General features: G+C 35.0%; 6 protein-coding genes across 12 annotated transcripts in view; 3 read left to right on the top strand and 3 right to left on the bottom strand.

Moving 5' to 3' along the window:
* The window catches only part of LOC136038894 (uncharacterized), a gene marked incomplete in the record, with an annotated part of 17,512 nt that extends 7,692 nt beyond the window's left edge, over positions 1-9,820 (bottom strand). The window contains 2 exon segments of the mRNA XM_065722370.1: positions 1,053-2,496; positions 9,746-9,820. Coding sequence (XP_065578442.1) covers positions 1,053-2,468 — 1,416 coding nt within the window.
* Positions 9,821-19,514: 9,694 nt separating this feature from the next.
* On the bottom strand, positions 19,515-58,705 carry LOC136038893 (E3 ubiquitin ligase Rnf121-like). The gene is made up of 8 exons (XM_065722369.1): positions 58,465-58,705; positions 49,350-49,429; positions 40,461-40,599; positions 34,700-34,854; positions 31,056-31,284; positions 26,646-26,779; positions 22,837-22,938; positions 19,515-19,799 (listed from the first exon to the last, which is right to left on the bottom strand). Exons 1-8 carry the CDS (start codon positions 58,510-58,512, stop codon positions 19,679-19,681), a joined length of 1,008 nt encoding a protein of 335 aa, XP_065578441.1. The 5' UTR covers positions 58,513-58,705; the 3' UTR covers positions 19,515-19,678.
* A 1,804-nt stretch (positions 58,706-60,509) lies between these two features.
* On the top strand, positions 60,510-95,181 carry LOC136038892 (lysosomal Pro-X carboxypeptidase-like). Its single transcript, XM_065722368.1, has 8 exons — positions 60,510-60,689; positions 64,562-64,699; positions 66,511-66,794; positions 76,086-76,243; positions 79,571-79,743; positions 88,324-88,488; positions 90,859-91,046; positions 94,832-95,181. The coding sequence occupies exons 1-8, from the start codon at positions 60,585-60,587 to the stop codon at positions 95,028-95,030; spliced, it is 1,410 nt and encodes a 469-aa protein (XP_065578440.1). The 5' UTR covers positions 60,510-60,584; the 3' UTR covers positions 95,031-95,181.
* A 5,682-nt stretch (positions 95,182-100,863) lies between these two features.
* Positions 100,864-204,286, bottom strand: LOC136038891 (transcriptional regulator ATRX homolog). 7 transcript variants are annotated; one of them, XM_065722361.1, is made up of 14 exons: positions 204,200-204,276; positions 188,907-188,969; positions 186,242-186,361; positions 167,041-169,118; positions 156,768-156,953; positions 153,173-153,399; positions 146,336-147,281; positions 140,771-140,982; positions 135,007-135,236; positions 131,433-131,675; positions 127,055-127,337; positions 118,711-118,999; positions 113,862-114,067; positions 100,864-104,640 (listed from the first exon to the last, which is right to left on the bottom strand). In XM_065722361.1, exons 2-14 carry the CDS (start codon positions 188,957-188,959, stop codon positions 104,209-104,211), a joined length of 5,505 nt encoding a protein of 1,834 aa, XP_065578433.1. In that variant the 5' UTR covers positions 188,960-188,969; positions 204,200-204,276; the 3' UTR covers positions 100,864-104,208. The 7 variants fall into 7 exon arrangements, with proteins under 7 accessions (XP_065578433.1, XP_065578432.1, XP_065578435.1 ...); XM_065722360.1 differs by having other exon boundaries at positions 204,233-204,266; XM_065722363.1 differs by lacking the exon at positions 186,242-186,361 and having other exon boundaries at positions 204,233-204,279.
* Positions 204,287-208,628: 4,342 nt separating this feature from the next.
* LOC136038890 (NADH dehydrogenase [ubiquinone] 1 beta subcomplex subunit 8, mitochondrial-like) lies at positions 208,629-232,904 on the top strand. The gene is made up of 4 exons (XM_065722359.1): positions 208,629-208,760; positions 221,097-221,311; positions 225,816-225,971; positions 232,788-232,904. Exons 1-4 carry the CDS (start codon positions 208,685-208,687, stop codon positions 232,848-232,850), a joined length of 510 nt encoding a protein of 169 aa, XP_065578431.1. The 5' UTR covers positions 208,629-208,684; the 3' UTR covers positions 232,851-232,904.
* A 12,458-nt stretch (positions 232,905-245,362) lies between these two features.
* Positions 245,363-271,618, top strand: LOC136038889 (vesicle-associated membrane protein-associated protein B-like). The gene is made up of 5 exons (XM_065722358.1): positions 245,363-245,513; positions 257,965-258,117; positions 260,508-260,614; positions 262,638-262,823; positions 268,325-271,618. Exons 1-5 carry the CDS (start codon positions 245,456-245,458, stop codon positions 268,580-268,582), a joined length of 762 nt encoding a protein of 253 aa, XP_065578430.1. The 5' UTR covers positions 245,363-245,455; the 3' UTR covers positions 268,583-271,618.
* The last annotated feature ends 2,734 nt before the right edge of the window (positions 271,619-274,352 follow it).

Genomic DNA, 274,352 nt, shown 5'->3' with positions numbered 1-274,352 from the left:
TGTTGTATATTCGCAAGTCTTACGTAGTTAAAAATATATATATATATATATACATATATATATATATATATATATATATATATATATATATATATATACATATATATATATATATATATATATATATACATATATATATATATATATATATATATATATATATATATATATATATATATATATATATCTATATCTATATTCACAGGTGGGACACAGGGACACAACTACAATGGCGCATGTATATATGTATATATATTATGTAGCCTAAAACAGCCGTACCTTTCCAAAGAAGCTTCAAGGCATCAAGATAATGTACCCATTACCAGTGGTATAATATTTCAAAAGGTTATACTTATCAGCATGTCTTTGTGATCAGGTATTAATCCATTATCATGAGTTATTGACATTCTTAAGGGGAGGGAGGGTGTTAGTGGTTACCAATAGATATTTCACTTCTACTTTGGAGGAACATCACAATTAGATGCCAATATGCAAAGTCTTGGAGGGGGGGGGAATGTGACAAGGATGCCAATGATTGACCAAATTGACAAATTTATAAAAAAAAAGTGTAAAACAGAAAAAAAAACAAGAAACGAGGGCGCAAGAAAAAAATCGGAGGGGGGGACAGGGAATGAGGATTTTTTAAAGAAATCTTATCTTAATGATTCTTCATAAAGAAATCCTAATGAAGATTTCTTTAAATCTTAGATGTCGAAACTCTACTCTTTGGTTATTTTTGTATTTATTCTTGTTCACATATTTATTTTATACTTATTTTTGTTTTCACATTAAGAGACATACGACAAACGTTTCGAATTCCAGTGATGACAAAAAGACACCTGGATGGTAAAATTAGATGGCGATTGTTTATAAAGAAGTTGGGAATTTTCAATATCTCCAGTAGGTTAGTAGATTCCAAATTGGACTATCTTTATTCAAAGACAAAAGTACTTTATTATATGCTGGTAACTGATACATTAGGCTACTTGACCTCACTGAGTTGCCAATATTAGTAGTAGTTGGAAAAAATAGATAAAACCTTAGGATCTTACCTTGATAGAACTTTCAGTTAAAAGAGTGGATTTGCTATCCTTATCTTTGAGAGTCTTTGCTTTTTCAATTATTTCATTTAAGGCTGCATTTCTGTCTTCTTTTCTTTTCCTTGCTTTCTCTGCTTCACTTTCTTCTCCCCAGTCACACTCATCATCTGAATCACTAAATTTTATCACAATGGGCTTCAATTTTGGCACATTAATTTTTGTTGCTTGACTAATTTTTCGATTTGATTTTTCACTACCTTCGGCTTCTCTGCTTGCTTTCTTTGAAAGTTCAACAAGCAGCATGGCTCTCAGAAGTTCTGCATCTTCTTCTTCTTCTTGCTGTTCATGAACTACACAAATTTGCTCCTCAGTAGTGATGACTTCTTCTGATTTCTTTTCTTCAGCATCCTTCCGCTCCACAATCGACTTCATAACAGCCTGACGTAGAAGTTCTTCATCATCACCATCACTGCTTTGACTTGAACAAAAAAACGACCTACTTTTCTCCTTTATTTGAAGTATATAAGGCGGAACATCAACCACATTATCTAAAACTGAAGTTGCATAGTGAAAAAGAATTTTGTATTTATCAAAGTCTGGCTGCATTGCATTCAAATTGCTGATTGCATTAAATGTATTCTCATAAAAGGACCCAAAAGAATCCCACCCTTGACTAAAGGACTTGTCAACTTGATCCTTTGCCATAAGAAATAACTTGGCTTTATGTTTTCTTTGCTCTGCTAAAATGTTTTTATTCATAACACTCTGAATTCCTCCTTCGCTCCCTTCAACAATATCACACAAAGGCTCAGTTGGTACTGAAAGGCTACTTCCAAGAAAATCTCCATCTTCTCTATCATCTAACAGTTTTTTTATTTCTGAAAACCGCGTAGCCAATTCTGGGTCATTCTTATCAGCCATTGATAAAAGCAAAGCTAATCTCAATCTTATATCCTCCTCCTCCATTTCTTCCTCATTTGGAGTGCTCTTTTTTTTAGGCTGTTCTTGTGGCATAGGTATTGAGCTAAGACGAATTTTACGAGGTCTTTCAGGGAGTAATAAAGGGGTGGTACTGATTGTATCTTTAAATCGACTTTTGAACCTTTTAGCCATTTGATCAAATTTATCAACAGAGCTTCCATGCTTTTTTAGCCTTGGTCTCTTCCTTTCAAGTTTTTCTTTCTGCTTGGTCCGCTTTTTTCGCTTGTTTTCTTTATTCTCATTTACAAATGCTGGCTTTTTGACTTCCAAAACTACAATTTCTGGCTCTTCATTTTCTACTGGCTTATTTGGTATTTGAGACGCTAAAGTCCTAGAATTATTAGTGCATCTGGCAGCACTGTATTCTATGATTTCGCCTTCCTCCCCATCATCACTAATGCTCATATTATCTCCTTCACTACTAACATCACTTAGCACAATTTCCATATTAGGGTTTTGATTGCCTGGAACAACTCTACAGATAAAGAATATTTAATTTCATGATTTTTTACCTCAAGTAAAACATCCCAAACAAAATAAAACTTTAAAAAATGCAACTGTAAAAGTATTAGCAAAATTTCAAAAACATAATCATCACATAAGAAAGAAAAATCAAACAGTTCGTGGTAACGAACTGTAGTAAGGAGCGACCCGGCTCAATAGTAAACGAAACTCTAAAAAACGGATGCTAAAAGATTAGATGCTAAAAGATACATCAAAAGAATCAGATTTTCATGCTGATTCTAAATATATAAGTTTCATCAAATTTAGTCTTTGTAATCAAAAGTTAAGAGCCTGAGAAAATTTGCCTTATTTTGGAAAATAGGGGGAAACATGCCCTAAAAGTCATAGAATTTTTTTTTTTTTAAATACGAGCATCATAGAGCGTCATAGAATCTTATTTTTCCATTGCTTTTTCAAATTATACTAGAAAATTCTGCACCCCCTTCATTGAAATTATTTTACCCCATGAGAAGTTGCTCATTGGAAATATCCTCCCACATAGCCACCCCCCCTCAACTCTCCCCCCTAAACCAAAAAATCCCCTTGAAAACACCTGTACACTTCCCAGTAACCATTACTATATGTAAACACAGGTCAAAGTTTGTAACTTGCAGCCCTTCCCACTGGGACTCCAGGGGAGTAAGTCATCCCAAAAGACATAGTTATTAGGTTTTTCGACTATGGTGAATAAAATGGCTATCTCAGAATTTTAATCCGGTGACTTTTGGGAAAAAATGAGCGTGGGAGGGGGCCTAGGTAACCTCCAAGTTTTTGGTCACTTGAAAAGGGCACTAGAACTTTTAATTTCCGTTATAATGAGCCCTTTCGCAACGTTCTAGGACTACTCCTGAAAAAAAACAAAAAAACAAAAAAAAACAAACAAACAAATAAATAAACATGCATCCATGATTTGTCTTCTGGCAAAAAATGCGAAATTCCACATTTTTGTAGATAGGAGCTTGAAACTTCTACAATAAGGTTCTCTGACACGCTGAATCTGTTGGTGTGATTTTCGTTAAGATTGTATGACTTTTAAGGAGAGTTTCCCCCTATTTTTTTTAAATGAGGCAAATTTTCTCAGGCTTGTAACTTTTGATGGGTGTAACGGATCTTGATGAAACTTATATATTTAAAATCAGCATTAAAATGTGATTCTTCTGATATAACAATTGGTTACATCAAACAAACCTTACTACAGTTCGTTACCATGAACTGTTTGATCTGAATGACTAGAAATTAAACATCCTTCCACACTCCTTAGAAATCAGGATGGTCCTGAACCTACAAAAGACATAATTTGGACATCAGCTGCTACTTCTTGTCAATTATGGTTGAGATTCAACTATCTGCTCTGGCCAACATCCTGATGACAAAATGGGTATAGACTATCCTCTAGAGCAGTCTGACTAAATCTGGAATCAGAGCATCAGGACACTATTTTTGCTCTCCACCAAATTTGATTATGGCTCAACCTACTCTAGATGTCTTGATAACAAGACAGGGAGATATTTGAGGTCCAATCCACAGCAAATTCAGATTGGGTTTGTACCCCTCCCCCCAAAGGCGTAACTAGAACAAGAATTCTGGTTTCCACAAATTTTGGTTGATATCCAATGAAATTTCCAAAAAGATATACAGAACAATACAATTTAGGGACCCCTGCCCCAACTAATGAGGTTAGACTGTGTTTAAACACCCACAAGGCAAAATATTAGCTCTTGCTTCCCATGAAGTCTGATAGATCGATTTTGTCTTTACTTAACATCACCTCTTCACTCTCATTTATTTGTTAAGAAAAAGAGAAATAAATCAATCAAAATTCTCCAATTTGTAAATAGATACTGTTCCAGGCTTTTTTTATTATTTAGTTTAAATAGTGCTGAATTCTGTTTGTACTTGTACTGGAAAACGTTTGATGATCGATTGATTTTTGGTTGAATGACATTCTTATTTTGGTAATAACAAGGGTTTGTCAAAATCGGTACTATTTTCTGGTTAATTTCATTGAAGTCGAAGTTTAACAACTATATAAAACCCTAGCGTCTATCCAATGACGGTTCTGAACCAACTAAAAAAATTTAAATGGCAGCTCTTTAAAGAAATAGTTAAATTTATAGTTAAAGAAATAGTTTCATCAAAAGTTAAAAATGTCTGAATGAAAAAAGCATACAAAAGCAGATACACAACAAATTTAAGTGTGCAAAGAAGACCAAATTCCTAAATATTTATTTATAATTTATAATTATATTTATATTTAGGTTATTATATAACTATATAAGCATTTATTTATAAACATTATTTATTTCTTAAGTATTCTATATATGAAAGGGGCTGTCCCCTTCTCAACACCCTTCTTTTTACGCTAAAGTTTTCTATTGTTTTAAAGTTGTGAGTTGTGAGAATGAGTTAAACTTTAGCATAAAGAGCGGGGTGTTGAGGAGAGTACAGCCCCTTTCATATATGGAATAATTTCTGTCTGTTTTAAGTTATAATGTTGCTACTTACTTTCAGTAAAAAAAAACTTGTTTTTTTTATTTAATTTCTGAACGTTATTGAATTTATGCAGCTTTTGATTTTGGCTCACCATACATGAATAATTAAAACGAAATTTGCACATTTGTTTTACTTTTTTTTGGCTAAATAGCTTTCTCAAAGTTTTGATCAGTCAAATTTGAAAAAAAGGTGTGGGGGGGGTCTAGTTGCCCTCCAATTCTTTTGATTACTTAAAAGGCCACTAGAACTTTTAATTTTATTTATTATTATTAGCAATAAATATATGTAACTTACAAATTAACTTACATAACAAACTTCTATATTCATATATCTTCATTACGTATATGAGGGGGTTGGCCCCCTTGTCAATACCTCGCTCTTTACATTAAAGTTCGAATTTTGTTCTATTTCTTTGAGAAAGACCCCTGAATCACAAAGTCTGATTAATTAGAATAAATAGCCCCTTGGAAATTACTAAAAAATACTTTAGCTTAAAGAGTGAGGTATTGAGATGGGGACAAACCCTCTCATATATGTAATAATTTCTGTTCGTTTTATATTGCTCTTTACTTTAAGTTGAAAAAACTTTTTTTTTATTTGATTCATAGACATTTTTTTAATTAATGCAGATTAATTGGAATAAATAGCTCATTTCTGTTTGTCTTAAGTTTTTATATTGCTCCTTACTTTCAGTTGAAAAAACTTTTTTTTTATTTGATTTCTAAACATTTTTGAACTAACACAGGTTTGGATTTTAGTTCCCTGTACAAGAATAATTAAAACAGAATTTGCATATTAACTTTATTTTTTGGCTAAATGGCACAAATTTGAGAAAAAGGGCAGGGGAGGGGGTCTAGTTGGATTCCAATTTTTTGGTTACTTAAAAAGGCCACTCGAACTTTTAATTTTATTAAATAAAAAAAACCAAGTGTTTTTAAATGAAAGTAAGGAGCAACATTAAAACTTAAAATGAACAGAAATTACTCCATATAGGAAAGGAGATTTTCCTCCTCAACGCCTTGCTCTTTACGCTAAAGTTTGACACTTTCTCTTAACTCTACTTTTAAAACAGTAAGGAACTTTAGCGTAAAGAGCGGGGAAGTTGCCCAAGTCTAGGAGATTATTAGATTAGACATTAAATTTAAGAAGCCAGTCATGTTTGCCTTAAAAACTACCAAAATACAGGAAGCCCCCTCATGATGGTAAACACTCTAGGGGAAGGATTTTAATAATTAAGGCCAAACATTCAATCAGCTCAAAGGAGAGGCTAGGGTGAATATTGAGCAGTGCCCATAAATGACCAACAAATAAAGCAAACATACCACTTGATGGTTTTCATTCTGGAAGATATGTTGATACCAATCTTCTTGAAACATATGATAATACCACTGAGTTACTTGATACAGGGGTGCCTACTGATGTGATTCAACTTGTGATCAAATTACATGCTGTCAAGCTTGAAGAGAAGTCCCTGCTCATGATTATTGATTTTCTTTAAATATGGTCTCAATGTGTTCAATTGTTTGATGACTCTGGTAGTCATATTCTTTCTTTGTCTAAAAATTTTTGAGTAGAGTTGCTCAGGGTAGTATTTTGGGTCCTACACTTTTTAATATCTTCATCAATGATGCTCTTTCCACTATCTGCAGCAAACTAACACTCAACACAGGCAACCTGAAGCTCATTGGACCAGCCTTTTCCTGGGAAGATTATACCCTTTAGAAATTAATCTTAGACTGGTTGATCAATGGGCTGAGGTTTGGCTCCTTAAATTTAATATTATCAAGTGCCATGTCATTAACTTTGGCAAAACAAACCCTTATTGCTCTTATTTTCTATCAGGTCACCCACTTTCCTCTGTAAATGCTGAGCAAGATCAAAGAATCACTATTAATAATGAATGAAAATTCAGTACTCATACTAAGAAATCAGCTTCTGGTGTTAATTCAGCCACAGGGCTGATTAAGCATAGTCTTTCTACTCATTCCCCTAATGTCATCAGTCTTCTGTATAAGGGACTTGTGCATCCTGAGCTTGAATGTCTCTAGCTTCCCCTAATTTTAAAAAGATAAAAAAGCATTGGAAGATATGCTGAGAACATAATAAAAGTGACATCTGGCAGAAGAGAACTTTCCTACCCTGAAAAACTAGCTAAGCTGAAACTCCCAGCTCTTGTATACAGGAAAAACAGAGGTGATTCCATTTTAACCTATAAGTTAATGAGAGCTAATACTTGCAGCATTATTTCTCACTATTTGTCCTAAATCAAGAACTAGAGGTCATCAATTGAAACTTGTTAAGCAGCCTACTCTATCCAGAGTCTAAGCTCAATTTTTTGCCTCAAGAATTGTCACCAGTTGAGAAAAACTCTCTGAACAAACTGTTACTACTGAATCTGTGGACATCTTCAAACAAAGACTGGATGCTGAGTGGTCCTCTAGGGAGTGTAAACTCAACTGGGAAGCTATGGATCAGCACAGTGTACAAACTGAAATTTTAAACTCTGGAGCTCTACAAGGAGACATCATTAGATTGCTTCAAGAGGCAATTTAAAGTAATTAAAGGTTGATGCCTTTTTATCAAATTCAATTTCAAGCTCATTACAGACCCTCAAAGACAATACCTTTGTCTCTTATTTCAAATACAGCTTATTTACCTCTATTAGCATCAATCTTGTTAAAATCAGTCAGATCATAAATTGAATCAATGGCAGCAAAATCAAGAATCAATAAATACATCAGAAATATATAATAGAGACTATATATTTGGTATGGTTAGAAAGGTCATGTCTGGTTAAAATCAAATTTGCAAGTAAAGCAACTATGAAAAACCATTAAAAAGGCATCAAGTAGTATGCCCACTTTGTTTTTAGGTCATATACATGAACTGCTCAACATTCTCTGAGGATAGGCCTATGAAGTTATAAAAAAAAACTTCTTTACAAATCTAAGTAACCATTTGCATCAGAAATGAAATGAAATGTTTAAATATATGCATTGCAATGTGTTTATGCAAAGAATTCTTTATTATTTTGAAAAACAACTAAATCAACTTGATGAAAAGATTGACTTATAGAGAATTTGGTGTACATAAACAATTCAGGGTATATGTTTGCACATTAATGGGTGGGTGTAAGTTCATTTCTGATCTAAATGAATGTTGTATTTAGATTCAGGATGAAATTCTGATTCCAAGACTTGGTTAGGCCTTTGTCTTAACTATCCTAATATTACATTAATTGAAAAATTTACCCAAAGTATGCCCTGAAAAGATATTATCAACCTGCTATCTCTACCTTTCCCTTATTTCTGGGGCTTATGAAATTGTAGAGAGCCCTATAGGCCCACATGAGAACCCTATAAGCCTACCTATCAAACTTCTTACAAATATACTGCAACAAGGCTATTGCATGGGATCTGTTCCATTCCCTAATGGAAAAACTAACCCAATAACCCAAATCATACATAGGTCAGTCAATGAATTCTTAACAGCATGTCTATTCTTTTCACAATGCTGGTTTATTGTTAAATCAATGAGAAGAAAGAAATTGAAATATTAAAAAATAGTTAAATATACACTATATGTGCTTTAAGGCCTATATGAAATTTGGTAAAATTCTAGTTAATTGACTTCTTGCTATCTTGGAAAGGGTTTAGGTTAGGAAAATGAAACTTTCCAGGATGAATCTACAGACTAAAGTATGTCCCAGGAAGGTATTTTGAAGCAACTACCTCTGCTCCTTCTCCCTCTAGAGGGCCCTGACCTTTAAAAATATGTGTGTTATAAAAGTGAAACCTTGCAAAACAGATCTTCTGCTTAATTGAAGTACAACTAAATTGTTTTCAGCTTCATAACTTTTCTCAATTCAGTTTAATAAGGTCTTAAAGATATGAAAATACATTTCCTAAAATTTGAAGAAAAAAAAATTGATGTGGCTCAGAATTCTACTCAAATAACAGGAATTGCATTTTCAGAACTAAAGGCAGAGAAAAAACAACTAGTAACTGAAAATTAAGGTAAAATGTTGTTTGTCAAAATTTCAATAGGTATAATAGACCTGTCATGTAGGCAAATTTCAGGGCCCTCTAGAGGAAGAAGGAGTGGAGGTGGGTACTTTAAAATACCTTCCCAGGACATAATTTAGCCTGTAGACCCATCCCTGAAAGTTTCATTTTTCCTAGCCTAAACCCTTTCTGAGATAGCAAGAAGTCAATTAACTAGAATTTTACATAAAATTTAGTCATTTATAGGCCTATGCCTATTCAGGAATGATAGCAAGTAACCTAAGTTAGTATTTTAGAATGTTTTAAAGTAATTTGAGGATGTTATAGTATTTCCCTGTAAATAGTAGCAGTATTAAACTGAATTCAAAGCTCTTCACTTACAATTTTGGTATGAGGTGAATATTATTTTCAGGAATAACCTAAGCCTGTGTAGGCTTTAAAATCAATTCCTGAATGTTTCAACAATGTGGCTAGAAAAAATTATTTAATAGTAGCGAAAATCCAATTATTTAGAGCTGTATTGACTATTTAAATTTTTTGATGGTACTGTCTGGACTTTCTCCCATTTAGGCTACTTTAAACTAAGCTAGCTTAGGCCTCCAAGAATTTTGCTGTAAAGTCCTTTTCAAGCCAAATAAATTACTTCTGTGCAAAATGGCTTATGAATAGGCTAAACAAATTAACATAGATATTATTATAACAAAAAATGCAAGTAGGTGCTACTGTGATGAAACAAAAAACAGCAAAAGAAGTTTTGTGAAGCATCAGTTCATAAGAACAAGTTGAATTCTTCAAAAAATGATGACACGAAAATACAGTGCCATCTAACAGCTTACCGGAAGCTTACACTAGAACCCATACAATAGCCTTGTCGCGAAATCGAAATTCATTATATAAATGAGACCTTTTCTCAGAAAATTTGTTGCCACTAGAAAATTTACTACTGGATTTTATTTTTCAAAATTAGAGTTAACAATAACAGCTGTTTTCAGCAATTAATTAAAAAAGCTTTGAGCGGATAACAGAGAGGAGGTAATCAACATTAGTGAATCTTCAGTGAGGCATACCTACAGCCTGACATCAACATGTTGTTGCTCTCAAGCCTACCAGCTAACACTAAAAGACATCTATACAAAAGTATTTTCGATTTCCACATGAGGAAAAGCATGGCAAAGATTCGTTGTTTTTATCTCTATCCAATCGTCAAGTTTAGAAACAGATGTTTTTTTCAAAGGAGGTGAACGCCCAAAATAATTAGTATACAAAAATGTTTCAGTATCTGATTTGGTAATAACTTATTTTTAACTATTTTGTGCCTCCAGATTCCGGAGGCACAAAAAGCATCGACGAGGAGTTTTCGGTTTTCTTGGTATCTTACTGTTGCCAGCTTATCTTCCAGTTTGGGATAATGCATTTTGGGGTTCTTACGATTATGAGTGCTTCTACTGCTTCAAAATATGATAAAACCTCATAAATTAGAACGTAACATACTTAGTTACTCCTATGCCTAGAGGCACATACAGTGACCATAGTTGTTCGCCACATAAACTTGTACTAAGGTTTTGAATTAAGTTCCCTCATTGAAGTCCTCATCAGCTTTGCCTTCTTCTCAATTGACCTACCGAAAGTTATTTTTGTTCTCCTTGACTAGCAAAGACCGGGGGTTGTCGAGCACTATAAATCGAGAGGCAGCCTTTCATCACCAACCCGTGATAAATGCCCCCAATATTTCATCTCCACTCTCAAATGACATTGAAAATTGGGTTATGGTTTATCATGCGATAGGTTTCGTCGATCCTCACTCTATGTCCAATGTGTGTTCAGAATATCAAGAAAAGAATAGACAGAAAGACAATTATTACCAAATGCTTGGCGACGTTTTTCCAACTTCACATTAATGCTACAAGTTTCTCAACAATATGCAAAACAAACATTACATTACTATTATAAATTCTGTGCTTTAGCTGTTAGGAATATTTCCCAGAATACTTCTAAAGCAATTGAAAGCAGCGTCAGCCAATGCTATTTTGCAAAATATTTTTTGTCGGGACTAGATCGCAACCGAAATTAAATTGTAAAAGAATATGTTAACAAACCTTTAAAGAACGATACTTAAACTTAAGCGAGCACCAATTAACTTCTATAAGAAGTTCAATTAAAAACGAGCAGCTATCGCCACACAAGAAGAAGTTGAACTGGAAAGGAACAAAAATACCAAAAATAAAGTGGGGTTACCTCCCTCAACGGTTTTTTGTTGTTGTAGAATTAAAAATATAAAAAAAGAACACTTGTCAAACTAGCGAAAGAAAAATAACTATGAATATGTGAAGTATAGAAAAATAGCTAGCTATAGATTACTACTATTACACTATTACTACGACGAACACACCGCAACATGAAGACGGCTGAGGCCAACACAGTTACGCACGTTCCTCTTCCATCCCAATATATTCAAAACCCCCTTCTTTACAGCCTCCCAGGAAGTTTTCAGTCCCCTTAAATCTTTCCTTTCGACATCCTCCCAACCCAACCAAAGACAACCTGCTTTTTATTTAACTATAGATGGTTGGCCAAAAATGACAATCTTTGGCAATCTGTCATCCTTCATCCTCAGAACAAGCCCTAGCTATCTCAACCTTTCTCTCATTATAGCCCTTAAAAGTGGTATTGAACCACACTTTTCGCACAACCTACTTTGTTCAAAACACAGTCAGTCAGTCAGGTGCCCGAAACAGTCCGTAGGCGATTTCTTTAAAGACCATCTAGCAAATCTACCTCTGTTTTTTTGGAGGTCCCATGCTTCAGAATTATACTTGACCACTGTCGTCACTGTAGCTTCCAACATTCTAATCTCGGTCCGAAGACCTATCTCCCTATTCTTCCAAACATTTTTCAACAGCGTCACCTTTTCATCTTCACTTATTTCCAGTCTTAGTGACTTAGTCTTCTTAACATTAATTTTAAAGCATATTCTAGCACCCTGAACTTCCGAAACTTTTAACAAATAAATCATTTTGCTCACACTTTTATCTAGGATGCTAAAATCATCAGCATAATCTAACTCCAGGAAAGTTTTACTTTCCCATTTGACTTCGTGTTCACCCATTGTCTTTGCTGTGCTCATTAAGAAAAAGTCCATTAAAATGATCCATATAAATTGGAATAAAACACAGCCCTGTTTAACTCCTGATTTAATACGAAACCAGTTACTAACCTCATTTCTTACCTTAACCGCATTCGTGTATTTCTCGTACATAACACTAATCATTTTAATGTATATGTCTAGTATATCATACAAGGATAAGACCTTCGCCAAAGCTCTTTTATCAGCTGAATCAAACGTTTGCCCGTAATCTATAAACCAAGGACTAAAGGTGTTTTTATGACACAAACACTTCTCAATTATTAAACTAAGAGTGAAAATTTGGTTGACACCTCCTCTACGCTTCCTAAGACCATACTGCTCTTCTCTTAAAATTTTGCATACAGCATCTCTAAGCCTAAAATGTGTCACCATAGGAAGTATTTTGCTATAATTACTGCACTCACTCGTATCACCTTCCTTATATAGGAATTTGATTAGGGTTTTCCAAAAATAGCTAGGTACTTCCCCCTTTTCAAAAATCATATTCATAATCTTCCGTAACTTATTTCTAACCTCAAAACGTCTACATCTGTTGTTTCTGAAGTGTAGACTTTTTTTTGTTCTTTCCGAAAGTTACTTCTGTTAAGTAACTGTTGATTAATGATTCGATTAATGATAAGAATAATAATTAATTGATTAAGATTGATGATTGCATTTAAATAAATCTATTTAGTTTGCCGTAAAGAATAAATAACGATACAAATAACTTCCGTAAATAACGGAAGCACAAGTGAGCACAGGCTTCTCCGATTTCACCACCCACCAGACCTTCCAATGAAGTCCACTCCTCACATTGCAATTTTCAGCACGAAGGTCGGCATTTTACACCTTGTTTGAACGAAATAACCGAAAAATTTCCAATCTACTAGATTGGAGGACCAGAGTTAGGCATGCCCCTCGAGATATGCTCTCCGGCACCCCTACCAACTCTTTATTATAACAATAGGCATCCTGCACCTTTTTTGAGCCACTATCATGCAAGGATATTCATCTATACGACTGGTAGATCAAAGTGGACTTACGACTCCCCTCCAGCACTTCCCACCCCTTCCATCTTTATTTTTTTTAGTTGAAATATAGGTATTTAGCATGTTCTTAAAATAGAAAACGTGCAATGATTCTCAATCTGTGTTGTTCCCGAAGTGGGGCAATATTCCTTACAGCACTCCCTTTCTCCCTACCACATTTTTAGCAGAAATGTCGCATTTGACTGGAAGCGAAATCGCGGAGCACCCTCTCCTCGCCCCTAGCAATGCCAACTTTTGAGTAGAACAGTAGGCATGTTTCACCCTATTTGAAAAAGAAACACTCAAGAATTTTAATCTACACGTTTGGGAAACTAAATTAGGAAAGTTGTCCCTTCAGGATCCCCCAGCTAAACCACCTTGAAATTTAAGTGCAAAATTTTATGCTGCACCTTGGTTGAAACGAAAACGTGCAATGATTTTGAATGTGTATAATTTCAAGCCAAATTGGCCCTTGCCCCCTCGAAGACACCTCCCCTTCACCCCAATCATTTTTTATCTGCATGATAAGAGCAGGAAAGTCGGCCCTTGAACCTTCTGAGGCAACTCCTATTATCAGGCTTGAAATTCTTGGGGAAAGTACAAAAATCTTGGGCCAAGGGAACACAGCGGATGGGAACATCAGAGGTATCCATCACCTCTGAACCCCATCTACCTTTTGCACTAACGTGTCTGCATTCTCTAGAAATTCAGTAGGAGGTTAACTACAGCCAAGTAGACGCCAGTCATAAAATTTTAGAGTGGAGAGCTTTACAGCCAATGCAATAGCAGACTTTAAATTTACCTTCTTTGAGGGTTTCTCCTCTAACACAGATTGACTCGTAAGCAAAGCTTATTCCTGTTCAGGAACCGTCTTTTTGGAACATGTCATCTACTTATCTTTTTACGAAAAAAATCTTCTTTAGACATGGCAGTTCTAGTTATTAACTAAGGGGTTCAATCGAAGGTGAGAGAAAAACCAGAAAAGGCAAAGCCAACCAAAGGTTACTGTAACAATTCACGTTGCTGTAGCGACGTAATCCTAGTTCATTTTACTTTCTTTCCGTTTTGAATTGATTTCATCCTTCATAGTAATTTCTGGTCGGTTTAAGTTTTACTTCTTGAGTGACTTAATTGGTCCTCGTTTTTGTTCTACTTTTCGTTGCAAAAATTCGATAAATAACAGTCGAGATAGGGATAAATCCTTTTATTAGACAGTGAAAAAACATTCAAAAATTACTGGATATTTCGATCACATATACAGTGAATGTTTTTTCACTGTGTAAAAAAGGACTTATCCCTATTTGAACTGCTATTTATCGTCGTGGAAAGGCAGTGTTGTCTCCGAAAATACCTATGGTAAAAATTTGTGTTGGTTTTTTTTTCAACTTAATTTTCTTCAAGGGGATAGGAGATACCAGCGATGACTTGGACAAAAATATTCCAGTACCTCAAGCGCAAAGGCGTTCTAGCACAGTTTTATAAGCTATATAATAAAGTGGAGTAACTTAATCCCGCTTCACACTATAATGTTACAGATCTTTTTATTTTTCTAATTTTGAATGAAACTCTTTTCATGAAAAACTTATAATATCTCATATCTATTTCAAAGCTGGTTCTAGAAACAAATACCGGGGGGGGGGGGTCTGAATTTGGCTCTTCGGTGTAATTTTGCCGGCCTCTCTCATAGAATAGCCTACAATTTAGACAAAAAACAAGAATTACAGATTACTTTTAATGGTTTTTCTTCTTAAAATAGCAACTTCTCGTATAAAATTTAAATGTCTATTACCACCTGAGTTGGACATATGGGCAGTGTTAACTTTAATACCTTGAATTATTTGTTTATGATTTAAACAATATGAAATGGAAACCTGGGCAACTGGTCCAGGTACCAGCACTGGAGGGAGCTTGGGCTGGGGGGCACTTTTTTCAAATTTTTCACTTTGATACGGCTTTTTTATTTATATTAGTGCCCGGTGGGGGGAGGGCTGTAATTTACTTTGCCCCTGGCACCACCGAGCCTGGCTACGGTTCTGATTGTAAGAAAAATAATGTGAAACGTAAGCTCAGCCAGACTCGACCCAGCTCTAAATGGGTACCCGGAGAAAGAAACTCCTAAATGGGTTTAAGTTTTTGCGGACTTTAAGTTTTTTTGTACGTCTGTAAAGTATTATAATTTTATTCCATTCTATATATGGACTATCATTATACAAAAAAAAACAAAAAAAAAAAAAAACAAAAAAAAAAAACCTAATATGTGGTGCAGTAAAATGATGGCGGGTAGAACAAAAGAATCTAGTATGGTAACCATCGTCAAAGGCGGATGATGATCGAGACGACACAAAAGGAGAGAAGACTTCAGACTAAATCATTCAGCTTTAGAGGCCTGAAGAACTCAGTGCTTAGCTAATACTACAAATTTAGTTTCAAATGGATTCGGGTTGTCATTTCTAGCCAATCAAGAGATCTTATGCGGGCAAAACTTTCAAAATTGTAATCCCTGTTTTTACCGTCACAAGATAATGGATAAGACAAGCCAAAAAATTGTCTTAGTGTACCTTACTATTATGTATGGTGTTGCATACTTGCTTAACATGAAGAAAAAACAAACAATTAATGAAAAAACAAAATTAAATTTCAGTTTAAAAATGTAAACGTAGATAATAAAAATAGTGGAACTTGACGCATTCTGATTTGCTGTAATCGAAAATCCTAGACTTTGAGTTTTAGAATCTAGAGCTTTGAGTTCTAGAACTCTAGAATCTAGAAATAGAAGCACTAAATTTTACTTGTGGACGGTAATTGTCTAAACATTGATTTCTGACCTGACACATGTCTAGACACAGGATTGTAGCTAGACACGCATATGAACGCTCCTTAAGCTACAAATTTATCAAAGAAAACAAGTTTCATAAAAATTCTAGGGAACCCATTCTTGAAAAATCTTGGATCTATCACATGTATAGGGCCAGGTTAGGAGCCTTTTACAAGAAGTAAGCCGACTTCGAAGCCCCCCTCCCCTCTTAGCATAATAAACTGTGTTCCTAGCACAAAAAATTCTAGTAGTTCTAAAATTGCATTATTTTTTCAACAGAAGACTTTGGTAAAAATCACCCGCATCAGAATGAATTCTTAGAGCCAGGCTGGGTCCAAGTTCTTTACTTCTTTGGTGCGTTTGTCAGACTTTTTACTAGCCACACAACAACAATAAAAAAGACATAAAAAAGCCACACAACAACAATAAAAAAGAACAAAAAACTGACAATTTACGAAAAAGAGCGAACGAAATAAAACTTTTCTCAATAAAATAAGGTCACCTTCTAAATCAGTTAGAAAAACACGCATGATGGAGGAACATTTACAGTTTTCCAAGATATATTAATACATTTTTAGGATACATATTCTCCAGAGAGATTCTCATATGACCCCGAGAAAGCGACGTCATCAACCTTAGGAGTTTTTTTGTAAAAAAACTGCTCTTGCGATGCACATTCAATCAATGATAAGGGCTTGCTATACAATTTTGCATATTGCCTTTATAGATATTATACCTGTGTACGCAAGGAGTGAGGCCTCATATTTATTTTTAGGATTTAGCACCTGTCCAAACGAGTGGATGTTCCCTTTCCCTGAAAAATACAGGTATCTGGTCAGTAGCATTAGGGCTAAAAAGAAATGCTTCTGTATGTATAATACTAGGCGCATCAAATTTTAATTTTTTTTTCTTTTAGACTTGAGTTGACAAGTCCTAATTTAAAGATATTCTTCCAGCCAGATTTAGTCATTTTTTCAAATTTTAATAGAATTTTTAAAATAGACAAACACGATTAAATTTCTTTAGAAGAACTGAAAATATGACAGGGGTTCTAATAAATAGCCCATGTGCATAAAATAAATAGCCCACTGTGTTAATAAATAGCCCACAGTGTTGATGTGTTCTAATAAATAGCCCACTTGTGGTAAAAGAAAATCTGGTTTTAAGGCACTGTTTCCATAGCAACGGATTTTAAATTTCGGTCGAATACAAGTTTAACCAGCTACCATCAAAAGGTTGTTGACAAAGTTGAGTAGGTACTTATGTACATCTACCTATATTTCTAAATAATCAAAGAAATATTTAAATACATCTTTCCAATAGAACTTTAAATACATAATTAAGTACTTCTTATTAATAAGTACTTAAGCACTAAGCAATTCAACAAGATTTATTTGGAATTCTTAGTACCATACAGTTTTGATTCAAATTTGTTTGCTCTTTTACTTAAATACTTTTTTACAGTACTTGACCCAACATTGGTTCTTGATCGACTATCTTAAAATCTGACTGATAATCAACCATGATGTGGCTGCAGTAAAGACGCAAAAAGTTGAATACCTAAGACGCAGTGTATATTTTCGTAGCTGAAAAATTTGTAAAGCAAAATTACAATGTTGGAAGCCACGATAATAACAAAGAATAATGTGGAACGTGGACATTTTGAAAGGCTGACGAAGGTTTGTTAAATGTTTTGCAGAGGAATTATCGAAGGATAATTTTAAGTTCTCGTTTGACTGTACATGCATATCAAACAATAAGCTGTACAAAGATGGTTCGACGCCATTTTCTGGTACGATAATGATAGATAGCTTAAGCTGCAGAGCCAGGTTTGACTGATGAAGGATGAGAGACTGATAATTATTCATAAGTCAATCATTGTCAATTAGTCAAATTATAAGTCGATTAGTCGATCAGTCAATTATTGACTGAAGAAGGATGAGAGATCGACAAAGAATGTAATTATTGGCCATCCATTTGGAGGTAAATGAAAACCAGGTTTGAATGAGATGAAGAGATGCTGTAAGAATAGATATAAACGAAATTGGAATTTCATTAAAGGCAACAAAGAGGGAAGCTATGATTTGACTGAGGCGGAGGAGGAGCATACGTGATTGTGCTGTGCTCGGTCGGCTTGGTACTGCCGCGAGTTTTCAGTAGTGGCAGTAGTAGTAGTAACTACACCAGCAATAGTTAACCACAACCCTGTTATTGATCGTGAAAATGCAGGCGTTATTCGACCAATTGAAGACCACCCGAGCAGGTTTTCGATCAACATCGTCTCGAGATAACCTCTTTAAAACAGACAAGCTGGATAGCAGATAACGATGCCACTATTAAGCTGTAAGAGGTAAAATGTAAAAAATAAATGTAAAAAATAAAATGTAAGAGCTGAAATACAAGACGGACTGATGTAATATTTTTAACCCCAATAGCGGCAGCATTGAACAAATACGGCTGTAATTTACGTCGGTTTCAAACTAGAATTCCTTTCCAATCTCAAATACTATACTGCTTGAATGCTTGGCCATACGAGTTTTCTTCTTTGGATGTCCATCTTTAACAAAACCAAAAATTTATAAAGGAAGCATTGGCTTTTCTGCGAAAAAGCCAGCTTACCGTCCGCACTTGTACAGGTCTTAAAACACAAGAAGAAAACTGTCCAACCCTTAAATCAAAGACCTTGAGACCAAATAAGGCGATTTTTAGAAATCTGCTTTTTCTTTCGGTCACGATCCTACGGGTGATTAGCGAGAGACTATACCTTGATTCAATTTTTCTCATGCAGAATCAGAGAGGTGGAGATGGCTGGAGAAACAAATAGATTTGCACTGGCAAGAAGGTCAGAGGTATGTCCCTAGCCACAAAAGGTCAGAGGGAAGAAACTGTGCATACTCGTGATGAACTTTAAGGGGAAATTGCTCAGTGAGGCTGACGTTAGCTACCACTTTCGCTGTTGCATGACGTTACAGATTCTTTAAAATTCCACAAATTCACAACAAAACGAATAGTTTTTTGTCACTAATTTCTGCAGTAAATCTTGAACCACTGAATATTAAAACACATATTGAATATTAAAAACACATATTACAACCCATTTAAGATCACTTTCTGATTGCTTTTCTCTTCTAAGGAGCAAGTCCCTTAACATATAAAGAATAAACTAGACTTTCAGACCCCTTATGCCCCCAAGTTGGGACTCATCCAGGACGAAGAAGATTTTATGTAAAGTACTAAAAACCACAGCGTAAAGAACAAAGTGTTTAGGAAGAGAAATGCCCACCATACTCATAATAATTTCTGTTCTTTTTAAGCATGCTCCTTTCTTTTAGTTGAATATATATATATATATTTATATATATATATATATATATATATATATATATATATATATATATATATATATATATATATATATATATATATGCATAATGCGAAGTTATAAATTATTTCTATACCATATAAAAATTTCCTCTGCGGCTCCAAGATCTAAGGAATTGATATCTACAAATAAAATAACCATCATTAGGATTTAAAAAAGTTTTAATAAAGACCAAATTCTGTATAATAGGTAAACAATTTCACTCTAAACAAAACATAAAATTGAAATAATTTTTCAGCAAACAACTCCAAATTTCTTGTAAGAAATGAAATGAGAAATTTTGGCTAGTGATAAAAAGAGACTGAGATCATTCAAGGCCAAGTGCCCAATTAACACCCTGGACAAGCAGTAAAATCACTGGCTGCCATGCTACTAACCATCTAATCCAGTCTAGCAGCTGACCATAAAGGACGTGGGGCTTCTCCCATCTATACCATCATGTTAAAGAAAATTGACGTGAAATTTATGAAGAAAATACAAACAATAAACGCAAAGATAAAGTTAGAAGATGTAAAGTTTTTCCACTGTCTTAATCATTACTAGCATATATATTTTTTTTTTAATCAGGGTTGTAATTTTTGTTAAATAATTTTTCTATTTTGATATACTTATAAGTGCTTCTTAAGTATTTATAATAATTGTCAGTGTAACAGTGTAAATTGTAGTAGTAATACAAAATCATAATAGTGTAAATAAATAAAATAATAGTCACCTAAATAGTTACTTGGCGTTTTCCCACTCTCTCAATTACTATTAGCAATATAATAGTGACCTAGCAATAAAACAATAGTCACCTAGATAGTTATTTAGCGTTTTTCCACTCTCTTAATTACTACCATTTAATTAATAACCATCACTTAAATAATTATGCTAATTGTCTGCATAACGGTGTAATAGTGAAAATCATGCTAGTAATATAAAAATTTTATATTATGAATAAAAAAAATGTCATTTAAATAATTATATGGCGTTTTCTCATACTCTTAATTACTACTAGCAAGTTTCAATGAGCTCACAGGAACGTAACTGCTGACTAACAAATTTTTAATACCAAAATGAGGCAATAGAAATATATGCAAGAAATATAATAAAGGCTTGGTGTTAATTTCCAATCGATTTTTAGCGATTTTACGGGTTTTTGAAACGGGTTTTTGAATTTTAAAACCTCGGTCTGGTCCATCTGTTAATAGACCAACAATCAACACATGGCTTGTTGTAAAACCGAAGTTCCCAATTAACACTAAACGTCAAAAACTTAATAGAATATAGGGTCAAAACTGGGAGTTGGATATGCCACTTTTATACCATTCCCCTCTAGGAGTCGAAAATCAAAATCCCTAGAATTCAAACATTCTTGGAGTTATAGAGCCAGAGACAAAGTTTACGAGAAGAACCCACTCTTTGAGCTAAACAAATTAAATATTTTGTGGCCTAATTACTACCAAGTATTTCCTACCCTTTGAGAAGACTTAAACACCACTAGAAATATGGCCAAAGGAGAGGAAGTCAGGAAAGAATTCTTAGAAGCACGAAATTTATTCTTGAAAACATTTCAGACGTTCCAAGAAGTAAACAGGGATTTATATAATTATAAATTCTGATTTTAACTGATCTGGGTGATTATGAGATAAGTATTATTATAGATGAATTCAATCATCGACGTAATACCTTAAATTAAGTATTTTTTCCAAGACAACACTGCCTATCTATGACGTACAAATAATCGTTCAACAGACTATTGAATCTGTTTTCACTGTCTAATGAATGGACTTTCCCCATTTGAATGTTTATTTGTTCGTCATAAAGGCAGTGTGATCTTGAAAAAAATACCTAATTTAAGTTTACTTTTTGTGAACTTTTAAGTTAACTTTTTGTGAACTAGTTCACTATTTATGAACCGGATGTAGTTATTTTATTCTGCATAAATGTGTTAGTTTTAATTTTAAGGCTTTAGTATTTCTGCTGAAGACGACTATTGTACATGTCATCGACTTATCCACGCTTTTATATCTGTTTTCACTGTCTAATAAGTGGACTTATCCCATTTGAACGTTTATTTGTTTGAAATGAGACTAAACTAGTCGCTGGCTAATTTTCTAATTAATGATTAATAATGGCTAATGATGGCTAATAATAATGACTAATAATAAAAATGACTAATGGTTAATAATGACTAATTTTCATGAAGATTCGTAATAAGCATCTTGGACAGAAATGGCACACGTCTCCTTGTTAATTATGATAGTGATTAATATGGTCAGACGATTATTCCCTCATCCTCCCTTCGTCTAAGTATACACATAATGAACAATCCCGGCATATTATCCTTCAATTCACTAGATAACTCTTCCTTGCAAAATTTAGTATCTTGGTGGTAAGATTGTCTTTAAACAGTACATAACAAAAAAAAAGAACCCTTTTATTCAGGAAGCCTCCCACTGTGTTTTACAAATTGTAGTAAGAACAGACAAAATCCAATATTTTGACGGTTTTACACAAAGATCAATGAAAAAAATTATTATCTCATTAATGCATGCTTTAGCACAATTTAAACGTGTTGCTCTTTTAAACTGTTTTTGATGTTATTGTCCTGTTTTTGTTGTTTGACTCCGAAACATAAATTTGACCTACTTCATATTCAAATATTTGGCCTGTATTCCAATAATCAATAGGGTACTACAACCGTTAGCAATTGGAAAACATAGGCTAGTGGGAATATGTCAAAATGAGTAAGAAAAGTGATATTTTTTTAACCAGAAGAAAAAAAGGATTCTTTTGATATGTCAATAGTCAACTAAAGGAATAAATACAACAATATAGGATAGCCTAATTAGTCTTTCTAAAAATGCGCTCCTGTAGGTCAATTAACTAATAATCCGAAGTGTTTCATAAAAAAAAAAAAAAAATAGTACTAAATATATTAATGCACAGCTCAGATTTATAACAGTTCAATACTATATACATCTGGGCTTGTGAGGGTGAATTTTTGCAATAAATAAGTAATGATTTCAAAAAATTTGATTTTGTCCTACGACTTATAAGATGGTAAATTTAGTCCTGTCACCAGGAAAAATTAGATTGTCTATTAGAGAAAACTCCCCCCTTAAAAATTGAGTTTTCTATGCCACTTAAAATTTATGATAGCCACTTAATAATCTATCTTACTAGGATCGTTCCAAGGTGAGGTACGGGAATAAGGTTGGTTGACTCCTTATGATTTCAAGCCTAGAGCCTAACTTTAGGGTAAGGCTCAGAAACACTCGACGCTGACATTATATTAAAGTCCATGATAAAGATATTACCTCTTCTCCATGGTTTCGATGGATACTCATCAATTTTATTCCAAAGAGAAAAACCCATTTTTCTACCCTTTCAGAGGTTATATGGTAACCCGTTTCGAAACATAACTTGTGCAGATTACTTTATCAAGAACGAAAAAGAAAAAAAAAAGATTCAAAAGGATACGGATTTGTAACGATTCCTCTGAGGTCAACTTTTTCCTTGCAGTAAGGACAGGTTTCCTTCTTTCCAACAATGCACCAGCCACGGATACAAAACTCATGAAATCTGTAAATACAAGTAAATTATTTATTATATTTACTACTTACTTTATATATATTTATATATATATATATATATATATATATATATATATATATATATATATACATACATATACATATATATATATATATATATATATATATATATATATATATATATATATATATATATATATATATATATATATATATATATATATATATATTATATATATATATATATATATATATATATATATATATATATGATAGATAGATAGATTATACATAATTATAGTTATATATAATATGGATAATTTTTATTATATTTATTATATAATGTAATTATTTATCCTATAAATTTTATAGGTGTAGATCAGGCTCAGATCATCATATAAAATCAGGAAACTAAAAGAAAAATAAAAGTCGCTAGTACCATTCCAAGTACTTGACGATTAGCCCCATTGTCTTTTTGGCAAAATGGCGGTACATGAACAAACAATAAAAGGCAATCCCCTTCCTTCTCGACTGTGTACAGTCTCTACATCAATGTTAAAATCTCGTAATTTTTCAAAACTCTCATCAAGCATACATTGTAAAAGCTTAAACTATAGCAAACAGAGTTAGTCGTCAAAGCAAATTTAGTTGTTTTTTGTTTTTTTTTTACTAAGCAATATACTCCTAGTATGCAAACATTGTCAGCATTGAATCAGCATTTTGGAACAACTTATAAGAATAGTTTTGTTCCAGTTCCACATTAAGACTAATCACTCCGACAATTCTGATCAAGGCCATACCTAGAGGGGGGGGGAGAGGTTACCAATTTTGACCTCTTCCCTCTCCCAAAACTTCGTCTGACTCGTAAAAAAGCAAAGAATAATATAAACACATTTTTTTAATCCCCTTCCCCCAAAACAACAACAAAATACCCTTCCCTCTAAACGAAAATCCTGAAAGCAGCCCTGACCATCAAAATTTGATACATATTACAAAAAAAAACTCGACAAAAAAATGGGTTTCGAAAATTTGCAAGGGTATCACCCACGGGATGGAGGAGGGCTGAAGCTCGGCCCACACGAATCTTGTAACCGAACAATATCCTAAATATTACAGAAAAACCTGGTGTTTCTATAACTGTCATAATATTTTTTGATTTCTGGCAAAAGAAGGTAAAAAATTGGTACATTCGATGCAATAAAAAACGTTGTGAAAATGGCCAGAATCATATGGGCATTTGTTTTTAACGATTGAAAAATTTCTACTGAATCAAAAATACGAAATAAAAGTACATAACCCCTCCCCTCCAGTCCCAATAAGTAAAAATATTTTGTTTTTTTGGTCCTACAGTTCAAAAACAATTCGGGTGTGCCCGTCAAATTATGCATAGAAACAAATTATTGTCATGCTGTTGAATTCAGCACGATATCAAGAGAAGCAGGGGTGTATCTCAAGATTTTAAATAGTGGGAGTTCCAAATCCGTTCAAATTATTAAAATCAATAAAAACGCACGCTTTAGAAAGTACGATTTGTAAGGTTCTGATGAAGAAAAAACTGACAATTATTAACCGTTTCTCATCAGGTGCCACTACCCATCCAGATCAGCTACCTTGATCTGGCTGACTGACATGAAGAATTTCCTTCACCAAGGAAAAACAAAATAATAGCACCTTTATATTTAGGTTATCGTGTAATATATTGAGTTTTAACGCAGAAGTGTTTTTTTTTAACATTTCAACCGAAATATTTCATAAAACCTGTTGAACCAACACGACTCGTGAACTTACGCCAAAACGCAAGCAATCTGGCTCGAAACGCAAAAACGATTACATTTGCACGAAAAATCAAACACGTTCGTTTTCCGGCAAAAACTGATTGAGAACGATGTATTTAGAAGTGCTACGGCAGTTTCAAGGCATTTTTGGTTCAAATACTAGCACCTACGCCTATGATCACAGGAGATGGTGAAAATTTCATCAAAACTGTCTCAGGACTCTCCCCAAGGCACGTACCTAGAAATTTTTTTCATAAAGGGGGAGAGGTTTAGATGAGAATTTTTCTGTGAAGCAAAAGGAGCAGTCGCAGATCAATCTCTGATCCAATGAATCGAAATGTAAATTCTTTTGTTATGTGGTAAACCAGTTTGTAACATATCTGTCCGCTTCGGTGAAGCTTAATTAAGTCCTTGAGACTTTGTCTTAAGACCTTCGAAAAGAAGCTACTATACACGTTTAGGACCATATTATCTTCGCCTTCCAATGGGCAGGTAGGTGTTGAGTTTTTGGCAAGTGAGTTGGCGAGTCAGTGTTATCGTTTTTCTTCTTTTCACGAAGTTTTACGTACTTTTGATTTCAGTCTCGCTGTTGAAAAAGGTTCCTGGTGGAGGGGCCCAAAATATTTGGCTGTTTCCCTTTTACATTTCCATATAATGAACTGATTCTTCCACATTCTCTATAATAGTCTTATTTGGAGATTTTTCCGCAGCAGAAAAACGCGTTCAACATATTACAAATATTGCAAGTTCCTCTTTCGACTACTAAACGTGTAGATACTTGGATTAATAGCCAGGAAGAAGCAATCCTTAGTAATATTACCAGGTAGATGGCTAGGACACGTAATACGGATGAGGGATGACGGATTGCCAAAGATAGTCCTTTTTGGAAAATCATCTAACGGGGTAAAAGAAAATTAAGTTACCCCCAAGTTGGCTGAAAGGAGATCGTAAGGAAGGATTTAAGGGAAATTAAAGCTTCTTGGGAGGGTGTAAAGAGGGAGGTTTTAAATAGATAGGGATGGAGGTGGAGCTTGTGAAGCTGTGTAGACATCAGGCGGCATGGTGCTGCAGTGAGCTGTTAGTAGTAGTATAACTCTTCTATTACGACCCAATCCTGATCTAGCGTCCTGAAGTACTAATAAAACTTGTTTTGAGTTAGTTTTTATAGCTATTTGAAATCTTTTATCTTCTCTTTATAATTGTTTAAATACTAAAAGTGTGTTTTTTGTTCTTGTGTACTCCATCTGAGGCTGGTTTAATGGGTACCAAAATCATTCATTTATTCAAATGAATGAATCACACAGCAAAAACAGATAAACTATATTACAGGTCTATCAAATTATGGAGCTAATCATAAAGAGATTCATCATAATCACAGTATGCCGTGAGTCTGATGTGCTTACGGTTAAACAAGTTCCCACGAAACATCTGAGCGTCAGACGCCTGGTGAGGATTAACACATGGTCCTGCTCAGAGCCGGTCCTTGCGTCGGCCCTGAGGTAGCTAAGATTAAAGCCCGAGCCTCGTATTTTCACGTAGATGACATACGCACTGTGCCACCAGAAGAATTAAAGTATTTTACTTCTTATTTACGGATTAACATTGCTTTCTGACTACGAAGGTTCTTGCATCAGCTCTGCCGCGGTTGGGGTGGAACCCCGGACTCCCTACTCTCAAGTTCAAGTAAGACCAAGATAATCATAAAGGCGTGGTATCCCATTTATCACCTTCCTCATGGGCAGCTGTAGAGTAGAACCCTTTGCAATCCATAAAACTAGACATTTGAACAACAGCCCAATTCTTTTTATAACGTCAAAAACCTCTTCTCAAAGCAAAGTCCCTTAAAGAAGGTAAAGGATCCGGCATTAGACTCTGAAGTCCAAACCGACGGCGCTGTTCTCCGTTTCATGGCCCTTCCGCTAGAAAGCACAATGAGGTATTTGGTTCAAGAAATACTTACACATGATTACAAGGAAGTCTAAAAGTTTTTTCAAGGACCGCATCATCATTGTTGAGCACAAGGAGTCTATTGCCACAAACTGCACACATATTTTCTTCTAAACTACGACTAGGAATACCATCAGGAACATAATACTGAAAAGAGGTGAAAAAAACATTAAAAAGCAAATTGAGTAGATCATCCGCTGATTTACTATCTCTAAACTATAAAAACTTAAGGTTTCTTTTGACAAGGAAGACTGCCTGACACAACCTCCCGCTTATTTCTTTCCTTTAAATCGCCTCTCTTGTCTGTTGAGATAATACAGATTAAGGTCACCAAAATTTTGGGTCCTTTTTTTCATTGCCCAGTGAGTTTCAAACGCTCCTGAAAACATTTAATTTAATAAAACTGAAAGACCTGTAGACACCAACGGGGTATCGTGATTTTCAATCTTCAGCAAATTATTTTTCAGAATAGGGCATAATTGAGATTACTGTTTCTCGTATCCATCTTGTCTTTTCTAAGATGTATTCCTCTCCCCAACTAAATCCACAAGACTTTCACTTCAATACCAGAACCCTCGAGATCAGCTCAATTTAGAAGAAATAGCCCCAAGGACAAAGAGCCATTTTCTTCAAAGAGTTTTAATCCGAAATTATTCTTTGCCTGGATTTAAGTGTTTTATGGTTCTTTCTCTTACGCAAGGGTGGATTCCTTGCGTATTACGCAAGGGTGTCTCCAACATTGTGAATCAGTGCTATTTTAATCCTAATTTCTTCAAATTTTATTTTTATTTTTTTTTTTTTTTTTTTTTTTTTTATTTTATTTTTTTATTTTTATATTTTTATTTTTTTGAATGATGTTTGCCTGACCAATCGAATCCCGTTGGGTAGTCTGCAACATTATTCATCATGAATTTTTATAAACAGAACAAACTGGATCTTGTCATTTAGATGTTTTCTTTGCTGTCATTTTTTCGCCGCCCTCTCTTTAAAAAGATGAGGCAATATAAGGAGCCATATGCTCCTAACAGAAACAAGCCAAACTTAAGAACAAAAATCATTTGTTTTATCGGCAAAGTCTTCTCAGCTATCTCGTTCGCTCGCTCCCCCCCCCAAGTGGTCGAATCGGGGAAGAGACTCTTTCTAATTTAATCTGGTCTGGTCCCTGATACGCCTGCCTACTTTCATCGTCCTAGCTTATCTGGAAGTTCCCGAACAAGCAAAACCGAGACTGATAGACAGACAGAGAGACCGACGGACAGAAATTGCGATCGCCATATGTCATTAGGTAAATATCAAGTGCCATAAAAAGAAAAGCCCCAGAAACAAAATTCAAAGACCTTTTTATGACTATGTGACCGATATTCAAAGATAATATCAAATCAATCATAATTTGTTTCAATAATCATAAATCGTTATTAACTGACAACAAACAACCGACTTGTTTAAGTTGTCTTTCTTCTCCTTTTATTCTTTGCCATTTTCGTTTTGTGCCTACTTTTGGTTATTTTCTCTATACTTTGTCTATAAGCCGATACAACTTCAGAAAGACCCATCTCTTCCTAGTCTGAAAGAGTATATCGGCACAATTCTATAAAAAGATAATTAATATTTGGAAATTTGAAAGCTTAGATAAGCAGCAATGCCTGGGACGGCCTACCGTTTATTTTTAGTGTCTATCTCTATATTTTACGCCCTTTCATCTCTGTCTGGCCTAAAGGTTGTATCAGACTTTCATACTTCTGAGATAATTACCAAAATTAGTTTGCTAGGCCTTTCTCAAAGGGAGGAACAGAAGGCTGATGTATATCAGGAGAATCGATCCGTAACTAAACATACATTGTCCTGTTGACCCCCCCCCCCCTTGAGAAAGGCATAGCAAAAAAGTCTGGCCATTATTCCAAAAGTGTAAAAATGTCAGATACCATCTTTAGACGCGAAAGTAGCGATTTATCAGCACGTTTCTCAGCTAAATTTTTTCCAAGTACCCAAAAACAGGAGCCGTTTTTAACTTTTGAAAAAAATGGGAGGTGCGCTTTAACTTAAAAAAAAAACAACAACAAACAAATCCTAAAATATAAATCAAAATATAGTAAAAATATAGGCCAAGAGATCTTACTGGAGAAAATGAAACATGTCAAAAACAATTCTTACTTCATAATATGCGGAATTATCATAGTTAACACATTTTGCATGTAGCTGACCTTTATCTTCCCTTATTTCATCGGTTTTTTCAATTTTCCAACATATTTATCCTTTTTTTAATAGCTTTTATTCAGTTTTGAATCATCCCTGAAACAGATGCATATCGCAGACTTTTCAAAATTAAGCAAAGCTTATTTCATGATGCATTTCTTGAAAAAAGTGGAAAAATACTGAAATAAGTGAAGATTAAGGTTGACTGCATACAAAATGTATTAACTATGATTAATCTACAAAGTTATGAAGTAAGTAATTATTTTTTTTTTTAGCTTTTTCCTTCTCTTCAACAAGGTCTCTACGCAATTACCAAAAAATAAAAAAATAAAAAGCAGAACATGAGAAGTAGTGACAGCAGGGGCGTAATTTTCTATGGGGCATGGGGGGGGCAACTGTCCCCTCTAGACCCAAGTTTGCCCCGCCCCCAGATTTCAGTTTGCCCATCCTCAAGCTGAAATTTAGTTTCTGAAAAATGTCAAAACTAAGATAAGCCTGCGTAATTCAAGTATCCAGAGAAACAGGTCAGTTTTCTTTTGTATATATTTGCATTTATGGTAATATGTGGATCATTTTTCAGTCTTCACTGTCATTTTCACTTGATTTGGAAAAATCCCCCCCCCCCTCCCACTAGGACTTTGTTACGCCACTGAGTGACTTCAAAATTACGAAATATGCCAGATTAAGGCTGAACCGCAATGAGATTTTACTATTACTGAGATTTACTTAGCAATAATTTGAGCCAATCAGAATTTTTCATACAATTTTTCAGCCAATCAGTAATTTTAAGCCAATATTAGTAAAATTTTATTCTGAATGGGTCTTTATCAAAAACAGTTTCGTGATTTTGTCTTCAAAATAAAACAAAACTGGGGCCTAGATTTTCATTTTTTACACATTTATGCTCAATACTTGGACAATTGTCAGGTTTCTAACTTAAGATAAGCCAATTTCTAACAACATTAATGGTTAATTGCTCACAACATTAACGGTTAATTAATCAAATTTTAATCACCATTTCATGTATGCGTGGACATTCGAAATACTAAAGACAATGCAGGAATACCTTGCCGTTGAAACTACAATGCAAATCCGACCATTTTTATAAGAACTTAAGACTAATTAACTACTTGAACACATGAGTTTTATTTTGGTAAGACCACACTAATTAGGTAGTTCAGAAGATTTTTCAATTGTATTGCTATCACTTAATTATTTTGCATTTTCTCCCGTTTCCCATTCTCTTGCTCTTTTCTTCAATCTTTGGTTCTTTCCTTTTTCTCTCCTTCTCTGCAATTTCTCCCCCCCTCCCCCATTTCTAGCTCGCTGTAATTTCACGTCTTTAATGAGATGGACGACTTTCGTCTTATGCTTCCAATTGGTTTGAAAAGGGATTGATATTACTTTTAAACGCTTTTCAGAATACAAGCATTAAAACAGAAACAGATGCGTTAAATTTAAACTGCAACCAATCAAAAGGAAATAAAAAATTCGAGAATAAATATTTAAAAAAAATTAATTAAATATTATTTATTAAAAATTAATTAACAATAATTTCTCAGACCAAACTGCTTTTCCATTAAAAAAAAAAAAAAAATAGGGAAAGAAAAACGGGTATGATTTAGATAAAACGATGAAACAAAACGAAAGAGAAAAACAACGACAAAACTTCAAATAATATAAATGCGATCGGCAAATAATTTGCCAACCTGAATTTATAGATGAGAAATATTTGGTATACAAGAGACATTTGTTTGTCTTTTCTGTGATTATTCAGACATTTAGTTTTGCAGTATTTTGGAAGTTTATTAAGATGTGCATTTTATTTGTTTTCGTTTTTTTCTCTTGTGTGTTGTTTTTGTGTTTCTTTAGATAATTTAACTTTTTTTTTTTAACTTTTTTTCCGTTGATAAAGGCTCTTGGACATGAAGTTGTTTCATGAATTTGAATTCTGGCATTTTTTTTCTCTCTAATTTGATAATCAAAAAAGCAATAAACGAAAATTGACCTTTAATCGACAGAAGCTATTACAGTCCCCAGCCACCCAATAGGTGTACACCAATTATATTGATAATTTAGCATATTCAATCCGGTTCAGAGCCAGAATCAGAATCGATACTATAGGGTGGGTTCCGAGTCTGGAGCATCTTTGAAATCATCGGTTCACTAAATGATAATTCATGTACACCCATAGACAGTTGGAAACCCCAACAATAACGGTAATACATACCCCTATATTTGATGCCATTTTATCAGCACACATCTCAGCTAAATCTCTTCCTAGTACTCCAAAGTATGAGCCATAGAATATAAGTAAAAAACCGAAATCCAGCCACACTTGAGGGAGAACTCCAAAAACCAAATTAAATCCACAAAAAGCTGCAATTATAACGGCGTATCCAAAAATACCCAGACCACAGCTTAGTAAGTGAATAATGTAAAACCATTTGTAGACCATCCTGAAAATTGAAAAAAAGAGTATATGAAACAAACGCAAATTACTATTACTACTACCAATTCATTACAGAACCATGTCACCTGAAGCCAACACGGCTGCGCACACTCCTCAACCCCAACCTTCCCTCTGGTATGAAGTTCCAATTTATTTCAAATTGTTCCTATATCCGGGGTCGGGTTTGAAGCTTTGACACTCCTAGGCCCAAGCGTTTTTGTCGCCTCGTTTTTGTGATGTTTTCTGGGAAATCCAGAAAATTCGTTGATTGTGGACTCACTTAATAGAATGCAACTGATGAGTCAAAAGTAATGACAGAGGGAGGTGATACCAAACTATCAACTACCATTCTTAGGAGACATTTGACAGTTTTTAAGTGGCCACAGTATTCCTGTGTTGTTTTAAAATCGCTTTTTTTGAATAGGCAGCGCGGTGGTGGAGGGCACCTGGCACTTAGATGGTAAATCACGTCAGTTCAGTTTTTGTGAAGAAAAAATCACTCAGCGAGAATTTATTGCAACCCCTTGCATTATGCGCCCCTAGTCCAGTGCCTAGTGGTGAATTCGGGCCTGCCTATATCCCTTACAACCACAATTTGGGACGATCTCCTTTTCTTCTGGCTTTAAACGAATAGGCAAAAAGTACAATCTTTGGCCATCTGTCATCATTCATCCACAAAACATGGCCTAGCCTAACGTAACCCTCTTAATCTTACTTTAATTATGGGCCAAGAAAGTGGGATCGAACCCGGAAACTGTAGTTATTGTTTTATGTACAGTCAGTGTAAAACTAGCATCTGGAAATTCCTCTGGAATTATTTCGATAAGAATAACAGTTATAAATTAACTAAATACAGATAAGGCCTTACCATAAACACACTTAGAAAACAACTAACAAAAACCAGAATCTTTTCTCCCCCCCCCCTACCACAAAAGCTCGAATTAATTTTTTTTTCACTACTCTATACACATGTTTATATAAAGCAGTCATTAGCATTTTTACAGTCATTTACAGGTTGTATAGCGTCATATAAAAAACTAAAAAAAAGTTTAAAAATGTGGGAACGTAAGAATTTAGACCACAACGAATTCCCAAATTGAATCAGTGGCAATAGAAATCTGCATCTGAAACCATTCTTTTCCTTTAATAGCCCTATTTCTAAAGATAAAATAAACTGAATTAAACAAAGTATCTGTTTGAAATATGGTGAAGAGAGGCTGTGTAACCTGAGAGAACATGTTACTCGCAGATAGCTGGGAAGATTTCTCAGCGTGAGTATGGATCCCCTAGAAAATTATAGGATATTATAGGCTAAGTTTTTCTTCACGATTTGTTTATGTTATTTAGTTTTAATAAGTGCTATCATTTTGGTTGTTACCACAGTCCTGAAGCTTTTTCTGCAACAAACATCATAGCATACAAAAAATATAAATATTACCTAAAATAAAAAATAGTATCAATCATCGATTTTGGGTGATAAAATTTAAAAACACAAACTGTGTGAAAATAAACTCAAATAAAAATAAACAAAATATGAAATAAGCCTTAAAAAATAAATCAAAAAACGAAAACGGGCAAATTATATTGGAAAAAGAAGATTTTTTCAACCTCCGAATGGCTATAAAAGACGGGAGAATGAAATAGGTAATTTTATAACAAAATCACCTTAACGGTTCAGGTACTTGTCATATTTGTCAGTACCCTGTTCATTACACGTTGCCAAGAATGGTTTGAAGTTAAGTTGTGAGGTTTGATTTCTAGCAACTCGTCAGTTTGGGAACACTGCCCCTCTTCATTGGAAACGATGGAAGTTACTTGATACTAAGTCCCTTCATATGTGACACTCCTAGTTGCACCACCTAAGCATTGTGCTTAAAGCAGAGCAATTGAGAATGCATTCAATGAGTACCGTATCGCCTTTTCGGGAAAATGAATTTTAGCTCCTTGATTTCACTGACTATTTATCAGCATAAAAGCACCATTAAAAACGATTTCATGACATATTGTTAGTTTTGGAACATTATCCAAAGATTTAATAGACTAGTGCCATCTATAATCCATGAAAAAGGAAAAATTCAAGCCAGAGTATATAAACGTAAAAATTACCAAAAAAGCATTTTAAATTTTTGCTCATTAATTAAGAGGTTTCTGATATAGCTTATAATTCAAACAGAGGTGATTAGCCTGACTCAAAAGTTGCATTTTAAATTGGTCCTGAATGAATTTTTAAGTGAATTAAGACGTTTTTTTTAGCTAACCGTCAGTTTGGAAACGGTATCCCTCAAGGTGCTTCTTTAACGGAAAAGATAGAAGTCAAGTCGAGTATCAGAGCAATTCTAGAAGAGAGCAATCCCTTTTTCTGTCTTTAATATATATCCTTAGGCAGGCGAAGCCTTACCACAAGAATATGTAGTACCTATTGTTCTCAGCTACATAAGCTCCATCAGCAATACAAATTTTTGGATAAAGAAACAGTTCCCATAACCTTGCAACTGAACGTTGGTTTGAATTTTTGGTTTGTTTGGGGAATTTGTGGACACCCCTTTCTAAGAAAAGCGTACGTAAAAATACTCCCAGTTAATGAAAGCTAATCAAAATCCTTTAGGGAATTTTTTTTACAGTTCCTTTTTTCAATCAATCAATCAATCATTTATTAATTCACATTAAAAATATACAAAAACAATATTATGCCCCAACAGAGAGCAGAGCTCGTAAGGCTGAGGCAGTACAAATGCATAGAAAAAAAACACAACGTCTCTTCATACTAATAATTCCAGAAAGAGAAAAAAAAACTAAGACAAAAAAAAACATACAAGGTAGGAGATCATAGAGGAGGCCACCCCAGCGTAAGAACACCACAGCAAAATACATACTAAAATCAATTATTAATCAATCCCAACATCCAGGCAAAGAATTATTTTTGAAATATGTTTTTTCAAAGAAAATCGACTTGTGAAACTTCGGGACATTTCTACTAAGTTAAGTTTATTTCAATCCAATAACTTTATTCTACCAAAAATCCTATTCCCTATAAAATAGTTTTTTACCCCCTATATATATTTGTTTAAAATATGTGAGATTTCTTTATCTATACAAAGATACCATATAAAATACAGTTATAATATACAGACATCTCTATCTATATAATAGTTATATCATATATAAAATATAAACGATGATATAAAATATCTCTTTCGCTCCCTTTCTGGATTTATTTCAAGTTTGGGACAAATTTCCAGAAAAGACACATAATAAAGCACCAAACTTCAGTTTTGTGTCTACAAAGATCTTAATGATAGGTATATACTCTATACACTTTTAATATGCCTATAAAGCCTTCTAACTATACACCTATTAATATATTTCTTCTACCCTGTAATACCCTCCCCTTTCGGATACACAAACCTGAGCAAATATCTTACCTGGGGGTCGCTCCATGCAAGGGCTTTTCTAATGCCTTTCTTACAACTAGCAACGTAACGCATGAGAATAGTAACCAACAAAACACGAATCTCCAAAACTGGCTTCTGATGCTAAGAACAATTGGAATTAACCACATTCCAATAAATGTTACGAACTATAAGAAGAAAATTGAGAAATTATTTTCTCAGTTATGAGAAATAATTGTACATGAATTGACAGAGAGCAGGGCTTATGAAGCCACCTATAACCGGGTAAGAACTAATCGACTAAGCAAAAACAATTAAATGAGTTCACAAGAGAAAAGGAAAATAAACCTAAAACTGACACATTGGTAAGACTAGGAAGAAGCAGCGGAAACTGGGGTAGGAAGAAGCAACAGAAACTGGGATAAAAAGGAGCAGTGGAAAAATCTGAGCTTGGGATAGGAGGGAGCAGGGGGAAAAGCTGAGTTTGGGGTAGAAGGGAGCAGGGGGGAAAGCTGAGCTTGGGGTATGTGGGAGCAGTGGAAAAGCTGAGCTTGGGGTATGTGGGAGCAGTGGAAAAGCTGAGCATGGGATAGGAGGGAGCAGGGGAAAAGCTGAACTTGGAATAGGAGGGAGCAGGGGGAAAGCTAGGCTAGGGATAGGAGAGAGCAGGGGAAAAGCTGAGATTGGGGAGGTGGGAGCAGGAGAAAAGGCTGAGTTTATGTAGTATAACAACGGATAAAACAAAAACAAAAGGATCAAATTTATGAACTACTAATACTACTAACAATTCACCACACCAAGCCCCCTGAGGCCAACACAGCTATGCACGCTCCTCTTCCATCCCAATCCATTCAAAGCTCTTTACACCCCCCAGGATGTTCACATTTCCTTTAATTCTTACTTTATGACATCCTACAACCCCAGCCGCGGACGACCAGCTTTCCGTTTAGCCCTAGATGGTTGATCGAAAGGGACGATCTTCGGCAATCTGTCATCCTTCATCATCAAAACGTGAACGTGCCCTACCCATCTTAACATTTCTCTCATTAAAACCCTAGAAAACGGGCTAGAGCCACACTTTTTATACAGTCTACTGTTTAAAATACCTTCAGTCAGCCGGGTACCCAGAACAATCTGTAGGCAATTTCTCTGGAAAACATCTAGCAAATCTTCATCCACTTTTCGGAGCACCCATGCTTCAGAGCCATATTTGACCACCGTCATCAATGTAGTTTCCAAATTTTTAAGCTTGGTTTGCAGACTTACCTTCCTATTCTTCCAAACTTTTTTTTTAACTGTGAAAAAACACCCTGAGTCTTGACTTCTCTATTTTTAACATCTTCGCTGTTCCAACTGTCTTTACTATTAATACTACCAAGGTCAGTAAAGCTGTCAACCTAATCAATCTTTTCGTCACTCAACGTCACCTTTTCATCTTAACTTATTCCTAGCCTTACTGATTTAATAATCTTAACATTATTTTTTAAACCTATCCTAATTCTCTGAACTTGCAAAGCCTCTAAAAGTTCATTCTTTTTGCTCACACTTTCATCTATGATGCTTAAATTATCAGCATAATCTAAGTCCAGGAGAGTTTTTCCTCCCCATTTGATTTCGTTGTCTCCCATTGCCTTTCCCGTGCTCCTTAAAACAAAATCCATCCAAATGATCCATATAAAGAGGGATAGAACACAACCCTGCTTAACTCCTGATTTAATATGAAACCAGCTGCTAACCTCACTTCCTAACTTAACCGCAGCAGTGTTATTCTCGTACATAGCATTAATCACTTTAATGTATTTGTCTGGTATACCATGCAAGGATAAGATCTTCGCTAAATCTCTTCTATCAACAATTAACCTAAGAGTAAAAATTTGGTCGACACACCCTCTACCTTTTCTAAAATCACACTATTCTTCTCTTATAGCTTCGTCTACAGCATCTAAAAACTAAGTAATCTGCTACCTATAGAGACCAAAATAATGCCTCGATAATTACCACATTCACTCTTATCACCCTTCTTATACAGTAGTTTAATTATGTTTTTTAAATCGCTAGGTACTTCCCCTTCTTCAGAATTATATTCATAATCTTCAGTAGCTTATTTCTAACCTCAGAGTCACCATATTTAAGTATCTTATTTACCAAACTATCAGCACCTGCAGCCCTGTTATTTTTTAATCTTTTTAGTAGTCACTAAGTCTTCCTCACAAAACAAATCTTCCTTCACGTCCAAACTATCAGAAACTTTTTCTTTTTCCTCTATATCTTTTCCTGCAATTCTATCTCGGTTGAGCACAAGTTACACGTAGATTTACCAGATAAACTGTTCAGTGTATTAGCCATTAAGATTTAGTTTATTAGCAATATACCTGCATAAAATCTTGCAGCTTAAAGGCAATATTACTCTTTGAGGTCAAATGTGCCTGACCTCAGCAAAATAAAAAGCAAAGCAATTAATTGACAAACAAAACAATAAATATGAGCTCACAAGATAAAAGAGAAGCAAACATACAACCGACAAAACAACAAGGCGTATGTGGGAAGAGAAATCAAGCTGAGACCATGTGGGGAAATAACAAAGAAGACAACCAAATATATATATATATATATATATATATATATATATATATATATATATATATATATATATATATATATATATATATATATATATATATATTTAATGTAAAAATACAGTTATAGATCTTGCAGCTTGAAGAAGCATTCTTCGAAGCAAAATGTGCTTGATCTCAACAACACAATAAACAGAGCAGTAAATTGAAAGCAAAACAATAAATATGAGCTCACAAGATAAAAGAAAAGCAAACATACAATTGACAAAACAACAAGAGGCAAGTTGGAAGACAAATTAAGTCGAGACCATGTGGGAAAATTACGAAAAAGACAATCAGATATTATTATTGAAATGTAAAAATATAGTCATATCTTATATATAATATCTATTATCTTGCGTATATTTGTATCTGATGATTCTTTGGAAATTTCTCCACAATTCAATGCCTCCATCTGATCCACATTTCAGATGTGGAGAAATTTCTCCACATCTCCATTTCAATGCCACTTCCTATTGCTATCCCATAAAAAGATTTGGATTCAAATCAAGAGATACATCAGCGTTTTAACTGATATGTGGCAATTCTGTGCCCTATATATTCGTGCACATACAGACAGATTTGTCAGCACAGCTTGGTTTAATAAAATTCAATGCGTCAAACCACGATATAGTGCTTGCTATAGATTTGGTATCATCCTTCCATTTGCTTGAAAAAATTTATCCGCCAGCTGAAGATACTAATTTAAATATTCTTTGGAAATATAACCATCATTCAAATTCATTTGAATTTGAAGTGGCATTCAAATAGAGATGATTACTAGGGAAATTTCCAAAGAATCATCAGATACAAATATACGCAAGATATAGATATTACATATAAGATATGACTATATTTTTACATTTCAAAAATAATATCTGATTGTCTTTTTCGGAATTTCCCCACGTGGTCTCTTCCATATGCTTAAAAAAATTTATCCGCCAGTTGAAGATACTAATTTAAATATTCTTTGGAAATATAGCCATCATTCAAATTCATTTGAATTTGAAGTGGCATTCAAATAGAGATGATTACTAGAGAAATTTCCAAAGAATCATCAGATACAAATATACGCAAGATATAGATATTACATATAAGATATGACTATATTTTTACATTTCAAAAATAATATCTGATTGTCTTTTTCGGAATTTCCCCACGTGGTCTCTTCCATATGCTTAAAAAAATTTATCCGCCAACTGAAGATACTAATTTAAATATTCTTTGGAAATATAACCATCATTCAAATTTATTTGAATTTGAAGTGGCATTCAAATAGAGATGATTACTAGTAAAATTTCCATAGAATCATCAGATACAAATATAAGATACAATATATATATATATATATATATATATATATATATATATATATATATATATATATATATATATATATATATATATATATATATATATATATATATATATATATATATACAATATATATACAATATATAGATACAAAATTAGTCATATAAGATATGACTAAATTTTTACATTTGGAAATATAACCATCATTCAAATTCATTTGAATATTCTTATTCAAATATTTGAATATCCTTGAATTTAAATATTCTTTGGAAATATAACCATCACTTGTCTTTATCAGAGGCCAAAGTAAATAATAATAAACTGAAATTATTCCCATTTTCTCGAAATTTCATTAAAAATGCATCACAGAATCTGCGCACACTCAAGTGGTCACAACTTGCAAGCTTTCTCTTATCAAATCCCAAATGCAACAGGACTAACCCCTAATCTCCGTATTGCAGATTCTGCAACATAAAAAAGAAAACTATTAACAACTGCCTATTTTAATGTAAGGTCCTAGTGCCATACCTACTATACCCACTATACTCACTATACTCTTCAAAATAAATTTTAAAGCGCCTAAAACCTAACAGACTGCCACATTTCACCAAAAGCCTTGTTGCCAACACCTTCACAAAGAGTATTAAACTTGAAATATACACCAGGGTAGTTCAGCGCGTTGAAATATATCCGAGAAAATACTAAAAAATATATAAACTGCAGTAGCCTGTCATAAATCAACATTCCACTTTAACACAGAAAAATAAGAAAAGAGCTAGATTGTATTGACTGAAAAGCCCACAAGTTTTAAATAAGAAAAACATCGATTATTTATTATTTCTTTTATTACTTATTTCCATACCATAGTTTTACGGAGGGGCAGGGGGGTCCCACCAAGATTTTTTCTGGTGCCCTCTTATCCTACTTCTTCTTTTTTTAGATTGTCAATTTGGTCAATTATTGGCGCATTTGTCACATTCCCCCCCCCCAAGATTTTGTTCATTGACGCCCTTGTCACATTGGGTCTCCCCCAAGATTTTGCTCAACATCCACCCCTGATCAGTTTAGTGTAAGCGGATTTTTTTTCAAGTGTATAGGGTTGAATATATTTTCCATTATCTTTATTTTATACAACATACATTCAGGCAGATGGGAGTAATACTTAAAATAAATTTTGAATCTATTCTAATTTTCATAGGGAAGGGGGGGAGTACATTGGGCCAATTTTGATGGATTCCACATGCCCACCTTGTATCTTCTTAAACTGATTTTTATTTTAAAGTGAAGGGGGAATTCTGACCAAAGAAGCATCTAAAGACCCAGACAGAAAACTTTAAGAGAAACGTAAAATAAACAAGAATTTGAATTTTAAGCCTATTTTTGGTCTCATTCTGTCATACCATCTCCGAAGCTTTGGACAGGTTCCATTCATGAAGCATGTATTTTTATATTTGATTGGGTTTGTTACACTTTGTTTTGCTGTTTGCATAAAATAAATTGCAAACTATAAACATTTGAGAGTACTAATTTAATAACAATATTAGTTGTAGTAATGATAATTAACGACTAAAAATTAATAATTAACAGTATTAGTAACAATAACAATAATTTAATAGCAATAAAAGAATAAACGCAATACTTTGTTGGGCTTATCGAACCATTTTTGATAATGGCTATTACGTTATGCAACAAAGCTTTGAAGAAGAAGAAAAAAACTTAACATGACTTAAGAATACTGGAAATATTTAAGAATACTTTAGAGTGCTAAACATACTGTGTTATAAGCAGACTTAATCTGTCGGTAAATAATAAAGCTTGGTTAAGAAAGAACTCATCAGGATATAGTAACAATAAAGAGGTATTACTCGATAAGACCTGTAATGTCTCTTCCTCCATTCTATCAATATGAACTGTCCTGCGATCAAGCTGAAAATCAGTATTAAAAACATTTCTAGATGCATAGCTTCATGGCCTTTATGTGCAACTCTGAGGGATTCACGCTCTCTGAAATAAAACATCTTATATTAGAACTAAGAAAGAATCAGAATACACTTCGAATTAAAGGTTCAGCAAAGTCACTAACTTTTCACCTAGTTGGGTCCAAAACTGCCCCTAGTGAACTGTCTGCAAATATATTTAAATGGATACAAAGCCCAAAGACTTTATTAAGCCATTAAATAAAAAAAACAAGTTTTTTCAACTGAAAGTAAGGAGTGACATCAAAACTTAAAACGCACAGAAATTACTTCGTATATGAAAGAGGCTGCTTCCTCATCAACGCCCCGCTCTTTACGCTAAAGTTTTTTACTGTTTTAGAAAGAAGAATTGAGAGAAAGAGTCAAACTTTAGCGTAAAGAGCGGGGCGTTGATGAGGAAGCAGCCTCTTTCATATACGAAGTAATTTCTGTGCGTTTTAAGTTTTGATGTCACTCCTTACTTTCAGTTGAAAAAACTTGTTTTTTTTATTTAATTTCTGAACGTTTTTGAATCAATGCATGTTTTGATTTTGGCTCTCCGCAGAGGAATAATCAAAACGAAATTTGCATATTTTTTTTTTTTTTTTTTGGCTCAATGGCTTTCTCATAATTTTGATCGAATGATTTTGAGAAAAAAGAGCGGGGGACGAAGCCTGGTTGCCCCTCGATTTTTTGGTTAATTAAAAAGGCAACTAGAACTTTTAATTTTTTACGAATCTTTTTATTGGTAAAAGATTTACGTAACTTATAAATTAGCTTACGTAAAGAACTTTTGTATTCTCATGTTTTTATTACATATATGAGGGGATTCGCCCCATCGTCAGTACCTCGCTCTTTACACTAAAGCTTAAATTTTATCCCAATTCATTAAGAATGACCCCCTGAATCACAAAAGCCGTAGAATAAGTAGTTGAAATTACCGAAAATACTTTAGCGTAAAGAGCGAGGTATTAGAAGGAGGTGAGCCCCTCATATGGGTAATAATTTCTGTTTGTTTTAAGTTTTATTGCTGTTCCTTACTTCCAGCTGAAAAAGCTTTTTCACTTTTATTTTTTAATTGTTTTTTTTTAAATAATGCTAGTAAATCCTGCTCTCCCTTCATGGAAATTTTCTTCTCCCATTACAAATTCTCGAAGGAAAGTTCCCCTAGCATATCCCCCTCTTCTCAACCCCTCCCCCAGACCAAAACAATCCTCCTGAAAACGCCTGTATACTTCCCAATAACCATTACTATATGTAAGCACAGGTCAAAGTTTGTAACTTGTTGCCCCTCCCACGGAGACTCTGGGGGAGTAAGTCGTCCCCAAAGACATAGTTATAAGGTTTTTCGACTACGCTGAGTAAAATGGCTATCTCAGAATTTTGATCCGTTGACTTTGGGAAAATAATTAGCGTGGGAGGGGGCCTAGGTGCCCTCCAATTTTTTTGGTCACTTAAAAAGGGCACTAGAACTTTTCATTTCCGTTAGAATGAGCCCTCTTGCAACATTCTATGACAACTGGGTCGATACGATCACCCCTGGGGAAAAAAAAAAACAAAAAAACAAAAAAACAAAAAAACAAATAAACACGCATCCGTGATCTGCCTTCTGGCAAAAAATGCAAAATTCCACATTTTTGTAGATAGGAGCTCGAAACTTCTACAGTAGGGTTCTCTGATACGCTGAATCTGATGGTGTGATTTTCGTTAAGATTCTATGACTTTTAGGGGGCGTTTCCCCCTAATTTCTAAAATAACGCAAATTTTCTCAGGCTCGTAACTTTTGATGGGTAAGACTAAACTTGATGAAACTTATATATTTGAAACCAGCATTAAAATGCGATTCTTTTGATGTAGCTAATGGTATCAAAATTCCATTTTTTAGAGTTTTGGTTACTATTGAGCCGGGTCGCTCCTTACTACAGTTCGTTACCACGAACTGTTTGAAACACTGTTGAGGCATCAAATTCTTCCCAATTGGCCTTAGACCGGGTCAGCGCTCCTCGCGGAGCTTTTTATCATTAGTCCCACCAACTTCACCATCATCATTTTTGTCGACAAATAAATGCACATGACAAAATGTACTCAAACTATTTATTTATACTCACAACACAAGGTTCATCCGTCATAACTTTAGTTGGAAAGAATAAAGTTTCAATCTACTACAAAATACTCTTTGAACAGTGTATACTTTGGTCTGGTCTGATGGGCATTTTCAGTGATAAAATATTGATGATACTGAGGAACGAGGAGACTTTTGGGAGCTAATCCGCTTGGCGTCTCTGAACCCGAATAACAAGAATTTTAGAATAGCCAGGTGATAACCTCCCCTAAGGTAACAAGCTGGGGCTAAGGAATACCACATGTCACATTGTAACAACCATATATCTTTACTTTAAAGAAGAAAGGGAAATAAAGAATACACAGCAGATGACCATACCTATAGCGACCATAGCGAAGAGGGGGACATTGGAATTACCTCTACCCTTTACTATTCTGAAATATCCCAACGAGGTAATAGTTTGTAAAAATCTATAAATTAGGCTTAAAACTTACATTGTCCCCGAAATACATGATAAACAACTTGCAGGGGAAACAGTCCCACATGTTCCCCCAACACTCCCTGAAAGTTCAAAAAAGTAGCCTATAAGAGTTGAAAACTTTCTTATATTGACCTAACATCCTTGTCTATTGAAAAAGAAATTTTGGTATTAAAATAGGGAATAGAATCTTTCAAATATTAGAAAGCAAACAGATAAAAACCGCTTCATTGAACCCAAAATTAAAAGTAGATATCCTTCTAGAGGATAGTACATGATCTTGCACGGTAATTTACGAATTTCGGACTTCAGGAACCCACAGTCCTTGTCTGTGTCCGTATATTTCAGCCCGAAGTTTCTATCCCTATGTGCATGGAGCAAACCTAATGTGCACAATGAGAAAGTCATTAAAAGACTGCCGTGGGGAAAAGCGATGATTAATCAATCGAATATAAGTACTGGTAAGTTCAAAGAGGGGTTTGAATGGCGGGGGGAGGTGTCTCACCTAAAACCGTTTTTATTGTTCTTTTTATGATTCTTTATATTTTCACGTGTTTTTGTGTTTACCAATCTGCTTCTATTATCAACTTTTGCGCTTTCGTTTCGACATTATATCAGATCAGTTAGAGATAATCCAACAAACTCAACAAACCATCAAGGGAGTTAAATAAAAGGTAGGTTGGATTTTTTTTTTAAGTTTGTAGAGTCCCATCAGAGACATTTTGATGGAACGTCACATCTAATCATAGATGATTGGCTCTGGCAAAGATGCGTTGTACTCGATGCAGAAAACGAGCACTTTGCAAGGAGCCGGTTGATAGAGAGAGCAAAATGACAGGAAAAGTACTACTGATTAGTTCTTTTTGGTTCGGAATTTTACAGGACCCTGAATTGTTACCTGCACAATTGTCAATACGCTTTTGGGACTGCACCACTGTATCCCTGATCTTGAGATCTGTTATATAAAATAACATAACAGTAATTAAAAGGAGGGCGAAACATAAAGTTATTACTTCACTCATTGTTGAACAAATAAAATTTCAAATGGGGATAAGCCGTTTATTAGACAGCGAAAACAGATCCAAAAAATATCTGGATATTTGGATCATATGCATCAGTGATCTTTAGCAGCAGAAAACTACAGTATTAAAACTAAAACAACCGATAATTACACAGAGCAAAATAATTACCTTCGGGTAATAAATAGTTTCGAATTCACTGGGTAGATCTATCTGAGAGAGTTCATTAACAGCGTTCATTCAAAGTCTTGAGTTGTAAATTTTTCTCCTTTATTTTCGCCTAAATGTACATTTAAATTTTCATTCAACTTACATTTAGGCAATATTATGAATTCAGTTCCATTTTGAATTCAGTTCATGTTGAATTCAGTTCAAGTCAAAATACTCAGCATTTTTTGTGTAATCCTTTTTATGAAATATTGTTTTGAATTAAGCTCGTGTGTTTTATGAAAACAATTAACAGATTCACTCAGTAGTCCATGACAGAATCAACCAGAAGAAGAATAATTCGTTTATTGCCCCTCCCCCTTTAAACCTCATAAAAATCTGTTGATGTTCACAAAGGAAAATGGGGTTGCTCTCTTGAGCTTTACGAGTGAAGGATTATTGAAGGATACCTGAATCCATCTCCATTCTCCCCTCCCTGTGATGCCTTTTTTACCTGTGTGTAAGTAGTTTTGTTTTTGCTCATTAGTGTTTACAGCCTGTATTAAGACAAAAAAAAAGAGTGAAAACCCATAAATATATTAGCCAACAGAGGACTTAAAGGAGCACCCATGCCCAAGCGGGAATCAAATTCATTTTGTTTCGGTTTTAGAGACGAATTTAGCGAGCAGATTTTTGGTTTGCTTATGAGTTCTTCTCTAAGTCTTCTTTCGGAAAATCCGTGACGTATGTCGTTGCACTGAAACGTACGCCATTCAAAGTTCCCTTCTAGTTCCTTGTATCCAATATAAACTTATGGATGAAGCATTATACATATGTGTCTTTAAGTCCATTACTTGATCATTTCAGCAGGTTTGATAAAAATTAAAATCTAAATTCAAGTTAGAGGAGAAAAGGCTCCCTTTTTTGGGTGATTTGTTAATAAAAGAAGGAAATCGACTGCTTTTCTCAATCTATAGAAAACCAACTTATAATGATCGATATTTAAACTTCCACTCATGCTACCTAGTTACAGTAAAGAAAAAATAGTTATTTCATTGATTGTTAGAGTTGTTAGAACTTGTTACCCTGGGTATCTAGATTCTGAACTATTGTACTCGAGGGACATATTATTCTACAATGTTTATCAAATTAAATTTATAGTTCAAATAATAAAAAAAGGCCAAAGAAACCATGAAAACAATATGGAGCCTCAGACTTGAATTTTTAAAATGTTGATAAGCTATGTCTCTTTAGTTTAAATACCACGCCTTGGTTAAAAACTTAAACATAATATTGAAAACTTTTCAAATCAGATAAGCTTTTTTGTTAGTTTTCTAAATTCTGGCAAAGATTGACCTTGTTGCAATTTAGGGAGCAGAGGGTATAGGATTCCCTGCTTCTGTTGTAATTTCTACATTGGTCAAAATCCAAAACAATTTGCGAAATGACTTATTGGGCCCGTGGTTCTATAGTGGTAATCTTTGATGGTAACGCGATGGTTCTATAGGGGAACCTTTAACCCACGGCAACAGTGGGCCCCGTGGCAACCTTTGATGGGTAACTGAAAACTTAATAATTTACATACACTCTGAAGAAAAACCAATTCTTTATTCATGTATAAATATTATTGTCAAAAGTTGGTTAATTTGATTTCAAGTTACTAATATCCTCATTATTCCTTATTTATGGTTTGTTAACACTAATTGTTTGAAAATAATCAACCAAATTCATCAGAGAAAACACATTTGTGGTACAAGTCTTGCTTTCGCAGGGCTCAGAATGATTCCTGCTCTTAGAAAATGGACTTGACGACCTGTCAAGGGATTTTTAGGGGGTGAAAAAAGGGACCAATAGGGACCAAAATGGGGAGAGATTTTGATTCCCATTCATGGTGAAAACATTCCTTTGCTCACGAATCAGAAGCATTGGCCAAGTCACCCTAAGAATCATCATATTCATGAAACTCGGAAGGAGTTCATTTTCCGTGGAGACAGGTCAGTTGTCTTTGTTTTTTCATTTTTTTTGTTTGTTCAAACTTTCAAAAATGTTTATTTAAAAAAAAGAAGCAACTTCAAGACTAGAAATGGTTCGGTTTTGCAATGATTCCTCAAGTCAGTCTAGCTCTTTTTTGCTAGAGATGTCAACTAGGTTCAGCTCCCTTTCTTTCTCTTGGTCTTGGGCGCTTCATTCTCTTGGTCTTGTTCTTCTGCCGTGCTCTCCACATAGTCTTGGTATTTTGACCAAGTCAATCTAGCCAAAATCAACAACTCTTTGGGAATAGGAAAACTTTCGGATTTGCCTCCATGTCTGTTGAATTTGTCAATAACACACAACTTTACGTTCAGGACTCTTTCTGACATGGAAGCTCTATTCGGTAGAAGAAGTCTTCCCGAGAGTGAAAAACCCCTTTCTACGTAAGCACTTTCATGCAATAATGTCAACCCAGCTTATACAAACTTCGACAAAAGCGTATATTTTTGCCCACCAAAAGGCCTGTCGTAGAGAAAATTTGATGCCAGTAATGGCCAACGCATGATGGCGTTGGTTCTACTACGTTCTCGGCTTTTAGTAATATCAACTCACTTCTAACATCATCAACACTTACTCCTACTGGGGTTTCTTGAGTCTGCCCAACTATATCTGTCAAATTTCTACCTCTTTCCATTTCCGTGGGAGCCAGCCACTAAAGCGTTTCTAGAAGGCTATTAGAAGAGATGGGGCATTTCTTGATCAAGTGTTTAGCAGCTGCCTTTAAATGCTTTCATATAATTTGACAGAACTTTTGTTTTTCTCCTAAGATGAGTTTCTGAGCATCTAATGCAAGCTTAACCTGATCACCAACACTAGTGTTCTTCAAATAGTTGTCCAAGTTTAAGCAAACTGGCAGAAATTTCATCAGCAGACATAAGAATGTCAGGTTTCAGAAGTCTCACCAAAACAATGAGAAGTATGTTTTACAGATCAGCGTGAAGAGCGTGGGTTTATTCTTCTAAAACGCTGCTGCACATTTCATAAAAAGCTCAGACAATGGATAGATAAATTCGAGTTCTCCAAGCATATATTTCCTTTTTAGGTAGCTTGCAATCTTTAGGTACTTTGTTGACCTTGACGATTCTTCGAATGTTTTTTTGGACATAATGCGAATAATACTCCAAGAATACTGGCCACTGATCAATTGCTCAGCAAACAGCAAGACCCAATGTCAGCCACCTTGTTGAGATGTTGGAAATGAAACTATTGTATCCTTCGAAAATCCTTGCATTTTGCAGACAAGCCAAGGAAAAAACACCTCAAGATGACAACAAAGTTGGATGACTCCTCTAAATTCCTGGAGCCCTTCCATGAATGTGTTGTGTGCAACATGGATGTTACACATTCCAATGTTTGCGAGCTCTTTTGAAGACTTTTTCTTCTTTAATCCATTTATTTGCAACCAAACCTATTGACATTAGGCCCATTGCTATCTATCATTATTAGTCTTCAATATGTAAATTCTTGCTGCCAATGCATGACATTAGTTTTTTTTTTACAATGTCCTCATCATATATAACTGGATGGTGGTTCACAACTTGATCTCTTAAAGAGGACCAAAAGGATACTCTGGTCAGTAGGTCTTTTTTTCCTTCATTGTCTGCATCTTTGTCATATTCAATAACAAATTGAGCTTCACCCATGTCCTTCATAAGATTCCGTTTAAAGTATGGGTGAAGTACATAGCTTTTTCACACTCATCAACATCCCAGGTGCGAGCTTACCAGGAAACATACCTTAAAAGACATCAATGATTCCATCAAACAAGACTGCAAACATCAAATCTTGCAAGGAATTTAGCCTAGCGAACCTGCACAACAGATTGTTACCATAACAGATAAAGATGGATGGCAACTTGTTTCTTATGCTTGCCCAACAAAATGTGCTGATTCAAGATGTAAAAGTCTTTACAACAAATAAAGTTTTTCTTACATATTTTGCAGTACAAAGAAAACTCATCATCACCAATCCTACCCCAATTGTTTATCTTTCTGTCACTCATGTCTCTTTTAGTTAATCAGGAGCAACAAAATTTGCAGTTGCAAATTGTTTCCCTAAATAAACTTGAGAAAATTGAAAGACAGGTATTGAACTCATATTGAACAATATGAAAAGACTCAATATTGAACTCATGGTACCCTCCTCTTCTCACTCATCCTAATATTAGTTTATACGCTAACATTTAGAGGGAAAGAATATATAATTTGTAGCATTGGAATATAGGTCAATTCAAACAAATTCATACTGGTACAGTTCATTTTGTGAATCTACAGGAAATTATCTATCCTTGTACGTTACCATGATATGACCAATCCATCCTGCCCACCATATAGGCCAACATTACTGTCCTTGAAAGGTATGACAATATAACCCACCTATCACACCCACCATATAGGCTAAATTTTGTGCTGTTATTAGCTGCCAATGTTTACAACAGTTAATAGACACTTAGGCAACAGACAAAGTTCCCACTGTTTTGTTGCTTCTTTGTGAGCTACACCAGCATAACCACAAGACCATTACAATCAGATTTGTGGAGAAGCTATATTACCTAAAGTAAGTCTCTCAAATATATAATGCTACAGTTTTAAAATATAACATGCTCGCAAATAGGGAATTTTAGGGACTCTAGGGGGAGTTAAGGGACTTTCTGCATGAAAAGGGACTTGGAAGGGACTTCAACCCAAAAAAAGGGACTTTTAGGGGCTAATTCCGAGCCCTCCTTATGGCATTTCACTGTTCTTCATGACAAACTTTTCTCCCTGGATTCAAGTTTATAATGCTTTCTTCGCTTTAATTTGTTTTCCTTTCTTTGTGTAGTACTCAAATGTTTGCATCTCCAAGTGAAGTCACTTGGGGGAATTTTGAAATATACATTATTTTAGTTTTACTGTTTAAACACGTTTTTTTGTAAAAAAAAAAAGAACAACAGCAAATCCCCCTACAATCCCCCTGCATTTACAATCCCCCAGTTTTTACAGGCCATGATACTCTTGTGGAAACTAATGTCTTCAACAAATCTCTGATCTTTATTTCTTTCTAACAAATCTAAAGGAACTTACCTAACTCTCTCATGATAAGCATGAAGTCCATTGTGCAGTTTTGTAAGATTTTCAGATTCCACCAACACAACCTGAGGATCCTAAAAAGAAAACAGAGTTTTATTTTGAAAAAAAAACTGAGAATTCATTTTTATTAGCTATTACGAAGTGCAGTGAGCCTAATGGTTTAATAAAGCAATATTAATGAGCCTAATGGTTTAATAACCTATTAATACAGTGAGCTCAAGCTGGTCTGATTTCCCTATAGACATTTATTGAAACATCATTCATAATCGGATTATTTTCATTTGTTGGCTAATTGATAGTTTTGGTATTTGAGTGCAAATTCCCTTGGGACTTAGTGATTTATTAAGCAAAGAGATTTTCGTACAAGGACTTAAGAACTTGAATATATTTCAATGACATATTATCTGGAATAGCCATGTCGGAGAAATTAGTTTGGAATGCGATTTTGAACTTTTTAAATCGTGCTCGAAAAGCTGGAAATAAGAGTGACGAGATAAGTCGTAAAGCATGCGAGTTTTTTTTTTACAAAGGATGATATAATCAAGGCTAAGGAGATACTGTGGTCTTCTGCTCACTACACCAATAGAGTGTCAATTAAAAAAAGTGCCGAAGACAAAATTAACGAAATGTTAAAGGTACTTGAACTTTGTGAGCAACGTAAGGTTGAGCTGCCAGTCTTTGTGATAGTAGAACCTGACGAAGTCCCTATCTGTCCTGGTGAGATAGCTGCGGTAATCACCAGAAAAGTTACAGAAGTTTGTAATAAGCTAGACAATTTCATGAATAAGGACCCTCCCGCCCCCTCGATTGTTCCTACAGTTACTGAAACAAAGCCCTCATATGCAGTGGTACTCAAGAACTTGCCCTCTGACCTCACGAAGTCCGATTTGAGGAAAGACTTTTTGCAAAAAATGTGTGGCAGAGAGTGCTCTAAAATTGTCGAAGTTCAGCCCAGAAAAGATAATTGGCGAGTTGTTACAGCTAGCAAGGCTGATGCAGAAACTCTTGTCGGGGTCTTTCAGAACGGTGATAAATCTCTTTCTGCAACAATCAGGAGCCCCTCTCACCTCGGTATTGCTCGATTTGTCCCCAGCAATATAAATGACGATGAACTTCGCGCACTGATTCCTAAATGTGTCAGTTCAAGACAGATTGGCAACACCCGCTCGTTTCGATTGAAATTTGAAACCAAAGTTGATCTTATGAATGCCATAAAAAATCCCCCAGTCATAGATTATGAGAGGATCAAAGTGGCTGAGCATCTCTCCCTCCCGGTAAGATGTTTCAAGTGTCAAGCTTACGGACATATATCCAGTAGCTGCAAAAATGAAGTTATTTGCGCAGTCTGCGGTGACCATGGTCATTCAAGCTCCAAAACATCTCCTTGTCAAAGGCCCAAGAAGTGTGCATTGTGCAAATCACAGGATCATCCCTGTTACAGCTTCAAATGTCCAGTCGCCCAAGGACTTTTAAGTAAAGTTAAGTCAGCATAATGGCTCGAGCCTTAAGTCTCTTATCATGGAATATCAATGGCAAAGTGGTTGACAAAGGCCTAGTCCTCTCTGAACTTTTAAGTACAAATGAAATAATTTTTCTGCAAGAACATTTTTTGTCTCATGAAAGGAAAAATTTACTCAGCATTTCACAGAATTCTTATCTTTTATTTCACCCAGCGAAAATGAATAAGAGCCGTGGCCGACCTTCAGGCGGATTAGCTATTATTTCACAATTTCCCGTCAATCTCCTTGAGTCGAATGACCATTTCATTGCTGCCGAGTTTTCGGACCTAATCTGTATAAACGTTTACCTGCCAACTAATTACTGCTCTTCGCAATCAGAGAATAAATTCATAAATGCTTGCAAAAAGCTAGCGAGTTTTGTGAAGGGAGTTTCAAAGCGTCCAAATGCTCGAGTTTTGATTGCAGGAGACTTTAATTGTGACTTAACAGACAGTTCATCGCCAAGAACCCAACTCCTTCTGAATTCCCTCCCCCCTTCCTACTCAGTTGCTGACAAAAGAGAAACTTTCACGTTTATTGGTGTCCTGTCAGCGACTTCTAACCTTGATCATTTTATTGCATCTTTCCCCTGTGAAACTGTCAAGGTAATTTGTGATGGCTTTTATTCGGATCACCTTCCAATAAAGTTGAAAATAAATGATTCATTTCATGCCCCTAAACAGCCAGATAAAAAGTGGTTTTATATAAAAGACTGGAAAGAAGTTAACCGCGAGATGTTTCGTTTTGAATGTGACAGAATATTAAATAAAATAAAGGTGCCCTTTCATTTGTTGTGCACGCGCTCTGGCCTTAGTGAAAAAGAAATAGCCATCGGACTTACCACCTATCCAGCTGAAATTAACCATGCATTAAAGTGTGCTGAAGCTTCAGCTGTACCGTGCAAGCGTATTAGGAAAGGCTCTCAAGTTCAGGGTTGGTCAAAAAACCCTTCCCTTATTTCTGCGTGCGAGTCTTCTAAAATTTGGCTGAATATTTGGAGGGATTGCGGCAGGCCTAAGTCTGGGACTATAAATGGTCTGCGGCTACGTTCTAAACGTTTTTTTGCTAAAGTGTTAAGAAAACATAAGGTTGATCTTATTGAGAAAAACGCTCATAAAATTGCAGAGAACCCTTCGAAGCTCTGGAAAAAATTTGAACGCTCTTGTGAACACATTAGTGCAAATAATATCCTGAGCCTGAGTGGATAAATTATTATAAGCATGAGCTTTCTTCTCCCGATCCTGCTCTTGAGTCAAAATTTGAAAAAAAATTAAGTGCTTGCCTGAAGAAACACGAACCCTCGACATTTATTATTAAGCCAAGTGATGTATTGTTTTATTGTCAAAAACTAAAGAAAAGAAATTCCGCGGGAGTTGATGGAATTACTGCCAGACATTTTGATTATGCAAGTGCTCTTCTTTTTAATCATTTATCTCTACTTTTTCAAATGTCTATTGAAAACAGACTTGTTCCTTATCAATTTACAGTTGGTCAAATAACCCATATCCCGAAAAAAGGCAAAAAGGATTTTACTTTGTGTAATTCGTTCCGACCTAAAACAGTTTCTTGTACTATTTTTAAATTGTTTGAGTCAGTTATTTTGGATGAAATTGTTTCTAAATGTTATATCCCACCCCACCAGTTTGGTTACCAAAAAGGTATTAGCCGGGAGCATGCCCTTTTTGTTTTAATGAATGTTCTTGCTGATGCAGAAAGAAGTAGATCCCATATTATCCTTTGTGCTTTAGATGTTGCTCGTGCTTTCGACTCTTGTATTTTTTCCCAAGTTTTATTTGAAGCGTATAAAAGAGGGGTAAATTTTTGTATAGTGAAGTGCCTTCTGTATATGTACCATCGCCTTAAGGCGAAGTTAAAGGGGGGATCTTCCCTTTTTGATATTTTGAAAGGAGTCCGTCAAGGTGGCCTTACCTCACCTTCTTTATTTAATAACTCTGTTTTAAATGCCCAAAATTCTGTTAATTTTAGTTGTATTCACCGTGGATTTAACTTGTCTTTAATAACTTTTGCAGATGACGTTTTGAATCTAAGCAGTACTTTTAGTGGATGTGAAAACGCGTTTAATCAGCTTTATAATGAATATAAAAATATTGGGCTTTCTTTCAATGTTGATAAAACTGCTGTTGCAGCTTTCAATTTTAAAGAGACAAATGGCCCTATTTTTTTGTCTTTAGCTAATGTTCATGTCCCCCTTTCTCAAAAATTAGTTTACCTTGGAATGCCTATTGGAAAAAATATGAAAGAAACTGTGAATTTATCCTTTGAACTTTTGAAGAAAAAACTGAGAATTGCTTATGCTTCAATTGCATCTAATATTAAACATATTGATAAATTAAATCTTGCGAAAATTTATAATAGCCTAGTTGTACCTCATCTCCTTTCTCTTTGTCCGGTTTGGCAGTTTTTTAGTGAACCTCAGAAACTATCTGTTCATAGAGTATATTTTCGTTATGCTAAATTCCTTCTCAGTTACCCTCCTTGGACTAGAAATAGTTACTTAGTGAACAAATTCCGCCTAGTTTCTCCTACATCTATTATTGATAAAAGGCTTCATGATTTTCGTTCTTCTATGTCGATAGTGTCTCACCCATGGTCAGCATTACTTATTTAATTGTTTGATTGTGTTGACTTGTATTTATTTGTACCTTTTTTTTCTCTCTTATTACTCCATCTTAAGGGCATTCCGCCCTCTTTTTGCAGATGGGTTATAAATAAATTGAATTGAATTGAATAATTAAGTTATACTAATGCTAATTAAGTTATACTAATTAGGCAAACCTAAAAACTACAGAAAGCAAAGCCAACTCAAGTCAGTTAACTGCATTCTTATCCCCCCCCCCCCATATGCCTGGATATAGCCCTAAACTAAGTGGCGTAATTTCATCAGAATCCACAATGAGAGGAGAGCTTGGAGCAAATGTTCCCAAATCAAGTAAAAATGACAGTAAAAACAGAAAATGAGCCAAACGTAAAAATATACTAAGGAAAACTGTCCTGTTTCTGTGGATGCTTGAATTATTCAGGCCTATCTTAGTTTTGACAAGATTTGACTAAGTTATGGGGGCATACAAAGGTCTGGGAGGAGCAGTTACCTCCCACAATGGGGGGTTAAAAATAATTCAAAATAGGCTATGTGTATTCAGATTGTCAAAAGAGTGTTTGTACAATATCCCAGGAAAACTCAGGGCATTATGCTGGACCTTAAGGCATGTTTTTTGGATATTTGACTAAATCAAAAGGCAAAAAGTGCATCCGGTTTTTTTCAAGGGGCATACCTATGAAATCTCCATGTGTGAAATTTCTTGTTTCAACATGTGTACCTGTAAACTGAATCAACTGTGATGAAACAACAACCAGAAAAATAAGTGATGGGTGGCAGAATGCATTGGAATTATATTATTTGGTCTATATCAAAACTTGATACCAACAACAGTTTTTCTCCTGCCACGCAGTAAACAATTGGTGGATCAAGGGGGAGGGAGATTTTTCATTGTGCCCTCTTTCCCTGTTTTTTCTTTTTTTTTACTCTTTTTTATGGAATGAATTTGTCAATTCAGTCAATCATTGGCACCCTTGTCACACACCCAAGATTTAGTCTATTGGAACCCTTGTCCCATTGTGCCTCCCTCAGGATTTTACTCTAGATATGCCCCTGGTAGTAAACCACTGAAACAGTCTCAGCACCCAATGATGAGGTTTTCAAGAAGTAATTAGATGTCAAATGGAATTATGTTCCCTGGAAGTACCAGTGACATGCATTTGATGTTCAACCATTGTAATCATTCAGTATGGAGCAATTAACAGACCAAGATGGATCTTAATTTGCACTGTAGTGCGAACTATAGTAATGCAGATAATGTATTTGTACATTAGGGGAGTTGTACACATTCGCAGTAGGAAGTAAACAGTAGGAAGTAATTCGCAGTAAACAGTACTGTTTACTAAGTACTAGGCTAGGTATCCTAGCCTAGGTGCAGGAAAGGAAAACAGTACTGGCTGCAGACTGCTCCAATTTTTGTATGTATATTTTATAACAAATACAGTATTTGGCCATAAAATGGCCCATAAGTTAACATGGATTCACCTGATGGTAAGACAGCAAACCTTATTGATTATGTTATTGTAAACCATAGACTGGCAGGATCAATACAAAATACTAGCATATATAGGAGTGCTGTTATTGATGTTAAAAGTAAAGATCACCATCTAATAGTGCCTAGGGTTAATTTAAAGCTAAAATTTTGGAAGGGTGACTACCTCCCAGGAAACTATGAATTATGATGTAGGTAGACTTCAGGATGAGAATTTGGGAGAAACTTTCCAGGAACAGTTGAATACTAACTTGAAAGTTTAAAATTTGACAATTTTAAACTTTAAAAATTGTCAAAAGATGAATTGTCAAAAGATAAAAAGATGAATGGAATAATTTTAGGAAAACAATTTATGAAGTTGCAGATGGTGTCTTAGGGAGGAAAGTTAGGACTACAGGTAGGAATATTAGTGAAAAAGCTTTATGTTTAATAGACAGGAGAAGGGGTTTGTATAAAAATTATCTGAGTAATAGATCATATAAAAACAATAGGAATTTAAAGAAAGTGGAGAAAGCATTGAAATATGAACTAAGGAGGTGTGAAGTGGAGGACATGGATAAAATTGCTGAGGATCTGGAACACACAGCTAGATGGTATAATAGTAAAATATTGCACTGGCATGTTAGTAAATTGAGAGGGAGTAGTCAATCTGGACTTGTCCCAGTTAAAGATAGGAACAGGTCCATGATTAGTGATAAGGAAAGAATTGAAGAGAGACAGGCAGAATATTTTGAGAATGTGCTAAACCAAGATAAAGTTTCAATGAAAGATATAGAGGAAAATAAAAGTCTGTGATACCTTGGATGTAAGGAAGATTTGTTTTGTGAGGAGGAATTAGCAACAATACTTAATGGATTAAAAAAAAAATAATAATAAGGATTCAGGTGCTGATAGTGTGGTTAATGAGTTCCTTAAATATGATGGCTCTGAGGTTAGAAATAAGTTACTGAAGATTATGAATTTGATTTTTGAAAAAGGGGAGGTACCTAGCAATTTTAGGAAAACCTTAATTAAATCACTATAGAAGAAATGTGATAAGAGTGAGTGTGGTAATTATTGAGTCATCAGTCTGATCCCTGTATGTAGCAATTTCCTTAATAATACAATAGTTTTTAGACTGAGAGATGCTGCAGATAATGTTATAAGAGAAGAACAGAGTGGTTTTAGAAAAAGTAGAAGATGTGTCAACAAAATTTTCACTCTTAGGTTAATAACTGAGAAGTGACTGAGCTATGAAACACCTTTGGGCTTCAGTTTTATAAATTATGAGCAAGCATTTGATTCTGTTGATGGAAGAGCTTTAGCAAAGATTTTATCCTTGTATGGTATACCAGAAAAATACATAAATATGATTGTATGAGAATAACACTGCTGCAGGTAAGGTAAAAATTGTGGTTAGCAGCTGGTTTTGTATATAATCAGGAGTTAAGCAGAGTTGTGTTTTACCCTTTTTATAAGGATGATTTTGATGGACTTTGTTGTAAGGAGCACAGGGAAGGCAATGGAAGACCCCAGAACCAAACAGAAAGGAAAAGCTCTCTTGGACTGAAAATATACTGATGATTTAATCATCCTAGATGAAAGTGCAATCAAATAAATGAACCTGGGTTGAGAGAGGTTGGTTGAGTTCAAGTTGAGTGTGCTAGAATAGGTTAAAAAATTAATGTTATGAAGACTAAGTCACTAAGGCTAGGAATAAGTGAAGATGAAAAGTTGGCATCAGGTAATGAAAAGATTGATTGGGTGGACAGCTTTACTTACAATGACAGCATCATTAATAAAGATGATGGGATCAGTGAGATATGAAAAGTAGAATAGCCAAGAATCAGGGTGTTTTCTCAAAACTAAAAAAAAATTAGAAGAATAGGAAGATAAGTCTGCAAACCAAGATCAGAATATCAGAAGCTACAGCAATGACAGTAGTCAGATATGACTCTGAAGCATGGGCACTTCAAAAGCACACACGAATTTGCTAGATGTTTTCCAAAGAAATTGCCAATGGATTGCTCCCAATATCCAGCTGACCAACCATATTTCAAACAGTAGGCTGTAAGAAAAGTATGGTTCAATCCTGCTTTCTAGGGCTATAATGAAAGGTTAAGATGACTAGGGTGTATCCTGCAGATGAAGGATGACAGATTGCCAAAGGTTGTCCTTTTCAGCCAACCATCTAGGGTCAAACAGAAAGCAGGTCATATGCAACAGAGGTGGATGTCATAAACAAAGAGTTAAGGGAAATGAGAACTTCCTGGGAGGGTGTAAAGAGCAAGAATCTGAACAGATTAGGATGGAGGAATGTGTGTAGCTGTATTAGCCAAGGGCAGCTTGGTGCTGTGGTGAGTTGTTAGTAGTAGTAGTAGTTAGTGGGGTGGGGGGAAAGTATTGTGGGGCTATAGGCAAGATGTGTTAGCTATGATTATTCTGCATGTTATGAAGTATGAATTGTTTTCTTAACATGTTTCCTTCTCTATAGGTGATTAACTAGGCATATACCAAAAAGGAATTAAGTGGAAACTTTCAGGGCATATTGAGGGGGATATACTCAAGTTGTAAAACAATGGGGCTTACAGTGGCATAATTTTGTCAAAATCCTGGGGGGGGGGCAAAATTGGAGCCAGTTTGCCCAAATGTAAGTGAAAATGATATTGAAACTGAAGAATGAGACACTTAGTAGGCCTACCATGAAAGTACTATAAAAGCACTGTAAAAACACTTTATAGTACTATAAAGTAAATATAGGCTATACTAAAGAAAACTGATCTGTTTCTGTTGATCCTTGAATTATGCAGACCTATGTTAGATTTGACAATATTTTTCAAGAAATTAAATTTCAGCTTGTTGGGCAAACTCAGGTCTGGGGAGAGGGGCAAATCAAGGTCTGAGAAGGGAAGTTGATGCCCCCCCTACCCCATAGCAAATTTCTCTCCTAGCTTAGAATTCTGTCAGCCCTATTGAGCCCAAAATATTATGGAGGTTTTCAAATCATTCCCCTGCAACCATCAAGCAATAGCATCATAGTAAAACTATTATTAAAACTGTTGTTAAATTTTTACAACGCATAAATAGTAAACATATTGCCATCTGGAGAAATCCTAGGATATTTTATGAACTTACCAAATTATGGATGCCCTAAATATGTTTCCTAACACAATATTTGGGCCCATTAGGAAGAATGGATTACAATTATCATGACAGCAACCATTAGCCTGTTGTTGGAAACAGTGGGGGTTTTAGGCCTGGGCAAGGGGGATGGCTCTCTCCCCCACTTTTCCTGACATTAAATACCTTTTATTTTATTTTTTTAAACTCTTGGCTTAGCCTATATCTTGCCCCCACCCCATAGATTATGAGGCCTAAAACTGCTAGGCTACTGGTTGGAAAGAATGATGATTGGGGATCAAAGGACAGGCAACTAGTGCTTTTTGCTCTTTAGTATTACCAACTTGCACAGAGAATACACGCTAGAAAAAAATATAGGCTACAAGTCTTTTGTTAACTTACATGTTGACCAGGGTCTACCAGCTGAGTATCATTGTCTGTTAAAGCCATGTTTATGAAATAAAAATAAAGCAGATATATCTCTTATAGAGTGAAGTTAGGTCCAAAAGGCTTTAAATTAAGCCTTGTAATTCTTGAAGTTTAATTTAAGATCTCAGAATTCATTTTTGATACTGAACTATACGAAAATAGGCGTAATGATTTCAAATTTCTAGGTTTATTATTATTTTATGTAGATTAGTAGATGAAAACTATCTTTTTAATCATGACAATTTTCTATTTTTTCTTTGGCAAATTATTGTACAGCCTGATTAGAAGTTGTCTTTGTCATATCAAATTAGAATTATACTAAACATGGTGCGAATTGATATGTTACTAAATGTTATTAAAGCCGACTAACGAATACAAGAACTTTCTAAACCGCAAGAAGTATATTAATGGTTGCCGTGATTTTGCATTGCCATTACACAACATAGCTACTTTAAGTAAAATATGAAATGGTTCAGTGTTGGTCTACTAAAAACAATACTTCAATAAGAAGTCTACGTTCTGACGGATCTTATGCAAAACCGGTTTGATAGGCCTACCTAGCCGATGTCAAACCACCTTTACAAACACTGAATAGCCCACTTATGCGATTTCACAAAAAACGGCTGTTTTTGCGTGATCCGTTAAATTTCCTACGTTTTTGCCGCAAATTTATGCATCACAACGGATCAACGGCTGTGTTAAAATATTTCTAATGAGTCTGAAAGGAGCACCCTAATTGTGAATTGAAAGCTATATTTAGCCATAAATTGTATGTAACTGAGAAACTAATCATGTCTATCACAAGTTTTCTATTAAGGGATGTATCCTTTCAGTCCAATATTTTAATGCTCGTGGCCTGAAGGATATTTCCAGGAAAATGAGCGTTAATGTTTCATTAGGCAAAGATGTCCTAAGCTAATACAAATTAGACTTTTAAATATTTTTCCAGGCTTTTAGAGCTTGACTTAACCTATTCCTATGCTTATACTTTTAAGGCTGTGATTAAGTGAACTGATAGAACTCGAAAATCCCATGTTAAAATCGAAAATTTATATTTAAAAAGTACTCGAGTATTCATTGGCGGAAGATACCACTTTTAATATCAAACCGTAGCTTCTTGAAGATGCTACAAAATGTTTGCTAGGATTTTGCTCTATTTCCTCTAATTGCTTAGAAATCTTAGAAAATATCTAGCTCATTTTCACAAGTGTACTCTATGAAGGATATTGCTTTTAGAACAAAATCGGTATTATCATGAGCAGAAGACAATAACCTGTAAGGTGATTGCAACCATTTTTCGATGTATTTTCCTGTTTTCGAACAGTCCCACAGAATATTTTCAGCTACCTGAAATTTTTAGAAGTTTTTGCCAGAAAGAATCGTTTCAAATGGCAGGTAACACCCCTAGAAACCAAATTGACAAGCTGGTATAATCAACATGCTATTTCCGCCAATGAATAAGTGCTATTTGAAGGGTTTTTGACAATCGACGGTCCTTAAAGAATTAAGACACAGAAGGCTACCCTATCTTTGGTTTTGAACCTTGATGTTTTCAAGTTCACTTAATCACGGCCTTAAATATTTATAATATTTTTCTGTTTAAGTAGCTGCAGTGAACCATTATAGTATGAACATTTTTGTGACTTTCTAACATCCGCTATATGTGAGCCGTTTTGCGCAGAAAAATCGCATCAATGGGATCCAAACTTTGGATCCCATTGATGCGATTCTACATATTATGAAGAGAATTTTAGTTTTTACCTTTGGATTCCAAAGGTAAAAATTAAAATTCTCTTCAAAATATGCAGTTAATGTTTTCAGAGGCGCTTCTGACAGAGCATACTCATTCATAAAATGTAGGCTTGGTCTAAATTTGTCATAATCTCTTTTGGTCTTTGGAAAAGTTCACTTGGAAATTACACCCATAAATTATTTAATTTTATTTTTCATTTGCTCAACTGTTGGGAAATCTACTTCAAAACCTGTTTAAGGCCTAATCTCAAGCAAGGTCAGTAGAAACTAGTAACATTTAAATTTTAGTTTAGCAGCCTGAATTGTGAAGAAAAGTTCGTCTGTTAAATTGTGAATGAATAATGGATTGCTCAATTGTTCTGTTTAGCACATTAGCTTGTATTTTTTCTACATGTTTTGAGTTAGTCAAGTCATATGAATACAAGGAAGAATATTTCCACCAAAAGGTGACTATTATAACCGAACTCTTAAAGTATATTGTTAAAGTAGATGGCAGTAATGTTTCATTGACTTGATATAATTGGCTGCTGACCAACCGTATATTACATGCATAATGTCGAATATCATAGTCTCGTTCGTTTTACTGTATTAGTTAACTAATAAGTAGATTTTGCTGTTTTCTTGCAATTCTTATTTAACTTTGAACATTCTTTTTTCACATACGGATTCGTAATTGACTAAAAGTTGACTACGAACGACTATTAAGAATTCTTCATTGTTGATTGATATGTAATTCTTTATTGATATGTACAACCGATTTCTTACTAGAAATTCGAACTCGACATCTGATGCTTGCCTCTATGGTAAAAGTCTTGGGTCTTGAAAAACATGATTATTCATTTAGGGCATCCACGATTGAATAATACAGCCGTTTATTAAAAGCACAAACTCAGAGGCTGTGTTTTTAATTCTCTTCACAAAGAGGATTAAAATTGTCAAAAATAATTTGATTTCGGCCTTTTTCATTTATTTGGTATTACATGCTTCGCCTTCCTGAAACTGATGGTCTGTTCCTAATTTTGTATGGCTCACGCTATAGCAACTTTGGAATTTCTGCCAAACTTTCCATCTATTTGCAAAAGCCTGGTAAACTTTCTTTGTTCACTTTCTGGCAAATTAAGCGCTAAAAGCAAAAAAACTAGACTTGTTAGTTGATTAAGTTTAGCTTAATTGAATGCAAATCAGTTACAAGGCTTTTCTGCCAGCCAATTGTTAGCTGCCATTTTTTTTTTTTAGGACAGCAGGAACAGAGCCTCGTTTGATATATTTTACTTGTTAACTAAAGTAGATTATGCTATTGTTGTAATTCTTAGCTATCTTTGAACGTCTTTTTCTTGACGAAAGGATTCTTAATTTAGTAAAGATTTGACAAAATTCTTCGTTCTGAGATATCTACACAAGATTTCTGGTAAGAAATTGGAACTCAACAGCTCATGGGTTCACTTAAAAGATAAAGACACAAAATTTTGGCTTTTTAACGCTGCTATATGGAACACTCCATGGTAAAAGGCTTGCTTTTTGCAAGATATGAGGATTTATTTAGGGTTTCTCAGGTTGAATATTGCAGATGTTTATTAAAATCAGTCACTCAGAGACTTTATTTTTAGTGCTCGAGTTTACTTTTCTTTTCGTAAAAGTAAAAAAGAGATGTGAAATTTTCACAAAATGGCTGATTTAGCTTAGATGATTTTAGCCTACTTCATTGTTTTGACAGTTTCAGGCCTCACCTTCCTCAGCCTGATGGTATGTTACTACTTTCTTGTAAGACTCATGTTATAGCAACTTCAAAATTTCTGCCAAACTGTTTGTTGTATTTGCAAAAGCCTGGTAAACTTTCCAAGTTGACTTTTTGGCGAATAAAACACTAAAAGCAAAATAAGGTAGACTTCATAGTAAACTAAGTTTTGCTAAATTGAATGCAAATCAGAATTGTTAACAACAAAAAAAATTGTTAGCTAACAATTCACAGAAATGAAATAATTGGATGGTGAATTAAAAACACAAGCTTCGCGGATTGTCTTTATGACCAAGAGGATCCCATGAGAGCAGTGTATCCACTGGTCAAGTCATAACAGTCGAACAATTTTTGTCTAGAGTTTGTTGAATGAAGTTTGGTTTCCAGTTTATCCAAAAGTTTTGTCGAGAAATACTCGCAGCCCTGAATCCTCTATAAATGTTATAAGCTTCAAATTTTCAAAAAGTTTCAAAAATTTTGCCAAACTGTTTGTTGTATTTGCAAAAGCCTGGTAAACTTTCCAAGTTGACTTTTTGCCGAATAAAATGCTAAAAGCAAAATAAAGTAGACTTCATAGTAAACTAAGTTATTGAATGCAAATCAGAGTTGTTAACAACAAAAAAATTGTTAGCTAACAATTTACAGAAATGAAATAATTTGGTGGGGAATTAAAAACACAATCTTCAGGGGTTGTTTTTATTGCCAAGAGGACCCCATGAGAGCAGTGTATCCATTGGTCAAGTCATAACAGTCGAACAATTTTTGTCTAGAATTTGTTGAATGAAGTTTGATCTCAGGTTTACCCAAAAGTTTTGTCAAGAAATACTTGCAGCCCTGAATCCTCTATAAATATTATGAGCTTCAAATTTTCAAAAAGTTTCAAAAATTTTGCCAAACTGTTTGTTGTATTTGCAAAGCCTGATAAACTTTCCAAGTTGACTTTTTGGCGAATAAAATGCTAAAAGCAAAATAAAGTAGACTTCATAGTAAACTAAGTTTTGCTAAATTGAATGCAAATCAGAATTGTAAACAACAAAATGAAATAATTGGATGGGGAATTAAAAACACAAGCTTCAGGAAGTTGTTTTTATGACCAAGAGGACTCCATGAGAGCAGTGTATCCATTGTTCACGTCATAACAGCCGAAAATGTTTTGTCTAGAATTTGTTGAATGAAGTTTGGTCTCCAGTTTATCCAAAAGTTTTGTCAAGAAATATTCACAACCCTGAATCCTCTATAAATGTTATAAGCATAGAAACTAGTCATCCTACTTTGTTTTTTTACCTGGTTCTTGGACATTAAGCTTTAGATCCTCCAACAACAATTCAATTCGTTAAAGATTTCTAATGATGTTCTCTTTAAATTTTAGTGGTGGAAATTCGTGTAGGTCTTAGCACTTTTTACTCATTTCCTAATTTCCTTTTTCATTATTCGGTGAACCATTTCGATTTCCCTAAAGACCTTTAGTGGGGGAAAATTTGGATCAAGCGGGGAAAAACTTGGATTAAGCAGCAGAAAATTTGGTGACAGAGAGGAACTAATTACCCCTTGTTCAGGTCTCAGTTTTCACAGTTTTTGCTCATATTATAATTTTGTTGCATCATTATGAAATACGTCACGCTAGTGATTTCCTCATCCCGCATAGAAGTGGAAACAGGGTCGGGTTCCCTACAAGATTTTTGGGGCCTAATGTGTGGAACTCTGTTCCAGGGAGCATCCAGGCAGCTGAGCACCTGGGGTTATTTAAAATTAAATTGAAAAAGTATTTGTTAGGTCAAGGTTCATAGTTCTTTTTTTAATTATTTATTTTTCTATTCTTTTTCTCTTTTTTATGTTTATTATTATGAGATTGGATATTATTATTGTTGAGTTGACGAGAGATTGGTTGTTATTGGTTATTGTTTTTTTTTTTTTCGTTTGTAGTGAATTATTAGTTAGAAAATGTGTGGAACTCTGTTCCAGGGAGCATCCCGTCAGCTGAGTACCGAGGGTTATTTAAAATTAAATTGAAAAAGTATTTGTTAGGTCAAGGTTCATCATTCTTTTTTTAATTATTTATTTTTCTTTTTTTTTCTCTTTTTTTTTGTTTATTATTATGAGATTGGATATTATTATTGATGAGTTGGTGAGAGATTGGTTGTTATTGGTTATTGTTGTTTTTTTTTCGTTTGTAGTTAATTATTAGTTAGAAAATGCGTGGAACTCTGTTCCAGGGAGCATCCAGGCAGCTGAGCACCTGGGGTTATTTAAAATTAAATTGAAAAAGTATTTGTTAGGCCAAGGTTCATAGTTCATTTATTTATTTATTTTTCTTTTTTTCTCTCTTTTCTATTTATTATTATGAGATTGGCTACTATTATTGATGAGTTGTTGATAGATTGGTTGTTATTGGTAATTGTTTTTTTTCCTTCTTTTATGTTTCGTTTGTAGTGAATTATTAGTTAGAAAATGAGTTTTATGTACCCACCCAGTCGCGAGTGCTTTTTTGTATCTTTCTTGAGGCAGGTACTTTCATATTAGTTAACTGTATTTGATTTATAAATAAAGTGAACTGAACTGAACTGAGCTGTTGTTCATTTTTAGGTGGATCATTTCTCTTTCACTAAAGACATAAGCTACAAGCAGAGATATCTTATAAACGCAAGTTATTGGCAGCCTAACGGACCCATTTTCTTTTATACAGGAAATGAAGGTGACATTGAGCTTTTTGCAGAAAACACGGTTAGTTTGACGTTTCTTCTAAGGAAACAACTTTTATATTTATTAATTTCTTGATCTTGGGAGAACCAAAAGTGCATCCATATATTTATATAAATATTATATAATATATATAAATATTATAATTATCTATATTAATATTGTAATATTTATATAAATATTATAATTAATTATATTAACATTATAATGTAACATAATATAATTATAATATTAAAATATTGTTAGTATTATAAATATTATATATTTATACAAATATAAATGTTACCTGTCTCCACTTGCTCAATATAAAGTAAAACAGGCGTCAGATCAAAGGTGACGGAACAGGTAAATGAAAGTTGCAGGTTTTAAGAAAAATCTTTGCATCGAATATTGGAAAGAAAAAGGATTGAAGGTATTGTTTAAGAACAACACAAAATACCCAAAATATGAATAGATACTGTATGCGAAGTCTGATTATATCTTGAAGATAATAAATTGCTGACAGGGAGGGGGAGTTACCTGCCAATATCAATACGAAGAATACCCACCTACCCCCCCCTCTATGGATTGAACCTTCTTGCGTGACACTGCAATATTCATTTTCAGTCTTAAGTGAGGTGTTTTTTTTTTCTTTCTGTCGGCTAAAGTACAAATAAAATGGCATTTGAACCGAAGAAATCACTTGTAGTGGAATTCCTAAAACTACAATGGACCACAGGTTCCGCTGCAAAGGACTGGGCTTAGTAGAGGTGTCACTTGTGAACGAAGGGGACATCGACATCTCTCTACATCCCCTCCAAAAAACAGTAGCAGCTTGTCTTGATAAAAATGATTGGCATTACCACGGACGAGGCCCCTCGCTTAGGCTCATATCGGTCCACCTCCTCTCTAAGCCACCCACCATGCGTCAGGAGTTTTAAATCAAAGCCCAAAGGTGTTTAACTAGCCTGTTTAAAGATACTTCCTTAGACTTCCCGAGCTGAAGAGCCACAGTTTTACAATAATTTTCTGGAGTTCCCGCTCGCTTCTGCATTACATATATATAACTGAATCAACCCTTAATCTGTTGTCTTTTTGAATCAGTCAAATCTATTCAAAGGTTATGTTAGAATTTGTATTTTTTTTGGGGGGGGGGGGGGAGGGGTAAAAGAAAAATCAAAAGGTGTTTTATACAGAAAATATATGAAATCATGGTAATAATTATAAAATTTTCGAGAATAAAGGCAGGGGGAATGATGGACAAAAGATCCTCTTCTATATGTGCCTGGGCTTTCCCTCTACACATTTTAGAGCTTATTCCAATAGCCTCTTGGGGATTTCTTTAGAATTTATAAGAGGGTAGGGGGAGGGACACATCCCAATTTAAATTCCCTCATCACAAGTTTCAGCTATTATTGCTTCTGCCGCTTTGCTGTGACTTTTGTAACAATAAAGATGAGATTGATAAAAATAACTTATTTCGATAATCTCTCGGAGGGCTATGTTCGAATTTATATTCAGTGAAGGGGGGATAGAACACAAAAAGTTTTCATACGGAGAGAATATGAAATCATGTAAATAAGCATAGAATTTCAGAATACAGGGAGAAGGGATGGTGAACTCAAGAGTCTCCTGTATAAGCGCCAGGGCTTCCCTCCCCACATTTTAGCTGGTGAAGCTTCTGGTGCTTTGCTGCGACTTTTTATGACGAAAAATATGGTATTCATAACAATAACTTATTAAAATAATAAATTTATTGTTTATAGCAATCACTGGTTAAAAATAACCACTTTTGGTCTAATTTATTATGTAATATGGTGTTTCTTCTAAGGAGAACAATATTGTCTTTTTTTCAGGGGTTTATGTGGGATATAGCACCTGAATTCAATGCCATGCTTCTTTTTGCTGAGCATAGATATTACGGGAAGTCACTTCCATTTGGAAACGACTCTTACAGTAATGCTTCCACTTTAGGATACTTAACAGCCGAACAGGCTATGGCTGATTTCGCAACCCTGCTTACGCATCTTAGAAGAACGACAAATGGTACAGAGAAAAGTCCTGTAATTGCATTTGGTGGGTCATATGGAGGAATGTTGGCTGCTTGGATGAGGGTGAAATACCCTCATATCATCCAAGGGTTTGTTTTATGCCTTTAGATAAATTATTTATTCATTTAGGATAGCAGTTGTTTCAAGCAATAGTATCTGGTATTCCCAAATTTCTGAGATAATCAAACAGTTCGTGGTAACGAACAGTAAGGAGTCACCCAGCTCAATAGTAAACGAAACTCTAAAAAACGGAATTTTAATACTAAAAGATACATCAAAAGAATCGGATTCTCATGCTGATTTTAAATATATAAGTTTGATCAAATTTAGTCTTTGTCATCAAAAGTTACGAGCCTGAGAAAATTTACCTTGTTTTAGAAAATAGGGAGAAACACCCCCTAAAAGTCCTATAATCTTAACGAAAATCATACCATGGCATTCAGCGTATCAGAGAACCCTATTGTAAAAGTTTCGGGCTCCTATCTATAAAATGTGGAACTTCGTATTTTTTTGCCAGAAGACCGATCACGGTGTTTATTTTTTATTTTTTTCAGATGTCATCTTATCGACCAAGTGGTCCTAGAATGTCGCAAGAGGGCTTATTCTAACGGAAATTAAAAGTTCTAGTGCCCTTTTTAAGTGACCAAAAAGGTCACTAGGCACCATCCCACGCTCATTTTTTTTCCAAAGCCAATGGATCAAAATTTTCAGATAGCCATTTTGTTTAGCATAGTCGAAAACCGTAATAACTATGTCTTTGGGGATGACTTACTCCCCCACAGTCCCTGGGGGAGGGGCTGCAAGTTACAAATTTTGACCAGTGTTTACATACAGTAATGGTTATTGGGAAGTGTACATACGTTTTCAGGGGGGATTTTTTGGTTTGGGGGGTTTGAGGGGAGGGGGCTATGTGGGAGGATCTTTCCTTGGAGGAATATGTCATGGGGGAAGAGAAATTCAATGAAGGGGGCGCAGGATTTTCTAGTATTATTATAAAAAAAATAAAAAATAAACATGAAAAAGTTTTTTCAACTGAGAGAAAAGGAGCAGCATTAAAACTTAAAACGTACAGAGATTATTATGCATATGAGAGGTTCTTCTTCTCCTAAATACCTCGCTCTTTATGCTAAAGTATTGTTAGTAATTTCAACTATTTAATCTACGGCCTTTTTGATTCAGGGGTTATTCTTAAAGAATTGGGAAAAAACTTAAGCTTTAATGTAAAGAGCGAGTTATTAACGAGGGGACAAACCCCCTCATATACATAATAAAAATATAAGAACATAGAAGTTCGTTACGTTAGTTAATTCTTGAGTTACGTATATTTTTTACGAATAAAAACGTTCGTTAAAAATTAAAAATTCTAGTTGCCTTTTTAAGTAACCGAAAAATTGGAGGGCAACTAGGCCTCCTCCCCCACCGCTCATTTCTCAAAATAGTCTGATCAAAACTAAGAGAAAGCCATTTAGCAAAAAAAAAATGCAAATTTCATTTTAATAATTTATGTGTGGAGAGCCAAAATCAAACATGCATTAATTCAAAAACGTTCAGAAATTAAATAAAAAAAACTAGTTTTTTAACTGAAAGTAAAGAGCGACATTAAAACTTAAAACGAACAGAAATTACTCCATGTATGAAAGGGACTGTTCCCTTCTCAACGCCCCGCTCTTTACGCTAAAGTGTTTTACTGTTTAATAAAGTAGAATTGAGAAAAAGAGTCAAACTTTAGCGTAAAGAGCCGGGTGATGACAAAAGAACAGCCCCTTTCATACACGGAGTAATTTCTGTTCGTTTAAGTTTTAATGTCGCTCCTTACTTTCAGTTAAAAAACAGTTTTTTTATTTAATTGCCGGAAAGGGTCTACTAAACCGTGCTCAAAGAGAGAATCGTAGGACGATGTATTTTCAATCCTCCTGATTTACATTGCCTTGCTGATGAGGTTTGCTAACAGTTTCAGGGAATTATCTCAGAAGTGTGAAAATGTCATATAATCAAACAGTTCGTGGTAACGAGTTTTTTTTTTATTGTGTTAATAATTGGAGTTGTGAGAAAGGATCAAACTTTAGTCAAAGAGCAGGGCGTTGAGGAGGGAACAGCCCCTTTCATATACGGAGTAATTTCTGTTCATTTTAGGTTTTAATGTCGCTCTTTACTTTCATTTGAAAAAAAACATGGCCAAATATTGAAGGGTTAAGAAACACAAGGGGAGGGAAAGGGATAAGGGTTAAATTGACTAATTCCCCACCCTCTTTTTCCATTATATGCAGTCATTGAAGTATCGAACCTGAAACTTTGTTTTTAATTGTTAATATAATTATCAGCGAATATGACTATTAGTCCAAAAGTTCTAAAGTGGATTTCAAGTTATTTATCAAGTACACTGTCTAAAGACCCTATGTCCCATTATGAACTAGAATCCAAATGGTATTTGGTTCTTTTTAGGTTCAATCGGTTTTATATGATAAAAAGGTGAGAAAAACAACTTTAAATACACTCCTCCGTACCAAAGGGCACGTTGAGAACCACAAAAATTTATTGAGCGCGGCACGTTGAGCACGGCACGAGACTGGCACGTTGAGAGCCACAAACAAATATACATTTTTTTCTTTTTTTTTAGCATTTACTTTTGATATCTAATTATTTGTGACTAAAACTAACGAGTATTTAAATTTACAGTAGGTAGACATAATTGGCTGCGCCTTCTGTCATGTGTATAGGCTAAAAGCTATAAATATATAGGCTATATTGGCTATGTAAGGCGTTTTTTAGCCGCTAAGAAAATCATCTGCAGATCTTTTAAAAGAGTGTTGATTTCTATTCTTTTGAGACTCACTTTAGTTTTGTGTTAATATTGAAGGGATATAAGTAAAAACGTTAGGGTATGTGGTTCGTTTTTTTTATCTTTTAAGAGAACCTTGTTCAAAAATTTTCATTGCGAAAGGAAACTTAATAAATATAAAGTCTATATTGGCCATGTAAGACGCGTTTTGGCCTCAAAAAATGTACTAGAGATCTTTTAAAATACTGTTGATTTTTCTTCTCCTGAGACTGGCTTGAGTTTTGTGCTAACATTGAAGGGATGGATAAAAGTTTTTAGTTTTTTAGTTTCTGTTTTGTTTTGTTTTTTTAATTTCCAAGAGAATTTTGTTCAAAAATTTGTTTTGCAAAAAGAAGCTATATAAATACAAAATCTACATTTTGTATTTAAGGCGTGTTTTGGTCACAAAGAAAATATGCTAGAGACCTTTTAAAATACCGTTGATTTTCCTTCTCCTGAGACTGGCTTCATTTTTTTCTTAATATTGAAGAGATAGAAATCAAAACTTTCTCATATGTTAGTGTGTGGTATTCGTTTTATTATTATTATTTTTTTTTTCATCTCTAAGAGAACCTTGCTCAGAAATTTGTCTTGCAATAAGAAGCTATATACAGGGTTTGTCCAGAAATTAATAGAACTGAGTCGATTTAAAAATATTTATTGAGCCAATCGCTACAACTCTGAAAAAACTTTCAAAATAGGCTCCTTTTGCATCAATGTAGCGCTGCCAACGTGATTTCCAAGCATTGAAGGCGTCACGGTATGCATTCTCCGGAATAGCCTTGAGAGCCACGGTGAATTCTGCTTGGATCCCCTCTGTCGCCTCAAAATGCTTGCCTTTCGCCTTTTCAGACGAGGAAACAAAATAAAAGTCTGGGGGGGGGCACATCTCGGCTGTAGGACACATGTTCAAATTTTCTTGGCACACTTCCCCTCACCGCAATTACTGGTCGTCAGTGAGCACTTTTGGGGTCATCTTCATGCACACCTTGCGCATGTTCTAATGCACTGTCACAATGTGATGAACGACAGATTTTGGTAAATTTAACATTTGAGCATTTAAACGACTACTTAGTCGACGGTCTGGGTTCAAAACTTTGCGGACACGAGTCACATAATCGGTGTTTGTTGGAGGTCTTCTAGAACGGTCTTCGTCGGCGACCTCTTCCTGGCCCTCCAAAGAGGCCTGATGCCACCAAAACACACCACTTCATGCTAAAGCAACAACTGGGTAAGTCTGCTTGATCATATCAACCGTCTCTGTCGCAGATTTACCGAGTTTCACAGAAAATTTAATCGCGTACCTCTGCTCTAACGAACGGTGTATTTTTGGTTTGCACCACTCAATGAAACAAGTCACCCAAAAATGCCTGTGCTGACTCTCCAGGTGCTCGGAGACAACTGATCAGCTAGTCGTTCGTTAGCTAGGAACACCCTCTACCGAATTCAGTCAGCACGGGCACGCTCCGAAGTACATTCGCGGCGGAAGAAAATCAGTCCTATTACTTTCCGGACAAACCCCTTCAAATACAAAGGCTATATTAGCTATATAAGACGTGTATTGGCCACAAAGAAAATATAGTAGAGATCTTTTAAGATACTGGTGATTTTCTTTCTGCTGAGACTGGCTCAAGTTTCTTCTTAACTTTGAAGGGATAGAAATAAAAACCTTCTGAATCTGGCCAAGATAAGAAATGGAGAGATTCTCCAAGAGAAGAGGGCCAGTTCTATTCTTGCTTTATGCTATTTGTTTAATTGTTTTAGGTAGTAACAGACAACCAAATAGTTTCTGGATATCCATGTCACCTTGAATCTTTTCATGGGCACAAACACAGATCTCCATTAATGACTCAGGGTAAAAAACACAGATTTCCATCAATCACTTTAGTCTTTTGCTGAAAACCGTATTCTTGGGACTGTTGTCAGATTGGAACCTGAGATGCATATCAAATTAGCTGTTTTGTTTGAGAGGGTACTTATATGGTTCGATCATAATTGGCCCTGATGCAGTGGCGGTTCTGGCCTCTCTTGTGCCTGGAACAAAATCTTGATAGTTACCCACCCCCCTCCACTGTTCCCCAAAATTTTTCAATACAAATTTTAAGAAAATCTTCATTTATTAATATTCCAATTTATTAGTTAATTAATAATTTATTTTTTAATTCTTATTAACTTAATTACATAATTATTATTGTTTAATTTTTTTATTTCATCAATTAATTTATGATTCTTTTTTAGTCATTATTATCTTATTTTAATTGTAAATACTATTATTTTTAATTTGCTTTATTTTGCTAATTCATTAATAATTTATTAATTACTTTCGTTTATTAACTGTGCCCTCTACTTCATTTTAATGAAAATAAAATTTCAAAATTGCTCAGTGGTTATAACTGTTTGATTATTTGGTCTGTTTTTATTTATTTGAAATTTTGCGCCCCTAAATTTTTGGTGCTCGGGACAAGTATCCCCTCTGTACCCCCCTAAAACCACCACTGTCCTGATGACCTTAAATATCTATCGGAACAGATAATGACCCTAAGCGTCTATTCCTCATCTAACGGAAGTTTTATCTTTCAAGTGGTTCTCTCAATGAACCTAGTGATAGACTCGTGAAGCTCCTCTATAGGAGTACAACTGCGGCAGGGCGTAAGATCCAGATCTATGGACAACTGCCTCTGCAAAGGGCTGTCTCAACCCTTTCGAGGTACCTGCAAGACTGAGGACCTTGCGGTCAACTCTATTCGCGCTTGAGGAATGGCGTCCCTCAAGGGAATTATAGCCTAGTAAACGACACAGCATCTGCAAGGGATTCTGATTAATGGATAATTCTTCTGGGCTTATTCTGTTTTGACGGGAGTTTTCGGGCTGAAAAACCTCTTCCCGACTAATTTATCTACTATGGGTCGCTTCCTCGTAGTAGCATAATACTTGTCGGCACGAATGAGTAGGAGGTAATAGGCTCGGAACCGTCCGCAGGATTTCTACTCTTGTTGATAGAAGAGTATCGCCAAGTGCTGAAAACCATGTTGTGACCAAAATGGGCCCAGGATTGCACAAAGCCCTTATATGTACTGTTGGTCCCAGTGACTTCTTGTTGTCCGGTTCTAAGCCGGTTTAAGCGCTTCGATGTAGACTTGAGAAGATATGTTGAGCCTCTATTCGAAGCTGCTAAGTCTTGTTTAGGCTGGGAAGGTATTAATAATAGAATACTAATTGCTCACTTTATGACTAAAAGGTTCATGGTATCAGTTATAGTAGTATATGCCCCTGTTGACCGACTGACGGAGATACTATTGACTCGGGTAAATTTTACTTACAGTTATAGGAGCAAATAGACAGGGTCCCAGGTAGAAATATGGTGTTTTTACTAGGAGATTTCAACATCCAGGTCGGTGGAAATGGGGATAGAGGGTATCCTAGCCTAGGTAAATTTGGTGTAGAAAAAGAAAACAGTAATGGCTACAGACTTCTGCAGTTTTATACGTATAACAATCTAGTTATAACCAATACGGTGCTTGATCATAAAATGGCACTCATCATGGTACTCACGTGATGGTAAGACAGCAAACTCACGTGATGGTAAGACTATGTTATGATAAACCAGCCTGACAGGATCAATAAAAGATACTAGGGTATATAAAATTTCATAATTTGGAAGATGGTGGAATAATTCCAGAAAAACAATTTGTGAAGTTTCTGATGGTGTCTTAGGGAAGAAAGTCAAGATTGCTGCTAGGAATAATAGTGAAAACGTTTTATGTTTAATAGAGAGGAGAAGGGGTTTGTACAAGAATTGTCTGAGTGAAAAATAATTTGAAAACAAAAGGAATGTAAAGAAAACGGAGAAAGCATTAAAATATGAACTAAGGAGATGTGAAGTGGGGGCCATGGATAAAATCGCCGAGGATCTTGAAGATGCAGCTAGACAGCATAATAGTAAAATATTGTACTGGCATGTTAATAAATTGAGAGGGAGTAGTCAATCCGGACTTGTCCCAGTTAAAGGTAGGAGCAAGGCAACAGTTAGTGATCAGGAATGAGTTAAAAAGAGATGGGCGGAACATTTTGAGAATGTGTTAAACCAAGATACAGTTGCAGAAAAAGATATAGAGGAAAATGAAAAAGTTTATGATACCTTGAATCTGAAGCAAAATTTATTTTGTTAGGAAGAATTAGCGACAGTACTAAAAGGGTTAAAAAATAATAAGGTTCCAGGTGCTGATAGTGTGGTAAATGAGTTTCTTAAAAATGGTGGCTCCGAGGTTAGAAATACGCTACTGAAGATTATGAATATGATTTTTGAAAAAAGGGGAAGTACCTAACGATTTTAGGAAAACCTTAATTGAAACACAGTATAAGAAAGATGATAAGAGTGAGTGTCTTTAATTATCGAGGCATTAGTCTGGTCTCTTTAGTTAGCAAATTACTTAGTAATATGATACTTTTCGAGTGGGAGATACTATAGACAAAATTTTAAGAGAAGAACAGTGTGGTTTTAGAAAAGATAGAGGATGTGTCGACCAAATTTCTACTCTTAGGTTAATAATTGAGAAGTGTCTTAGTTGTCAAACACCTTTGGTCCTTAGTATTGTAGATTATGAGCAAGCGTTTGATTCTGCTGATAGAAGAGCTTTAGAAAAGGTCTTATCCTTATATGGTATACCAGACAAATACATTAAAGTGATTAGTGCTATATACGAGAACAATACTGCTGAGGTTAAGGTAGGAAATGAGGATAGGAGCTGGTTTTGTATTAAATCAGGAGTTAAGCATGGTTGTGTTCTATCCCCCTTTATACGGATCATTTTGATGGACTCTGTCTCAAGGAGCACAGGAAAGGCAATGGGAGACCACGGATTCAAATGGAGAGGAAAAACTCTCTTGGACTTAGATTATGCTGATGATTTAAGCATCCTAGATGAAAGTGCGAACAAAATGAATGAACTTTTAGAGGTTTTGCGAGTTCAGGGTGCTAGAATAGTTTTGAAAATTAATGTTAAGAAGACTAAATCACTAAGGCTAGGAATAAGTGAAGATGAAAAGGTGATGTTGGGTAACGAAAAGATTGATCAGGTGGGCAGCTTCACTTACCTTGGAATTATTATTAGTCAAGACGGTGGGACCGGTGAAGATGTTAAAAATAGAATAGCCAAGGCTCAGGGCTTTTTTTCACAGTTAAAAAAAAGTTTGGAAGAATAGGAAGATAAGTCCGTAAACCAAGACTAGAATAATGGAAGGTACATTGATGACAGTGGTCAAATAAGGCTCTGAATCTTGGATTCTCTGAAAAGCGGATGAAGATTTACTAGATGTTTTTCAGAGAAGTTGCCTACGGATTGTTCTGGGTACCCGGCTGACTGTTCGTATTTCAAACAGCAGGCTGTACGAAAAGTGTGGTTCAATCCCGCTTTAAAGGAAATGGGAACTTCTTGGGAGGGTGCAAAGAGGGAGGCTTTGAATGGATTGGAATGGAGGAGGAACATGCGTAGCTGTGTTGGCCTGAGGCGGCTTGGTGCTGTGGCGAGTTGTTAGTAGTAGTAGTAATAGCAATTAATCCCAATCAGTGCAGGACAGGGACTAATATATCTTCTCGAGTTTACACCAAAGCACTTAAGCCGGCTTAGAACCGGACTGCAAAAAGCCCCTGATACGTCCAGTTGAATGGAGGCTTTGTCCTGTTAGGCAAACTCGTGAAAGCTCCATCTTCTGGCCACTATTAGGCCATGCAAATAGGCTTCTCCTTTCGGGTTAGGGATGGAGGAAGGAACTTATGACGGAGCGGAGATTCAAACCGACTCACAACACCTGAACAGTTCCAACGTTTTATTCCCAGCATATCCTCTTAAGAGTGTTCGTCAGGGTCCTCATATTCATCACATTCATTCATTCGTTACAATAGTGCAATAAAATGTAGATGTCGAGAAATCTCAGGATTCTTAGGAAGCTCAAGCGAATTTTTCCTGGGTCGATTTTATAAGTTATGTGTCTTGGCTCATTCATACGTCTTACTGCTTCTGTCTTACAGCCCTCAGAAGTAGTCCATCTCCTTTCCCTAACTAATTGACTTACCATCTTTGTAATTTTGGGAATATCCGAATTTAAGTCACTCCATTAGTCAGATCAGGCGACTATTACCTGCCTGTCTATCTTATTGCCTGGAAAACTCGACCAAGTCAATAAAAAAGTGTCACTCGTTTGGTACCTTCAGAAAAATTGCATTTTTTTTCTGAGTAGTTCCTTTTTAGTGGGGTGGTTTTTAGTGCGGTGGATATCACTGTGACAAGTTTAAATTATGCGGTTCTTGTTTGGGCATGGTTTGACTTGGTTTGCCTCTGGCTTATTTTGCGACTAGTAATGACTGATGGTTGGCAGTTTTTCATTTTCATTTTTAAAGTTTTGCCAGATAAAAGTTAAATTTTTAAAGTTTAAAGCTTGCAGGAGGAATACAATGACGCAGTGATCTTCTACTGTTTAAATTTGTTTGTTGTTGTTGAATGAATTTATGTGTTTATCTACCTTATGACTAAGTATAGGGATGCACTTGTGTTTATTTTTCTAGCGCAATAGCTGCTTCAGCCCCTGTGTTGCAGTTTAAGGGAGTAACACCTTGTAGCAAATTTGGTAGAGTTGTCACTAAAGATTACGAAACACAATCGCCCGCTTGCGCTAACGTCATCAGGAAATCATGGCAAGCAATTGAAAATGTCACTGCCACAGGTAACACAATATTTAGAAATATATGGAGAAACTGAGAGAGAAAAAGAGAGAGACAAAGAGAGTGATCAATAGAGACAAGAGGAGACAGATAGGGGAAAGGGAGGGGGAGGGAAAGAAAGAGAGAGTGAGAAGGGGGAGATAAAGAGATGTAACCGTAATTTGATTCTTGTGATATGAGGGTATGAAAAGTTGGACATAAAATGCACATTTATGGCTTCTGGTTCCCCGCCCCTAAACAAATATCCATCAGACATCCTCCATAATAGTTGATCTGCAATTTTAATCACTGTGCATAGTTTTATTGAGCCTCAAGTAATCAACATTTAAATGGAGTTTTAAAATAAATGTCTGTATTGATCGTTTATTCTGCATGGACTACGTTCATCCTTAGCAGCAAATACGCCACCGTGTGGCGTTGTTGCACTTGAAATTGGGAAACTCAACGTATAATTTTTCGATAATCTAAAATTGCCTGGGAATCTTCGGAATTTTTATTCGATAGCTTTAAGGGCCTCTTTGGGGGAAAATCGTTATTTTGTATCTCAAAGTGGCAGAAAAGGACACTTTGCTGACGGAAAATCGTTTCTGCTACTTACAATGGGCACTAGAACTTTTTTTTGTTCGGAAAAATTCCTCCTGATTTTTTTTACCATTGGTTCAATACGATTACCCCTTGTAGAGAAAAAAAAATAGAAAAAAAATACAAAAAATAAACAACTAAATAAACATGACACTACAACCCCTCCACAGCACTCAGGTCAAGGGTTGTAAGTTGTGCCCTGGGGGTATATAAGGTTTTTGTAGAAAAATTGGTCGTATAAACTTTGAAGAATGCTCATTGGATCGGTAATCGTAAGTTCTATTCCCCTTTTTAAGAGTCAAATTGATCAAAGGGTAGATACCCCCCTCCACACGTCCTATTTTCCCAAAACGTATCTGATTTAAATTTTTAGATAGCCATTTGTTAAAAAAATGGTCCTAAGATCATAGGCAGTGCAATAGCACTCCCTAAGTAAAGAAAGATGTGCACACAATTATTATTATTATTATTTTAGACAAGGGCAATCCGTATAGAAGGAGTTGTCGTAGAAACTTCAAAAAGGGCTCCTTCGAAGGGCTCCATTCAAGGGCTCCGGGAATTGAAACAACTAGTGTACTTTTTAATAGTCGAAAATGATTGGAGGGCAAACAGCCCCCCACGTCCATCATTTCGCCAAACACATCCAATCAAAATTTAGAAATAGCATTATGTTCAACATAGTTGAAAGGTCCTTAAATTGTGTCTTTTAGGATGTCAACCCACCCCCCTCCCCTCACAGCGCTTAGATACGTATTCAACGTACTTTTCATCTGAAAAACTAATTTCGAAATTTTAGTTTAGTTCAGCAGATGGACAGAACTCAATCAAACAGTTCGTGGTAACGAACTGTAGTAAGGAGCGACCCGGCTCAATAGTAAACGAAACTCTAAAAAACGGAATTTTGATGCTAAAAGATACATCAAAAGAATCGAATTTTCATGCTGATTCTAAATATATAAGTTTCATCAAATTTAATCTTTGTCATCAAAAGTTACAAGCCTGAGAAAATGTGCCTTATTTTGGAAAATAGGGGAAAACACCCCCTAAAAGTCTAAGAATCTTAACGAAAATCACACCATCGCATTCAGCGTATCAGAGAACCCTGTGGCAAGAATTTTGTATTTTTCTCAAGCTCCTATCTACAAAAATATGGAATTTCGTATTTTTTGCCAGAAGACAGATCACGGTTGCGTGTTTATTTGTTTGTTTGTTTTTTGTTTTTTTTTTCCAGGGGTCATCGTATCGACCAAGTGGTCCTAGAATCTCGCAAGAGGGCTCATTCTAACGGAAATGAAATGTTTTAGTGCCCTTTTTAAGTAACCAAAAAAACTGGAGGGCACCTAGGCCCCCTCCCACGCTCATTTTTTTCCCAAAGTCAACGGATCAAAATTTGGAGATAGCCATTTTGTTCCACATAGTCGAAAACCATAAGAACTATGTCTTTGGAATGACTCACTCCCCCAAAGTCCCTGGGGGAGGGGCTGCAAGTTACAAAATTTGTCTAGTGTTTACATACAGTACTGGTTATTGGGAAGTGTACAGACGTTTTCAGGGGGATTTTTTTTGGTTTGGGGGTGGGGTTGAGGAGAGGGGGCTATGTGGGAGGATCTTACCTTGGAGGAATATGTCATGTGGGAAGAGAAATTCAATGAAAAGGGTGCGGGATTTTCTAGCATGTCGTGGGGGAAGAGAAATTCAATGAAAAGGGCGGGAATTTTCTAACATTAATATAAAAAATAAACATGAAAAACTTTTTTCAACTGAAAGTAAGGAGTAGAATTAAAACTTAAAATGAACAGAGATTATTACGCATATGAGGGGTTCTAAAAATACTTTAGCATAAAGAGCGAGGTATGTAGGAGGAGATAAATACCTTGCTCTTTAAGCTGAAGTATTTTTAGTAATTTCAAATATTTATTCTACGGCCTTTCTGATTCAGGGGTCATTCTTAAAGAATTGGGACAAAACATAAGATTTAGTGTAAAGAGCGAGGTATTAACGAGGGGACAAACTCCCTCATATACATAATCAAAAATATAAGAATATAAAAGTTTGTTATGTAAGTTAATTCTTAAGTTACGCATAGTTTTTACTAATAAAAACGTTCGTTAAAAATTAAAAGGTCTTGTTGCCTTTTTAAGTAACCAAAAATTGGAGGGCAACTAGGCCTCCTTCCCCACCCCTTATTTCTCAAAATCGTCTGATCAAAACTAAGAGAAAGCCATTTAGCCAAAAAAGAATTAATATGAAAATTTCATTTTAATAATTTATGTGCGGAGAGCCAAAATCAAAAATGCATTAATTCAAAAACGTTCAGAAATTAAATAAAAAAACTAGTTTTTTTAAACTGAAAGTAAGGAGCGACATTAAAACTTAAAACGAACAGAAATTACTCCGTATATGAAACGGGTTGTCCCCTCCGCAATCCCTCACTCTTTACGCTAAAGCTTTTAATTGTTTTAAAAAGCAGAATTGTGGCAAAGAGTCAAACTTTAGCGTAAAGAGCGAGGGATTGCGGAGGAGACAACCCGTGAACAGTAACTCTAACTCACAGTAATAAATCACAGTAACAGTAACTCTGTTTCTCTGTGATGTTTGGTAGGCTATTGGTAGGCTATGTTAGTAATTATACTTCAAGACGGGCAAAAAGTTTCCTCGCTGTTATATATTTCTACATTTCCATTAAATTTATAAATAGAATCGTATTGCTGTCTAAGAAGTAATTTCTAATTCGGTTATTAATTAAGATAAAGGCTTGGAATGGCTTTCAAATGCGTGGCAACTCTGTAAGCCCCTGAAGTCGTCAGATGACAAGAAGAGGCTAAAAGATTGGCTCTCTGATGTATGGACTAATTTAGCTATGGTGGATTATCCATACCCAGCGTCTTTTCTTGCACCTTTGCCAGCCAATCCCGTTAAGGTAATGCAAATTAGTTTCTTATTTTTGGATACTGAATAATATCTTTACGAAAAACAGGGCTTTAAGCATGTTTTCATTTGCAAGATTATGAAGGGTTGCCCCCTTTTCAATACCTTGCTCTTTACACAAGCTGTTAGCACTTTTAAAAAAGCTTCCTATTCTAACTAAACGGCCCCTGTGTTTCAGTAGCCGCTCTTAAAAATTTAGGACAAACAGTAAAACTTTAGCGTAAAGAGCAAGTTATTAAGGAGGGGGCAACCCTCCATAAATTGAATAATTTATGTTCGTCTTCCAAATAATTTCGGTAAATCTGGCTCACCCTCTATGAAATATACCCCTCCCCCTCACGAAAAACTCCTCCGTGGAAATTTCATCCAACATAAAGTGGACTTTCCCCGTCAAATTCCCTCCAGACAGTTCCATCCTCGTTGAAAACCCCCCTTTCTGTAAAATTGCTTGCAGACGATTCAGCCGGAAAAATTTTCCTTAGCATCCCCCCAGTGTAATATTTCCCCTGGAAAATTCACCCCCCAGAAATCTCCCTCCCCAAGGACGATTCTCCCTATAGAAATCCACCCCAAGCACACATCCCTAGAAAAGTGTCTGTATACTTCCCAATAACAAATAATATGCGTAAACAACGGGTAAATTTCATAACTTACAGGTCTCTTCCCACGGACTTTGGGGGATCATTTTAAACCTAATGACATTGTTATTTGATCTTTCAACTATATTAAACAAAATGGAGATCTCAAAATTTTTATCATATAACGTTGGGGAAAAAATGGGCGTGGGAGGAGGCCCAGTTGTCCTCCAATCTTTTTTGTCACCTAAAAAGGGCACTAGAATTATTAATTTTAGTTTAAATGCATCCTCACTCAATCTTCTTGGACTACTATTCCAATACGATCACCCATGGGAAAAGGAACACAAAAAAACAAATGAACACGCATCCTTGATCTATCTTCTGGCAAAAATAGCAAAATTCCTCAAAATTGGTATCAGAGGGTGCCAGAGGGCCAGTCATAGTGTGGTATGTTGGCATGGATTAAGATGCTGTATCATGGTGAGGTTGGCTTGCAAAAACAGGAACCGAATTTTATCATGAAAATTTCTGAAAAATGCCTTAGGAATGATATTATGTATCACAGGGGTGCCACAGGCCAGCCACATATGGCCATGGTGGCGTGAATTACTTAGATTAGCCTTTTCTAGAGTTTAAAGTTAATCTGGGAGTTTTTAAAAGGGTTTTTTATGGAGAGGGACTGAAATCTAACACACAGTCAAGAAACGAGGCATTTTCATTAAAAGCCCTCAAAAATATCTCAATTCTCTTTAAATTTACCTATGCGAAATATGAAGAGAGAATATTACTCAAATTTGCGCTTGTCAACCAGGAATACTTAGTCTTGCCTCAAAGAAACGAGGCATTCTCATTAAAACCTCGGGTAAAAGATTTTTTTGACGGAGGGGGAGGGGCTTAAATCTACCGCTCAGTCAAAGAAACGGGGCATAAAATATCTTAATATGGCTTAAATTTACCTCTATTATCAGCCCTCCATCCCTCCCCCTGATATTGCTTGCTATGACACACGCCTTCCTTTAATTCATGGTTCATTTTGCTTATATTTTATTTTTTATTAGCTCATTTCAAGATTTTTTCCGTTTGTTGAGTTTTAACTGCTGTTTTCTGTATTTTAATAATGCTTGAAAATTTGTTTTTATTAATAAAATTTGTATGTACAAAATTTCTTGTTCCAGGAGGAATCTTTAATATGGAGTCATTTACGTAATTTAATGTCTAGACCAATAGTATGTAACATTTCACTGATTCAATAGCTAACTTAACCTATCTATGTCACGTTTGAAAATTAATAAAGATGCGACAGACAGATACATCTAATAGGTCAAAAATCAGTAGCATTGGGATTCTTCTGCGCTCTCATGTGGAAAGGGTTGGAAGCATGCAATCAACTTAATCGTTCTAGAAAACGAGCAGGGAATTCGCCTGAGCGTGGAACAGGTTATCACGTAGAAAGTAATCCTTGAATAATAATAATTTTAGAAGGGCTTTCATAGTCCACCTGTCTAGCGCTCCATTCCATTGAGGGAAAATCCATTTTGAATCCTAATATGGACAAATATCTTTGGAATTCCCCACGAGGGACAAATTCCCCACGAGGCCCTGAAGTCTCGGATGTCACGCGAGATTACGTCACTCCCAATACATATAGCAAGTCATGTAAGATTACATTGCCCCAATAAATCTACCAAGTCACGCGAGACTAGGTCAACCTTAACCCAGGTAAACATTCACTATGACGTAACATGCACCTGTGTCTCTTTGAAAACATTATCGTATTACTTAACTCCCGAAGTCTATTGCGTAACAACCAAAGAAATCCTGATTTGGCTGGTCTCTCGAGTTTTTTTTTAAATAATTAAGGTAACAAGACCGTGCATCTTGAAGAAAAAAACCAAAGAAATTCTAATGTAAAGAAGCATCTCTACACCCTTAGGTTTTTAAGTAGTTAACACATGCATCTCTTAGAAAACATTCTCTGATACGTAACACGCACCTAAGTCTTGCCTTGAGGGGGTCAACGTTCAACTTTTTTGTCATTAAAGAAAGAAAGGAGCAGTGCCTATGAGTACCCTTAAAACTGGAACACCGTCACTACTTCCGCGATAGACCTTGTCTATTCACAATATTAGTGGCTATCTGGCACCCTCTGGCCTCCTCATAATTCCCTAGACATTTTCCAGGTATTTTCTGGTTAAAAATCATACATTAAATCCATTGGTTCATGTTTTTGCAAGCCAACCCCAACGTGATACACCATTTCCACTCACACCACCCTGCTACACTATGACTTGCCCTCTAGCACCTTCTGGCACCTCTCAGTATTCCTAAGACATTTTCAAGATATTTTCTTGTTAAAAATATAATTTAAATCCTGGTTTTTGTTTTTGTAAGCCAACCTCAAGCCAACCTTTGTTTTGTAACCCAACGTGATATACCATGTCAATTCCCACCACCTTGCCACACTATGACTGGCCTTCTGGCACCCTCTGGCACCCCTCATCGTTCCTAACATATTCTCTAGATATTATCTTGTTAAAAATATGATTTAAATCCTGGTTTTTGTTTTTGTAAGCCAACCTCAACGAGATACATCATCTCAATTCACGCCACCGTGCCACACTATGACTTGCCCTCTAGCTTCCTCTAGCACCCCCTCATCATTCCTAAATCATTTTCTATATATTTTCTCGTTAAAAATCATAAATTAAATCCATTGGTTTTTGTTTTGCAAGCCAATCCTCAACGTGATACATGTCATTTTACGTCACTTTGCCACACTATGACTGCCCCTCTGGCACACTACGACACCCCTCATCGTTCTGAAGACATTTTTTTATTTTTTTTTATTAAAGTGATATCTAATACCTCTCCCCGGCTGCTGACCCGCGTCTAAAGTAATTCCAGTTCCGATTCAACCAATTCTGCTCCGAGTTCCTCCGATTCCAGGATTTTTATTGGATACCGCGCTATTAAAAATATCTGAAAAATGTCTTAAGAATGATAAGGGGTGCCACAGTGTGCTACAGAGGCAGTCATAATGTGACACAGTGACGTGAAATGACATGGTATATGAAATTCAGGGCTGGCTTGCAAAACATGAGCCAATGGATTTAATGCATGATTTTTAACTAAAAAAATATCTGGAAAATGTCTTAGAAACTATTAGGGGGTGCCAGAGGGCCGGTAAAAGTGTGACACGGTGGTGTGAATAGAAATGGTGAATCACGGAGGGTTGGGCTGCAAAAATATGAACCAACGGAATTAATGCATGTTTTTTTAACAAGAAAATATCTTGAAAATGTCTTAGGAATGATGAGGGGTGCCAGACGGCCAGTCGTCGTGTGGCAGGGTGGTGTGAATTGACATGATGTATCACGTTGGGGGTGACTTAAAACAGCATGAGGTAATGGATTCAATGCATGATTTTAACAAGAAAGTATTTGAAAAATGTCTTAGTAATGATGAGAAATGCCAGAGGGTGCTAGAAGGCCTGTCATAGTTTGGTAGGGGGATGTGAATTGACATAGTGTATCACGTTGGGAATAGCTTGCAAGAACATGAACCAATGGATTTAATTCACGATTTTTAACAAGAAAATATTGGGAAAATGTCTTAGGAATGATGAAGGGGTGCCAGAGGGCCAGCAATAGTGTGACACGGTGGTGTGAATTGACATGCTGTATCACGGAGGATTGGGTCACGAAAACGTGAAACAATGGATTCAATGCATGATTTTTGACGAGAAAATATCTCGAAAATGTCCTAGGAATGATGAGGGGGTGCTAGAGGGTGCCAGAGGGACAGGCATATTGTGGCACGGTGGCGTGAACTGAGATGGTGTATCACGTTGAGGTTTGGTTGCAAAAATACGAACCGTTTGATTTAAATCATATTTATATGGTGGTCCAACCCAATTATTTCCAATTTTATGGGATATGAATGGCCAGATTATACCGACAAAAACAGGAAGTTAATATTCAAAAGGTGAAAGAGTGGCCATTTTAATAAATGAAGATTATTTCTAAATAAAAGAAATTTTAGATGCGACTAATGATGTGATAAATTTAGAAGTCGTTATAGTAAAGTGTGTAAAATAGATGGTGTGGTTTATACGGTAGCAACCATTTATAATAATAATAGGCAAAATATTGTAAAAAATGATCTTGACCTCGTATACCAGAAATTGTAGGGAACTAACATCCTATGTGGGGATTTTAGCGGTCATTCTTTTTTATGGGAATCAAATGGTAGTCAAGATAGGCCAGGACAGGATATTACAGATTTTATCTATGATGTACCAGATTTAGTTTTTGTAACCCTAGTAGATGCATGAACATATCATGAAAAAAGAAATTGCCAATGCAACAGCACAAACACAGAAATAAACATACACCATAAAAAAAAACCAAAAAAACAACATATAAACAAAAAGGAAAGACAGAAGGAGAAAGGAAGACTGTTTTCCTACTTTAGTAATTAAAGTGAATGTTGGAAAATAAACACCCAGCTTGAAAAAAGGATCCTTGCATTTGAAAATATGAGCCTCAGAAGAATGTTGAATAAAAGCTGACAACAAAAAATTACAAATGCAGAAATACGCAGAAAAACAGGTCAACCTCCAGTCATTGAGCTGCTGAAAAGAAGGCGGTGGACATACCTGGGACACGTTCTTCGTATGGAAGAGAGCCGCCTTCCTCGAACAACCTATGAATGGAAGCCAGACGGTAGAAGAAAGAGAGGCCGCCCCAAAAATACATTGAGACGAAGACATGACCGAGATCTGAGGACGGCCGGCACCTCACTAATACCTGAATGGGAAGACGTCATCACTGCAGCACTAATGCGAGACGAATGGAGAGGCTTTGTTGATGCCCTATGCGCCACCGATGGCTCTGGAGGAATTAAGGTCTAAGGTAAGGTAAGTAATTAATATAGTACTTGACTGAGGCCTTAACCCTACTCATTCATCCAATTACATAGGCCAAACAGCATAGCCATACACAATCAACCATAAAATATAAGCCATGTACAGACAGTCGTGTTGTAAATAAGTGTAAGTCGTCATATACCAAATATTAAAAACAATAAAAAAGACAAATAATTCAGAGGCGACAACCCAACACAAGGGCTCATCAGGAGAATACACACTTGCCTATAGGGTTTCATTACTTTAAATTCCCTACCCAGGCAAGGAGCGTACCTACCATAAATTCCCTATGGTATCCCCGAGCTAGGTATCACCCCCAAAATATATGCCTATGAAAAAAAAAATGTAAAACAACCAAGTAATTCCAGAACTAGCTTATCATACCTTGGTTCTGGCCCTCGTGTATTTATGTTAATCTAAAGGATCATACCTATCCACAATCTATATTAATACTTGACCAACTCCCGGAAAAGAAAATGTATTATTACGGAAACAGGGAATTTAACCAAGTTCAAATTATATATATAACCATTATATAATATAATTATATAACCAATATAACCAAATATAACCAAATATAACCAAATATAACCAATATAACCAATTATATTATATAACCTAGTTCAAATTATTATATGCAAAAAGCTAGAAGTCAACCTAGCAGAAAGATTGAACTGTCTTGAGACTGATATTAAGTCGTCCGCACCATGTGTAAATACATTTCTTCAGATTAATTTACAACATTCGTATGTAGCTTTATTAGAATTACATAAAAATATTAAGTTGATTAAACTAGATGTTATATTAGTTCAAGATCAATATGTAAATATAAATTTAAAAGTCTCCTCTGTACCACCCAATTAGAGGTGTTTTTCTAAATCTGATCCTTCAAAATTTTATTTTGCAGTAATTTTGTTAAAAATACGCTGAAAGCACATTTTGATGTCTCAACAAATGAAAGGGTTGTTGTCTCTGTTTATACTCGTAAAAACACCTTTACATTTGTGTCAGCTTATTGTCCTCCGTCTTGTGAAAATCCCTCTTTATGTCTGTATCCGATTGAGCCAGTAAGGAATACATTTGAATTAATTTTAGGTGGGGATCTTAATGCCAGAAGTCCTCTTTGACTTTCTAATAATATTACGGACGGAAGAGGGGCGGAAATGGAATTATTTTTGCAAGTATGTCACTAGTTGTCGTAAATGATCCAACGATGATATTTATGATTGGAAAGTGTTAACTTGTCCCAGTCTTTCAGATCATGGGTATGTTTCTTTAAGCTAAGGTGTTCTACTGACGACTCATCCAACATGAGTTTGACTGATCCACGGTCCAAATACAAGAAAGTGGATTGGAATACACTTAGCAAACATATTTTAAATAATATTGACGACATATTTTGCATGCCCCTGGAAAACAAACAAGAGATTGACAAATGTGTTGAGAGCCTTACAAATATAATACAAATCGAAATTAAGATTGCAATACCTGGAAAAAAAACGAGAAAGTGTGCAAGATGGTGCACTCCAGAACTAACTGAATTAAGGCGAAATTACAGAAGAGCATTAAAAAAATTTTTTCAATTTACGCAACTGAGGAAACTTATCATTCTATGAAAAATGGAAAAAAAACTGTATTCAAATAAAACTAAAAAGTCAAAACTTGAAGATTGGAAATTTTTTTGTAAAGATAAAGGTAGCTTAGGTCCATGGAGTACAATACATAAAATATGCTCTAACTGCCCCTCCCTAGTATCCCCTGTCCATATTACAAAGGTAACGGTATGAACGCAGAATCATAGCAGGAAGCTGGTGAGGTATTCTTCAACAAATGGTTTACCCCTGATGACCGCTCAACGGAAACTTATTACCGTCAGATTCGAGGTCAAGTTGAATATGCATGTGACAGTAACCAAGATACATGTCACCAATAACACTTGGTTCATTACAAGATGCTATTAATTCTCTTAAACCACTAAAAGCTCCCGGCTTAGATGGCATTGTTAATGTAGCTATATAAAAAAAAATGCCCATCTCTTAGCTCCCACTTTGCTTAAAATATATAATGCATGTTTGAATATTAAGTATTTTCCTAGAGACTGCAAAAAACTAAAATCATAGTAAAGTCCTAAGTGGGGGAGAACTAATGATTGTTTACCATCTTTTTATCGACTCATTACCTCATTGCCAGTTTTTGGCAATATATTAGAAAGAATCTTGTCATATATTCTGAATGATTTAAGTATTAATAAGAGCTGGATTTGTTAAAGGCAAATCCACTGTGAATGCCCTGAACAAACTTGTCGCAACAGTGGAAGAAAATAAAAGGATGGAGAAATTCATACTTTGCCTTCTCTTTGATATCAAAGGTGCCTTCGACAATGCTTGGCACCCTGGGATTTTAAAAAATTTATCAGAATTAAGCTGTCCCACTCCTCTACTTATGCTGATTAAAAGTTATCTATCAGACCGATCAGTTTCTTACGGTGATAAAGCTGATAATATAACTCGTATCCTTCAAAAATCGTGCCCACAAGGAAGCATAATCTCTCTGTTTTTATGATCTATTAATGTGGACGATATGCTTTGTTGAGAGTTGCCGACTGGCTGTACAATACAAGCGTATGCTGATGATATCTGCGTAAGAATATCTTCTAAAGATGCATTTCTTAGATCATACAGCTCAAAACGAATAGAACTCTTCTGAAGAAAATTTCCATCGTAAGAGAAGAGACATTCAAAAGCTTATGCTCATCCTCAACATATTTGATAGTATCTGGGACTAGGAGTTCTGTTGAAAAGGCTAGGAGCTGGCATTTTATAACACCTACCAAGTTCAAGCTCTGTATTTCAGACCCTTGTAGAACAGACTAAAATCCATGGTCCCTGGTGTACAAGGTTCTCCTTGTTCTAAAAAAAGGAGGCTAATCTTTGGAAGCTAATCTTTTGGGGGCTAATCTTGAAAGTGAAATGAACATTCGCACGTAAAACGACTCTTCATTGGTTGTCATGACCGCTGGTGCGGAATTTGATTAATCTCTGAACTGAGCTTAACTCTTCTTTTGCAGGAAGTCTGTAAGAAATTGAAAGATGATAGTCTCGATGGAGAGGAACTTCTTCGGCATTTGTTTCGTGGATTATCAGTCTATACCAATTACACTCAAAAAACAAAATGTGTGGATATCCGACAAGCTGCTGAAGACACTCTAGGTGAGAAGGGTTGGGATTTCCAGGTAAGTTTTGTTAATTTCAGTGTTGTATAATTTTGAGTTCCTTTGAAACAACCATATTCAAGTCAATTTATTTAGTCAATAAATTTAGCCAGTCAGTTTTACCATAATTACTTATCATAAATTTAATATAGAAAGTTTTTTTTAATTTCAGTAAAGATGATTATTGGAACTAAAACTAAAGAGGGGTGGGAGGCTACCATCCCTTCAACCGTCCACTCTTTCCACTAAAGTTCCGTTAGTTCTTCTCTGAGTATATTCTAATGTGCAACAAGTATAGATAGTTGGTATTAAAAGTTTTTTCTTTACAAATTGCCTTTTAAAGTATCTGAACTGAATGTGTGAATGTTTAAAAGAAATGCAAATAAATAAGCCCTCAAATTGTGAAGTGTTTGAAAAAGACTGTCAAACTTTTTGTCATACTGCCCTTGTGGTATATCATTTGTTCCTGAACCGTTGAGGGGGGGGGGGGGCTCAGCTCTAGAATTCTCATGCATGATAAATGGACTTGGATCCTCCATTTTTTTTCCTATATTACATAAATTTGCATATGCAAGTGACTTTTAAAGGGTAATCAGTTAGTCTGAATTTTTTTTTTTAATGCATACAATGTAATGAATATTCTATTTGAAAATATTTGGTTTCTTTTAAACGAAATTTCTTTATCTATATTTCGTTTCCAATATTGTTTCTTGGCCCCTCCCCCGTCCAAAGAAATACCTAACGAACGTATTCTCTTAAAAATGAATGCAGTTCTAAGTAACCAGTGATTTACACTTGGGTGAAATGAAACCAACGATTTTACCGGTTAAACCCGACAACAATCATTGTTCAGATTTCTGATCCGGAGTGTGTATTTTTTTTAGGATTCTTTTATGTGGTTTATTATTTTGTCTTAGTAATTATAAGAAGTCTTTCTTTATTTTTAATTGTCGTTGGGGATTTTTAATAGTATGGCTATACTACTACTACTAACAACTCACTGCATCACCTAGGTGCCTGAGTCCAACACAGCAACGAACGTTCCTCCTCCATCCCAATTGATTCAAAGCTTCCCTCTATACATTCCCAAAAAGTCCCAACTTACTTTAGATCCTTTCTTACGAACTCTTCCCATACCACTCGGGGACGACCCGCTTTTTGTTTGGCCCTAGATGGTTGGCCGAAAAGGGAGAATCTTTGGGAATCTGTCATCCTTCATCCGCAGAATGTTTTCTAGCATTCTCAACCTTTTCATCATTTTAGCCCTAGAAAGCAGAAAAAACAAGCAAAAAGCAGAAAAAATAAGCAGAAAGCAGAAAAAATAAGCAGAAAGCAGAAAAAACAAGCCAAAAGCATAAAAAAAGCAGAAAGCAGAAAAAAGCAAAGACACAAACAATCTTGTGGATAATTCTCTGGGGAAATGTATAAGAAATCGTCCTTCATCTTCCGAAGCTCCCACGTTTTAGACCCATAATTGATCACTGTCATTACCTAGCTTCGAAAATTCTAATCTCTCACAGTTTTTTCATTGTTCGTTAGGACAAAGTCAATAAAAATAATTCATATAAATGGGGATAGATCGCAACCCTGATTAACTCCTGATTCAATTCCAAACCAGCTACTAACCTCATTTCCTACCACAGCCGCAGCGATCATCTATTAAGTTACTCTTATTAATTAGAATAAAAAGTAAAGAGTGATCTCAAACTTAGAAAAACGCTATTTTACATGCAAGAAGAGATGCGGATCCCTTACAGTTCCCAACTTTTGTGCAAAAATTTAACTTACTCTTTAAAATAAAAAGGAGGAAGATCTTCGAGAAGGTCAAACTGGACGTTTCAGTTGCTGAGTCTTTTTTACAGGATGGTAAGCATAAATCCCTACCGTGCGGCAGCAGGATTCGAACCTGCGCCCAGTATTACGAGACAGAGCCTCAATCCACTTTGCTACCATAAAAGGAACTTAATTTTTATCAAGAGTATGTTCAATATATATCGTATGTTAAAACGTTAGAGAAAAGAGCAGAAGTTAGAGTAAAAAGGGGGCTTGTAATTTTATCCCACTTAGTGCAAAAAAATAATTACAGACACTTAGACTTAGACGAAATCAGTGCCACATGTGGATCAGTTTGAAGGAGTCCTTTCAGTTTCTGCACCACGTGTTCAGAAAAAAGGTTTGTACTTTGCAGTAATAATGACAGGAACGACCACTTTTGATTACATAAAAGTCATTTTTTAATTTCTACACAAAATTCATCACTTGCCACATGATTCAAAAAATGAAAGCTGGGTATCTAGTGATGATTGCAAAGAAAGGGGAGTAATTGAATTTTCCGCGTGGTGGAACTGAACTGAAGCACGGTCGATTCGGTAGTCATAAATTCTATTTCAGGCTTGCACAGAGATGGTAATGCCAATGTGCAATGATGGAAAAAGAGATTTCTTTGAACCAATGAAATGGAACTTTTCATCTTATACGGAAGACTGTCACAAAAAATTTGGAGTTAAACCCCGCCTACACTGGGCTGAAATTGAATTCGGTGGGAAAAAACTTGAAGCTTCGTCCAACATAGTTTTCAGGTAAGATTTAAACCTTTAATAGAGACCTTCAACTATGGTTTTGAGGCACCATTGACTGTGAACATACCTAAAGGTTAATTATAAATTTACTAGCAGCAGCACGACAGATGGTACCCTATGCGCCACAGATGGCACTGGAGTGGCTAAGGTCTATGGTAAGGCAAGCACCTGTCGAGTACCAGACATAATGAAAACGTAGTGTATGCTTTTTTGTAAGGACTAAAGAAAAAAAATTCCCCTCCCCACCAACACAAATTTCGAAGACCCTTACAGCCTCTCCCATAAAAATATGTTCCTTAAAGTTTCAATTCGATCCCCAATAACTATTTCAGTGAATGCTTCGGAAAGTGTAAAAAGGTTTACTCATATAGCTTCAGGTATCCGTTGTATACAATCGCACGATTATTTTCAGAGCTGTAAATTAGTGAATTGCTAAGAGTTATGGGCGATTACAGTTGTAGAGTGTTAATAAGTTCAAATTGATTATAAATTATGCATTTGAGATACATGGGACAATTTCTTAAACCTACGTGATAACAAGAGTTTTCATTGACTTAGTTGTGCCAAAATTTATATTTTTGTTTGTTAAATAGAACAGGTTCGCAAATGCCCAAATATTTCCCTGAAAACTATTTTATAAATGTGAAATAACATGCGAGAGTCTATTCTCTCAAAATAATCCAATTTTTTTTTTTTACTGAAAACTCAACTTCGTCTTTTCAAGAAAATAGTGGACGCTATTTAGCAGTACAATTCGACCGTAATGCCATCTCTGTTTTTCTAATGCGCCAGGGTACAAATTCTAACATTAGAACAAAGACTTCCAATATTTTAGAAAAATGCAGACTAGGGAAAACTAAACAGGCTAATAGTTACTATGAAAAATAGTTTGAATGCAGCCGAAAAATTTGAACCCTAAGACAATCGGGCTGGTAAAAACATAAGTATGCCTTACTATGTTTATTTTTAACTATGTATGTACTTTTCACTATGCTTAGCTTTTTTAGTTGTCGTTAATTCATAAGGTTTTACGATCATTCAGTTAGCAGTTTACATTTTTCTATTCAGAAATCTCCTTTTACTTTTAAATGAAAAATTATTACTTTTTTTTAAATGAAATCCCCCAAGATTTTTTTTAAGTCAGATAATCTTCTCTTTAAATAAGCACCTATTCAAAGACGTTTTTCCTAACTTTTAAAAACTAAAGAATAATTATTCCCAAGTCAAATAAAGTTCCTCCCCTAATTGGCAATTAAGATTTGTTGTTGTCTATAAAAACATATATTTAAAGGCTTCGTTGCCAGGAAAAAATAGAAGTATAGTCTTATTGGCTGAATTCCCACCATTGCGTTGGATAGTCTTCATGAGAAATTTGAAACAGGGGGGAGGGGGTGTAAATAGAAAATTTTCAATTTTGAGTATTCTTTTGTCAAAAACAAAATTGTCACAAAAATTTAGATTTTGGGGCTTTTTCAAGTTCTTTTGACGATGGAGGGATAGGAACTTGTAAAAAAAATGTGTTTGACCTAATTAATTATTTTTACACAACCTCAACTTGTTGAACAGAACTGTAAAACTTTTCCATCACATAAAGAAGCAAACAATTTTCAAACAAGAATTCTCCAGGCATTGTAAGGCTAGTGAAAAAGTATCGAACCACCGATTGAAAAAGTATCGCACCACCAAAAGAAAAAAAACGAAAAAAAAACGCGAATTATAAATGAAGAAAGCTTTTATCTTTTGTGACAAAAGTGCGGTTACTTAAGGTCAAAAGTTCTCTAGGCCCGTAGTCTTAGTTTAAGAGCTGTGGAAAGACCATCATTGTTGACTGCTGAGTAGTAATATATATGCTATAAACCTATATGTTTTCAGACTCAGTTGCTAGTACAGCACGAATATACGCAGATCAGATATATACCATTATCGTCATCATCAGTATCATCATCATATATGTTGAATTGACAGTGTTTGTAATACTCAAGCATGGACAGCGTTATGCCAGAGAGGAGTAAATCCGTCGGTAATTCACGTGCTTCGTTTTTGGTACTCCCATTCTTACCTTCGCCTTAAGTCATAAGATAATTCTTATTTTGGTCATATCCCTCTTCGTTGCGGAGTAAGACAAAGGGGAGTTCTTTCTCCGTATATTTTTAATGTTTGTATTGAAGATGTGTTATCAAAAATATCGACTACATGCGTACTAGGACCATCTGATATCTCATATCTGGTTTATGCGGATGACCTTCTTCTGACTAGTCAAACTGAGTCTGATCTTGCCCGTTCAGTGAAGTCAGTTACTTCTGCTTTCCGCGATATCGGCCTGTACCTAAATATTGACAAATGTGAGTTTCTTGTTTTCAACGGTAATAATTGTTCAGAATCACTATACTGTGGTAGTTTTAGTATTCCCCGTGTTAAATCGTTTCATTGGCTCGGCATAACAGTTTGCGATTCTATGAATGCTCTCCGGTCTCGTGCTGTCAAAGATATTAGTGATAAGCTGAAACTCGGTTACTCTAAGATTGTGGTAAATCGTGGACATTATAGGAGAAGAGCGTTAACTCGGCTTTACTCAAATTTTTGTGATCATTCTGTACTCTTGTGTACTGGTATTCGGCCACTTCTGTTGACCGGTGATCCAAAACGTATTCGCATAAATTATTACCGGTACTGCAAATTTCTTTTATATCTGCCTCGTTCTTACCGGAATATAAAACTGGTTAAAAAGTATTGTGCAACAGATATTACTGGTGTTCTCGAAAAATTATGTGCCAAGATAGCTATTGAAGCGCCTTATAGGCTAGGGTGTTTTCATCGCCTTATCCGTCTTTTTTCTGTATGTGATTAACTTTGTTTCTTGTTTTTCTTTTGCTGTTTTTCTTTTCTATTTACTCCACTTAACCTCTGTTTTGTAAAGTGGGTGATAAATAAATTATTATTATTATTTTCTTTATTAATATTTCTTTGGATGGTGAATTAGTCACTTTACCATTTAAAACGAAATATTTAACTTTTTGCTGAATCCATTTCGACTCTTCTTTTCAAAATTATAAAATTAAATTGTTGAAACATTGACTTTGAAACTAGATAATCATTTATTGGAACTTGCCCTCCTTGATTTTTTCCCCTCCCAGCTACATTTTGAAAACATCTTTTTTGATATTTTCATTGAAAAATGCCTTTTGGTATTTTCATTGAACAAAAACGAAACAAATCAAAAAAAAAGAAATCCCCTCTTAACCCCCAGAATCTTAAAAATATATTTTATCCCTTTCACACGCACTTTCGTGAATTGGCGCCACTGAACTCAACGACCTTATATTCGCCATTTCAACGTTTGCTATCCTCTTACTAACCCTACAATAATTGATTTTGTTAAACATCTTCAAGTGGACAGTTATGTTGAAAAATGGCAAAAAAATTAACAAAAAGAGGAGACACTAAGACACTACTAACTATGTAAAAAAACTTTTTTTTTTATTGGGGCCAATACCCTTACTTTAGTATTTTCGACGATTTGATTTCAACAGTGCCCTTTTTATTTCGATCCGTTGCCATTTTTCAGGGGGTTTCAAGCCATTTTTTAAAACTATTCGGTTGCATCACAATATGTGACAATATCATTTATACATAAACCAATATAAGATTACAATCTTTAAAATATGTAATAATAAACAATAAGGTTCACTCATTAAAAAAAAAAATGTTAAGTGACTTATGCGCCCCCCCCTCCAAATATTTTGGACAATATTCCCCTTGCATTAAATATTTTTCTATGGTTCTAGTAATGGTTTGCTGGACCCCTGGTCAAGTGGAGGTGTGATGAGTAGCATATCAGCCAAGCTTCCAGCAGTCATAATTCCAGAAGGGGCACATCATTTAGACTTACGAGCATCAGATCCTGCTGATCCACCATCTGTTATAAAAGCTAGAAAACTGGAGAAATATTACATAAGAACCTGGATAAAAATGATGAAGCACTAAGTTTGGTAGCATGATTCACTCCACTGATTTGTGCAGCTTTCTGTGTGATTTTCTATTTTCTATGATTTGTGATTCTTCTAGTAAATTGATTTTTCATTTGTTTATTCATGACTATATAGCAGAAAATTTGAAATAAATTTGTGAATCTCCATTTATCTTTGAAATAAATGTTTGTCAGGAAACGCACGCTCCAAACAGGGTATACATAATTTCTTTTGGCTCAGCAAGCCTCTGGCCCAATCTCTAGTCAGGATATATCTTTTGTCTTTGAATTTGTTCCAGAACTCAACCACATTAGTGGTTACGAAAAGCAACAACAGAAAATTTCTTCCCATTCTTCTCAACATTTAATGGTTTTGAAGGGAAGTTAATCAAATAGTTTGGATGTTTTTCTCAATACCTTTTTTTTAACTAAGTTAAATCACTTTTTCATGAATTTTTTTTACGTATATTTGTACATCAGCTATTATTAAGAAGCAGCAGTAGGACATTGTGTAGGCAAGAGAGATGGGGAGCATATACGTAAAAGAGCTCATTTCAATGCTCAAATTTTCTAGCTCTGTGTGAGCCTAGAGATAAATAGAGGACAGGGTGAGGGCAGATGCCTCAAAAAGTGTGTTTTAATGCCCCAATATCTAAAGTCATATTGAGCCTTCAAGAAAACGTAAAATGAGGGAAACGTAAAATTCCCTCCTGGAGAGGAGGGAATCAAATGAATTTTCAGGGTACATATGCCTCAAATTGGCATTAAGGGAGGGGGGACTTCTATATATCAAACTATAGTCCCTCTAAGATTGTACAGTTTTTCTCTTTTTTTGCGCAAAAAGTTTTACTGTTAAATGTTCTAGCCATTAGAATAATTTGCTTTACAATTCCAGAATAGTTGCAGGTTTTCAACAATGTTACTAATTTACTAGTGGACAGCCTAAACTTCATTGTATCCCCGACAAGATCTTCAGTTGGTTTAAAACTAGCAACACATTTTGCCCAATATATTAGCTTCTTTTGTTATATTAGCGTAAAAGTGTGAAATAGTTAGGACTGCAAATATGACTAATCCCCCTGTAGATTACAACTAATGGAGAAATCTGAAAATAAGGGTCAAGATTTTGATGACTCACCAGCAGCCATTACAGCGCCTTAAAAAAGAAAGAAAACCCAACAGAGCAAGAATCAAAAGTGTATAACCCCGCCCCTAATCTCTCGTCTTGAGTGTGGCCACTCATATGAGCTTAGGTGCTGTCGCAGTAACACTCAGTTCTAAACTTCTCCACTCACACGGAGGGATCTAACTTAGTGAATGAAATTGTGTCATCATTAAGAGATGATGTTTTATTTAAATGTTGACGACTGTAGAAGTTAAACTAAAGAAAAAAATGGGAATTACTTTCCTATTATTCTGGAAAAAAAGTGGGCTTCAATTTCATTCTTTTACATGATTGACGTGTTTTTGTAGGCCAATCACATTATTTGAGCGAATATCAGAAAGGGGGACTTATCAGAGACAAACTACCACTTCTGCTACTACTACTAACAGCTCACCGAAGCACCAAGCCACCTAAGGCTAACATAGCTACGCATTCTCCTCCTCCGTCCTAATCTATTCATATTGGTCTCTTGACAAAATCTAAGCGAATGGGATTTCACCAAATCATTGTCGCAGCAATGACTGCTCCTAAGTTCCCTACAACCGACAACTTAAAAAGAGGAAGAATAGAGCAAAACATGGTCTTCGCTTGCGCAGAAGACATGCAACGTCATGAAAATGCAAAATAAGTGGGCGAGGAGAAAAATACATTTAACATTTATCTGCACATCGAAATACCAACTGAAGCGGACTATTGATTAATGTTCTGTTTTGTTCATTAATAAATTCACTAGTCACAAAGAAAAAATAACTAGGACTGGGGCATTCGTAATGCTGCCTCTTCTGAGGCAGCATTAGACTTTACGATTTTTAGCGATTTATGTGTTCAAGGATAATTTTACAATCTTTGGAACTTGTTCTAATGGTAACCCCTTGTCTAATGATTGAGAAAAAACGAACAAATTCTTTTTAATACCATCAAAAAATGGCAATGGAATTCAACCGTCTAGCCTCTGGCGGCTTTATTTGACCAAAAAAAAAAAAAAAAACTGCATAGCTGCCTTTTTTAAGACTAAAAAAAGACTAGTTGTCTAACATTAAGTCAACTAGTCTTTTTATCCTGCCAATTTTCCCCGAGCTAACCTAGGCCTACTGTATGCGTACTACACTTTGACTTTAAAATAATTCTTGAAAATGAAAAGTGCTAATTAACCATCACTTATTTCATTAATTATTTCAGCTTGTCCTATTGCAACAGAAATTAATCAAATTTACAGTTTTCTTTGACATTTTATACTTTTTTTTAGAAAGTCGTCAGACGCCACATGGTAAGCGGCGTCAATATCTTTTAACCCCTGTCTGTGCATATCGAAACACTGAATTTCCATCTCATGTAAGTTTTTCGTTCTTTTTGCAACTGGAAATCAAGCAGTTTCAGAATGTTAACTGTTTTTAAATTGCTTGGATGGACACAAAAGCCATATAAATCTAATATTTAACCTGGAGGCATTTGACAGTACCTGATTCCAGTGCAGATGAGGCATACAAAGCAAACATTGTGCAGCTTGCAGACGGCAGGCCATTTTCCAAGTTACAAATTTGTGACGTCGGGCAAGAATCTTCAATCGAATCAAGGCTTAGTCCATCATTTAAGCCAGTACTTTCTGCGTCGACTCTTAAAGAGGAAACTAGAAATTTCAATTTTAAATCGAATAAGCCCTCTCTAAGTTCTTACGACAAACCCTTCTATACCAAGTGGCCGGGAATAAAAAGTAATGCACACATCGCTCTTTACTAATTAGCATCTACTAGGGGCACTTGATACAAGCTATAGTGTAAGTTATCCTATATAAGTTCAGATGAATCAAAGAAGTACAAAGAGGAGAAAACCGAGGCAGAAAAAGTCTTCAGAACCACAAAAAATAGAGCAGTAAAAAGGGGAGAAAGTAAAAGAGATATAAGAAGGTAATTTCAAATTTTATTAGATAATAGTTTTGTCCATGAACCCCGACTCAGTGTTCAGTTAAGAACGTTAGTTCCAAATCAATGAGCAGCGTTGACCGAATGTTTTTACAATCTTGAAAAGAAACGGAGGAATCTGAAACAAAAGCTTCAAATATTTTAGTCATGAAGTTGTGGAATACAAAAGGATACATAAGGGGAAGGAGATAAGGGGGAAAAAGGGGGCTACATAAGGGGCAACATTTGTTGGAATTCTGAGTATACATTTGATGTATGCTAAACAACCCTCTTTGGAAAGATTACATATGCTAGTAGTAAAGAGGATGATTCTTTTTCTCGAACTATCGGAAGTTCTTCTAAATTTTCAAATCTATTGGCTCATTCTAAAAAGAGTTAACATATACCAAAATTTACAGATTAAATATGTAGTTATTTAAAATTCTACATAATCATCTGAATCACCCTCCACGGAGAACTTGTTAGACAGATTTGCCACATACTCCTGTCGCAGATTCAAATCTTGCAGTTTTCTTCCGTTGAAAGTTCTTGCTCAAGAGGTGGGTTTCAGTTGAAAATTTCCAGTTTTCAGTTTAAAGTTCGCAACAACGAACTGATGGTCTGAATAGCAATCAGCACCTTGAAAATTCCTCATATGTTCAAGACACCCTTTTCTATGCTATAAGATTAGGATATGGTCAATTTAGATTCTGGTCCTATCATGAGACGTGTTCCATGTATGCTTGGATATATTTTTATGTGAGAAGCATGTTATCTCAACGATAAGCTTGTTTGTTGTGCTAAAGTCAATTAAGCGAATTTCGTTGTCGTTCATTTCACCAAGCCAATGCTTACCAAGAATGCCTAGGGCGTTTGACGTTGGATCAAAGTCCCCACACAGACTAGCAACGTCATGACGATACATTCCAGCGACAAGAATAACGCACGATAGAAGTCATCCTTACTATGTTCAATTGATTCATTAGTTGGCGCATGATTAACGATGATTGTCAACCTCGCTTGCGAAGTAGCAAAGCGAGAACGAATGATTTTATGAACGAATGATATTTACAAGTTCAAGTGGACTGACATTTTTTTATTGGGCAGAGGAGGATTTGACTCCTCTGCCGGTACCTGATACACATGCCAAATTTCATCGTCCTAGTTTACCTAGAAGTGCCTAAACTAACAAAACCGGGATATACAGACAGACCGACAGAACTTGCGATCGCTATGTCACTTGGTAGATACCAAGTCCCCTAAAAACTCAACCGTTTTTAAAAATCTTGTTCAGGGGCAACCATTATTCATAATTGCAGAAGAAGTCAATCTAAGGCTATATGTTGTTGTTTCTTGAGTGCTTACTTTTTTTACGATGCCCTTCGTAACTACGTTACTAGCCCTTCGTAACTTCGTTACTAGTTATTAACTTCGGAACTTCGTTACTAGCCCTTCGACACCCAAACGCGTTAGCCACTAACTCACCCGACATGAAACTCGATATTTTATGAGAATGAGAAAGTGGCAAGCGGAGCTTTCTTCCCAACCCATAATATCGCTTTAGGAGAGAGATTACAAGATAATTCATCTGTAATGTCTGCCGAGATAAACGCCATAATCATGGCACTAGATTTCCTCATGGTTAATGAATATATGAAAGTTAATATTAATAATATTATAATATATTCTGATTCTTTGTCAAGCCTAGAACTTCTTTCGTCAGCTTCTCAAAATAAGATGGATATTGACACATTTCTTTGTCTTAGGATTATTGATATTTTTGCTTCAAAAGGTATTTTAACTCATATACAGTATATTCCAAGCCACTCAGGTATAATAGGTAACCATAAGGCAGATGAAATAGCCAAAAATGCTTTAAATATTGACCAGCCAAGTGGGAGACCAATCCCCATTAGAGATATTTACCGCTGGAGATTTACAGAGGTACTGATAATTAATAAGAATCCTACCCCATCACCTTTCCCAAGTAAGCACCTTTCCAAGATTTATCATAGGATTCGGTCAGGTTCAAATGGGCTAAATTTTCAGGCATTTTCATATCAGATTCCTAATTCAAGTGGCGAAGTTCCCTCGTCCCCCCTTTGCAGGTCATGTAATCTTAAGAATGAAACAATAGATCACTGCCTATTTGAATGTAATATGCTGACGTCTGCACAGTATACCCTGCGACGTAAAATGGTAGAATGCTTCAAACACCACAAAATTCCACTAACAGCCAAGAGTCTTGCTGACCATACTCTCCCGCAGAGCACAGAGATCAATATATACTCTCTTATAATTCAACTGCTGGTATCAAAAGATATACTCCAAGAAATCTGAGCAGATACAAATCATACAAGACAAACCAGCTCCATAGCTCTGTCGATCTCACAGAGTGAGCCAAAAGGAAAAGGGCTAAATAGTATCAACTGAAAAGCCCGCCCGCTGAATAAGAAGAAGACCCTCATACCAGGTTGAGATGCGCTGACGGATTTCCACTGCTGCAGATCACCTACGACTACGACATCGTCACTGCCATGAAAATCACGAACTCAGTGATTACTTTTAACCTTGATCAGCAGGTGCTTCAGGTATATAACCATATTCCTGACCATAACCAACTATTATAATAGAAACTAAATTTTAAAAAATGCCATTGAGCCGCGTGGTTGAAGCTTTTTGAACAGTAAGTATTACGAGCAGGGATAACAAAAATAAAAGTAGGAAAGAAGACACCAAAGCAAACAAATCTACAGTTTAACCAAGAGATAAAAAAAAAATTCAGAAGACAATTTAAGAATTTATTAGATAAGAATTTTGTCCATCAACTTCAACTCAGTGTACAAGGAACTCAGTTAAAAAGCACTGACAAATACAACTAGTAGCTAACGTGGCAGCAAATATGTCTCAATATTCCTTGTATCTATATGCCCAACAGAGAAAAAAACAATACCAGCAAGAAAAGAATGAATACCGTATACAAAAGATCTACATATCACGGAGTAGTACAAAAATGAAGAGAACTAAAGAGTATAGAAGATTTTCTGTGTATTTAGCGTGCAGCAAGCAAATATCATTTGATATAGATGTCACTTTATACTATGCCGTTGAAACATACAATTACATATTGCCATCTATATTAACCTATCCGCAATAATTGCCTGACACTGTTTAACTAATTACATGCAGAAATTTTACCATACTGAATTCGCAGCAAATAACAATAAATACAATGGAAGAAAAAGAATATCTAGTAAAATAGAATTCCTAATAATAGAGTTTATTCACACAAATGCTAACTTACAAGTCATTAAATGATTTCAGAAACGAATAAAATTAACACTTAGACATATGGTTTTAATTCACGTTTAATGAAAGTGTGTTTTTTATTTAATATTTTTTAACACGCATGAATTTTAACCTTAAGAATTCTATGAATCTAACCAGTTTGAGCCCTTCCTCCTGAAACCGTTGGCCGACTCGCGAATTAGTGAAAAAAAAGAAAAGAAAAAGAAACCTGCATTTTTACCCGTGTCAAAAACAAAGAAAAAAAAAACACAACTAGGTAACATACCTCGGTAATACAGGTTCTAATCTGGCTTCAGACCGCTAGTTAAAGTCCAGGACAAAACATTCTTTTGGTCCCCCTCCCTTACAAACAAACACCTTAGAGAGGGTTCTGTTGACACATTCAACCACTTGAAGTAAATCACGGCCTGTTCAGTAAGACCTAACATTTGACATAGGTATAAATATTCTATTCAAAATTTGCTGACTTAAAATTTTTTACCATATTTTCACACAAGATCGCGACTCATTAAACTTGATAAATATTATTCCCTAATAAACCGAACTGCTTAGCAGTAGAAGCTATAATAAAGAGCTTTCAGATAATTGGAAAGGTTGTATTAAAAGATCTTTTATATGACGCCACAAGTAGCTATTATAACCCAACATGCTCATATATCATGGTAAGCTGTATATGACTATGATAAGTGGGATGAAAATAAAAAAATAAATGTCAGCGCAAGTCCATTATGGTGCTTTCAAGGCACGCCATAGAACCTTCTACAGTATAACTTAAGACTACGTTATTTTAGCCTGCACGTGTGGAGACTAGTTCAGAAGTTGACGAAGTAAATATTCTATGCTTCGTTGTGAAATTAAGTGCTTTAGTGAGAAATGTTAGTTGTTTCATTGGAAATTAATGGAAAAAGTAAACATTTAGTTGACTAAGAATACACAGAACCCTTTAAGTCTAGAGGTAGAAAGTTTTATCCCCTGCAAAGACGCATGAAATATGATCAACTAGTTATATAAAACTAACATTTTGGACAATTCCCAAAGACAGAAAAATGGATCTTGGTTAGCAGCAATGGATTAAGAAAATTAGAAAATAGACAATAAGAAAATTCCCAGACAGAAAAATAGATCTTGGTTAGCAGCAATGGAAAATTAGAAAATAAAAAACAAGAAAATTAGAAAAGAAAAGAGAAAATTAGAATTAGAAAATAAGAAAATTCCCAAAGACAGAAAAATGGAACTTGGTTAGCAACAATGGACAACGACCTCGGAAATCATCAGAGAACTAATTTATGACTTTTTATGCCTTCACATTGGACTTGATTGGTTCCAATATTTTCTTTTCAGAATATTTAGCCACCAAATTGCATCCAATAATACATTTATTTCACCTTGGACACTACTATTCTTACAACTAAAAGTTGCTTTTGCAAGCCTGATTTATAATTTCATGTATAGCATCAGGCTCGGATTTGAATTTACAAAGATGTGAATTTATTTTAATGTTTGTATCGATCATTCTAAAAATTAATTTTGGAATATAAATACATGAATGTCCGAGATTTTACATAAACTAGAATTTAAATTAATAAATGCGTTTCCTGGAATTTGTCCTGTACTACTTATAACCAAGACAAAAAATGGTGCTAAAGTCATTTTTTTCCTCAGAAAATATAAAAGAAATACAAAAGAAGAAATAATAAAAATAAAAAAAAATTGCAGATTTCAGGAGGGGTTCGGTTACTCCTCTTTTCCCAAAAAAGGCTGACATTTTCTGCATATGGGACATGCACATACCTCCCACGATAATTAGATTTTAACCTACCAAGATTCAACAAATGTACAAAAATAAACACAATGGTTCTTATTTACAGACTTAACCCTCTCAGCTTTTTTTTTCATTTAAACTGAATTAGTTTTTCAGCTGTTATAGAAAAAATGCAAATATGTTTGCAGACTTTTCGCATTTTGATACCGACTCCGAATTCTTGTGATTGAAATTTGCCAAAAATTCTACCTGAATTCTGAAAAGAAATTTTTAATGAATATATTTAAAATCAATGCCTAGAAAAAAAATATTAGCTGGAAATCAAACTATAAAAAAGAAAAAGAAAATGCTACCACTTTCATATAAAAACTAGATCACTTCTAATTTTATACAAATATATATATACATATAATAGTTAAAATCTTTTTAAAAGAAACTGTTCTACTTTTCCAAACTAATTATAAATAAACACATTTTTTTTACCATGATTCAAACAGAACTTGCAAAGAGGAGGGGGGGGGAGACTAAAAAGATAGTTGATTGATGGGTCACTCTATGGGTGCCTCCCTCTAAAAAAAAATTCTTTATATCCTGGATAGCTTAGAAAACATTAAATTAAAGCTGAACTTAACAGTTGCTAGACTCATCCAATAAATAAGGGGTCATTGATCAGGTGTCAGTCTATAATTGGCTCCCTTACCTTTTTATATCCTGGATAATATAACAAACCAATAAAATTGACGTTGAACTTAAAACAGTCGCCAAAATCATGTAATACCACAGAAAATGTTTCCATCCAAAAAATAAGAAATTATTGATTAGGTGTCAATGTACAATTGCCTCCCTCTAATTTAAACTTCTTAATACCCTACATTTAGTAAGACAATAAAATTGAAGTTGAACTTAATACAGCTGCTAAAATCATCCAATACCAGAGAAAATGTGTTGCTACTTCACTTTTTAATACGCAACTTCCAACAAATACGAAAAAAAAATTAGGGGTCAGTCTATGCCAACTTTCAACAAAATAATACTAACCACTAACTGTAATACCAGAGAAACTATTTTCCACTCTTATCACTATTCCCTAAAGCCTGCGATAAAAGCGAATCTTTGTCATTCACTTTATTCACTTCAGATGTAACTGGAGTAATTGTCACTTCATTACCTAGCTTTAACGGAAGGTTACCATTCTTATGAGCAGGTACCACTGGTCTACCCATATCCTTTAACTGATTTAACTGTCCTTTAACTGTCTTTAACTGATTCATACCACCCGAAGCTTTGGAGAGAGGCACAGATATCTCTGTTAATCGAGTGGGTCCCTGAGGAAGGAGTTGCTTCACTGATGGTTTAACTCGTGATGGACCTGGCTCAAGCGGTCTGCCCATATTTAATGCCATGGATTGTCTTTGAGGGTACATCATTTGCTGCATTTGTTGGAGTGCCATAAGTCGTTCTCGTTCTGCAAGCGCTTGCTGTTGCATCATAGCCTAAAATATGCACGAATTTTGTGAAACAAGGTAGAAAACCCCGCTGTACTTCACAAGGCATTACCCATCCCAGCATTTTGTGATAGATTAACTTCAAGGGACAACGATCTATTTTCCCTAAAAATCATTTACCCCCCACCCCCCCCGAACTCACTCCCCATGTTTTGCTTCAAGAAAAATCCCCCTTCTTGCCCCGATAAGAGTTTCCAGTGAAAGATATAGAAGAACGTTCATCCCTCACATAGTTGCAATTTTAAATCAATAACCACACCCCCCCCCCTTCTCACTCTACCTTTATCTTAGAGTTTTAGTGTTTATTTTTCAATTGCGCACTTTGTAATGCTTGCTAGATAGACTTTTGTTTAATTTCGTTTTCCCTGTTTTAACTTTACGAGTTTTTATCGATTGACTTTTTATTGATTGCAATTCTATAATTTTGTACTGACACTAAAGTGCGAATTCGGCCATTTTGGGCTTGTGATAGCTGCTTTTTTGAAAAAAAAACTTATCTTATCATTATTTCGCGTAGCTTCAAACAATACGGTTTCCCTTTTTTCCCTTTTTTTCTGGTTTCAATGGAGATCGTCTCAAGTTACGCGAAATGGAACTCTTGTCCCTTAAATTTACGTCAATCTATTACACAGTGCAGGGGTGGGGAATGTTATGTGAAGTACAGCGGGGTTTCTAGCAACAAAATAAAACAAGAAAAACTTTTCTTGTGCAAAGGAAAACATATTTTGTAGACTTTTTACAAGCCCGAGCAGTTATGGTAGCTTAATGCTTTTACATACTTTCGTTCAGCTAAAGTTTGCTGATGAATCATAGGCAAAAGTTTAAATTTTCCTACACAAAAGAGATATTTTTAAAAATTCTGCAAGTCTTGACCAGCAATATTTGACCGATATATTCGAGTTTTAATTAAGAAAAAAAAAAGGAAAAATTCTCCTACATAAAAGAGACCAAGGAATTATAAGAACATGTTACAATAATTTATTATAATTTTAGTGTCTAAATATTAGTTATTACAATTTACACAGCATTTTCAATTATTAGGGAAACTCAATCAAATATTTCGATAAAAATAGAGAAATTCATGTTGGGGTAATTGATTTGGCCTATGAACAGCTGAAATATAACAGGACTGATATCGAATATTCTTATTTACTGATTATGAATAATTTCTCCATTCATCTTTATACTTATAATTTCGATAACCTTAGCAGTACTATTTCGTCTGGAAAATTGTATTTATTTTATGACTAAATTAATTATTATACAAACAGTATTATATAATTATTATTTAGAAGAACGCATTTTTCTTATTGATAATAATTATATATATATATATATATATATATATATATATATATATATAAAACTAGTATATTATATTCTAGGTATTAAACCTGTAATATATAAGTATGTTATATACTTTCTGGGCCAAACAACTACAAGAACTGCTTGTTGAAAATTTATTGGGATGAATAAAAATTATTAAGAAAGCATGAATTTTAGCTTTGATCTTTTTGGAAATATAAATATATATATATATATATATATATATATATATATATATATATATATATATATATATATATATATATATATATATATATATATATATATATATATATAAAACTAGTATATTATATACTTTCTGGGCCAAACAACTACAAGAACTGCTTGTTGAAAATTTATTGGGATGAATAAAAATTATTGAGTAAGCATGAATTTTAGCTTTGATCTTTTTAGAAATATATATATATATATATATATATATATATATATATATATATATATATATATATATATATATATATATATATATATATATATATATATATATATATATATATATATATATATATATATATATATATATATATATATAAATATATATATATATATATATAGATGATGTTATGTGCATGTTTTTTTTTTATCTGATTCACCTCAAATCAACCGTTTGGTTTTGGGTGAATCATTTTGATAGTATGTAAATTGTTGTTAAGATTGAATAAAAATATCAAATCAGAAAAAAGAGAATGATTGAAATTACTTTATTTTGGTATTATCAGCCAAAAATGAGCGACAAAATATTCCAAAATAGAGTTCTAGAACTCTATTATAGAACATGATTGCCCTAGATAAAGACAACACCTACCATTGACTGACAGTAACTAAGCGAAAACTAAAAGAAAAACAGTGATTGAATGACTAAAATTATATAATAAACAACACAAACCTAGCATCTTGTTAACAAATAAAAATTGAAAAGAAAAGTATATATCATTGAGCAGCTAAAAATCTAAGCTATGCATTAATCTCTCTATTTTTAAAATTTCTCAAGATTATATACTTGAAATTAATAGTTGATTGACTTACCTACATTATCATATATTAGAATGACCAAGTAGGATATCCTATTTTGGAGTATTTAAACCTTTACTTGACCATTGACGTATCAATAAAAATTATTTTAATATCACTTTTCTTATTTAATCTGACGTATTCTCACTAGCCTATATTGTTCAATAGAAAACGTTTATAACTCCCAACTAATTAATGAAATACTCGATTATATGATGTAGGTTAATTGGGCGGTACAATCGTACGGTTTGGCTCTTTTGTGAATAGGAAAAGTTTCCGCTCATTTCTTCCCATGATTCAGGGTTGCAACAAGGTAAAACTTTACGTAGTGAGAATGAGAAAGATCTTACTGGTTTTATAACAACCAAAAGAAAAACCGTAGAAAATCTTGATTTTCGGGTAAAATTATGCCTAAAATGGAGCCAGAGGAGCAAAATCTTTGAAGCCTCATTATTTTTTATTTGCCCCAAGATTTCCAAAAGCATCAATAAATGAAGCTTTTTGTGCACTTTTGGTCTAATAGTTAAAAACTTAGAATCCGGATACGAATTAAAAAAAAAAAAAATCATTCAATTTATCAACCTTGGAAGAAAAAGAAAAAAAGAGTACCGAGTTTTTCGTCAAAAAAGGACCCACTGTAATCACGAAAAAATGGCATTTTTTGCACTAAAATTATATACTTAGTATCGTGGGGCACCAACTCATGAAAATGAGGAGAGGAGGGGCAAGGACTTTTTTCCTGATTTTTCATAGAAATACAAAGAAAAAAAATAAATTCTAAATAGAAACATTTCTGTTTTTTTTCTGTATTTATTTTTTAATCATAATACCCAAACAAGGGTACTTTTCGAATTCTGTGGGATAATTGAAGCCCCCCTTGCACCCGTACTAGATATAATCTTCCATTATTCCTAACGTTTTGAAGGATTTGAATTGAGACAAAATATCAACAAAATTAAAACATGGAGTGTGTAGTATAGAGTCATTCTGGTCTATAGTCAGGGTTCACAATATATGCCAATCAAATGCTAAAACTGAGAGACGTAGTAACGTCATGGACTTATCAGGCCCGGATCGACTTGATGTGGGGCCCGGTTGGATATTTTTTACGAGGACCTCTCTAAATATTAAATTTCTAAGCAAATTTAAATTACTTAAAAATCAAATTCATTTTTAGCTATAATTTAGGTGACAATGTAATTCGACCAATCATGCAGTAGCCTCCAAATAAATCACCCTCGTTGGCTACTTTTCACTACACACTTGTGTAGTTTACCGCATCTTTGTAGGCTTTTACATTTTGAAGGCGAATAAGATTTCGATGGCGTTGTTCTTCTAACGTAACATTTCTTTCTTCTTCAATTTCATTTTTGACCTGTTCTGAATATTGCTGTCGCTTGTCTTCGATCATATTCTTCAATTGTCTTCAAACTTATTCTTCAAATCTATTTTTGACCCGTTCATATGCTCGCTTTCACTTGTCTGCTGACCCAACAATTCTTCTTTCTTCGCTTTCATTTTTGACACGTTCTGATTCCCACTGTTGGTTGTAATTTGACACGTTCTGATTCTCACAACCGTTTGTTTTCTAAATGCATATTTCTTTGTTCTCGCTGTTGCATATCTTCTAACCAGACATTTCTTGGTTCTTCATTTTCATTTTTGATTGTTCTGACCCCTATTTTCGCATGTCTTATAACAACATATTTTTCTGTTCTTCATTTTCGTTCTTCAGTACGCTAGTTATAATTCTTGCTGCCACTTATCTTTAAAACGTATATTTTTTTGTTCTTCAATTTTATCTTTTCAAAAAAAAAAAAAAAAAAAAAAAAAAAAAAAAAAGAAGAAGAAGAGAGAAACGAGGATAATGCGACCCAGAGAGAACTGTGTAGACTATATTTCAAATCTTTCGGTCAAAACCTCTGCTTGACCGTCCTCAGTGAACGATAAAAAAACTACTAATAAAAATCCAAGGATAATACAGAAAAAAAAAAGAAAAAAAAAAGAAAAATCAAACCTCAAATCAAAGACAAGAACTAAAATATGACGACCCTCTCAATGTAACGGCGAAAGGGTAACATAATAAAAATACAATACTGAATGGCAATTTAATTTTTTAATTTAATATAATGAGCATTTTTAAAAGCGAATCGCTTCCCAGGTAAAACACCATCATATATTAGGTTACGTTGTGAAATAAGATTTTGTTGATTTATACAAAACCGATTAGAATTGAATAGTTCAGTACAAGTGGGGCTTGAATAGATTTCTCCAGTGTCTTTTCGGAGCAACCTTTAGGTGAATATGATTTTTATTATTAAAACTTGTACGAGACCTTTAATGGGGGCAAAAATAGAATGGTGTGGATTGTCATACACATGTTGAGCCAAGGCGGAATCAAAAGTCTCAGGCCTTTGGCGTAGCTCCTTAGCTTTGTTGATAGAGGACTTGTGTTGCGACAACCTCTCCCCCAATTGCTGGTGGGTTCTTCCATCATAGAAACAACCACAAGAACAGGGAACCCTATAAACACCACTATCCAAAATGGGGCTCGTTTTATCTTTGCCGCTATTAAAACAATTCTGAATTTTGTTAGTTTTTGAAGGTGCCATTTAAGTTATGTTTGTTTTTGTTTTTTTTAGAATTCTTTGCAGTTTGTTACTTAATTTGGGAAATAAGAAAGTCTTAACTGTTAAAGAAAAGTAAGTCTGTTTAAAAAAGCCTGTAAGTGTGTTTACTGTTTTAACTGGGAAGCGATTAGCTTTTAAAATACTCTGTATAAATTAAAAAAATGGTCGCAGAAATTATTCAATTTTTATCCTTTGTAATTGTCGTTTTCACAAGTGTTCTAACTACATTTTTCTTTGTTCTTTATTTTCGTTTATCATCGCTACGACATTTTTTCAATGCCCTTTGCTTTAGCTACTCGGACTGGTCTTGTAATTTTTGATAGTCTAGGTTGTTCACTTTTTAACCGTGCATTTACGTTTCTCAGGCCGTTCTCTTCATCTTATTTCATTTGATGGTCCAGTTTGTTCATTTTGTATTATAATTTTTGTCCTCTATATATTATGAAACTGCTGAAAATACTTTTTGAAATTTACATCACCGAATACGAATACATGAATCTACAAATTTATAAGTTTTGTTCTGTAATTTCTCCTAAAACTGCTTGAAATTCTAATTTCCTTGCATCTTCACTTTCAATCGATATAATTGTTAACCTATTTAATCTATCCAGATTCATTATTGATATGAGATTGTTTTATCGATTTGAACCTGGAAAATGATCTCTCTCCAGAAGCAACGCTTACTGGAATTGCTAAGACTAATTCACAATTTCAAAAAACAATCTTCGTTTTAGTGGCACCTCGGGGCCCAATTGGGCCCACTCGTTCCAATCGCCCTTTATCTAGCTCTGGGACTCGTTATGTTCTATACTCACAGGTTCATATTATATGTTATTACAGGCTAAAACTACATAGTAAATATGAATAGTTACCATAATAAAAGCGTACATACTAAACATACTAAAAAAAGAAAAAAAAAATAATAAAAAAAAATTTAAGGCCGAGTAATATTTGGCCGATAGTCAGGGTGAGTAACACATGACTCATAAACCAAAACAACTCTTACCTTCTAATTTTGTAGGAGACTAACAGGTTTAATTACTGCTCATAGAACTTTTTAAGAAGACTGATGTTATTAAACAAGATTTTTTGTCTTTGCCATTACCCAGTAACATTAATGTATGACTTAAAATTTTAAACCAAAAAGAAAAATAGGTCACTGGGTATATAAAGTATTTACTCATTGGGTTTACAGGGTTACTAACGAGAATAACAGCCAGTCATAAAAGATGTAGAAGGATATTCCAATATGAAAGCAATTAAGCGTAGGCTGGTCTGCATGCCATTTTATAAAATCAGTTGAATACCTAGTAGAATGTCAAATATATATATATATATATATATATATATATATATATATATATATATATATATATACCCAGTATTAGTTTAAGAAGGGGACCAAAAGTTTTTTTTTTTTTTTTTTTTTTGGGGGGGGGGGGGTACCGAAAAAGATTTTTGTTTGGGGTTGGGGGCATTACTAACATAATTTGTTTCGTGTGAAGGGGGGATGGATTTTCTACCTGTACTTTTAGGACCAATTTATGAGTCGGACAATTATTTCAGGATGAGGGGTATGGTGTACCCTACTATGGTGACTACCCTGGTTGCACCCTGTGTTTCAGTGTTTCTGTATTTGTTTTTTATTCAATTTTCTCTTTTTAGTGCCTTGTATCTTATATCTTACTAGCTGTTGGGGTGGCGCTTCGCGCCACCCCAACACCTAGTTGGTGGGGCGCTTCGCGCCCCCCCAAGCCCCCCCGCGCGCGTAAGTCGTTACGCGCCATTGTAGTTGTGTCCCTGTGTCCCACCTGTGAATATAGATAGATTTATATATGTGTTTCAAACTACGTAAAAATTGCGAAGATACAACATTCTTGGCTTTCCCACTACTGGGAGCTTCCCGTTTCCAATTGCCAGCAATTGATCTGAAAATGTTTGACCAGAGTCATCGTTACACAGACAGACAACTTATTTTTATATATATAGAAGATATATATATATATATATATATATATATATATATATATATATATATATATATATATATATATATATATATATATATATATATATATATATATATATATATATATATATATATATATTCTTTTTAGTTTTTTTGTAGTTTTTACCTTTTTTAGTTTTTTTCTTCTTTTGTATTAATGCTAAAGCCAAGGTTCAAACCTAGAGCCTCTCGGACCTAGAACCTGAAACATAACGCTTTACCAACTCAGCTACTTCGCCTTGAATACATTCGTTTTGAGCAGCTTCCTCGGGTGTTGCCATTGTAGGTTCTTCAGTCATTTTACAATTAGAAATTTCTCTTTCAACGGTCTTCTTACAATTAAAAATTTGTCTTTGAACGATATTCTTAAATACCTGTGTCCTGGTCGTCATTTATATTCCCTGTGTCCCGGTCGTCATTTGTGTCCCGGTATCCCAGTCTGTAATTTCTCCTTGAGTGTCCCGGTCGTTATTTATATTCCCTCTGTCCCGGTCGTCATTTGTGTCCCGGTCTGTAATTTCTCTTTGAGTGTTTATACCTGTGTCCTGGTCGTCATTTATATTCCCTGTGTCCCGGTCGTCATTTGTGTCCCGGTATCCCAGTCTGTAATTTCTCTTTGAGTGTCCCGGTCGTTATTTATGTTCCCTCTGTCCCGGTCGTTATTTATGTTCCCTCTGTCCCGGTCGTCATTTGTGTCCCGGTCTGTAATTTCTTTTTGAGTGTTTTTTCTTTTTAGTATTTTTTAGTTTTTTACACTTTTTTTTTCAGTTTTCTTTTTCTTCTTTATTTTTCAGCTTCACTATGAAATACATATCGCCGAACCTTTGTTTTTTTAACTAAAATCTGGTAGGCATTGATGACCTTATCCAAGTCAAAATCCCAAACCCAATCATCATCGCTATCATTTTCAGTTTTGATATGTTTTGACTCTCGCTGTCCAGGTGGATCTTCATCTAACTGCGCGGTTTTGCGTTCTTTAGTCTCAAGCCTGTTTCCTTGCTGTTCTTTTGATTCCTCGGCACGCTTTCTTTTCTGACTTTCTCTATCAGCAGCAAGTTTTTTGGCATAGACTCTTTGAGCATCTTCATCGGCTTTTGCCATTGTAAGTTCATCAGTCATTTTAAACTTAAACATTAATAGATTTCTACGTGAACATATATGTCTTAAATATCTTTAATGACGTCACCGTCATAGCTTCCCTCTGTCCCGGTCGTCATTTGTGTCCCGGTCTGTAATTTCTCTTTGAGTGTTTTTTCTTTTTAGTATTTTTTAGTTTTTTACATTTTTTCTTTTTTCAGTTTTCTTTTTCTTCTTTATTTTTCAGCTTCACTATGAAATACATATCGCCGAACCTTTGTTTTTTTAACTAAAATCTGGTAGGCATTGATGACCTTATCCAAGTCAAAATCCCAAACCCAATCATCATCGCTATCATTTTCAGTTTCGATATGTTTTGACTCTCGCTGTCCAGGTGGATCTTCATCTAACTGCGCGGTTTTGCGTTCTTTAGCCTCAAGCCTGTTTCCTTGCTGTTCTTTTGATTCCTCGGCACGCTTTCTTTTCTGACTTTCTCTATCAGCAGCAAGTTTTTTTGCATAGACTCTTTGAGCATCTTCATCGGCTTTTGCCATTGTAAGTTCATCAGTCATTTTAAACTTAAACATTAATAGATTTCTACGTGAACATATATGTCTTAAATATCTTTAATGACGTCACCGTCATAGCAAAAATGACGACAACTAACTTCATGACGTCAGTCGACACAGAAACATGATGTCACCTGATCCACAGACAGACAACTTATTTTTATATATATAGATTATATGATTGTTGACGCAGTAAGCATTCTTATTTTATACAACAAGCAGTGTGAGTAGCATTCTCTATGAGTAGCAATAAATAAATAGACAATGCATGCTAGTTATATGCTAAAATTATATTATAATTTAAATATAAATAATATATATTATATGTAATTATATATAAATTATATATAATTTGTATATTATATATTTTATATATAATATATATAATATATAATATATATATATATATATATATATATATATATATATATATATATATATATATATATATATATATATATATATATATAATATTTTATATGTAATAAATTATATAATTATATAAAAATTTTATATAATAATTATATAATAATTAGTAATAAATACTAAATAAAAAAAGCAAAGTACCCGATAAAGATTGTAATATTCTTGGAGAGCAAACTTGGAACGAGCGTCCAGCTCTTCGTCACTCATATCAGGTTTTTGGGCCCTCAGATAGTCCCGCAAAGTATCCAAAGAGGGCATAACTGGGGTGTTGATGGGCATTTGATAGCTAGAATACGCTGCAAATGGATCGAAGGCAACAGGCATTTGTTGAATATGGGATACCAGTCCTAAAAGTAAATTATTGATTAAAACAAATAAGATGCTAAAACGTAAAAGAAAAATGAATAAGCATTTTTAATTAATCATAAGTCATCAACCTAATTAATAAACAATAATTAGTTTAACAAGAAATATAACGAAATTGAATAATTGTTAAATATGAGATATTACTCCTAAAAAGGTAAATCATTAGTTGAAGAACAAAAGAAATGAATAATTAGTTTAAACAAACAATATTAACTAAATTAATAATCTTAACGAACATTTACTAATTTAATTACAGTTTAACAATATATATATATATATATATATATATATATATATATATATATATATATATATATATATATATATATATATATATATATACTCAAAATGGCTTAAGCTTACAATTAAAGCCTAAACTTAAATGGTTAGCCGTTAAGCTCTACAGAGTCTTTGCGACAAAAATACAGTAAAGATTCATCCATGAAACAACCAAGAAAAAATCACCTCCCACCCCCTAAAAAACAGTTTGAAAGAAAACAGTAATAGTTACAAAAAGCTGCAATTTTGTGGGTATAATAATCTAATTATAGCCAATACAGTACTCATATAATGGCCCATAACCTAACATGGTATTCACATGATTCTAAGACAGCTAGGTTTATTGATCATGTTTTTGCATACCGAAGACTGGCAGGCACACAGGATACAAGGTTAAGTAGGAGTGCTGTTATTGATGTGTTTAAGTAGAGTTGCCCCTTTAGGGAGACCTCACTCTTTACGCTAAAGTTTGACTTTTCGTCCCAATTCTTTAAGAACGACTCCTGAAACACAAGGGCCGTTTAAACAGAATAAGAAGCTCTTTTAAAATTATAAAACGCGTTAGTGTGAAGAGCAAGGTATTTAAGAGGGGGCAACGCCCCTCTCATTAAATTTTAGAAATTAAATTAAGAGAAAATTAAAACTAAACGTAACACTAAAACTAAAAATAAGATGAGATTTATAGAGCCCTTTCCCCCTCTCGAAAAACTTAGTTTATAATTCCTCACCGAATAAAATTCCCATAATAAGTAAAAGCACCCTTTATTATTTATTATAAAGAATCCTCTGATAAGGATAGACTGATAAGACTCTGATAAGGGTAGGAGCAGTTCCGGTGCTGTGGGACGGTGCTGTGGTCTCCTCTCCATCATAAGTTGCTATTTCTGTCCCTATCCTCGATAGGAAAATCCTGCTTGCTGGGCCTCATAGTGGCATCAGGGTGGACCTATCACGAGTTTTTCGAACCAAAACTGTGACTGCTAACAGCGCAGCAGGGTCCTCGAAGAAATTACAGCCTAGAAATCGCACCGCCTTTGAACTGCCTTCTAATTAATGGATAATTCTTCTGGGTTTGGCCAACTGTTTTGGTAGGCTTTTTTTGGGCTGAATAATCTCTTCCTAGGTAAGTTATCTATTATGGGTTGCCTTCCCGTAGTAGCATAATATTTGTAGGTATGAATATATAATGAGTCAGAGGTAATAGGCTTGAGGTCGTCAGTGCAAGATTTCGACTATTGTTGATAGAAGAGCATCGCCAAGTGTGGAAAATCATGTTGTGACCAAGACGGGTCCAGAAGTGCACAAGAACTCCATTTAACTGGAGGTCCGAGGGACTTCTTGTTTTCCGGTTCTAAGACAGCTTAAGCACTTCATGTAGATTTGGGAAGATCTGTTAGTCACCGTCCTGCACTGGTTTTTGGACCCCAAGACCATATTAATGAGGCTTTTCCTGATGCCATATTAATTTCAATGATTTAAATAACACAAAAATTCCAACTTGGAATGTTACGAGGTAAAAAAAGAATACCGTATAAAACATCTTGACTGACCAATTTAGACGCTTTGAAGTGGACTTCAAAGTTTCAGAAACTCACATCCCAGGGGTATGAAACATGATATTAGGTGATACAGAATTTATTTACTCAGACAGGAAGGATGGGGTACATAGACAGGGAGTAGGCTCATGATGAATAAGGAAACTGCTAAGCCTTGCTTAGGCTGGGAAGGTATTAATAATAATATACTTATTACCGCTATAATAGGATGCTAATGCCTCATTTTATGACTGAAAAGGGCAGGGTATCAGTTATAGTAGTATATGCACCTGTGAAATAAATTGACGGAGATAGAAGTGACTTAGATACATTTTACTTACAACTAGAGGAAAAAATAAACACTAGACTCCCAGGTAGAAATATGGTGTTTTTATTAGGAGTTTTAACGCCCAGATCGGTAGAAACAACAATAGATGGCATCCTAGCCAAGGGTGTGGGAAAAGAAAACAGTAATTGGCTACAGACTGCTGTAATTTTATAGATAACAATCTATTTATAACCAATACAGCGTTTGGTCATAAAATGACCCATAAGCTAACATCGTATTCACACGATGGTAAGACAGTTAACCTTATCGATTATGTTATTGTAAACCTAAGACTGGCAGGGTCAACACCAGATACTAGGGTATATAGGAGTGCTGTTATTGATGTTAAAAGTAAATATCGCAACTTAATAGTGTCTATGATTAATATAAAGCTGACTACCTTCTGGGCAGTTATGACGCTGGTAGACTCAGGATGAGAATCTGAGAGAAACTTTCCAGGAACAGTTGAATAGTAAACTGGAAAGTTTCAAATTTGACAGTGTAAAAGATGAATGAACAATCTTTAGAAAAATAGATGAAGTCACTGTTTCTTGGGAGAGAAAGTTGGAAACGAAGCTAGGAACGAGTTAGAGGGATGGGCCAAATATTTTGAGAATATGCTAAACCGTGATAGAGTTACAGGGAAAGAAATAGAAAAAAAAGAAAAAGTTATTGACACTTTAGATGTCAAGGAAGATTTATTTTGTGAAGAAGAATTAGCAACAGTACCAAAAGAATTAAAAGATGATATGGCTCTAGGTGCGAATAGTGCGATAATGACTTTCTTAAATACGGTGGTTATGAAGACAAAGAGACAAGTTACTGAAGATTACGAATATAATTTTTTGAAAAAGAGGAATTACCAAACAATTTTAGGAAAAATCTAACTACACCTCTCTACAAGAAAGGTGATAAGACCGTGTGTGATGATTGTAGAGGCATTAGCTTGGTTTTTGAAGGAAGCAAATTACTTAGAATAACGACACTTTTTTTTCTTGAAGATGCTGTAGATAAAGTTTTAAAAGAAGGAGTGCAGTTTATGGAAGGGTAGAGGATGTGTTGACCAACTTCACACTTAGATTAATAATTGAGAAGCGCCTGTCATCAAAACCCCTTTAGTTCTCAGTTTCATAGACTATGAGCGGGTGTTTCATTTAGCTGTTAGAAGAGCTTCAGCGAAGGTCCTATCCTTTGTTGATATACCAGATACATCTATTAAAGTGATTAGTGCTATGTACGAGAATAACATTGCTGCGGTCAAGGTAGAAAATAAGGTTAGAAGGTGGTTTTATATTAAGTTAGAAGTTAAATAGGGTTACGTCCTATCTTCATTTACATAGATCATTTTGATGTACTTCGTGCTAAGGAGCGCAGCAAAGGTAATCAGAGAATCAAAGGTAAAACACAGAATCAATTGGGGAAGTAAAACTTTCCTAGATTTAGAGTATACTGATGATTTAAGCATCCTAGATGGAAGTGTGGAGCAAAATGAATGAATTTTTAGAGGTTGTGCGAGTTCAGGGTGCAAGAATAGATTTGAAGATCAATGTTAAGAAGACCAAGACGCTAAGACTATAAATAAGTGAAAGTGAAAAGGTGATACTTGGTAACGAGAAGATCGATACCTTCGCTTTCCAAGGTAGTATTATTAGTAAAGACGGTAGGTGCCGTAAGGATTTTAAATGCAGAATAGCTAAGGCCCTGGATGTTTGTCCACAGTTGAAAAACATTTGGAAGTATAGGAAGATAAATCTCTGTACTAAGATCAATATATTAGAAGCTACAGTGATGACATTGGCCAGACTTGGTTTTGAAGCGTGGACACTCAAAAAAACGGAGTAGGATTTGCTAGATGCTTTCCAGATAAATTGCCAACAGATTGTTTTAGGTACCAAGCTGACTGACCGTATCTCAGACTATAGGCTGTACGAGAAATGTGTATAACCCCACTTTATAGGATTATAATAAGAGAAAGGTTGAGATCGCTAGGACACGTACTCCAGATGACAGACGATAGATTATCCAAGATTGTCCTTGTCGGGCAACCATCTAGGGCCTTGAATGAATTGGGTTGGAGGACGAGCGCCCATAGCTATGTCGACCTCAAGCGGCTTGGCGTCTCAGTGAGTTGTTAGTAGTAGTAGTGGTAGTATTATTTGCTATCATTATTTTTCTCACTTTGGAAAAGCTCGGAGATTTATAGATATCAATAATATTTTGTGTCAATTTTCGATTTTTTTTTCTGATTTCTAACAGAAGAAAATGAATAACAAACAGCGATTGATAAGTCAAAAACTTTCCATTTATAGGCTTCAGGTTAGCCCACAACCATAGCGGGCCATATCTGCAAAAAAAAGTCTTAGATATTCTGTTTTAAATCCATACATTTAAGACAGAGTGGCACACTGTTTCTTTTGAAAATTTACCATGGAGATTGTCAAATGTCATAAAAAAAGCGACTAGTCAGACTAATTAGCTTTACCTTTCTTTTCATTTTCGTATTCCTCCCACGCTGCTTTTCTTTCCTCCTCAGAAAGATTTTCATCCTCTTTGCTCTCCAAAAGGGAATCATGCTCATGATAGGTTACAATTGTATCCTTGTGCGACTGTAACAAATCAGCAAGCAGCAAATCTTTGGGTAGCTTTGGGGTTGGTCGATTCTCGTTTCTATCTGGCTCAAAGCTATACAGCTCCTGTAAATCTGCCGCAGAGAAGTGTCTTTCAATCTGTTGCTCATCTACCACACGACATGCTAAAGATTGCTTCACTACCTAGAAGAGTGTAAATCCATAAAATTCGTTGCCACCAGATGGCTATTGACATATGCCTGCACAAAGAGGGTGATAAGAGAGACCCCCTTAAGACGGAACTAATGGCCAAGGGAAATAAAGGACTTTGGCCAAAACGATTGTCTTCATTTTGGTTTCACCCAAAAAAAGTCCCCTGGTACCCCTGTCTCCCTCAAGAACAAGAGCTAAGAGCTCATATGACATGAGCTCTAGCAAAATTCTAAGAATCAATGGATTGATTTAAAAGGAAAATCAGAGGCTTAATGCCGGTTGGGATTTAAAATATGAGCTCTGAGACACGAGGTACTACCTCGTGTCTACACTACCTAGAAGAGCGTAAATCCATGAAATTCGTTGCCACCAGATGGCTATTGACATATGGCTGTTCAAAGAGGGGATATAAGAGAGACCCCCTCAAGACAGAACTAAAGACCAAGAAAAATAAAAGAATTTGAACAAAACGGTTGCTTTTGCCAATAGATAGCTATTGACATATGCCTGCACAAAGAGGGTGATAAGAGAAAACCCCTTAAGACGGAACTAAAGGCCAAGGGAAATAAAATAATTTGTCCAAAACGATTTTTTGGCCAATAGATAGCTATTGACATATGCCTGCACAAAGAGGGTGATAAGAGAAACCCCCTTAAGACGGAACTAATGGCCAAGAGAAATAAAATAATTTGGCCAAAGCGATTGTTTTCATTTTGATTTCACCCCATAAAAAGTCCCCTGGTGCCCCCGTCTCCCTCAAGAACAAGAGCTAAGAGCTCATATGGCACTTGTGACGAGGCCGGAAGAGCCAAGCTCATATGGCATGAGCTCTAGTTCAACCAGGTCTTATAAAGTCCAGCAATATCAAAACAGAACTTTTCGGGAATTCGCACATGCCAATATCTAATATGAAACAAGAGCTAAGAGCTCATATGGCACTTGTGACGAGGTCGGAAGAGCCAAGAGCCGAGAGCCCATATGGCATGAACTCTAGCAAAATTCTAACAATCAACAGATTGATTTAAAAGGAACATCAGAGGCTTAATGCCGGCCGGGATTTAAAATGAGAGCTCTAAGACCTTCTAAATATTAATATTCAGTAAGACGATCACCCACTCACAGGTTAAAAATCCCTCATTTTTTCTCATTTTTCCTCTCCCTTCAGCCCCCCAGATGGTCGAATCGAGGAAAACGATTTTATCAAGTCAATTTTTGCAGCTCCCTGACATGCCTACCAATTTTCATCGTCCTTGCACGTCTAGAAGCACAAAACTCGCCAAAGGACTGAACCCCACCCCCTAACTCTCCCAAAGAGAGCAGATCCAGTCTAGTTACGTCAATCACGTATCTACGACATTTGCTTATTCTACCCACCAAGTTTCATCATGATCTCTCCACTCTAAGCGTTTTCCAAGATTTCCGGTTCTCCACTCCAACTCCCCCCAATGTCACCAGATCTGGTCGGGATCTGAAATAAGAGCTCTGAGACATGATTTCCTTCTAAATATCAAATTTCATTAAGACCCGGTCACCCGTTCTTAAGTTAAAAATACCTCAATTTTTCTAATTTTTCCAAATTAACAACCCCCACCCGCTCTCCCAAAGAGAAAAGATCCGTTCCAATTATGTCAATCACGTATCAATAGCTTGTGCTTATTCTTCCCATCAAGTTTCATCCCGATCTCTCCACTCTAAGCGTTTTCCAAGATGTCCGGTTTCCGATATTTCTGTTTATCCCCTCCAGCCCCCTATGTCCGCGGATCAGATTCGAAATTAAAATAGAGCCCCTGAAACATAAGATCCTTCTATATATCAAGTTTCATTAAGATCTGTAAGATCTGATCACCTATTCGTAAGATAAACGTGCCTCAATTTTCACGTTTTCCTATTGATAACCCATTCGTAAGTTACAAATACCCCATTTTCTCTAATTTTTCCGTATTAATCCCCCCCCCGAACTCCACCAAAGAGAGCGGATCCGGTCCGGTTATGTCAGTCACGTATCTTGGACATGTGCTTATTCTTCCCACCAAGTTTCATTCTGATCTCTCTGCTTTAAGCGTTTTCCAAGATTTCTGGCCCCCCCCCCCTCCAATGACACTGGATCCAGTCGGGATTTAAAACAATAGATCTGAGTTACGAGGTCCTTCTAAATATGAAATTTCATTAAGATCCGATCACTCCTTCGTAAGTTAAAAATACCTCATTTTTTCTAATTTTTCAGAATTAAACCCTCCCCCCAACTTCCCCAATGAGAGCCGATCCGTTCCGGGTATATCAATCACGTATCTAGGACTTGTGCTTATTTTTCCCACCAAGTTTCATCCTGACCCCTATATTCTAAGCGTTTTCCAAGATTTTAGCCCCCCCCCCCCAACTCCCCCCAATGTCACCAGATCCATCCGGGATTTAAAATAAGAGCTCTAGATACAATATCCTTCCAAACATCAAATTTCATTGAGATCCGATCACCCGTTCGTAAGTTAAAAATACCTCGATTTTTTCTAATTTTTCCGATATAACTGTAACTTGGTAGATACCAAGTGCCATAATAAGTGCCATAACAAGTGCCATAAGATTTCAACAAGTTCTAAGTTCCCTAGACTAAACTTAAGGGAGATCCATATGAATAGTAAGAAGGTCCCACCCTTTAACAAAACATCACAAGATTTTACCAGAAGTGGAAATCAACGAGTTAAAAATAGACAAGAAAACCACAATCATCCCCCTTCCCTGGGAGGTAGGGAAGGGGAGTTACTGGGTCCCTGTGTAAATATATGTTTACAAAAAAAAATGAGAGAGATAAAATGGTTTTAGTTGAAATAAAACAATGGAACAAAAGCAAAAAAAAAACTTTTAACAATAAAAAATCCGTATGGTTACATACTGGCAACTGTCCATCCTTATCCCACCCAAACGACGCCACTGATGGTGAATAAAGAGGGGAAACGAGGTATTCACTTGCTTAACGTTTCAATTGTATAGGGGAGGGGAGTTCTCCTGTATCTTTCTGAGGAAAATTTTATGTAGGTAAAAATTGAGATTTTTGTTGAGGCAGAGGTTACGTCTAAGAGGGAGGGGGCGACTAGGGAAAGGCCAAATGATTAAAATTAATAGATAGCAAAATTGAAAAATTTCAAGAAACAAATTTGTTCTATTTGCTTAAGGATAATCAAAGTGAGGTAAATGACGCATCATAGTCACAATAAAGAATCCAACAATATTTCAATATTGTAACTTTGCTATAAAGCACCGGATCGCAACCTGGGAAGGGGGGCTCAATCACAACTTTATCGCAATCTCGGTGTTTCAGAATGGGATAGCCATCCTATAGATAGTCAGTCAGAAACAGAGCTAATTCAATATGGATAATTTTCCACCAAGTTTGCCTTAGATCTGATAATCTCTTCTTCTAGATGACACGATGATGAGAGTTAAGGAAACCTCATTTGCAAATAAATAATTTTGTGGACCACAACACCTTTCCATTTTCAAATTTAAGCAAATGAAAAAAATAGTACATGCGCTTTCCTATTTGTCTACTGTCTTGAATAAAATATTACACCATTTTCTATTTGTCCACTGTCTTGTTTAAAATAATAAGCCCGTTTTTTCTATTTTTCATTGGCTTAAATTTGAAAACATCCCTTGAGGAGGTCAAAGTCTGCCTGAATATTCCAAATGCGCAAATAAGAAACTAGGTACGGCTTGCCATCAAGTTTAGTTGAGATCAGACAAACCCTTCTGGTAGATGTCCAAATGGCAAGATTTATTAAATTTTAGCTCCCTTTCCCCTTACCTTTTAGTCAGATCGCAGCTATACTTGTTTCAGTCCACTTCAGCGCCCCAGTTTTATATGAATACAATGACTAAGAAAATTCAATCAAAATAAAAAACTTCATAAAAAAAATTAAGAATTTATAGTGTCTCAATTAACCTTTCCTGAATCATTTCCTAAAAACGAAGAAGTACATAGTTTTCGATTTCAGGTCTGTAAGAGACGCTTTTACATTCTAAGCAGTTCCGACAATCCCTCAGAGCTTCGCTGTTAAGGCTAGGGCAGCTCAGCTTTGCTTCTTGTTCAAAAATTAATGTAAAAAACTTTTGTCACAAAGCAAGTCTTGGAAAGAAAAGTAAAGAGCTCCACTAAGTCAAAAAAGCACAGAAATAAAGTTAAATAGCCTTTCAAGCGTAAAACTAACAAAAATCACCATCAATAAATAAATGAAACTCAAAACAGAAATTACAATAAATAACCAAGACAAACTCAAAATGAGCAAAATTAACATGAGTAGAACTGATGCCCCCCATACCTTCTCAAGGCATGGGGGTACCTTGTTCTTATATAATGCATTTACGAAATATTTACACAATACATTTTAACTACACAAAAACCATCTCAAATCTAATTTATTTTAAGACAGGCTTCATTTTATCAAAAACGTTTTACTTCAAATATGAATTTTTAAATAGTGAAGTTTACTTAAAAGTTAAAAATAAAGAAGTTTAAAATATACCTGTCACAGATAAAGACTTTGTTGTATATAATCTTTTTTTCATGTATATTCTGTATTACTCTGTTTTGATTTGACGAATTTGACGAATCGATAAAAATAATAACACAATATAATAATACAAGTAATATTAACATTATAAAATAATATAATAATTAAGTAATAGTAATTATTATAATAACATAATAGTAACAAGTAGTTCTCAGGAACACCATATCTATAATTTACAATTTACCCAGTAAATTTTTTTCTTCTTTTTTACTTTTTGCGTTCTCTCTTAGTCTCTCTTTTTTCTATCTTTGCTAGCGTTTTGATTTTTTTTTTTTTTTTACTACTGTGGCTCATACTTTAGTGTTGACTATATCATAAAAGTATCTATTTTATTACTGTCTTTGTAATATGTATCAACATTAGTGCTACCTTTCTATCAGTATTTTGATTTACTCGTTTTTTCTTTCCTTTTTAATTATTTTGTTAATGCTATGTGCTTTTTTGCTTATGACTCGTTTTCAAATATAATTTTGTCTACTGATGAAGTTTTGGGTACGTAATTATTTAGATAGTTTCTTAGAGCAATCTGATTTCCATTTACGAGAATTTAAGAGAGAAAAACGAGTTTAATTTAAATAAAGGACAATTAGTTAAATAATAAATTAAATAAATAAATAATTGAATCAAATATAATTAAAATAACAGATTAAATAATTAAATAAAAACTAAGTAATGATTACATAAAATTTTTAATAAATTAAAAACTAATAAATTAAATTAAATAAAGCAGAGACAGTTAATACAAATTTCAAATATTTCGACTCTGCATCGAGGAGAATTATCTTGTAGAGGAAAAATATCTAGAGATATTGGATGTTATTTTCTTTGTTACAGTTGAGCAGTATTGAGGAAGTTTATTAAGATATGGGTTTAGTTTATTCGTTTTTTTTTTCTCTTTTGTTCTCGTGTTGTTTTTGTCTTTTCTTTATAAGTTTAAACTTTTTTTTTATTGATAGAGGCTCCCGGATGTGGAGTCAAAACATTCAGAAATTTATTGATTGATCTTTAGTAGTTGTTTTTAGTTCGTTTTCCACTACTATGTTTAAATTATAACCGTTTTCTCTCTTAAATTCTCGTAAATGGAACGCGATGTGGTATGAAGGTTTCAATTTTCCAACGTAAGACGACAATCGTGTTATCATTCGACAGTTGTGACTCAACTTCATTCATATACTGAACTGTATTTTTACAATACAAATACTTTTAAAATACTGAACTGTATTTTTGAGATTGGTTTTGCACTTTTCTTTAGATTGTAATACATGTTGAAGAAAGGATTTTATATTTTCAAGCAAGCTTAGATCGTTCGTACTCCCATCTTTCCAATTAAATATGAGCCCTTATGTTGGGTGTTGCCTCTGAATTATTTGTCTTTATTGTTTCTATTGTTTGGTAAATGACGACTTATACTTATTGACGACATGACTGCCTGTCCATGGATTATTCTTTATGGTTGATTGTGTGTGGCTATGCTGTTTGACCTATGTGATTGTATGGATGAGTAGGGTTAAGGCCTCATTCAAGTGCTGGTCTATATTAATCACTAATTTAGGAAAACAGTCTTCCTTTTCTTTTCTCCTTCTGTTTTTTTTTTTTTTTTTTTTTTTTTTTTTTGTGTGTTTGTGCTGTTGCATTGGTGATTTCTCTTTTCATGATATATATTTATATATATATATATATATATATATATATATATATATATATATATATATATATATATATATATATATATATATATATATATATATATATATATATATATATATATATATATATATATATATATATATATATATATATATATATATATATATATATATATATATATATAACAACTAAGATGCTAAAACGTAAAAGAAAAATGAAATAAGTCTTTTTAATTAATCATAAGTTATCAACCTTACTAATTAACAATAATTAGTTTAACAAGTAATATAGCGAAAATGAATAATTGTTAAATATGAGATATTACTCCTAAAAAGGTAAATCATTGGTTGAAGAACAATGGAAATGAATAATTATTTTAAACAAACAATAATAACTAAATTAATAATCTTAATGAACATTTACTAATTTAATTACCGTTTAACAATATATATATATATATATATATATATATATATATATATATATATATATATATATATATATATATATATAACAAATAAGATGCTAAAACGTAAAAGAAAAATGAATAAGTCTTTTTAATTAATCATAAGTCATCAACCTTATTAATTAACAATAATTAAGTAATATAACGAAAAGAAATAATTGTTAAATATGAGATATTACTCATAAAAAGGTAAATCATTGGTTGAAGAACAAAAGAAATGAATAATTAGTTTAAACAAACAATAATAACTAAATTAATAATCTTAACGAACATTTACTAATTTAATTACGGTTTAACAATATATATATATATATATATATATATATATATATATATATATATATATATATATATATATATATATATATATATATATATATATATATATAAATACATAATGCACGAAATGTGCACTAATTCTGGCTCGGTGCATCGATAGATCTGCAAATCTTGGATCTAGGGATACAATATACAATTTTTTTTATGCAAGTTACAGAGGTGAGCTTATCGCAAAATTTTGTAGTTCAAAGCTAACATAAACGTGAACAAATCATAGTAAGTTAAAAATAACAGTAATAAGCATTGGTAACATAATAATACATTATTACATTATAATATTACATGTATCAATATTAATAATATTCAATGTGATAGTAAATAATGGTAATTGCAATAAGTAATAGTATGATGTCGAATTCCATAGGAGGAACAAGGTTTATTTGTGTTGTGTTTACTTGTGTTTACAAGGTTTACGGTGTGTTTATAATGTTAACTTAAGGTTAACTTTAAAGTAGCTTAACGTTAAGTTAACTTAGTTTAAAAAAAAATTAAAGAAGCTTAATGGTTAATGTAAAACGTAATATAGTTTTAACGTAATATAAACGACGATGTAACGTAAAAAAAAAAGTTGACGTAAAGCTAACTTGAGGTTAAAAAAACTAAGAAGCTTAAAAGTTGATGTTGAACATAGCTTAATGCAAAAGTAATGTAACTTTGATAAGTAATAGTATGATGTTGAATTCCATAGGAGGAACAAGGTTTAATTGTGTTGTGTTTACAAGGTTAACGGTGTGTTCATAATGTTAACTTCAGATTAATTTTAAAGGAGCTTACCGTTAATAAACTTAGTAAAAAAAAACAAACAAAGAAGCTTAATGGTTAATGTAAAACATAATATAGTGTTAACGTAATATAAACGTTAATGTAACGTAAAAAAAGTTGACGTAAAGCTAAGTTGAGGTTAAGAAAAACTAAGAAGCTTAAAAGTTAATGTAAAATATAGCTTAATGCAACTTTGACACAACATAAATATCAACGTAACGTAAAATTAACGTAACGTTAAGAAAAAGAAGCAAGTTTAAGACGAACCTGTCGTTGGTAAATCTTCTCTTCCATAGTTCCCTGAGCCAAAAATCGATAAACATAGACAGGCTTCACTTGGCCAAAACGATAAACTCTAAAGATACTTTGGATGTCATAGCTGGGATTCCAACTTGCATCAAATATTATGACTCTATTAGCACCACACAAGTTAATCCCCAGGCCTCCTGCTTTAGTTGATATTAGAAAGAGTCGGGCACGTAGGTTGTCTTCCCTATTGAAACGGTTGCAAAAAACTTTTCTTTGGTCGGCAGCCATTGAACCATCAAGTCTATTAATAAAATAGTAATGTTAAAAAGATATTATTAGTAATATTAGAGTAATTTTAGAAAAATAGTTGATATTAGAAAGAGTCGGGCACGTAGGCTGTCTTCCCTATTGAAACGGTTGCAAAAAACTTTTCTTTGGTCGGCAGCCATTGAACCATCAAGTCTAATAATAAAACAGTAATATTATTTACAAAAAAATATTTTGTTAATAGTGTTGATTTATTTGTATTAAAATATATTTCTAAAGATTATGGTAAAATTCTAGTTAATTGACTTCTTGCTATCTCAGAAAGGGTTTAGGTTAGGAAAATGAAACTTTCAGGGATGAATCTACAGACTAAAATATGTCCCGGGAAGCTATTTTGAAGCAACTACCTCCACTCCTTCTCCCTCTAGAGGGCCCTGACCTTTGATTACCTTCAAAAATATGTGTGTTATAAAAGTGGAACCTTGCAAAATAGATCTTCTGCTTAATTGAAGTACAACAAAATTGTTTTCAGCTTCATAACTTTGCTCAATTCCATTATATAAGGTTTTAAAAGATATGCAAGTACATTTCCTAAATTTTGAAAGAAAAAAAAAAAAAACATTTTTGTGGCTCAAAATTCTACTCAAATAACAGGAATTGCATTTTCAGAGCTAAAGGCAGAGAAAAAGCAACTGGTAACAGAAAATTAAGGTAAAATATTGTTTTGTCAAAATTTCAATAGGTATAGACTTGTCATGTACGCAAATATTCAGGGCCCTCTAGAGGGAGAAGGAGTGGAGGGGGTACTTTAAAATACCTTCCCGGGACATACTTTAGCCTGTAGACCCATCCCTGAAAGTTTCATTTTCCTAGCCTAAACCCTTTCCGAGAAAGCAAGAAGTCAATTCACTAGAATTTTACCAAGATTATTTATTTATAAAAAACAAATCCCCTCCCCCCGAGGTCCCTTGATCTTTCAAATGCTTTTCATGCTGACAAAAATTAGAGACCATTGAAAAAAAGAACTTGACAGTCAAATTTCATTCATTGTCGACAGTTTTCATTGTCGACATTTTCTGGTTATAAATTATCCAAAAACGCCCAACAGATAAGTAGCTAATCCTAACGTAATTTTTCAAACATTTTTAAATTTAAAAATATGAATCGTTATTCTACATCTGGGGAGTACTTTCCAGGGAACTTTTCCGACAAGGGGGAGAACATTTTTTGTAGAGGAGCTTTCCAAAGTGGAGAATTGTCTGCAGCGGCAGCGGGGGATTTTCCCCAAAATCACAAATGAAATATTTAGGGCTTCCTATCGGTGACACTCTTAAAGCAACTAGAAGGCTCTTGATCCATCATCTCTAGGGTCAAACCGCAGCTGCATACGGAAGCTTGGTAGCATACAAACTTCGACTCAACCACAAACTGCTAGCTAAACTTTACAATGCTTCTGCACTACCGAATTTCCTATACCTTGCACCTTTTTGGCGTACGTTAACGATAACTGAGACGAAAGACCTTCGGCGAATCTATTTGCGGTATGCCAAATACCTGCTTGCCCTTCCACCATGGTCAAGCAACTCCTGGGTCAATAAAAGATACGGCATCATAGACCCGAATGCTTCTATCAGAAAAAGCATAGAAGCTTATAATAGTAGAATTGGTCGGCACCCATGGAGCGCTATTTTGATACAATGAATGTAATGTTTTTGCTTTTGTATGTTTATGTAATAAACATACGACATTACACATTACATGAAGTAATGTTTAGTTTTTTAGGTCATTTTCTTTTTCCTCTTTTCTTTTATTTACAATATACTCCGTTTTTCATGTGTATTATAACGGGTTATAACTAAATTCAATTCAATTCAATAGATATAATATACAACTAAAGTACATAAATACAACCATCTAGCACAATGGACACGAAATAAAAGATTGATTAATAAATACAGTGGCACAGGTATACGACAGCACCAATACTTTTTGAAAAACATAGAAGAGAATTTTAGAATCTCGTTTGAGTCTCGTTTGAATTATAAGCGAGTACGTAGAAACATTTTCTCTACAACGTTAACACAATTATTGTTGTTTGTTAATTCGAACATTCGTCTTTCCTTCTTCATTGCCCAATAATTTTTATGTTGTTACACAAGGATTTTCAAAATAAAAAAGTCAAACTTTAGCGCAAAGAGTAAAGGTTGAGGAAGAGGCACTCGCCCCCCCCCCCTCATATGAAGAATAATTTCAGCTTGTTTTAAGTTTTAATGTCGCTCCTCAATTTCAATTGTTAAAGCTTTTTTGTGTTTTATTTTTTATTTTTTTTCAGCTGAAAAAACTTGTTGGTTTTCTTTTTCAACAGTCTTATTTGAATTATAAGTGAGTACGTTATAACTTTTTTCTCTACAACGTTAACACGTTTTTTCGTTGTTCTGTTAATGCGAGCATTCGTCTTTCCTTCTTCATTGCCAAATAATTTTTATGTAATTAAACAAGGATTTTCAAAATAAAAAGTCAAACTTTAGCGCAAAGAGCGAAGGTTGAGGAAGAGGCACCCCCCCCCTTCATATGAAGAATAATTTCAGCTTGTTTTAAGTTTTAATGTTGGTCCTCAATTTCAGTTGGAATAGCTTTTCTTTTGTTTTTTTTCAGCTGTAAAAACTTGTTGGTTTTACTTTTCAATAGTCTTGTTTGAATTATAAGCGAGTACGTTATAACTTTTTTCCCTACAACGTTAACACTTTTTTTCGCTGTTTTGTTAATGCGAACAGTCATCTTTCCTTGCTTCATTTCTTCATTTTTTTTTATTTCAGCTGAAAAAACTTGTTGGTTTTCTTTTTTACTGAAGTTCTGATCGTTTTTCAAATCATACCAGGAAATCCCATGATTTCTCTTTCCCTAGCTGTACCAGCGGTTTTTTTTTCGACCCTCCCCCAAACCATCACACCTACCACAATACACACAGATCACAGCATTGACAGAAAAAACTCATCTTGGCGCCCCCTCAGAAGCTTTGCCCGGGGTCAGTTTCCTCTCCTCTTAGATTAAGAAAAATAAATTTGTATATTCATTGAGATTTTCTTAAATAATTTTAACTGAAAGTGAGGATCAACATTAAAACATAAAATAAGCTAAAATAATTCCGTATATGAGGGGAGACGCCCATTCCTCATCCCTGACTCTTTACGGCAAAGTTTGACTGTTTGTTGAGAAATTCTCATTAACGGTCTTCGTAGCAGCACTATTTAGTTGCTGGTTACCCTTTACATTTAGGATAACCTGGGAGAAAAATATAAACTTAAAGTTGTTTCTTTTTTCAGATCAAAGTCAAGAGCAACATTGACTTGAGAAAAGCAAAAAATATCGAGCATATAAAGAGGGTCCCCTTGGCACTCTTAATACAAGCTCCATCCCATTTCATGCGGTGCAAGTGTTCTCCAAAATAAAGGGAGGTCAGAGGTTTGTCTGAATTTTCATCCAGGTCATCTGAAGCACATCTCCTGGGCCTAAAGACAATTTATTGAGGCATTAGGCCTTTTCAAGGGAATTACATCTTGAAACGTTTACATCTAAGGATAACAGTATAAAGGATGAAAATCCTTCAAAGTCATTGCTGGCACATAGGGCGTCAAGATCTCTTTCTTTCTCCACCCTCTCTCTCTCTCTCTCTCTCTCTCTCTCTCTCTCTCTCTCTCTCTCTCTCTCTCTCTCTCTCTCTCTCTCTCTCTCTCTCTCTCTCTCTCTCTCTCTCTCTCTCTCGAATCGACGAGGATGAGTAAATGCCATTTATCTTATAAAAAAAACAAGAAGAAAAATGAATGATTTATTTAAAGACGACAGCTCATTAGCTCAAATGATCAAATTTGTGTCCTCATCAAACAATGAAGTTAAAGATTAAAAACAGGTGAGTCATTAGAAATATGAAATACTGTCATACTATCTAATAATGACATATACATGACTGAGACAAACCATATACTTGACCTTTTGACACAAATCCAAAACTCTAAGTTCTGCCGACAGGACCGATAAATCGGAGGAGACACAAGAGTATATGCCTGCTACACCAAGTCTCTACTGGAAGATACTAGCCCCTATGAAAACACCCTAAAACTAGTTACTTTACCTAAAATAATCAAGTCCTAGCTTCCAGGATCCAAAATAAGAGGCATCATCTGAACCCAAACAATTCTTCTCGTCTTCTATCTTCAAAAATTCCTCTATTACGTCCAACGTAATCAGTGATTGACTGAAAACGAGTATTTTGTCACCGATCAGTTCACAAGCTCGGAGAATAGCAAACAAAAGGACAAGCTTCCCGCTCAACTCCATTTTTGACATGTCTTCTTCAGGTACGAATTCATCCCACCTATAAAATATAACCAATAAGATTCAGATATCATATTATCTAGAGACATCTAGATAAAGAACATTCAGCATCTCGTGACATAATGACATATATATTATATTCATCAGACATCCAGGAACGGTTGAATTACCCCTGGTCCTCAAACGAACCGGCTTGTTTGAAGAAATTAAAATTATGTACACACAACAACAATACTATGTACTATGTGGCGCCATTGGGTTAAATTAACACAGCAATACAATTTAGAAAAAAATTATGTCAATTAAATAAAACATGATTAAAGTATTTCTGCACGGCTATATTCAATGGAAAAAAACAATTACATTGCCATCATTAAGTTATAAAAAATGTTTTCATTTACCAAATATTATTTATAAGGACGTATACATTGCTGGGACGGTCAAAAACACATTATAGTATATAGTCAATCATTCCTAGGGGGTTATCCCTTGAGGGGTTATCCATGGTCCACCAAGGAACCAACTTATTCTCTAAAAATACAAATTATGAGCGACAGAAATAGTATGGACTATGCAACTTCACTGGATTACATTAACCTGGAAATACAATTCTTACGAAAATAAAACAAAATAGGATGAATAATAACGTGATCGCTTAATTCCAATAAATGGTACGTAAAGTATGGCTACCTTAAATAATAATAAAAAAAGATCGCCATTATTACATGTTACACAAAATGTCAATGTCACCATCTGGTCAAATATTATTTACAGGCAGCTATACGGTGGTGGGAGGGTCAAGTTCTTCGATTACCCGCCTCTCACTTCTCCTAAACAAGCGAATTATACAATAAAAACAGTAAGATACTGTATACAACGTTTCCAAAAAGGGGAGGAGGAGGAGAGTGAGACACAGTCCTGAAAAACTTCCTGTGTATTCCTTGTGCACAGTCTTTAATGTCATCCGACACCAGTTAAGATTTCTCACCAGTAGCGGATACATGTTTGGCTATTTGACAACCGGTGAGAGCCCAGGAAACAATGACGCACATGCTCATTAAAGTTTTGTAATTATGTACTCTTTTTCAGCTCTCTCTCTCTCTCTCTTGTCCTATCGTAAATCACTTTTCTTTTTTCCTCCCTCTCCCTCCCTCCTCCTCCCCTCTTCTAGGTGACAGTTAGCGAGTAAGACATTTTCATTTAGATTTAGTCAAAAGGGTTTGTGAAACACGTTTAAAAATAGATGGCGATCATCAAAAATATTTTCTAAAATTAAATGATTAAGGCAACTTATGTCATTCTTTTTTTTTATGAGTTTCCTTAAAAAACATATCAAAGTTCAAACAAGACTATTTAACCAATTTGACTCCTTAACAGAGACTGGAAAGCGATTCTGCACTATTTTGCGCTTCAATGTATGAAACTAAAAATTTACAAATTATTGCTTTAAAAAAACACAAATAAATATTAATGCACCTAAATTTTACCTTTGAGGGGAAGGGGTGTCTTAGGATCCACGTTTTGAAAAAGAAGAAAAGAAGACAAATTGAAAATAATGATTCCTCACAGGAATAGAAAATACCAAGGACAGTGGAAACGAAACCAGATTGTTTGAGCTGGTTAAGTGGCAACTTATATTAGGTCATATATCTATATTATACTATATATAGAATATTATCATACTATATAGTATATATTATTATATAGTATAGTACATATACTATACTAGGTCATACATCTCAATAAATAAGGAAGAATCCGGATCTTGTTTTAATCAAAAAGACCTACATGTTCAGCTTTACAGTTTAGGGTAGCAACGTGTGGCCTATTTTTAAAAAAAGCACCTCGAAAAAAAAAAGAAAAAAAAAGAATCAAGAAACATATATAACCAAACACCTTAAAAAGGTTTAGGTTTTCTTTGAAGATATGGTTAGGTTTGGAAATCAACAGCTGGTTAATGTTTGAATTTCCATGGACAAACAGCAAAGTCAAATTTACTAGAATTTTTTTACTATTAATTAGAATTTACTAGAATTTTTTTACTATTTTATTTTCACGGTTCAATGTGAGAGCATTGACAACAATTTGATGCTGGCTTAAAATTTGAGGCAACCCAAGGAAAAAGTTTTACTATTTTTAGGAGCTCTGGTTATAAATAGACCTAAGTTGGTTTCAAGGGATAAAAATATTTTTATTACGATATCATTGGTACTTTAAAAGGCTATTGTATTAACTGGTCAATTTCTTCCAAAGATGCGAGGTATAACAGTCATTTGATCAGCCAACGATTGCATAAGGGCAAATGAGGATGAATTGTAGGCCGGCAGTCGGAAAAATATTTTAAAACTGACTCATAATTGATTGAAATCTTATTGAGTAACTGACCGAAAACTGAACAGAAATGTTTGAAAACGACAAACTGATTACGAAACAATTAAAAAACAAAACAAAATTTGCTTATACACATTTTTGTTACGTTTTTACGAGTCGAACAAAGATTTAAAGGGGGAGGGGGGTTAAACCCCCTAGCCTCCCCCTGGATACGAATTTGCTCCAAGCGATGTCATTTAAATCGTTGTCAGCAATTGCCTTTTATCGAATTTGACAACAGTTTTCGTCCAAAAATTTAACATCAACAGCATGTTGATCTTCAAAGCATCTTGAACTTCTTAAGCTGTTTGCAACTTCTTACAACTTCTTAAGCTGTTTGGCAGTGTATCTTTTTAAGCTTAATTTTTTGAACTTTCATCCGCGTTTCTTTCATTTTTTATTTTAACGCCCACTTCTCCCAAAAACTGTGTAACTGCATATGGGGTCTTTTTCATCAAAATTGAATTTGTGATTGTGTAAGTTTTCAATTTAAACAAGCAAGTTTCATTTTTTTCTACCTTTGGTACCAAAGAGTATGGGTAACTTATAAAAGTAAAAATTGGCACTAGTGTCGACAACAAAACTATCAACACCAAATAGCCTTTAGCGACATTAGACTTTTTTGGCGTAATAATAAGAACAATTAGCTTAGATAGTAAAATTGGCAAGATATGGTGCTTGATTTCACTTCCTGACAGAAAAAAGATTACAGTGCTTGAAGAAATGTTTAGTGTCAAACACTAGATGGTGTTGCTAATTATCTTGCCGACACTAGCGCCAGTTTCCACTCTTATAGATCATCCAAATGCTTTGCTTGGTATCTTAAAGATTATCACCTTAACAAGGTGATTTCTGTCAGAGGAAGGAGACGCGACAATTTTTGTGCTAAGTCAAAAGCTTAAATTTTGACAAAACTTGTATCTCACAAAACTATTGAAAAAACTTGTATCTCAAAATCCAATAAACTAATATCTAAGAAAACATTTAAAAAAATTACTAACCAATGCTTATCTTCCTCTTTTGTTATTTCAAGATCATCCTCTTCAATTGGAGCACTTCCTTTGGAGGCACGGGTCCTTGTCCTCCAATTTATATTTGGCAACTTGTCATCGTCAAGACATTGAATTTCGTCATCCGTGTCTTCCTGATCTGAATGATCGTCAATAAAATCAGCCATCTCATCTTCAGACTCTTCCTGCTCCTTTCGCAGATCTTGACGCTGTTTGGCTATCTAAATATAAAACACAATTCAGAATTTAGAGTTCAGTATTTTAGTCAGCCCCGTACTTTTTAGAGAAGATAATTTCTTAAACCACATTGACCTGCCATAACATAAAGAAAGAAGACGATAAAAAATCAGGTTTTAAAGGCCAAATGAAAATACCAAAGAAAACACAGAAAGCTAATATTTCGAGAGAATAGCCGTCTCTCCTCTTCAGCGCGAACACAATAATATGATAAAAAAAAAAAAAAAAAAAAAAAAAAAAAAAAAAAAAAAAAAAAAAAAAAAACAAACAAGCGCGGAAAGTACAACAAAACCAATGAAAGAAAACCGCCAAAAAATTAAATAAAATTTAATAAAAGACCAAAAATTAAACAAATTAAAATAAAATACCTACAAACAATAAAGTTAGTAACAATAAAGTGAGTTTTGTGCAATTTGCCAATATCCGCGATTTGCACAAAATCCGAACAAATTTGAACTGCCAACGACGGATACTAAGGAACAAATATTCGCTTCTGTGTTTTCTTCAGTATTTTCATTTGGCCTTTTTTTGATTTTTTTTTTTTTGAAAAAGCCTCATTTTTGATCGTTTTCTTTCTTTATGTTACTTTTTAGAGGAATCGCAAATGTAAAATTACAGTCAAAATTATAATAAAAAAAATTATAGTCAAACTAAAATTATAGGAATGCTGAAACTTCAAAACCGAAATTACTTTTTTGTCGGATAGAAAATGTGGATAGGCGTGACTGTCTAAATACAAGATACTATTTAGAAGATAAAACTACCTTTTGTCTAATGAAACATCATTAGAAGATTAATTAGAAACACAAAATTACATATATAGGAACACATAAGCTTTAACACTGAATTCTTCCAGAAAAACGTTCTGTTGGGTAGAAAATTTAGACAGACACGACTATCTATTCAAAATACTGTTCAGAAAATGAACATATTTTTAGATAAACCACAAACACGAAATTATGAACATAAGAACGTTCCAACTTTAATACTGATTTTTTTCTAAAATCATTCTTATACGGGTAGACAATTCAAACAAACAAGGTTATCGGAAACCCAAACACGAAATTATAATTATATTAGCACTGAAACTTCAACACTGAATTTTTCAGATGTCATTTTTATGTGAGTTGCCGATTCAGATAGACAAAGCAATTAAAATATAAAAATTTACAATTAAAAATTATATTTATATAATTTAATATAATTAATTATATTAATATATGAAAATAAATTATATTAATCATAACATATATATATATATATATATATATATATATATATATATATATATATATATATATATATATATATGTATATATATATATATGTATATATATATTTATTTATTTAATATATGTGAATATATTTAATTAATGTATTTAATTGTATTTAAATTATATAAAATTTACAAAAAAATTAAAATATAAGACACTTTTCAGGTGATGAACGCAGCTTATAGAGCATTCGTCATAAGAAAATTAGTAACGTGTGAACATTAAAATTCAACACTGATTTTTTTCCAGAATCTGAAATCTCGTATTTGGGCATGATAATTCGGCTCAGGGATGGTAGCTGAAATACCAAGGAGACAGCTAAGAATTGAAGATAAGACTCTTAGAATCTTGGAGCAATTGCTTTGCAACATGCAAACCAGTCTAGAGTGAGTGCGCCGCTGCTCCTGAATGGCGCATAAAGAGAAGGCTACTTGCCAAACTTATATTTCAAACAGTAAGAACAGTTTTGCAAAATGCAAAATATAGGATTCGATACTTTAAATATCATTTTGTGAGCATCAACGTTGGTTGACTGTCTGAAAGGCAAAGGCTCCATTAGCGAATTCTCACAGGGAGACTGCTTATAATTGAAAACTATTGAGAATTTGTGACTTGACCATAAACATTTGATTAAAAGACGATAGAATTATGTCGGCAAAATTTTCAATGAAAGCGGGTTGCACGACAGAAAATTCAAAAAGCTGTCGCATTGATCAATTAGCATTTCTTTTGAGGTGATCTTGGGTATTTTCTTAGCAGGTATACTAAAATATTTTTTAGGGACAACCATTTACTGAGTTTTAGAAAGAAAATTCTGTTCCGTTTGATCGAGAAAACAAACTTGAACTTTCTAACGATATAAGTTTCCTATCTACCGCCGTTTACCCGTCCCATTTAACCTAAAACTTGGAAAACTATGGCTTCTATGACTATCTTAGTTCTATGACTATCTACCTTAGTTCTTCCATAGGAATGACGCATGGACGGATGATAGATAGACTTATCTATTAACAAATGAACTGACATCATTTTTATACAATCCTAATAAGGATTGTATAATCCAAATCAGGCTTATGCCAGATTTGCCTCTCACTCAATCGGACTATCTGTCGTGGCCTTTTTTACCATTAACCATGGCTTGGTGCGTACAACAACTTGATTTTAATTTAAAAATCAACCAACTAAATATATCTATCTCCAGCACAAAACAAGAGTTTTTCTAAGATTTTAGAAAAATTCAATGTCGGCTTTTAGTATTCCACTGTTTGTTCGGATCGCTTACCCAAGCTCTAAACGTTGTGGCAAGATCGCCCTATCAATTCTCAATAGTTTGGCCCCATAAACTAAAAAAGTTTATAATCAACGAGATAGGCTGATTTTTTACAGTATCGATTCCCTTCGATACTTCTGAACTCTATTCCGAACCCAACTTTAATCATTTCAAATCTACCGCAGATGAATAACCTAGACTCGAGTACTTTTTTTTATCAACTTTCAAGATACGGAATCGATTCAGAATCGATTCTGAAATCGATTTTACAGAATCGATTCCCGTCGATACTTCTGAACTCTATTCCGAACCCAACTTTAATCATTTCAAATCTACCGCAGATGAATAACCTAGACTCGAGTACTTTTTTTTTATCAACTTTCAAGATACGGAATCGATTCAGAATCGATTCTGTAATCGATTTTACAGAATCGATTCCCGTCGATACTTCTGAACTCTATTCCGAACCAAACTTTAATGATTTCAAATCTACCGCAGATGAATAACCTAGACTCGAGTACTTTTTTTTTTTATCAACTTTCAAGATACGGAATCGATTCAGAATCGATTCTGTAATCAATTTTACAGAATCGATTCCCGTCGATACTTCTGAACTCTATTCCGAACCCAACTTTAATCATTTCAAATCTACCGCAGATGAATAACCTAGACTCGAGTACTTTTTTTTATCAACTTTCAAGATACGGAATCGATTCAGAATCGATTCTGTAATCAATTTTACAGAATCGATTCCCGTCGATACTTCTGAACTCTATTCCGAACCCAACTTTAATCATTTCAAATCTACCGCAGATGAATAACCTAGACTCGAGTACTTTTTTTTATCAACTTTCAAGATACACAGCGATCAAGCCCTTCGGTAGTCTAGCCAATGTACTAAATCTCTTAAAACAAACTAATAGTTATTATAAATCACTAAATGTTGTTAAATCTTAAAATAGCAGCCCTTTGTTGAACCCTTTGTTATAAATCATTAAATGTTGTTAAATCTTAAAATAGCAGCCCTTTGTTGAACCTATAGCCCTTTGTTGAACCCTTTGTTATAAATCACTAAATGTTGTTAAATCTTAAAATAGCAGCCCTTTGTTGAACCTATAGCCCTTTGTTGAACCCTTTGTTATAAATCATTAAATGTTGTTAAATCTTAATATAGCAGCCCTTTGTTGAGCCTATAGCCCTTTGTTGAACCCTTTGTTATAAATCACTAAATGTTGTTAAATCTTAAAATAGCAGCCCTTTGTTGAACCTATAGCCCTTTGTTGAACCCTTTGTTATAAATCATTAAATGTTGTTAAATCTTAAAATAGCAGCCCTTTGTTGAGCCTTTGTTGAATTTAACTTCGTTAAATTTATGGGAAAAAAGAAATTCTATGATCAAATTTTCATTGGAAAATCAGAATGCAGTCCATTAGTTTATACAAAAAAAAAAGAATTTTATCTTGAAGTTATTTTTATTGGATCCATACATAAGGCGTGTTTTCAGGAGCGCCATTGGGATGGGGCAAAGGGCAATTACCCCCTAGATTTGAAAAATACCGTTTTTGGTACTTAAAAAAAACGAAAAGAAAAAACATAATTGCCCTCCATCCAGATTGTTAAAAATACCCTTTTGGTATCTTCATTTAAAATATCTGAACCCACCCCTTATATTTCTTTGAACTGGCGCGTCGCATATTGTACTACTATTTGTTTAAAAGACAAGCACAATATTACTACGCAAAATAACTTATATGCTTAGCAAAACATTGTTTTAGGCTCTTGATAAACGCCAACTATATGATTAGTAATTATGTTTGGAACAAGTAGATACAGACTGGAGCAAAAGCTAGTAACATTATTCAAATACCGATTTAATTTTACTATGTTTTCTTATTCTTCTGTTTTTCTAACGCATCAGTTATATAATAATAATTCCAATAATAATTTTATTTTAGCCCGCTCATACAAAAAAGAGAAAGCGAAGTAACAGAAGAGAATGAAAACAGAAAAAGAAAATAAAATAAAAACAAGAATGGAAGTAACAGAAAAGGAAAACAAGAACGCTTCAGTAAGAAAGAAAAAAATTAAACAATAATGCAGTGGCAAAAACCCAAATATGTGGCTTTGAGAATTACGAATGGGTTTAAAACTACACATACATAAATGCAGCAATTAAGTAGCATCAGCAAGGTCGTATCCAGGATTTTTTTTCTAGAGGGAGGAAGGATGAGGTAAAAAATGGTACTTGTCGGTTATTCGAAACATATTCAAGAAATATGGTTAGGTTACATTTCTGAAAACCAGTTTCATAGCTACAGAAACATGTGATAGATGATACAATGCATTGGACCTAGACAGAATGCATTAGGATTGTCTAATTTGGGCTATACATTTGCACATCAGAGGTGGGGGTGGGAGTTAAGATTGTTTACGTTAAGTTGGGTTAGGTTTCCATAGTTTTGTTTCTAAAATATTATTTTATCATCATTTTTTTTTTTCATTAGGATTCATTAGGAACTTTACGTTTTGGGTGAGCTTCCAATGACAGACAAGTACCAAAAAAAAACTTTAAAATTATCTAACAATATACTAGAACGGGCAATAGTTTAGAAAGTTTTAAAAGGAATTTAACTAGTACTGCTTTCTATGGTTTTATGAGTGAAGGTTATTTACAAGATGTCTGAGTTTTAAATTACTATTTGTAAATTCTAGAAGCTATAAATGACTAATACCATTAAATTCTCAATTACTAATGAAGAGGCTCTAAATTAGATAAATTAAATTAGTATTACTAAAATATTACTTCTACATTATTATAACTTACTTAGACTTGGGTATTCCACGCCCAGAGGTGCGAAAGCCAACAATGGTAGGCCTCCAATTGGCTTACCAATGGTAAGCTGATCTTGTACCTGGGACCAAAGTTAATAACATAATATAATCAACTAAATAATTAATGACTATTTTCACTTACCTTCATAGCCCTGGGATGAGTCCACAGCCTAGCTAAAGCCTGGAAATCAGCAAAAAGGCCTCTGCCTCTACCAACACCACCTTTACTGAGATTATCTAAGTAATATCGATACATCTTAATCTGAGGCTCACTTAGCATTACTGATAAAACGTACTCTTGCTTGGGTGGTAAAAACGGAGTTAGTACATTGTAGTCCTTCCTTTGAACTGAACCTAAAAATGAAGATTAAAGATAGAGAAAGAGAGGGTGGGGTAGAAAGAGGGGAGAGGAGAGAGACAGAAGGGGGTAGCATCAACTAATTTGCTTTTCCAGAAGGAATACATCTAAATTTCAGAGAAGTACTATCTTAGATCCAAATTCTTGCGAAATTCTTTTTATCTACCATGTGGAAAAGTATGTCATTAATAGCCATATTCACGCAAAAACTATCAATACCATTTATTCGACTCTGATTTGAATGTCATTAAACATCTTACTATCACTGTCTGATACATTTTATGATGTTCATACATGTATTCATATCACAGCCCACGCAGTTCCAACCTTAAAGGGTATGGAGATATGTGATACCCCAAAAGGGAACTTTTAGTTTAAATTTGTCAAATTTTTCCGAAGGATTTGTTAACCTTTGTAAACCTTGAAAACCTTTTAGTCAGTGTTGTCTTTATATAAAATAATCACTAGCCTAATTTTCTGTTTAATCAATAAAGCCTATTTTCCTCATCAGAAACTGATTGAAACTAGTTTCTTTTTTCTAATTTTTTATTTGTAAATATGTAAAAAAAAGACAGCAAATTTGTTTCTTTTTTTGTCAAAGAAACAAAATTGAAACTAAAACTACACACTTTTATTACTCTATGCTATGAATTATTCTCTGCAAACTAAAAGGGGTAAGAGTTAAAAAAAAAGAAGAGATAAATAAACGGAAGATCTAAAATTCAGTTTCAGAAGAAATTTTAAGACATGCCAAGCGCAGTGAACAGGCGTTTATATCTCAAGTCCATCACATACTGAAATACTTGGCTTTTGCCAGTGTTGTCTTTGAGAATTAAAGATTTAATAAGTCAATTCAATATCAAATTAATAAAAATTCAAAAACTAATTAAAAACTTAATTACGCTCATACTCTAGAAAGCAGGAATGAAACCTTATTCAACTCTCGGATGCGGTGGGACAATCGGCTCAGCTTTGGGACTGTTTGGCAAGGAATCGTTTGGCACCGTTGCGGCTCACCGTTTGGCAAGGAAGACAAATGTAGGTAAATTTGATTTAAATATACTAGACAAACTTTTATATGCCTAAATGTTCATTTGTTTTCCACAATAATCCCTTGTCTACAAGATCATGAAGCACAGTTTGAAAACTAAGTTACTCTGTTTCTGATATGCAACAATAAATGTTATTATGCGGACTACTCGTGGTTACAACCCATATTCAGTATATAATTAAGAGCATAAGCGTACACAGGACCGACCCCACAGGGAGGGGGCAGAGCTCCTCTATTTCGTTGGGGAGGGAGTCAAAATCAGAGAAAAACGCATTTTTATGCCTTTCCAAGGGGGGGGGGGGGGTTAGACCAATCTTTGAATAGAGAAATAGGAAACACTCGGTCTCCAGGTTATTTGCAAGAACCCCCTCAGACCCAATTTGGTTCTGGGCCCCCTTCAGCTCCAAAAACTTGCCAGCATCACAGAGAGCTTATTAAGCAATTATGGCAAAATCAATAAGGGATCTTAAATGTCTTAACATTTAAAAAAAATAATCAGAGGCTAAAACAAAGAAAGCCGATAATCTCTTATTAATTGTTAAGCAATACACTGTCTATTCAGTGTATATGTTACCGTGAATGTCCGAAATATTGTTTATGTCGACATTCACGGGTGAATGTTCAAAATTCCTTTTTACCTGCTTGGATTCAATTAGCTTTACGAGTCAGCCTTTTCAGTCTGATGCAATGAGCTATGATGGTTAAAGTTAAGGTTAGGTTAGGCTATGTTAGTATTGTAATGGCAAGCCGTTGGCACTTCTTGGAACCAATTAGGTTTCAATAGGTAGATTTCAGTTTATGACAGCTTGAGTGGGAGCCACCATTCCTAGAGCTAGAGCTATTATGTTAGTATTGTAATGGCAAGTCGTTGGCACTTCTTGGAACCAATTAGATTTCAATAGGTCTCAATAGGTAGATTTCAGTTTATGACAGCTTGAGTGGGAGCTACCAACCCTAAAGCTAGAGCTATTATGTTAGTATTGCAATGGCAAGCCGTTGGCACCTCTTGGAACCAATTAGATTTCAATAGGTCTCAATAGGTAGATTTCATTTTATGACAGCTTGAGTGGGAGCTACCAACCCTAAAGCTAGAGCTATTATGTTAGTATTGTAATGGCAAGTCGTTGGCACCTCTTGGAACCAATTATATTCTAATAGGTTTCAATAGGTAGATTTCAGTTTATGACAGCTTGAGTGGGAGCTACCAACCCTAAAGCTAGAGCTATTATGTTAGTATTGCAATGGCAAGCCGTTGGCACCTCTTGGAACCAATTAGATTTCAATAGGTCTCAATAGGTAGATTTCAGTTTATGACAGCTTGAGTGGGAGCTACCAACCCAAAAGCTAGAGCTATTATGTTAGTATTGTAATGGCAAGCCGTTGGCACCTCTTGGAACCAATTAGATTTCAACAGGTTTCAATAGGTAGATTTCAGTTTATGACAGCTTGAGTGGGAGCTACCAACCCTAAAGCTAGAGCTATTATGTTAGTATTGCAATGGCAAGCCGTTGGCACCTCTTGGAACCAATTAGATTCCAATAGGTTTCAATAGGTAGATTTCAGTTTATGACAGCTTGAGTGGGAAATACCAACCCTAAAGCTAGAGCTATTATGTTAGTATTGCAATGGCAAGCCGTTGGCACCTCTTGGAACCAATTAGATTCCAATAGGTCTCAATAGGTAGATTTCAGTTTATGACAGCTTGAGTGGGAAATACCAACCCTAAAGCTAGAGCTATTATGTTAGTATTGTAATGGCAAGAAGTTGGCACCTCTTGGAACCAATTAGATTCCAATAGGTCTCAATAGGTAGATTTCAGTTTATGACAGCTTGAGTGGGAAATACCAACCCTAAAGCTAGAGCTATTATGTTAGTATTGCAATGGCAAGCCGTTGGCACCTCTTGGAACCAATTAGATTCCAATAGGTCTCAATAGGTAGATTTCAGTTTATGACAGCTTGAGTGGGAAATACCAACCCTAAAGCTAGAGCTATTATGTTAGTATTGCAATGGCAAGCCGTTGGCACCTCTTGGAACCAATTAGATTCCAATAGGTCTCAATAGGTAGATTTCAGTTTATGACAGCTTGAGTGGGAGCTACCAACCCTAAAGCTAGAGCTATTATGTTAGTATTGTAATGGCAAGCCGTTGGCACCTCTTGGAACCAATTAGATTCCAATAGGTCTCAATAAGTAGATTTCAGTTTATGACAGCTTGAGTGGGAGCTACCAACCCTAGAGCTAGATGGTCCAGGATTCGAATATTTTCTTGCTGAATGTGCATTTTCTCGCATTAAAAATTTAATCTAACCTCGGAAATAACCGGAATATTCAAATTCAATTCGAGAATAACAACTTAATTTGCAGTAAACAAATTTTACACGAGTGAAATATATATCCGAAAAGTCAAATAACAGGGGGTTAGACGAGAAAGTAAAGTGAACAAACGCGCAAATATTCCAAAAGTGAATTTGCTGGACTAAAACTCAAACAGGGTAGCTACCCTCCAAAAAAATCAGGTATACACCCCGGATATTGACACTTGAAATGTAATCCCCACCTAGGCCGATTACTCAATAGGACAGGTGCCTTTCATCTTCTTTATCATATGTAAGCATGAAACAGATTAATTTTCCTAATTTACCGTCTTCAATAATCCTATAGCCTTCGCCACTAAAGATTACATCGAAGTCCGCCAATTCACTCAAATAACAACTTAACTTTCACTTTCCCTTATCCTGTAATAATTTATAATGCGGAGAGATTCCCCCACTGTAAACTCCAGACTCAATTATTCCGTTAATTCCCCTTTATTTTCGAAATCTTACAATTTAAATGAAAATACTTTTCGACTGTCAAACTTCCGGTCTCTTGTGGAAACTTATGACTCAATTCGCCGTTTCTTTTCGCACGCTAGTTTTTCACACAAGGGTGCCATCACCTGGGTCACCCCTAATATCTCTAGCTATCTATTTGGAGGGTAAAAGAAAACCCTGTCGATATACTATTGACGCTATTTCTAGCGAACTCTTTTCCTACCCTGCCTGGGTTCGTGGAAAAAAATCTAACACGGTTGTAGAAAATAATCCCCTTGTATTTCTCCCAAAGGTCACTTAAACCCTGAAAACAGAAGTTAAACTCTGAAAACGGACTAAAAACAAAAACACCACTTGTGTACCAAGCACATCCTACAAGAGTGGACCTTAGATTGGCCCTGGCCAATCCGCTAAATTAAAGTTCAAATTACTGGCTTCTTTTGAATAATATTATCTTTTAATGGCCCCGATCAGCTGAAAAAAAAAATAATAGATTTTTAACCAAAGCTTTTACTTATTACAATTCCCCTAGCTTAGCAGCGGGACTTCAACTTATCATTGAAAATTATATTATAAGCAAATCCAAGCAAATGTAATTACGGGAACGAAAACAGGTCATTTATCTGAAAAAAAACAGGGGTGGAACCCCCAACAGTTAGTTTCGGTTAGGTCAGGTTAGATTAGGCTAGGTTACTTAAATTTGGTTCTAAATATCAGAAATGGGTTAAAAACCTAATTTCATCTAACCCAGCCTAATCTATTCTAACCTAACCTGTCAGCATCAAACCTTGTATTAAAATGAAAAAGCTGACTGACAACGCTGACTAAATCCAAGGAGAAAAAAAAAGGTATATCCGACATTCACCAATTTGCGGACATTCACGGTAACATATACAGTATAGATAATATTCATCCTGTGACGGCAAAATTTAAATCAAGGCGGTTAGCACAAAAGGAAACTTCCAGGGCTGGCAAATTCTTCAATAATACCTCTTTTGAGCTGATTTTCAATGTTTTTCAAGCAGGTGTACTACAATATTTCTACGGGCCATTCTTTCCTTAACTTTAAAAAGAAATTCTGCTGCACTTAATAAAAAAAAAAAATCAATTTCTAATTATGTAAGTTCATTAAATCTAAATATCTCTATCTGCACCAAAAAAAAAAAAAAAAAAAAAAAAAAAAAAAAAAAAAAAAAAAAAAAAAAAAAAAAAAAAAAAAAAAAAAAAAAAAAAAAAAAAAAAAAGTTAGATGGTTTTTCTGGTTTTTCCCAAGATTTCAGGGAAGTAGGTGTCGGCTTTTAGTTTTCTGTCGTTTGCTAGGATCTCTTGTCAAAGCTGTACAAGTTATGATAATACGCCCAATCAGCCTAGGATTACATGAAATTCCTCCTCCCTTGAAAATCAAAACCTGAAAAGTCACTTTTTTCACTTTAGAAACAAGCTAAGAAAGTTGAGAATTAAAAAGAAAATTTGAATAGCTCACCTTCCATCATGGAGTGAAGGACATGCGCTCTCCTCTTCATGATTTTCACATCACTCTGAGTTGCATCAGCACTCTGACCATTCATAATTGGGTTGACAAATCGATTCAAAAACTCCTTCTTGGTTCCAAGTAGATTCGGCTTGACAAAGTTAATCATACAATGATATTCCTTTAAATTGTTCTGCAACGGTGTACCAGTCAAAACAACCCTTCGCTTTGTTTTAATGCGTGTAATTGCTTTGCTTAGAGCAGAAGATTCATTCTTTAAAATATGCCCTTCATCACAAATCACGATATCAGGGCCCGGATTGACTAAAGTCTTTTGAAACGTTTGTTTATACGCCCCTTTGATCTTTTTATTCACGTCATTTGTATATAGTCGATAAGCATCATAGCCCATTACCATTACACCCCCAGTGCGAAACCACGCATCCAGTTTTATCTTACGCATATTGTTCTGCTTAGCACTTGCCAGTTCATAAACCTCTATTTCTAGTTCATCTTTCAGCCAAATACTGAATTCATTCACCCAGTTCAATACTGTGCTCACAGGGCACACAACAAGAGCAGTCCTAGTTTTACAATTTTCGTGAGAGAGTAGGGTATGAACCAAGCTAACTACTTGCAATGTCTTCCCTAAGCCCATACAATGAGCGAGAATACATCCAGAGCCTTCACTTTTTTGTGCCATTTCTACAGTTTCATAGCAAGCATCCCACATAAACTTAATTCCAGACGCTTGATGAGGTTTTAAATTTTCACATATTTTAGGATGAACTGTGACAACCTCCTCTTTAGTTTCTGGGTCAAAATCAAGCACTAATTTGGTAATCTTCTTATTTGTGTCGGCCTCAGGGCCAGCAAAGACTTGATTATACAAGCTTTGTCTTTCAGCTATTCTTCGAATTCTTTCCTTCTCTTCCCTTGCGGCTTGCCGGGTCTCATCCTAAAAAACATATTAAAGTTTATCGATAAATATCATATACATCATTATTATTATCATATTATCAATATACATCATTATCATTATCAGATTATCAATATACATCATTATCATTATCAGATTATCAATATACATCAGCCTTCTCAGCTTTTTTAATCAGCAGTAACAAAGCAATTCCAAGGAGTGGGCAGAAGACTCCTCCTCTATATTCAAGCTCAAGTAAAAAATGACAACTAATGTGGCATGATCTGGATCATATAAAAAAAGGTAAAGAATAGGGCACTGGAATTTACAGTCCCTATCGGCGGTGCTGATCACCGTTTCATGGCCCTTCAGCCAGGAAGAGAAAGGAAGAGTGAGGGCCAGCAATTCTATGCTTTCGCACACCTTTCCTGTTGACATTCCCCAGATTTATCCAGGTGCCCATTTATAGCTGGGTTGACCCTGGCTGAGCTTACAGTCACCCCATTTCCAAACCAAATAACCTGCGACGCCAGGACTCGAAACTCTGTTCTCATGGACAAAGGATTAAAAGTCTAGCGTGCAAACCGCATCTGGACCATATGACAGCCAAAAATCCCTGAACCCAGAAGACACTAATGAAAAAAAGGAGCACGGTCCAGGCAAAAAAGTGGCCCAAAAGAGACAGAAATTTCCTTTCTGATAAGCTTGAAACTATTATTCTTAAGTCCTTGGGTCAAGAAAATCCTAATGCACAGGAAAAAGGGGTTTTGCTACACCATGTTAATATATTCAGGCATGACCAGGCATAACATGCACTTTTTACAGTTGGTATTACAGTAGAACTATTCTGTAAAATAGTTACTATAACAGAACGTTTCTATAGTAGAACGTGCAATAGAACGTTTACAATAGAAGACAAATAAGCCTTGGCTTTTAGGTTCCCCGTCAAACATGTGACTTTGCAATGGCAAGTCTTCAGCTGTAACTTGCGCCACCTGGACAGGATACTTATATCACTGAGTTCATTAGTTTAACATGTATATATTTAACACGGGAGGCCCCCTGCCATTGTCCCTATTTATCACCTGGTAAATACATTGAAGCCTTGTGCCTCTTTACTATAGGCAACGCTAGAACATAGCCTTTGACAAAAGAGACAGCTCCACAGCAAAGTGCCTTTTTCTGCAATTTTGTGCTACAAAGAGCGACCCAAAAGAGTGTCAAACGTCTGGGTATAAAAATTTTAGGGTTAGTTTCTAGTAGAAATTCTACGAATATAGAGAAATACAAGGGGTCAGTTTAATGAAACTAGTTTTGCATTAAATACATTCTAAGACCAAAGAAGAAAAAATGTAATAAATGAAAAAAAAAAGTCAAAAGCAGAGAAAAACAAGGGCAGTGTCATAGAACAGTGTCTATTTCTTTCTCGTGTAGTTTACTTCAAAAGATTAGTTTTTCTTTCTTTCTTTTTTATAGGCACTGAGGACTACTTCTCAGAGGTCCTTGTCAAAATATTTGCTTATTTTCTCTTAATGTTGTTCTATTGGCTGACACTATCCTCGGTTTTCTCTTCTTTTTGTTTTTTTGTTTCATCTTTTTGTTTTTTTGTTTCATCTTCTTTGTTTCATAGGTCATGTACAGCCAGTGTGGTCTTAGAATGTATTTACGTCAAGCTTATTTCTTCAATTATGTTAAAAAGCATCCAAATCTTATTTGTCATTTTAATTTCTTACAAAATTGTAAAGAAATCGGATTCTTCCTTCTTCTTTGCGTTCCAATCTACACTTGGGCACACAATCTGAAGTCCCGTTTATCCAGAGAATGGGTTTCAAAACTTTAATACGTATTTTAAAAGACCATAGACTCAAAAGACACCTCCTTAGTAATAAATATTTGATTTCAAATCCTTACTACATCAGACTTTATCCGCTAAAGGTTTTCAACAAATTTTGAATATTTCATAAAGGTCTTCCCGACATGTTTTCCATTTAGCGAACACTCGCTTATCGGAAAAATTTCAAAATTGGAATTTGAACATTTTCAACAAACACGGATTTTCCTTCCTAGATTTTCTCCTGGCCTCCCTTTGGAAAATCTATCCTCCAAGGTTTTCACATCCAAGGAGCTAAGTATTCTGTCAAAAGGACCTAAATTTGCAATGGCTCAGACACACGTAAATGTATCAGAAATTATTACAAGTGTGGAGTCCGGTATTTTTAGCTCTCATGGTGAGGTTGAAAATCCAGACCTACTCAGAGGAGAAGTTGTAAGGAGTATTCTTGATTATAATCCGCCTTTGTCACTTTCAGCTCAATTAAAGGAAGAAATTAAAATCCTCTGAAACTTGAAAAAAGACAAAAACACAGTTATTACAAGTGCGGACAAAAATAAATGCCCTTTTAATGGATAAAAAAAACTTACAAAGAAATCAAACCCGATCCCGCAAGTAAATACACGTAACAATTGAGAAAAAAATTGAAATTGTAAAAAAAAGTGTCTATTTGTCTCTCGAGTAGTCTACTTCAAAGGTCAGATTATTTTTTTTTTTTATTGGTACTGGGGAAGACTCAGCTGAGGTCCTTGCGAAACATTTGCTTATTTTATGTTAATGTTGTACAACTGGCTGACACTACCCTCGTTTTCTCTGCTTTTTTTTATTTTTTTTTATTTATTATATTTTCTCTTCTTTGTTTCTTAGGTTTGCATTATATTGCATAATGTGCAAAGCACTAATTTTTGTTCGTTTTAAGTTTTAACTTGGTCTCTACTCTCGTATGAAAAACTCCTTTTTAATCAGTACCTTATGACTGTGCGCATATAAGTGTCTGCGAATAGCTTGCAATGAAACTTCAAAAATGAAAAAAGGCCATAAACATATGGAAGTCTTTAGGGAGGATTCATCTTAACAACTGGACCATAAATACACAAAAAAGGGAGGGATATTAGAGGGAAGGAGAGGAATTTGACAGAACAAAAATGAAGATAAAAAATAGACCACGCCAAAAATTGAAAATTTGTCTGAGAAGGTGGTGAATTACATACACTGCTACAATATAAAACTTGCTAAAGAAACAAGTCACATGTGCCATTTAGCATCGCAAACCTTGCAAATAAACGGTCACATCAACACATTATAATAATACGACAAGACGTAAGGGTCCCTTTCGAACCCATGGCATTACTTACACCCCTCCCTCCGGAAAAGATTTCTGATGGCACTCCTGAAAATATGTGTAACCTTCAGGTGGATATTCTTGTGATTGTGTTGTGAGAGCAACATTTTGTTTTTGTCATGTTTTTTTTTCTTCTAGCACCCCGATTTCAGCTTATTCCTAGAAAGTGGTAAGGATCTAACCTCTGCGGTTTTCAGCTTATTCCTTCAGCTAGTCCCTTTCAAACCCATGGCATTACTTACCCCCTCCCTCCGGAAAAGATTTCTGATGGAACTCCTGAAAATATGTGTAACCTTCGGATGGATATTCTTGTGATTGTGTTGTGAGAGCAACATTTTGTTTTTGTCATGTTTTTTTTTCCTAGCACCCCGATTTCAGCTTATTCCTAGAAAGTGGTAAGGATCTAACCTCTGCGGTTTTTACGGAAAGTGTGGACCTTAGGCCGGATTAATGAATATGACTTTTCATTTTGGAAAGCTTCTTAGAACTCTTGCCTGGGGCCAAAAATCTATTATTTCTACCCATTCGTGATTTCAGCTGAGTTTATCATTCGGTTTTTTTGCACTTGGGATTGCGGTAGAGAAATGGTATCAAATGTGCCTCTTAAACTTTAAAAGTTCTCTCATTGCTAAAGAAATTAGAGTTTATCCTTTGCTCCTATCTGTCAACTTTTGAACTAAGACAGATAGATTTTTTTTTGACGGCAGTCGACAGCTTTTGATCAGCTAATCAAAGTATATGTCATCCATCTTTTAGTAGAAAAATTCCTTCATGAGATATACCAGCTTAAAAGTTTAAAGGGGTTGACAACTTCAGTAGTAAGGTACACACTGAAACCAAAAATATGCCGATACCAATTGTGAGACACATAGGGAGGTTTTAAGCAACAGTCCAGCTGTTAGCTCATAATCATCTTCAGCAATGAGGGGTTCGCAACTTTTGCTAGTTGGTGTACCTATTATTTGTTTCCGGTGTATTTGATGGTAAGACCAATTTGGTTCCAGTGGTAAGACATGTAGGGGACTTTTAAGTAATAATCGGCTGTTAGGCTACAATCATCTTCAGAGATGAGGCGTTTGCAACTTTTACTAGTTGCAATGAGAGGTTTCCAACTTTTGCGAGTTGGTGTACCTAGAATTTATTTTAAGATCCTTTCGGGTTAACAACTTCAGTGTTTAATCGAAGCGAGGAAACAAAACCAAAGTGTTGCTCTCGCAACACCTTACTCGGCTAAACCAAACATAGGTTACCGCAACACCTCATGTTACCCATGCAACGTAGATCTAATTATCTTTTGTGATGAGACACATAGCGAAACTCTGTTTTAGATTAGTGGTAAGCTTTTATAAAGTAAGACATATATACTTTTTCATTTGTATTTTTTTCAATATCTCAAAACAAATGTCACCTGTCATATGTATTACACTGAATCCGAAAAACACGACCTTACCCTTTTTACCTAATACTACTTACAACCTAAATAACCAATACAGAGAAGGTCTAGCCTTATTTTCCACCAGGCAAACAAAGCCCTATGGAAATCCGTTGGCAAGCATCAGATGTCCTGGACAGTTTCTTTACTTAAGTTAGGCTTAAAAAAGAAAAAACGAAAAAAAAAAAAACTTTTTTTTTTTTTTCAAGTGTATGTTGATGAAGGCCCAATGTCATTGAAAACCAAACATTTCTCAGCCTATTTCAATTAAAGTACTTCTAAAGTATTTCCAAAAAAAAAATTGAAGGATTTCTTTTTTTTTTCAAGTGTATGTTGATGAAGGCCCAATGTTATTGAAAACCAAACATTTCTCAGCTATTTCAATTAAAGTGCTTCTAAAGTATTCCCAAAAAAGGAAATTTTTGAAGGATCTCTAATCTCAGCTCATTTGAACAAACCCTGAATAAAGTGCTGCGGGGTGATAGTTCTCTTCCGCTTGCAGAAAAATATTTTCTTTTGTAGCTGCGTTCACCCTGTTTTGTGCAGATTTTTTTTTAGTCGAAGAAAACAATATCAGACATTCACATATCGTAGCACTTTCTCGCTGTTCTGCATTTAAAACATTGCATTTTTTTCTTAGCTGAAGAAGAAAAAACATAAGAAATTCACATATCATAACGCATTTTTGTTGCTCTGTATTTAAACAATAGCACATTGTTTCCTTAGCAGAATAAAATAAACATCATAAATTCACATATTTTATTGTAATTCACAAATTCACTTTTGTTGTTCTGTGTTTAAAACAATGCATTTTTTTCTTAGCTGAAGAAAAAAAAACATTAGAAATTCACTTGTAGTAACACATTTTTGTTCTTCTGTATTGAAAAATGCAATACCAATGTATTTATTTTCTGAGCTGAAGAAAAAACATAAGAAATTCACATATCCTAACACATTTTTGTTGTTCTGTATTTAAAACAATGTAAATAGCTTAGGAGCAAAATAGTCCCAACAAAAATTTACTTTATCTGAATTACTTTACCTGGTGATGTTTATCCTTAATTATTGTATTGATAATTTTTCATTTATATATTACATAAATGGTCACAGCCCGTAAGCGTTGTGTTAGGCCATAATTATCAGTATGTTGTCAGTATTAATTTATCTGAATTGCTTTACTTGGTGATGTTTATCCTTAATTATTTTCTTGATTATTTTTCATTTATATATCACATAAATGGTCACAGGCCATAAGTATTATAAATTTGGCCATAGGCGGTTATCATTACTTTTTTGTCAGCATTAATTCATCTGAATTGCTTTACCTGGAGGTGTTTATCCTTGATTATTTTCTTGATGTTCTTTCGGCCTTTTGGGTCTTTTGATTTATCTAAAATCTCAACTTCGTCGTCAGTTGAGTCTAGATTTTTTATTCTCTTCAAACGTTTTCTAGTGTTCTTTTCTTCGCCCTGATCACTGAAGTCTGACTCATCGGAGCTTTCTTTTTTCTTCCTCTTATTCCGCTTCTTTGTTCCATCAGCCTCACTTGAGTCTTGAAAAGATAAAACAAGAAGGTTAGAACATCAGAAATGTCTCGGGTTGGATCAAGCAAGGCCGAGTTAAATCAACATAGTTCATATTATGATTTTTTTTTTAGTTTATTTATATATATTTATATATTTATATATATATATATATATATATATATATATATATATATATATATATATATATATATATATATATATATATATATATATATATATATATATATATATATATATATATATATATATATATATATAAATGAAAAATAATTCACTTGAATCTTAAAAAGAGAAAATAAGAAGGTTAGGTCAATTTCATATTTTCCAGAATTGCCCATTTTTATTCTTTTTTTTTCCAAATGGTGGGTCAAATATTTCAGGTATTAGCATGTCAATAACAGCTCATGTTATTTTAAAGTCCTCCTAAAACTCCTAAGTAAACCCTAATTTGAGAGGCTGAGTTTAGAAACAATAACATTTCATTATTGTTTTGAAACAATAACATTCTGAGTTTTAAAACAATAACATTTCAAATTAAAACCTGAAAAAGCTTGATTTTTCGGCCTTGTATTGCACAGACAAAATCTAGGGACAACATTCAAATTGGATACAAATTATTTACTCTTTTATTTTATTTGCTATCATTACTATTATCTGTTGCTAATTATTATTTACTCTAGGTTAAAAGTTAATTAAAACCTTCCCTTCGGTAAAACATTAATTTAAATTATTGCTTTGTGTAAAAATTTACTTAATCCAATAAATAAAACCTTAAACAAATAAAACTATTTTGGACCTAAGAGAACCCTTACTGGAGCATCTCTTGTGAGATGACTTAGAATTAAACATAAAAAAAAAAAAAAAAAAAAAAAAAAAAAAAAAAAAAAAAAAAAAATCTAAACTACCCTCAGTGGCGTCAATGGAGAGTGAGAGCAGGGGGCATATACTCCCTTAAAATTTGAAAAATTACTTTAAGGTGGATTTGGGGGGTTATAATGCCGTTTTTTGTATTTTCATTGAAAAAAAAAATGAAAAATCTACCACTTCGTCTAGATTTACATTAATAGTGAGGAATACTTAAATGGAAGGGAATATCTTATTAAAACAATATTCAGCATAATTCTGACCCTTACACATTACCAGTTTCTGTAATCAATATTTTGATAAGAACGGTAATTTAACTAAGGAACATCGTCTACTGTATAGGAACTCAAGTAATTGAAAAAAAAGGGTGGTATAAAAACCAATGCACTAAAATGTCAAATCTTTTTCAAAGACCTGATCTAATTAATATTAATTTTATTTTAAAACAATTAGACTTTAACTTAAAACTTATATCCTATGTTTTTGCATTTTTCTATCAAGTCTTTGCCTGTTTATTCTCTGTCACATTTGTAGCCATGGTTCAAAGGGATTTTGTGCCAATAAATAAATCAACTATAGATGGCATTAAGCTCGAATCACCAAAAATAGTTATTAATATACATAGGAACACTAAAAAAACTGTAAAAATATGACCAGCACATTTCAGGGCTCTGAATGACTCCTGCTCATTAGAAAAGGGACTTGAAGACCTGTCAAGGGACTTTTAGGGATGAGAAAAAAGACCAAAGTGGAAAGGGATTTTGATTGCCATTCACAGTCAAAATATTTGTCTTCTCGTGAATCAGAAGCAGTGGCCAAGTCGCCTTAAGAATCATCAAGTTATGTTTATTTAAAACAAAAATAGAAAAGCAACTTCAAGACTAGTAACAAGTAAAACAATCCATAAGACTTCAGCTTGGAAGCTAATTCATTAACTTCTTTGACTTCTTTGAGATTGATGGACTTGCTTATCAGGTCCAACTTTCATCTTTTGTATGTCCATTCTTTTTCATCTGTTTCATTTCTTTGTCTTCTCGCGTTTTCCTTATATATATATATATATATATATATATAGATTGCCAAATTTGTCAACCTCCTGCTTCCCCCTTTCTGCGATCGTGAATTAACCTGAGAGAGAACCTCCAACAGGTTGAACCCAACCCACCGTGAATTAGCATGAGAGGGTTGACTCTAGTTCAGCGTTGTCGAGTGATAGCCATGAGAGGGAAAATTTTCAAGTAATTTAACCCGTAGTCAACCTGCGTGTGTTCCCCAGCGAGAACCTCCAACAGGTACGACTCTAGTTTGGCATTTGTGAAGGGACACACATGCACGGAAAGGTGTAGCATAAATGGCAGACAGTAACAACGGCAATCAAACGGATAAAATTAACCCTTGACTGGGCTGCCCACTTAATTCAACAATCTGTCTTGGCTTTTTTCTACAATTGGCCATGACTTCCACTTTTCCCACAACTATTCCCTCTTTTGTTAAATTCAAATATATATATATATTTATATTCAAATATATATATATATATATATATATATATATATATATATATATATATATATATATATATATATATATATATATATATATATATATATATATATATATATATATATATATATATTTGCGGCATCATCTTAGTGCAATTGACATAAAGATATCAAGGAATCTCAGAATTTTTAAAAAGCTCAAACACATTTTTCCTGAGCCAACTCCAAAAATATCGTTTCAAAGTTTAATTCAATCTTATGTCTCTTACTGCTCAACATTCACTCTTCTTCTAATACCACCCTCTACGGTATATGACAAAGCTAGGAAATTTATTCTTGAAACAAATAGTTCTATTAATAAGCCAATACTTCATTTGAATTCACTTTGTATTATTTCACGTGTGTTTTTCGTGTTTCTTCTCATGATGATGTTCCCGTGGTCCTTAAAACCAGACAGTCTTTTGTGTCTGACCATTCAACATATTATGTTTGTAATTATGACAATATTTAGGTTCCATGCTATTCATCACATCAGACTTCAACGACTGCTTGTCAGCATACCTAGAATACTTTCTGAATTGGTTAGAAGGTTTCATTCGTTTGGTGCCTTTAAAAGAATTGTAAAAACATTTTAAGTCTCAGGATGATTAATCTTTTCATCTTTTTAATGTGATTTTTCTTTAATTCCCACGCGTGGTTCATGCCTCAGGTCCAAATTGGACTTGTGTCTTGTTTTGTTTATTTGGCAAGATACTTCGCTTCAGTTTGGTTTTTAGCGAGTAGTAGTGGTGGGTAGCTGAGTGGTATTTTCCCTATTAGTCTTTACCTGTGTGGATCATTTTTCTCCTTTTTTGCTCCCTGCATTTTTGGCCGTAGAGCCTTAGGGAGGTATGGGAGGGGTTAGTTTATGGTTTGCTTTTGTAGGATTAAAAGTCTTGTCTTATCCCTCAAGATTAGTTTGAAATTCTAGTCTTGTGATAGTATCTTCCAGTTGGTTAAATACATACCAGAGTCCAAAATTAGCTCTTCGTCACTTTTTACTTGCTTTTTCTTCTGTTTTGGTGTGGCGAAATCGCTGCTATCACTGTCGGAGGTGTTTAACAGCTCTTCAATTTCTTGTTCTTTCTTTATTTTCGGTTTTTCTTTTTCAGAATCTGAACCAGCTTTGTTGGGTTTCTTCTGTCTTCCAGAACCTTGAACAAAAGAATAAACCACATAATTGACTGATTTTGAAAGTTATCATTGATAACAAATATACGCTATACGTCACAAAAAAACTTCACATGCCTCACGAACAATACTAAAACTAAAAGAAGGAATAAAATAGCAAATATTTCAAGTCAAAATGTCAGTCCGTCCTCAGCACCCAGCTGTTTTTTTTTTTTACATTCAGTTTTACCTTCACGTTGTGCTCTCAATAGCACAGTCATCCTATAACAAGGTGTTTGGATGAGGTCGTGGGCAGAACCAATTGTTAAATCTACTTGTTTACACAAAACAATAATTATTACACTAATTTCAGTGAAAAAAAAAATGAGTAAAGAACCAGTAAATTGAAAAAAGGCTGACAAAAATATACTTATTTCTAATTTTATAGGAAGGGGGAAGGGGAAGTCTGAGAACAATTGAAGGAAAATTATTTTTTGTTCGATTAATTCTCTTCTTCACCAATGGCAGGAAAAATTCTATAAAATACCTTTCCCTTAATGGTCCAGCCTGTTCGCACTTATGTTATAGTTGCACCAAGTTTGTTTGTCTATCCTTCTGTCAGAAACAAAATCCAGCCTCAGTTACTGCTCCTTCCTCATTCATTTGAAGTCAGCTAGGTACTCGGCCAATTTCTGATTATTCATGTTTTGGTGCAGAGCCGTTTAATACAGTATTTGGTATGAACCCTTACTGCTGCTTCCTCATTCATTTGAAGTCAGCTAGGTACTCGGCCAATTTCTGATTATTCATGTTTTAGTACAGAGCCGTTTAATACAGTATTTGGTAGGAACCCTTACTGCTCCTTCCTCATTCATTTGAAGTCAGCTAGGTACTCGGCCAATTTCTGATTATTCATGTTTTGGTGCAGAGCCGTTTAATACAGTATTTGGTAGGAATGCGCGTTTTTGTCTGGTAAAAAGATTGAGTTTAGTTTTTGTAGTTGAGATGAATGAACCTAATGCTTCTGAGAAGTCAAAAATTATATGAATTTTTGTTTCAGTTTGCATACCAAAGCAGGGATATTTCTACCTCATTTCCATAATATTAGGCCAACTGCATACAACTCAAATGGTGCAAGTTGTAACTAAAACTCAAAGATATGTGAATTGAAGAGGAGTGGAGTGGACTAAGGATGGCTCCCTTTGGTGAACCTTCTCTACAAGGATGCTCCTGCAGTTATCAACTTATACTGCAAATGGTCTTGTATTTGAATTTTTTTAAGAAAGTTAGCAACACCAACAGCAAAATCAAGGTTCAGAAGAGCTTCAAGTAATTTATGGTGAATGACACTACCATAGACATCAACATCAACCCAATCAGACATCGACATCAACCCAACATCAGACATCGACATCAACCCCGACAGACATCAGACATCAACCCAATCAAAAAGGATGACAATGGTTGAATAACCTTGTTTCAAAGAATTGGATAAGTTACTTTCCAGGTAAGCAATATTGTCCTATGAATTCTGAATCCTGTTGGTTCTGTGTAGGATAAAGGCTATTCACTTCCACGAACCATTCTAGCCAGAAAAAGCCCTTCGTTTCAAGATTTTCCCTGCTGTTTTCAGGTGTGAAGCTGGTTTGCAAGACTGAATATCTTTGGATGGTTGGTTGTAGGACTAGTTTAAGAATGGTTACCTTCCCTGAGCTTGAAAATTTTTCCTGAGTTCAAAGATGATTACAAATATACAAAAGCACATGTTTAAACTTTACTGGTGCTTGTATATTTCATTCCATAAGTATATTATGACAACCAGGAGTAGCCTTGCGGTTGCTAGAGCTAATTGCCAACACCTGTACTTTAAAAAGCAAGGGTTTTTCAAGCGAAATTGTTCCAAGAATGGGGAAGGAAAGGAGATCCTTTGAACTGATCTCAAGGGAGGGGGCCTCACCCTCCTTGTGTGGCTACAAACTATAAGTGGAACCACTACACGAGTCGGTACAGCTTGGCTTGTGGCATATATGATCAGATGTGGCCAAAACATACCATAAAAAATCTGAAGCTCTTTCAATATTTTTTCTTTTTACCATATTTAATCAAGTGGAAAGCTAAGGGGGTCAGGTTATGCATATATGTGTTTATTACTTACTCATTAACTCATTTTACCAGGATCAACATTTCATGGTAAAAATTACACTGGAACATATAGCTGCTTACAAAAGAAAATTTCTTCCTGAAAATTCCAAGCTTTTAACACAATATTTGATTGAACTACACGCATCCCTCATATTTAGGTTGTCTATATACATGGAGTTATTCACACTTGCGTCCAGTAGAAAAGTGACAAACCAATACAAAGTTGAAACAATAGGGAAAATCTTTTCAAGACAGTGGAAATAAATTCTGTGAATATTTCGGCCCTATGTCCAAGGGTCGTCTTCAGCACAATACGAGAAAAAGAGAAAAAAATATGTATATATAAATAAACCTACATTAAAATGCGAAAATTAAAACTAATCATGTTAAAAACTTTTTTAAAACAGCCCTAGCATCCTTACTTCAACGAAGTTCCACCAGGACTGGCAAAAAGATTGAAGTGAGACGATAAATTCATTCAAACAAAGCATAACAAAGTGATTAAATGCAATTTCTCAGAGCCAACCTTGCATTTTTAGCAGCCTGTCTTAAAGGCCTTTTCGAAACTGGTTCAATACTATTATAAATTGGTTTAGTAAAATATTTTGTTAGATCATTTTTAATTAAATTTGAGTATAAAGAATTTAATGAGTACTCCCCTAAGTCCCTGTTCAGAGAAATATTATTATTCATTTTGAGACTAATTTCGATTGATTCCCAAACCACCTAAACTAATAAAAATGCAGCATAAAACAGGTTTTAAAATAAGCAGACTTGAAATAAATGTTCTTGCTTCTAGCTTCATTCGATGTCACTTTATGTTCTCTCATGTGTCTTCTCTATTTTCAACTAGATGATACTGCTTCTGCAGCCCTTAGACCTACTCCATCATCATGTCACTTTATGTTTATTTCACTATGTTTATTTCTATGTTTATCATGTCACTTTATGTTCTCTCATGTGTCTTCTCTATTTTCAACATACTGCTTCTGCAGCCCTTAGACCTACTCCATCATCATGTCTTCATCAATCTCCTTCATCAATGTTGATCATCATGTCTTCTTCAGCAATAGATGTCTTCATCAATCTCCAGATACCATTCTTAATGACGGCAACATGTCTAGCTCATTCATCCCATCAACAAGATCAGACTTCAATACCCACCCCCAACTGTCTATCTTGCTGACTGGAATACTCTGCCGGAGTCAGCTTAAGACAGTCACTAAGAAGATACCTTCAAGCGAATTGTATGAACAGTTGGGTTTTGAAGTGATATTACCTCATATTCTTTCTTTCGTTGTAAATTCTTTATACTCCTCCCCCTGGGTGGTTGTCCCTGGGCCATGCACAAAAAGTATGCTAGTTATGTTTATTGCGCATGGCCCATCACTCTGGCTTGGTTTAAAGAGCAATGGATAGCAATTCGCCATTCATTTCCGTTTTGGTGTTTTTTTCATTTTTTTTTCTCCCTGCAAAGAGAATAGGAGGGTGATTTTTTTCTTTTTTGTATAGATTTTTTGGTGGATAAGTGTCCTGATGGATAAATGTCCAGTGTGGATAAGGTGGATTCTAGTGTCCTTTTTAATAGTCAAAGTGACCAGGGGAAACCCCCTCCCCCACATAATATTCTCAACAAATGCATCCGACAGAAACTTTGTGATAGCATTTGCCCAAAAATAGTCCAAAGACCATATAGTAAAGCCTTTGGGGTTGACAGAATTTCCTGGAGTCTGGGTAAGGGTTGTAAGTTATGCCTCAAGGGCATATAAGGTTTTTATGGAAGAAGCGGTCCTGTGAACTTTAGAAAAGGTTCATTTGATTGGAAATGCATAGTTCTAGCTCACTTTTAAGAGTCAAACATTTTGGAGAGATACTAGCCCCCCTCCCTGACATCCTCTTTTCTCGAAACGTATTCAATTGAAATTGTTAGATAGGCATTTTGTTACCAATAGTCCAAGAATTATATGACAATATCTTTAGGGTGGACACAACCCCCGGGCTCATGGGCAAGGGTTGTAAGTTATGGGGACTGAATTTGACTGAACTCACAGGCGAATGTGATTTTCTCACCAATATGTGCACACTACTGCTAATGTTACTGCTACATTTACTACTAATACCACTACTACTGGTAATTCTACTACTACTTCTATTGTAACTACATGTAGGGCTAAGAGCATTTCAAGAAGTGTGTGAACATACAGATTATCAAAAGGATATATCAGCAATGTCCTAGCAACAGCTAATTGTATTAAGTTGAAACTTCTAGGACTTGATGAGAGGGATGTTCTACTGACCAAAAGGCAATATGTTAATACTGCTGCTGCTAGTAATACTACCGCTATTCAATACTATTACTAGTAACATCAATATTACATACTGTGACTACTGTTACAACTATGCCTATTGAGAGGGATGTTCTACTGACAAAAAGGCAATATGTTAATACTGCTGCTAATAATAATACTACCACTATTCAATACTAGTACTGGTAACATCAATATTACTACTGGGACTACTATTACAGCTAGGGTATGAAGGTCAACTTTTCAAGGAATTTTGAGTGAGAAAGGTGGACTGAATGACAGCACGCCGTCTATATGCAGGTTGTCAAAAGGGTGTAAGACCAATATCTTAGGAACAGTTCGGTATATGAAGTTGAAACTAGCAGGGCTTGTTGTGAGGGATGTTCAACTAACCAAAAGAAAATATTTGCATACTAATACTACCACTCTTATTCATACTACTATTACTGTCACTATTATTACTATTTCTACTACTACTACTGTCACTAAAGCTAAGGCAACTACAATTAATTCTACTACTATTACTATTAAAACTATAGATATCAAGGAGGAAAATTTGCGATATATAGAAGAATGGTTGACGCTATTAATCTGAAACTTTCAGCATATGTTGGAGATGTTGAAGAAACCAAAGGTACTATGCCCATACTGCTACTAGTGCTGCTACAGCTATTGCTAATTAGCAAGCTAAGGATATTAAGGTACAGCTGTTAAGGAATATTTAGGCGGATGTTGAACTAAATCAAAACAAACTACGAGCATATGGACTTTGTTACCTCAAAAAGGTAACAAAGCAATATCTGAAGAACAATTTGACTTTTAAAGGTAAGTTGTGGGGATTTTGAACTGGCCAGAAGGTACTATTTGTATATTTTTAATACTACCACTACATTTACTGCAACTAATGACAATAAGGGTATTAAAGTGAGACTTTTAGGGAGAATTAAGAGTTTAAATTAAAACGCATAAACTGTATGCAAGTAGGTTTTCAAAAGGGCATATGTGTAATATTATAGGAAGCACAACTCTACAATAGCTACAAATATCTTTGAAAATTTTAAAGGAGCTAATTTGATTCAGAATCAAAAGTTTTGGTGCCCTTTTTAAGAGTAAAAAGGGAATGGAGTGAAGGGCACGTAGTCCTTCTTTCGAGCCCATTCATTTTCCAAACACATCCAGTAGCATTTTTAAGACACCATTTTTATTAAGCATAGTGGGATGGTCCAGCAACTATGTCTTTAGGGATATTGGTTATGTCAACCCCCCACAATTGTGCAATTGGAGTATTATGCTTTAAAATTGAATATTGCTTCAAACTAAATCAAAAGGCGTTGTGTTTATGGTTGCTAATAACACACCTTAGCAATATATCGAGAACGACTGTGGGCATTAAGTTGAAACTTTTGGGGCTACAACTATTCCTATTACTACTTCTGCTTTTACATTTTAACTAAACTAAAAAGAGGAGAAGTATATCCACGTTGTCAAAAAGCATAGACAGAATCTTTTGGGGATGATATTAAGTCTTATTTTTCAGGTCAAATTAAATTAAAAATACAATTTGTGTCAGGATCAAAAATTGTGAAAAAGTTTCTCCAACATACAAATAGCAACCCAAACTATGGATTCTTACAGGAAAAAAAACTGAAAAGATATAAAATATTATTTTTTCCCGAAAAAGACTACGTCAATAAAAAACGAACAAAAATTAATTTTAAAACTTTTTCCACAAAATAGTTTTTTCAAAATAAGTAGAGCTCCATTAAGCCAAAAACGAGCAGAAATAAAGCCAATCTTCCAACCATAAAACTACCACAAATCACTCAATAACAAAATGAAACTCAAAATGGACATAAATTACAATAAATAGCCGAGTCAAACTCAAAGCAAGCAAAAATTAACATGAGTAGAGCTAACAACCCCCATGTCTTCTCAAGACCAGACCATAATTTACATTTTACTGGGGAAAAAATGAACGTGGATTGTCAATTTAATTAACATATACTGATATTCATACCTTAAAATTTTGATTTTTTTTTTTGTTTATGAAAGTAGAAAAAGTAAAAACATTTAAAATGTATTTTTTTTTCCAGCAAAGCGCAAATTATGTTCTGGTCTTGAGAAGGCATGAGGGTTATTAGCCTTACTCATGTTAGTTTTTGCTCTTTTTTAGTTTACTCGGCTATTTATTGTAATTTCTGGTCGTTTTGAGTTTCACTTATTTATTGATAGTGACTCGTGGTAGTTTTATGCTTGGAAGATTATTTGACTTTATTTCTGCTCTTTTTTTCCTTAATGGAGCTATTTACTTTTCTTTTAAAACTTGTTTTGTGGAAAAAGTTTTTTAAATTAATAATTGTACATAGACATTGGCTTTTGAGTGATTTTCCATAATTTTCCATAATTTTCTTTCTTTCATTTTTTCATTTCCCCTTTGCCTTGGTGGTTATCTCTGGGCCATGCACAAAAGTATGTTAAATATGGCTATTGTGCATGGCATCTTACTATAGTTTGGCTTAACAAGTAATGGACGACAATTCGCAACTATTTTCTGCTGTAGTACTTTTTTTTTAGCTGAAGGATATTCAGGAAATTAAGAAAATGTTTTATAGGATATTTTAGCCCTCTGGACCCCCCCTTACGTTTATTCACTTGACAGAACCTCAATTTTTCAAGGGTTATTATTTTGGTTGTTTCAAAATTATGACGTTTTTAGGGCAGCACCTTACTTCTGTGAGTACTGCCATGTCGAACCGTAAAAATAAAATAGGCAAAATATTTAATTTTGACAAAACTTTTTGTTCACAAAAATTGACCGTTAATTATCTATTGATTCCTAAAGACAACTACATCTTCAAAGGAAAACTACAGCTTCGTAAACTGCCTTGTGACCAAGGTCGTATCCAGGGAGGGGTGGGGGTACGGTTTGAACCCCTCCCCCCAAAAATGTCTGTCTTCTCGTAACAACCTAGCAAAAATGCCTATATAAACAAATTTTGATATGTTTCTAGGCTTTTTTGTATCACTCCCCAAGAAAGAACAAAAATTTGGATACATGCCTTTGTTTGTGCCATATTAGTTCATTTTGGCTGACTTTAAACCCATTATTTTTATTTTCTTTAATTTGGAACCTGCTACTACCAAAAACTGCACAATATGATATGAGAATGTAAATATAATTGTGAATATATGAATATATTGTGAATATATATATATATATATATATATATATATATATATATATATATATATATATATATATATATATATATATATATATATATATATATATATATATATATATATATATATTTATATATGAATATAATTGCGCATATGTGAATATATGCACGATATCAATATATAAAACCTTTTTCATTATAACTACTATTCTCAATACTTTCAAAACACATTTTCAAGTTTATATCCTGGATACATGCCCTTTTTTGTGTCATATTAGCTCATTTCAGCTGACTTTAAACCCATTATTTTTATTTGCCTTAATTTGGCGCCCGCTACTACCAAAAACTGCACAATATCATATGAAAACCTTTTTCATTAGAACTAAAATTTCCAATACTTTCAAAACACATTTTCACATCAAAAGTTTGATATAAAGCCCTTTATGTCAATTTACTGCTCTTTTATGCAGTTTTTTGGGGCGAAATTTCAATTGATATATAAGACTTGAAATTAAGCTTTTTCGCATGATGACCAATGGTCTGCATAGCGCAAATGCCGATCTTTGATTCTATTCCTCCTATCGGGAGTGCAATGCATGGTTGGGGGCAAGTCATCCGACACTTCCCATGTTTTTTAGCCAGATTTATCCGGGTAACCCTTTCGAGCTGGTTCGACTCTGGATGAGCTTACTGAGTCACACGGTTGATCCATATTCCAATCAAAATAACCAGCAACACAGAGCCCGAACCCCTATCATCATGGACAATCATGGACAAGGATTTCAAGTCTAGCACACTGACCACTTAGTTAGTACTTGGTTAACCAGTAGAAAATAATATAAACCCCTATCCTCATGGACAAGCCTGGACAAGTCATGGACAAGGATTTCAAGTCTAGCACACTAACCACTTGGTTAACCAGTCGAAAGTAATATAAACACCTATCCTCATGGAAAAGTCTGGACAAGTCATGGACAAGGATTTCAAGTCTAGCACACTAACCACTTGGTTAACCAGTATAAACTAATATGTGGCATTAATAAATTTCTGACAAGGTCATACAACAAAATGTTTCTTGAATGTATACATAATCTATAACTACCCATATAAGTTGAATTACACTTTACATGGCAGTATAGTTTGGATGAAATTTTTGATTTCGCGAATTTTTGGCAATATGAACACAATTTCATGGAATAAATTACATTAAGCTGATCACATACAATCAAATACAAAGTCTCCCTTGGACTTAAAACTAAAATGCGTCTGCCTTAGGCTTTGTATACTCATTACTAGTTATGTTACACAGTTTCAGCATGTAAACTATTTAAAATTGGTAGAAAAGATTTATTTTTTTATTAGATTGTTGGTTACAAAAATGCATGTTTAATCATAGTTTTTGACAGGGAGATTAGATGGCACTATATGTTTCAAAAGGAATGACAACAGTGAATCTGTTTGTTCCCAAAAAATTAGTACTATTTTATCTTGCACTGACGAGTATTTTCTTGATTGCCAACATTTTGATAATGCTTAAGTCAGTTGCTAAATGCCTACATGTTTATCATAATGATTTCATTTTTGAAATCTTTATGTCCACTTTCCGTAGATTTAGGGATTTTACTGTCCTTACAGATTTGTATTTAAACATTGTACAGTAGTCCAGTAAGAATACAGATTTGACCTGGCATTTGTGCAACACAAATGTTTTTGGTACCAAAATATTCAGAAAAATTCACTTATTAGCATATCCAAATTGGCCTAAACCATTGTTGGTACAGAAATAACTGTACCAATCACGATAAATCACCGAAATTTATTTTTGGCATTTTCAGGTACTGTACAACTTAGTGTGTGCATCGAAACCGCAGAAAATACCCATTCCCTATGGTGTAGCCCTTTTAGCCACTCAAAGGGGTGCTACAACTTTTAAACTGCGTTTGAATGTGGCTACACTAAACTAGTAATACTCATTACTAGTTATGTTACACAGTTTCAGCATGTAAACTAGTTAAAATCGGTGGAAATTGACAAATTACATAGTATCATGCTTTTTTGACTTGGAGATGCTGTAGATAAAGTTTTAAGAGAAGAGCAGTGTGATTTTAGGAAGGAGGGAGGATGTGGACCAAATTTTCACTATTAGATTAATAAACTCAGAAGTGCCAGAATCTCCTTTAGTCCTCAGTTCTATAGATTATGTGCAAGGGTTTGATTCACCTGATAGAAGAGCTTCAGCGAAAGCATTATCCATGTATCGTATATCAGACAAATAATTTAAAAGTCATTAGTGCTATGCAGGAGAATAAAACTGCTGCAGTTAAGGTAGGAAATGAGGTTAGTAGCTGTCCTCGTATTAAATCTATAATTAAGCAGGGATGCGTTTTATTCCCATTTACCCTAGATCATTTTGATGTACTTTGTCCTGAGGAACACAGAAAAGGCAATGGGATGGAGATGGCAGGCAAATCATAAACCTGTGCATCTTAAAAAAAAATTACCTTTTTTATTATTCTTTTTTATCTCCTCTTCAGCTTCTGAGTCCTCTTCATCGTTTTCCTCATCAGAAGACATCAACAAAGCAGCTTTATCAGCTTCATTCTCATTTGAAACTTCCATGACTTCTTCTTCAATAGCACCATTCTTTACTGGTGCAACATCATCATCAGATGACAAAATAACTGCATCACTGTCATCACTCATTATAACAGCTTTTTTACGGCCTTTGGACCTCTGTGACAATCGTTTCGCTAATCTTTCAGATCTTCTTGATTTTAGTAGTCTATTTATAGAGCGATCAAAATCCTCGTCATCTGGATCTTGATTAGTGGCAAGTAAACTTTCACAATTTTCGCTCTTGACAATTAAAGTTTGTGGACCCGAATATCTTTCTACTTGAACAGAGCACTTACGCAAAACTATGTTTCCCGAGTCTATTCCTTTTTGAAGTTGTTCAAATGATGTGTACTTTTTTTCTCTTTTCTTAATTATCGGTAAAGAAATATCAGTATCGCTATCTTCACTTGAGGCCAACAGATACTGGCAAGCTTCCAAATTGTCTTTCTCCTCTTGAGATTTAGCACTCTCTATTGCAACCTTCTTTTTCCTTTTTCCTTTTTCACTTTCCTGACTGATGTCTTCTTCACTTGGTAAACTTTCAATTTCAGTTTTAACCTTTGTGACTTTAACAGGTGATTCTGATTTTATTTCACTCTCTAATTTCAATTTTTCAATAGTTACTGGAATTGAGGGCTCTTCTTTTATACTAGGAATTCCACTGGATAAATTACAATTTCCCTCTTCTTCTTGATTTAAATTTCTTTCCTGATGAAAAAGATCAGGTCGAATTTTCAAATACGGTTTCAAGTCACTGGAATCTAGACCTTTCCAATCTTCATCAGTCAAACCAGAAATATCATCAGTTTGTACACTATCTGCTGTACCATATATTTCAGTACCAAACCTTTCCTTATCTGTTATTTCTTCAAAATGGTCAGGAGTTGTATCCCCTGTCTCTTCCTTAGGCACTAATAGAATACTATGAAAGTCTGATCTTACTGAATTTTCAGATAGATCATCAGCACCAGCTTTATCCGACTCCCCCTCTTCAAGGATACTATGAAAGTCCGATTTTACTGAATTTTCAGATAGATCATCAACTCCAGCTTTATCTGACTCTCCCTCTTCAACAGGTAAACTTGCAGATTGTTCCAACTCCTCTTTATTCTTTGTTTCCTTATTTTTATTTCGTTTCTCTTTTTTACAATCTTCACTCTCTTTAAATTCAAGAACTTTTTCACTCACTAAAGATACGTCTTTATTGGGAATAAAAAGAACAGTTTCAGCCACAGATCCTGTTGAATCTTCAGACGTACTATTCACTACAGCTTCAACAGGTTTGGTATGAGCTTCACGTCTGCTTGCAGTTTGCGTTGCTGGTTCCACAGTAGTATTTAACCCTATATTCTGATTTTCTAATTCGATGTCTTTCTCTGAACGTACTAAATTATCACTAATATTCAGTCCGTTTTCGACGATAGTTTCCGGTACACTTTCAAGAACTTCATCTGCACTAACAAATTCACGATTATTTTCAACATCCAATAAATTCGGTTCTATTTCAGAGTCTACAGTATCCTTCGCTGGGGACTTAATTCCTTCAAAAAGACTTGATTCGGTACTACTTAACTGAAGTTCAAAACTGTCTGAGTGCCTTCCCGTTACAGTTTCCTGTTTGCTGTTTTCACAACCGTCTTCAGCAACAGCAGAGCTGCTTACCACTTCAGTCGTCTGATTCAAAGATTCCGCATTTCGACTAGGCCGTCTACTCAGACGGCTTGACAAATTTCTTCCCTTAACTCGTTCTGTAGTTCTTTCCTCTTTCTTACAGAGTATATGCAACTTACGTCTCAATGCTTGATATTTAACAAAGCCTTTATCAACAGCATCCAACAACAGATCTTCAGTAACTTCAGAGGATTGCAAGAATGTTTCAAGAGATCTGCACAGATTTATGTAGTTATTTCTAATTTTATCTATTGAAGCAGCTGTGGAAGAACTGGTAGATTTTGGTGTACAACTGAAAAACAAATACATGAATAGAAAAAAATGAAAAGAACTAAATGAACAGTCTGATTTGAAAAACAGAAAAAGTTAAGGGATGAGAGCCAGATTGCTTTTTTTTTATAAAATCTTAAGCGAGTAAAAACGACAAAAATTTTTTTTTAATATTTTTATAATATTAATTATGATTGAATATATTTTTTTAAATTTAAAAATTATTTTATAAAAATGAATAACTTTTCGGGTCATTGACAAAATAATGAGCTTCCGTTTGTTTCGATGTGACATTTTGTCACATGAACAAAAAATTTTAACCACAAAATTTGTATATATAGACTTTTTGTTTCCCTGTAGTGCTAGCCTATATTTATAAATATAAAAATAATATAATAATCATAAATAACAAGTAATAATTATATATAACTAATAATAGTTATAACAGCATAATACCAATGCAAATAATTGTTATCATGAAAGATAGAGGTATTTCGACATATTTCATATTGAAACTGATTTGCCTTCAAATTCCGCACAAAAAAAGGAGTTCTTTTTTTCTTATCGGAGTGAGGATCTGTACGTGCTGATAAATGGAGTGAATTGTTGGTAGGAAGGGCTGTTACGACCAGGAGGGGAATAATTATAATTTTTTCTCTTTTGACATTATTATGCATGTTTAAGGGATATACTCCGAACAAGTGAAATCTTACAGAGGATTGAGTTTTTTCCTTTTTTTTTAAAATAAACCCTCGGTTTGCTCTACAAGAAAAAAACTGAATTGATTCATGTTAACAAAATGGAAAAAAGACGAAGAATAAAAAACTAGGACGGTTATGCAGAAATAAGACGAAGAAAATAAGACAAATATGAAGAAATTTCCGTCGAGACCTCAGCTCGACCGTCCTCAGTGCAGGGCGTAAAGAAAGAGTCAAAAATATTGAATTAAAGTCCTTTGGACGAAATAAAAACAAACATTAGGAACGAATACTAAATTAAAAGAGGTCTTCTCCAAGAAACGTTTAAGTAAGAAAGAGAGGCTAACTAAATTCTGGGTCTCAAAAAGGCTAGGGGTATTAAGCTGAAATTTTCAGGGAATGCTGAGATGAAATAGCGAATTAAAGCAAAAGACACTATCTGCATCCATGTTAAGAAAAGAGCACATCTAGAAAATCTTGGGAACGACTAAGTGTACTAACGTGAAACTTTCAGGGAATGTCGAGGTGAGATATTGAATTAAAGGTCCAAAATTTTTAAAGGTTTTAGGCCCGCAAAAACCCTTGGTACTTAAGTATTATACGAGAAACACTCGAGAAGTGAAGTTTGGTTAATGCTAATAAAATATACCTAAGTAAGATAAAAATATAATAGTTTAGAAACAAGTTTGGACTATCTATTTGCAGATTAAGGGGGTGTTAAAGCATAGCCTATATTAAATACGAAGCCTAAACAAACCTTCTCTAACCTAATCTAACGAAAATACCAACTAAATATTCAATTAAAATATAGCTATCTATGGCCAGAAACTATATTCTATCGCTCTACACTGCAAACTAACCGGGATGAAAAGCAGGTAATGTCTCGAGTCTTTCTCGTATAATACTTAAGTACCAAACACTTTCTTAAAAATCTAAAATGTTGGCTGTGTGTGTTCCTATGTCTAACCACCCAGACCCCTGTGGGGACAAACTTCAGGGGATTCAAGGGCCAAAGTTATCCCCCAAACCTGTCTTAGAAGACTGAATGCTAACACAAAAAGCTTAATATGGTTCAACTGGAGCCATGAATAATCACTTTTGGTATTCATCCATTGTATTACCAGGCTGTCATCAACACACGTACACAAAAACTGGCACATTGGCTGTGGTATGGACTGGGACACAATGTATCTCAGCGCCCCACCCCGCATCACCTCTGCAAGTGAACGGCTGACTCAATATGCCCATCCACCCCCATGTAAATAATATTATGCGTGCGAACAACACCCGCCCCACGTCAAATTTAAGATATAAATACTCTTAAGAGATGAACAACAATAATCCATTCACATATTCCAATGCAATCGATTCAACTGATACTGAATCGAAGAACAGAAACCTGAATTTTCACGAAGCAATTACAGGAACATAAAAACAATTGCCGTCAAAAATCCCTTTTCCTTGTCTCAGACGAAAGTTGGAACTTTTTGTGCATCTTTGGATTTAAATTTGCGCATACCAACGCTTGCTCGAATGATTTTATCAGTTTCATTTCCGAACTCACAAGAAATAAAATTTTAAATGCCAAAATGGAGAATTACTCCTTGTTAAAAATCGAATAACGGATAGAAAGTATATGTTTATATTTAATAATAGAAAACATACCACGAGGTTCATTATAGATTTTGTTTGACTTGCCATTTATAACACTTGAGCATAAACATAGTCACCACTTAGAAAAGATAGGCTCGAGAGAAATTTCCAACCACCGAGCAGCACTACACGGGAAGGGGGCGGACGTATAACAAAAAACTTTGAAAAGCCCATACATTACCAGAAGGGGTGGTTTAGACATATCCAGATTTCTTTAATTTAATATGTTAAGCCGTCTCTAAGAAATAGAAATTTAGCATCAATATATTGGGGAACGAAAACTATGTCTAAAATTCTGTTTAGATCGACCAAATTATAAAACATAAAATCGCGAAGAAAGGAAGAAAACGAGGACAATAAACAACCGGTGAAAAAAATTTCACTGGCTGTTTATTATCCGCGTTTTCTTCCTTTCTTCGCGATTTTATGTTTTATCATGTTTAGCCTATGTGTTCTCAGAAATTATTTAGATCGACCAAAGGCGCCCACTTGAAAAAAGAAAACAACCAAATTAACCAAAATATAAAATATCAGAGAAAAACCGCGAAATAAAGAGACTGAGGGCGAGGAGCAAGGTTCCGAATTTTATAATGAGGCTGGAGCAGAGTGGCCTAAATATAAGCGTCGACCTGACACGTGTACAGAGATGTGTCAGAGAGACGGTAGACAATTCAAGAAACGCGTTGAAAAACGGTCAAATTTTTCAACGTTTGGGGGAAACGCGGACTGCTGACCGAGCCAACAGGGCCTGGTTAGTTAGATGACGAATTGCGCAAAACAGCATGAAAAGCAGATAAAAGAGGAAAGTTTGGTACTTAAGAATAGGACTCAAAACTACTAGCAACGCTCATATCGCAGTTTTTTCTTACGATTACAGCCAGTTTGAAAAAGAAGCTTTTTTTATTCTCAGAGGCTTAGTCAGTGGCACTTCTGGCCTCTCTTACGATCGGTACAAAATCTTGATTAGCACCCCCTCCCCTCCCTGTCTGCTAAAATTTTTAGGTTAAATTAACAGAAAAAATTAAGCATTAACTAAATTTGAACTTAAAATACCACAAAAACATAAAAATTAATTAAGTTCGGTATACTTACTTTTATTCTCAAGGTGATTAAAATATGGGGAAAATGAAAATTTCGGATTAAATTTGCTTATACTTACTGCCAACTGCACCCTCTACTTTATTTTAATAAAAATAAATTTCAAGAATTACAAAACGACTATTGCCGATAGATCATTTATTTGAAATTCTGTGCCCAAAAATTTCTGCACCCTCGGCAGGTGCCCTCTCTGTCGCTTTCCTAAACCGCCTCTGGGCTTAGCCTATATTTTAAGTTAACTACGGTTGAAACCAAAGGACTATCTTCTTTCGGAACACCTTATCAAAAGCACTCAAGATTGAGGGGGGGGTATCATGGTTGGAGGTTGACATCCAAGCAGACTACCACGTGGAAAACTGTTAGGACTAAAAATGTGAGTTGGTCTCAAGTGGAATCAATGATCAGCACCGTCTAGCCCTTCGAAAAAGGCAGTAATTCAGTCTATACTTTTCTAGTTCAATCCTATCCGTTTTACAACCTAGAGGCGTTATATTTAATAAACTTTGAGTACTATCAAACAATGCGTGATGACGAAATGTAAAAAAAGGAGCGACTCGGTGCAATAGCAACCAAAACTCTAAAAAAAGGATTTTGATAAAAAATTAATACATAAAGATTTAAGTTGATTCCAAATATATAAAATTTATGAAGTTCAATGTCATCAATCAAAGGCACGAGCCTGATAAAATTTGCCGGATTTTCGAAAAGGAGGAAACACCTCCAAAAAGTCAATCAATCTTAATGAAAATCACACTATCATATTCAGCATATTAAGAGAACTTTGCAGTAGAGGTTTCAAGCTCTTGTCTACAAAACGTTGAATTTTTTGCCAGAAGAAAGATCACTGAAGGGCGTTTCTTTTCCAAGGGTGATCGTACCGAACCAATGGTCTTAGAAGACGGGAGAGCTCATTCAAATAGAAATTAAAGTTCTAGTGCCCTTTTTAAGTGACCTAAACGACTGGGGGAAACTATCCCCTCTCTCACTCCCCTTACTTCCTCCCTAACATCCAATCAAAATTTTGAGACACCCATTTGGTCTAACATAGTGGAAGGGTCCAATAACTATACCTCTGGGGATGACATGGCCCTCAGATCCCCAGCAGAAAGGGTTGTAAGTTATGTCGTTTGCCTATTGTTCAACGTACAATATCTGTTATTGTGAAATATACAGAATTTTTTCGGGGGCGGGAGGATTTTCACTGGGAATAATAGTTCGTAGAAAGGATAGTTTCTGGGAGGAATTTTTCAGGGGAGATTTGAAACGGGGGGGGGGGACGTCCTAGCATTTGAAAAACGTTCAAAAAGTAAATAACAAAAAATTTCAACTGAAAGCAAGGAACAACATCAAAACTTAAAAAAAAAAATACTCTGTAAATGAGGGCGACTGCCGCTTTGTAAATCCCTCACTCTCTATGCAAGTTTTGACTTACGTGAATTTGAATTTTTTTTTTAATTTCAAGACTTTAATGTAAAAACTGTTGAGAAAGGGGTAGCCCCCCACCATGTACGGAATAGTTTTAGTTCGTTTTAATTTTTAATGTTGCTCCTCACTATAATTACCGATACCGACTTGAATTAATCTAACTGTGAAGGCCATGGCTTGGTTCTAATGTATGTCATTGTCGCATTTCAAACATATTGTGTATATTTAATTTTTTTTTCTTCGTTTTTTAATTCACTTTTCGGAGCTCTGTAACAAGGAAAAATACTTAACATCTCTTTACGAACGAAGTGACATACTAGACGGCTTATATATTTCTTAGTAAGTAATTTATTTATTATATAATAATATATAATATAATAATAATATAATATAATAATAATTTAATATATATATATACATATATATGTATATATATATTATATAATATTAATATATATTATATATTAATATAATATATATATATATATTGTATAATATTATATTAATATATTATATTATATATTTATAGTAATTATAATTTTCTTAGTAAGTAATTTCTTAGTAAAAGTAGTAAATAATGAAGAATAATAGAATGCTTTTACCAAATATTCTAAGAGGAAGAAATAATTTTGAATATCCAGATACACAATACGATCAACCAACGCTAAACAATTATTAAAATTATAAATTAATTATTCTTATTGTTATACTAAAAAATGCCAAATCCTAGATGGAGTTGAGGTTTTTTCTTGACACTGGCGCCAGTTCCCACTCTTACGGCCTTATATGTTAATCCATATGGATGGGTGATAGATAGACTTATCTATCAACAAATGAGATGACATCATTTTTATACACTCCTAAAAAGGGCTTACGCCACCAGATTCGCATCTAACTCAATCGGACAATCTGCCCTGGGTTTTTCTACACTTTTTTGCCCCATTCAATCCAAACTGCCAGTAATCTGTTCTGCCTTTTACTTTTGACGTATTTACCATAGCCCTTTATTTCTTTTATTAAGAAATGTTTTTCTTTTGATTCTTTATGTTAGACGAGATTTATAAAATACCCATTTTGTGTATGTAGACTTTATTAAAACAAAATATTATTGGTTTTGGTAGATCATATTAGTGGGAATTGTAGGATGACAATAAAGCCAGTTAATAAAGTACAAGTAAAATAGAAGTTCTCAAAATCAGGTTAGCTACCCCACGTATATTAACCGTGGTAGTTTTTAAAATCATTTTGCTTTACCTAATATGAAAGGGTTTATTTACATTTGAGGATATCAATCAACTAAATTTTGTAACATTTTAAAGAATCTTCTGGAAAAAAAGCCAAGACAGATTGCCCAATTAAGCATGGCTTGATGCCTGCAACTACTTGATTTTAACTCAAACCGTTGATTTTAACTGAAAAAAAAAAAAAAAAACTGAATGCAAGGAACAGCATTAAAACTTAAATCAGACCAAAATTATTCTTTATATGAGGATATTCATTCTATTATTGATAATTATTCTTATTTTTTTTTAGTTATTATTATAATTTTAATCATTCTTTATATACTTATTCTTTGTATATTTTTTATATGCATCACCCTTTCCTTAATATCTACCTAGTTTTAGCGTTGTTCTTATGATGAAATTTTTCGGGGGCAGGTGGATTTTCCATGGAAATAATTGTTCGTAGAGAGGAAAGTTTCTGGGATGAATTTCCCAGGGAATTTTTGAAACGGGGGGACGTCCTGGCATTTGAAAAATGTTCGAAAATTAAATACCAAAAAAATTCCACTGAAAACAAGGAAAAACATTAAAACTAAAAACAGAAAGGAATTACTCTGCATATGAGGGCGGCTGCCCCTTTCTAAATCCTTCACTCTTTACCTAAGTTTTGACTTGGTGAATTTGAATAAGAATTATTTTTTAAACTTTCAGATTTTAATGCAAAGAGTGTTGAGAAAAGGTTACCCCCCCCCCCACTGTATGGAATAATTTCAGCTCGTTTTATCTTTTAATGTTGCTCCTCACTTTCAGCTGAAATAACTTGTTTATTTTATTTTATTTTAAGTTAACTCGACAATGCTGCATTATGACTAGACTTTCTTAGTACCAAAAACTACTAGCATCACTATCACTGACAATGGGGTGTTCTGCAGTAGGACCGGTGTTGCCAGATGTCTGATTCAAAATTGTGCCACAAAAAAACTCAATGCGAAACCGCCTCAAAAAGCACCCAAATGGCGCAAATATGCCCCATCTAGCAACTCTTGAGTAGATTTAGAAGAGTTCAAAACACTTTAAGCTTCTATTTATCAAAATTTGGATTTGAAAGGAAGGTCTGAGAAGCACACAATACAATTTGTTTGAAAATGGGCCCATCCTATGGTTTTTTTCATCTATTTTAACTGGTTATGAAGCCATTAGGGTTAGACTAGTATGCAAAGAACACGCATCTTAAGAAAAATAACCACAAATATACCCATTGTGGCTTTTGGAAAAGTTAGCTTCCATCTCTGACTCAATGTGGAATAAATGCAAAAACAGAGATAAAAAAAAATAAACACAAATGATATATTTATATGATTTTTAATTTTATGATTCCTCTGAGTAACACTAGATGCACTCATCATTTTTGGTCTCGGAGACTGAATTTAGCTCCCCTCTCGTCAGTTTCACATTCACATACAATTTGCAGAACTAAAAACCAAACAAAATTAGTTACATACTTCAATCACGTAAAATAGACATTAAAATTTTCATTTTAAGAGATATCTTCTCCCAGTGACAAATCTAACCTCCTGTAAATCGCTAACTGGACACAGGGAACAATATCACCCTCTAGACATAAAGCAAAGCGCATAGATCTTGTTTCTTGTATCGATTTTATAGACTTGCAATTTCCAGTACTTTAAACTCGTGTTCAGAATTAGAATTACGATGAAATCCAAAAGAGGTAAATGCAAAAACACAATGACGCACGTATTCATAAACGGAAAAAGTCTAATTGAACAAATTATTCTACCTCTTTTCCCATGATTCAGAGGGGGTACCCAGTTTGGACCACCAGCCACAAAATTTTGTCGTGTTTGTATTTGCATATAAACACATTTTTGCATAGAGAGACCTCGATAACGACTAATCTTTTTCAAGACCCCCCCCCCCATCAAACAAAATCTTAAATACGACATTGCTCTTTACTGATTAAAACAAAAACTGATCTCTTAGATCTTCACTCAATAATAAAGATTACAACTGAAGGGTAAACATGGCTCAACTCAACAAACTACACAGAGAGGGGGGGGGTACTTTACTTACACTTTAGTTATGCTTAGTTCTGATTTTATCCACGAGTGTGATAATAATTAACAGACACTGTGTGAGTGTCACTGAGTGAGTGTGAGTGTGTTATGTAATGGACAAATTACATAACACAGCCGTTTCACCAGGGATACTGGTTGGGGAGAAGTCACGTTATCCCCAAAGGTATAGCTATTGAACCTTTCAAGTATGCAGAAACAAATAACGATTCAAAAACTTTGATCGGATGTCTTTGGGAAAAAGGTACATGGAATGGGGGTTAGTTATCTTTTAATTTATTTGTCACTTAAAAAGAAGACTAGAGCTTTTGACTTCAGTCTGAATAAGCCCTCTTCCGATTTTCTAAGACCATTGGTTCAATATGATCACCTCTGGGGGGAAGGAATAGATAAGCATGCATCCGTGATTTCTCTTCTGAAAAAAAAAGGCAAAATCCCACGTTTCTGAAGATAGGAGCTTGGAAGCTTTACAATGGAATTCTCTGATATGCCGAATCTGACGGTGTGATTCTCATTATGATCGCTTAGATTTATTGGGGGATATTCCCTTCTTTTTGAACCGGGCTAATTCTCTAATGCTAGTATCTTTCAATTAGTAACAGTAAACTTAATACTATCTTTATAAACGAGCAATAATTGTGAATATATATATATATATATATATATATATATATATATATATATATATATATATATATATATATATATATATATATATATATATATATATATATATATATATATATATATACATATATATATATATATACATATATATATATATATATATATATATATATATATATATATATATATATATATATATATATATATATATATATATATATATATATATATATATATATATATATATATATAGATATTCCCTGCTTTTTCAACCGGGCTCATTTTCTAACGCTAGTATCTTTCAATTAATAACAGTAAACTTAATACTATTTCATAAATGAGCAATAATTGTATATATATATATATATATATATATATATATATATATATATATATATATATATATATACATATATATATATATATATATATATATATATATATATATATATATATATATATATATATATATATATATATATGTGTGTGTATATATATATATATATTTATTTTTTCTTGAATAGCTCCATATTTTTTGAGGGGAAACTGGTATTGTGAGATAATCTCGCATAAAAAAAAAACTATCTAGATAGGTCAGAAATCTGAGAATATTCTTTAAGAGCCTTAATTTTGGTTTTTGGAAAGGACTACATCATATAAGCATTTCTTATTACATCATATAAGCATTTTCTTTTATGATGTTATGCATAGCGTAGATAAGATTTTTGGTTTTCCAACACATCATTTATTTATATAATATAATGTCTGTTGGAAGGCCAAAAAACCAAAAATTTGCAGTTGGAGTTACTATAAATGATGATTCTTTGGAACCAACACCAAAACTATTAAACACGATAAGATGTAAAAATCGACAACCTGGACCATCAATTGCGACAACACCAAAACGGGCAACTAAAGCAAAGGCCCTTGCTAAATTGTCTGAAGTAACCAAAATCCAAAAACATGTTAAAACGAAAACGAAGAGCAAAGACACGGGCGGTTAGAAGATCTGCGAAAACGACGATTAGAGCGTGTCAAAAATGAACACGAAGAGCAGACACACACAGTTAGAAGACATGCGACTTCGAGCATGTGAGCTAGTCAAAAATGAAAATAAAGAACAAGACAAACGCAGCGGCGGCGTGTCAAAATGAAAATGAAGAGCAAAGGCACACGCAGTTAGAAGAAAAGCAACGGCGTGTCAAAAATGAAAATGAAGAGCAAAGACACACGCGGTTAGAAGACATGCAACACCAAGCATATGAGTGAGTAAAATATGAAAATGAAGAGCAAATACACACGTGGTTAGAGGACATGCGACATTGAGCATGTGAGCAAGTCAAAAATGAAAATGAAGACCAGGACAACAAGAATTACATTACGGGTCAAAATTGAAAAGATAGCGATGATTGGATTTGAGATTTTGACATGGATAAGGTCTATCGATGCATACCACACCTTTGGAAATCAAAGACCTGGACTAGATAAATCGTTGAAAGAAAAAGAAGTTTTTGTCCCACCATCTGAACAATTAAAAGAAACAAAGGTTCGGCAATATGTTTTTCATAATGACAAAAGACAAGCCGAGTCTAATAGTTGAAGGTCCAAAAAAAAAAAACATAATTTTATAAAGGCACTACTTCTAATTTAAGGTTCATTTAGACGTCATGACCTCAAGAAAAGAATTGTCAATGAATGAATGAATCAAGAAACTCGAATTGTCTGTGTTTAGAAGACAAGCAACATTATGAATCCATATGTAGAAGCCTGTCACGTGCCAAGTGCCGAGGCCCGGTGGCGAAGCCACTGGGCTTCCGGAGCCGGATTTTATATCTGTGGCATCAACATAAAAACCCAATTCTTTTGATGTATCTATTGTTATTGAAATTTCACTTTTAGATTATCGGTGATTATTAAACGAGTCCCTCATTGCTTCCAACTCGTTGCCACGAACTGTTTGAACTACAAACAATTCATGGTAACGAACTGTTTGATAATAACAATGAAAACGAAGTCTAGTAAAAGTTGAACACAACTATCCAGAACCCCTGTCTTCAAAAAGACCATCTCCATAGTACATTAATGAAAGTATTTGTTTTGTCACAAATTCAAGATCTACACAATTGGAGAGGCTTCTTTGGACCCACCTTCTCCCGTCCTGAAATCTTGATTTTCTATGTGTGACTCCATAAATGTCCTACCTTTATTACATAAATCGCCCGTTTTTGTGTTTTTTTTCGAACTGAATCTTCCTTAAAATGTTATCCCCTTCCTCCCAAATAGGTTCCCGTGTATGTATCGGTTTGGAGGTAATCCCAAAATTTAAAGGTCTTTATTCATTTTTCATATCTTTTTGAGTCTTCTTAATTCAGTCATATTGGAGAACCAGTTAATAATGGACAACATCTTTCGAAAGTTCTTAAGCCGAAATGACAAGCCATGACGAAAAAACAACAAAGAGAGGTAAAACTCAACGAAAGACAACAAACGAGACTGCGGCCAATAGAGAGAAAACATGAAAGACTAATACAACGCGGATATTTCGCCTGTATGGAAACTTCAGCACAAGAGAAACAAAGATAAAACCCTGGATTAAAAACAAATAAAACCACCACCAATATTAATAAATATAATTGTCGCAACTGATCTACGTAGGGAAAAGAAGCTATTAGAGTTACTGCAGTGAGAACATCAAAGCAATTAGCTCAGTTGCTTATCTTTGGAATTTTTGGAAAACACTTGTTTGGCATTTGCACTGAAAAAGTTAAAATCCCCCCTAAATTTTTTTCAATTTGAAAGACATTCTTTTTGTATTTCATTTTTTTTTAATGCTCTCACTATACTTCTATGAATTTGTGCCCCTACTTTCAATTCTACTGTAAACTATATTCTCCGATTCGTATGCGTCTTATCCAGGTACTTTTGGCCCCTCCCTTACTCCCCCGTCAATCAAGCCAAGTTCAATTCCTGAAAAGGGAAATATGGAAAAAACAATGATAATTTAAATATGTGACCAGTCCATTTCCTTATGACAAGTGCTAAGTGAATGATCAGAATATACGGACGCTTTCCGGTGATTATGTCCCTTTGCCTTAAAAAATATCCTTTTTTTGTTCGATTTCATTTCTTTGTTTCTAGAAACTTGTACATAAAAATTTCAGAATCATTCATCTTTGGAAAAACTCGATATTTTCTTATCCTTTTCCTCGGAAAAATTTGTATTATTATATGTTGAAACAATATTCTTAAACTGGTTAAAGTTAGCGTGCAAACATGTCTAGCAAGCTGATCGCAAAGTAAAATTGGTAGAGTCCGTATACAACAATAAAAGAAAAAAAAATGTAGCGTATATATTTTTATGGGAACCGGAGGCAGAATGTTTGGCCTCCTTTTCCCAAGTACAAAATTCCAAGTTCCCTTAGTTAGTAATTACAAGATTTACACCTTCTTTACACAAAAATTCCAAAACCAACTGAGTGTTTTCAGGACGCAATTGCGATAACAAGAGCAGGGTTTGATATTCATCAGAGGAGTAATGATTGCTAATAATTCTGAATGCCTCTTCCTTTTGCCCTGGCAAATCTTTTGCCACACAGATTTTGATTTTCAAAGGAAAACAATTATTGATTTTCAAAGAGGATTGCATATTGAATAGTTTAATTGCGAACAATACTCAGAGGGGGAAATGTTCCCAGACAGCTAAATCCTCTAAGTTCTGCTCCTGAAAAGCGTTGTATTGCAAATATAAGGAAAACTTTATAATTAAAGCATAAATTTACAATAAATATAGCGATCACTACCTACAGTCAAGGTGAGGGCATGCCCAGATAAGACTACTATTAGAAGCCAAATTCTGCGAAAAGACTATTGTGCACTTTCTTATGCTATACTTGATGGCTTGATTGTTGCTATAATTGATTGTTGAAATCCAATTCGGTGCTATTCGCATGAATGTTATAACTGAAACTTTTTTCTTTGGAAATCAGTTACTGCACTTCTGCACTGAAGAAAAGTACCTCACGCAAGTACGACAAGCGTCACCTCCTTCTGGGTCCCCCAAAAAAAACTCACGCTTTAGAAAAACCGTAAAAAAATAGCTCAAAGCCAAAAATTGCTACTAATAAAATGATGTCAGAATTGTAGTAAGTATAGAAATATGTATATAGAAATGTGAAGCAGTATGTGAAGAAAATGTGAAGAAGCAATGATCAGGACAAAACGTTCATGTACGCCCAGCTCAAATAGTAGCCGACACGGCTTTATTTCAATGCGGTATTTACTCAAATAAAGCGTCAAAAATCAAAAGCCACATCATCATTTTCAAGATTTTATTTCTTGCTTCAATACCCAAAAATGACCTCAACCCTGATCAGTTCAAAATTATTTTTCTCCATTCTTGTAAAACTCGTAAGTTACCATCTTTAGACTTATCAACGACGATACGGCCCCCGTCGAAATAGTACTTACTAGTAGGTACCAGAATTCTAGTTAACTGAAATATGTTTTCTTAAGAAACCACGACAGCACAGACTACGTATGAATTACAGCCCTATTTCCTATCCTTCTGTCCAGCTATGAAGTAGCTAAGATGTTTTACTACTGCTAATAAAAATTCATTCCAGCGGACAACCACCTCAGACAATGGCAGTCATATCAGTTTCGTAGCTATATCTAAGAGTTGCTATCTCTGAAGGGATTAAATAAAAAAAAACAAGTTTTTTTGACTGAAAGTAAGGAGCGACATTAAAACATAAAACGAACAGAAATTACTTCGTATATGAAAGAGGCTGCTTCCTCATCAACGCCCCGCTCTTTACGCTAAAGTTTGACTCTTTCTCTCAATTCTTCTTTTTAAAACAGTAAAAAACTTTAGCGTAAAGAGTGGGGCGTTGATGAGGAAGAAGCCTCTTTCATATACGAAGTAATTTCTGTTCGTTTTATGTTTTAATGTCGCTCCTTACTTTCAGTTAAAAAACCTGTTTTTTAATTTAATTTCTGAACGTTTTTGAATCAATGCATGTTTTGATTTTGGCTCTGCAGAGGAATAATTAAAACGAAATTTGCATTTTTTTTTTTTTGCTAACTGGCTTTCTCATAATTTTGATCGAATGATTTTGAGAAAAAAGAGCGGGAGAGGAAGCCTAGTTGCCCTCCGATTTTTTGGTTAATTAAAAAGGCAACTAGAACTTTTAATTTTTTACGAATCTTTTTATTAGTAAAAGATTTACGTAACTTATAAATTAGCTTACGTAAAGAACTTTTGTATTCTCATATTTTTATTACATATATGAGGGGGTTCGCCCCCTCGTCAGTACCTCGCTCTTTACACTAAAGCTTAAATTTTGTCCCAATTCATTAAGAATGACCTGAATCACAAAAGCCGTAGAATAAATAGTTGAAATTACTAAAAATACTTTAGCGTAAAGAGCGAGGTATTAGGAGGAGGTGAGCCCCTCAGAACTTTTTCATATTTATTTTTTCATTGTTTTTTTTTTAATAATGCTAGTAAATCCTGCGCTCCCTTCATGGAGATTTTCTTCACCCATGACAAATTATCGATGGAAAGTTCCCCCAGCATATCCCCCTCTTCTCAACCCCTCCCCCCAACCAAAAAAATCCTCCTGAAAACGCCTGTACACTTCCCAATAACCATTACTATATGTAAGCACTGGTCAAAGTTTGTAACTTGTTGCCCCTCCCATGGGGACTGTGGGGGAGTAAGTCGTCCCCAAAGACATAGTTATAAGGTTTTTCGACTACGTTGAATAAAATGGCTATCTCAGAATTTTGATCCGTTGACTTTGGTTAAATAATTAGTGTGGGAGGGGGCCTAGGTGCCCTCCAATTTTTTTGGTCACTTTCTGTTAGAATGAGCCCTCTTGCAACATTCTAGGACAACTGGATCGATACGATCACCCCTGGAAAAAAAAATAAATAAAAAAAAAAAAAATAAAAAAAAATAAACACGCATCCGTGATCTGCCTTCTGGCAAAAAATACAAAATTCCACATTTTTGTAGATAGGAGCTTGAAACTTCTACAGTAGGGTTCTCTGATACGTTGAATCTGATGGTGTGATTTTCGTTAAGATTCTATGACTTCTAGGGGGCGTTTCCCCCTATTTTCTAAAATAACGCAAATTTTCTCAGGCTCGTAACTTTTGATGAGTAAGACTAAACTTGATGAAACTTATATATTTAAAATCAGCATTAAAATGCGATTCTTTTGATGTAGGTATTGGTATCAAAATTCCATTTTTTAGAGTTTTGGTTACTATTGAGCCGGGTCGCTCCTTACTACAGTTCGTTACCACGACGAACTGTTTGATAAAGCTTTTTCACTGCAATGAAAACCTTAAAACATAGAAGTTGAAAACAGAAATATTCCGTGGTAAAATAAAAAGAATGTGGCATGAGAAGGAACCAAAAGAAACATCCGCATTGCAGCCATATCAGGGGGCCCTTTAATATGACAATTTTCCTTCCCATCACTACTTTAGAAGGTAATGTATAATACTACACGCAAATTAATTTGCAAAGGAAAATTCCCAAGCTTTAAAAAAGGTTTGCTTGGGATTGTTAATTAAGGATTTTTTTATAAATCTTGGACTTTATCACTCACTCATTATATTGCTTTATATATTTTATAAGCTTCGTATATTTTGAGTTAAGAACTTAGATGCAATTGTGATTTCAGTGCACCAAAAGATAATTTCAGGAAAGTGTATTCCTAGTTTAGTATTTTCCTGCGCATTATGTCCATTACATCCGCCCCCATTTCTTCAAAAATCACCAGCGATTTCCAAACATACAACACAAATTTTACTTTACACCAGATATTGGATCAAAAATTTACTTTTGATTTGGTAGGATCACAGGTGAATTAAAATTACCTTAGAACATTAAGATTTAATGTAAAACTAAACAACTTTTTAAGATGATTATGGTAAAAGGGATAGAAATGGATAGTAAAACTCTTGAATTCTAATTCAGTCACAGCAAAAATTACGAAGGAAATCGTCAGCGCTTTGTGCCATTTTGACAAAACAATTTCATATATATGTCTTTTAAAAATGTGAACTGTAATGTCTATTGTTAATAATTCAGCTCCTTGAAAACAGGGAATTTTTTTAGGCTTTTGAAATGAACATTGGGACTTTTTAGAATATGAAATATATGCCATAATAATAGCACCATATACAAGCTACATCAAATGGGAGGGAACAATTGGGTTTAAACCACAGATTATTATCTGAGTAAATGTCAGATAACAACGTAAAGGCATTGCTTTTGCAGGTAAAGTGCACAGTAGAGGCAATATACAGTAGCAAAATGTTTCTCCAAACACAACCCACACTTGATAGCACGCAATTTGAAAAGTTTCCCAAAGCGTTAGAGCCAGAGTTTTAGTTGCTACTTGGTTTTCCATCGGAAGCATTTGTCATTGCGCGTGCACGAAAGCGGGGTCATGAAGCTTATGTGGTTTTAGATGTGTGTCAAAAATCTTCAATGGAGAGTACGCTATAGGAATTTCTGCCACTAAATATTATCTCAACTGTGGTAAACAGTCAACAAGCATCTAACTATCATGGCGGCGATCAATGATGGTAATGGAAAAACAGACCTAAATAACCAGTTTTGCCTGCCTCAAAGGCCTTAGATAACGTCAGCTGGTGGCGCAAAAGGAGAAGGCAAGGAGTTCACCGAAACGCATGTAGTCTGTAAGCTATTATAAACTAGTAAATCATTGGCTACATGCATTGATATATAGTTAATCACACAATCAATATTTGGTGCATTATAAATTAAAAGATGAACCCTCCCCCATGAAATAAGTAATATCATTAATTACGCTATTGAGTTTTACTGTGGATAACGACGTTGTGTATAAAAAAAATAGATTCTTTAAAAAAAAATCCTGGACACAACCAAGACTGTACATAAAGACCGCAAATTCAGGGAGGAACTTCTCCACAATTCATCACTTTGTCTCCCGATGACTACCCATTCAAACTGGCATTCAGTGATGAAATATTCTAAGAATATTAAGACCATTTCAGAGTGTAGACTTTAAAAAAATGCATTTCCAAAACATAAATTAGCTTGTAAGTACAAACTTATAGGTAATAGACAGTTTTTACGAATTTTGACAAAAAAAAAGTTTAAATAAAAAAAAACTAAGCAAAAATGAGATTTAAAAAAGTTAAATATGTTAAAAAAATGAAATATGCTTAAAACTATTAAATTATTTAATCATTAATTAAGATGTTTTTAATAAAAAATTTAGAAAAATATTGAAATTTAGTTTAAATTACAAAAACCTAACTTACTTCGATTTATCTAATTGTCTTTCACTTGAGTTGTTATCCTTTAGGGCTCTTTGTGAATTTTCTAATAAACTGAAACATTCCTGCGAACCATCACGGAACTCTAAGTCATCAGATAAATCCCTAAAAAGATAAAAATAAATGGACGGGAAAATAGTGCTTACACAATACACACTGTCTGAGCATTGGGACCCAACTTTGACCATTAGGAGAGGGGGTGTATCACAGGTGTCAACGGCACAGGTTTAACCCCATTTTCACAAATTTTAACCAATACTTCTTTTACACTAGCTCAGCATTTCAATTTAATGCCCTCAAAGAGAGGAGAAAAAACCTCAAAATTGTGATTTCAGTTCTCGCAGAACACAGTTACGATCATCCGCACCACAAATTTTATTTACCAAGCCAGTTCGATTCCGGAGGACTAAGTTAAGGCTCATCACTACAGAGAGGGTATTGAGATATATAAATACCCTGATACAAAAATTAGAGACTCTTATTTTGGTTTTCTCAAATAAAAATCTGATAATTTATTTACCCCTGAAATATATCCTGTATTTCTTTGGCTTTTACGAAATGAATGACGAGTAATATCAGCGATTTCCCGACTTGAGACAATGGCTAAATATGTTTTCCATCCTGACTTACTTAAAACATTACCGACAATGAGAGTCAGCTTGCTTCAATAACTAGCATGATCTAATGCTACCATGGGTGGACCCAAGGGGAAGTTTTAGGGTCACGTCCCCCCTTGCATAGACCAGGGGTTCTACCAAGCAGGGGGGTGGAGGAGCGAAAAATACTAACATGGGAGCCAAAGTTTCGTTTGTGCCCCTCCCACAAACTATTTATGTATCCGCCACTGAACGTATCAATAATTTCCAAGGCAAAACTAGCCAGTGTCATAACTCTTCTCTGGTTTAGAAATACTTACGCACCAAAATTAATTAAGCGAGTGACTTACAATCATCATAATCATTAACAATGAGATTTTACAAATGCCAAGATTCAGCTTGGTTCAATAACTGGTATCTGCCCGACACATATGTCAAAATTAGTTAATACCCAAATTTCCCCATAAATCCAGACATACAACTCCATCGGAACGTTTTAATGACGCATTTTTTTTTTCTCTGCATCTACAAGATGGTTTACAGCAAAGTAATAGTAGAAGAAACTAAGTTGAACAATTGCTATCGTAAATAACGCATCGTCATTTATTTAACACCTCAAATTAAAATGAAACTTTAGTTTTTTAGCGAACTTGTAATTGACCCCCTTAATTTGGTTGGAACATATGAACTTCGGCCTGAGCCAAATATAGCTCTAAATTTTTATACACACTTCATGAACAGATGTATTCACGAAATTCATCAGCTTGAATCGTTACTACAGAGCGACTCGAACTTTAATCCATCTTTTGGGACTTGCCTCCCCCCCTCCCGAAAAGAATGATTGGAGTTCGAGTAGGTTTGTAATAACGATTCAAGTTGTATTTTGAATAAAAATGTTAATTCTCATTAATCTTGTGTTGAGTTTCCAGTTGTGTTTTCAATGGGACAGACTGTAAATTCATAGAAAAACACAAAGTGATGTAACTTTCGAAAACTTACAAGAAAACAAACAAAAATAAATACAATATAGCTCTGGAATAATTCTTTTAGTAAATCAACCTTGCTTGAATATCCATTGTAAAAATTAAAAAATATGTGAAAAAAAAGTAAGTTGCATAACCAAGTGTTTCAAACCCACCACCCCCACCACACCAAAAAAAATATGAAGTAAGCCCCATCCTTTAAAAACAAATTCTGGAGTGAAGCATCCCTGAAGCACGTCATGCATAGATCAGCATTATGTAACTAGCAAACACATAAAATAACTTCAAATGTATAGCATGCAGAGCTGTAAAGCAAAAACATAAATTCAACATAACAATAACGTATAGCAAATTACAATAGACTGTTTAAACTGTGATCAACCAATTATGGGGCAGATGGGCTGGGGCGGACCAGAGGAGGGGGGCCTGACAAATTCCGGCTTGACTTAATAGAGCAGAGTTTATATTATGGTCACTAAAGACATAACACAATTCTTGCAATAGGATCAAGTAACTTTTTCAGTGGAACAGAAAAGAATGAAATGCCGAAATTCTGACATCCCTAAGCCCCAATCTAGAATCAGGGAGGAAGAAGTTGTATAGTTTTACCTCAACATTTTAACTTCATACGTCAGTACTACAAGACTGAAAAGGCATTACCTCAAGAAGGCATAACTTCTGGGTATATAGTTTTTAAGTGAGATTCCCCCTCCCCCCTCACCCCCCAAAAAGAAGAAAAAGATCAATCCCTTACGATGGGGGAAAATTAAAAGTAAACCAAAGAAATAGACTAATTTTAAAAACATACCAAGTTTAAAGCAAAAAATTAAAACATTGTTTTTAAACTTGAGAGAGAGGGGCGCAGTCCATCCAAGTAAAGGGAAGTAAATAAAAAAAATTAAAAATAAAGGTATACAAATAAAAATAAATCAAGATTCATTCATTTCAATACAAAGAAAAATAGCAAAGAAGCTTTAAAAATGAGATGATGTCATTTGGCCCTGGGATGACGAAATTGTAGTCTAAGCAAGGGACAAAAGCAACAATCAAAAAAGAAAAAGAGAATCATACCAAGTATTATACATATCACAGTTGTTTTCATCATGCATACTTGATTCAGACATTGAAACTTGCCTATAATAAGTCAATAGAGTTGTCAAGCGTAAGCGCATGAAAACATATCAGCTTATGTGGAATATAAACATTCAAGGCAGAAACATTAAATGAAATGTTCAAAGGCAAAATCTATTTAGCATACTTAAATTTTTGCATTATGTTTCTATCAAACTACTAGAATACCTCTTAAAATTGAATTTTAACAAGGGAATCTCAAATAAATATGGTGCCCAGTCGTGTGTCTGGAGGGAGGGATTTTAACTCAGCTATAGGTTACAGGGGGTGAGGTGTGATCATATATATTCAGGGGTTATCCTGGTTGGAGAGAGTTGGGTACATATCGTTTTGATTGACACTATTATCCCACATAGAGGCATTAGACACAACAGTAGCAAGGCCTTAGAAAATAATTCTACCACAAGAAAAATCTTTTACTAAAAATGAGGCAAAAAAGAATAATGCTGTGTGAACTGAATATGTACATAGGGAGAGGGCGTGTATACAAAAGGACATTGAAGATCTGTACAGCTACATTGTACATAGGTACACAGGGGAGGGGGGCTTGCAATACAAGCATACAAACCCAGCAAATGAATAGGTTATAGAGGGACAAAATAAAAGGGCATGCCAATATTAAGATATAAGGGTTATTAATAAGCCCAAAGATGATCTGAAAAATGTATAAGTAGCTTTATTATACCCTGACAATCTAAGCTAGGAAGATCTGTGCAGCTTTCTATTTGCAGTATTTCTTAGATCAGCAAGTCCTTTGAGCTTGCAGTTGTCAGCATATTTTGTATGGTGGTAGCAAGTTGTTTAAGGATGTTGAAGATCCATTGAAGATGCTGAACAAAGAAGGCCCAAGAATGGCTCCCTTTGCAATACCACTGACACCTTGTACTTGGGGGAGCGGGAGCTTTACTATACCTTTAAAATCTAAGTTGGGAAGATGTGTGCAGCTTTCTATTGCACTATTTCGTAGACCAATAAATCGCTTGAGCTTGCAGTCATCAGCATATTTTGTATGGTGGTAGCAAGTTGTTTAGGGATGTTGAAGAGCCATTGAAGATGCTAAACAAAGAAGGCCAAAGAATGGGTCCCTTTGGAATGCCACTGACACCCTGTACTTGGGGGAGAGGGAGCTTTACTATACCCTTAAAATCTAAGCAGGGAAGACCTGTGCAGCCTTCTATTTGCAGTATTTCTTAGACCAGCAAATCCCTTGAGCTTGCAGTCATCAGCATATTTTGTATGGTGGTAGCAAGTTTAGGAACTTCGAAGAGCCATTGAAGATACTAGACAAAGTTGGCCCAAGAATAGCTCCCTTTGGAATACCACTGACACCTTGTACTTGGGGGAGCGGGAGCTTTACTATACCTTTAAAATCTAAGTTGGGAAGATGTGTGCAGCTTTCTATTGCACTATTTCGTAGACCAATAAATCGCTTGAGCTTGCATTTGTCAGCATATTTTGTATGGTGGTAGCAAGTTGTTTCGGGATGTTGAAGAGCCATTGAAGATGCTAAACAAAGAAGGACAAAGAATGGGTCCCTTTGGAATGCCACTGACACCTTGTACTTGGGAGAGAGGGGGCTTTACAAAACCCTTAAAATCTAAGCAGGGAAGACCTGTACAGCTTTCTATTTGCAGTATTTCTTAGACCAGCAAATCCCTTGAGCTTGCAGTCATCAGCATATTTTGTATGGTGGTAGCAAGTTTAGGAACTTCGAAGAGCCATTGAAGATACTAGACAAAGTTGGCCCAAGAATAACTCCCTTTGGAATGCCACTGACACCGTGTACTTGGGAGAGAGGGGGCTTTACAAAGCCCTTAAAATCTAAGCAGGGAAGACCTGTGCAGCTTTCTATTTGCAGTATTTCTTAGACCAGCAAATCCCTTGAGCTTGCAGTCATCAGCATATTTTGTATGGTGGTAGCAAGTTTAGGAACTTCGAAGAGCCATTGAAGATACTAGACAAAGTTGGCCCAAGAATAGCTCCCTTTGGAATGCCACTGACACCTTGTACTTGGAGGAGGGGATGCTGCCACTGTTGTCATACATTGTGACTCAATGACAACGTTCAGGTAGTTGATTCAAATCATCGACTACTTGATAAGAAGAAATGTTTCTGGTGTATATCTATATATATAAAAATAAGTTGTCTGTGTGTGTGTGTTGAGTGACGTCATGTTTGTGTGTCGACTGACGTCATTATAAGGATTGAGCTGTATGCGTCATGAAGTTGTTTGTCGACTGACGTCATGTTTGTCAACTGATGAAATTACATACCGGGACACCAGGACACAAATGACGACCGGGACACAGGGAATATAAATGACGACCGGGAACCTCAAAGAGAAATTACAGACTGGGACACCCGGACACAAATCACAACCAGGACACAGGGAATATAAATGACGACCAGGACACAGGGACACAACTACAACGGGGACGCCGGGGGCACAGGAGGAATATATAAATGACGACCGGGACACCGGGACACAAATGACAACCGGGACACAGGGAATATAAATGACGACCGGGACACTCAAAGAGAAATTACAAACTGGGACACCGGGACATAAATGACGACCGGGAAACAGGGAAGCATCATTAGAATAATGAGGTATAGATCTGAATACGGATTGTTTTTCCCATGGACAATTATATGTTGCATGTCCAAGAGTCAGTAAACCTTACAATCTATTTATATGCACAGACAATGGGACAGCAAAGAATGTTGTATATTCGCATGTTTTACGTAGTTAAAAACATAGTTTTTAACTACATAGTTAGTAGTTATGTAGTAGTAGTTACGTAGTTATATATATATATATATATATATATATATATATATATATATATATATATATATATATATATATATATATATATATATATATATATATATATATATATATATCTCTATTCAGAGGTGGGACACAGGGACACAACTACAATGGCGCGTAACTAATATGGCGCGTAACAACTTACGCGCGCGGGGGGGCTTGGGGGGGGGGGCGCGAAGCGCCCCACCAAGTAGGTGTTGGGGTGGCGCAAAGCACCACCCCAACAGCTAGTTTAGCTATATAATTGAGTCAATCTACAAACGTGCCATCTTGTTAAGAAATTACCTTAATAAACTCAACTCTCGCACTGCAGAGCGAATTAAGATCCTTCTTGATCTGTAAAGTAATTATGGACAACCTTTCAAAAAAAGGTAAGATTGATCAGTCTGTAATAAATAGTGTCAGGTAACCTGAACACAAAAGAAAAGAGCTTGTCTTAGAAGTCCCATAGGATATCAGATAAATCATAAGATTTTTCAGTCTGTAATAAATCGTATCAGGTAATCTGAACACAAAAGAGGAGAGCTTGTCTTAGAATCCCCATAGGATATCAGTCAGATATTCATCATAAGATTGATCAGTCTGTAATAAATAGTGTCAGCTAATCTGAACACAAAAGAGGAGAGTTTGTCTTAGAAGTCCCATAGGATATCAGTCTGATATCAGATAAATCATAAGATTTTTCAGTCTGTAATAAATCATATCAGGTAATCTGAACACAAAAGAGAAGAGCTTGTTGTAGAAGCCCCATAGGATACCAGTCTGATATTCATCATAAGATTGATCAGTCTGTAATAAATAGTGTCAGGTAATCTGAACACAAAAGAGAAGAGTCTGTCTTAGAAGTCCCATAGGATATCAGTCTGATATCAGATAAATCATAAGATTTTTCAGTCTGTAATAAATCATATCAGGTAATATGAACACAAAAGAGAAGAGCTTGTCGTAAAAGCCCCATAGGATATCAGTCTGATATTCATCATAAGATTGATCAGTCTGTAATAAATAGTGTCAGGTAATCTGAACACAAAAGAGAAGAGCTTGTCTTAGAAGCCCCATAGGATATCAGTCTGATATTCATCATAAGATTGATCAGTCTGTAATAAATAGTGTCAGGTAATCTGAACACAAAAGAGAAGAGTTTGTCTTAGAAGTCCCATAAGATGTCAGTCTGATATAAGATAAATCATAAGATTTTTCAGTCTGTAATAAATCATATCAGGTAATCTGAACACAAAAGAGAAGAGTTTTTCATAGAAGCCCCATAGGATACCAGTCTGATATTCATCATAAGATTGATCAGTTCTGTAATAAATAGTGTCAGGTAATCTGAACACAAAAGAGAAGTTTGAATAGAAGTCCCATAGGATATCATTCTGATATCAGATAAATCATAAGATTTTTCAGTCTGTAATAAATCATATCAGGTAATCTGAACACAAAAGAGAAGAGTTTGTCTTAGAAGTCCCATAGGATATCAGTCTGATATCAGATAAATCATAAGATTTTTCAGTCTGTAATAAATCATGTCAGGTAATCTGAACACAAAAGAGAAGAGCTTGTCGTAGAAGCCCCATAGGATACCAGTCTGATATTCATCATAAGATTGATCAGTCTGTAATAAATAGTGTCAGGTAATCTGAACACAAAAGAGAAGAGTTTGTCTTAGAAATCCCATAGGATAGTGTGCAAGTGAATTTTAGAACATAATAAGCTGCTTGTGTTTAGACACTGTTTGTACATTGGACAGCAGAAGCATACTAACCAGCAAAAATGGAGCTTACCAGCAAGAATCATTTCAAGACCCCTTTCATCTTCTATTTTAAGATGACCATTGCTTAACTAGCAAGGGAGCTATAAAAAATATTGGCATTTGGGATTTTGAGCATCAAAATGGATAGTGCAATACTTGGATAAGGTAAAACCAAGTAGCCTGTCAGTATAGCTTCCATGTTATTTGGTACTGTTATTGACTAGAAGTCCAGTATGTCAAGTAATCAGCAAAAACTAATCATAATTTCTGTTTAGAGACATTTTGCTACTTGGAAAATTGTTCAGCTAAGTGAATGAAACTTTCAAGAGTGGATCTACAACCCAAATAATGGACAGAGAAGGTGTTGAAGGTTGAAGGCATTGAATGGACCAGATAAGGTCCAATAATCGCAGAGAAGCTTTAACATCATCTTCTTCCCCACATATAAAGCTCTAAGATTAAGTGATGATAGCTGGGCTTAGAATCTGCATCACTTGGACTGTATAAGGTGGGCTCATGCCTTAAAAAAGGAGGAACTTCGTAAATTTGAGAGTTGCAGTGACCCAATTTTTGATGCCACCTTGTAGCTATGCTGTTAACTATTTTTGAAAAGAACTGCACATTGTTTGCCATATTGGATGTTTAGTCAGTTGTCAGCTGTTGAAAAGGTTGCATGTGGTTTTGTACAATTTAAAATTAATTATTTCTTTAAAAATTCATTGGAGCAATCCCATTAAATTTTGTTAAAAGAATGAAATAAAGTTTCATTGGAGGAATCCCATTAAATTTTGTTAAAAGAATAGAATAAAGCACAACAAAGATGTTGAAATGTGACTTATTGCTTTTGATGAGTCTGTAATCAGTAAAACAAGGGTTTGAAAGCAGTATATGAATTGCCAAGAAGACTGCAAAGAAACTGAAGATGATGAGAATGATAAGCTGATGAAAAGATGAAACTAAAGATATATCTTGAGCATGCAACAGCAAAATTTTTGCTAAATACTTGAACTTTGAAGAAAAAAAACAGTGCGTCTTGCAGCTCAGGAACTCCTAAATGATACTAATAACATTCCAGGGCTACTAAAATGTAATAATGAAACATTGGTTCATGGACATGGCATACAAACTGTGGTTTAATATAGCTGAAGCATTCTGGATCATGAAGTCCTAAAAAGCTCAACAAGCATGGTTAAATATTAATGTTATGTTCACTACATTCTATAATTCTTATAGCATAATCCATAACAAGGACAAGCAACTAATAATTTTAAATCACATGCAAGGGCAATAAGGATGAATCCTTTAGATGTCAGTTAGTGATGATGGTGACTTAGCTTGTTGGTTGCATCCCAAACTGAGAGCCATGGCTTACTGCATCAATTTCTGTCAACAGCTGACATGAGGCTTTCAACATTAGGAGATATGACCATATTCTGGCTAAGAGAGTTCTGTATGCCAACCATGCAGTTGGATGAAGAGTTTTTTTGCAGCCTTGTATTAGCACATTTCTGATAGAGCTTCAAGTGACCTTCCATTCTTGGAAGAATGTGTATCTGGAGTAGAGATGATACCATGGTTGCAAATCAATTTGTATGTTGTTGATATATCCCCTGTTGATATATCCCCTGTCTTACATTGTGAGACACAGTATTTCAAGCATTTAAGTAGAGTGGAATACAGCAAATTCTGAAAAGTAGCAATAAACATCCCAAATTCTAATTTTGACCAAAGAACCCCCTTTAGAAGATTAGTAACCACTGCTGGGGTGATGGAGTTTGTTGAATTGGAGTTTGTCATCAACCAAAACTGCCAGATCTTCTGTGCAGTGACTTGTTTCCAGAAGTATCACATGATTCCCAAAAATATCTACCTTAGTAGATGCTCCATGCCTATCTACCTTAGTTCTGCCCTAGGATGGATGATAGACTATCTATCAACAAGTGAAATGACAGCATTTTGTTACAATTTTGAAAAAGGGTTATGTCAGCTCTGCCTCTCACTGAGACTATCAGTCTTGGCTTTGCTCCAATTAAACATGGCTCTCATGTCTTTCATCCCTTCCACCAAGTTGATTTTAGTTCAAAAGTCAATGGAAAGTGTGGCCTTGTATTTCTGAATATTAAATTCTAGACCCAAGGTTTTTAGCCCACATTGAGAATGGATTGAGATCTGCTTGGTTGTCTTTGGTACTTTAGGGTCATGAGCTGGACCAATTAGTTTGGAATCATCTGCATATAGGTAAATGTTATTCTTTATGGTCAAAGATGCATCATTTGACACAGATGTTGAACAGTGTTGGACCTAAACTGTGCTGGGGATACCCTGCTTTCTATGTCTGTTGGGCCAGATGGCATTCATCCACAACTCTTAAAGAAAGCTCATGTCTAATTAATACTGCCACTCTAGAGGCTCTTTCAAAAGTCTATGGATGCCTAAGTCATGCTATTGGACTTAAAAGTTACCTGTATCTTACCAATACAAAAAGGAAGAGACAGGAGCAAAGCTACCAACTATCAGCCAATCAGAATTGCCTCTATTGTTGGGAAATTCCTAGAAGGTTTTGTAAATGATGTGATTCTCAAACATCTGGCCACAAATAACCTTCTATTAAAACAACATCTATTTGTATCAGGTAGATCAGTTGAAACAAATCTGATCAGCTCATACAATTACATAGCTAAGCTCCTTGACTAAGGTCTCTCAATGGATATGGTTCTGCTTGACTTTACTAAAGCCTGTGATAAAGTCTGTTATCAAAGGCTCCAGTTGAAACTGGAGACAATTAGAATTGAAGAGGGTGTGGTGGACAAAGTTTTGTCTTTCTTGAAGGGAAGAAAGCACCAGGTCAGAGTTTTTGGTAAAGACAGTACAGCTTACTACTCTGAAATAGCAAAGGTCTTCAGTGGGGTGCCTCAAAGAACTGTTTTGGGCCTACACTCTTCAATGTTGACATTACCTACACTTCAAGGAATGTTACTAATAAACTTATCCTGTATGCTTGTGACTGGAAACTTATTAATCCTGACACTGCATAGTAGGGTGTGCCCTCAGTACAGTCAGTACATATAGCACAGTTCAGTCAGATCTAGACAGATTTTGAAAGTGGACCAATATATGGAGGCTCGAGTTTAATGTTAAAAAGTGCAAGGTTCCCCATTTTGGAAGAAATACCCTGCAATAGCAATACTCAATGTCAACAAATGATGGTGTGACATAGTCAATTTTTAAGAGTACCTCATAAAGAGATTTGGGGGTTGTTGTAGATGAAGACAATAAATCCAACTGCCACACAGCCATGGAGCCTTCTGAAGGGGAATAAGAGTATTGCATTTACTGTTGAATAAATAAATAAAACACCCAAGCTGCAGTACCAGGGGCTTATAAACTCTTGGTGTCACCAAGTGTACAATTCACCAGTAAATTCCCAGCAGTAGTTAATAAACTTTACAAGAGCTTGGTGAGACCAAGATTAGAGTTTAGAATGTGCATTGACATGCCAATTAATAAAACAGACAAGCTGGCTCTTAAAACAGTCCAAAGACAGGCAACAAAATGCATAAAGGGCCTCAAAGATAAACAGTAGGAATGTTGACTGCAGAGCCTTAAACTGCCAATTCTAAAAGGACATGATAATGATCTACAAGCAACTCCAGTCTGACAACAAAGACATGTTTAAGACTGCCCAGACACAAGCAAGAAAAAAGCAGTTGTCCAAGCAAGACAACAGCCATTAACAGATTCAAATAAAATTTTGACAAGGACTGGGTGACTAAACCATGGCTTACATAATGGAATGCAGCAGATATCCTGAGCCGTGTCATCACTGGCTGGCATGCACTGGATTTGTCTATATTGTTAGTAAGTGTGATTTGAGGTAATTTTAAAGCAATGAGAAGAAAATTGATCCACCATCTCCAAATACTGTTACCACAAGCTTCCTATTGGTAAGAAATTGCACTGACCAATTTATAATGCATTGTTCAGATAATTGTCCCAATAATGTATTTTCTTTAATATACCTTGCAGGTCTTACCAAGACACTTACTAGTGTTTAATGCAAATTTGACAAGAAGGCAAGCTTAAAACTTTGTTCATGACTAGGATTTATACCCATTTAGCCTTGCAAGCATGGAAGGAGCAATGAAACTAGATATGCCTTTTAGGGCTTTAAATCCAATTCCTAAAGTTTTATTCATCTAGTACACAAATAAAGAAAGTTTAAGAAAAATCAGACCAGAGGGCTGGATATAGCACTCGAAAACACATTTCTGGGCTGAGTTGAATTTAATTCCTCAAAAAGTAAGATCCTCTGTAATGTCTTACTATAGACCTAAAATTACTCCAACAGCAGTGATTAAAATATTTGCAAAGAGAATTAAGTGGTATATGTCACCAAAATAGATGATTTTCTGGAGGTTTTGTGATATTTATTTATTTTAAACAAAAACAGAGTAAGCCATAGTAGTGTAAGAATCAATCTGAAAATTAATGTTAAGAAAACTAAATCACTTAGACTAGGAGTAAATAAGAGTTACCAGTTGGTGTTAGGGAAAAAGAAAAGTGATCAAGTGTGCAGCTCAACTTGCATAGGTAGCATTATTAGATAGTGGATGCAGCAAGCATCCATTTGTAGCTGGAAAAGTTTGGAAGAATAGGAAGATAAGCTTGAAAGGTGAGGTTTGAAATGTTTTGCTTATTTTAACTATGTTTGCACCCAGCTTTGCTTGCTATAGTGCTTTGCTTGTTTATGCTTATTGTTACTTTTGTTTATAGGTGTTTGGGTCTCCAATAAACTATTGAAATAGAAAAGAGAGGAAACGTTACATGGTGTCAGAAGTGGGATCATGGACAGCACACCACACCCAACAATAGACTGGTCTTCACCAAACCTGAAGGCAGCATGGAAGAGGTTCAAGCAGCATTGTGAATGTTCTCTGGACCACTGAGTAGAAAGACGGAAGCTGTCAAATGTTCGTACCTGCTCATTTGGGTCGGCGAGAAAGGTCGCAATATCTTTAACACTTGGAATCTGACAGCTGAAGAAAACAATAAAATCCGAGTGTATATGGACAAGTTCAATGAGCACGTTCAACCAAGTGCGAATCCGATTTTTGGAAGATTTATATTCCACAAAAGGAATCAAAATGAATGGGAAACCGTGGAGGGATACACCACAGAACTAAAGTTACTAGCACTTGACTGCGAGTTTGGTGACACTGCAGATGACATGATTCATGACAGACTAGTGTTTGGAGTAAAGAATGACTGGATAAGAGAAAAGCTCTTGAGTGAAGGTGGGACATTGACATTAGCATGAGCCATCCAGATCAGTAGAGCTATCAAAACAGTTCAGGAGACCCAGGCACAAATGAACTTAGCAGGGAAGCCACCATGCATGAAACAAGAAATAGAAGCAGTGAGGAGAGTAAAAAGTAAAACACCACTGTGCTATTTGTGTGGTGGTTTATATTCACGTGAGCACAGGTGCTCAGCAAAGGGAAAGACATGCACAAAATGTCATAAGCCTAACCATTTTGCAAAAGTATGTAGGAGCAAGAACTTACATGAAGTAGAGACTGCAGAAGATGATTAAGGAGAAGAATTCTGCATTGAAGCTATTGACTGTTTGTCTGCAGAAGCTCCAGAGAAACCCTTCATAGCAATAAGGCTTACCCAGGACAACACTGACATTAAGTTCAAGATCAATACGGGAGCAGAGGTGAATGTGTTGCCTACTGCAGATTTTCTCAATCTCAAGGGGGCCTCTCCGCGACTGACTAAGACTAAGGACATTCTGACAAGCTATAGTGGAGGACAGTTGAAGGTTGTTGGAACTATTAATCTAATGCTACAGTATAAAAAGCAGCGTCCTTAGAATCATGTTTTCTATGTTGTAGAAACAGATAAAGGACCTATCCTAAGCAGACAAACAAGTGAGAAACTGAACCTCATAAAGTTCCTTATGAGTATATCTCCAGAAATACCAGCAGCTCCACAACAAAGGCATATTGAAGTTGATAGATTGCTGGAAGAATTCTCAGATGTGTTTGATGGTATTGGATAGCTCCCAGGTACCTGCCACATACACCTTAAGGAAGGGGCAGTACCAACTGTCCAGCCACCAAAACGTGTGCCGTTTGCACTGCAGCCAAAACTTAAACAGGAACTGGAACGCCTAGAAGCACTAGGGGTAATAGAAAAAACCACTAAGCCCACAGAGTGGGTAAATTCTATTGTATTGGTCAAAAAGGGTGATGGTTCCCTAAGAATATGTCTGGATCCAGTAGATCTAAATCACTGGATCAAGAGACCCCATCATCCAGTTCCACTTTTCAAAGACATAGCAGCAAAATGTGAAGGGGCCCAGAAATTTTTCAATGTGGATGCAAGGAGTGGTTATTGGTCAATGGTCTTAGATGACGAGTCGTCTGAGTTGACCACATTCAAAACTGTATTTGGCCAATATTGCTGGAAGTGATATCCCTTTGGTCTTGTTTCAGCCCAAGATGAGCATCAAAAGAAAATGGAAGAAGCATTTGAAGGAATCGACATAGGGCTAATTATTGATGACATTGCTGGCATGGGTGCCACAGACAAGGAGCATGACAGGAAGTTAGCAGAGGTCTTTCTAAGAGCCAAAGAAAAAGGTGTGAAATTTAACAGAGATAAGTGCATATTTGATGCTACAAGCATACCCTACTTTGGACATATCTTGACAGAAGAAGGAGTAAAGCCAGATCCCAATAAAACGAGAGCTATACAAGACATGCCAGCCCCTAAAAGCAAAGAGGAGCTACATACATTATTGGGAATGTACAACTTCCTATCCCAATACATACCTAACTTGTCCACATCAAACCAGGCACTTTGTGACTTGATGAAAGCTAAGGTTTGGAAATGGGATGGTATACATGAAGCTGCCCGCAAAACAATCCAGGACTCAATTTGTAAGAACCTGGCCTACTTCAGTCAGCATGCCAAACTAACTGAAGTAGTAACTGATGCCTCCCAGCATGGAGTTGGCGCCCAGCTTGTAACAAATGGAGCCACAGTAGCGTTTGCCTCAAGGTCACTCAGTGAGACTGAGAGACAATACTCTCAGATGGAGAAAGAGTTGTTGTCCATAACGTTTGCCTGCAAGCACTTTCATCAGCACTTGTTTGGTCAAAAAGTCTATGTTACAACAGACCACAAACCCCTGGAAGCTATCCTTAGCAAGGCAATAAACCGCACCATGTTGTCATCCAGCCTTATGACCTGACATTCCACTACAGACCAGGAAAAGAAATACCTGTGGCAGATACACTCTCCTGCTTGCACCTCCCCGACGTGGATAAGGAAGCTGAGAGCAAGAGAGAACTAGCCATACACACCTTCTTCAAACAGATACTAATCACAGAAAAGAGGATGGAGCATATACAACAGGAGTCACTCCAAGATGAGGAACTGAGCATATTGATGCAAGTCATAGAAAATGGGTGGCCTGAAAACCAAAAAGATGCTCCCGTTTCAACTACCCCTTATTGGAACTACAGAGATGAGTTGGTTGTGAACAATGGGCTCATTCTCAAAGGGGAGAGGGTTGTCATTCCCAAAGCATTGAGGCCAGAAATGTTGAGGCAACTCCACCTGTCACACTTGGGAATTGTAAAAACAAAGGAGAGAGCCAGAACTGTCATGTTTTGGCCAAATATCACTGGAGATATTGAGAAAATGATCAACACCTGTGATACTTGCTGCAAGTTCCAAAACAGGCAACAAAAAGATCACCTAATTAACATGGAAATACCTTCATACCCTTTCCAGCATGTTGGAGCAGATCTGTTCACATTTAGAGGTCAAGAATACCTTATCACCACAGACTACTAAAGCCAATGGTTTGAGATGGATAAGTTGACTTCAACCACCTCATTCCAGGTAATCAGCAAACTCAAGGTGCATTTTGCACATCATGGTGTCCCGGAAAAGATGACAACTGATAATGGACTGCAGTTTCCATCACAAGAATTCAAAACATTTATATCAAGCTGGAACATTGAAAATGTAACATCAAGTCCACAATACCCTCAGGCAAATGGCCTCAGCAAGAAGGCTGTCCAAACGGCCAAGCGCATCATGGCAAAGGCATTGGATAGCAGGACAGACCCATACATGATGTTGCTAGAATTCTGGAACACCCCAGTTGATGGAGCATACTCACCAGCTCAACTTTTGATGAGCAGACAGCTGCACTCAGTATTACCAGTTCTACCACAAGCCCTACACCCCAAACTGGTAGATAGCTCAACATTTATGGAATCCAGAAGGAAAGCTCGGCTGAAGCAGAAAACTGCATACAATTGAGGATCAAGGACAGCAACTGAGCTCAACCCAAACCAGAAAGTATGGGTAAAACTTTCTGAGGACTCCAAATTGGAAATAGCAACCATCAAGATAAAATACAATAGAGCCCCTTGATCCTACAACCTCTCCCTTGAAAGCACCTTCAGATGAAACAGGAGGGATACAAGACCTTGGTATGAATTTGCCTCACCCACAACTTACAATGGGCAACACATAGGCACTGCTGACACCATACCACCCATGGGGCAATCACTTCAAGCGTCTATGCCAGATAAACAAACCTCAACCAAGTTTGTTGCAGAAGGTGACAGGAGTAGCGCACCTCTGCAAGTTCAAGCTCCTACTTGACCCACCCCAAACACAAGAGTTGTACTCCCAAACCCCTTGCCAACTCTGACTGGCAATTCCAGTCTTACAGCCAACCAGGCAGTAGTCCTGTAACTATAACAAATCAGCAAGTAGAACAGGACACCACCGCAATGGGCGGCAGCACATAGCCCCTTGCCAGCATATCACAGACCCGGACCACCACCTTGGGTTGCATTGTGAAGCTAGTCATCCTGCTGAACGTCAGCATTGATTGTCCAAATCAGTATGGCAAGCATTTGAAGTTGAAACAAAAATAAATGATGAAAAGAAAGAAGATGAAATGTTTTGCTTATTTTAATTATGTTTGCACCCAGCTTTGCTTGCTATAGTGCTTTGCTTGTTTATGCTTATTGTTACTTTTGTTTATAGGTGTTTGGGTCTCCAATAAACTATTGAAATAGAAAAGAGAGGAAACGTTACAAGGTTAGAATATTGGAAGCTATAGCAATGGTAATGGACAAGTATGGCTCTGAAATGTGGACACTTTAAAGGCTGAGAAAGATTCTAAAAATTAAGAAAGAAAGAGCAGAGATAGTAGCACCAAATGACCTTTGCTTGGCTATAAATTTGTGTTGAAAGAGAGAAATCAGAGAGAAAAAGATGATAAAATACCATTTTATTATCTATTAATTACTTTTTCTGAATATGTCAGTATAGTTGAAATTGTGTACCAACTCTCTCTTTATATGAATGAAAATAGCTCTGGGTTATATTAAAAAAAAACATAATCTTCTAACTTTTGTAACCTACTTAGCCTAGGGCTAAATCCTGCCATATGCCCTGTTAGGGGACCAGGGCTGAGATTGGTGAAATCATTGTTTATTTATTGGGATTGAACATTAATGAGATATGGATGAAATTTTCTTTTTTTCTAACTCACTTGTCTTATAGCCCTGTCCTACTTCTGTCTTTACCCCTAGGGCAAAGGTATATTATTGGGCAGAAACCAGCTTGGAAAAACTAAAATAGGCCTATATCATTGATTCTTTACTCAATATGTTTTTAAATATAATAAATGCAACTGTACCCTAGCTGCTCTAAACATTTGAGTTTATACAAGTTACCTCTACACCCTAGCCTATTTACAGACAATTACTCCATTTCATATTCCTTGTTTTACATTAAATCTATCCAAGGTCAACTGTGTCTAAGATAAGGATATGCTGTTCTAACTTTAAAAATCCTATGTCAAAGATTACACAACATTTTTGAAGATTTAGTTCAAGCCTTAAACGTGTAGCCAGGATTAGGCTCTACTGTTGTCTATCAGTAAATTTGAAATTGTGAGTGTTGTGTAGGCTATGGTTAAAATATTCAGGCTAATCACATAGGCTACATGTTAAGATTTTGAAATATCTAATGATGAAACAATCCACTTTCCATGTAGTATGATAGATTTTTCAAAAATTTAGCTGTTAAAGAGTGGATTAGCTGGCTGATTGATGGGTATCTTATCCTAATTTAGCTTCTGAATTCATTTGACCTAGGCTGCAGGGGTAAATCTGGGAGATAGCCTAGTTATAGGAGCAAGTTTCCCTGGGTCTAAAACTTGACTAAGTACAAGAAAAGGTTTGAAATTTGCACTAATTACGGGGTCAGAGGGGCAAATATTTTATCAGTGCCCTTTAAACATCAATTCTGTATCTGCACCTTCTGGGCTAGCCTACCTAGCTTATGCTTGGCTAATTACTTTAACCAACAGCAAAGAGCCTATAACCTAGAATTTGACGATATTTAACCATCTTAAATAAGGATAAGAGCCATTAAAGTGAGAAAATATCTTTAAAATAGCCTGATCAAATACTAACCTAGCCCATTTTATCCTAGAAAACTATTACCAAGAAATTAAAGGGCATGGAGCCACAGACATATGACATTCCAGCTATTTAGCAAGAAAAAACAAAATGGACACAAAACCCCCCTTATAATACTAACTTTTTATGACAAATATTTGATCTGTCCACTCACAATTCTGAAATCGATCCGGGCATTGTTTGGCACAATCAGATGAAACTGCTGAAGTGTGGGGTTAGCAAGTACGGCATCTATTATTAAAGTCTTTTTAAATAATTTAACTATAGGTAGCCTTAATATAAATCCACCAAAACCGGAGGGGTGTCAAGATTTTGCGGTTTGGCTGAAACTACAGTGAAATTTCACGTCTGTCCTATGGGCATGCTTGTCAATCAAAGTGGATAATACCAAAGGAACTCCTTAGGCATCCAAATGAGTCAAAAGATAATTCCTTTGAGCTTATTTTTGGTGTTTTCCTGGCAGATATGCTAAGACTGCCCTTTTTTGAACTTAAAAAGTAAATTCTACTGTGTTTAATCGAGAACAAAATTCATGCTTTCCAATTACGTGAATCTCATTAGAACTAGGTATATATTTTTAGGAAAAAAAACGGAGACTTGTGCTTTCTAAGTATTCTACAAACGTAACTGTGGGCTTTTTTTTGTCAGTTATTCAGATTTCTTATCCAGCTCTATAACCTATCGCAAAACTGTCAAATTCACACTTTCCAATTACGCGAGTCTCATTAAAACTAGGCATATGTTTTTCAGGACAGAAAACGGAGATTAAATGGGTTTTCTAAGCATTCTAAGAACGTAACTGTGGGCTTTTGTTTTTTTGTCATTTATTCAGATTTTTTATCCAGCTCTATAACTTATCGCAAGACTGTCGAATCAGTCCTAAATATCTTTGCAATATAACCTGAAAAAGCTAACAAGATTGAGTGTACCCTTAGGGTATTGTATCACTTTAATTCGGGGAATTTGGGGTAACTTGTGATTTTTCAATGCATAAATATAAAAAGATAATTTTTAATATATGTTATGTTTTCAGTGAATCGCAAAAGACGTTTTGACCCAGCCTTTCATATGTTTGTGGTACTTTTTGTTATAAGTTTGAACTAACTGTTTCTTTTAACTTCTGTTTGCTTTTAGGATTCAGTTGTTCATTTTTACCACCGTCAGTGTTAGATTAGATTATCATTTTGAGCTGTTGTTCGTTTTGGGCCTGATCAATTCATACATTGATAATTAATTCATTAATAATACTTAATGGTCATTTTAAGTACGAGATACCATATGACTTGAAATCTTGAAGACAGGATCCCAGTCTTGATGTCACTGGTTATTTGGTTTAGAGTGGAGTCAATGGGGTGACTCTGTAAGCTCAGGCAGAGTCGACTCAGCCCGAAATACTCTAAATGAGTACCAGGAGAAATCTCGGGGAAAACACGGGAACCATCAGATGGCTTTATTGCAACCCCCATGGCACTCCTGGCCCAAGGCAGAAAATTAGGAGATCAGTAAATGCGCTATACAGACCATTGGCTAGCGTACGATAAAGTTTGAAATTGTCATTTTGGTTCTAAAAGCTGTTTTGGATAATATTTTTAATTATTTTCTGCTTTTTAATTTTCTGTTTTTTAATTTCTGCTTTTTATTTTCTGCTTTTTACTTATTTTCTTCTAGGAAGTGAAAGTCTACGGAAGTTTTGATCTTGTACATTGGTGAAGCATTTCTAGCCCCATCTCGTGGAAAATTTAGAATATTTTCATTTTTTAATGAGTTCTTTTATTTAAATAGCCTTTTTTGTTTTATTTTTTTGTATTCATTTCTTATAGTCAATGTGTACTTATGTATTCTAAAATTTTTCGTACGTCTGGTGTATTTTCTAAGAGAGTGAATAAAATAGTGAATTTCCCAAATTCTTCCTCCCTTTATTTCCAAGATGTGATTCATCTCCTTCCTCGAAAAGCATATAACTACTAATACATTACGTTAACATGGCCAATTTAGATAAATGTTTGCTGTAAATGTGATTACTATAACTAGCAGGATGTAAGTGTGTGCCCGTTTCCACATTTGAGTAGCTATATCTTCCAGTCCCTGGTTTGACCGGACTCTCATGCTCTTAGTAGAACTCCAAAATTCTTCCAACCTCAGTTTGTGGGAGATTAAGTCTTGTTTTTTCATTTGATACGACAACTCGTTCCACATTACTCTGTCAAGCTTTTCACTTCTTTTTCTCCTTTTTTTCTCTCTCTTATCTCTACTTTATCAGGCTAAGTTTCTGAAAAGAGGGACGTTTTGTTTTTTTTACGATTAATTTAAAAAACTTTTTTACAAAATAGGTTTTCAAAGAAAAGTAAAGAGCTCCACAAAGCCAAAATTTATCTGAAATAAACTCAAATAGGCTTCAAAGCGTAAAACTACCACAAATCAACATAAATGAATAAAATTCAAAACAAATAGCAGTTACAATAAATAACCGAGTCAAACTCAAAATGAGAGAAATTAATATGATTAGGGCTCACAACCCATATGCCTTCTCAAGGCCAGAACTTTGCCCTTTATTGAAAAATGATAAGTTTAATATGCATAGGATCATATTTATTCGTTCAAATCATAATAATTTTTGATTTATTAAAGCTATAAAAGTGAAAATATTTGAATATTTTCAATAAACTACAAATTGTGTTCTTGCCTTGAAAAAGCATAGGGGCCGATCATGAGCCCTAATCTTATTTTAGAATCTGTTTTGAGTGCCTCATCACAGAGAACAACATCTGAATCCATAGTATTATCATCGGATCGGAATTTGTTAAGTTTCAGCGGATATCCCTGCATATATTTACCGGTTTGTTGATCTTCAAGGGTTTTTATTGTTGAGTAGATTTCTGCTGACATGAAAGGAGTTTCTTTGTATTTTGCCAGCAGTTCCTGAGTAATAGTGTCAAAACTGGTGAGTTCCTGGTCTGTCTGCACCTCATCTTCAGCAATGAGGAGTCATGAGAAGTGCTTTTTCAATCGACTGACTAGGGCAGCTTCATCATTGAGAAACTTGCTATCAACAGAGACAACAGGTTCAACCGAGATGTCTTCATAGCCTGTGAGGTCATGATAGTGTCTACAGAGGCTGCCAATACCTTTCTTGGCCACAACTTCCAGCTCTTTTGCCTTCACATCCACGGAGAGTTTCCTTTCTTACTGTATCAGTTTATTGCAGACGCCAATAAGGCTCCTATAAGTTGGCGTGTAACACCTGTAACCTAGTTTTGCGTCTATGTTCTAATACATCAAGCCTGTCTGACTGAATCCCTGTTTTATTAGCGCCCTCTTTTCATCCAATGTTTACTGTCTCTGACTCCAGGACATTATTTTAGAACGAGAGCTGTATATCCTCAAAACTTTCAAATGGTAAGAGTGCGTTGAAGCAGCTTGAAATATTAATGGCGTGTTTAGACCTTTGTTCTGATCGCAAAGGCGAGACACGGTGATTTTGACTGGTCTTGGTTTTGCCTGCTGGATTTTAGTCTTAATTGCGTATTAGTGACGACGAAACGAAGACAATTATTATCAATCTGAGCTATTCTTTAAGTTCAGAATTATATAATCGAGGACCTGAATCTCTGTGAGAAACATATAGTCGACCATTTTGCTGGATGTGGTCGACATTGTTGTATCATGTTTATTTATGGTTGCGAATAGGACGTTAATAAACAAAAGGTAGTGCATGGTACAAAATTGTAAAACCCTTAGTCCATTGTCATTTTAAGAATCTGCTGGAATTACTCCTGGGAGTTCACAATTGTGGTCACCCACAATTGTGTTGAGGTTACCCAGCAGGAGGACAATATCTTGCGGAGATATCTTAGACACTTCATTCGTCAAGTTTGAGTAGACAGTGCCCTTTGTTTCGACATTGGCTTCCTTTATTGGGGATAACAAACAAGGACCGTCATTTTTCCTTGTTTGTGGCTGAGTCGTGCATTGACAGATTTTATAAGACGGAAGAGAATAACAATAAATACTTTTTGGACTTGTCATCAAGAACTAACCATGACAACTACTTCTAGAATTGTAGCACCGCTTTAACTGAATTTTCTGTTTGTAGGGAAAGTGCCGGCCGGATCAATTACCATATCACCTTAGTTGGACAAAGTTAGAAGCATTTTTTTTAACCACACTCTGGTTATTCTTTTAAATTCTTTTAATGTTCGTATTACATGGAACTCATTTGATAGATGAAATTCAGTTTTATAGAACCAACGAATAAAAATTTTGGTATTTCTTGTGTATTTTTTTTATATATATATTGAAAAGTACGTTGTCAATAGTAAAATTTTCCTTATTAAGAAGGTTTAGATCATTCTAATGGAAAAATTCAGTGAATATCATAGTTCTGTCTTGATGAATGGGTATACCTGAAACTCATATAAATATAATGTGTTTCTGGTGCTTACAGCTGAAGGCTTGTCAGGACATTGCAAGTTTCATCTACGTTTTATAGGGTGCATATGTCATATTATTCACTAAGATCCTTGGAATCGATGTAAGCGCCATCTAATTTTTTGAATATGTATTTATTTTCCATTTTTTGATTCTAGCAAAAAATTTAACCTTAAAAATGAATAAAAATGATATTGTTAAGAGTTTGGTAAAATTTTCAGCGTCCTGTAACACCTCTGTACGCAATGTATCAGGTATGGTACTTATTACTAGAACAACTCTATTTGAATAGACTTAGTAGCCTAATGCCAACTGAAATCACTATCCTAGGCTAGTTTAATTTCATAGCCAGCCAGGGTTTTTTCTTAGTGAGGGATGAGAGGGGGGTTGAAACTAGCCAGGGAAAGTGAGGCTTCGGAATATAAGACCAAAATCAGAGAGTCTAGAATGAAATAGCCTAGATCATTCTATTCTTAATTCAATGTTCTTCCCAAATACAGCCTAGCATACCTGATTATTGCTGCCACAATTGTATCCCAGCAGGGGTGTTAGATGAGTATAGGGATCAATTGCCTCCTCCAGACAATAAAAAATACCTTTTTTCAGGGGAGGGGGACACCTATTTTCAGCCTCTTCTGAAGGAAATACTAGGCTATACAAGATACAAAAGAGCAGTGCCATTAGAGGTATAAAAGTTTAAAAATGTGTTTCTAAGAATATTTTCTAACTAGAAAAATTGTCATCTATAGCCTATTCAGGAATGGTAATTTTTATCAATAGGCAACTTACATTTCCCACCCTGTACAACAAAGAAATTTCACATTTTTGCATTGATAGAACTGATGAAGATTCTTTTTCATTTTGTTGTTCTTTTGGTAAAATTCTAGTTAATTGACTTCTTGCTATCTTGGAAAGGGTTTAGGTTAGGAAAATGAAACTTTCAGGGATAGGCCTACAGGCTAAAGTATGTCCCAGGAAGGTATTTTTAAGCAACTACCTCCACTCCTTCTCCCTCTAGAGGGCCCTGAAATTTGCTTTTTCTCTGCCTTTAGTTCTAAAAATGCAATTCCTGTTCTTTGAGTAGAATTTTGAGCCATATCAATGTTTTTTTTTTTCAAAATTTAGGAAATGTATTTGTATATCTTTTAAACCTTATCAAATGGAATTGAGCAAAGTTATGAAGCTGAAAACAAAATTTTTGTACTTCAGTTAAGCAGAAGATCTATTTTGCAAGGTTTTCTTTTATAACACACATATTTTTAAAGGTCATCAAATGTCAAGGCCCCCTAGAGGGAGAAAGAGTAGAGGTAGTTGCTTCAAAATACCTTCTCAGGACATACTTTAGTCTGTAGATTCATCCCTGAAAGTTTCATTTTCCTAACCTAAACCCTTTCTGAGATAGCAAGAAGTCAATTAACTAGAATTTTACCATTGTTTTTTGTACTTTGTTGCTAACAGGGTACTAGAACATCAAAGAGAGCTGTTTAATGTCTTGTTTAATAGCTAATTTTTGTATCTAATTTGATTTCACTCAATTTTTTTATTTTGCATCATAGTCTGAAAACTATGTACAAGTTATATCTAAACTATATGAATAAGTATAAAATTACCCCAGATTTAACCCAAGATAATATACCTTAATTACCTTAAATTGCATTTGCCAGCAAGAAAAGGTGATAGATCCTCCTGTAGGTTCTTGCTGGTGGTGACTGATGTAATTATGTTTGCTTAGCTTCCCAGTCCAGCCTCCACTCAGCCCTCTCCAACCTGTCAACTCCAGTCTTGAAGGTGTAGGGAGTCTCAGCTTGGATGATAGACTTGGATAGGCTATTCCAGAGGGGGACCACCCAAATGGAAAAGAAGCCATGTCATTCCCTTCTCCAATGTCCAGTCAGGTGAAGTTTCAGACTGTGACCTCTTGAATTATTAGCCAGGGAGGGGGTGAAAATCTGGTTCAGGTGATTGGATTGGAAAATTTTGCATGCCATGATCATATCTCCTCTATATCTTCAATACATGAGGGTTGGAAGTCTCAGAGATTTTAGGCGATCCTGGTAAGGGGCATTATTTGTGCCCCTATATATTTCTCTGTTGTTTTTTTTTTATATTGATATTTTGTGTTTCTTTGTTAACCCATCAAATGTTTAAGCTAATGGTTTCTTGCTATATTGGAAAATAGTTAGACTTAATGAATAAGACATTTAGGAATGACTCCAGGGCCTAAAATAATCCAAGGAAGATATTGCCAAGCTACTACCTCTACTCATTTCCCTATTTCATGAGCATAGATTGATGATGCCCGATTGATGATGCCCGATTTTTAAGTGATTATTTGGCTAACAATTATGGAATCCCTGATGTTACTGTCCTGAATATTCGCAGACTAGGAAACATAACAACCGCACCAGGTTCCAGTACTCAACGTCCTGTCCCGATTATCTTCTCAGTGGCAAATTTCAAATTAAAGAAATTAATCCTTCAGAAATCTTTTGAAAGAAAGGGTGCCATTCAATTTAGAAATGATGTGTCAAAGCATGATCGCGTATAAAGACAAAGATTGTATGAGGAATTGCATAAGAGAAGATTGAATGGGGAAGTGGACATAGTAATCAGAGGAAATAAGATTGTGTCAAAAAACTGCCAGATTCTTGCAATGCATCAGTCACTGTCACAGGAGAATGTCATGGAATTATAGATATATCTGGTACCCCTTTAAGACTTGTAAATAGTTCCATAAGTAGTGTTTCCATTTGTGATAGTACTAGTGAAGTTGGCTCTCCCAAATATTCAGAAACTGAATCGTATGTTAGTGCTAGATCAGATGCCAGAAACTATGAACTCATATTGGATACCATTTCTTTTAAATCATATGATTCTGGATCAAGCAAAGCTAATGACGACAATACTGTTATTGAAGGACTAATGGTACTATATAGCAATGTAGACTGTATTACCACAAAGATGAATGAAATCAAGTCGGTGATGTCAACGAGGCATGAGGTAAGCGTTTTTGCCTTCACTGAGGTGAAACCTAAACGTACTGCATTTGCTCTTACTGATACACAAATTCAAGTGCCTGGATTTGAGCTACTCACCAATCTGTCAAAGCCAAATGGTAGAGGGATAGCAGTGTACGTCAGATCTCCACTCCAGGTAAGGGCTCTTACAGTAAATTCAGATTACGAACCTTGGGTTGAACAAATATGGATAACAATTCTGCAGCAAAGTCTCCCTGTAGTCATAGGCTGTTTTTATAGAAGTCCCAGTTCCCTCTGTCAGACAAGTTCCCTTCTAGCAAATGCATATTCTATTAATAATGCTATGAATCATTGTTATAAGAATGTTCTTATTGTGGGAGATTTTAATTTACCAGAATTACACTGGATTGAGGGGTTTGCTGTTGCAGAAGGGGTTGAAAACTCAAATTGCCCACTTTTGGACTGCCTTCATGAACATTCGCTATACCAAGCAATTGATTTTCCGACCAGGTATAGAAGTGGGCAGAACCCAACCCTAATAGACCTTTTGTTTATTAATGACCATGAGATGCTCATTAGTGTCGACTTGGAACCACCATTTGGAGCGAGTGACCATGTTGCAATTATTTGTAGGCTTAGGTTGTACCCACAGAAGAATAATTGGATTAAGCATATGTACACAAATTACAACCAGGTCAGACATGAGTTAGCAAACCAGGATTGGTCATTCATTGATGATAAGAATATGGAGGAGGCTTGGCTTGAAATGAAAAGGGTTTTAATTAAAGCAACAGAAAAACATACAGTAATTTCCTGGAAAAGAAGACCCAAAACCCTACCATTTATCACTTGTGATGTCAAGCAAGCTGTACGGAAAAAGAAGAAGTATTGGAGCAAATATAAAAGTAGCCCCTCCCATGAAAACTATGAGAAATTTAAACAAACCCGGAATAAAGTTAGGTATCTCACGAGAAAGCTTACGACAGAATATGAAGAGGGATTGGCATTGGATTCAAAATCTAATCCTAAGAGATTTTGGAAGTATGCTTTGGCTCGGAATCCGGGGAGACATTCAGTTACAGAACTACTTGTGAATGGCAATATAGTTAGTACCCCAAATAATATAGCAGCTGAATTGAGTAGACAATTTAAGTCAGTGTTCACGCCTCCTGACGATGCCCCCTTACCAGAAGCACCAGAATATTCTATTGGGGAACCTATGCAAAAGATAACTGTGGTTGCCTCTGATGTGGAGAGGTGGCTGAAGCTGCTTAATCCTAACAAATCAATTGGCCCTGATGAAGTTCACCCAAGAGTATTGAAAGAAGCTCATGCGGAAATAGCCCTTCCCCTTATGAACATGCTTCAGAAGTCTCTTGATACTAAGCAGATTCCTCAAGACTGGCGGGATGCAAACATTACACCTGTACACAAAGGAGGTAGCCGCAACAATGTTTCCAATTATTGACCCATTAGTCTTACATCTGTAGCTGGTAAAATCTTAGAAGGAATCGTGAATACTCACATTGTTGAACACCTGACCACCAATGAGCTGCTCAATGATAGTCAGCATGGCTTTAGACATGGATGCTCGGTTGAAACTAATTTGATTGATACGTATGATTATGTTACTGAGCATCTAGATCAAGCAATCCCTGTCGACTTAGTTCTATTGGATTTTGCAAAAGCCTTTGATAAAGTATGTCACCGTCAACTAAGGACCAAGTTATTTGCAATTGGAATACATAATGAAATCTTAGAGTGGGTGTTCCAGTTTCTTTCTGGGAGAAAGCAAAGGGTGAAAGTATTTGGAAAAAATGGACAGGTATTCTTTTCAGAAGAGGTGGAAGTATTAAGTGGAGTGCCCCAGGGAACCATCTTGGGACCAACTTTATTCAACATTTATATTAATGATGCACCAACCACAGTCAAAAATAAAATAAGTCTTTATGCTGATGACTCCCAAACTCATTGGAACTGTTGATACACCTGATAAGAGAGCCTCTATGCAGAATGACCTGTGGGCACTTTCCCATTGGGCAACTTTGTGGAGGCTTGAATTCAATGTAAACAAATGTTGAACAATCCACTTTGGAAAGAAAAATGAGAAATGCCCTTATCATATGTTAGGGATGGATGGATCAAGACAGACTATTATGTCATCTGAAGTGGAGAGAGACTTGGGTGTCATAGTTGATAATGAATTAAAATTCACTATACACACACAGACAGCCGTAGCCAAAGCACTCCAAACCCTGGGCATTATAAAAAGAACAATCACTAGCAGGTCACCTATGGTGATGACTAAATTATATAAGGCATTGGTCAGGCCTAATTTGGAGTTTGGCATGTGTGTTGCTAGCCCCCTCAACAAAGGTGACCAGCAGAAGTTAGAAACAGTTCAGAGACGGGCTACGAAAGCAATTGAGGGATGCAAATATTTAAACTACTCATCCCATCTGAAGAGGCTGAAACTCCCCACTCTTGTCTACAGACGTAAAAGGGGTGATATTATCATGACGCATAAGCTCCTGAATTACAACTCTCCATTAAATAAGCTATTTCAACTTGACCAGTCTGCCAGAACTAGGGGGCATAGTCGGAAACTGTATCAGAAGAGAGCTGCCACTAGACTACGCAATAACTTCTTCACTTATAGAATAGTGAGTTTGTGGAATTCTCTCACCGAAAAAGCGGTCACTACCCCCAGCACAGCTGCCTTTAAAAGAGCCGTTGATGGAGAATGGTCATCAAAGCCATGGCGAACTGAGTGGGATGCCGTTGAGACGTCCAACCATTGTCATCACTAACCAGCAATTCTACAGGATTTAATCCTTATTTTGCTGGACAATGCGATTTAAGGTAATAGAAGAATGCATACATGACTGATCTATACTCATTTAAATTATGCTACTTATTTACTTAAAGTTACTTAGAGCTGTACAGCACCATCTGGCAGTTGACCTGCCTGTTTGATGCCCTCTGTTTGCTTGATAGGTTTGTAGTTAGTTGATTACCTTAAATTGCAGTTTGGAGTGATATAAGTTTTTCCATCCCTGTGATGCTCCAGTTATGAAAAAAAATTGTTTGGTGTAGATTGTGGTTGATCTAGACTCTTGTAGAGGACTCTGCAGCTTCCCAATTATAAAGGAACTCCTGGCAGAGCCAATCCTTATCAAGGTGGGACTTGAACATGTTGGTTGAAGTTACATAAACTGTTACCTCAGACAGCTGATTCCACTGATTGATGGCTCTTTGGCTGAAGAATTGACTTCTGTGTCTACTTGTGAGATGCTGCATTGTGAGCTTAATAGAATGTCCTCTAGTATCAGAATGCAAGGGCTGTGCAAAGAGACTGGGAAGGGTATTTTAGAAAGGATTTTTTTGGTTAAAATCATATCACTCCTTTTCCTTGGTATGTCAGTATTGGCAGCTTTAAGTTATGTTGACCACTCAGCAAATGTGTTGAATTTGTTATTGTGTTTCTCCAAGGACTTGTCTACTCTGTTGACAAATGTTTTACCTTAATTTTAGGTTTTAGCATGTATTTCATTGGCTTTATTTTATGTAATTCCTAGCATTTCACTGGGATTTTAAGCCTTATCAATGTTTATTCCAGCACTAGGACAATCAGGAACAGGAATTGCTCAATCACTGTCATATGTCTTATTCTGGGTACTGGTTAAATCAGCCAGCCTTTGATTAATATGATGGTGTGACTTGGTTGGGATTGGTTTCAACCTTAGATGCAGGTGGTGACTGTTTCTATGTCTTCCAGAAATACCATGTATGAACACTCTTGCTGTTTCAACTTCATTTCTACTACAACTTATGCCATCTATTTCTTTCATCAAAAGTCACTCACACTTGCTCTCCTGGACACAATTCTTTCAGTTCCTTTGTGTGGGATACTGTGTTGTGTGGATACTGGGGAACTTCTGAGCAGATGTCTTGCAAATATTTCACATCTAGATACTATTTGCATAACATCTTTTGTGATGTTTGGCCAAAATACTAAGCTACTAGCCTTTTCTTCTTCTTTTTTTAATTCTAATATGTGAAGAATGAAGCTATTGCAGTGTATCTTCATGTAGTGTCTTGGCACTACATTGCATTTGCCTTAAAGTATAATACCATTGTCTGCAACCAACTTGTACTTTCCTTCTATCATTAGACCAGCCAGATTCAATGACATCTGAGAGTGTTCTTAGCTTGCTATCTCTCAGCATTTCCTGACAGATTTTCTCTTGCTTGTTTCTGCTTATAGAAATATCTCTAAAGAATACACAAATTGCTTTTTTCCTTCAATCTGGATTTCCAGGTCTTGATCTGGTAAATGTATCTGCGATAAAGTGTCTGCTATGGGAATTTTTTTTTTTGCCTTGGTGGTACTAGAATGCCAGTTTGTATTGCTGGAACACTAAAATCATTCTATGCAATCTAGGTGGTGCTCTGTTTATAGGTTTGGACAAAGTTGCTTCTAGGGGTTTGTGATCCATTGTCACAACAATCTTTCTCCTGCAAATGTACAACTGGAAATGTGTGCAGATAAATACAATGCCTCTTAAGTTCTTGTTTCAGTTTGAGAATGCTGCTTTTCTGTACCACTCAGAGACCTAGAAGTAGAGGCTAGTCATGCACGACCCACAATCAGCTGAGCACTGAGTTCTTACTGTGGTTTACCAAGCACCAAGTTGATGCTGTAGTGTATCTGTTACCACTTCTACTGTAGCACTTTTAGTATCAGAAAATAAGAGATATCTTCAGTGTCAAAGAGAGCTTTCTCTTTTTGAACTTGATGCTCTCCTCACAAGCCCTTTCTATAACTGTCCTCAGTTTCCTATTGTGATCTTTCATACTACCAGCTATTCCAGTGACGTTGTTGATAATCAGCCTGGTATTATACTTTCAACAGAATTGTACTATCTGGTTGCTGAACCATAATAATGGAATTACCAAGTCTTTTGGTTTCTTCACCTTCTCTATGATGGCTGGGCTTTCTATTCTGTCGAGTACTTCTTTAATTTTGGTTAAAGGGCATAGGGAACTTTTTTAGGTAGCTACACAGTTTTTTACCAATCCTTCCTTCAAGTAAATGTGACATTTTCTGGGTAATGTCCCAATACTCTGGGGTATGCCATCATTCTCCTCAAACATCTGTTGCACTCCTGGTCTGATTAAAACCATATTGGTTCCTTATCACATGATAGGCTGATTGCAAATTGTATTAAAGTTAATCTGTTCACTTGTTTGTTTGTCAACTTTTGGATCTTTGTTTGTTTCAAAAACATGAATAAGGTAGATTAACTCTAATCATAGGTTTTTGCACTGAATCAATTCTACAGTCAATAGATTCAAAGAAGTATTGGTTGTTTCTTTCATTTCCAGTTGAAATTGAAAGACTTTCAATTTTATTGACTGACCTGCTTTTGCAAACCTTTTCAAAATGGTTAAGCCTTTGACATTTGGAGCAGATCTTGCCTTTGTGTTCATGGGATCTCACCATTTCATCTGGGATTTCTTCAAAATCACACTCTAGGGCCAGTAACTCTAGAGCTGTCATTTATGATTCAATTATCTCTCCTTCTTTCTGATTCTATCTGTGAAAAATGAGTAAAAAAATGGGATTTGAAATGAGTCCAGTATGCCCACTGAATTTTTTCCAGTATGCCCACTGAATTTTTTCAGGTATACATCCCCTTTATTGGTTTCTGTTTCTGCAATTTGGAATGTGTTAAATATATCTCAACTCTGTTCTCCAACCCACTTCAACAAGCATGAGGACTTAACACTTTTTCTGGAAGAAGGTCCTATGCACATCAGTTCACCTTGTTGGTGAAATTGGGTCTAAGAGGTTTTGAGATTTGCTGATGACTAATTGATTGTGGGGCTACTATTACTACTACTAACAAATCACCAGAGCACCTAGCCATCCTATGCCAACACAGCTATGCACGCTCCTCCTTGATCCCAATCTATTCAAAGCCTCCCTCTTTATACCCTCCCACCCCAGATGAGGATGACCTGCTTTCTGCTTAGCCCTACATGGTTGGCCAAAAAGGACAATCTTTGGCAATCTGTCATCCTTCACATGCAGAACGTGTCCTGTCCATCTCAGCCTCTTTTTTTCATTATGGCCCTAGAGAGCAGGATTTAACCGCATTTTCATAGAGTATACTGTTTGATATACAGTCAATCAGCCAGGTACCCAGAAAAATTCATTGGCAATTTCTCTGGAAAAATTCTATCAGGTGTACTGTCTGTTCTGGCATTGTGTAACCTTTTCCCTTGTCAGACTTGCAAGTTTTGAATATAATAATTTAATGGAGATCCACTACCTATAAATAAAGCACATAGGCATAACAAGTCAGCTAGCAGAGCAATATATTTTACTTTGTTGTTCTGTTTCAGTAAAAGACCTATTTCGCAAGGCTTAATATGTATAAATCAAAGATTGTGAAAGATCATCAAAGGCGAGTGGCCTTTAAAGGAGGAAGGAACTTCAAAATACCTCCACATGGTATGTTGTAAGCCATGGATTCACTCTTAAAAGTTTCATAAAAATAGCAAAAAGCCCCTGATCTAGAATTTTACCCTAGTAGATTTCCAAATTAATGTTCTTTCCAAATGTAATTTACACTACTCAAAACAATGCACCTTTCCCCCTGATTATACCAGGTTTAGCCCTAGATAAGTTATTTATCTGTTGTTTTTCATCTCTTGATGCTATATGTTTCTTTGTTAACAGTTAGCTGTATTTTAGCCCTTCTTTGATGCTTATAACCGCTATTCCATTAGCATTGATCTTTGTCCTAACTATTTCAAACATCATGTAATGATTTTTGTAACTAAGAAAGTAATGTACTGAACTTTGATTGATCTTTGGTCTTTTTGATTAAGCAGATATGTTGTGTCAGTGGTTAAAACCTTTTAATCATCAGTGTTGACTTTTCCTGAAAAATATAACTTTTATTGTGCCTAATTCAACTTTCAGTCAAAATTACTTGATCAACTTTGACTGAAAAAAAAAAACAATGAAGTTACTGCGTAACACACCAATCACTTGTACATAAGTTTTCACAGACATTTTTTTTTTTTTTTTTTTTTTTTTTTTTTTTTTTTTTTTTTTTTTTTAGCTGAAGAGAAATTTGATTTTGTGATCCAATAGCCATTAAAAACTTCAGAAATCTTCCTTTTTACACCCCATGAAAAGTGTGAACCCTAAACAATACGCTTGTCTTGAAATTTCACATGGCAATCATTAAAACTCAAAAGAAAAGCACATATTTTGGTAATTTACCTTTCCTAATGAGCACAAAAGTAGCTGTGAACTGTAGTAGGTGTAGGGTCTACAGAAATGTGTATATTCGGAGCCTGACTTGCAGTAGTGGACATCCATCAAACTTCCCAGAATTTTCAGTGTCATTCAAATCTGACTGAGAATACACTTCACATTACTAAAGAAGTTAAAAAATAGTCCACTAAAGTAGTAGAACAGCTCCTATACAAGCTCTCAGAATATCTGATTCTTGCCAAATATTGTGGGGAATAATGTGGCTAAATTTTACTATAGCTTCACTGCAGTAAACAGCAAGACAAGTAACAGAATTTGGGCTAAAATATGCAAATAAATTCTGGTGACCCTGCTGAGGGCATGTATTAGAGAGGGGGGTGTAGGTAGGCACTGACCTCCTCCTCTGATTGTTTTGCCCCCTCCCAAAATGAATTGAAGCCAATGAGCTGTGCCTCTTCCCAAAAAGATTGTCTTTGAAAGTTTTGGTCCTATATGAAAATTACTATCAGACTAACAGCAATTATTATTCAAATAAACTCAACATTTGCTTCTTCTCTTGTCTCAATCTTTACTGGACATTTAATTGTCTAATGATCAAACAGAAAGTAAAACAGAAAGCACAAATACTAAAATCAATTTACTTTATTTTACTACTATTTGTTATTTATCATTATATGAAGTAACAACTGAATAGGAAATAGAAATAGACTAACAAGTAAAATATCTAAAAATTCCCTTGCATGTAATTAGTACATCAGAAATCAAGTCACTAATGTCTTCGTTTTTAATTTTCTTGATTTTTTTATTTTGACAGGCTTAATCAATCTGGTCTCTGAATGGCTAATCTAACACTTTTATTTAAAAAAAAAGAGCGTTGTTAATCACTTATAAACCCAATCAGATGTAATTTAAAACAAAATACTCTTGTGACAGTTAATTACAGAAAAGTTAGGTAGCACAAAAACGAGTGTTTATAAACACTATTAAAAATTGTAGTGAACTTGTTTTATGAGCATGGCCTCTGTTTTATTGATGCTTTTGAATTACAGGAGGCTTTGTTTTTCTTTTTAGCCATAAAAAAAGTTTTATAGTTGAATTTATATAGTCCATATATTAAATATAGTTCATACACATATATAGACATTATTTATATAATCCATTTTTACAATGGAACTAGGATTAAATAATGAGCAAAATGAAAATTTCTATATTGAATAGTAACATTATATTCAAATTAAATTTTATTATAATTTTACAATCCTCACATATTTTACTTATAATTTTTCTTTATTTTTGGTTTTTCAAAACGGAAGGTGACGTGTAGTATGACTCCTATTTTTAAACCTTGATTAACCTGGTGATACCAATTTTCGTTGTTGTTTTAATAATAAAACACAAGCTCACAGTAATACAACATACAATCAATCAATAAATGAATTTATTTGAAGAAAACAGAGAAAAAAATTACATAGCTTTAGACCCCCCCCCCCCCCCCACAAAGGATCTTTGGCCCGTAAGAGTGGGGGAATAAACATTACGTTAGATAATGGTGCTAAAATCAAACAGAAAGAGAAGAAGAGAAAAAAAACAACAAAAACAAAATTAAAAATGCCATGCCAATCAAAATAAATCGATTAAACAAATTAAAAAGGAAAGATAGAGGTGAAACAGAGAAGGGAGGAGAGAACTAACTCTCTAGGCATAGGAGGTTTTCAGTTAGCTCTTTTTTAAATTGTCCATGAGAATAACATAGCTGAATTATAATGGATGGGGATTTCCATATGGAGGTACAACATAAAACTGGATTAAAATCTGATAATATGGTTTTAGTTTTATGAATGAAAATATCCATGTGATTTCTAAGAGAAAAAGCTCAGAATTTGTTCAGAATTTGATAGATATAATTTTCTGAAGAAGTTCGGGAGGAGTCAAATACTTGAAAATGAAAGAAGAGGAAAGAAAGATGTATGTGGATTGGATTACAAAAAGCACTCAGTAAAAAGAGTAGTGAAAACGACGCTTGGACTACAAATCATTTTTAGTAAAGTGAAAGTGATGCTCTGGCCTTTAGAATGCATTGGGGGTGCTAGTACTGTATCTATTTGTGGTCATTTCTGGGAAAGACTTAGAAATATTTCCAAATTTGGAAGTTGCCCCATGTGCCTATGGAGAGGGGCTAATATTCAAGATTTTTTTTTGGAATTTTCCCCAGGGCCAAGAAGAAACTTTTCTTGACTATTAAACTATTTTCTATTTTAAACTATATTCTTGATGAGCTGATTTTATAGATTATAAACTAATATTTTCTTTTGTTCTAGGATGGAACAAAGATTGGAAACCTGCTCCCCAGGTGCCCAAAAATGCAGCTGAGATTGCAGCTGCAGCAAAGAAATATGGATTGCTTCCAGCTGATTACAAGCCTGATCCCCAAATAGGTGGTGACTATCCAGACGTTCCTCTTGTTGGCACCCATGAAAGAAGTGGCTATGAACAATGGGATGATCGTTACTGGAGAAGAAACTGGGGAGAACCGGTTTGTCCCTGTTAAATTTTAGTATAATTTAACTGTTCCCCTATAATCTAAAATTTGTTTAATTCATCTCTATACTCTATGCCACAGTGCATCTTTTTTTTTTCAAAAATACTGTCACAAGCTCTAATAGAGCTAAAGTAGATTCTTACGCTGAAAAAAAAAAGTAGAAACAAAAACTTGAAGAACTAATTTAAACAAAATGTGTTAGGCTCAAAATGGTCTATAATATTACAAAAAATCATTTAAATATTGCAAACAAATCGAGCTCGTCCAAATTCTATTAAAAAAAAATAGAAAGAAAAGGGTTTATTTATGACTAAGGAAAGAAGTTTGTTCAGGGGCTATGGAAAGCACTTTTGGTGAAACATAGGCAAAGTTTCGTTTTATATATATATATATATATATATATATATATATATATATATATATATATATATATATATATATATATATATATATATATATATATATATACAGCTTCACGGCTCCATCACAAGTGATGATATGCCGCTAGTCCTGGTAATTACCACTCTAACTACTTTTAAGGTGTTGATTATACCTTCAAGAAGGATTTTCTGGGATTACCCCTACTGGGAGGTCATTTCTTATGGTGGTGGGTTGTCGAACGAAATTTGTCTTGAAGTATTCTTGGTGAGGTGTGCCCTTCACAAGGTAGTCCTGTTGAGCTGTACTTTAGCGAGTTGATTGCAAAACCTTTGTAGAACACCGATATTGAATCCAGTTCAAATTGTTCCTGGATTGACTGTAGGGGTTTGGAATTAGAGTTTCTAAAAATTGCTGTGCGGGCTGCTCGGTTTTGGACACGTTGAAGAGGAGCTATGGGACTAGTTGGAGCGCCAGCAAAAAGAGGATGTACATATTCCTTGACTTGTCTGATAATTGACGTGTGTAGTGTCAGAATGGACTCGTCAGGGAAGAGGCTTTTGGAACTTAGGATGACTCCTAGTTTCTGGGAGCTGGAGAATCTCACTTTGCTTTACAATTCTTAGATTGTTGCTGTAAGGGACTCAACCTTCATTCAAGATTAGACTCTATCCTGCCTGACAATTCTTTGGAAATGGCCAGAATGCCGAAAAGTGCAGGCCTGCTGTAGGATTGGATATATACATAAGAATAAAGTTCTCAAATAGTGTGATGCAGGATATATAATTTTTTAAGTAGTTTGAAAAGGGAGAAAGTTTGAGGAACGTTGCATTTATAGGCTGTAAGATATCATTGAGGTTATTGCTATTGCGCCAACATAAGTGACATTTTCGTACTTATGAGGTAATTGAGAACACTGTTGAAGCTGTTCTCATAAGGAAGATCAACATGGTGATGTAGATCAGGAGAACCAAAGTGTAAATAATTTCTCATAAGGAAGATCAACATGGTGATGTAGATCAGGAGAACCAAAGTGTAAATAATTTCTCATAAGGAAGTTCTCATAAGGAAGATCAACATGGTGATGTAGATCAGGAGAACCAAAGTGTAAATAATTTCTCATAAGGAAGTTCTCATAAGGAAGATCAACATGGTGATGTAGATCAGGAGAACCAAAGTGTAAATAATTTCTCATAAGGAAGTTCTCATAAGGAAGATCAACATGGTGATGTAGATCAGGAGAACCAAAGTGTAAATAATTTCTTGGACCGCGCTGCGTTTCTATTTACAAATTAAACAAATGTATGAATAGAAAAACGGATATAATATTTTTAATAAAACAGTGGACAAAACAGGAAAAAACAAACAAACTTTTATAAAAAAAAAGGTCCAAATATTTCGACTTTGTGTCCAGAACCCTTTTTCAACGAAAAACAAACACTAAATTAAACAGAAGATATAAATACAATGAAAGGCAAAAAGAAAACAAAAACCAAAAAAAACTCAGATATAAATAATATTCAATATGTCAACCGTGATTTTTTTGCGGGGGTTTTTGCCGGGTTTTTTTTTGTCTTTTATTTTATTTAAACGTTCTTTTCAGTTTGTTGTTTGTTTTGTTTTTCGTTGAAAAAGGCTTTTAGTTGAATATTCGGACCTTTTTTTTTTATTATTAAAAGTTTGTTTTTTCCTCTTTTGTCCACTGTCTTATTTAAAATATTATATCCCATTTTCTATATTTTCATTTGTTTGATTTGTAGGATCGAAGTGTGATATAACATATATTGCCCTGGTGATCCTTCCTTTGAACATAGCTCAGCAAACAGTTGATGGTGACGACGGCAGAGGTGGTTGATTAACCGTCCTCTCTTGTCTTGTCACCACAGGATGTCTTTCATTGTGCTGATTCGTAGATTTAGATGGTTGCTGCTCTTCCAATCTTCTTCAGAAATTATGTCGTCAACTTAATCGCCTCAATTGCCAGCAATCGCCTCAATTGCCCATTCTTTTATGTCACCTAGTAAGACAGTTATACTGATTGGTTTGTTAATTTTCTTTGAGAATTCTATTATTTCATATATGCCAGGGTGCCAGCATGGGTGGGTCTCAGCCTGAACATAATTACCAGTTACTAGTTATGGTTATTATTCAAGAATTTTAAAATATCATTTGTCATATGAACTTAAGGTGCAACAGCCAGTTCCAGTTCCAAAAATTATAGGAAGATATATGGACAAATAACAACAAGTCCTTTCACCTCTCTGACTTCTTCAGAAAAACTAGCCACTGGAAGCGCTATTCTCCTCCAGTCTGCAAACAATGAATATATGCAACTATGAACAATAATACACTGTTATTGATTGTGGGAAGTGCGAGTACCTGAGTTACCTGTCCCCAGCAGATTAGGGCCACTAGGCTGGCCGGTACCGCTCTTCCTACTCATTCCTGCTCTCTTCTGCACAATCAAAAACTATAGATAAATCATGTCCTTTTAAAAATTGACTTCTTCAAGCTTTAATCATGATTAAACAATATTTCTCTTCTTTAAGATATCAATTGCTGCCTTAAATATCATACGATCAATTTCCCATGGCAGGTTAGAATCCAGGATAGCTGTATAAGTGTATCTTAGCCAAGGAGCAGAAACGCTTAAGAGCAACAGTCTCCTCACTCTGAGCCTGGCAATCAAATAAAACATGGTGGATTGTTTCCTCTGCTGAAAAGCAGATTCGGCATAAAGGGGAATGATGTAGCTTTCAATTAAATAACAAGCTATTTAGAAGTAGGGCACCTGATTTCAGCCGGTAATATAGCATCGTATTTAATCTTCTATGAAATGGAGATGAAATTAATTTACTGTGATTGACATTGGATCTTTGCCTGATAATATCTCGTGAATTGAGGTCAGAGGAAGGACTAGGAATTAACATGGAAGCCTTTGCTGCTAGAGAATCAGCCATATCATTATATTTGATGCCTTTATGACTTGGAACATGTTGAAAATAAACCTCATTTCCTTTGATTTTAAGATTAAGAAGCTGCCTTCTAATAATATATAAATCCTTTTCATTAGCAATTCTATTAATATTTTGGATCAATACAAATGCTGATTTAGAGTCAGAGAGACAGAGTATATTTTCAGATTTCATGTTATAATTTATAAGTGCATCTAAGGCCAGGCGGATGGCACATAATTCAGCAGACAAGATAGAAGATCCCAATGGGAGAGGAGAATACATGTTCAAATTCCGGGATGGGATACATGCTCCTGCTCCAGCTCTTTCCCTCTTTACAGATCCATCTGTATATATTTTTCTATAGTTGGGGTACGCCTTTGAGATCTGTTCAGCCAAAATAGTCTGGATCTCGTAATTAGGAATCAAGTCTTTACTAATAGAGATAAGTTCTACTTGACAACTTGGAGGACTCGTTTTCCATGGAGGGGACTCAGTAAAGGGATATGTATAAAGCAAATGTTGATTCCAGTTTGGGACCTTCAGTTGAAACTGATTCCATGATGAATGGGCATTGGGACAGGCTGACTTCCCAACAAAGGTATGTGCATATACAGCATGCTTGGCTCCATAAGCCTGGATTTGCGAGAAATACTTTATCCTTAGACTAGATGCTCTTTCACTTAGGGACACCAATCCCGACAGTATTTTTAACTTTGACAGAGGAGTATGCTTATGCACACCCGAAGCTATTCGAATAGCAGAATTTTGAAAAGATTCAAGGATTTTGAATGAGAATGGAGGACGAGCTAGTATAGCAATTAAATGGCGGTCACATTTCAAATCACAAATCACCATTCCGTATCACCAAATGATTTCATAGTAATAACCGGCATTTCAGGGGGAGGGGTAGGGTGAGAACAAGACGGGGGAAATTTTTGGGAGTTAGCTGTAAAAATTCTTAACTTTGAAAGATTGTTATATTTTTAGTCGCAGCTTGATCTGATATCTGTTCAAGGATCATTGGGCTACTTGTTAAATTATTTTAAATCTAAGACAGTTATATATTAAGGAAATTTCCAAAAATCAATATATACGTAGGTGAGCGTATGGACCTTACTGTAATTCCTATGTAATACTGTATGTAATTATTCTTTTTATGACAGATTCACAAAGACTTCAATATGTACGTGGGTGAGCGTATGGATACCTCAAGACTGCGCGTGTCTGTGTGGAAGCAATGCGCTGCGTTCTTTGGCTTCGTTGGGTTCTTTATAGGATTGCTCACTCTTGATCTCAAATATGGCCCAACACCAAAGCTAGTAAGATCTTTTTGTTGACCTGTAATTTTAGTTTGTATTTATGCATGTTTAGGAACTAAAAACAAATTTTGGAAGAAATGTTAGCTATCTCCCAGCACCAACTTTTCAGCTGGTATTTATGTATTTTTTAGGAACTAATAAATTTTAGAAGGAAAAGTACTGCAAGAAATTTCAAATATTGCCCAATGTCAAAGCTAGTAAGATGTTTCTGTTCACCTCTAATTTCAGTTTGTATGTATGCATTTTTAGGAACTAAAAATTTTTTAGCAAGAAATGTTAAATACGTCTCTACACCAAGCAAGTAAGATCCTTCTGTTGACCTCTGCTTCCAGTTTGTATTTCTGCATTTTTAGGAACTTGAAAAATTATAGAATTTTTTTCCTTAGGAAAAAATATTAAATGTTGCCAACACCAAAACTAGTAAGATCCTTCTGTTGACCTCCGCTTCCAGTTTGTATTTCTGCATTTTTAGGAACTTGAAAAATTATAGAATTTTTTTCCTTAGGAAAAAATATTAAATGTTGCCAACACCAAAACTAGTAAGGTCCATCTGTTGACCTCTAGTTTCAATTTGTATAAACTTGTATAAAAGGAAAAACACAGGAAATATGTCAAATATGGCCCAACACCAAAGCTAATAAGATCTTTCTGTTCACCTTTAATTTTGGTTTGTATTTATGCATTTTTAGGAACTAAAAATGGAAGAAATGTTAAATGTGCCCAACACCGAAACTAGTAAGATCCTTTTGTTGACCTCTAGTTTCAGTTTGTATTTATGCATTTTTAGGAACTAAAAAATTTTAGAAGGAAAAACAGGAACCTTGCCCAACGCCAAAGCTAGTAAGATCTTCCTCTTAATTTCTAATTTAAGTTTGTATTTATGCATTTTTAGGAATTGACTTTTTTTATGAAAAAAACTGTAAATGTGGCCCAATAAAAAAAAAAAAAAAAAAAAAAACTAGTAAGGTCGTTCTGTTGACCTCTAGTTTCAATTTGTATTTATGCATTTTTAGGAACTAAAAAAAAAACAAACTAGAAGGCGAAACTGGAAAACATTTTAAGTATTGCTAAACGCCAAAGCTAGTAAGATATTTCTGTTGACTTCTGGTTTCAATTTGTATTTTTACATTTTAATGAGCTAAAAGTAAAAATATATAAGAAAAAATGTCAAATATGGCCCAACACCAAAGCTAGTAAGAAACTTCTGTTGTTCTTTAGTTTCAGTTTGTATTTATGCATTTTTAAGAACTAAAAAAAAAAAATTTAAGAAATGTTAAATATGGCCCTAAACCAAAAGTAGTAAGATCCTTTTGTTGGCCTCTAGTTTCAGTTTGTATTTATGCAATTTTAGGAGTTAAAGATCATCTAAATATAATGTTCAATTTTGGGGCTGTCGTATTCAAAAAGAAAAAAAAAGGAAAAATGACACAAAAATAAACAAACATAAAAACTCCTTCAAGATTGAATTGTGTAATACTGAAATGAAATATTGCACGTAATAATTTATTATTTATAGCACTAGTAATTTACATATTTCTAGTAAATAATTTATATATTTATAGTAAATATTAAAAGTTTCGCTAGTAGGCCAAAGAGGTAGTCGTTTTATATAAATGTGTGCATTTTATTATGGTACCCAGCGGGATCAAGACAGCATTATCGTTGCGTGATACACTAGAGCAGTGGTTTCCGACCGTTTTTCGCCATACCCCACCTAGGCATCTCTAAAATCCTGATACCCCTCGTGATGTTTAAAATTTATTACTCAAATTGTTGTCTTTATTCACCTGAAGTAAGCTTAAAGGCTATTAACTTAGTATCTTTTTACGGTTCGTCGTTTTGGCATATTTTATACTAATGATAGATGTTGTCTGAATACAACACCTTTTACGCCATGTATGACGTCATTGAAACATTATCATATATCTTTTGCTCTATAAATGCATGTGAGTGTGACGACAGTCATGTGAACAATGTTTTTTTTTTTTTTAATTAAGGCTCTAAAGAATAATCAGTCGAAGGGTGCACGCCTTGCCCATGACCCACCAAAATAATGCCATGCCCCACAGGTTGGGCCTGCGTCCCACGTTGGGAATCATGGCACTAGAGCCTCCAGACAGCTTTGGTACAAATCAATTCAGCCCTCATCTCTACCCCTTTTAGATCGTCGGTTATCTAGGAAGTTTCACACTCCCAGTTTCATCGTCAGTTTTCATTTGTTCTAAGGAATTGAATTAAGAAAGAGCCAGTAAGTTATAACAGGGGCTCTTATGGCTATGAAATTAAACAGAATCAAAGGGGAGATACAAACAGAGCACTGGAACAAGTGAAGGAAAAAGTACAGTGTTCAACAGGAGATACGAACAGAGAGCTGGATCAAGTGAAGGAAAAAGTATTATTTATCCAACAGTCTTCAACAGGAGATATGAATAGAGAGCTGGAACAAAAGGAGGAGAAAGTACTATTCCCCCAACAGTGTTCAACAGGAGATATAAACAGAGAGCTGGAACAAGAGAAGGAAAAAGTATTATTCACCCAACGGTATTTGACAGGAGATACAAACAGAGAGCTGGAACAAGAGAAAGAATACGTATTATTCACTGAGCAGTGTTCAGTAGGAGATGTGAAGCTGGAGCAGCAGAGAGCTGGAACAAGAGAAAGGAAAAGTATTATTTACTAAAAGGTACAACAGTGTTCAACAGGAGATACAGAGAGCATGAATGAGTAAAGGAAAAGGTATTAGTCTCCTAACAGTGCAACAATGTTCAAAAACCTTAAAGGGCTAATTTTCAAAATAAGACAGAAGAGTGGTAATATTGTACATTCAGAGATGCACTTTGACCGACATGATGAACCACTTACCTTGATGCCTTCCACGAACAAATCAGGGTAGGGTCTCCCGAATCCACCATCATTCGACATGGTTAGTTCAGCTCCAACTTGGCTTTCTAATATAGCTACTGACCAGAAACGAGGTGGGCATATTTGATAGATCCTCCTGAATCTTTCAACTTGAATGCTTGTGCTTTTTCAAGAAGCTTATGTAGCCTGTAGAGACCTTTGGGATCCTCCACTGATTAATTGTGAGTGGGTTGCCCGACAGTGTCAAAGCCTGCAAAGCTCTCTAGATAGGTAACTCTAGATAGTTATCTAGTCCTCTAGATAACACTCGCTTTTTATAATTGGGAAGCCTTTCTTAAGGATGGTCCCGACAAGGCTTTGGAACCGTATCACAGAATCGGATTCTGCTGAATGCCTCATGCTATCTAAACAGATACATATATCAAGCAAACATAAATCTTGATTCATTGTCAATCGTAAGAAATCTTCCAAGCTACATCTGTAAGAGAATTACATCAGGTTTTACTGAATGCCTCATGCTGTCTAAGCACGTGTGTGAAAATAAATCTTGGTTCATTGTCAATAGTGAAGGAGAAAGCCCCTAAACAGTAGGCGTTGTCTAAAAGCGAAGAAGGTCAAGTACGATTTGTGACAGCCTGTAGTGATGATGTTTGAGCTGTTCAACTTTGATACAAGGAAGATTTTGGTACAAAGAATCCAAAATTCCCCCTAGAGATTAGGTTCACACTGCGAAATTTAGGCAATCTGGATCTATGGAGATTAGGTTCACACTGCGAAATTTAGGCAATCTAGATCTAAATGGAAGGAAGTTTTTTCGCGTTTGGAAGAAGAAATGGTTATGTCCGTCTTTGTGTATATAGTTTTTAAGCTTTGTCTGAGATATACGGACAATTTGAGGTGCACACCCTTTTCTTAAGAAGAGCTCTCTACACTTGATATCCGCTTCGGTTTCAAATATCTTATTTCTTCTTCAAAGTGCTCAGGGGGATATTGAATTGTGGGATATTCCGAGAAATCGGGGTTCCAGGCCCAGGTCGGTCTCATTTATCACAGTTATCCCGCAATTTCCTATTTTTCTTCATGTCCTCACATTGTATACTGTTTTTAATAATGATGATATTCCTGATGAAATAGGTTTTTTTTCCTTTTGATTTTGACACTTGATACCACAATTTGTTAAAGTGTCAAAATTACTCCTTTGATGGGATTTTATTTTAACCCCGGGTTCAATACGATAGGAAACATTACGTGGGTAAAAATTCCGCTGATAAGAGTGAATGTAACCATCTCCCACAACTAAAAGACTTTTGTCTCGTAAGATTAACTGATAAGATACAAGGAATATTATACATTACTTTTGACACAATAATCTTTATTTGTGTTTTAATTTTATAATTTATTATTATATTTGACTTTATATACTATTGCATTTGGTACTAACAAGCTTTTGGATAACTTTTTTTAGCCGTCGGTTTAGTATTGAAGAAAAATTGAATTGAGACGACAAACGCCTACTATGTAACGGTGAACATACAAGTGGTGTTTTTTAAATAAGGTCTGTTTGAACTTAAGTACGCAACGAAAGATTATTTCAAAAAATTAAATTTATTTTCAGAAAGTACATACTTTACTCTACGGCATAGCTTCCAAGTTTGTTCAGACACTTATCATGCCTCTCAACCAATTTTAAAGTAATCGCTTCATAAAAACTTGCCGCCTGTTAACCAAGATAATCAAAAATTCACTGCCGTTTTTGTGTCGTCGTCATCATTGTAACGGTTGCCACTGAGGTTTTCCTTGAGGTGAAGAAACAGAAACAGATGGTAACCACTCGGCGCGAGATCTGGACAGCAGGGTGGGTGTCTAAAACTTCCCAGCCCACCGTCCACCGTCCAACAAATTGTGGGTTTGACTTGCAGTGTGAGGTAATGCATTGTCATGAAGGACTATTCCCTGTGTCAGCATGCCAAGTTTTTTGTTGTTGTTTTTAATCGCTTTGCGGAGCTTTCTGAGATTTTGGTAATATGCTTCTGCATTGATAGTGGTTCCTCGTGGCACGAAGTCGACCAACAAAACACCATACCTATTTCAAAACACTGACGCCATGATTCTGTGTTGGGAGAGAGTCTGTTTGGCCTTCATTTTACAGGGAAATGTTTGGATTTTCATTCCATGTTCTATTGCCTCGATTCGGGCGTGATATCCAGTTCAACCGGTTGTCACCTCAGTGGCAACTGTTAGAATGATGAAGACGACGTAAAAACGACAGTGAATTCTTAGTAATCTTGGTTAGCAGGTGGCAAGTTTTTTGAAGCGGTTACTTTCAAATTAGTTTAGATGTATGATAGGTGTTTAAAATACTTGGAAACTATGCCGAAAAATAGAGTATGGACTTTCTGAAAATAAATCTACTTTTTTGAAATAATCTTTCGTTATATATTTATATTCAAACGGACCTAATTAAAAAAACCTCGTATTTACCAAATGAAAAACTTCATGTCCTACTGCTTTATATCCTGGACCCTTATTGCCAAGCAGAAATCATTTCAATTGCGCTTCCACGGGGTAACTTAAAGCGTCCCCATATTTTAGATTAGGATATACGTTCTTTTCAGTTCAGTTGACAACTCCGGCTCAGTTGGTTTATTCTGCTTCCCTTTATTTTATTCCATTCCTAGTTACTCAGAGGTTAACTTGTTGTAATAAATGGATGAATCTGTGACACAGAATACAGCTGTGCCGATTCAGTATAATCCTTTTTAGTTTAAAAATATTGTTACCAACCTCCTTCTTACCCATAACTCACCTTACCTGACTTTCCCTACGATAACCTCATTACCATAGCCTACCCTCCTTACCATTACCATAGCTCCTTACCTTACCCAAAACCAGAAGAACCATGCAGTAGTACTATGCCTCACACTAGATACTCATATCAATAAAAAACCAAGATTTATTGATTATCCCTGGTCTCCTTCGATTTAAACATAGTACATTCGTTATAGATGTGGAAAATTGTAATGGGGTACCCTCCTAAAATGTTATATAAAAGTTCTAGCTTGATCCCCTAGTCGTTTCCAGGTTAGTAAAGATATGCTATTTTGATATACTTGGTGAACATACTCTTTTGATTTGCCTCACTACTCTACCATTATGGTTTCAAAGTTGCACTTGGTACATCTATTCGGTTCTGGGAAAAAGTATACTTGCAGAAATGCTGTAACTCGAAGACCCTTAGTTCATCTCGATGTTGTAACTGTAAATGTTATAATTCGAAAACCCTTAGTTCATCTCATTGACTCGATATTTCTCATGTTAGCTGTTGTTTAGTTATTTGTTACTATGTTTAGAATGACTCCTTCCTAAGGCATTTTTCGGATATTTTCATGATAAAATCAAGCTCTATATGTTGTATATGTTGAAACCAAATTGACAAAGGGAATAATTGTAATACAAAATATGACTCGTAGACTGGACACTTAAAGTACAAAACCATAAGATTTGATAAGCACTTGCATAACTTTCTTATGCATTAAGGAAGAAAAGTGTAGTGGCTATGGGTCATTCTAAATCCAAAAAGCCCTCACTACCAATACAATCGTTATGGACGTGGAAAATTGTAATGGTGGGCTCAAAAAACCAAATCAACACTAATGCTATAACCATTTACTGCGTATCCATGGATTGTAAATTATTCGATTCTTGTATAAGTGACAATATTACCCATCCGTAATTTGGGAACACCAACCCCTGCCACAAAATGTTGGTATTTTCTTACACTGATATCTTAAAAAACTCAATTGGTTAAAAACAAAAAATAGTTATCTGGACACTTCCATGTTCTGTCGTCATAGTTTCTGTTGGTTCTTATTGTTCTTATTTTCTGTTGGTTCTTTTTCTGTTGGGTTTTCTGTTGGTTCTTATTTTGTCTATTACCTATTCTTTATTTTTTAGGTGGCACCCCAACGTCCAACCCCTGGAGTTGTTCATTATACCTTTGAACGGAAAGACGAATAAATCTAGATAAATTATGTATATACAAGTTAATGTTAAATAAATGCTTGGAAATTTTTCGATTCTGTTGATTAAGAATGAAACGCTTTAGAACCTCGTAACAATCAGGCAATCTTGTAATATATGGAACGATGCTGTATTAAGAACAGATTCGTGCTTTATGGATTTTTTCTGGGGGGGGGGGGATTCTTCAAAAAATTAGAACTACAAAATCACGATATTTCTGGCAAATTCCTGCTAGGAAAATACCTCTTCTGTCTTTTAAGTATTCATGTCCTGTAGGATTTAAAACAAATCTGCTCTTTAGTAAGCTTTGCCTCCGGGTTGTTTTTCCATTCCTTTTGATCTGAAATTAAAAATATGGACATGGTAGGCTATACGGTTTGTCACCCAAAATATAAAAAAAATTTCACCCGATTCTCCAATTGGGGATCATAAAACAACCTTTGTAAGTTTCTCATCTAAGAAAACAATGGATGAATGTGGGAGGACACTTCATGGCATAGGTTTAGGGGGGCTAAGGCGCCCCCTTATTAGCAAGTAACTTTAATTCTATTTTTTAATATAACACAAATATCAACATATTTCTGAATTTGAAATAGTTAACTTAATGGTAAATGCAACATATAATACCCGGCTTAAAAAACAAAAAATGAACAACAACAACGAATTTCTATAAGCTGTACGGCATGGAACGAATTATGAATATTAAACCGTTTTAATTTTAAATGTCAGTAAAATGGTGTTAGTAATGTTAGTATGAATTACCTTAAATCACAACATATTACCCGGCTAAAAAAAAAAAATACCAACGAATTCCTATAAGCTGAAGGGCATGGAACAAATTATGAATATTAAACCGTTTTAATTTTAAATGTCAGTAAAATGGTGTTAGTGATGTTAGTATGAATTACCTTAAATTACCTTAAATCACAACATATTACCCGGCTTAAAAAAAAAAATACCAACGAATTCCTATAAGCTGCAGGGCATGGAACAAATTATGAATATTAAACCGTTTTAATTTTAAATGTCAGTAAAATGGTGTTAGTGATGTTAGTATGAATTACCTTAAATCACAACATATTACCCGGCTTAAAAAAAAAAAATACCAACGAATTCCTATAAGCTACAGGGCATGGAACAAATAATGAATATTAAACCGTTTTAATTTTAAATGTCAGTAAAATGGTGTTAGTGATGTTTGTATGAATTACCTTAAATCACAACATATTACCCGGCTTAAAAAAAAAAAAATACCAACGAATTCCTATAAGCTACAGGGCATGGAACAAACTATGGATATTAAACCGTTTTAATTTTAAATGTCAGTAAAATGGTGTTAGTGATGTTTGTATGAATTACCTTAAATCACAACATATTACCCGGGTTAAAAAAAAAAAAATACCAACGAATTCCTATAAGCTACAGGGCATGGAACAAATTATGGATATTAAACCGTTTTAATTTTAAATGTCAGTAAAATGGTGTTAGTGATGTTTGTATGAATTACCTTAAATCACAACATATTACCCGGCTTAAAAAAAAAAAAAATACCAACGAATTCCTATAAGCTACAGGGCATGGAACAAATAATGAATATTAAACCGTTTTAATTTTAAATGTCAGTAAAATGGTGTTAGTGATGTTTGTATGAATTACCTTAAATCACAACATATTACCCGGCTTAAAAAAAAAATACCAACGAATTCCTATAAGCTGATGGGCATGGAACAAATTATGAATATTAAACCGTTTTAATTTAAATGTCAGTAAAATGGTGTTAGTGATGTTAGTATGAATTACCTTAAATCACAACATATTACCCGGCTTAAAAAAAAAATACCAACGAATTCCTATAAGCTACAGGGCATGGAACAAATTATGGATATTAAACCGTTTTAATTTTAAATGTCAGTAAAATGGTGTTAGTGATGTTTGTATGAATTACCTTAAATTACCTTAAATCACTACATATTACCCGGCTTAAAAAAAAAATACCAACGAATTCCTATAAGCTACAGGGCATGGAACAAATAATGAATATTAAACCGTTTTAATTTTAAATGTCAGTAAAATGGTGTTAGTGATGTTTGTATGAATTACCTTAAATTACCTTAAATCACAACATATTACCCGGCTTAAAAAAAAAATACCAACGAATTCCTATAAGCTGCAGGGCATGGAACAAATTATGAATATTAAACCGTTTTAATTTTAAATGTCAGTAAAATGGTGTTAGTGATGTTAGTATGAATTACCTTAAATCATAACATATTACCCGGCTTAAAAAAAAAAATACCAACGAATGCCTATAAGCTGCAGGGCATGGAACAAATTATGGATATTAATCCGTTTTAATTTTAAATGTCAGTAAAATGGTGTTAGTGATGTTAGTATTAATTATCTTAAATCACAATTGCCAGCGAGATAAGATGGTGATTGCCAGGATAAAATGTATTAGTATCAGTATTAGTATTCGTTGATGTTTTCCCGGCCGAGTGGGTTGGTGCGCTGGATTCGGGATCCCTTGTCTGAGAGGACGCGGGTTCGAATCCCAGCGTACCCAATTCTTCAGTTTGGGACGGGGGTCAGTGGCGTGACTCTGTAAGCTTAGCCAGAGTCGACCCAGCTCTAAATGGGTACCTGGAGAAATCTGGGGAAGGTAAACAGGAAGGGTGTGCGAAAGCACAGGATGGCTGGCCCCTAACCCCCCATTTCACTTCCTGGCTGAAGGGCCAAGAAACGGAAATCAGCACCGCCGGTACGGACTGTAAAGTCTCATGCCGTATCCTTTACCTTTTTTTTTTATTAGTATCAGTAATAATATAGGTGTAGAGTATTTGTATTACTAGCGCTAATGGTGTTGTTACGGTGAATGGTGTTGTTATGGTGAAGCACTACCAGTATGAATGGCGTTAAAAGCGAATTGATATTCACTGGAATGCATGTATTGCCAAAACGACTGTTTTATTTTAATTAAAAAAACATCAAGTCAAGCAAAAAATTATTTTTAATGACATAAACTGTCAAAGTTGGCGCTTGTATTTATTAACATATGTATAAAAGTTGAATCGAAATCCTACACAATTCAAAATAAACGAAATTTGTTTTAAAAACCAACTATAATTAAGTGTGGGGGTATTGGTGGGGGGCAAAGTTCTCAGTTTAAGCCCCTTAACCATAAAAATTGAAACTCTTTATATGACTAAAATTTTAACATGCTCACCATTCTGAAATAGAAAAAATAGAGATACTAGCAAATGTTTAAGTACTATTTGTACTTTCGACTGTTGGACTCAGTTCTGTATGTTGGGGAAGGGGAAACTTAAAAAAAGTCAAACCTAAAAGGAAAAAGAATCTTTAATCGAATAATTGAAACCAAAAGTGAGCATAAACAAACAAAAACTACTAGAAATAAGAATGGGACAATTGTATACCTTGCACCGCAATAATAAGTGATGGCCATTTGCTTTTACTCAAGATGGAATACATGTTGAATAAATTTTATTTTGTCATTATAATATTGAAATTGAAAAAAAAAATGCTAAAGCATCAAGGAATTAATTCGACTTTATTTCTAACAATAAATCTGGTTTCATTTGGATGGTACACAGTAAACGTTCATCTTAACTTTTTTCATAAAATTTACCTTCCTTTCACCTATACTTTTATTTCTTATTAATTATCATCAAAAAAAAAATCTGCAAAAAATTTTCAAGGGAAGTAAAGAGCTATATTAAACTTAAGATACAAAAAAAATTATATGAATCACTATAAAAAATAAAACTAAAAGGAACACAAATCGCAATAAATAATCAAGTGAAACTAAAAACGAACAGAAACTACCGCAGACAGGAGTGGGGCTCACGCCTACTATGCCCTCTAAAGGTCAGAACTTCATCTACCCTTTTACTGAAAATGAAATATATTTAAACATTTTAAAATATTCTAAATTATCATATATTTATATTTTCATTTGTTAAATCGTGTAAATAGAAAGGCAGAGCGGTCTACGAAATTATTAGTTTAATGTTTTCTATTTTGTAACGTTAATAAATCCAAAGCTGTAGAGACTTTTAGGAATGAATATTAGTATATTTCAAACAGTCAATCTACATTTTATTAGTTCTTTTCAGCAATCTTGGTTATTATGGTGATTTTCTTTCTTTTGCTGATGCTATGACCAATAATACCACACAGCTCGAAAAAAGATTGTTTTCATTAAGTCCAAATGATGTTCTGGTCTTTAGAGGGCATAGCCATACCCCTGTTTCTGGTAGTTTCTGTTCGTTTTTAAATTTGACTTGATTATTTATTGTAATGTATGTTCGCCAATAAATCAGCATAATCTAAGTGCAGGAGAGTTTTACTTCTCCATTTGATTCAGTGTTCTCCCATAGCCTTTGCTATGCTCCTTAGGACAAATGATCCACATAAACAGGGATAGAACGCAACCCTTCTTAACTCTTCTTAACTGACTTAACAAAAAAGCAGCTACTAACCTCATTTCCTACATTACAAGGATGAGACCTTTTCTAAAGCTCTTCTAATAGCTGAATCAAACGTTTGCTCATAATTTATAAGACTAAGGACTAAAGGTACTTGATGGCTCAGGCACTTCTACACTAATTATCAGGATGGCTTCAAGCACTAATTAATCTAAGAATAGAATCAAAACAAAAAGTAGATTCTTTTAATTTATATATTGCAATCAAAACACCCTTTTTTTAAAGCTCTGGTTACTTTTAGCACGAGTTACTCCTAACTTACAGTTCGTTGCCACGAACTGTTTAGTATATAAAAAATCAAGCTTAAACACAATCTTTCAGTTTAAATGTCTACGAAAGCGAAGTTCACGTCAGTATTTTTCTCCCCTCTTCATAAGAATTCACAGAAGACGACCCCCCTTCTCATCACTTTTTGTGCCAGTTAGCATTCCAGTCCAATCTTTTTGTCCTACAAAGAAAACTGGCAGAAATAAGGGAGCTATAACACTGGATCACTCATATTCAGGCTTAATCTAAATACAGGGAAAATATAGATTAATTTATGCCCCCCATCCTCTTCTGTATTTATCTTGAGGTTGAAGAGGAGTTAGAAAATCTGAGTATAAAAATGTACTTTTCGAGGCATCCCTCCTGCCCCCCCCCCCTACATAAGGACCCACCCTTCCGTAGCTGATGCGCAATTATACGTTACTGTACATGATTTTATAACATGTTAATTGAATGAACTTATTAAGTCAAACTTTAATTAAATATCTATATTAAAAGTTTATTTACTATGGACTGCATGACTCTTTAGGTCAAATAATTGACAAGGCATTAAAAAATTATTTATGTGCATTTCATTTGAAATTCATTTGCGATGACATCATGGAAAATAAATTCCTTTTCTTATTCGGTGTTAATCTTAAGATTTATTCCAACAATAAAAGAAAGATACTGCTTCCTAGCGTTGTAGGTGACGTCATCCAAGGCGAGGGGGTTAACTGGTCTGAACCCCTCCCCCTGAGATATTTCTTCGACTTTTAACTAGTCTTAAAAGTGGGGTGAAAAATATTTCTACAAACAAAAAATTAATTCTCCAACTCGAAAATTGTTCGAATAAGTGCAGATAAAAGAAAATCTTATTTAAGAACATTACACAAAGTACATGAAAGGTAACAATTTTCTTCTTTATTCTTTGGGCAGTGACCCCCCATCAGCTAAAACTCTGGATAATGCCTGATTGGACAACACATCTGGAACACGTTCCTATCCTCTTGCACAATAGCACTGATTGGGTGCCTTTACACCTTCTAAGTGAGAGATTTGACGAGGCACCAATGGCTGTCCTCAAAGAGCAATTTCTCCTTTTACTGCCGCTTTCCAAGCCAGTGCGATCTGGTTACCTACAAGAACTGTCACTCCGAACTAAGTACAAGATAAGCAGCTTTGTGAGGCGGCACACCTCCATTCGTAGTACTCTCCTGGGGGAAGTTACTCCTGAAAACTTGTGTGTTGATTTCCTTAGAAGTAAGCTCAAAGGAAACAGTTGTAGGGAGAAAGGCCCTAAGCTCGTAAGTGACCTAATGCCATAAATGTTGTCATAAAAAAGGAACCAGATATCCAACGCTTTATTCTTGTTAAACATAACTCTGTATAGTTAGCTGAACATTTCTAGAAATGTTGGCCCTATGCTCGCTTCGGTAATGTTTTGCAATGTAACGTGTTTTATTGCAGCTATATCACTACAGTTCTGATTACCTGGTACCTTCTAAACTCGTATGATTCCTTTTCCTCCTTTCAAAGACTGAGTCCCTGTTAAAAAAGCAACTCGGATGTTTAAATTGAGGATTCTTGCTGAAATTTTACTTTACAAATTGTAAACGTTTTTGATTTTGTTGTGAGTGTGGCTCACTTTCAAGTGCTCTAGCTATCTTACATTTTCTTTTGGGCTCGAAGATCATTAATGGTATGATCGTACGCTTCTTAAACTGTTTTCCTCAACTTCTTCAACTGATTTTTTTGTGAGTGCGGCTTACTTTGAAGTGCTCTAGCTATCTTACATTTACTTTTGGGCTCCAAGATCATTAATGGTATGATCGTACGCTTCTTAAACTGTTTTCCTCAACTTCTTCAACTGATTTTGTTGTGAGTGTGGCTCACTTTAAAGTGCTCTAGCTATCTTACATTTACTTTTGGGCTCCAAGATCGTTAATGGTATGATCGTACGCTTCTTAAACTGTTTTCCTCAACTTCTTCAACTGATTTTGTTGTGAGTGCGGCTCACTTTGAAGTGCTCAGCTATCTTACATTTACTTTTGGGCTCCAAGATCATTAATTGTATGATTGTACGCTTCTTAAACTGTTTTCCTCAACTTCTTCAACTGATTTTGTTGTGAGTGTGGCTCACTTTAAAGTGCTCTAGCTATCTTACATTTACTTTTGGGCTCCAAGATCATTAATTGTATGAGCATAAACTTCTTCAACTACTTTAGGGTTTTTGCAAATTATATGTGCACCCATTTCTCAAGACCGAATCTTAAAAACTTTGCCTTTTATGCTGTTCAATGTTTCGTTCTAATTGAAGTCTGTTATAAATGTGGGCATGCATTAAAAGATGAACAGAGATACTTTCCAAGAGTATGGAGAATACAAGTATAGTGAAAAAAAGTGCTCCAGAGATTTTAACTCTTAAATATTTTGGAAATAAGAGGTAATTCTGTAGGTTATTCCATCACGAAGTGAAACATTTTACGGCCTTTTTGTTTTTGTTTTTATCGTTTTTGTTTTATCGTTCTATTATTTTGTTTTTCTATCGAGCTGAATATGTCTTAGACATGCTGATGCGCCCAAAACAGAGGATATATTTCATATGAGCACAAACAATTAAGAATTTGGGTATCTACATTATTAAATAGCCGATTTTGCATTTTCTTCAAATGAGCTGTAAATGTCTTGGACGATGAGCGTATAACTCAAACCCGTTTAACCGAACCCTGTCCAACTCAACCCTTTTAACACAACAATCTTTTAGCTCATACCCCCATACAACTCAAGGCTTTTAATTAGCCTAGGCCTAAGACTTTTCAGGAGGTAAATATTTATTTTCTTTCTTTAACTGCAAGGGATGACAGTCTGTAATTTAAGCCTTTGAAATCAAAGATAGATGGCAGTAGCAGTCGAATAATTAGAGTTCTGAAGCGGTGCTTAGATACTGAAACGGTCTAGGATCGAACGTAAAAGTCCAATTCTTGAATTTTCTATCAATCAGGTTCACAATCAAGATCGAAACGGCTTGAAACGACGTTCTTATTCGGCTTTCTACGAAAATGACCGGAAAGTCAATCTAGAAGGCTGAAAAGTCTACAGAGAAAAAATGGATAGGGGGTAAATGAGCAGATACGGGCCTACTTTATACATCTAATTAGTTATTCCCCCAAATCTGGACTCGGCTTGTTTTTTTTTTCTAAATCACTATCCACTTTTTTCCCCAATGAGTACCAAGACAATGAAAAATTCTGAAAAAGGGAGTTTGGGTAACAATACATGCATACAAAAACGGATTTTTATATTAATTCTAGATATTTAAATTTCATCCGGTTTAAAGATACCCATCAAAAGCTGAGAGCCTGAGAAATTTTGTCTCATTTTTGAAAAGACAGGAAAACAACCCCAAAAGGGCTAGTTATCATGATGAAAATCACACCACAAAGTTCAATCAGAAAACATTAATGTAGAAATTTCAAGCTCCTATCTACAAAGATGTGGAATTTTGATCTTTTTTCCTAGAAGTACGATCCCGATGTGTGTTTATTTCAATTTTTCTTTCTATTTCTGTGGTCATCTCATCAGACCAATGGTCCGTTAAAATTCGATCCGAAAATAAAAGTACGGCCCTTTTTCAGCATTCAAAAAATTGTCGCAAAGCAAAGTGGCCTTTTCTGCCATTTGTGCCACAAAATGGAGCAGCACAAAACTTGAAATTTCTGGAACTGAATAAGAAATTATGTATTATGCTTCCCAGCTTAAGAGGCAGTAATGTCGTGCGTTAGCGCATTCATTCTTAAGGCCTTGTGTAGTTCATAGAAAATTAACAACATAGACATGTATTTCAAAGGTTCATTTAGATAAATTTATTCACTTTATATTTGACAAGATTATGTACTGTGATGCATGATTGCACATCAGCAATTATCAAGGGAGTGATTTTTCATTGTTAGGTGCGGGGAGGGGGCGTTAAAGTTATCTAAATTTCCAAGAAACTTCAGATAAATACAGAAGAGGGTCTGAGTAGGGGTGGAAATAGAAACTAATCTCCAATCTCCTTTTACTTGGACTAAGCATGAATATGGATGCTGTGGGTTGAAAGTTTCATCGTTCTCAGAGAAAATGTTTTCATGGTAGCATAAAACATTTTATTCATATTCTTACCGTCACAAAAGGTCCCAAACGATTTAAAATTATCAAAAAGCAATATATTGAGGCTCCCAGCTTTGGATACGGTTATGACGTACGGTAACGCACTCGTTCTTAGTACCATAGTACATACAAAAAAAACGTTAATACAGATTAAATAAACGGAATAAATTAAATTCCCAAAAAGGGAAAAAGATCTCGAAGATTGTCAATCATACCGCCCTATAGCCGTTTCGTGTACTTCGTTCAAAATTTTGACTGTACTTCGTTCGAAATCGCATATGTTTTGCTTGCATCTAATATCAAAATCTTAGTCGGTTTCGCCTTTCCAAACTTTACAATAGTCTAACTTTGCCCCATCTTCTTGCTATGTCCCCCATTTGTAATTTTTTTTCTGCTTCAAACAAAAAAAATATTAACCAAATTTATTTTAAGTTCGCCAAGTATCGGCTGCATCTGCCTCCCTGGACCAGTATTTCTTCTCTGGTACAAAAATTTAAATCGATTCTGCCTGCAAACATTTTAAAAGAGTGGAAGATTTTAAATCCTCCGCTAGAAAATTCAATTACCAGTGGTCTTCCCTCTTCATATAGTATGTAGTTATGTTTATGTTTGTTGATTGTAATCCATCTTTTCGTTGTTGTTTATTTTCTCTTTTTATTTTTTGTCTTTCTCCGTCACTATGGCCTCAAATCCTCTTTGGTTTTTTTGACCGGTCAGAAATAAATTGATTTATTCATTGATTGAGATATTTTCTTAAAGCTTGATTTAACTAAGTTCGTTCACTTGATATTAATAACGTATAGGGACGAATAATTATGCATCAGCTATTATCGGAATGGTCATTGTTCAGGGGGGGGGGGGGCGTGCCTGATGCTTTGAAAAGTGCATTTTCATTCCCAAATTTTCTAACTCATCGTTTAAAGAGAACATTGTGCTGTAAGTTTATTTTTTATGTACTAGATAGTTCATGGCAACGATCTGTAAGTTAGAAGCAAATTGTGCTAATACGATTAGAACATGAAAAGAATGAAGTTTTAATAGCATTTTATACTTTGAAACAATCGAAATTCTATTTTGATTCCTAACGCAACAAAAGTTACAATCCTGAGAAAATCTGCCCCTTTTAAAAAAAGGGTAAGTGATTTCGATGAAAAATCTACTATTGAAAAATATTAGATTTTAATTTGATTTTTTTTTGTGCAAAGGATAACCACGGGATTTTGTTTATTTGTTTGTTTGTTGTTGTTTTTTTTCTCAGGGTGATCGTATCCAGCCAGTACTTTTATAATATCAGCAGAAGGATTTCTTGAAAGGACTTTAAAAGTTTTATCGATCCTTTAAGTAGCCAAAAAAAGAGCCATAGCAAATTAGTGTTTCCGGCCATTTTGTTGCACAAACAACAATATTGGCCCAGATGGTGCCAAACGGTTATCGAGTGAAAACTTTGCGATGGCAAATCAATTTAAAATGATCAGAAAAGATATTCACTAAGCATTTTAGTTTCAGAGACAGTAATGTCATGCGGTCAAGAATTCTTTCCTCAAGGCGCACGTACTCCATACAAAATAAACAGTTAATACAGACATTATTTAAGCTTTATATAACCAAGTTTGTCCAATTGATGCTTCATAAAGTTATGTACTGTGGTATATAATTGTACATAAGCCATTATGAAGGGAGGGCTGATGGATCTCTGAATAGATAGGGGGAGTTTTCCAGAAGCCCCAAGAAGCAATGTTCTATGCTCAACTTCCCTAACTTTCCTTGAGCCTTCAGATACATATACAAGGAATCTTAGTGGGGAGGGGGTGTGGTAGAAATTAATTTCTAATCCTTTCTAATTTTAGGGGGTATTAATGACCACACCGTTAAAATTGGTGCTTTAAAAAAACATTTTAAACTTCAGATCAACTTAGTCAAATAAACTCAGATCTGCATTTGAAATTTTATTCAAACAAAGTCATTGTTGAGTTGTGCGATCCATTTGGTACTGCTAAACCGTCTGTGGCACTAATTGTTTTTTATTTATTTTGAGCTTATCTTTTAAAAATGGCAGATAAAAATTTCAAACACTTAGGAAGCATCGTCTTTAAGTAACATTTCTGTAAGAAAACAGTTTCCACTTTTGAATCAGCTTTAAATGACACCTACCCTAGCTTGATAGTTTGATGGTATGGTATGTTTACCGACCTACGCTCGCTGTGACATCATATCCCAGAGAAGCATTTTATTTTAATATTATCTTATGAAACTTGCACCAAGCACGTAGATATAGCCACTTCCTTTCAAATGAGTCCTTAAATATCTCTATATCATGTTTCAGTGAGCCACTAGCGTCGAAGAAAAAAAGGGACAAATCACTGCTTCTCCTGCAGTTTGATGTGAAAAAGACGTTTTCCATTTTGCTCCTGATGGAGACTCCAATTCACATATATGAATTTTGGATATGTTGATTCCATTGGATAATTTTGATCTAACACCACTTTTGTGGTTTCAAGCTGTTTTTTTTAAATCCCCAAAATTTTCGCTCTTGTTTTCTTTAATCTCTACGATATCAATAATCATTTGTCAAAAACTTACGTGTTTCAATCCTTAGTTTTGGATTAATTGGTCAAATTTATATCACCTTCACGAGTCTTTAGGAACGAATGCGCTACCGTAAGATATTACTGCCTCTTAAGATGGGAAACTCAATACATATTTTTTTAATAGTTTTAAGTCGATTGGTTGTCTCCAAATTTTCAAGTTTTGTGCTATTCGGTTTGGCGACACAAAATGGCGAAATAAAACCCACTTTACTGTGCTAAAACCTTTTTGGTTACTTAAAAAGGCAATGCAGTTTTTAACTTTGGCTCGAATAGACCCTCTCATGATTTTTTAGGACTATTAGTCCGATACGATGACTACTGAAAAACTACAACAAAGGAATATACAAATAAACACACTTCTGGGATCTTACTTCTCGAACAAAAAAGCAAAATTCAACATTTTTGTAGATAGGAGTTTAAAACTTCTACAATAAGGATCTCCGATTGAACTTGATGGTTTAAATTTTATTAAGATTACTTGCTCTTTTGGGTTGGTTTCCTCTCTTTTTGAAAATCAGCCTAATTTTCTCAGGCTCATAGCTTTTAATGGTTAGTTTTAAACCTGATAAACTTTAAGTGTTTGGAATCAGCAAAAAAAAAAAAAAAACATTTTAAGCGTGTATATTGTTATCGAAACTCCCCTTTTCACAGTTTTTCATTGTCGCGGTACTCATTTAGAAAAAAATGGATAGTGATTTTGAATAAAAACGAGCTACGTCCAGATTTAGTGCAATAGCAAGCTGGATTAATAAAGCGGACATGTGTCCGATCATTCACCCCCTACCCATTTTGTCCTTGTAAACTTTTTAGCTTCCGGATTTACTTTCTGGCCTTTTTCTTACAAAGCTGAATTGGAAGATTGTTTCAAGCTTTTTTTTTTATCTTGATTATGAACCTGATTAGTTGGAAATTCAACAACCGGACTTCTGAACTAAATCCCAGACAGAGTCCGGTATTTAAGCATCGCTTTAGAACTGTTGTTAGTGTACTGCTACTGTCCTCTATCTTTGACTTCATGTTCTTAAATTAAAGACCGTCATCCCTTGCAGTTCTAGGAAGAAAAGAAATATATACCTATTGAAAAGGACTGGTTTGATTAAAATCCTACAGCATGTCGCATACTATGCCACTTATTGCAGTTGAGCCTGAAAATGAACTTAGATTCAAAGGTGAGTCAGTTAGGCTATTTAGTTGAAAGCAAACTAGCCTAGACCATATATCAGCCAGAACTAGCCAACAGAGGATAAAATATCCAGTAGTTGGACAGCTAATAGGCTAAATACTTTAACAGTTAAATCAATGCAAGTATCCATTATACCACTAAGAAAGTGGATTTTTTCACTATTGATTTTGTGTACATTCTCTTAGCAAGTATTCTAGGCTATGTTTCCTATTTGTAGCTTAGGCCTTGACAGCAGCCCTGGTAAAATTTGAGATGGGGTACTTTTGCCTTCTTGGAAAGTGTTTCATCACAAGCTGTCTAAACTGGGAACTATGCTGTAAAGCAGCATAATCTCAATACTAGCCTATAGTATTTAGAAATGCTAATTCTAGAAGCACATCTATTTCTGGTTGAACCTCCTCGATGGGGCCACAAATCACCAAAAAGCTCCTTTTTCTGCATTTTAATCTTTGAGACTCCAGGCCAAATAATCATTAAATAAATATAGACTACAGACCTTACCCCAATGCTTGCTCATGGACTAATATGCTTTGCTCTATAGGTAATGTTACCTGTAAGAAAAATCAGATGTTGCACACCCTACCAAATTTAAGAGTGAAAGTGAACCATCTTGGATATTTACATTAATGGATGTGTGAGTTTTTTAATTATCTTTTGACTTCCTACAGAAATTACCAGTGTGATAACTATAATTAGTATTAAATTGACTGTATTTTCAGAACTAAAGGCAGGGAAAAAGCAACTGGTAACTGAAAATTAAGGTCTTGAAAATTAGCAAGAAGTCACTAAACTAGAATTTTACCTTAAAATATAATTTCATTCATATTGTACAACCCCAACTTTTCCCTTGGCTTCAAAACCCTGCTGACATTATGCATTTTTAGTTTGCCCCATGGAGGAGGAGGGTCAACAAGAAATGGATATGCTTCAAGAATTAGTGGTAAGTTTATGACAGTTCATATAACTGACTTACCAATAAAGTGAATATACCAGAATATATTTCAGAATAAAGATCTGAAAGGAGCTTTTGATGAAGTTATAAGGTAATTTAGCATTCTTATTTTTAATATATTTGTGAGAAATTTTTGAAAAATTTAACAGTACTTCTTTGTTTTCACTTGAATAATTTGTTTTTATGGCACTTGATATTAACCAAGTGACATATAGCAATCACAAATTGTGTTGTTCTGTTGATTGTGCTCAATAATGATTCTTAAAAACCTGAAGAGAGGCAAAACAGAAATCTGAGACCAGTGGTGTCAATTACAGGAGGGACAAGGGAACTCCCCCTCTAGATTTTTTTTTATATTTTCATTGAAAATGCCTTTATTTGTGTTTTCTTTTAAAAAAACAACAAATTCCCCCCCCCCCCCCCTGCTATATTTTCAAAATGTATTTTACACCTCCTAAATTGTGTTATTTGACACTGTCTTAGATGGATCTCTCAACTCATCAAACACAAAGAAGACTTATGAACAACTTACAGATTTGTAAGCAGTCTTTAATGATATTTCCATCATTATAAATTTTCCATGAATATATTAAAAATAAGAATGCTAAATTACCTTATAACTTCAACAAAAGCTCCTTTCAGATCCCAGAAAGCTGTTCTGGCTTCTGGGGGAATTGTTATGTCACTCTTAATTACCTTTCCATGTGTCATCCGGTGTTTAAAAGAGTAATTATTGTGGAGTTCAAATATTTAGAAGACTGTTTGTTTTAATGAGAATGTAAATATGTGGGAGGTTGTGAGAAAATTAATACAATCTTTTCCCATTAAATTCAAATAGGCTAGGAAAAAACATGCCATATCCAGGAGGGCTAAAGGGTATGTACCCCCCATCCAAAACCTTTCTCTGACTTGTAAAAACGTAACAAAACAAATATAAACAAGTCTTTAATGCATTTCATAGTTTTTGTTTTATAAAGATTCCTCAAAAAAATCTTTAATACCCCTTCCCCCTTGGAAATTTCCTGGATACCACACTATGAAAGAGATTTAGAAATGTGAAAAATACCAGTTTTCAAATTTTAAGGGGTGTGTAACATTTCTAAATCTTCTATATTGGTAAAATGCCAACAATTGGGAGAAGGGATTGTTGAAACACAAATATTCAATCAACAAAGTCATAGTTTGCACCAAAGGCCTGAAAATTTTGATTCTGCCTTGGCCCAACACGTGCACGATAACCCTCACCACTTCATTTTGTTTGAAAACACTTCCATTATTCAGAGGTCCTTGTCAAAATATTTGTATGATTTTTGTCTTCATATTTTGCTACTGGCTAACAAAATTCTCATTTTCTCAACTATTTGATTTTTTTCATTCAACTTCAACTTTTTCTTTATTCAACTCAAAAAATACACAAACAATATTATGCCCCAACAGAGAGCAGAGCTCGTAAGGCTGGGACAGTGCCATCCTTTAGTGCTCATTAATTATATATTTTCCTTTCCTGGTTTCTCACAAAACATTGAGCTTTAAATAATATAGGAATGTGTTGAAGCTTGTCTTAAGTTTAATATGGTTCTTTACTTTCCTTTGTAAAACTTCTTTTCTGGATAGTTGTGTTGTAATTAATGTTTATTAAGGGCTTATTTTTGGTTTATTTTGATAATTTTAAATATATATTCATAAAACTATTGTATAAATTAAATAAAAAAACAAGTGTTTTTAACTGAAAGTAAGGAGCAACATTAAAACTTAAAATGAACAGAAATTTGTCCATATATGAAAGGGCCTTTTCCTCCTCAACACCCCGCTCTTTATGCTAAAGTTTTTTACTGTTCTAAAAAGTAAAGTTAACAGACAGTGTCAAACTTTAGCATAAAAAAGTGGGGTGTTGAGGAGGAAAAACCCCTTTTGTATACAGAGTAATTTCTGTATAAGCATCTTTATTAAGCATCTCAGACATAAGACCTTTCTAAATATCAAGTTTCATTAAGATCTGACCACCCATTTGCAAGATAAAGATACCTCAATTTTCACATCTTCCAAGATTTCCAGTTTCCCCATCCAACTCCCCTCAATGTCACTGGATCTGGTTGGGATTTAAAATAAGAGCTCTGAAGCACAAGATCCTTCTAAATATCAAACTTCATTATGATCTGATCACCCATTTGTAAGTTATAAATACATCTTTCTAATTTTTTCAATTTAATCCCCCCCCAAAACTCCCCCAAAGAGAGTGTATCTGTTACAGTTATGTCAATCATGTATTTAGGACTTGTGTTTATTTTTCCCACTAAATTTCCATTTTGCCTCTCTTCAGGTTTCTAAGAATCATTATTGGGCCTTCTTGAAGAAATTGACTTTCTCTATGCTGTTATGATTTACAAAATAAATGTTATTGACACACATATAACATAAACCTTACCCAATTGTAGCAACAAATCATAATTTTGAGTGAGAAGCCCCTTAAAAGTTCAAAGTCTTATCTGTATTACCCCTGTGAAAAGCCATTTAAAGATAAGACATTTCAAACAGGGGGTGCATTTAAATGCCTACATTCCATTTTGAACTATACCATAAAAGGTAATAATTGTTTTTCAATGCCAGTGAACTAATTATGGAATATAGTAGCTTAAAAAACAGTGAAAAGTTGAATTTTTCTAAGGTAAGCAAGGATTTACACTTTTAATAGTAATATAGGATCAAATTTGACCAAAATATAAGCTGTAATGCACAAAAAACTGCGTTATATAGAGGAGGGGGGAAGGGGTATAGCTAGGGATCTCAAAATAACTTCCCAGGATATACTTTAGCCTATAGACACATCCCTGAAAGTTTTCAATTCTCTAGCCCAACAACTTTCCAAGATAGCAAGAAGTCAATGGACTAGTATTTTACCGCACTTTTTAACCTAAACTAAACTTATAATAAATATTTTTAGCATTGAGAAAATGTTGCATTATTTTTTCAAAAACAACCAAGAAAAGATGGTGCTGAGAAAGCATAGTATTATTCTATGGAAAACTAGTAATAACTCAAACTTTTGTTGAAATTCATCATTTTTAACAGCTCAAAAAGTCCTTAGATTTGGATTTGCAGTAGAAGCACTTGTTATATTTGTAAAGAACAAAAAAAAAATGCATCAGATGGTATATTCACTTTATTGGCAATTCAGTTATATGAACTGTCATACTATGCCATAACTATCAGTGTGGAAACTATGCTGGTTTGCAGCATAGTTTCCAGCTTAGACAGCTTGTGACAAAACTAAACAATTACCATACACATTTATTTAACCCAAACTCTTATAAAGAAGAGTAAGCAATATGAACAAGCACACATGCAAGAATAAACACAAGCAAAGCAATCATAATCACCACATCTCCCTTCTTTTCACTTTAAACTGATTGCTTCACAATACACCAATACTTCACCATATCATCACCAGCTGAGATATCATTACATTTATTTACATCCTGAGAAAGCACTAGACTTGATTCTCTATTGTGTATTTTAAGTGCACATAAGGGTTGTTACACTAGTGAATCTACTATCACACTTAACACTTTTTTTTTTACCAAGTATAAGAAGATGCTAGGCTCACTTCTCTGGTATGTACTCCTGGTATACACATTGCATACTTTTCACTTAATAAAACTATTTAAAGGTTCAATCTCTTTGGTGAGTTGATTGCTCTTCCAGATTGTGTTCTTATGCAACTTAGGGGAGAGATGCTGCTCCAAATGTCTGAATTGAGGCTTCAGAAGAGGTGAACTCTGTCCCTGTTCACTCTAATGGTGCTGAGGAGTGCAGTGGTGATCTGCTGAGCTTATTTCCAGGTGGTGATGGTGATTTTTGAGCTGGAATTTCTTTGTTTAGAGTAGAGAATGGGGTTAAAGATATGACAGTTGGCCCACCAAGGTCTCTAGTCTCCAAGTCAATACCAAGGCAGCTCAAGAAGTGAACTTTATTTCATCTTATGACAGACCCATCCCCTGTCTCAACTATATAGGATCAAGGGGCCTCAGACTGTGCAATTACTCTTGATGGGTGCCTTTGCCACCTGGAGTCTTCTGCATATATACATATTTTCCTATTTCTGCTGACAGAAGAGGCCTAGACATTGCATCATACTGACACTTCTGTTGTCTCTGGAGAGCTGTGCATTTCTCCAAAAACTTGCAATTACTGACCATTTTCTTTTTTAGCTGGTCAGTTGTAAATTGCATAAGTGTCCTCAATTGATGGCTCATCAGAACCTGGGATGGCAAAGCTAGTCCACCCATGGGTGTGTTCCTGTATTAGAGCAGTCCTAAGTATGGGTCTATTTTCTGATGCCTTTATCATGAGGCTCTTTGCTCTCTGGAGAGTCTTTTCCACAAGGCTGTTGGACTGGGGGTAGATTGGACTTGATGTTCTGTGAATGAATCCCCATATCCTGGCAAAATTTTGGAATTCAACTGAAGAGTACTGAGGGCCTTATCAGATTTTAGTATAGATGGGATGCCATATCTGGCAAAATGAAATTTGAGTTTGGAGATAATGGCCTTTGATGTAGTGGATTCAGGCATGGCCAGTAAGCCAGCATTCTGGCTCTTTGCTTGGTTTTTCTATTCCAGGATGAGCAGCATGGGGCTGTTTCAGGATGTCTGACTGTAGTATCTTGGGTATGACCAATCTCTCACCTTTAAAGATGATCCCTTTGTTTGTTGACAGTTTAGAATGAATGTGCCTCTGACTGGGATGTTTTTCTGCTTTTTGGCCAGCCTTAGTGGATTGTTTTGCCAGAATCCTGAGTTGGCTATCTTTGGAAGTTTCTTCTTGGATTTGCAGGATCTTCTCATCATGTATAGGAAGATGTCTAGAGATCTGATGAACATACACATCTATTTCTGTTGCCAGTTTGTCATTGGACCTGGACCTAGTTTGGACCTGGCCAGAATTGCAGATGAAGATTCTATGGTTTGAGTTGTAGCATTAGTCTCTGTACCCTTGGAAAGGCCTTGTGGATAGGATTTTTGACTATTGTCTCAATTGGGCGGTGATCAGTTATTATGTTGACACACATTCCATAGAGGTAGTGGCGAAAGTGCTTGCGTCCATAAACTCCTTTTCAAGTTGGGAGTACTTTTGCTCTGTTTTGCTAAGTGCACAGGATGCATATGCTACTACCTCCCTCACTACAGAGGTTTGCTCCCAAGCCATGGCTGGAAGCATTGACTTTCAGCTCTACATTCAAGCTCTTGTAGTTGAAGAAGGAGATGCCTGACATAATTGACAGCTTGAGTTCTTCCAGCATCTGGTCATTTTTGGGACTCCAAGAGAATGGATCACATTTGAGTATGTCTTGAAGGCTTTTATTTCTAGTAGACAGGTTGGGAATGTATGGCTCTCATTTTTTCTGAGTCCAGTTTCATGCCATCAGCTCCAATTACATGCCCAAATGAGAATATGCTGCTTGCACTGAAGCTGCATTTGTCCTTGTTGAATTTTACATCTTTTTGTCCAGTGCTCTTTCCATAATGGCTCAAAGTCTTTAATCATACTCTTCTTGGCTTGCTCTATACACTAGAATATCATCAATTATGATGGCTAGTCTTTCCAGCCCTTCAAATGCTTCTTCTATATAGCACTGGAACTCATCTTGTGCTGAAAGTAAGCCAAAGGGCATTCTTAGGAATCAATAATGCCCAAATATAGTGCTGAATGTTGGCATCTCAGGTACAGTTGCAGAAAGGAATCATGACCAGTACCCTGACTAAGCATTCATTTTGCTGAACACTTTTGTACCATGCGGCTTGGCTGTAATGTCTTCCAAGGTAGGTATAGAATAGTAAGGGCGCTTTATGCATTTGTTGAGGTCTATTGGGTCTATGCCTAGCCTTGCAGCTCTAAACTTCTTTTCAATCATCACTATTGAATTTAACCATTCTGTGGGCTCTGTGACTTTTTCAATAATTCTATCTCTTTCCATTCCGTTAAGATTGTCCTGGAGTTTATCTTTCAATGCCTCTGGTACCTTTCTGGCCAGATAGATGGTTGGTATGGACCCATTGTTTAGATGGATGTTGCATTGTCCTTCAAGTCAACCAATGCCTTCAAAGAGGCTTTTGTACTTCTCGTCTATGCTGGTTTGTTCTGCATTAACATTGAGTACCAGTTTGATGAGGTTCAAGTCTATGCTGGATTGAACCCACTATTGGGGTCAATGCTGAGTCTGTTTGTGGCTACAGATAAGATCACAAGTGCCAATGACAGGGATCCTAGCACCACAGAAGCTGGTCTGTTGCTGATTAGTTGGTTCCAGATTTGGTTTTGGGTTAAACTTGTCTAAAATGTTTTAAGGAATGACATTTGCTTGGTTTTTCTTGGTTTAAGCTAGTTTTTATGGTCAGTTGGACCCTTGCAAAATGGTTTGGTTTCTGGCACTGTATAGGCCTACACATTTTCCCCTTCTCTGGACATGCATGATTGGTTGAGTAAGATCTACCACAAAAATAGCATTCTCTGCTCTTATGGTGGTTATTAGAAGAATCTTTCTGATTTTGGAAACTATTCTGGCTTGTACCATGTGTGATTGCATCAACTTCCTGCTCAATAGATGTTAGTTTACTCCCACGTATTGTATATATTTGTATGTAAGAGGATTATCCCTCCTCCAGAAATTAGTTTGATGGATCCTCTTCAAAGAAAAGAAAAATCAAAACAATACTGTAGAGGTATTTTTGTAAGTTTGTTTCATAATATTCTGCCCTGTCTTCCCTTTCTTTTTGGGATTTTTCTGTTAGTATCTAGACTAACTAATGTATATCTATCTGCATTTTCTGGTTAGTAATCTTCTGCACTTAATTTTCTCTCTCTGCAAGTTTGCATACAAAGTATTTCACATATAGAGCATAAGAAATGAGGGAAGGGGTGCTTGAACTAATATAAGAGGGTATCTTTCTCCTTCTATAGAATAGAATAGAATAGAATATATTTATTCACTGCAATAGCCGGAGCTAGCATTAGCATGTCATGACAAAAATAATTTATACCTTCAAAAACACTCACAGGAAAATTTAAACAAACAATATATTAATCAAACATTAAATATTAGTCGCGTCAATATTATTAAAATGACGGGTAAAATATGGAACAAATGATTTGCGATATCTCTCAGTACTATATGCTGAGCAAGTCAGTAACTGTGGACAATTGTTTTTTATTTGTCGAAGTCTAGTAACTGGTCCTCCACTTGGGGGGCTCGCAAAGTTGGGTAGTAGACGACAATGAGCTGGGGAATTTAAACAATTTAGTCCAAATCTATATGTTAAGCCATGTCTACGACTATCAAGTGAGTCCAAATTGAGTTGTTTCAGTGCATCTTCGTAAGTTGAGTAATTTTGTCCAAGTATAATTTTTACAGCTCTTTTTTGTATTGTCTCAAGTCTATCTGTTCGATCTTTTGTCAATCCCGGATGCCAAGCAGGGCATGCATACTCAAGAGAAGGTCTAACATAGCTGCAGTATACAGACTTTAAAACCTCAGTTGGTGTACCAAATCTTTTTAGGTTGGAAAATGAATGTAAAAGCGAGGCGCCTTTTTTAGTCAGATAGTCAACGTGCGAATTCCATCTTAAATCATCGTCCAAAAGAATCCCAAGTATTTTAACAGTTTTCTTTGTTGGCAGTATGGAATTATGAGAAGAGTGGTTGTTTCCCTTTAGGAAGGAAAATGTCATATAAGAGCTCTTAGTTTCACTGACCGCCAGTTTTACCTTTCCTAATTCAGCTTTTAGATCATGATAGATTTTGATCAAGTCAGACTGTTCAGTAGTCGGAGGGCTTAGTCGCAGTGATAAAACAGTTAAATCATCAGCAAATTTAAAACGCTCACGTATTGTTGTTAAAATACGGTTAAAAACAATAAGAAAAGAAAGCGGGCCTAATTTAGTCCCTTGTGGCGAACCACAAAAAATATTTACAAATTCAGATGGCTCATGATCAGGAAGTTGGACACACTGAGATCTTTCAAAAAGAAAACTAGCTAGCATTCGTACAACAAATGGACGGGCACCCATAGCCTTTGCTTCTTCCACAACTACATTATGATCAAGACTATCAAAAGCCTTAACTATGTCTGCAAATAATGCTTCAACATAGGCCCCATTATTCTCTAAGTGCTTAAGGATAGTATCCAATAATGCAACCAAATAATGAACAGTACTATGCCCGGATCTAAATCCAAATTGTTGGGGATCAATATTATCATTTATGTCCTCAAATAAACAATCAAAAATAAAACTTTCAAATACTTTTGAGAGAGCTGGAGTTTTCGAAATCGGCCTCATCTCGGTTATATCTTTAGGTGCCTTGCATTTGGGGATTGGCGTTACATATGCCTGTTTAAAAGTACATGGGAAAACACCATCAATAAAACACTGGTTAAAAATTGCCGTTAAAGGAGTAGATAAAAGATCAGCACACTCAATAATCAATTTAATTGGTATCTCACTAGGATAACTAGATTTACGAGAATCAAGTGCCTTTAACTTTTTAGCAACTGAACAAATCTCTAGTATAGGGATATTTGAAACTGAATCATTCGGTTGTAATGTTCTTAGTTGCGGATGAATTTTACAAACAGATGCAAAAAAGTTATTAATTTCACTAGGTAACATGGGTTTACCATTGACATCTCTCACTTCAACTCTGGTTACTTTTTTCCCGATAATGTTCTGAACTAAGTCATGGAACTTCCTTGGGTTGGATTTATATATTTTGCTTATTATTTTAGACCCATACTGCTTACGAGAACATCTTATTTTACATACAATTAAATTTCTTACTCTTTTGAAATCTTTTACGGATCCAGTTAAATGCAATTCGTTCCTCACTTTTATCAGATTCCGAATCTCTTGAGTAATCCATGGTTTATCATTAGATTTCACATATATTTTTTTTTGTGGGAAAATTTCACAGTATTTTTCGAATAGTTCCTTACAGAATAAACTTGCCATTTTGTCACCGTCAGACAATGAGAGAATATCACGCCAGTCACGATCTGTGAGCCAATTCTTGTAGAGATTTACTAGTTCAGGTGAGAAAGGCCTGTACACCACACTATTTATTTGTCGATTTGGGATAAAATGATTGGGTGTCCAAGCAACACACAAGTGATCACTCAAACCTAATGGGGGTAATGTAACTGGAGTATTATAATATTCAGGACAGTTGCTAAAAATGAGATCCAACATACGGTTACCTCTTGTGGGCACATTCACAACCTGCTTAAGTGATAGTGAATTACTTAGCCATTTGGCATCTAAGTCATTAAAGTCACCACACATTATGATACCAGCATTAGGATACAAAGATCGTGCATTGTCAGTGCAATTCTGTAAGTAATTCACAAGGTCTTTACGATAGGGGCCACAGAGCGGATAGTAAACAACACATATCACCAGTGATGCCACTTCCTTGGGAAGCTTCTTAGGCCTGCACCACAACCATAATACTTCAAAACCATGCTTATTTGGTATATTACTGAAAGTGAGAACTCGATTTCTTATAGACGATCGACAAATAATACCAACACCACCACCATGTGTTACTGAAATATCATTGGGTGTCATTCTAGGTTTGAAATAAGTATCATATCCTTCAAATGCTACAACATCTTCAGTCGCGGACCATGATTCACAGATACAAGCAATATCAACCAGTTCATTCTTCAAGCAAAGTTCAACCTCTTCTAATTTGTTCATAAGTGACCGGACATTTGATAATAGTATTTTCGGAAATATATAGGGATGAAAGGGGGGCTTTACACTGCGGTCTCGAATCTCCTTGCCAACACATTGAATCGGTTCCAAGTTGGGATACTCGGAAGACATGGTTTGAGGGGTGGGTGAATCTTTGATTTCTTTGAAATTCCAAATTGGTTGGTTGTTAGTACTGGATATATTGTCGGAAGGCTGGCAGATGTTGGTTCTTGCCAGTTTCTCCAAGTTTTCACGAGGAGTGGTTGGTATGAGGGGGGAGGGATCTGCATTGGCTGATTTAAGACAGGTGGTTTTAGCTTCAAACTCATAAGTGGGACTGTAAACTGTTGTCTTTGGCAACCATGTTTTAACAGAGGTGGAATTTTTCGCTCCCCGTTTTTTGAACTTCGCAATTCAGTATTGGAACGTAGCTTTTTCCTTCTGGGGGAAGTGAGATGCACATTAGGACAACAGTTCATGAAACAAAGGCCATGAGCAAATTTTTTACACAAAGATCTGTGAGGCAGAATACAACACTCATCACGGCAGATGCCTTTGAAATAATCCAAGCAAATATGGAGAAACGTGCAATTCTCCGCCTTTCTACAGCCTCGCCTTATGTGAAATCTGCAGACACGTCGTTCGGGAATATGATCTGTTGTAACACCCTCTTTATCTGTATGCGGAGACTGAGAATACTCTAGGTCGGTTTGTGTTGTTTGACTAGTAACAAAGCTACTGCATTGAACAGATACATTATTACTGAGAACTTTAGAGCTGGTTATATTACCCTGGTTTAAGCACTTCTCACAGGTAAAAAGAAAGAAACGTCCCGAGGGTTTCTGCAGAGCAAGAACTATGTCTGCATCAATTGCAGCGCAGGCCGCATGCATGCGGTGTAAGCAAAGGTGACAATCAAACGAAGGGCTGTCTTTTGTCGGTTCGTCACATAAGAGGCAGCTCAGATCAGGACCTGAGTAGTCATTTCTTTCCTCGGTGATATTTTCTATAGTATCGATTCTTTCCTCGGTGATATTTTCTGTAGTATCCATAATTCTCAGTGCACCGCCAGGAATGCCTGGAGATTTAGATGACAAGTTTTCTACTGGGAAGATAGTGCTCTTTAGAAGTTGATCCTGGATTTTATCGTTGTTACTTTGCTGTTTCGGACTATTATTTTTCGATCTCAGTTTTTTCAGAGTAAAAGTCTTAGGGGAATCTTTTTCTGTACAAATTACGCACACAAAGGTCTTCTTCAAGTCATTAGAGTATTTAGTTTTTCCACAACTAAAATGAGACCATTTATTACATTTGATACACTGCACGCCGCCTGTTTTGCTTGTAATTCTTTTTAAACAGATACCACACTGCTCCGGATCCATAATAAATATCGCTACTGAGTACACCAAGTTCAAATTGCAAAAATGTCAAAAGTAAATAGATCAAAACAATCGGATACTAAATGACTCTAGGGAAATCACTCAGGTTAATTCTTAATCAAAGTTCCCAAGGGAATTTTCACTCAGAACATGCAAGTTCAAGGTTGATTAAGAGAAGTCCATAGGGAATCACGATTGAGTCTTACTGTATAATGAGATTATATCCAGATTGTATCTAATAAAGGTGTGCTGGTTAATCTATTAATAGTGATTAATAATACATATAATATAATAATTTATTTCAGATAATTTTTCTGTGAGTTTATCTAATTGCTATGTAAACAAATCTTGGTTTTGCAGGACCTTTCAATGGCCCATCAACTGCAACAATGGTAATATCCAATAAGACTGAAAAACGTGTATGTTTCAAAGTGAAAACTACTGCCCCAAGGAAATACTGTGTAAAGCCCACAACTGGTGTTTTGGAAGCTAATAGCTCTGTTACCATTTTGGGTAAGTTGTATTTTGCTGCTATTATGTCTATTTCTTGCTATCGATTTTTAACAACAACTTGACAGAAATATTGTGATTGGGTTTTTTCATGTGGGGAGGGGTATCATTTTCCCTATTTTCTGTGTTTACATGAGTTTCCAAAAATTTTGTCTATGTTACATTTAAACAGAATCTTTTTGCTATTTTCACAAATATGTGCCTCCTCCTGAAATAAATTCTTCAATTGGTAGAATTATATTAAATAAAGCTGATAAGTTGGAGCTGAGGAGGGTTTATGGAGAACTTACTTGGTCACTAGCAAAAGGTAGATTTTCATTTTCAGGCAGAGATCTCTTATCTCTGCCTGAAAATGGCACTAAGAGAAATATCCTTAGAGAGAGAAAAAATATCCTCCCCCAGTAGGGAATTGAACCCTAGTCTCCTGTGTGACAGGCAGGGATGCTTACCACTATACTACCAAGGTCTTCTATTGGTAGAATGTCATTACTCTTAGACAAATGCTTTAGGTTGTTTGATATGTTGACGATCCATCTGATTGCATCCATCAAAACGTTTTAGTTTGTGTGGTCAAACTATTCAGAATCAATTGGGAGGGGGGTCTTCCCATAACTAGTATAGCTTAGATAAAAGATCCAACCTGACAAGCCAACACCTATTTGCCTGGAAATCTTAGAAAAACCATTTAACTTCTCCAGTTTTGTGCCAGAGATGGGGATCTTCAGGTTTAATGAAACTTAAATAATTAGAAAGTATAAACTTTGTTTTTTTTTTATTTAATGGAGCAGAATTTTTTTTTTTAAGTTGAGAAAAGTGCATTTTCTAAGAATATTCTAGTATATCTGCTTGGAAATTATTACAAATTAGCTCAAAAGAAGTCTAATTGAATAATTTGACAGCTTTTGAAGTTTCCTGTTGTGCTAACTGCCTTGATTGAAATCTTTGTGCATACAGGATCCACATTTTTTATGCTGTAGGTACATTGATTAGACAGCGTTTTGCATAGCAATTAGTAAGAGATTTTTAGGCTTCCTTTCTTTTAATTTAGTCTCTTGTTAGCTTTTTGAACTGTTGACTCATCTAAGATTTCCTATCAATTTGTACCAAAATTGCTTTGGAAGTTCACTGTGGTGCTGAGAAAACTTGGCTAATAGGCTGTTTGTCTTTGAGACAGTCAGCCAATGCTGAGACTTGCAAATGATATATTTGGTATTGAACGTCCTTAAAACAAAACTGCACACTAGATAAGAGCTATTTCTCTATAATATGTATTGCAGTAGTTTGATTGGTCAAATTCTGAGTGGACTACTGAAAAAATTGGGGTTGCTTTTCATGTTGTGATTATATTCAATGATGATTAATTTTTTGACTGATATCTGTTCCTTGTTGCCGAATTTTAAGAAATTAGATTTTGTTCGTAAGTGTATTTTTGTTCCATGTTAATAAAATAATTGATGATCTCTGATCCTAGTCGGGAGTTGGATTAAAAATTGGCAGAACACAATAAGTCTTCACCAAATAGAAAGCTTTTCAAATTCTGTATATTGATTGTTGCAATTGATATACTTACAAATCGTAAGATTTGTTCGTAAGAAAGTTGTTTTTACACCAACTTTTGACTTTATGCCCTGATTCTCTAAGAACAACTCCTGAAATAATAGGGCCATTGAATTTTTATGAGAAATATTTTTAAAGAACTGTAAGGCTTTGGTGTAAAGAGCAAGGGATGAGGAAGGGTAGTCCCCTCATATACAGAATAATTATTGTTTGTTCTAATTTTTAATGCTCCTCCTTACTTTCAGTCTCTAACAGATATCTGCAACAGTGCATTAATTTCAAACATCAAGACTAGTTCAGCAATAAGAAAACAAATTCAAAAATCAAATAAAAATTTAAAATTATGAAATGACAAATATGAATTGAATAAAACAATCTGAATTCGGAAATCTCGGAAAAGAAGGGATGGATAAAGAAAATTCTGGACATGATTAATTGTCTAAAAATATGATATTATTTAGATCATATCGTAATCAGGGTGGTGGGTAATTTCTCCAATGCATTTTGGCCTTCATCGTGGTTGAAACTTAACCAGCATCTTATTAAGTTAATTTATATCTTCTAATTTATCTTCAAGTGGCGTAGCTTTGAATTTGCTGTTGAATATGTTTTAATTTCAGTCACCACTTTTGCCTTGGTATCTTAGATCAGTTTTTATTGTAGGGTGAAAGTAAAAATAGTTTATATGAACTGATTTTGTCTGAAAAACTGAAAAGAAGTCCACAGCATCAATGTCCTTATGTCCTGGTTCCCCTGGAATCTCTTCTCCTGTTCAGTCATGTGATTGTGCAGGAAAGTGTGATTCAGTAGCTTTAATTGGTTTTTCCTTATTCCAGTAAGTCTGCAGCCTTTTGATATTAACGATCCAGCTGAAAGAGGAAAACACAAGTTTCAAGTGCTTTCTGTTGCAGTTCCAGAGGGAATGATCAATTTAGACAACGTGGTAAGTACTTCTGAAGGTAATTTGGTAACTTGGTAATTTGGACAACGTGGTAAGTACTCAACTGTGGGTAGTTGCATTCTAAGAGCTATGTTAAGCTATGATGGGCTGTCCAATTTAGACAACGTGGTAAGAACTTAACTGTGGGTGTTTCCCAAATCTATGTTGAGCTATGACAAAATAACTAATTTAGATAACAAAGTAAGCATTCAACTATGGGTGTTTGCATTCCAAAAGTTATGTTAGACTATGAGGGAATGAGGAATTTAGAAAAGGTGGTAAGTACCCAACTGTGGGTTGTTGCATTCCAAAAGCTATGTTAAACAAAATCCATTTAAGAGAGAGAGTGGAAAAATGGGAAAAAATTGTTTTGTGTTTTTTTTCTAATTGAAGACTTCAAATATATTATTGAAATTAATGTAAAGAGAAAATTGCTTTAAGGCCCACTTGCAATGACATTTTACTAATACCGAGATTTAGCTGGCGCTAATTTGAGCCAATCAGAATTTTCTGATCAGCTCGAAAAATCCACGGAAGTTTTGAGCAACTTAAATTAAAACTAGATAAATCTCGGTATTAGTAAAATCTCATTGTGAATGGGGCATTAGGCAGATGGTGAAAATGACCTTATTATATAAAATTAATTTCCTTTACTGTTTATAGAATGAGAAGAGAGGAAATCCCTAGTGTGTGTTTTTTTTTTTTTTTTTCATCGAGAAAGAAGAAAAGCAATATAATACTTACGAGTAAGAAAATGATATACCAAGGACATTGAAATATAAACACTTTCTTGTTACCGGGACCCATCTTAGTTTTATTCCACCAGTTTTTTTCCAATATCTTTCTTGTGATTGTTTCAAAGTTATGAAGCTTTTGGGGCAAAACAACACTTACATCAGTTTTGCCGTGTTTTAGCTTGAAAGAAAATAAGCATTAGTTAATTCTAACAACGCTTTTTTTCGTAAAGATTCAAACATGAACAACATGTTGATTTTCAAAGACAACTAAACCTTCAAATGTAAGCTACACCTTCTTAAGCTCTCTAGTGCTGTGTTTTTAGCTTATTTTATACTGTTTTTATTCAATCATGTTTCCTTTTTTCTTCAATTCAGCACCTGCTACTGCCAAAAACCACATAATTACATATAGAGGTGATCCCAATTCGAATTTAACTTTCCGCCTAACAAATTCGAACAATCAAATTTTGTTAGCACCTTTCGGTTCTTCGAAAATTTCTCCATTTTGTTACCTTATATTTTTATTTTTAAATAATTTTTTTTTCTACAATTAATTGGTTAAAATTTTAAATATTTTATGCGTTTTCCAGTGGACCACATATTACATATTGAGGTCATCCTCAACCGAATTTAAGTTCTAATTTTCCTTAATTTTTAAAAATAAGTATGGTTGCATTGGTTTCCACCTAAAAAATTCGAACAATCAAATTTTGTTAGTCCATTTTGGTTCTTTGAAAATTTCTCCATTTTATTACTTTTATATTTTTAAATAATTTTTTACTTTTCTAAATTTAATTGGTTAAAATTTTAAATATTTTTGCGTTTTCCAGTGGACCACATATTACATATTGAGGTCATCCTCAACCGAATTTAATTTCTAATTTTTTCTAATTTTTAAAAATATGTATGGTTGCGTTGGTTTCCACCTAACCAATTCGAACAATCAAATTTTGTTGGTACCTTTTGGTTCTTTGAAAATTTCTCCATTTTATTACTTTTATATTTTTAAATAAATTTTTACTTTTCTAAATTTAATTGGTAAAATTTTAAATATTTTTGCGTTTTCCAGTGGACCACATATTACATATTGAGGTCATCCTCAACCGAATTTAATTTCTAATTTTTCCTAATTTTTAAACATATTTCTGGTTGCGTTGGTTTTCACCTAACAAATTCGAACAATCAAATCTTATTAGCACCTTTCGTTTCTTTGAAAATTTCTCCTTAAATAATTCTTTATTTATCTACATTTAATTGGTAACATTTTAAATATTTTTTGCGTTTTCCAGTGGAAGGAAGTTGCACCAGAGGACATACATGATTGGAAATTGAAGTGTATTTTGGACCTCCCTCCTCACGTAGAAGGAATCGTACCAAAAAAGAGTCCTGAACTTGGTGCTGCTATTGAGCAACCAGATGCTACCCCTCCAAGGACTCAGACTGAACTCAAGCAATCTAGTCCACAGATTGAAAAGGTTTGAATGTACTTTGCTTTAAAGACTGGTGTTGTTTTGATTTTATTTGATGAATTTTAAGTCTCATGGTGCTTAAAACTGGGGGCGATTCATGGTGCCATTCCTATATTCATAAGTTGGTCGTGCAATTTTTGCATCTGTAGCCTTTTAAAGTTTAGTGAGAAGTCTAGTCAGAAGTTGAAATCAGATATAACAGAATATATGTTAGAATATATTATTTAACTTTTCAAGCTTTTACATTCTTTCAAGCTTTTCTGCAATAGTAGCAATGATTCATTTTCGAGAGCTACTAACAAAGCCATCGGGACCTCTACAATAGTGTAGAGTGCAATAGTAGCAATGATTTATTTTCGAGAGCTACTAACAAAGCCATCGGGACCTCTACAATAGTATAGAGTGCAATAGTAGCTACGATTTATTTTCGAGAGCTACTAACAAAGCCATCGGGACCTCTACAATTAGTGTAGAGTGAATAGTAGCAATGATATATTTTCGAGAGCTACTAACAAAGCCATTGGGACCTCTACAATAGTGTAGAGTGCAATAGTAGCTGCGATTTATTTTCGAGAGCTAGTAACAAAGCCATCGGGACCTCTACAATAGTGTAGAGTGCAATAGTAGCAATGATTTATTTTCGAGAGCTACTAACAAAACCATCGGGACCTCTACAATTGTGTAGAGTGCAATAGTAGCAATGATTTATTTTCGAGAGCTACTAACAAAGCCATTGGGACCTCTACAATAGTGTAGAGTGCAATAGTAGCTACGATTTATTTTCGAGAGCTACTAACAAAGCCATCGGGACCTCTACAATAGTGTAGAGTGCAATAGTAGCTACGATTTATTCTCGAGAGCTACTAACAAAGCCATCGGGACCTCTACAATAGTGTAGAGTGCAATAGTAGCAATGATTTATTTTCGAGAGCTACTAACAAAGCCATCGGGACCTCTACAATTAGTGTAGAGTGAATAGTAGCAATGATATATTTTCGAGAGCTACTAACAAAGCCATCGGGACCTCTACAATAGTGTAAAGTGCAGTAGTAGCAATGATTTATTTTCGAGAGCTACTAACAAAGCCATCGGGACCTCTACAATAGTGTAGAGTGCAATAGTAGCCAAGATTTATTTTCGAGAGCTACTAACAAAGCCATCGGGACCTCTACAATAGTGTAGAGTGCAATAGTAGCTACGATTTATTTTCAAGAGCTACTAACAAAGCCATTGGGACCTCTACAATAGTGTAGAGTGCAATAGTAGCAATGATTTATTTTCGAGAGCTACTAACAAAGCCACCGGGACCTCTACAATAGTGTAGAGTGTAATAGTAGCTACGATTTATTTTCGAGAGCTACTAACAAAGCCATCGGGACCTCTACAATAGTGTAGAATGCAATAGTAGCCAAGATTTATTTTCGAGAGCTACTAACAAAGCCATCGGGACCTCTACAATAGTGTAGAGTGCAATAGTAGCTACGATTTATTTTCGAGAGCTACTAACAAAGCCACCGGGACCTCTACAATAGTGTAGAGTGTAATAGTAGCTACGATTTATTTTCGAGAGCTACTAACAAAGCCATCGGGACCTCTACAATAGTGTAGAGTGCAATAGTAGCTACGATTTATTTTCGAGAGCTACTAACAAAGCCATCGGGACCTCTACAATAGTGTAGAGTGCAATAGTAGCAATGATTTATTTTCGAGAGCTACTAACAAAGCCATCTACAATACAACACAAAAATAAAAAAAAACCTACCTTAAAAAAATTTAAACCCTTGTAGCACACACGTAAAATAACCACACATAATTTTTTTTTATGACTAACAAAGCCATCTATCTCTACAATAGTGTATCGGAGGTTAAAGTGGGAAATAAAAGAATATATATTAGAATATGTCACTTGACTACTTTTATTTTCAAGCTTTCTTGTTGTAGTAGCAGTAGTAGTAGTTATTATTTATTTTTCAGCGCTGCTAACAAAGCCATCAAGTCTTCTACAATAGGGGGTCAGAGGTTTAAATATTATATTAGAATATGTCATTTGACTATTCAACATTTCATGCTTTGAAATTGTTCACATTCGAAAGCTTCACATTTTTCCGATCTTTCTTGTTATTACTTAATTACTCAAAAAATAAATTAATTTCAATGCATTGTTATCAATTTTATTTCCATTAAATATCAATCGGTTGTGAACAGAGCTGCCCAATATGTCGTTCATATTTAAATCGACTAATGCGCATATCCAAAAATAAAGCATATTCCAAAGCTTGCCCCTTTTTAAAATTTATAGTATCCTAATAGTATTTGGAGCGTGTTAAAGTAGGTCAATTTCATGTATATCAAATTCACTTTCTTTCTTCTTTTTAATTGTATAATCAAAAGTTAAATATAAAAATTTTTTTAGTATGGCTAAGATGTAATAATGCCGTATTGTGGCCGAAACATACACACAGAAAAACATTTCTTTGCCACTGTATTTCTAGGAGAGATATCTTTTGGACCTGAAACGGTTTCAGACATACAGAAAAAAGTACAAACAGAGACAAACGAAAAAAATACCTATGGAAAATTTTGCGCATTTTACGTTTACGCTAAAGTTTGACTTTTTACACCGGTTTTCATGAACGACTCCTGTAACATAAGGGCCATTGAATTCGAATTTGCCCTTAATTCATTAATGGATTCAAGAAAGGGAAATTTTGTTATTTTAAAATAGAATTTATGTCGAAACATTAATTAATTTTTTTTCTGTGTTCAACATGAGTCCTGTGTTCAACACGGGTTTGGGTCTTTTCAGAACCCATGTTCAACCGTGCTATTGTGATACATTACAATTTTGAAGAACCCTAGTCCCATACGCTTGGAACTCGTAAGATGGAAACGCTTTAAATTTTGGCGGAGAACTTGAAAACGATTGTTGTCAAACTCGCTCAAAACATGCTTCAAACCTGGTGCCTGAAAGCAGAGCTATAGTAATGCATTGTCGCCATGCAAACAGATTCTTGAGACTCCTCAGTCCCTGTCACACATTTTTTCTACGTTTATGCAAAGAAAAACAGTGTTTAGAAACAACTTTTATTATTATTTTCAATTTTCATTGAAACATCTGTTTGAATTTCATTTAATATAAAACCTTGTCATTGCCGCTGAAAGCGAGGAATAGGGAGACGTATAGGACTTTAATCCACTTGATGGTACTGGAATGAATTCCAGCTCTCTCTCTGTATGATTGATAGACTATCATGAAGAAGTGAAAATAATCGTTTTTATGAAACTCTGAATAGATTTTGGTAGCTTTGACTCTTACAGAGACTATCTGTCTTGGCTTTTCTCTAATTACTCTTTCAAGCCTTTGATCACTTTGAACGGACGGACTCCGCCTGTCTGGTAATATTTTTGTATCCGAAGACGAAGTTTGATTTCATCAGTCAATTTTTTTTCCATCGATAAAATATTGAAATTTAATTCAGTGTTGCAATTTGCTGCACGTGCTTGGCAGCTAAATCACAGTTTGAGCTTCTGACCATCAGTTTTTTTTTCAGCCGTGCAAGGGCAAAAGTATATCTCCGATAAATTTCCAGGCCACACCACCACACCTGCACAAAAGATAGAGGGTGTTTCCCTTTGCAGTTTGAATGAATTAAAAAATTGTGACTTCGAAATTAATTTTTTTGTGCCAGAGACAGTGGATTGTAATAAATAATAAAATCCTTGTACCTTTCCTGGATTTATTCCTGTATTCAAGAATACAACGCTTGGCTATATTGAATTGTTTGGATCCCTTGTCTGTGACCTGCATTGCAGACAAAGAGATCACAATTTTTTTATTGTGGGTCTGTCAACGCTAACTGGGAATCAACAGGTTACCAGTGTCTAGTAACTGATCAGTTTTTTTTTTATTGCTCTTCCAGAATTATGCCCCTACTGTTGTATGCAACACTGTTATATCACTGTATATGGTTTAGAAAATCCAGTCTAGGAGGCTATATATTAGCTTTATTTAAAAAAACAAACAACAATGTACATGGATATTTAGCTTCTTCTTAGTCCGACTTATTCCGGAAAGGATTTCTAGGGTATAAATGCTGGAATTTTTGTCCTATAAAAATTTTTGTCTTTAACATACATTATTTTTCTTTTTTTTTTCTATCCAAGTTAAGTGTGAAGCTTCCTGATGTATCTATCGAAATATAATAATCAACGTTAACGTGATATTGAATTTATAGATATACCTTCTGAGTCAGGCTCATTTCCAACAGTTTGACGTGAATCAAAATCTTTAACCAACAAAATAATATCACTAGCATAAGATCTATGACTGATATCAATGATCTGATCAATCAGTAAAGGGGAAATGTATGTCGTGGATACCGTTATTAAATTAAATTAAACTTCAAAAAAATTAAAATTAAATAAAATTAAACTTTAAACGACTTTAAATGTTTAAATGTAAAATAAGTGAGAATTATTTTTAGAAAATCCATCAGCCCTAATACAACTATAATAATCTATGTTAACGTGATATTTAATTTATAGATATACCTTCCGAGTCCTCTCCTCTATCGACAAAGGTACAGTAGATTTTGCTTAAAAAGGAAAAATCAGGAATATTGCATGCAAACCAGTAAATGTACATATATAGCCCTTTCAGCAAATGGAACCCTTTTTTGGTTCTTCTTCTATAGCTAAATAATATTCTCGTACTTTAATATTCTATGCAATTTTCCAATAGTTTCCTTAAAGTTCAGTTTTTATGGGCTTGTTTTACTATTGTGATGAATTTATCCCCCCCTCCCTCTCTCTGAATAAGAGTGTGATCTTGGGTGCTCAAACATGCCCAAATGGGAAGCAAAAGGAAAAATAATGTATATAATTATGAATTCAACTGTTACGTTTATTTAGGCTTTGATAGTTAAACTTTGCGTTTTTGTTCTAATGGTGAGTTTTTTATGGACTTTCGACTTTTTTTTTGGGTGATATTCCGAGGCATTGCTGACTGCGTGTTCCAAGCGTGGTGAAAATGTACCACGCGTACTGGAACTGTCCCAGACTGGGTGGGACTGTGTGGTACACATGATGTTCTAAGAACTTGTCGTCGTCTGCTGGTAGCCATGATGAACCTGAATGCGGCTACAAGTGCAAATGAGTAAGAACAAGTACACCTGGCCGCGGGAAGTGGATGGCCCTTTGTTATGTTCACTTCGTTTCTGAATCTAAAAAAGAAAACTATTCATGTAACTAATTAAAAGATCTTGGTCTCTATGTAATCTGTTCAGTTTCCATGGAGGGATGATAGATAGACTTACTATTAACAAATGAACTGACCATTTTTATACAATCCTAATAAGGGCTAATGTCAGATTTGCCTCTCAATAAATCGGACTATCTGTCTTGGCTTTTTCTACAATTAGCCATGGCTTGATGCCCACAACTACTTGATTTTAATTCAAAATGTGGTCCTGTTTAATCTTAACTATATATTGATTTTTCTATTTCAGAAATTGCTGGAAGCTGATCAAAGAGCAGTTGAAGAAATTAATCGCTTGCGTGAAGATATTGCCCGTATGACCCAAGACAATTTGAAACTAAGGGAGGAGAGTATAAGAATGAACAGGGCAGCTTCTATTGGTGAAAGCAAAGCGGACAACTTTGCCCGCGCTCATGCGCAGCCCATCGCCGAACCAATGACCTATACCACCATCATTTTTGTTTTAGTTGCAGTTTTATTAGGATATATTGCTGGCAAAATTTATTAAAAAACAAAAATGGAATAGCCTGTTACTGCTTCAAAGCCAGTTATTTTTCCTCTGTAGTTTTTTTTTTGCGTTTTATTTGTTCCAAAGAGTATGGGAAACTATTAAGAGATGTAAATCAAGATTTCTCTGAAAAAAAAGGTGTGAAAACAACGTTATCCTGGCAAAACCACAGAACATGGATTATAAAAAGAATAATAAAAATATTCGTTGCTTTAAATACCTGAATTACAAAAGTAGAATTGTTTCAAGAATTCAGATTATTTACACGATTCTGATCATATGAAAAGAACCACTTCTCTCGGTTCTGATTCACTGTCTGATCATGAGCTATTAAAATATTTTTGTTTCTTTACATTTGGGCAAAGATAAAAGACCCACTTTTGCCGAAAAGATGTATTTGCTCTGAATACTAACCTAGTCTTAGCCATTTTATAACCAATATTAAATCGTAAAAAAATATATATGTGATTTGTGAAAATTTTAGGTCAGATCCAAGTAAACTAAACAGATTATTTATATTGTCCTTGTTTTAGATATCACTGTACACTCAGTGGTTCTAATAATTTTTAACTCTTATTGAATTTATTTATAAGCACCAAAGTCTAATCTCGTCAGTTTCCAATACTCTGTTTGATATGTTGATTATGGGGGGGGGGGATCAATCAGTTCTTTTATTTACTCAAAGCTATCACCGTGCCATCTCTGAAATGAGCGGTTTCGTTCTTGAATGTGTATTACCCATGCTTCATATTAGAGATGATTTTTAATGATAAATTGAGCTGAAATGGTGTAAATATTGTAGCAAAAGCCAAAGAAATTTTAAGTCGGGAAGGAGACAAAGGCTGGAGAAAGAAATATTTTCGAAAGAGAAATTTGGAGCTTGGTCCCCAGCCCAACATTGTGACCAGGCATACTCTACTGGGCATATGTATGTAAACCAGCCTATAAATGGCAAATAATTTTCTGCTGGCTGTGTAAATCTTTTTAGTTAAGCTTGGTAAATCATCACCACACACATAGAGTGACTGAGGGAATATTTCCCCGCACTCAAGAGTGTTTGCAACAGGTTCCAATATACCTTGATAGACCAAGGTCTAAATGTGATTTTATTTAGGTAGCCAGTCCCCTCCCTGTCTAGAATAGCACCTGTGGACAATGCTTAAAGTCACGGTGGCAATTTAAGACATAAATTATTCACCCTTGTATGAGTATGCCTCCTAGCAGTAGAATCTTTCTGCCATCTAGCATTTCTGTGCATTTTCCACAAACGAGGACAATGCTTGAAGACATATTTGTGTCCTAAGACATTCATAATTCAAACTTGTATAGTTATGCCTCCTAGCAGTAGAATCTTTTTCTGCCATCTAGCATTTCTGTCCATTGTCCACAAACGAGGACAATGGTTGAAGTCACTGTTGCATCTTTAGACATAAACCATTCAAACTTGTATGGTTATGACTCATAGTAGTGGAAATGAAATCTTCTTCTGCCATCTATCCAAGTAAACTCCAAGCTTTTATTAGCCCTCCTTCCAGTTTCAATATTAGTTTCGCGACTAGGGATGGATTTTATGTATGCAAATCAAAAGACGTATAAAGATTTTGAAATTATTGATATTAATTAGGCAATAAGGAGGAGGGGGTCTGATCCAACCATTTGCCAGCGGAGCTAATATCATTTAGTTTATCTGAAATTTATATCTATATATCCTCCACACAATATGAAATATTGAAGAAATGAATAAATCATATTCCAGCTGAGGGCAGCTCCTTTTGTATAGTAAGTGGTGTTTATGCACCCTTAGCTAAGACCTGGGCAAAACGCCTGATATGTGTAATTTTTAGGGTGGCCGTAAACTATAAGCTTTTAGTAGCCCTCCTTCCAGTTTCAATATTAGTTTCGTGACTTTAGATGGATTTTATGTATGAAAATCGAAAAGATGTATAAAGATTTTGTAATTATTGATATTGGTTAGGCAATAACGAGGAGGGCCTGATCTAACCAATTTGCATGCGGAACTAATATCATTTAGTCAATCTGAAATTTATATCCACATATCCTCCATACAGTATGAAATATTGGAGAAATGAATAGACCATATTCTAGCTGAGGACCGCTCCTTTTGTATAGTAAGTGGCGTTTGGCCAAGCTAAGGCTTCGCCAAAACGCCTGTTTTATGATTATCAGGGTGGTCTTCAGGATATGATTATCAGGGTGGATATGATTATCAGGGTATGATCATCAGGATATGATTATCAGGGTGGTCTTAAACTCTAAGGTTTTATTAGTTCTGTTTCAGTTTAATTATTAATCTAAATGACCAGAGATGGATTTCTGCATTTCTTTAACGAAACTGAGCTTTCCCGTCCTTATTTGCTGAAGGTGAATTTTTCGTCTTTTTTCGTAAAGTTTTTTATAAATCCTGATCTTTGCAAAGAAAGGGGGCTAAGAAAGGGCTAATCAAACCTAATTTGCAAGTGGAGCTGATATTATCTAGCGTAATTCGAATATTACGTTTTTCTTACGATCGTTGCTAAATGGTAATGAATTTTATGTAAGTTTACTGTACTCCAGTTCAGCGCCACAATCTGATTCATTGTTATGAGTTCCCTCCCCCCCCCCTCACCGTTATCATTGGCTACTAAACTTTTATAGTTTATGACTATGATTAAAGACAATATTGGCGTCAGAAAAGAATAAAAATGTTCTTTTTTGAAGACAAAATTAATTTTCTCATTTCAAGTAAATTGTCAAAGTGTGGTAATAATCTGGCTATTTTAACCCTTCAAAATGCTAGTTTTAACTGTAAGTTTGTTAATACGGTTTGATTGTTATTTTTTTTTATTTGATTATATTCTCATCTATGTACCGTTTGATTGACCGGTTGTGTATGATTGATCTTTCTTCTGTTTGCCTTTCTTTTATAGAGATATAAAGATTTGGTTTTTAAATATAACCCTAGTAGTAATTCTGAGCTCTAAGTGCAACCGAAGTGAGCTTTGTGATATTGAATTCCAATATAACTTATAAATCTAATTTTGTTTTTTTATAACACGATTTGCGATTGTGTAGGTTTTTTTTTCTTTTTTATTCTTGGGAAAACCTCATACTTTAACCCTTTAAAATTAATTAATTGTAGCGAAACTCTAATTAAGCCCTTCCGTAAGAAAGGTGATAGGAGTGAGTTTGGTATTCTGAGCTCTAATTGCTCTTTGCGATTGTGTAGGTTTTTTTTTCTTTTTTATTCTTGGGAAAACCTCATACTTTAACCTTTTAAAAGTAATTAATTGTTGCGAAACTCAAATTAAACCCTTCCATAAGGAAGGTGATAGGAGTGAGTTTGGTATTCTGAGCTCTAAGTGCAACCGAAGTGAGTTTTGTGATATCGAATTCCAATATAACTTATAAATTTAATTTTGTTTTTTTATAACACGGTTTGCGATTGTGTAGCTTTTTTTTCTTTTTTATTCTTGGGAAACCCTCATACTTTAACATTTTAAAAGTAATTAATTGTAGCGAAACTCTAATTAAACCCTTCCATAAGGAAGGTGATAGGAGTGAGTTTGGTAATTATGGAGGTATTATCTTGGTATCTGTACTAAGCAAATTATTTAATAGGATGATACTTTTTAGACTTGGAGACGCTGTAGATAAAGTTTTAGAAGAACAATGTGATTTTAGAAAGGAGAAAAATTCTTCTTGCAAAAATTCTAAAGTATGCATTAAAGAATCCTTTTCTTCAACAACTTTGGTGTCAAAAGCTGTGCAAGGCAAGCTTCGCAAAAATCTGAGAAGGCAGATTGTTAAATATCTTCAATTTGCTATGCTACGACCACATCTTGTGAGCATATGAGAAAACACAGTAAAATAGATGATGGAGTTTTGCTATCTTGGAAGGTAGTTAAGTAGGTCAATCAACATTCAGGAATGGAGGTAAGCCTAAATCACACCCCAAGAAGAGCAAGCTCTTATCTCCCTTACTATTATACATTTAAGGCTGAATAGGTTACATGTAAGTCGATTTACTTCCTATCCTTCGACAGGAACTCTGTTTTCGTCAATTTTGATGACCATATCGACTATAGGCTTCACCAACAGTTTCAATGATATTAGGAGGTGGTTTTCCTATATAAGGATTTGGTTTTTAAATTTATGAAATATTGTTACAAATTACTTTAAAACCTTGGTCTTCGTTTGGGCTGTAATTCTGTTTCTAATTTTTCACGGTAATAACACAAGTTTTTCAAGGTCCGAATCAAAGTTCATTAGAATTTGGACTCATTTTGGATTAGGATGAGGACTAACTACTTTCCAAGATATTCATAATCTAGAATTTCACCAAAATTTGCCACTGAATGAAGACGTTCTATTATTTGTTAGATATTGAAAATTTTCAACAGTATTCTAGAACCTCAATTTGTTTACTGAGGGGATTGCTTTTATCTTTTTGAACCTTTATGAATTATTGAAATATTTGAATAATGAATGCTGATGTAGCGTTTTCTCTATCAAATATTGTGATACACAAAGTCACGGGGGTGTCTTAAGATGACGTCTAATATCCAACGTTGTATTCTTTTGGACTTTCCTTACTGACTTGATATTTCAGTTCTGAACTGTACCAGAGAGCGCAAACACCAAAGTGGGGTTGCGCTAGAGGGCGGAGCGGTACGTCACGATGATGGACAGCGGAAGGGGGGCACGCGTTGGGCGGGCGTGCCATTGTGCAGCATCAGGGGGTTACTCCGGGGCTAAAATGGCCTTTTGTTTAGAAATAAAGGAGTTAACTAACGTGTTTCGTTTTTTTAACGTTTAGTTTTGTTAATTAGTATATTTTTTTGCTGAAGGATTTTTTTTGTTTGTTTTTGTGGCTACACTCATAAAAAGTTTGTATATGATAAAGCTGTAGTTTGTTTGAAATCATGTTCCATACGTCTCCAGTATGCTTGTTTGTTATTAGGTCCTTCTCGTGGGATGTCACATTTGCAATCCTTGTAAGTCACATAAGACTTGCCCAATTCGAGTAAAAGGCTTTGACTTCCGCCAAAGGGTTTTTATGTTCAAATTGTCATTACGATGAATGTGAACTGTGGTGAAAGACTTCCTGATTTGGTATCGAAAACCTTAACTCAAAATTTTAATGTACCCTTAAGAAAGTGGGTTCGGTTCATGCCGCGGGTATAGAGCATGCTGGAAAGAAACCCATGGTTAAAAATGCAACTGTTCAATAATAAACGAATGAAGTTTTCCCACCACTCCTATCAGGATGATAGATATTACGGCTATAAACCTACAGGCTTTTATCTGGCTGTTGCTGAAAGTGAAGATTTAGTAGTGAACTCAGTATGGTGACATTGGCTTTAATATTACTTACTTACTTGTACTTGGACCAGGACAACGACTATAAGCCTTCCCTGGCACTCAACAGTTTGTCAACGATTGAGCGCCATCTTTGGCGGTTTAGGGTCCATTCCTGCGATATTTCAAGCCAGTTTTCGTCCCACCGTCGGCCAAAGCTTCCATTACATCAATCTCATCTTGTTGGGGATAAATATGCTGTAACGGACTTGGCGTATTAGACATGAGGATTTTCGCTTTGGGAATGCTGATTTTGAAACTCATTGATTGGGTGGTGATTACCACCTTGGTAAGCATTTCCCGGGCTTCTGCGATGGTCCCAGATAGGAGACTGATGTCCTGTGTAATCTTGATAGCTCAGGTTAAAATCGGGCTGAAATAGTGCGCCATCAAAGCCCGACATTGCTCTGAA

The sequence above is a fragment of the Artemia franciscana genome, chromosome 18 (genome assembly GCF_032884065.1).
Source record: "Artemia franciscana chromosome 18, ASM3288406v1, whole genome shotgun sequence".
Classification (NCBI taxonomy): Eukaryota; Metazoa; Arthropoda; class Branchiopoda; order Anostraca; family Artemiidae; genus Artemia; species Artemia franciscana.
The sequence above is the reverse complement of the archived record's forward strand: the minus strand, read 5'-3'. Positions and strand labels throughout refer to the sequence as shown.

Coding starts and splice junctions, on each gene's coding strand:
- LOC136038893 (XM_065722369.1), bottom strand. CDS start 58,512: ATGGCTTTAACAGACAATGATACTCAGCTGGTAGACCCTGGTCAACAT. Junction 40,600..49,349: donor GCTTATCATGAGAGAGTTAG/GTAAGTTCCTTT, acceptor GTTTTATTTCAG/AGAGCGTGAATCCCTCAGAG. Junction 19,800..22,836: donor AGAGGAATCGTTACAAATCC/GTATCCTTTTGA, acceptor ATGATGGTATAG/ATGGGAGAAGCCCCACGTCC.
- LOC136038892 (XM_065722368.1), top strand. CDS start 60,585: ATGGATTGCTCAATTGTTCTGTTTAGCACATTAGCTTGTATTTTTTCT. Junction 64,700..66,510: donor AGCTTTTTGCAGAAAACACG/GTTAGTTTGACG, acceptor TCTTTTTTTCAG/GGGTTTATGTGGGATATAGC. Junction 91,047..94,831: donor TCGTCCAACATAGTTTTCAG/GTAAGATTTAAA, acceptor CTATGGTTCTAG/TAATGGTTTGCTGGACCCCT.
- LOC136038891 (XM_065722360.1), bottom strand. CDS start 204,255: ATGCCCGGATCGATTTCAGAATT. Junction 153,400..156,767: donor AGAGCTAATTTTGGACTCTG/GTATGTATTTAA, acceptor TATCTTTTCAAG/ACTCAAGTGAGGCTGATGGA. Junction 114,068..118,710: donor ATACGAAAATGAAAAGAAAG/GTAAAGCTAATT, acceptor ATTTACTTTTAG/GACTGGTATCCCATATTCAA.
- LOC136038890 (XM_065722359.1), top strand. CDS start 208,685: ATGAATAAAAATGATATTGTTAAGAGTTTGGTAAAATTTTCAGCGTCC. Junction 208,761..221,096: donor CTCTGTACGCAATGTATCAG/GTATGGTACTTA, acceptor CTTTTGTTCTAG/GATGGAACAAAGATTGGAAA. Junction 221,312..225,815: donor GAAGAAACTGGGGAGAACCG/GTTTGTCCCTGT, acceptor TTTTTATGACAG/ATTCACAAAGACTTCAATAT.
- LOC136038889 (XM_065722358.1), top strand. CDS start 245,456: ATGTCGCATACTATGCCACTTATTGCAGTTGAGCCTGAAAATGAACTT. Junction 245,514..257,964: donor AAATGAACTTAGATTCAAAG/GTGAGTCAGTTA, acceptor TTGGTTTTGCAG/GACCTTTCAATGGCCCATCA. Junction 262,824..268,324: donor CTAGTCCACAGATTGAAAAG/GTTTGAATGTAC, acceptor TTTCTATTTCAG/AAATTGCTGGAAGCTGATCA.